The sequence below is a fragment of the Pantherophis guttatus genome, chromosome 9 (genome assembly GCF_059756535.1).
Source record: "Pantherophis guttatus breed Tessera chromosome 9, ASM5975653v1, whole genome shotgun sequence".
Taxonomy (NCBI): Eukaryota; Metazoa; Chordata; class Lepidosauria; order Squamata; family Colubridae; genus Pantherophis; species Pantherophis guttatus.
In genome coordinates, this window is record NC_142071.1 from 18,954,748 (window position 1) to 19,241,978 (window position 287,231).

A 287,231-nucleotide genomic window follows, 5' to 3' on the forward strand; every position below is an offset into this window, starting at 1 on the left:
TAGGCCCATTTTTCACCCTCCCCAAACCTCTGTGCGCGCCAGTGGTGGCTTCCTCCTGGTTCAGCCCGATTCAGCCGAGCGGGTAGCGGTGACGATATGACGTCACTGAACTGGTTCTCTTTGTTTGGGAGCTGGGCCATCCAGCCCCCCCCCTTGCATTATTATTATCTTTTATTTGGCCCCACCCCCAATCTATTGCTGCCTCCTGAGTCCCAGCTGATCGACTAGAAGGAAAAAAACTGTTTAAACTCTTGCCGCGGGGCTTCAAAGGGCCACCCTACAGCTGATCAGTGTTAAAAGGCAGTGTGGTGGTAGACCAGTGCCTCCAAAAACAAATGGGTAGACCGGTGCCTCCAAAAACAAACGGGTAGACCGGTGCCTCCAAAAACAAATGAGTAGACCTGAGCCTCCAAAAACAAATGGGTAGATTGGTGCCTCCCAAAATGAATGAGTAGACCGGTACAGCTCTGCAAGCAGTTAAAAGCCTGGTAGACAAGTACCTCTGCTAAATCCTAAAGAATTGTCACATGACCATCAAGCCACGCCCACAAAATAAGCCATGCCCACAGAACCGGTAGTAAAAACTTTTAGAACCCACCCTTGGTGGGTTTCTTGCATCCAAAACAGGCCTCCTGGGGACTCCTGGGAGGGGGGGAGGGATGGGTGGGGCCAGCCAGGAGTGGGATTTGGGGGTTCTCTGAACCTCACAGAATCTTAGCTAGAGGTTCTCCCAAACCCCTGCAAACTCCCAGCAGCCCACTTCTGCTTTGGCCTAACATAAGTTCTCCCCACCCCGAAGTAAACCAGACAGGAAAAAAACAGTGAGCTTATTCTGCTTTATTTTAAGGCTACATTAAGAGAATCTTGCAAGTATAAAAGTACAAATCACCCACTGTTTCATTTTAACCACCTGATAATTTAGAGTGAATCTCTTCTAAGTGTCTTTTTCTGCCCGTTATTCAGTTACGGGCTTCCCCTGCCATTTATCTAGGAAGCAGTTCTTCCCCTCCTTTTCCAAGATCATTTTGACACATACCATTACCTCACCTTCATCCCCCTTGTCCAAAATTCCCAGGGGAAACTGATTGTGGGCTGGGAGAATGAAATTTTATTACTTTTATTTATTTGTTTGATTGTTTAATTTCTATAGCAGTCCATCTCAACTAATTGACTCTGGGCTACAAACGCTTCTAAAATGTATGTGCTCAGGATTACAGGTGGCATCCCTAAATTTTCTCTTCCCGTTCATGTGACAGCTGCCTCTCCCTCAGGAATCTGTGGTTCACACTCACATCTTCTAAGCCTGGTGTGGATAGAGCAGATGCACTTCCCCTTACTCAGTCTCTTTATTTATTTATTTATTGTCATATTTTATGCCGCCCGTCTCCCGAGGGACTCGGGGCGGCTCACAGAATAAAACAACCCAACAATAAATAGAATTAAAATGTTAAAATCCAATTTAAAAACCCCCAATCCCCCAAATTAAAATGCACAGCAGATCGGGGAATTTGCTGAAAGAGCCATGTCTTTAGGTCGGCGCGGAAGATGCAGAGGTCGGGGGCCGTCCAGAGCCCAGTGGGTAAACCATTCCAGAGGGTCGGTGCGACCGCAGAGAATGCCCTCATCCTGGGGGCCGCCAGCTGACACTGTCCGGCTGATGGGACCTGGAGGAGGGCAGTCCTATGTGATCGCACTGGGCGGTGGGAGGCCAGTAGGAGGTAGTCCTGCAAGTACCCCGGGCCCATGCCATGAAGGGCCTTATAGGTGAGGCCCTTATCTTGCTCTTCTTGAGGCTCCCCCTACCCTGTAGATGAACTCTTCCTGCTCGTCTTGATTACCACCTAACGTCTGTAAGACCAGTAGTAACCAAGGCCAGGTTTACAGCAGCGGTGAAATCCGGCCAGATCTATCTGGCTCGCACGAGCTAGTAGGGCTGGCAGCGGGAGGCTCTGCCCACCCACTGGGAAGTCATCATGTCCCATTTTTGACCCTCTGCACATGCACGGAAGGCTCTGTGCATGTATAGAAGAGGCACGCATGAGCGCTCACATTTCCGATCCGGTAGGGGAAGATAAGTGCATTTTACCTCTGGTTTGCAGGGATATTGGTTGTGATAGCGTTGTAGCAACTATGGAACATGGTTGCTGCCTTCTTTCTGATTCTGGATAAGCTTTCCAGTGTACCACATGTTTGACCCATTTGCCTTTTGCTTATAGTGTAACACAACGTCCAGCTCCTATTCTTCCTCCTTGTTTGTTAGAATGGGGAAGGGGAGTGGTTGGTGAGTGCAAAGGAGCAACTGCTTTCAAAAGGAAATGCTGATGGAATACTGGGTGAACTTTCATTGAAGCTGACAAAAAGCTACTGGGTTTGTTTCATTTCATTACTAATAAACGATCAATAACTTTTAAGGCCCGTTTCTTGGAAGTTCTCATGGATGTTGTACATTTGTAGACAGCCACACCAAATCCCCTTCTGCAATTCTAGGTCTTTTGACTATGTGCATGTGCTGCTTTCTGGTAGGTAGCCTTTGCTGGTTTGAGCCGTTCCTTTCAGAGACTTTGGGCTGCTTTTCTCTCTTGCACGGAATTGGTGTTGTGAGGGACTGTCCTTTCTTGTCTGGCTTTTGATAAGATGTGTAGGTGGAATCCATACGTTGCCTGCAATAGGGACAGATTAACAGAGGAGTCTGCAGAATTCTTGTAAGAAAATTCAGCAAGATTAAGAGATCCATTTAGTTACCTTGCTTGTAAGAAATATCGTATCTTACATAAAGCTGTTAAAGTTGCAGCTTGTCTGTTACATGCTGGATGATGCATGGATGACAAATTAATGTTAATATTCAATAAGTGCAAGAGGGCCTTCCAAAATTTTGATGTGAAATAGCTTCCTCAGTCTGTTATTGTGGGATTGACACAATCCTCTATATCAGAGGTGTCAAACTCGATTTCATTGAGGGCCGCATCAGGGTTGTGTTTGACCTGGGGGAGCTGTGGTGGGTGTGGCCAGGGTAAGCGTGGCCAGCTCAATGTCACTTGTGTCATTGGGTGCCTGTGGTGGCCCAAGTTTGTGGACCTAGTTTGTGGGGGCAATAAGCTGACTTTGTATAAATATACAAAAGTATGAAGGCTGTTGCTTAACGCATTGTAAGCCGCCCTGAGTCTTCGGAGAAGGGCAGCATATAAATCAATTTTTTTTAAAAAAGTGCTTTGCCAGCGAAAAGGGGCTCCCAAAATCTGTTTTCAGCTGCAACAGCCTCCTGCAACCCTCTGCCAGCAAAAACAGAGCTTGGGAGGGTTGCACGCAGCTCCTCCCGAGCTCCATTTTTGCTGGCAGAGTCACCGCAGGCTGATCCTTCGCTCTTTCCAGGGTGGCTCCTTGGGCCAGATCTAAGCCCCCTGTGGGCCGGATCTGGCCCCCTGGGCCTTGAGTTTGACACCCCTGCTCTATATCTAAAGATGGGATCTGTAAAGATTTGGAGCCGCTTCTTGGACTTTGGGGTTCTTTTGCAAAGAATAAAATAGGCCAGTTCAGAATTTGTTCTTGTGATTATACACATAATATGACTTAGTAACTTACATATTCTAATAGGCAAACCAGCTGCTGAAAGAATCCAGTAGAAATTGAAGGTTTAGAAGCTTAGCAGCGTTTAGTAAGAAATTGTGGTAGAAAGTATAAGTCCTGATTCTTAGTTTTGCTAGAGGCCGGATCATCATCCGGTTGTCCTCTGGGGGCTGAGGGAGGAGAAGGGGCATGGCCGGGATGGTTGCGGCCAAATGGGCATGGCCCGGGGGCACGGCCATCTTGATGTAGCTCGTGTGGGTGGTATCTATGGTGACTGGGCGGGGTTAGGGAGGGAATCCAGGGCTCTCCAGTGGGTGGGGTGGGGGATGGGAGGCTCATCCCAGAGGATGTGGTGAGGCAAGGCATGGGGCGGGGCAGCTACAGCCAATGTGCTTTAGCTTCTTTCAGTGCCGCTCGGTTTCCCACCACACCCCCACCAGGCTGGGGGGGGGGATTGCCTTCCACCTACTCTGCCACACCCTGAATGGGGATTGACCATCCCCCAAGCCCCGCCGCTGTCAAAGTAAATTCCGGGCGCTGTGCCGCAATGGACAGATGAAAAGCGCAGCTTTTGTCTGAAGGAGGAGGAGGAGCAGAAAGAAGAAAGAAGGAAAGCGGTCGAGTGAGAAGTGCCCTGGGAGGGTGTGGGCTGGGCTGAAGCAATGCGGGCCAGCCCCTTAAAATTTCCAGGATGGCTGTGTGGGTCAGATCTGACTTCATTGTGGGCCAAATTTGGCCCGTGGGCCTTGAGTTTGACACCCCTTTGCTAGAGCATGCTAGGAAGAGAGAAAATTGAGACGGTGTGCAAAGAGATACTGTAGATTCTCCAGAACCCATGGAAAAGAGAAATTGTATGGTAGTGGAACACAATTTAGAAGTTGTGGTGGTCACAGGAATAGAGGACATGTTCCTCATGTAAAGGGTGCCACAAAACATGTATTATTTTCTCAGAAAGGTCTTATCATCCAAATTCTTACATTTGTGTGAAGGGCAGGTTAAGTGCCTTTTGTTGGGCAACAGGATTCTACTAGAGTAGAGGTAGTCCTTGACTTACAAAGGTTCATCTGAATGTTTAAAGTTATAACAGCACTGAAAAAAAGTGGCCGATGGCTGTTTTTCACACTTACAACTCTTGCACCATCCCCATGGTCACATGATCAAAATTCAAATAGGTGGCAGCCAGCTCATATTTATGACAGTTGCAATGTCCTGCCATTATGTGATCAGCTTTTGCGACCTTCTGACAAGCAAAGTCAATGGGGAAGCCAGATTCACTTAATAACCGTGTTACTAACTTACCAAGTGCATTTAACAACTCTGACAAGCAAGGTGGTAAAATGGGGCAAAACTCACTTCACAAATGTTTCACTTAGCAACACAAATGTTGGGCTCAATTGTGGACATAATGCGAGGACTACCTATAATTATACAAAGATGGTGGTCGAAGGACACTAGATCCATTTCTTTTCTTCTGCAGACTGAGAAAACACTGGAAATCTGTTGGGTAATTGGCCTTGAAAAAAAGGATTCTCATTAGAAGCATCACAATGCAATTACTTATCCAAGTGGCATAGTTCTGAGGTTAGCTGAAACTCCACAGGGAATTCTTCAAAAGCTCTTTGCACTTACCTGGATCTATACCGGTTTACACTCCTGAAGACAATCCTCCTGATTCAAAAAGTTATTTCTGTTGCCGTTGCAGCCACCAAACCTGAATGATTTACAGGTCTTGGTAGTGCGATCATAGTAAAAGCGAGGAAAATTTTCGCTGCATGGGCCAACATCCATGGGCTGGTCACATGTCTCTAGCATGGATTCTGGGAGATTCAGGAAGATGAAAACAAGAGAGAGGTGTGTGTGTGAAAGTGTGCTTTTATGTAAAAGCTTGAATGTTTTCTTCCATGTACAACAAGGGAAACTATATTGACCAAGCAATTAAAAATAACTATGCATAAATCTGTTCTCTACATTTCCAAGTTTTCTATCGCATTCTCAGGGTGCTTAGTTTGGTGTTTGTGAGCAGACACTATTGCTGCAAAGTAGAGGCTGATGTTGGATTTGTCCTCTTTGCACATCTTTCCAGTATTCTGAAGTTGTCCTACTTTCCACTTTTTCCCATCCGAAAATGTTACTAATTTCCAAGGATCTGACCCAATAACTCCAGCACACAAAGCAGGTATTGAATCAGTAAGTATTTATTTACAACATGTCTATTTTTACAGGTGATCAGCTGGAACAACCTCTGGATTTCGGAACAGCAATTTATATACCTGAGAGGTGGGGTCAAGGTAAGGAGGAGTTAAGGGGGAGATCATGTGAGAGTGGTTTGTGTTAGCCCTTACTTTGCCATGCTGTCTGCCTCCTGTACTGTACGTTAGGCATTTATATGTGACAAAACTCCCTCTAAATGCCTAACGGGTGATGGTGTGGGTGTTGGTCAAGGTGGGAGTGTGCTACAAGCGAACACATAGTTTTGAGGTTAAGTAGGCGTGTTGTTCATGCTGTAGAGGTTTGGTGAGGATATCAGCCATTTGTTCTTCAGTCTCGCAATGCGTGTCCTTGATGAATCCAATGTTCGAAAGTTGTCTGACATGTTTGTGTTTAATGTCAATGTGTCTTGACCTTTGGCCTATGGCATCTGCCTTGGATATGTTGATGGCTGCTTTATTGTCCTTGTGTATGATGATTGGGTATGATGGTTCGGCCCAGATGCTGGAGAGTAAGTCATCGAACCAAGTTAAATTGTTGGCCGCCTTGGACAGGCATATGTATTCTGCTTCTGTGGTGGAGGTGGCCACTAAGTTCTGCTTGCCCATATACCAATGCACTGGACTATTATTGATGAAGAATATATACCCGGATGTACTCTTTGCATTGTCCGGTTGCATTGGTGTTTCACTGGGCTTTGCATCCAACATATTGCATTTATGTAAGAGCTCCAGGATTTTTTCTTTCTGTGAAAGTTGGAACCCTTTTTTTTGGTCTTGTTGATTTGGACTCCCAGATACTTGTTTATCTTTCCTAACGTTTTTAGGGTGAAGTGTTTACCTAGTTCATCAGCAAATTCATCGCATTTGAGTTTATGGTGGCCAATGTATAGTATATCGTCCACGTATACTCACGTGGACGTGAGTATACCACGTATATATACATATTCACTGGAAGTACCCTCTCTCCTGGTGAAAAAACAGATGTCTGCTGATGTGGCTGTGAAACCCATTGTCCTGAGAATTTTGGCTAGACACTCATACCACCTTTTCCCTGATTGTTTCAGTCCGTATAGACTTTTGTTCAATAATGATGTGTCTCCCTTTAGTGTGTTTTTTCCTGGTGGGGCCTTGACATAAATTTCTTTGTCAAGTTCTGCGTGTAGGTAAGCAGTCTGTACATCAAATTGATATACCTTGAGACCTAAAATGGATGCTATCACCAATGCACTTTTAACACTCTCAGCCCTGATGGTGGGTGAGTATGTATCCGTGTAGTCGTCAGGATATTTTTGTGCATAACCTTGCACCACCAATCTGGCTTTATATACTTGGGTGATCATTGCCTTCAGGGTTGAGGTACGGTAGCCCTCCGCTGACTATGACTTTACCTATGTTTTTTTTTATTCCTAGTCATGTATGTCTTTCCTTCCTTGAATGAGATTTCAATTCCCGTGTCTTTACTTAACTTCAAAGTGGCAAGTATGTTATAGGGTATCTCGGGCACAAGTAACACCCCCTCTATTTTGCCTTCTCCTGGTAAGTCTATGTTTCCCTTTCCGGTTACTAGGACCTTGTTTTGGTTTGCTACCTTAATTAGGTAGTTCTCTTTCGTGAATGATGATAGTAATTCCTTGTTGTATGTGGTGTGGTTAATGGCTCCTGAGTCTATAAGACAGATGTTTTCTTTCCTTACTTGGCTGGATGATCCCTAAGGCCGTAAAGTGACTGACTTTCTCTAGAGCTGTCTCTATGCCCTCTTCTGTCTCTTGGATTGGCGGAGTCTCTGCGCCTGTGTCTGCTGTCTGAGGAGTGCCTGTCTGGGAACCGTGGTCTGTGGTCTAGTCTGTCCCTGCGATAGGCGTGGTCCCTATCTCTTGTGTTTCTGGGACAATCCCTCTTATAATGGTTTCTGGAACCGCACATGAAGCATTCGGGCGTGTTGTGGTTTCTATCTTGGAACTCTACTCTTTTGGCTGGTTTATGATCTCTGCGGCATAAGGATCGGTCCTTCCTCAGGTTGTCCTCAACTATCAATTTATTGGTTAGTGTTTCTAAAGTGAAGTGTTCCAAACTAAGGCTGTCCAGCTGTATAATGAAACTGTCCCAACTGGAGTCCAAGGAATTAATAATAATACTTATCATGCTTCCCTCTGTTATGACTTCCCCCCTCTGTATTAGCTCGGCCCTAGTGGCGTTTCATGTTAGTAGGTGCTCGCTCATGGAGGTCCCTGCCTTGTGTCTGGCTGAGTGGAAGTCTCTAGAAATTCTGGTGGTGGTGGCCATGCTCTTTCTGTAGAACAGACTAAACATTTTTTGTATTAGTTCCGGAACGGTTAAGTGATGATTGATGCTGGGATATATACTGGGTGAAATGCTAGCTATCAACATATAGTATGCTTTGTGGTGCAGAAAGTCTAATTCAAATGTCCATGGCTTTTCAGGAGGGTCAGTGATCAGGAATAGCAAGTTCTCCCTTAAGAAGATAACCTGGAGTTGTTGGTTCCACTCTAGGAGATTTGTCCCGTCTAATCTTAACTTAGGAAAATCATTTGGCAATGTCCCTGTGCTGTGTGTGAGGCTACTTACAGGCTGTCTCTGTCCATGGTTTTGGACGTGAGGGAACTCGCAATATGGCACAGGTATGCTTGCTGTTAGTCTGTACTGACATGCTTCTATGGTCTTTTCTTCTCTCTTTGTAGGCGGATTCTGCGCATGCTCAGGATTTATTCTCATCCAGGAATCGCCGGAGAAGGAGCTTGAAGCTGTAGCTCCTGGGTGGAGGCCCCATTCGATTGGATGGGTCCCCAGCTCGGTCTTGAACAGTCTCAGGTGGTCAGTGGGCACTTGGGATGTCGTCTGGATTGCCGGGATGCTCCTTGGACCATTCTGGTGACTCGGATGGCTCGCAGTAGTCGGGTGAAGGTGCGGGAGGCCTGGTCCGACGTGGTAGCTGCAGGCTGGGACCGGGCCGAGATCCACGCCCGTCAGATGTTCCAGGCGTCTCGGTTGGGGTCGCTGGATTGGTGAGTGCCCGATTTGTCCTCTTGGTTCCGGAGTAGGTCTAGGCGGCGGTGTGGTGAGGTCCCCGGTGGGTTGCGGTTGTAGCAGCATCCTTGTTCTGGCGGTCGCGTCCCCTGAGTAGTTTATGGTGGTGGTCTCTTGTGTGTCAGCTGCCTTTTCGGGGCCCTCCTGGGTGTCTGGGTGTGGGCCCGGTAGCTTTATTTTTGTACCTAAGGCCGCGGTTAACACCCGTATGGCCTTATCAATGTCGAGCTCGGTAGGCGAGCTTATTTGGTTGGATTCTCGTTCACCCTCTTCTTTGTGGTTGTTTTCCCCAGTTGCTTGCAAGTAGGCCTTGGCTCCCGCCTTGTAATTCAAATCTTGGGAGCCTCTTGGTGATTGGTCAGCCATCTTTGGTGATGTCACTGTCCAAGATGGCCACCGCAAAAAAGGCACAAATTCAGCCTCAGCTCTTTCGGTGGGGGTATAGTAAGGGGGCATATTTCCTACCATGTAGATGTTTGTGTGATTCGGTTCAGCTTCGTCCTCTCCAGTCGCTGCTCTGCAGTCCTCTATCAGGCTTCAAAGGTTCGCGATGAGATCCTGCTTGGTTGGAGCTGACTCTATCAGGTTCAGCAGTTTTCTCCTGAAGTCGCCTTCCTCACTTGCGATGGCCTCGGAGTCGTTTTCTTTTTCGGTTTGTTCTCTCTCGATTTTGGCTGGGGTGCCTGGGTTGGAGATCTGCTTGTTCATGTCCAATGTCTCTCTTGGCATAGCTCCCGCAGGCGATAGCCGTGCTGCCATTTTCTTCGGAAAGGCTCGGGTGTTTGCTCTTCCCCTTGCTTCAGGCAGTTTAGGTATTCCCGACATACCTTGGAGTAATTGGGCTAGTAACCATCCTCTGCTACCATATTGTTACTAATTTCTGAGGATCTGACCCAATAACTTCAGTAAGTATTTATTTACAACATGTCTATCTATTACAGGTGATCAGCTGGAACAACCTCTGGATTTCGGAACAGCAACTTATATACCTGAGAGATGGGGTCAAGGTAAGGAAGAGTTAAGGGGGAGATCATGTGGGAGTGGTTTGTGTTAACCCTTACTTTGCCATGCTGCATGCCTCATGTACTGTACGTTAGGCATTTATATGTGACAGAAAAATCCCAAAGGAAGCAGTTGTGTCTCCTGAGATCTTCCTTTGGAATTTAATAGAAGCATGGGTTGTGTGCTAATTTAAGTCGTACAAATATGGACAAATCCAAACTTCTTGGAGCCAATGTGAAATGTACCAAGAAGTGAAGCAAATACATAGAAAAATTACAAACAAGCGATAGAAGATCCAAAGCCATCATATATCTTAAAGGTCAAATGAGCTCTTACCTGGAGCGTGAGGTTTCGCAGTATTTCCTACAGTAAGGACAAGAAAAAGTATGTTATTTAAGGACACTTCCAGGTGTCTTTCCTTGCCACCTTCCAATTCTTCCCATTTTTTAAAAAAAAGTTCAGATTAACCACATCTCTTCTGACTGTTTGAAGACATTGGGATGATAGTAAGTATGAAGATGTTTGCATTTTACAAATCTAAAGAGGCTGAACAGAACTGGCATTCAATCCATCTCATCATGTGCTGGAATGTGCCGAGATGGACAAAAGAGCTCAAAGAAAAGGAAGATACGGAATATTATATAATCTGGCATAAATGGTATCAGTAGTTAGAGAGTAGAAATAATGGATAATAAAAATAGGGGTGAAATTTGAAAATGGAAAGAATGAATATGACAATGTATAGAATGTATAAAATCAATATGATTGTTAAGAGGTATAATGTAAATAAAAGAAAAAGGGACAAGAAGAAAATGGAATAGTATAAAGGGAAACGGGGGAGAATGTAAATATTAAAAGATGGTCCCACTCGTCATCTTCAGGCTGGTGCCTTTGGCTTCATGCCTGTGCAAGCAAAGCATGATCGGAACTGCTGTCTCTCTATAAATACTAGTGGGGAGGTGTGGGGTGCTGGCTTTGTTGCTGTGAGAGGGTTGGTTGCCAGTGTTGTTACATCTTGATTAGTTGATGGAGTTGATGTTTGCAGATTAGTCGGCTGTTTCGTAACATCCTGTGTGGGTGAGGTCCTTGATGACAGTGAGAAGCACCTGTGAACACTTATTGAGTCATATGCTCAATGGGGAGACCCCATCTCATAATCATATTCATAAGTTTATTTGTCAAGCATGTATAAAATAACAGGAAAAAGTATAAACATAATTTGAATACATGAAAAGAGTAAGTAAAAAGGAATATTAGGACAGGGATGGTAGGCACGCTGGCTCACTTATGCACGCCCCTTACAGACCTCTTAAGAATGGGGTGAGTTCAACAGTAGACAGTCTAATGTGAAAGTTTTGGGGGCTTGGGAAAGAAATCTCAGAATCAGGTAGTGCATTCCAGGCATTGACCACTCTGTTACTGAAGTCATATTTTCTGCAATCGAGTTTGGAGCGATTTACCTTGAGTTTGTATCTATTATTTGCTTATGTATTGTTGTGGTTGAAGCTGAAGTAGTCGTTGACAGGAAGGACATTGTGGCAGATAATTTTATGTACTATGCTTAGGTCAGACTGAAGTCGGCGTAGTTCTAAGTTGTCTAAGGCCAAAATTTGGAGTCTGGTGGCATAAGGTATTTTATTGCGGTTAGAGGAATGGAGGACTCTTCTTGTAAAATATCTCTGGACTCTCTCAATTGTATTTATGTCCGATATGCAGTGCGGGTTACAGACAGATGAGCTGTATTCAATAATTGATCTAGCAAATGTTTTGTATGCTCTAGTTAATAGTACAACATTACCAGAGAAGAAGCTATGCAAGATTAGGTTAACAACTCTTAATGCCTTTTTGGCAATGTTGTTACAGTGGGCTCTGGCACTTAGATCTTTACATGACAGAGTGAGGGTCATCTACAAGGTCATGTCCATCTAATTTGTATTTTATGTTTTGATTTTTTTTATCAATGTGCAAGACAAAGCATTTGTTGGTTGAGATTTGAAGTTGCCACTTGTTAGACCAATCTGACACATAGTCAAGGTCTTTTTGAAGGGTAGTTGCATTGTTGGTGGTGTTGAATAGTTTAACATCATCAGCGAAGAGAACACAGTTGCTTTTAATATAATCACAAAAGTCATTTATGTAAAGTATGAAGAGTGTTGGACCTAAAACACTGCCTTGGGCAACACCGCTATTAACATGTACAGGATTTGATAGAGCGCTTCCTATTTTGACCACTTGTTGACTGTTTGACACGGAGGCAGCTATCCATTTATGTAGGAGTCCAGAAATGCCATAGGATTTTAGTTTTAGAAGTAATTTGTTGTGTACCACTGAATCAAAAACTTTACAAAGTCTATGTAAACTATGTCTATTGCTTTGCCCTGGTCGAGATGTGTAGCCCATATTTTTTGCAATGTAGTAGTTGTAGATTACAGGATAATTTTTTTCTGAAACCAAATTGTTTGTTAGAAAGCAGGTTGTTTGTCTCTAGGTGGAGGGTAATAGATTGGTTAATGATTGATTCCATGACTTTGCAGGTGATGCAACATAAAGAGATTGGTCTGTAATTTTCAACTAGGCTAGGGTCTCCCTTTTTGAAGATAGGAATGAGCTTGGCTTGTGACATTGGTAGGGCAAGATGTTGGTACTGAAAGATTTTTCAAAAATTATGCTTAGAGGTTCTGCAATTGCAGTGGAAAGCTTTTTTAAGAAGTATGCACATAGTCCATCAGGTCCAATAGATAGAGATGGTTTTCGATTGTGTAGTGCCTTTTCAACATTGTCTTCTGTAAAATCAATATGTATAAGATCACCATAATCGTTGTAATTGTCTGTAGTATGACTGGGAAATATTGGGTATGTGTTGTTGCTGTTTACAAAGACTGAGCCGAAGAACATATTAAAGAGATTGGCTTTAATGGTTTCATCAATACAGTCTTCATTGTTTGGTCCTTTTAGGGGTGGGATGGATCTCGAGTCTTTAAGTTTGTTGTTTACAAAATTATAGAAGGCACAGGTGGATTTTGTGTGTAGAAGGTTTTCTTCTTGCTTGAAGTGATAATTGGTGCATTCAGTCTTTATTTGTTGGCATAAATTTTTGTAGCAGTTTTTGAAGTTAGCTACATAGTTTTGTTTTTTCGCCAAAAAGATGTTTTTCTGGATTGTAATTTCCTTATTGTTATTGGTAGTTTATTTTTTCTGGTTTTGTGGGATATTAGTGGTACGTAACGTTTAATGATTCCTTTCATCTCGCTATTGGAACTACACCACTGCCTGGAAGCAACCCAGATGTCTTCAGTGGCAAGTGATAGTTAGAAATCAAATTTCTGGGAAGACCAAGGTTTTTTTCCCTCTTTTCTGTACTCCCATGGGTTCCATGTGGCCAACATGCCATTGGTACCACCCACAGTATTCCCTGTCCCATCTGATTTCATTAAAAACGTGCCTTGACTAATGATAAAAAGACAGGAATTTATTTCTAGTAATGCTTCTGGGGCCCATATGGATTTTACAGAAGTTCTTACAAAATAAAATGGAAGTGGCTGAATTGTGTGGGTGTGGGTGTGGGTGTGTAATAGAGAGGGGGGCGAGGGAAGGAGAGACAGAGAGAGAGAGGGAAAGACTAAGATGGTAGAAAATACTGTAGGAAGCTAGAAAAGTAAGCCTCTCTCTCTGCTTTTGAGGAGATGACCCACAACTCCCATGAAGCCATTGTTTGGGAGTTTCCAAAGGGTATTCTCAAAATTCCAGATCTAAAAAATAAGGGGATCTCACTGGTATTCCTTAATGGGCAACTCTTCCTGATAATACACTCAATCTATATTGTGATATTTTCCAACCCTAAGGTCTCCAGATATCTTAGAACTACAACTCTCAACATTTTCAGCTAACCGAGCCTAGTTGCTTTGCTGAAGACATCAGGAGGAAAGATCTTTGAACTTTCACACTGTGTAGAAAATGTACAGTAGCACACTGCACATTTTAGTACAATTTTAAAAGACACTGTTTTTTGGGGGAGGGGTATCTCTCTCTCTCTCTCTCTCTCTCTCTCTCTTTCTCTCTCTCTCTCTCTCTCTCTCTTTCTCTTTTCTTCTCTTTCTCTCTCTCTGATAAATATGCAACTATCCAGAAACATATCCAGAAACAGTCACAAAATGGTTTCTATCCTAGAAACAATGACCTCAAAAAAAAGAGAGAAACGAAGTTTATCTCTGTATAATGAAACAATAGAGTTGGAAGAGATCTTAGAGGTCTTCTATCCAACCTCCTGATCAGGCAGGAAACTATAAACCATTTCAGACAAATGGTTGTCCAATCTCTTCTTTAAAATGTCCAGTGTTGGAGCATTCACAACTTCTGGAGACAAGTTTTTCCACTGATTAACTATTCTCACTGTCAGGATATTTCTCCTTAATTCTAGGTTGCTTCTCTCCTTGATTAGTTTCCATCCTTTGTTTTTGTCCTGCCTTCAGGTGCTCTGGAGAATATATTGACCACCTCTTCTTTGTGGCAGCCCCTCAAATATTGGAACACTGCGATTGTGTCACCCCTAGTCCTTCTTTTCATTAGACTAGACATACCCAGTTCCTGCAACCATTCTTCATACGTTTTAGTCTCCAGTCTCCTAATCATCTTAGTTGCTCTTCTCTGCACTCTTTCTAGATTCTCAACATCTTTTTATATCGTGACAACCAATTAATTAATTAATTCTGGGTGGGGGATATAAAATTGTTTCAACATACCAAATGCATCACAGTCCTTGCTGCATTCGTTGAAGGTCTGAAAATTATTTGCATTGCCTCCGCAACCACTGTAAGTAAACGATCGGCATCTCTTGTTGTGTGCATCATAATAATAGCGAGGAATTTTACCCTTGCACCTTCCTTTCCTGGCCCATAATTTGCATTTCCAAGGTGTTTCTAAAAGGAAAACATAGGTGTTGGAAACTAAAGCTCTGAGACTATTTTTTTTTTATGTCCTAGTTTCACTGAAAGGAATACAGTAGCACTAGCACTTAGACTTATATACCGCTCCATAGTGCTTTACAGCAGGGGTGAAATCCAGCAGGTTATGACAGGTTTTGGAGAATGGAAATTTTGAGTAGTTTGGAGAACTGGCAAATACCACCTCTGGCTGGTCCCAGAGTGGGGTGGGAATGGAGATTTTGCAATATCCTTCCCCCAGGAGTGGGGAGGGAATGGGGATTTTGCTTCTCCTGCCATGCCCACCAAGCCACGCCCACTAAACCACACCAAGCCCACCAAGCCACGCCCACAGAACTGGTAGTAAAAAAATTTGGATTTCACACAGCATTATCCCAGCAGGTCACAATGTCAGGATATTGCCCCCAACAACCTGGGTTTTCATTTTACTGACTTCAGAAGAATGGAAGACTGAATCAACATTAAGCTCCTCAAAATTGAACTCCAGGCTTTGGGCAGAGTTAGCCTGCAATACTGCATTCTAACTATTGTGCCACCATGGCTTCTACAGTAAATCCCCATGCAACTGGTCATCAAAATGCAGTGTGATGCAGATACTTGGGGACAAGGCTTGCAGAGATGCTGGGCAGGAGAGCATGCACTGTGGAAGGAGCAGTTGGAGTGGAGTATTTGCAGCAAGATTTGTGAAGGCATCAGGAAGCTTTCCTGGAGAAATGGCAGCTGATGGACAGGAGAGGTGACAGCAGAAGAAATGGGAAGCAAGAGAAAGATCACATATGTTCATTACAGCTTATTGTAGGATGAGTAGACATAATCCAAGCTAGATAGTCCATAATCAGAAAACACACAATGTCTTCAAAATTACCAAGGGAAGAGTCAAAGACTTAGTCAGGAACACTTTGAGGTTGAAAACATAGCAGGAGTCAAGAGCAAGAATAAACAAAGTGCAAAGCTAGAAAGTGCAAAGTTGGTTTCAAGCAACAGAAGGTAGTCCTGGCATGGTTTAAATCTTCTTCCTGCCGGCATGTACAGCTGAACCTTTCCTTGCTCAATAGTTGCCAATAAGGAGGCTCCAGGCTTGTTTGCAGAGTCAGAATCCTGCTGGTGAGGTCCTTATTTAATAGGATGTGAGATTCTCGGGATGGGGAGGAGGTTCTCCCTGCTTCTTGACACCCAAGATGGCTAAATCAGGATCAGTGCTGGCTGAGGAGGGACCCAAGAGGGTGTCACTGTTTGTTTCAGCAGCTGTGGTGACATCATCTGGCCAGATCTAATCAGCTCATGTCTTGGAGCCCTGACTCTGAGACCATAACTGTATTAGTTCTTGTCCAATCCTCTGACATCTCACAGAATAATACTCCAATATTTTCCAAAAATGATTGTTATTGGTTCTAAAATCATGCTACTCTTTCTCTACCATCAGATTGACTGACTCTCAACCCTTGTGCCTGTGAAACAGATGCTCTATTCCTAAACTAGGGTCCATCCCATCATCAGGCTAACAGGGCTCACAGTATTATAAAAGAAAAGTGCCCTGTATATTCTATGCCATGGAAGGAAGATCTCAGCTACTCTTCAGATGTAAACAGCATACAACCTGCTTCACGCCAGCAGGAGATATAAACAGAGAAAGGAGGTTATCAGAAAAGGAAAAGGTGGTGCAGAAAAAGAATAGCTGTCCCATCCAGTTTGTCAAGTGTCATTTTGGGTTCGGTTCTAACATCGCAGCACCCCAACACACTAAGACAAGTTCCCTATCCTTTCCATATATATCCTTTATGTCCTTGTGGAAATGTGACTCTAGTAATGAGATTATCTTGTTTATTTAAAGGCGCCCACACCAACAATAAATTATGAATCCCCCGGAGTTTGTTGTGCAGGCAACAATGGACTCTTACTTTTCCTCCATTGTATATCTCCCACGATATTTTCCCAGGTAGAAAAGAAGCCTACAAATAAAAATAGAGACAGCATTGTTAGTAGATAACAATGTGGGAAGAGGGATCAAAAGAGGGCCTAGCTTAGAGTTATTGCACAGCCACAAGAGGCATAAACTTGACCTCCTCCATGAAGTTTTATCTGGTCATTCCCAGGAGAAGGCAAGCAGTGTGGTGAGATTCTTGAACACAGGCAATATACAATAAAGTTACTGATTTTAGCTACTCATGAGTGGCTCTGGTTTCTTGTGCCTGACAACAGTGAGCTTAAAATGACATCATTTATTTATTTGATCATTTAGACCAGAGGTGTCAAACTCAAGGCCTGTGGACTGCAACTGGCCTGTGGGGTGCTTAGATCTCGCCCACAGGGCCACCCTGGAAACAGTGAAGGACCAGGGGCGCGTGGCCAGCATCCACAGCAAAACAGTGCTTTCTTCGGGGGCTCCCGAGGGATCGTCTATATCGCAGCCATCTGGGGGTCTTTTTTGACCGAAGCTGTCCTGTAGTGACAGTGAACAAGAGAGGCACAGACTGGCAGGCACAGGGAAGTTGCAAATTCCCATGCTGGTCAGAAGAAGCCTCTCAATCAGATGGCTGAGAAAACAGCCAGCGACAGCTGCTACAAAGCTGGGGCGGCCACAGCAGAAGCGTGGAAGTAAAGGGAAGTTTGGATCATCTGGGTGAGATGCTTGCTTTTCTTAAAAATACAAGTTTCTTTTCATATCCTCCTGGAAATAGCTAAAAGAGGAGAAAGTGGCAAAAAGAGAGGAGGGGAGAGTGGACTTGTGTCAGCTTCTCTACCTCCAACAATACAGCAGCGAGAAAAGTGGGCAAACCCAAATGAAAGAAGACAAAATTAAATGAATTAGCAGAATTGATTTGGACAATAAGAGAACAAGAGCAGAAAGCCTGATTGAGTATTTTTAAACTTTTTAATCTTAAGAAATGAAATTGAATTAAATTTAAGTGATGGAATGAATTGTTTTTAAAAGGAAAAACTTTTTCTACTACTCCTGGGTGAAAATAAACTGCAGTGCCACCTAGAGGCACCACTAAAAGGATAATGAACTGAATAATAAAGTTAAATGAACAAGACATGACAAGAATGACCTTGCTAATGCTTGCTGAACTGATTAGAAATTGTTTGGCCTAATAGACTGAGGTACACTGAGAGCCTTGTATCTTTTGAAATTTGCAAAAGAAGAAGTAACAGGAAAGATTATTGACAACTCCCATTCAGTTTGGCTTTTGGGATTTCTTTTTCTTTTTCCTTTAGTTGTGGATAATAGAGTGGAGATTCTACTTGTTAATTTCTAGTTCCTTTTTCTTTCTTATTCAGTTGCTTTTTTAACAATTGGTTGGACTGTGTTTTTCTTTTCTTCTTGTTGTTGTTATTTTTGTCTGTGCTTCTTTTTTGTACACAGACATTCCTCTTTTTTTTCTTCTTTTTTTTCTGGCTTGTTGGCTTTTTGGTCTAGTTAATTCCTCACCAGAGGAAACTTGGACTAAGGTTAGAAAAACCTGAAGATTAAGATCATGAATGTTGGATTTGGATTGTAATTTTCTATTTTTGTATTGTTTTATTTTTTGTTATCTCTCTTTGTCTCCTTTTTATTTTTATTTTTTCTTTTTGGTTGGTTGGCTTATTTTTGTACTATTACTTTTTTCTTTTAATTCACCCAACAGGGTGGATTAAATATTTGGATTATAAATTCTATTTGGATTATAACCTGATGGATTATAATATCAAGACACTACAAGATGAAGAAAACAACATCTGCCTTCAACAGCCTCGGCAACAACTTCTAGCCCTGCAGCTCAGAGAACATTGGACACTATGACTATGCAACTGGAATTAAAAAATATGATACAGGCATTTTATGAAGACTTCAAAGAAAGAATAGGCAAATTAGATGAGAGAATGGAAAAAGTAGAAGGGGAATTAAAAGATGTCAACGGGATAATTGAAAAAAAAATGAACAAAGGTGGAAGAAAAAGTAGAATCAATGGAAAAAAGAGTGGGAGAGCTGGATGACAGACTTATTAATAACTAATAAAAACCAGGAAAAGACTATTATTTCTTTAGAAATGGATCGTACAGATTATTATCTAAGATTTCAAAACATAGGAGAAAAGGGGAAAATTTAGCTGAAATAATGGCAGAGTTGTTGGCGGAAGCAATGGAGGTAACTAAAGAAAAGATATTGAGTGAGATCAATGAGATTTTTAGAGTACATATGAGAAACAAATTACCATGAGAAACAAAGCAATGAGAAACAAATTACCTAGGGAGGTGCATGTAAGATTCACCAAGAAAGCAATAAAAACAGAGATATTACAGATAGCAAGAAACAACCCAATAAAATATAAAGGCAGAGAGATAGTGGTGTTGAAACAAATACCTAGAAGAGTAACAGATCTGAGAAAAGAGTACCGGTTCTTGACAAAATGTTTAATTAAAAAAGGAGTGAGCTTTAGGTGGTTAATACCGGAAGGAATATTGGTGAATTGATTGGAGCAAAGACACAGATTAGACTCGCTAGAGAAGGCAGAACTATTTTATGATCAATATTTGGGACTACAAGAAAAGGAGAGATTGAGAGAGGAAAGAGAGATTACATACCAGGAAGAAACAGTGAAAGAAAAAGATGATCAAACAAGAAAAAAGAGCAATAAGAGAAGGGGCAAGGCTAAAAGATGTTAAAGAACAAAGAGAGACAAGAACAACAAGATCAGTAAAGACTATTAATAAGTAAACTATGGAGGAAGAAATAAAAGCAATATTGATAAACATAAATGGATTAAATTCAGCAATAAAAAGGAAAAGAACTTTAAATAAATTGGAAAAATTAAAAATGGACATAATATGTTTACAAGAAGCTCATATTAGAAAACAACATAAAAAACTTTTGGAATACCAAAAATTGGGAGAAGTATTTACTGCACTGGCACATCAAACTAAAAGAGGTGTAGTACTATGCATTAAAAAGACACTAGCACCTAAACAAATATTTGCTGATGAAGAAGGGAGGATTATTATGGTGGAAGTAACAATGAACTATAAACAAATACTCCTAGTGGCAATATACACCCCAAATGACAATCAAGAAGATTTTTATGGAAAATTATACAGAAAAATAATTGAAGTTGAGTATGAAAATATTTGCATGACAGATGATTTTAATGCAATAACAGAAGTTGAACTGGACTATAAAACCACAAAGATAAATAAGAAGCCCAGAAAAACTCTTCCAAAAGCCTTTTTTTACAATGGTGGAGGAATTAAATATCCAAGATGTTTGTAGAAGAAGATATCCGACAGAAAAATGATACACTTTTTATTCAAATAGACATATGTCATGGTCTAGAATAGATATGATGTGGATATCAACTGATTTATTAGTTAATATACAAGATATAAACATTGAAGCAAGCACATGGGCAGATCATAATCCGATCACAATTATATGGAAGGGACAAAAAAAGAGATCAAGATGGACATTAAATCAAACAATATTAAATGAAAAAGAGTTTCAATAATTTATGGAGAAAGAATAGACTTCCTTTTTCAGAGAAAATAAAAAGGAAGATACTTCATTACAAAATGTGTGGGATACAGCGAAAGCATACATTCGAGAATTGGCAATGACTTATTTGGGAAAAAAGAATAAAAAGAAAAGACAAACTCAAAAAAATTCAAAGAGGAGTATAAGAAATTAGAAATGGAACTACAGAAAGATAAGAGGATTAAATAAGAGGATTAAAAATCAAATGGACCTTAAAAAACATGAATTGAATCTAATTGAAAAAGAGGATTTGGCACTCGAAATAAAAACTTCTAAGCAATTTTTTTTTTGAAAATGCAAACAAGCCAGGAAGATGGTTGGCATACAAAATGAAAAAGGAGAGAGGAAAAAAGTTAATCAATCAACTAATAGATGAGGAGGGAACTATATGCTATCGAAATGACGAAAAGAAGAAAATAGTACAGAATTATTATGAGAAACTCTATAAACAAGACACAATATCAGAATAAAGGATAAAACAATACCTAGAAAAATCTGAATTACCCAAAATACCAGAAGATTATAAAAAAGCATTAGAGGAAAGAATAACAATGATAGAACTAACAGAGGGGACTAAAAAACAAAAGAATGGCAAAACGCCAGGCCCAGACAGATTGCCAGCAGAGCTATATAAAATATTACAAGATGTAATAAGCAACACAATGCTGGAAGTATTTAATGAACTCCTGATAGAAGCGAAGATACCAAACTCATGGATGGAGGTATATATTACTCTTATGCCAAAAGAAGATACAGACCTGCAACAAATAAAGAACTATAGACCGATTTCCCTATTAAATGCAGATTATAAAATATTTGCATCAATAATGGCTGATAGATTAAAGAAATTGTTCAAAGAATTTATACACATGGACCAAAATGGTTTCCTATCCAAGAGACAGATTAGAGATAATATGAGAATAATTCTGAATACTTTGGAATATTATGAAGCATATCGAGAAAAACAAACAGCATTGATGTTTCTTGATGCACAGAAGGCGTTTGACAACGTAAATTGGCAATTTATGATAAAACAACTACAGACTATGGATTTTGGGGGGAGATTTATAAATACGATTAAAACAATGTATTATAAGCAATCAGCAAAAGTGATGGTAAATGGAGATATGACAGAGAAGATTAATATTATGAAAGGCCACAAGACAGGGTTGTCCTCTATCGCCATTATTATTTGTGTTGTGACATTAGAGGTATTAAATAGAAATATAAGACAAAATGAAGAGATAAAAGGTATTAGAATTTAAAAAGAAGAATATAAACTACAGGCATTTGCAGATGATTTAGTCTTTATTTTAGAGAAGCCACAAGCAGTTGGGCCAAAATTAATAGAACAAATAGAAGAATATGGAGAAGTGGGAGGGTTGAAAATCAATAAAGAAAAAACAAAAATATTGGTGAAAAATTTCTCAGAGAAACAGAAAAAGGAGTTAATGGAGAAATTGGATATTCAGATTATTCAGAATTCAGTGTATTATGCAAAGTGTATTATGATTAAGGAGGATAATTACTACAAATCGAAAAGACAAACCGATACAGATTTGGAGAGATGGAAGAATCTACAATTATCAAGAAGAATAGCAACAATTAAGATGAATATATTAACAAGATTGTTGTTTTTATTTCAAACCATACCGATAAAAATAGAATTATTATTTTTTTGAAAATCTTAATAAAATAATAATGAAAATTATATGGCAAGGGGAAAAAGTGAGAATTATTATAAAAATGCTACAAGATGCAAGACTCAGAGAAGGGTTTGGACTACCAAATTGGGAATTATATTATCAGGCATCAACATTATCATGGATGAAAGAATGGATTGAATTAAGAAACACAAGGTTATTGACATTGGAGGATCACGATCTGCAACTGGGTTGGCAGGCTTTTTTATGATATGGGAAGAATAAGATACATAGTTACTTTCAAAGACATTATGTAAGAAATGCAGTATGGGAGAAAGTTAGAGAAAAATGTTATTTGAAAATACCAATATGGCTTTCAACAACGGAAGCATTAGTACATTCAAATATTATTAACATGGGAAATATTATTAGATATAAAGATATTTTATCTGAAAAGGGGGAATTGAAAACGAAACAAGAATGAGAAGAACAAGGGAGTGATATGGAGTGGTATGCACAATTGCAAATACAATTGAGATTTGAAAAAGATGCAAAGTTATACGGTTTTTATTTGGAGATGACAGAGTTGGATGAGATATTCACAGGAACAAGTGAGAGAATGATGAAAAAATTGTATAGTTGCTTACTTTCTATTAAATTAGAAGAAGAACAAGTAAAAGAAACAATGATAACATGGGCAAAAAACTTTGGATACACATTAGAGTTAGATAAATGGCAACAACTATGGGAAAGAAACTATAAGTTAACAATGGCAATAGCATACAAAGAGAATTTGTGTAAAATGTTTTATAGATGGCATATGTTTAAAAGATTGGCAAAAATATTTAAAGATAAATCAACTAAGTGTTGGAAATGTCACCAGACACCGGGATCGTATTACCATATATGGTGGACATGTGCAGAAGCGAGAAATTATTGGGCAAAAATTCAGATTTAGTTAGAGAAAATGACTCAGCAACATATTGACTTAAAACCGGAGCTCAGTATTTTACCTGAGAAAATTAGTAAAGAAAATGTATATTTGATTATTCATGTAACAACTGCAGCGAGAATTGTATCTGCACAAAATTGGAAAGCGGAAAAAATCCATACAGAGGGAGAGGTGATTAAGAAAATATTAGAATGTGCAGAAATGAATAGATTAACATTAGCAATTAAAGGGAAGGAAGAATCAGAATATTACAACATATGGGGCAATTTTATTATTGGATAGAAAATGAATATGGACAAAAAGTGGTGCAAAATTAAATAAATCCGGAAGAAAAATGTTCTAGCAGGAGATATATTAAATTGAAATGTAAAAGCAAAGAAAGCGACCAGGTGGTTCCGCCCCAGGCGCCTGATGGATCCTGAGAGATTCCAGATGGAGCTTGGGCCATTTCCTGAGGTTCTAGCACACGACTCGGCTGAGGACTTAGTGGCCACCTGGGATAGGGCGGCGGCTGATGCTTTAGACCGAGTCGTGCCTTTGCGGCCTCTGACCCGACGCCGGTCTCACCTGGCTCCTTGGTATACTGAGGAGCTGAGGGAGATGAAGCACCGGAAAAGACGCCTAGAGAGCAGTTGGAGGGCTAGTCATTCTGAATCCGACCGAACACTGGTAAGATCTCATATTAAGAATTACCTAGTGGCGATAAGAGTAGAGAAGAGTAACTACTTTTCTACTCTTATTGCGTCATCAGATAATCGTCCAGCCGCCCTGTTTAGGGTGACCCGCTCTCTGCTCCATCAAGAGACACGGGAAGACCCCTTGGAGGGTAGAGCTGAGGATTTTGTACAATATCTGTATGACAAAATTGCTCAGATTCGTGAACAGCTAGACTCTGACTGGATTGATCCAGAGGAGATGACAGGGGCAGGTCCTGAGAATATTATTTGGGAAGAGTTTGATCCTGTGACTCCCGAAAGCGTGGACAGGATACTGAACAGACTAAATGCGACCACATGTTTATTGGACCCGTGTCCATCCTGGTTGGTACTGGCCTCCCAGGAGGTGACACGAGGCTGGCTCCAGGAGATTATAAATGCTTCTTTGAGTGAGGGTGTCTTTCCCACTGTCTTGAAAGAGGCGGTGGTGAGGCCCCTCCTCAAGAAGCCCTCCCTGGATCCAGCTGTATTAGCAAATTATCGTCCTGTCTCCAACCTTCGCTTTGTTGCAAAGGTTGTTGAGAGTGTGGTTGCACGACAACTGCCTCAGTACCTGGATGAATCGAATTATCTAGATCCGTTCCAGTCGGGATTCAGGCCCGGGTACAGCACAGAGACAGCATTGGTCACATTGGTTGATGATCTCTGGAGGGCTTGGGACAGGGGTTGCTCCTCTGTCCTGGTCCTACTAGACCTCTCAGCGGCTTTTGATACCATCGATCATGATATCATGCTGCACCGGTTGGAAGGGGTGGGGGTGGGGGGCACTGTTCTACAGTGGTTCTCCTCCTTTCTCTCTGACCGGTCGCAGTCTGTGTTGACAGGGGGGCAGAGGTTGACCCCGAGGCTCCACAAGGATCGGTCCTCTTGCCCCTTCTATTCAACATTTATGTGAAGCCGCTGGGTGAGATCATCCGTGGTTTTGGGGTGAAGTACCATCACTATGCTGATGACACCCAGCTGTACATCTCCACCCCAGACCACCCCAATGATGCCCTCGAGGTGATGTCCCGGTGCCTGGAGGCCGTACAGATCTGGATGGGAAGGAACAAACTCAGACTCAACCCATCCAAGACCGAGTGGCTGTGGTTTCCGTCGTCCCGATATAGTCAGTTGGCGCCATCTCTGATTATTGGGGGCGAGTCGTTGGCCCCCACAGATGGGGTTCGCAACTTGGGCATCCTCCTGGACTCACGGCTGTCTTTTGAAGAGCATATGACGGCCGTAGCCAGGAGGTCTTTTTATCAGGTTCGCCTGATTCGCCAGTTGCATCCCTTTCTGGATCGGGACTCGTTACGCACGGTCACTCACGCCCTTGTCACCTCACGCCTGGATTATTGTAATGCTCTCTACATGGGGCTCCCCTTGAGAAGCACCCGAAGGCTCCAACTGGTCCAGAATGCAGCCGCGCGGATGGTAATGGGAGCAATGTGGCGCTCTCATGTAACCCCCCTCCTGCGCGAGCTGCACTGGCTCCCAGTGGTCTTCCGGATGCGCTTCAAGGTTTTGGTTACTATCTTTAGAGCGCTCCATGGCTCAGGACCAGGGTACTTACGAGACCGCCTCCTGCCACCAATAGCCTCTCACCGACCAGTTCGCTCCCATAGAGAGGGACTCCTCAGGGTGCCGTCGGCCAAACAATGTCGACTGACGGCCCCCAGGGGGAGAGCCTTTTCTGTGGGGGCACCTACCATCTGGAACAGGCTTACCTCGGAGTTACGAAACATCCAAGACTTATGCATATTCCGCCGTGCCCTGAAAACATTTCTATTCCAACAAGCTGGTCTGGCCTAACTCTCCCTTTTTAATTGGCTTTTAAACTGGCTTTTAAATTGGGTTTTAAAGCTCTTTAGATAAATTTGGATGTTTTTAATCTTTGAGCCTAAATTACTTAATCTATTTCTTAATAGTTTTTAACTTCTATATGTATTTGTATTTATTATGGCTGTTCACCGCCCTGAGTCCTTCGGGAGTAGGGCGGTATACAAATATGAAAAATAAATAAATAAATAAATAAATAAATAAATAAATAAATAAATAAATGTATATATTATGATGACACAAAAATTTGTACCCAGATTACACACTGAATGATAAATGATCTAATGCTTGTTTTAAAAAATAAAAAACTTTTTATAAAAAAAGAGAAAGAAACAGTGAAGGACCGGCCCATGGTGCCGCTGCCAGCAAAAATAGAGCTCAGGAGGGCCCAGCACGGCTGCCACGGGCTCCATTTTTGCTGGCACAGTGCTCCCCCAACATGTGTGAAATTGAGCTGGCCATGTCCCCTGGCCACACACACCCCAGCCCCACAAGGTTGAACACAACCCTGATGCGACCCTCAATGTGATCGAGTTTGACACCCCTGATTTAGACAGCAGAGAGGTCAAGGATGAAATGAGAAAAGCAAGAGACACTAAATCTTTATCAATTAAAGAGAACAAAAGTGATATCGCTAAAGTAATGCAATAATTATTAAATTACTGTGCTTGGACCCAGTATGTGAATAATATTAAATTGAAAGCCTTATTTATGGGTTAATTAAATTTAACGATTCTAAATCACAACTTCTAACTTTTTACGCTAGTGATGACACAGTCAAGAGGATTTAAAATGACACAGCATAAATAAATTCAACAGGCATTTTAAAAATCAGTTTTAAAAAGTTTAAGAGGGAAGAGGTTCAGTGGCCTTACCAAATCTTTTACATGTGTAATAACAGTCCAGCAGATTTACAAAGTTATTTTTATTGCCACCACAACCTCCATAGACGAAGCTCTTACACGTATTGCTCTTGTAATCGTAGTAAAAATTCTCAAAGTCTTCATTACATTTTCCCTTTTTGGGTGGTAGTTTGCATTTTCGAGGCATAAATACTGGGAGGAAAGAAAAGGGGAAAAAGAAAAAAAGGTGTGTCAGACACATTAATATGTCTTATGAAAAATGAAGATATCAATTTTGAGTTACATCTGAAGTGCTTTAAGCTTATTTTTGAAAGAAAGAAATAATAATAATAATTTAAAACAATGTTTCCGGATTTCCTGCAAAATGGCAGGTCTTCATTGACTTCATGAATAACTAGCTGAGTCCTACCACAACATGCTTCACTGATTCCTGAATAAAACCATGGGAAGAACGGGGCAGTTCTGAGCTATAAACTCATTAAATGCCTGGATTCACACAACACATGAAACCACAAAAACTAATCAGTAGATTATAGATGTGTGACTCACCCATTTGAGTGCGTTTTGCTTGTTGTGATCTGGTTAAGTAGGTTTCTATGATACACTTTACTGCAGTTCACTAGACCATATTCATGAATGATGTTATCTGCATTCACACAACACACAGTCCCATCAACTAACCACCCAAGTTGGGTTTTTGTTCAGAACATTAGGCCATATTGTGTTAAACCAGATTGTGGATGAGTGCAGCTAAGTGCATAAGTGAAAAATGACAGAGCCTCTCTCAAAGTGTTCTGCAACAACTTTGCTCAGCACAATGACTAGTTATGGTTCTCAATCTGTGGTCCACTCCACAGATCTCTGGTTGGGCTTCGATGTTGTAAAGGCTTGAAGAAATGTTATGATTTAAATGTTGAGTTAAGCCTTGTTGGTCCAGGGCCACAAAAGGTATTTGAAGGGGGTCCATGGTGCAAAAATGTTGAGAACCACAGGTTTAGACACTTCCCAATCCACTTAGTTATTTATAAAACTTTCCTTTGTTTCACATGAAGTGACAATCCACCCGTTATGACATATTCAACAAATCCAGAATAACGGAATTGTGAGAACAATGTGAAAAAAATAATACAGTTCTGGAATCCCCCAAAGCAAGAAATGAATGAAAGAAATCATGCAAGAGTTGCACAAGTTTAGCTGAACCCGAAGCCCTTTGCAAAATTTACAGTCTCTAAAATTATAAAAGTTACAGCCTGGATGCATTTCAGGCAGTGTCTGAAAGGAAGCACTTTGCCTATAAACTGTACCTTTCTGCACAGATCCAGGTATGTTAAGTTCCAAGAGAATTATAAAATAGATGATGGTGCCCCAATTCTGCATGGCAAGTGCTTGCTTCCAAGTATCTCCTTAATATTGCGTCTGAGAAAGGAGCCGATTAACTTTCAATACTCAGGGATGCTTTGAACCTGTTCTATTTTAGTTCATGGTATCCTGTATTTTAACTGCTCTTCAGTTAAGGTTGATTGCCTTTTAGTTCAGGACACCATGGAACCATTAAGTCAATCAAGTGGCCTTCTTACTACCAGGTTTCCAGCCCACAACTGATGAACAGAACATCCTGTTCTTTCCAAAGATGATGCTAATCCTCAGCAAAATCATACCCACACTCCCTATGACATTCACATCCAGGCCACAGTGTTCCTCAACTTCCTCTATGTTGTATATGCAAAAACAATTCTGTGTACCTTTGTCTAATAGAATAGAATAGAATAGAATAGAATAGAATAGAATAGAATAGAATAGAATAGAATAGAATAGAATAGAATAGAATAGAATTCTTTATTAAAGACAAATTCCTTGTGTGATTGGACACACAAGGAATTTGTCTTTGGTGCATATGCTCTCAGTGCACATAAAAAGACAAGATACATTCGTCAAGAATCGTAAGATACAACACTTAATGATAGTCATAGGGTACAAATAAGCAATCAGGAAACAATATCAATATAAATCGTAAGGATACAAGCAACAAAGTTACAGTTACACAGTCATAAGTGAGAGGAGATGGGTGAGAAGACTTATTGTAATAGTAATGCAGCCTTGTGAATAGTTTGGCAGTGTTGAGGGAATTAAAGTCAAGAGCTTCATCATTCTCCATGATCCGTTATGCTCCTGTATGAATTCACCTTGTTGTTCATCTAAGAGCTGCGGTGGCATAGTGGTTAGAGTGCAGTACTGCAGGCTACTTCTGCTAATTGCCGGCTGCCAGCAGTTTGGTAGTTCAGTTCTCACCGGCTCAAGGTTGACTCAGGCTTCCATCCTTCCAAGGTCAGTAAAATGAGGACCCAGATTGTTGTGGGCAATAGGCTGACTCTGTAAAACCACTTAGAGGGGGCTGTAAAACACTGTGAAGCGGTACATAAGTCTAAGTGCTATTGCTATTGGCAACTGAACACATTGATTGGGAGCTCACCTACAGTAAAATAATTGTCATTAACACTACCTTCAACGCTTTGTCTCAGCTTAATAACCACAGTAATAGCAAAGATTAAGAGTTGGTTACAATCAGGGTTTCCTAGAATCTGTTGGACAGGATCTTATAAATCAGGGGTCCCCAACCCCCGAGCCAGGGCCCATTATTGAGCTGTGGTCCATTTGGAACAGGACCGCATAAGCATTGGGTGAGCATGCACTTGTGCAAAGTTCCATTTGTGTGAGTAGTGTGCACTTGCATGAGTGGTGGGCATTTGTGTGAGCAACTGTGTGAGTGGCGGGTGCTCTTTTTCGTGCACAATGCTCCGTGTATGTGAGTGGCGGCTTGTGCAAATAGAGTTCATGTGCCTGCTGCTCACATGGAACCATCCCCTCTCTACTCCTTGCCAGTCCACCAAGCTGGAAAGTTTATAAATCATGATCAATCCACATTCACTGGCCCTCTAACTCCAGTCTGAAAGCTAGTGGTAGGGTGAAGTCCATGTGATTTCTAAGACTATTCTACTTCTTAACTGCTCTTCCTGTCTTAAAATGTTCTTCATATTTATTTTACTTTTCTATTTTTCAAATCTGGTGTCAGGTTCCATGTGTCCAAATGTTGATTACTTGACTGTGGGAATGTTGCAACAGTCGTAAGAGCAAGGACAGGTCATAAGACACTGTTTTCAGTGTCGTTGTAACTTCAAATGGTCATTACATGAATGGTTATAAGTCAAGCACTTTAACAGGTTAACAGAGTTGGAAGGGACCTTATAGGTCATGTAGTCCAACCCCCCACCCAAGCAGGAGACCCTACACCATTTCTGACAAATGGCAGTCCAATCTTTTCTTGAAAGTCTCAAGTGATGAAACTTCTTAAAGCAAGCTGTTCCATCGGTTGATTGTTCTCACTGTCAGAAAGTTCCTCCTCATTTCTGGGTTGAATCTCTCCTTGATCAGTTTCCATCCATTATTCCTTGTCTGGCCTTCAGGTGCCTTGGAAAATAGCTTGACCCCTTCCTCTCTGTGGCAGCCCCTCAAATATTAGAACACGACTATCATGTCTCCCCGATCCTTCTCTTCACTAGACTAGCCATGCCCAGTTCTTGTAACCATTTTTCATATGTTTAAGTCTCCAGTCCCCTAATCATCCTGGTGGCTCTCCTCTGCACTTTTTCTAGAGTCTCAACATCTTTTTTATAGTGTGGTGACTTAAACTGGATGCAGTACTCTAGGTATGGTCTTACTAAGGCTTTATAGAGTGGTATTAGTATTTCACTTGATCTTGATTGCATCCCTCTGTTAATGCAATTTAGGACTGCATTGGCTTTTTTGCCTGCCGCTGCACACTGCTGGCTCATATTTAGCTGGTTGTCCACTAAGACTCCAAGATCCCTCTCACATTTACTGCTATTAAGCCTGGTTTCACCCAGTCTATATGTGTGGTTTTGGTTTTTCTTACCTAAGTGTAAGACTTTGCTTTTCTCTACATTGAATTTTATTTTGTTAGATAGCACCCAGTGTTCAAGTCTGTCAAGATCCAGCTGGATCTTGAGCTTATCTTCAAGGGTGTTAGCTATTCCTGCCAGCTTAGTATCATCTGCAAATTTAGTAAGTTCCCCTTCTATTCCCTCATCTAAGTCGTTTATGAAGATATTGAAGAGTATTGGGCCTAAGACAGAACCTTGTGGCACCCCACTGCTTACTTCTCCCCATGTAGACTTAGACCCATTAAGGACTACTCGTTGAGTACGGTTTGTCAGCCAGTTGCAAATCCATCTGGTGGTCTGGTTTTTTTCTAGCTTACGAAGAAGTGGGTTGTGGTCTTCTTTGTCAAATGCCTTGCTGAAGTCTAAGTGTATTATGTCCACAGTATTTTGCTGGCCTACTAATTTAGTCACTATGTTGAAGAATGAAATAAGATTGGTTTGGCATGATCTGTATTTAACAAACCCGTGCTGGCTGCTAAACTTAAAGATTTCTCCTGTCCAGTCTTTTCCGATTCTAGGGATTGGTGTCACTCTGCCCTAAAAAAACCAAAAAACTTACCCTATGACAAAATGTTCATGATAGAAGCTCATACTTTCTTGATAATGGTAGTATTACTTCTAACTAGGCACAAACATGCTGCTTGACAAACTTTTCAGGTTTTTTGCCCAGTATAAATATTAAACTAAATGATCTGTAGATTATGTCCTCCTTCCCTTTTTGAACATTGGGGCATCGTGTTCCTTTATCAACACCTGCATCTCATTATTTCTCTAAGAGATTTCTGAAATTACAGGGTGACTCTGCAGCTGCTCTATTTTAGCAAAAAGTACCTTCTGTGCTTAAATAAAAAAACACAACTGTCTTTCGGTTATGAACACAGTGAAACAATAAAATCGATCAGTTTAACCTTGGTGTTGCCAAGTGTACAGCCCTTCAACAACAAACTGAGCAATATGTCCATTTGAAAATCATCCTTAAATTTACCAAAATAATTTGGAAATGCAGCCAGCCGCACAGACAGAGATAGATAGCACGGAATGAAGTTGCTTTTATTCAAAAGGTTATGAGTTCTCCTACAAAACAGATTGGAGAGTCTGTGCTTTGAAGAGTTCAGGAATTCCATCTTTCTTATCATGGTAAGTGTCCTAAAATGATACAGGCAATGTTGTGGAAAAAAGAGAGAGAAGAGAAGGGAAGGGAAAGGAAGGGAAGGGAGAGAAAGAAAGAGAGAAAGAGAGAGAGAGAGAGAGAGAGAGAGAGAGAGAGAAAGGAAGAGCAAAAGAAAGAAGAAAGGAAGGAAGAGAGAGAGAGAGAAAGTAAGTAAGTGAAGAGCAGGCAGGCAGGAAGGAGAGAGAGAGAGAGAAAGAGAGGAAGGAAGGAAGGAAGGAAGGAAGGAAGAAGAAAGGAAGAGAGAGAGAGAGAGAAAGTAGGTAAGTGAAGGGTAGGCAGCCAGGAAGGAGAGAGAGAGAGACAGAGAGAGAGAGAGAAAGAAAGAGAAAGAAAGAAAGAGAGAGAGAGAGAGAGAGAGAGAGAGAGAGAGAGAGAGAGAGAGAGAGAGAGAGAGAGATGTTATAAATCCACCAAAAGTAATATATCCATTATTACTATACTCACTGTATCTACATCATTGGCTAGATTGGATGCAGTAATACAAGTAATGTAGTAATGCAGTAAAATACAACCACAGGACAGGTTTAGATATCATACAGCTCCAGCTTCTAAAGGCTTTGGGAAACCATGTGATGATGCTATCAAATATACAGACATTTTTACTCCTTTCTTTTATCAAGGAGTGGTAGATTCTAAAGCACACAACAGATAACTGCTTTGGCCTCAATACCATGACCACTTGATTCTTCTTCTTCTTCTTCTTCTTCTTCTTCTTCTTCTTCTTCTTCTTCTTCTTCTTCTTCTTCTTCTTCTTCTTCTTCTTCTTCTTCTTCTTCTTCTTCTTCTTCTTCTCTCTCTCTCTCTCTCTCTCTCTCTCTCTCTCTCTTTTGCGTTTTTTAATCTTTGTAAATCTCAAATATCTGGGTACCCCTGATAACAGAAAATTACTCCTTACTCCATGGTTCAATCTATGTTCAGTACTAGCATGGAAGCATCTTTTCTAGGCTGCCCTTGAAAGCTACAAGATAGCTTGGAGAAGTTGGGATGACCCTATCTTCCTATAACCTCTCTTCCCTTCTCTACCTGGATCACCTGGGCAATCTACTGCCATAACTCACCTTCTGCCTAGTATTGTAGATCACACCTTTAACTTTTCCTAAACATGTTTTTTTTTTCAATCTCCAATTCCACCAAACCATTTTGAACTCCATATAATGTTCTTCACTCCAGCCAATTTTAGAACATGGAAGGTCACTCATGGCCCCTAACCACGGCACAAAGATAACTTGTCAATGGTTGGTGTTGCCTTTGTCCTATGCCTGCCCCATAGCAGAGGCAAAGCCACCTGTAGCTGTTCCAGTTTAATGGAGTTTTTTCTCTGGTTCTGGTACCCATTTTGCCATCAACATGAGAGAGGGAACTTCAGTGACAATGTGTTTGATAAGGTGGTCAGGCATTTGGGTCTGCAAGCTCCTTTCTCACTTTGGGGTTGCGTTCATAAAATATGTATGATGAAAGAAAAATTTCTGCTTTGGGCTCATCCTTCCCCCATGGCTGAGGGACAACTTTTTTCCTGGAGCCATTCAGTTTTGAGCAGAGGGAGGCTTTGATTTTTTTTTCATCTGGGCTTCAAATGGTTGTCCAACGTATTTGAAGGGTAGCCAGTGATGGAAGGTTTACTTCCATGCATGAATTACACCAGAGGTGTTAAACTCAAGGCCCGGGAGCTGGATCCGGCGCATGGGGTACTTAGATCTGGCCTCTGGGGCCGCCCTGGAAATAGCAAAGGACTGGTCCGGGGTGCCTCTGCCAGAAAAAACAGAGCTCGCAAGGGCTGCACACAGCCCTCCCAAGCTCCATTTTCAATGGCAGAGGGTTGCAGAAGGCCATCCCAGCTGAAAACAGAGCTTGCGAGGGCCGTGCATGGCCACCCCAAACTCCATTTTTGCTGGCAGGAGGCCGTTGCAGCCAAAATGGAGCTCAGGAGCCCGTTTTTGCTGGCAGAGCACTCGGGCCACCACAGGTGCCCCCAACACATCGAGCGACGTCGAGCTGGCCACGCCCACCTGGCCACGCCCACCCTGGGCCCCAAGGTCAAAGACAACCCTGATGTGTCCCTCAATGAAATCGAGTTTGACAGCCCTGAATTACACTAAAACAGAAGTGAAGGTGCGATGTTGGTGGGGAAATATGTAAAATGGCTGAAACGTACCAAACACATCACACGCCTTTACACAATCAATATAGTTTGAAAAATTGTTTTCATTGCCTCCGCAGCCATGGTAAGTAAACGCTCTGCACCGATGGAGTTTAAAATCATAATAATATCGAGTACTATGTTTTTTGCACCATCCTTTTTTGGGATATAATCTGCATCTCCTGGATGTAACTAAAAGATAAGAAAATAGGGTGAAGGACAACCCCTTCCCATAATTCTCCCCTCCGTCGTCTGTGGAGATTCTCAGTCATCCAGCTCATAATTATCTCAAAGGTGCTTTTTCAAAAGGCAGCAGGACTATTTTGTTTTTTCTTTCAGGAAGAAGAAGAAAAGCTTCACCCGAGAAGCTTCATCAGTTGTGATAGCAGGGGTGGTGGTATATATATTAATCTTTATAATCTGTTCCAATCTTCCCATTTTTTTTCCATATTCATCTCTTTTATATAATTCTTTATCACAAATTAATCATTTTTCACCATATCTTGTTATTTCAGCTTCTGCCATATTATTCTTTTTTTTCAAGGATACTGAAGGATATATGGAAGGATACTTCTTAACTGTCAGTACCTACTGTATTTTTCGGAATATAAGACGCACCTTTTTCCCCCAAAAAAGAGGGTGAAAATTTGGGTGTATCTTATACTCCGCATGTTGCCCCACCCAGCCTCTCAAACGGAGGTTTCAGAGGCTGAAAAAAGCCTCTGAAAGAAAGCTTCAGAAAAAAAGCCTCAAAACAGAGCTTCAGAAAAAAATGCCTCTGAAAGGAAGCTTCAGAAAAAAAGCCTCCGAAATAGAGCTGTTTCGGAGACTTTCAGAGACAGAAAAAAACAGTTTTTTTCTGAAACAGAGTTTCAGAAGTTTCAGAGGTTGAAAAAGAAGCAAGACACAGAGCTTACAATCAACAAACCTGTTGCAAAAATTCACCTCTGGGAACAGCTGATTGGGGGTATTTCAGGAGGCTGATCCACCCGCCAATCAGCTTTTTTAAAATTTTCCTCTCCAAAAACTAAGATGCGTCTTATACTCTGGTGTGTCTTATACTCCAAAAACTACAGTATCCTTCTATTCCCGCTGTCCCCTGCCATCATAACTGATGAATTTTCTTGGATGAGAAGCTAAATATTTTCTTCTTCCTTCTCAAGGAAAAAAAAAAGCGTCTTTGAGTCCCCGTTACATCACATCTTTTAGAAGTACAGAATGATTCTGGAAAGGAGAGGCAGGAAAACCTGTTCATCTATGCCTTTCCTTTCCTGCCTCCCAAGACAGTCCCATCAAATGTCCAGCAAGAGAGACCTTCACGTATGAACCAGTTCTCCAGGATCCCAGATTCAATGAAGGCATGGATTGGAAGGGAACTTACATATCGTGTCCAATCTCCCTTTGGCATAAGTTTCTTACTAAACCATCTCTGAAGGGTATTCATCCAATCTGTTCTAAATCCAATCTAGCATGAAGGAATTCTCTAGAGCAATGGTTCTCAACCTCTGGCCTATGGACCAGTGATGGGTACCTAGTTAGAAAAACATGACCGTTTTTCACAGTTATGAACTTTGCAGCATCCCCATGATCACATGGTCAAAATCCAGATGCTTGGCAACTGGCTCATATTTATGCCTCCCAAGGTCATGTGGTTACTAACTTATCAACGGCAACGATTCGCTTAACAACTGTGGCAAGAAAGGTCGTAAAATGGGGCAAAACTCACTTAACAAATGTCTCGCTTAACAACGGAAATTTGGACCTCAATTGTGGTCGTAAGTGGAGGACTACCTGTAGACAGGACGAGAGGTCCATCCACCCATTATTTCAGTCTACCCAATTTTAGGGTGTTTCAATCAACTTGAAAAATAAAAGTTGCCATTCTTATTGCTGATGGCCTGTCTCTTGTGATGTGATACTCTTTTGTGTGCAGGCACATACACACCAGTGGTGGGTTTCAAATTTTTTTACTACCCGTTCCGTGGGTGTGGCTTGGTGGGCCTGGCTTGGTGGGCATGGCAGGGGAAGGATACTGCAAAATCCCCATTTCCTCCCGCTCCGCTGGGACTCGGGAGGCAGAGAATTGATGGGGCGGGCCAGTCAGAATTTTTACTACCAATTCTGTGGGTGTGGCTTGGTGGGTGTGACATGGCTTGGTGGGCGTGGCTTGGTGGGCGTGGCTTGGTGGGCGTGGCAGGGGAAGGATACTGTAAAATCTCTGTTCCCTCCCCAATCCAAGGGAAGGTTACTGCAAAATCCCCATTTCCTCCCACTCAGCTGGGACTCGGGAGGCAGAGAATAGATGGGGGTGGAGCCAGTCAGAATTTTTACTACCGGTTCTCAGAACTACTCAAAATTTCCGCTACCGGTTCTCCAGAACTGGTCAGAACCTATGGAAACCCACCTCTGATACACACACTTTCATTGTGAGTCCCTGTAATATACTGTACAGACAACAGCATACATACGTTTCTTCCAGTCAATATTTCCAGCTGTGTTTTCCGCGGGTAACTCAAGATCTAAGAATAAGAGACAACTGAGTGAATATTAGATGCAAATATCCTGCTTGGAAATAATATTACAAGAAGTCCTTAGCTTATGGCAGTTTACTTAACTTCATTCAAAGTTCCAACGGCGCTGAAAAAAATAACTTATGACCATTTCTCACACTTATGACCGTGGCAGAATCCCCATGGTCAGGTGATCAACAGTCAGATGCTTGGCAACTGGTTCAGTGTCCCAGGGCCGTGTCACGTGATCCCCTTTTGCTGCCTTCTGACAAGCAAATGCAATCGGGAATCCAGATTCATTTAACAACCAGGTTACTAACTTAACAAATGCAGTGATTCGCTTAACAACCGTGGCAAGAAGAGTCGTAAAATGAGGTAAACTCGCTTAACAAGTGTTTCACTTAGCAATGTAATTTTTGGGCTCCGTTGTGGTCATAACTCGAGGACTACGTGTACTTTATATCATTTTCAATAAAGATCAAATACGGGAAAACATTAATCAGCTCAAATACATTGTCTAAACTTTCATTAAGGAAAAATTCCTTATTAGAATAACATTGTTAAATAAAAAGATTGCTTTTTATATCATATGGGGATTAATGAGGAGCTTAAAAGTGAAAGAGCATTAAAAAAAAGTGAAAGAGCATAATTTTAATATAGCCATCAGGAAGCTCAAGCATTAGACAGAAAAGGAAAACAGAAACATCCATAAATTAAACAGAATGGTAGTAACAATGTAGATAAAACAAAACTAGGTGATAATGCTTAGAACATCACCTGATATACAGGTGGTTCTCAGCTTACAAAGAGCCTTGATAGTACAGTGGTTTAGTGCACCCTGTTATTAACACAGCTGCCTGCAATTTCTGCTGGTTCGAATCTTACCAGGCTCAAGGTTGACTCAGCCTTCCATCCTTTCTAAGGTAGGTGAAATGAGGACCCAGTTTGTGGGGGCAATAAGCTGACTTTGTATAAATATACCAAAGTATGAAGGCTATTGCTTAACGCATTGTAAGCCGCCCTGAGTCTCCGGAGAAGGGCGGCATATAAATCAAATTTAAAAAAAAATAAATAAAAATTTAGTGACCATTTAAAGTTACACTGAAAAAAGTGACTTATGTCCATTATTCACGCTTACGACCGTTGCAGAATCCTCATAGAGACGTGATCAAAATTTAGATTTTTGTTCTGCCCCAGTTACGGACCCCAAAGAACGCAGCACACACAAAGTCCATACAAACCTTAGTTTACTAATTAAGGACTACTAATGAGCTTTCTTAGTAGTTGTTCAAACACAAGTGCAGTTTAAATCAGTCTTTTCTGAACAAGGGCTATTAATTTAACTTCATTAACAGCCAACAAGAATCCAAAGAATAATAACTCAATTCTAAGGCACAGTATTTCAGATAATCGTAATCTTACTGTGGTTGGCAGAATGCCCAGAAGCAATTCGCAGGAAGCTGATAAGATAAGCAAGACAAGACACGAAGGTATGTGAATGAAGTTGTTCCCTGCAAATTGCTTCGGTCAGCGTTCTTCCTTAAATAGGCTAAGGGAGTGGCCAATTAGCTCCAAACCTTACTCTCACAGAGACCTCCTCCTGAGGAGCCACTCCTGCCTTTTGGCAGCTCTGCGTGCCCGTGCATCGAGAAGAGGCTCCTCCTTTTCCTCCTCTTCACTTATGGGAGCTTCTGGAGGTTCTGAAGGCTCTGGCTGAATCCCCGCCTCTGGCACCACATCTTCTCCAGCCTCCTCATTGTCTGACTCGAGTACCAGCTGCACAGGCTGCTGGTGCAGCATCCCCCCAGCCTCCTCGCTGTCAGAATCAGCTACTAGCTGTACAGGCCGCTAATGGGCCACAACAATGTTTAGAATCTGGTTCATATTTATGACGGATGCAGTGTCCCGGGGGGGTGTCACGTGATCACCTTTTGCGATCTTCTGACAAGTCAATGGGGGAGCCAGATTCACTTAACAACCGTGTTACTAACTTAACAACTACAATGATTCACTTAACAACTGTGGCAAGAAAGGTCGTAAAATGGAGCAAAAGTAACTTGCCAAATGTTTCACTGAGCAACAGAAATGTTGGGCTCAATAGTGGTAATAAGTTGATGACTACCTGTATAGTAAAACAAATGCACAAACACACACATATCTGCCACAGAAATCCAGTAACAATAATTACAAATTTTGCAAGAGGGACCAAAATGATTCAGCATGAAGCATGAAAATAAATCTTCAGATACCTTCAAAATTAACAAATTGAGAGTTCAAATGTAAGCAAGTCTTGGCAGCTCCTTACCAAATTTTTTACACTGGTAAAGACAATCCTGTAGAGTGGCAAAGTTATTTTTATTGCCACCACAACCTCCATAAACGAAGTTCAGACATATTTTTTTCTTGTGATCATAGTAAACCCTTTCCAATGCTTTTTTGCATTTTCCTTTCTTTGGTGATAATTTGCATTTATGTGGTAGTTGTCCTGGAAAATATTTGAAAAAGAGAAGAACAAAGATTTTGCAGGGACTTTAATCTTAACTTGAAAAACATCAAGTCCATGAACTGAAAGATGTACTTTATGTACTTTAAACTTCATTTTGAAAACAGAAACAAAATTATTTGAAGTCTTGTTCGCGAAATTACGGCAAAAGAGCTGATCTACACTACACTTGTTACTGGTTAGCAAAGGGCTTCATTCAGTTCCTGAATTTATTTATTTAGTCTACTTCCTTGAACTGTAACCTATTCCTCCGGTTTTACACAATGCACTAAAACAACTCTGTAACTACTGTATAGTACTAAGGTAGCACTGAATAAGTGATCTGGTTAAAGATGCTTAGTTTGTCACTGACTTGCTTAAATATTATTATTATTATTATTATTATTATTATTATTATTATTATTATTATTATTTTATTTCTATACCGCCCTTCTCCCGAAGGACTCAGGGCGGTGTACAGCCTATTAAAAGCACAAGACAAACATCAATTAAAATAATTTAAAATTATTAAATAATTCGGCTCAATTTAAAACCCCAGAAATTTAAAACACCCAATTTAAAATTATTATGTTGATAGCCCGGCCTGGCGGAACAACAGGGTCTTAAGTGCACAGCGAAATACCCAGAGGTTGGAGATCTTATGCACTTCCGGGGGCAGTTCATTCCACAGGGCTGGGGCTCCCACAGAGAAGGCCCTCCCCCTGGGTGTCGCCAGCCGACATAACTTGGCCGATGGCACCCTGAGGAGACCCTCTCTGTGGTAGCGGACTGGCCAGTGGGAGGCTATTGGTGGCAGAAGACGGTCTCGAAGGTACCCGGGTCCTATGCCATGGAGCGCTTTAAAGGTGGTGACCAACACCTTGAATCGCACCCGGAAGACCACTGGGAGCCAGTGCAGTTCGCGCAGGAGGGGTGTCACGTGGGCACAACGAGTTGCGCCCATAACCACCCACGCGGTCGCGTGGACCAGTTGGAGCCTCCGAGTGCTCTTCAAGGGGAGCCCCATGTAGAGAGCATTACAATAGTCCAACCGGGAGGTGACAAGGGCGTGAGTGACCGTGCGCAAGGCGTCCCGATCCAGAAAGGGCTGCAACTGGCGAATCAGGCGAACCTGATAAAAGGCCCCCCTGGCTATGGCCGTCATATGCTCTTCTAAAGACAGCCGTGCATCCAGGAGGACACCCAGATTGCAAGCTCTCTCTGTGGGGGGCAAAGATTCACCCCCAATAGTCAGCCACGGCACCTGCTGACTATATCGGGACGCCGGAAGCCACAGCCACTCGGTCTTGGAGGGGTTGAGTCTGAGCCTGTTCCTCCCCATCCAGACCCGCACGGCCTCCAGGCAGCGAGACATCACATCAAGGGCATCGTTGGGGTGGTCTGGGGTGGAGATGTACAGCTGAGTATCATCAGCGTACAGATGACACTTCACCCCAAAACCACGGATGATCTCACCCAGCGGCTTCACATAAATGTTGAACAGAAGGGGCGAGAGGACCGACCCTTGCAGACCCATGTGAGACAGGTTCCCACCAGTCTTCTCTTGGCTTCCCAAGTATGTTCTCAGTGCTCCAAAATGAATAATAAATAAAACATAAGATAAAATCACTGCACAATGTTAGCTCAATTCCCATTCCTATGCAACCCTTCCTTTTTGCAGCTGTTGCCTAACATCCAAGATACAGAAGGAGTTGCACCAAGGGTGACAAGCTGCCCAAGAGGAAGAACGTTACCTGTTAAGTCTTACCTTCCTTCTGGCAGCCAGATGTGACAAATTGTAGGATCAGCAGAAGGCAGATGGGGCCCCAGGCGTGCATGGCAATTTGCTTCTAGAAAATATTTATTTCTAGGTAAACCCAGTTTTGTCAGTGCTTAAGGGGGAGAAACCAATCCCTTGGAGTGAGTCAGTTAGGTTTTGATAGATTTTTTTCTGAGGCTGCTCTGCTTTAACTGACGTTCTCTTCCTGTATTTAAATAAAATATGACTGCTTTTGAGCCAGGAACACGGGGAAACCATAAAGTTAACCTTGGGTGGTCAGGCATTCACCTCTTGAGCATATCATTTTATTCATGGATGGATTTGATTTATATGCCACCCATCTGATCCTACAAAACAATTAGGAACTTCCTTGGTTAGAGGCAAGTGGAATTTGGGGATCCTTTGGGAATTGTAAAAAACAATAGAGAGAGACTATCACAAGATGTGGGGATGTAGTGGCTCAGTGGCTAAGACACTGAGCTTGTAGATCGAAAGGTCGGCAGTTCATCGGTTTGAATCCCTAGTGCTGTGTAACGGGGTGAGCTCTCATTTTTGTCCCAGCTTCTGCCAACCTAGCAGTTCGAAAGCACGTAAAAAATGCAAGTAGAAAAATAGGAACCACCTTTGGTGGGAAGGTAACAGCATTCCATGCGCCTTTGACGTTTAGTCATGCTGACCACATGACCATGGAGATGTCTTCGGACAGCGCTGGCTCTTTGGCTTTGAAACGGAGATGAGCACCGTCCCCTAGAGTCAGGAATGACTAGCACATATGTGCGAAAGGAACCTTTACCTTTACCTTTTATCACAAGATAGCTATGGAAGGGCCTGGCCATAATTTGCTCAGCTTTGTGTGATCTTTTTTTTGCAGATCCAACTAAATCAAGACATTGGTTTTTCTGTCCTCCCTGTTTTTACTTTTATTTGAATGCCAATGAGACCTCTCTGGAATACATAGATATTCTTGGACATGAAACTGTGCATCGCCTTAAAAAAATGCAAATAACCTTAAAAATAGGAATGAGAAAGGGATGTTGCTTATGAATGATGTTTTCATACAGCTCATTTCTGGAAAGTGAATAAAAGTGTTTTTACGTGGATATAAAATCAGAACAGGTTTGGCAGCACTAACTCTGACTAACATAATTTATTAAAAGGCATAAGCTTTTCTGAGCTGCAGATCATGAATCAGCCCTGACTAACATTAGCCCAGATCCCCAAAAAACAGGAGCATCACTTGACCACCCCTAGCACTGACAAATTCACCATTAGTCAATTGCAAAAGACAGCTTTACCTGGAACAACTTACATCCTGCGATGATACCTGAAACACCATAGAGCTGTGATGGCGAACCTATGGCACGCATGCCACAGGTGGCACGCAGAGCCATATCTGTGGCACGTGAGCATTGCCATAGGTTAGCTCCAGCACGCATGTGCATGCCGGCCACCTGATTTTCGGCCCTTCGAGGCCCACTGGGAGTCAGGAAACAGGCCGTTTCCGGCCTCTGGAGGGCCTCTCGGGAGTGGGGAAGGCCATTTTCGCCCTCCCCAGGCTCCAAGAAAGCCTCTGGAGTCTGGGTAGGGTGAAAAACGGGCCTACTGGGCCCACCGGGCCATCATGTTCCAAAAGTGGGGAGAAGCGTGGGGGGCATCACGTGCTTGCGCGGAGGGCGTGGCATATTGAATTATGGGTGTGGGCATGCACGCGTGCAAACCCCCTGCGCTCCCCCCGCTTTTGGCACGCCACGGCAAAAAGGTTAGCCATCGCTGCCATAGAGCATCCATACCTATCCATTCCAAGCTCCTTTGGGAAGGACTCGATAGGTGGACAAAAATGCCAAATCCAGCCTAGACATCTGCCTCACTGTACAATGAAATAATTTCCCACATCAAAATCTAAGCCAGTGAACTCGAGTTTATTTATGCAGACTTATTCTAAACATGAGAGTCCTTGGTAACTTTACACCTTGACCTCTTTCAACTATTTTTAAGATTAATGGCACGGGCTCTAAAGTTACTCTAAGATCAATGGCCACAACTAACTTCTACAACTACCGTATTTTCCAGCGTATAAGACGACTTTTTAACACATGAAAATCTTCTCAAAATTTGGGGGTCATCTTATACACTGGGTGTCGTTCTCCTGTAACCAGGCAGACCAGCCCGAAAGGCTCTGACGAGCCTTAAATGGCTCTGGTGATCCAAACTCTGATGATCCCAGCTTTGCCTGCTAATCAGGCAACTCAGCTGGGATCGCCAGAGCCATGTAAAAGAAAAAAAGTTTTCCCCCTCCAGCTTGCTTACCTTAGCTGCTAGTCGCAACGCTTGCCTTGCTTCGCTTGCCTGAATCCATTCCATCAGCAAGCCACTCCCTGCCTGAGTTGTGGACTTCAACTCCCAGAATTCCTCAGCCAGCAAAACAAAGCTGGCTGAGGAATTCTGGGAGTTGAAGTCTACAAGTCTTAAAGTTGCCAAGGTTGGAGACCTCTGTTCTGTTGGGTAAGTTTTTTCCCCCTTTAGGAGCTTTAAAAAAAATAGTTAATTGGGTTTTTTTTTAGTTGTTCTTTTTTAGACCTAGCCATTTAAAGTTTAGGAAGTTTTAAATTTAGTTTTCATATAAAAATAAAAATAAAATAAAATAAAATAATATTTGTGCAGCTTTCTGAGATTTAGCGTGTTTCTGTAGTGTTTCACTCTAACTACACAAACACACAAAATCTCACAAAGTTGTATGTGGAATTTTGTGTGTGTAAAGTGTGAAAGTTGTTTTTTTGGGCTTTTTGTGGCTGTGTGAGGTTCCTGCTTGTTGCAGGGGCCATTTTGGGTCTAGCATAGTTGCTTTTACATTGTGGGTGAGCCAGTTGATGTTTTTTAATTTTTATTTGGTGTGCGTTGGAAGAGGGGTAGTCTTATACGGCGAGTATAGCCCAAACCTTATATTTTAACAGGAAAACTCGGGGGTCGTCTTATACGCCCAGTCGTCTTATACGCCAGAAAATACGGTAGTTTTCTATTTTAAGCATTTTTAATGTTTAAACTAGGAACTGTGGTGGCACAGTGGTTAGAATGCTGTATTGCAGGCTAACTCTTCCTACAGCCTGTTCAATGTTGACCAGCTCAAAGTTTACTCAGCCTTTCATCCTTCTGAGGTTGATAAAATGAGGACCTAGATTGTTGGGGACAATATGTGAGAGTACTGTAAAGCATTAGGGAACAGTATATAGTAGTTATTGCTAATGCTAATGCTAGCACTAACTCAACAGAGAATTATAAAAATTAAAAACCAATTGAAGCCAGAACTTTTCCTTTAGGACAGATGGATACATGGTTAGAAAAGAGATATGGAAGATTATTTCAGTATGTGATTACTGCATAGTCTACTACCTCAGACTATTATATGCACAAAGCTGGAAAGATTCAACAGTCTGTTGGTTGTTTCACCAACCAGGGCGACATTGGTGAAATTGACAGAAATTGTTGGGATGACCAGACGGATCTGTTTGATTAGGGAAAAGTCATTATCAACATGTGTTATCCAGTGGTGGGATTCAAATTTTTTTACTACCAGTTCTGTGGGCGTGGCTTGGTGGGCGTGGTGTGGCTTGGTGGGCGTGGTGTGGCTTGGTGGGCGTGGCTTGATGGGTGTGGCAGGGGAAGGTTACTGCAAAATGCCGATTTCCTACCAATCAGCTGGGACTCGGGAGGCAGAGGATAGATGGGGGCGGGGCCAGTCAGAAGTGGTATTTACTGGTTCTCCGAACTACTCAAAATTTCCACTACCGGTTCTCCAGAACTGGTCAGAACCTGCTGAAACCCACCTCTGGTGTTATCTCTCCTACAGGAGCTGCATTGGTTGCTGATTTGCTTCTGGGTGTTGTTTCTGGGATGGGGGTTATTATTATTATTTTATTATTTTTATTATTTTTATTTCTGGTATATTGTGTTTTTATTTCTCGTAAGCTGCCCTGAGTCTCTCTGAGCCAGCAATATGAATTTTCCAAATGAAATAAATATTCATCAGTGACTGAAAGCTCCTTATGGGCTTTTTGCATACAAAGAAAACAGTTTTGGGGCTTAGAGTTTGATAATAGAAAGAATAAGTTCAGAAAGAAGGGAAATATTTAACCTTGTAGAAAGAGGTTTGATTAGAATTATGTCTCTAACTGCAGAGGGGAAGCTTGGAAACCACTTCTTTATATTTCTTTGTATGTTTTTTGTTCTTTTATTTCCTTTTTTTCTATCTCCTTTTTTCTTTGTCCTCCCCTTTCTCTTTCACATTTACTCTATTTTTTTTATTGCACTTCCTTTGCAGAATGAATCCTTTTATAGCTTGTAACTTCTGTGCAGAAAGAGAATAGTCGGATGTCAAAAGTGTGGCTGAACATGATGTCTTTTTATCTTCTTTTTATCTTTGTTGTCCTTTTCTCAAATCATAAGAGAAGGGGGATATAGAGAAACAGCCTCCCAAATTAGAGGGTTTCTTCACAGTTGTTGCCTTTTTTCCTAGTAAATTACATTTTTTAAAAATGTGAACGTTCTGGTTTTCTTGCTTCGCTTTCCAATTGTATGAAGGTGAAATGGACGTTTTTGCCTCTAGCCGAAGATGGTGAAATTCCAAGCCAGGTAGAATGAGGTGTGATCACGTTTATCTCTGCTTTTTTTGTCAAGACCCTTTGACCCCCACATAACTCTTCAGGTTTCTCTCTCTCTATAAAAGAAAATGAGTAAACTAAAGGCAACTTTAAAAGTATTCACTCCCCAAGCCACCAGAATGAATTCCAAAACTAACTGTGAAGCTAACGCAGTACCCGAAATCCCAGTAAGTTGTTTCATTTTTCGGTTCTAATAATGCTCAAACTGGGAAAGTGCATTTGGCAGATGAGAGATATAAAGAATAAAATAGTGCAAATTAAAGGGCTATTGCTAAAATCACTCTTTGTGCTTTTGAGCAGTTGTCCCACCACTATGAACTGTGGATATTTTTAAAGTCATACAAATGCTAATTTATCAAATTATCAAATTTATTCTCTGTTCTAATCAAACTGCTTATTTTGTATTAATTTATCCATAAATCTTTGGAGAGAGGAGTGATAGCGAGGAAGGGTCGGGTTAGGATAGCCGATTAGACTAAGAAATGGAATTTTTTACATTTAGTAAAAATAGTAAAAAAAATTGCATTTCTTAGTCTAATTGGCTATCCAAAGCAGTTGGATGGAGAATAAGCACTCAAAGCAAGTGAACCTTAGAATAAATATATTCATAACACTCAAGCCTTTATCTTTTTAATAGACACTTGAAAAGGAAAATAGCACCAAGAATTCCCCAGTTCAACCCTGAGCTACTTATATTGAAAAGGAAGATAATTTGCTCAACCCTTGCCTTTCTTAGCTGGTCCTTATTTTAAGGGATTATTCCATTTAAGAACTCACTTAACAAGTGAGTTTAAGAACTCACTTAACAAGTTTCTCACTTAGCAACATCAGTGTTGGGCTCAAGTGTGTGGTGACAAGTCAAGGACTACCCATACTAAGAAAGGATTTTTCCACTTTGCTCAGGTTATTAAGGGAGTCCACTTTTATTTAAAAGGCTTGGTGTGCAGAAGTAGTTTTCTGCAATTTGGTGACCTCTCTTGTTTCCTGTATAAATGGCCACGTAAGAAGAAAAAGATGGGTGAGATTTGGGAGGGGGTAGAACAGAGGTGGGTTTCAGCAGGTTCTGACCAGTTCTGGAGAACCAGTAGTAGAAATTCTGACTAGCCCTGCCCCAGAGGTGGGTTCGAAATTTTTTTACTACCAGTTCTGTGGGTGTGGCTTATTTTGTGGGTGTGGTTTGGTGGGGGAGTAATGTGACTGAGTGGGCATGGCCAACTTTTTTAAAAAAAACTTTTAAAAGCATTTTTTCTACAACCTTAAGAGGTTGCAGAAAAAAATGCTTTTAAAAGCCTCTGACAATCAGGCAACTCAGCTGGGATTGCCAGAGGCTTTTAAAGGCATTTTTTTTCCCTACAACCTCTTCGGCTGAAGAGGTTGTAGAAAAAATGCTTTTAAAAGTTAAAAAAAAAAAAGCCTCTGATGAGGTGGGCGGGGTAAGCGAGTGGTGACCAGGCCGGGACCAGTTCGGGGGCATGGCCAGCCAATGTTATTACCGGTTCTCCGAACTACTACAAATTTTTACTACCAGTTCTTGTGAACCGGGAGCAACCCACCATTGCCCTGCCCCCATCTATTCTCTGCCTCCCAAGTCCCAGCTGATCGGGAGGAAATGGGGATTTTGCAGTATCCTTCCCCTGCCATGCCCACCAAGCCACATCCACAGAACCAGTAGTAAAAAATTTTGAAACCCACTACTGGGGTAGAATAACATTCTTCTGAACTTCCGTTTACCAGCTAAGCTGCCGACTCTTTCCCCAGGGATTCAAGTTTATCCCCAGAATCCCAAAAGACAGGAAGCAAGTCATTCTCATCTCCTCAGTGTTGGTGCTTCTGACAGCAGTAATTATTGCAGCCATTCTCATTGGAGTGTATATTACTCAGGAATACACTGAAAGGGTGAGTAGGAGCTATAAGGGCTCAGTCCTTGAGCATTTACTGATTGTTGAAGTTACAACAGCACTGAAAAAGTGACTTATGACCAGTTCTTGCACCTACAATCCGTGCAGCATCCCTACAGTTGCATGATCAAAATTTGGGACTTAGGAACAGGCATGTATTCATGATGGCTGAGGCTTCCCGGGGCCATGGACTTACCATTCGTGATCTTCCGAGCAGGCTACCAACAAGCAAAGTCAGTGTGGGAAGCTGGATTCATTTAGTAACCATGTGATTAATTTAACAACCATAGCAATGAAAGTTCATAAAATTGGGGCACAACTCGTTTAACTGCCTTGCTTAGTAACAGAAATTCTGGTCCCAGTTGTAGCCATAAGTTGAGGATTGCCTATGCCCATGATGCCGAACCTATGGCACACAGGCCAGAGGTAGCAAGCAGAGCCCTCTCTGTGGGCATGCATGTAATCGCCAGCTGTTCTGGTTTCTGGCATGTGCATGCGTGCCAGCCACCTGGTCACACTGGAGCCCTGGAAACCCAAAGACCAGTTGGCCATGCACATGCACACGTGGCCTGCTAGTCTTCAAGTTTCCAGCACTCAGGCGCACGCAAAGACCAGCTGACTGGCGCTCATGCGTGTGCAGGAAATCCAAACACCAGCTGGCCGGTGCACGCATGCGCATCAGCCAGCTGGTCTTTTGTTTTCTGGTGGTCCGGCATGTGCAAAGACCAGCTGGCCAGTGCACATGTGCATGCTGAAAACCCGAAGACCAGGTGGCCAGTGCGCACATGCGCATTGGCCAGCTTGCCTTCTGGTTTTTGGTTCACTGGTGTATGTGCATGCGCGCCAGCCAGCTGGTCTGTGCACTTGCCAGAGCACCAGAAATCCGAAGACAAGTTGGCCACTACGCATGCGCGCACTGGCCACCTGGGCTTCAGCGCAACCAGGTGGCTGGCACACATGCACGTGCCAGAAACCAGAGGAACAACTGGAGATGGCACACATGTCCCCAGAGAGGGCTCTGTGTGCCACCTCTGACATGCATGACATAGGCTTGCCATCACACATGCGTGCAGCTGTTCTTCAGGTTTCCAGTGCTCCGGCGTGTGCAAAGACCAGGCTGGCATGCATGTGCATGCCAGAAACCCAAAGACCAGGTGGCCAGTGCATGCATGCATGATGGCAAACCTATGGCACGCATTCCAGAGGTGGTACGCAGAGCCCTCTCTGAGGGCACGTGCACCGTCGCCAGCTGCTCCTCTGGCTTCCAGCACGTGCCTGCGTGCCAGCCACCTTGTCATGCTGGGTTTCCTGTGCTTCAGCGCACGTGAAGACCAGGTGGCATGTGTGTGCCGGAAACCCAAAGACCAGGTGGCCGGCGCGCGCATGCATATTGGCCAGCTAGTCTTCGGGTTTCTGGTACTACAGCGCATGCGCATTCCTTTTCTGCCCCTGCTACGGACATCAAAGAACGCAGCACACACAAAGTCTGTACAAATCTTAGTCTACTAAATTAAATCAGTCTTTTTCAAACAAAGGCTGTTAATTAACTTCCTTAACAGCCTACAAGAATCCAAAGAATAAATAATCGTAATCTTACTATGGTTGGCTGAAAGCCCAGAAGCAATTTGCAGGAAACTGATAAGAGAACTAAGATCAGGACGCGAAGGAGAGTGAATGATGTTCCCTGCAAATTGCCTCAGTCGTCGTTCTTCCTTAAATAGGCTAAGGGAGTGGCCAATTAGCCCAAGCCTTACTCTTGAGGAGACCTCCTCCTGAGGAGCCACTCCTGCCTTTTGGCAGCTCTGCGCACCTGTGCATCGAGAAGAGGCTCCTCCTCTTCTTCCTCTTCACTTATGGGAGCTTCTGGAGGTTCGGAAGGCCCTGGCTGAATCCCTGCCTCTGGCACCACATCTTCTCCAGCCTCCTCATTGTCCGACTCAAATGCCAGCTGCACAGGCTGCTGGCGCAGCACCACACCAGCCTCCTCGCTGTTGGAATCAGCTACTAACTGCACAGGCCGCTGACGGGCCACAACAATTCCGGTTTGGGTACTCAGTGCCGAAAAGTTTTGCCATCACTGACCTATGCAGTGGCAGCTTAGATGACCCCCTTGAGATGAATTATGCCAACAAAGAAGAATACACAAAACACGCTTCCTAGTTGTGTCTTGTCTCCTGTGCAGATAATCAAAACCATCAGCAATGGAAAGGACGGTCAGACCGTAGAGCGGACCATGATGGTGAACAACCAGGAAAGAGTGGCTGCATTTTTTATCAAGGCCAATAAGACTTCAGCAACAGTTGTCTATGACTACAAACATGTAAGAAATATTCCAAGCCAAGGAGCTCCCATCCTTGCCCCAACTCCTGCCCACCTAGTAGTTTGAAAGCATGCAAATAAATAGGCACCATTTTGGTGGGAAGGTAACAGCGCTCTGTGACATCACGCTGACCACATGACTGTGGAAATGTCTTTGGACAGTGCTGGCTCAACGGCCTTGAAACGGAGATGAGCACTGCCCCTTAAAATCTACAGGGACTCCTTTTTACTTCAGAGTTGAGGGGCATCCCTAGAAATTAAATCCAACTTCCTAATGAGTGCGGAAATCCAAATTAAAACCTCATTGTCAGACAGCTGTCTTGCCTTTGCTTGAAAATAGCCAACAAAAGGGAGTCTACCAGCTCTTGAGACAGCCAGTTCCATGGTCTTAACATTTTGCTAACATTTACAGTCTCAAAATCTTTTCATTTATTCTGAGCATGCTGGTTCTGTTTTTGCTCCTAGCATCTGATTGGCATCCGAATTAAGGATCAAAAACAATGCTCAGTAGTGGCAATGGATTCAATTGACGTTCCCAGTTTAAATGAAATCACCCACAGAATTGAACAGCTTGATGAACAGGTGAGAAAGAAGGGGTGGGAAGAATTGCTTGTTGCCTTCTTTGTCAAATACTACGATGTAGAAGGGATAACCTAGCAAGGATTTGTAACAATTTAAATGTCACTTAAGTCAGACAGGTGGCATAGAAATTTGATAGATAGATACATAGAGAGAGAGAGAGAGGGAGAGAGAGAGATGATAGATAGATAGATAGATAGATAGATAGATAGATAGATAGATAGATAGATAGATATGGATGGATAGATGATAGATAGATAGATAGATAGATAGATAGATAGATAGATAGATAGATAGATAGATAGATAGATAGATAGATAGATAGATAGATATGGATGGATAGATGATAGATAGATAGATAGATAGATAGATAGATAGATAGATAGATAGATAGATAGATAGATATGGATGGATAGATGATAGATAGATAGATAGATAGATAGATAGATAGATAGATAGATAGATAGATAGATAGAGATGGATGGATGGATGGATGGATGGATGGATGGTGGGGCATGCTAGTATTTTTCTTTTTGTGAAGAAATAGGTCAATGTTCAAAATACAAGTTTAGAACTATTGTATCTGGGTAGTAGTGAGAAATGCTAGTGATTGGTAGAAAAAACGAGGAATTCACCCTGTGAAATCCCAAAAGATATTGGTTACTGAGGACAATAAATAAGCATTGCGATCCCATTGTGATCCGGTAGTAAAGGTAAGTAGAACCCACCCGTTTGGGGTTTTTTTTTATTTTTTTTAAATTTATTTTTAAAACATAAAACAACATCTTTTTGGAGCAAGAGTTTGGCCCGGTATAACATAGATATAAATTCCCAAATTCATCCATTAACATCTTAAGACAGACAAAAAATAGCAAAAATAACAAGAGAAAAAAAAAACCACCCAAAATCTAAACCCAATTTTTATCATTCAATCTAACATCTTATTCTAACATTTAAGTTTCTATTATGTAGTCACCCTAACTCTCAAACTTCAAATCCAAACAGCATTTTATAGTATTCATTTATCATTTATCAATCAGTATTTCATGTATTTTCTGTACTTCAAAGACCCAAATCAAGTCAATGTTTCCTTTAGGACACATCTAATAACCAATATAAAATATTGGTTAATATTATTGGTTAATAATATAAAATATTTCATTCCTCTCTGAAAGACATTTTAAAGTTGATATCCATTCTTCAAAGGTATCTCCTTCATTCCTCCTAGGTTTATTTTTAGCTGGACTGCAGCTTAATTAGTTGGTTTCCAAGGATGCTTTCCTCCACTCCTTACCTTATTTATTGGCTGGATCACAGTTAGTTTTAACTGCTTTACAACATTTTCTCCTTTACTCCTCCTAGGTTTATTTTTGGCTGGATAACAGCTTTTCAGCTGTTTTCCAGGGATGCTTCCCTCCATTCCTAACCTATATTTTGCTGGTTCACAGTTTAGCTTTAACTGCTCCCCAGTATGTCTCCTCCTCTCCTCCTAAGTTTATTTTTCGCTGGATAAGCTATTTTCTAGGGATACTTTCCTCCACTCCTTACCTTATATTTAACTGGTAGAACCCACCCCTGTTGAGCTCATAAGGTCATGGTATCCAAACAGATCTTTAACAGATCTTTTAAAAGCTAGTAGGGCAACTTGACATGTATACAGTAGCCAACAAATTTAACTCCTCTACCCATTGATATTACGTAGCCGAGTAACAAAACAACTGCAGGAAGAGAAATGAAGTGAGAGATCTCAACAATTCAACCCTGAGCTACATTTATTATCCAGTATAAATCTTTAAATAGTCAATAACAGAGTTCAATTTTGGGTTTGTTTTACACTGGGTTGAGATTGGCTTGTTGAGGATGTCTTGAGGACAAAATATAACAGTATGAGCTATCATAGCAACCATGGGCTTCTGCACCAAAAGAATCTTCCAAGTCAAGGAACTGGATCATGAAAAATATGCAAATTTCTTCGCCATTGAAGAAATTAAGTTCCAATCCATTCTACCAATTTGTTTATAAGCCATTTCATCTTCTTTCATAAAGGTTTCAGAAAACAACAGCTTGGTCTACAGCTTCAAGAAGGGAAAGCTAGCTGTTCGCACCACTCTTGGAACAACTATAAATATCCTTTGTGGTGATATCCCTATCTACTGGGCTGAGGTAAAACACTGCTTACCTTTGAATGCTATACTTGCTGGAAATAAGGCATACAGTTTATAATAGATTGTTGAAATAAGACCTCCATATTTTGGATAAGGAGGAGCGATACTTTGACGCTTTATAATCTAAAATCATCTCTTCCTTATTTGCGTGGAGGAACAAGACAGCTACATTGTGAAGCTAGACCAGGATTTCTCAGCTTTGAGCCCTCCAAATCAGGGGTCTCCAACCTTGACAACTTTAAGACTTGTGGACTTCAACTCCCAGAGTTCCTCAGCCAGCTTGCTGAATTCTGGGAGTTGAAGTCCACAAGTCTTAAAGTTACTGAGGTTGGAGACCCCTGCTCCAGATGATAGCATAGTTGTCCTTCACCCAATGAAAGTTGTCATAGCAACCAGTATCCTCCATGCCACACCTGTGCAAAGAGTATCCTCTATGCCACACCTTTGCACACCTGTGCAAAGAATACCTGTCTCAGGAATTCTGGGAGTTGAAGTCCACAGGTTGTAAAAGGGCCACATTTGCCCACCCCTGTTCTAGGGGAAGATAAACCTATTTTAATCCTGTGAAAAAGATTCCTCTTTCATCCTTTCCACCATCCCTGCCATCATAGTAAATTACACCTACAGGTAGCCCTTGACTTACAACCACAAATGAGCCCCAAATTTCCGTTGCTAAGTGAGACATTTGTTAATAAATTTTGCCCCATTTTACAACCTTTCTTGCTACAATTGTTAAGTGAATCACTGTAAGTTGTTAAGTTCGTAGCACAGTTGTTAACTGAATTTGGCTTCCCTATAGGCTTTGCTTGTCAGGAGCTCACAAAAGGTGATTGCTTGACTCCTGGGACACTGCAACCGCCATAAATATGAACCAGATGCTAAGCATCTGAATTTTGATCTCCTGACCCCCGGGGGAGGTTGCAACGGTTGTTAAGTGTGAAAAAGATCGTGTCACTTTTTTCAATGCCACTGTAACTTTGAATCATCACTAAACTAACTGTTGTAAGTTGAGAACTACCTGTATACAAAAAGTTGCATACTAAGCTTCAGATGAGGAACTTTGCAAGTCAGGATTTGTCTGTCCCTCCTTCTGTATTTTTATTAGCCTGTGATGTGGACAGTATCTCTTCTGGGGATATTAGGCTCAGGAGATACCCAGTTTTTTTATTTCTCTGATTTTCAACCTTTATACTGTTGACTTAATTTGAGGGCGGGTGGGGTTGGGAATTGAACCTGGTAAATACAGTAAAAGGATAGGGCCAGTGGAGACGCTTTTAATTCTTTCAATGCTGTGTTGTCATTAGTTTGAGGTCTCACTTCTAGTCTATCAGCAGTCTTCTACTTGATACTGTACTTCCTTTCCTGTAGAGTTGTCTTCTATGGACTCACCCAATTCTAAGGAGGTCGTACTTGAGGAAAGACACACAATCTTAGAGAAAGGTACTTCTTTGCTCCAATAATTATTTTCTTCTTTTGTAGAAACAAGAGAAGGAATTGCGAATCACCCTTTGCGTAATTTCGATTATCAGTATTTGCATCAAGATACTTTAAACCCATTCATACTTCCATGTGTTTCTACCTTGGCCATTCCTTATATGTAAAAGTCCATAATTCTTGGTATCATACTAATTTCCAAACACAATAGTGCCAGAAGAACAGGTGCATCCTTGTCATTCAGTGATTCCTCTTCATTGACATTAATTTCCTCAATGGAAAAAAAAATAGTCCAGTTGCCTTTTGAAGAAGCATCTTTGAGACTACTGACATTAACAATAATCTGGTGAATTTCATTCCTAAAAGATGGAGAATAAAAGACAGTCTTGAAGTCCATACGAGTGTTTTCTCTACTTTATCGCCTGGTTGAGCAAATGGGACAATCTCAGGATTGGGGTTAGTAAGTTGTAGGAACGATGCGACTTCCAGCCCAGCATCTGAAGGCACACACGTCATTTTATTTTATTTATTTTGTCAAACGTGTATAAGATAACAAATATAGGTATAAACATGATTATGAATACATGAAATGGATACGAATAAAATGGGGACAGTAGGACAGGGAGGGTAGGCACATTGGTGCGCTTATGCACGTGCCTTACAGACCTCTTAGGAATGGGGTGAGGTCAACAGTAGACAGTCTAAGGTTAAAGTTGTGGGAGTTTGGGGAAGAAACCACAGAATCAGGTAGTGCATTCCAGGCATTGACCATTCTGTTGCTGAAGTCGTATTTTCTGCAATTGAGTTAGGAGCGGTTTACTTTAAGTTTATATCTATTGTGTTCTCGTGTATTGTTGTGGTTGAAGCTGAAGTAGTCATTAACAGGTAGGAGATTGTAGCAGATAATTTTATGTACTACGCTTAGGTCAGACCGAAGGCGGCATAGTTCTAAGTTGTCTAAGCCCAAAATTTCAAGCCTGGTGGCATAAGGGATTTTGTTGTGAGCAGAGGGCTCTTCTCGTGAAATATCTCTGGACTCGCTCAATTGTATTAATGTCCGATATGCAGTGCGGATTCCAGGCAGATGAGCTGTATTCGAGAATTGGTCTAGCAAATGTTTTATATGCTCTAGTTAGCAGTACAATATTACCTAAGGTGACCAGATTTTAACATTGGTAAAGAGGGACATTGTGGGCGTGGCTTATTTTGTGGGCATGGCTAGCTGGTCATGTGACTGGGTAGGCGTGGCTAGCTGGTCATGTGACCGGGTGGCCATGGCTATGTGTATAGGGTAAGGTGAACAGATTTTAACATTGGTAAGAAGGACACAATTGTGGGCGTGGCTTATTGTGTGGGCGTGGCTTGGAGGCCATGTGACTGGGTGGGCGTGGCTAGCTGGTCATGTGACCGGGTGGCCATGGCTATGTGTATAGGGACTACTCAGAGGGCTGAAAAGTCATTTCTGACAGGTCCTCACACTTATGACCATCCTCACATTTATGCCCGTGCAGCATTCTTAACAACCATGTCACTCATTTCACAACTGCTTCTCTTCACCATGGTGACAAGATAGGGCAAAAACGTAAAATTTGAGGACAGTCGTAAGTTCGAGGACTGGTCAAAAGTGCGAGGACCAGTCAAAAATAACTTTTTCAGCCCTCCGAGTAGTCCATATGCACAAAAGGACTAACCAGAGGGCTGAAAAAAGTCATTTCTGACAGGTTCTCGCACTTTTGACTGGTCCTCACACTTATGACCATCCTCACATTTATGCCCGTGCAGCATTCTTAACAACCATGTCACTCATTTCACAACTGCTTCTCTTCACCATGGTGACAAGATAGGGCAAAAACGTAAAATTTGAGGACAGTCGTAAGTTCGAGGACTGGTCAAAAGTGCGAGGACCAGTCAAAAATAACTTTTTCAGCCCTCCGAGTAGTCCATATGCACAAAAGGACTAACCAGAGGGCTGAAAAAAGTCATTTCTGACAGGTTCTCGCACTTTTGACTGGTCCTCACACTTATGACCATCCTCACATTTATGCCCATGCAGCATTCTTAACAACCATGTCACTCATTTCACAACTGCTTCTCTTCACCATGATGACAAGATAGGGCAAAAATGTAAAATGTGAGGACAGTCGTAAGTTCGAGGACTGGTCAAAAGTGTGAGGACCAGTCAAAAATAACTTTTTCAGCCCTCTGAGTAGTCCATATGCATTAAAGGATACAGCAATAGAGAGGGATGAAGGAAGGGAAATTAGAGTAGGAGTGAGGGTAAGAGAGGGAGGAAGAGAGGAGGAGGAGGAGAAAGGAAGAGGAAGTAGGGAGGAGAAAAAGAGGGTGGGGGGAAGAGAAAGTAAGAAGGAAAGAAAAGAGAGAGGTGGTAGGTTTGAGGAGAAAGATTGCTGTACAATAAAAAAGATGAAAGGGAAGAAAGCCAACCCCAAGCAAATATAAAGATATTAAGATAAAGAATGAATTGTTAAACTTTAAAGAATAAAAGAGAACAAATATGAATAAATAGCAGTAATTAGAAACACACATACAAACATACAATGTATTTTCTTTGAACAGAATATTTGGCTGGTTCACAAATTTAAACAGCGTTTAGTCATTTCAATTAAATTTACAATTTCTATATTTCCTTTTTGCCATATTTATTCCTCATCTATTTTTTTAAAAAACCAATATTACCCTTCATCCTCATCTCTAATCTTAATCAAATTCAATTTTTCCCTTCTATTCTATATTATACCCCTTCCCATTGTCATCTATTTTTATATCCATCCTTACATTGGTTAATTATGTAATTATGTAATACAGTTGTTTAATACAAATTCAACATTTTAATATAAATCAATTAGTTATATAACTATCTTTTTTGTATATTAATCAATATGAACATGAATATTCCAATTATTTCCATGCAATCCAATTCCTTACAAATCAATTAATTATATTTATCAATAATAATAAACCAAATAATTTCCCCCATATATACTTCCAAACCACAACTTAATTGCTGGGTCGCCCGCCCCTCCTCCCATCCGCGCGGCGTCAGCCTACCCTAGCCCAGGGCTGGGCAATTGTGGCTCTTTTACAACGTTTGGACTTCAACTCCCGCCGAGCCCATTCTGGGGAATTGTGGAGCATTCTGGGAGTTGAAGTCCACAAGTCTTAAAGCTGCCAAGGTGGGAGACATCAAGCATGAAGCTGGCCAAGTATCCTCCTTGAGAGACAACAGTTGAACATCAGGAGAGCTGTAAGAGGGCAGGGCTACATTTGGAAATTTTCGCATTTTTGCAGGTGGTGCATTACGATCTGGTGTCTGCAATGGAGAGCAAAATCCGGCTTCTTCTCTCCGCTGTAAGGGCGGCATCAGGATTCCACCTTGGTATATTTGCAGCACAAGGCAGCCCTCCTCTCCTGTCGCTTGGGACTCGGAGCGGTAAACAGCGTCTGGTTCGGGGAGCAGCCGGATTTTGCTCTCCATTGCTCTCTCGGCCCCCTGCAAGCTCTCGTCTCTCGAGGAACGCTCCCTGAAATGGCGCGGGAAACTTTGGTTGGGCTTCTCGAGAGATGAGAGCTTGCAGGGGACCGAGAGAGCAATGGAGAGCAAAATCCGGCTGCTCCCCGAACCAGACGCTGTTTACCGCTCCGAGTCGGCAGGAAACGAGGGCTGCCTTGCGCCGCAAATATACCAAGGTTTTTTTTTTTTAACACTGATCAGCTGTAGGTCGGCCCTTTGAAGCCCCGCGGCAAGAGTTCAAACAGTTTTTCTTCCCTCTAGCCATCAGCGGGGACTCAGGAGGCAGAATGAAAAATCGGGACTTTTTTAAAACGCCGCGGGACGCGGGACAAATTGCTCAAAAGCGGGACTGTCCCGCCAAAAGCGGGACGTCTGGTCACCTTAATATTACCAGAGAAGAAGCTAGGCAAAATTAGGTTAACAATACTTAATGCCTTTTTGGCAATGTTGTTATAGTGGGGCTCTGGCACATTGCCAGATGCAATGGATTCAAATTCTGACACCTTCAACCAGCGCAAACATGAGAGTCAAGTGCATTTGAAGAATTCTAGGGAAGAGAAAAAACATCTGCAATCTTTGTGCTGCCTATCAACATCATAAACCCCACCTATAAATATACACCATTCTAAAACCTAAATAAGGCATGTTTAGCGTCAGATGTAACGCTACGCTGCATACCGTGGTGTAACCACAGTGATTTTCAACTTAAGCTGCTTGAAGATGGGTGAACTTCAACTCCCAGAATTCCCCAGCCAGCATTGGTCTACAACAGAGGTCTTCAAACGTGGCCGCTTTAAGACTTGTGGACTTCAATTCCCAGAATTCTCCAGCCAGCATAGCTATACACCATACATACTTGCACAAGATAACATAGTTATAATGCTAAACGTTACAGATCAGCAGAAGAAAGAATCCAGTTTAGGCTCATCCCTGAGCAACCTTTCTGATTTCCCTATTTAATTGCAAGGAGACAGCGGGAGGGGAAAAAAATCCTGTTAGGGAACCCGGAACCACCGACTCCACAACTTTCTTCTCTAGTGTAGTTTGGTATCCATGGAAGCGAGGAAAGAGGCTACATGGCGGTGGGGGGGTTGGTGGAGAGAGAGAGAGAGAGAGAGGGAGAGACGTTCTAGGATCTAGACTCGTTACAGGGAGGGGGTGTTTGTGTGGAAGGAGATGCCGCTCCTTCCGGCGCCGGCTGTTCTCCTTTCCCGCCGAGAGGTAAGCGGGTTTGGCGTCGCTCGCGGCGGCGTTGACTGGGCGGGAGGCTCCGCTCGCGAGGCCGGGACTTTTGAGTGGGCCTGGGGGTGGAGGTGGTGGGGAGGGCAGACGGGTTGGAGCTGCTTCGCGACCCTCTTCGCCTGCTGGGCTGTGGCTGAATGGCCGCCCTCGCCCCTCCGCCTGTTTGGAAGGGGAGCTGCTCCCGAGTTTCCCCTCAGTGCAATATGTGCGAGTGCAGTGTGTGTGTAAGAGGAGCTGCTCTCGAATTTCCCCTCAGTGCAGTTGTGTGTGTGTGTGTGTGTGTGTGTGTGTAAAAGAGGAGCTCCTCCCGAGTTTCGCCTTAGTGCAATGTGTGCGAATGCTGTGTGTGTGTGTGTGCGTGCAAGAGGAGCTGTTCCCGAGTTTCCCCTCAGTACAATGTGTGTGTGTGTGTGTGTGTAAAAGAGGAGCTCCTCCCGAGTTTTCCCTCAATGCAGTTGTGTGTGTGTGTGTGTGGTGTGTAAAAGAGGAGGTGCTCCCAAGTTTCCCCTCAGTGCAATGTGTGCGACTACTCTGTGTGTGTATCTGTGTGTGTGTGTGTGTAAGAGGAGCTGCTCTCGAATTTCCCCTCAGTGCAGTTGTGTGTGTGTAAAAGAGGAGCTGCTCCCGAATTTCCCCTCAGTGCAGTTGTGTGTGTGTGTAAGAGGAGCTGCTCCCGAGTTTCGCCTCAGTACAATGTGTGTGTGTGTGTGTGTGTAAAAGAGGAGCTCTTCCCGAGTTTTCCCTCAATGCAGTTGTGTGTGGGTGTGTATGTGTGTAAAAGAGCTGCTCCCACATTTCCTCTCAGTGCAGTGTGTGTGTTAGAGGAGCTGTTCCCAAGTTTCCCCTCTGCAGTTGTGTGTATGTGTGTAAAAGAGGAGGTGCTCCCGAATTTCCCCTCAGTTCAATTGTGTGTGTGTATCTGTGTGTCTCCAAAGGTTGATATTTCCTCCCCCCCTTCATTTACTCACTTTGCAGCACTTAGAAAGGGGCTCCCGCCCGGGACTGGCAAAAGCTTGTACAGTTGACTAAGCTATAAATCATGGCTTGCAAGCTCCCTCCCTCCCCCCAATGAAGATTTCCACATGATTTCAAACCCAAACAGAAAGGAATTCCTTTATGGTTTAGCCCAAGGACTAGCAATTAATTCTCCCAAGGGGCCGCATGAGAACCCGGGACCCTGATTTTTCCTACTGTTTTCTTTTGTATTTCATATTATAATATATATATTATATTACGTTGTTTTGATTAGCTGCTCCTGCTAAGAATACATGTTGCGTCTTATTTACATTTGATTTCTAATATCACAGGCCGGTCAAGGACAGCCAAAGGACCACCAGATGTGATTTAGGATCAGTAAAATGGCCCTTGTCTGGTTTAGCACAATCTATGAATGGAGTGTAATCTGACTGATTCTCTTCGCAGTGAGACATGTTGGCTGTTTTCTTGGGATGTAAGTAGGGAGAACAGATTCATTGGAGAAAATGGCAGATTAGGGATCTAAGCCACCTTCCAAAAGACAATGTTTTGATTATTGGTCCTGAAAATCCAGAAGACATTGTATATTGAAGTTAAAAAATATATAAAAAATAAAACCCTTACCAATTTGTGTGTGTTTGGGGTGGAATGTGTTGGGGGGGGGTGCCTTTTTGAAATAAGTAGTTTCTCTGAACTGATAGATGGTTTCTTTTTTATTCAGGAAGTGTGGAAATTTTGTAATGGCAGACTATTTGTCAGCATTAATCAGGGTTGAAATCAGATAGTTCCTGCATCTCGAAAATTCTTTCGGTTCCTGCTTTTCATCTCAGCAGATCATGTTTGGCAACTAACTTACTTCCCAGAAATGGGGGGGGGGATGGTATGATATATTGTTGATTCGGTGTCCTAAAAGTATGAACTAGAAAGTAAGAGTTCAGCTGGGTTATAAATGCCTTGGATTTAAATCCTTCACGTGAGAATAGATTGTCCTGGACTCAAGAGTGACTCCTTTAGGGGATGATCTGTATGTGGTGCAGAGTGCAGAGTGCAAAGTGGGTGATTAAGGCTTTCTATTATTAGCCTTACAGTCAGTCTGTGATCTGTAACTTAAGGACAGTAAAACTGATTTATACTGCGGTTATAGTTTGTCCAACACAAAGCCAAGAGGTGTGGCAGGTGCACCATACTTTTCTTTACATTGCTCATTGCTTTTTATCAATCTTTGCAGCTTGCCATATTGACCCAAAGGTGTGTTTTCGAGAGGCAACTGGAGTTTCTGGTTTTTCTTTGAAGAGATTTCGCTTCTTATCCAAGAAGCTTCTTCAGAGCTAAAGAAGCTTCTTGGATGAGAAGCAAAACATCTTCAAAGAAAAACCAGAAAGTCCAGGTGCCTCTCAAAAAAGCACCTTTGGGACAAACAAACATGAGCTAGATGACTGAGACTCTCCAGAGACATTTAGCTTGCCATATTATGTGACTTGGGATTGATCAGTATTTTGACTTTTTGCGTATGAGTTGTGATTTCTGGAAATTCTGCATTATGATCTACAAATCATGTTTCAAGATCAACATGCAATGGAGATTAAACTATGCATGCTTGTTTACTAGGCATTTTGATTTAGCCTGCCATCTGTACAATGCACGGTAGCCTTCCCATTTCATGTCTCTGTGTTTGCCTTCAAACCATTCTTGACTCCTGGCAATTGCCTAGAGAGGTCCCTGCAGATTTCCTGGCAAGTTTTTCAGAAGCGATCTGCCATTGTCTTTTTCCTTTATACCAAACTGATCTCCTTCCCCAATTAGTGTTCTATAAATATTTTGGTCAACCACTCCAAATGTCCCAGCAAGCATGAGATATCTGGGAATTCTTAAGAGTTTTCCTTCTTGCAAGAGGAAGGAATATACGGAATACAACTTTTGACTTGTGTTTGGTTTTCAAAACAAAAAAAGGAAGGGGAATAGAATGTTGCCAAAGTTGCTGATGGAGCCCTAAACTCTGAACAGCAAGTCACATTTAATCTACAAGAGGTCACTACCCTATTTCTCACATCACACCTGAGGACTTACACAACTTTTGATGAGAAGACTTCTTGCCAAGATGTTTAATATCTGAAGAATAGGTATAAAACCCTTATTCCCGGCATTCCTAAACTAATCCAGTTTTTATTCCAGGGTTTTAGGCTGTTTGTTGAATGTTTGCTGAATTAAAGGACAACTTGCCTTCAGGGATCTTTACATAAATAAATTTATCTTTCCCAATTTTTTGTTAGCCAAGCTCCCTTTTAACCTGGTCTTTTTATCCTTTGTTAGCAGACTCATAAAAGGATTGAATCAGTGTGTTCTGTAGTAATTAGTTTGGGGAATTGACCGGGGCTATCTCAGAATGAAAGAGTGAGACCTCAGTGTAAAATAGAATTATAGATAGGATGGAGGAAAACTGCAGGAGAAAAATGCCCTAAGTACCTGGCAGGCCTGGGTGTGTTGCTTCTGTTATTGTTATGTATCATTACAGTTTTACATTTGTAAAGAGTATTTTATTCTATAGTAACATCTAACTAAGTATATGAATAGAGGTCTTACCTGAAAATTTTAGTTAGCTGTTAATTGGACTGGGCTGTCATAAGAACGTCTCAAAAGAAGAAAATGGCAAACTACAATTATATTGTAGCCAAGAAAACTACGTGGATGTATCTGAGTAATCAGGAATTGGATTGAACCTGAAGGCATCTTTATTTTAAACAAGCTTTAACAGCAGCATCTTAAATTGTAAAAGAATAAGTCACATATTCTCAGGCAGGACATAAGGACTGTTTTTGGCCTGGGGTTTGACAGTAGCTAATCTGCACCTATTGTTAATCTCTCAGATGTGCCATGGAATCTTCCTCAAATTTAAAACAGGTACAGAACTAGTATCCTCTAGACGTCTTCATCTCCACATTTCCATAATCCATTGTTCTTGGTCATGCAGACAGTAGCTGGCTAGTATGGAGGCCAAGACTATGATAAACCTGATCTAATTTAAAGAAATTCTTTGGCCTTTTTTGTTAGTCTTCAGATTTGGTTCTCCCTTTTCTTTAGATACTTCTTGGTGTCACATAAAAACAAGGTAGCACTGCTTTGGCCCTTGAACAATAGGTGAAGTCATTAGAAATAATAGGCTTATATTTGAGTTCACAACCTTGGGAATTCTGGTCCGTGTCCATATTAAAAGCTTGTGTATCTTCTCTTGCTTGGAGAACATAGCTTCCTGATATAAAACTTTTTTCATCCTAGAAACTGGATGGCTTCTAATGTGAATCTCAAGCTGCACAGAGGAATTCTGCTGGAGGACAGCATGCCAGCTGCAAAGAAACCTAGGTAGGTGGGATACTTTCAAATGGATCTCTAGAGCTGCTGAATTGGGATGTGTGTGGAGATATTTTCCAAAGAACAGTTTTCCAGACTAAAATTTGCATTTAAAAATCCTCATTTCAGCCTGCTGTTCTGTTTCCATTTCCATTTTCATTTCACACGGGAATACTTTCTTTAGGTCAGCTTCTATTTTTCCTCTGCTTTTGGTTCAGTGTAGCTAACCTTTCAAATATAACCACCAGAGTTTTTAAGATTGTACAATTCTGTTACTGCTATCCTCTATAGAACTGCAAGCATTCTGGTTGCTTTTCCAATCATTAATTCACAATACAACCTACTTCATGGCACTCTTAGGAAGATGAAGGGGAAGGACCAAGTACTTAAGATCCTAGGAGAAAAAGCAAGAGAGAAATGTAATCGTTAATTATGCTCACATCTTCCCTTCTGTCTTCTTTGGTTGTAGGAAACTCCTGCCAAGTCTAAAATGCAAAAAGCCCCAGGATCTAGTCCTGGTGATTGGAACTGGCATCAGTGCAGCAGTGGCTCCCCAAGTGCCAGCCTTGAAGTCTTGGAAGGGCTTAATCCAGGCCCTGCTGGATGCTGCGATTGACTTCGACCTCCTGGAAGAGGAGGAGAGGAGAAAATTTCAGAAGTGTCTCGAGGACAATAAAAACCTCATCCATGTTGCTCACGATCTGATCCAGAAACTGTCTCCTGTGAGTTGAGGCACCCAGAAGAAAATCTTTTGCAGGCTTGAAATAAAAGATAGGCTTAAAATAGCTGAGCTGCAGATAGCCCACTAAGAATTGATGGCTCTGCAAAATTCCAGCTGTCCAGTTGAATGTCATTGGCAGCAATGCTTCGTGTTGAAACCAGAAGCACAGTTGACTCACTTACTTCCAGTAAGGCTAATGGTCCTGTTTTGAGTTCCATCCTTAAAGAAGGCTGAGCATTATGGCTGTGCCTCCTCTAATAGTGTCACTGTGACACATTCCTCTACTCATAGTCTTTAACCAGTAACATTAAAATGTCTCCATAGAAGATCCCCACACCTTACTTTTAAAAGAGCCAAAATTGGGTGGAGAGAAAAAGCTGGGCATCCAAACTAATTTGATGATGGTAACCTATGTCAGATTAAGGTATGGAGTCTGGTGATGCATGTCATTTTTTTTCTACCTGATGCTCTTCTTGTGTGTCCCCTCAATTCCAGTAACCACATTATTTAGGATGATAAGAATTGGAGTTCAGCACATCTGGGACGCTACACTGCTTGGGGCAGGCAAGTGGCACGAGAGTCTGATCTTGGTGTGTCTTGTTTCCTTTGCAGCGTACAAGCAATGTCCGTTCTTCATTCTTCAAAGATTGCTTGTATGAGGTCTTTGATGACCTGGAGTCCAAGATGGAAGACACGGGGAAGCAGCTCCTGAGGTCAGTGCTTCACCTGATGGAAGACGGCGCCCTTGTTCTGACCACCAACTTTGATAACTTGCTGGAAATTTTTGCAGCTGATCAAGGGAAACAGCTTGAATCTCTTGACCTCACTGATGAGAAAAAGGTAACGGTGTCCCTTTTCTTGTCCTAAAAGGAGTCACATCTTGTGGAGCTGTTCTGTCCCCTCCCACGAGTGGCCTTGCAGAGGCTCAAATAGCCCAGCAGTAACAAATGCAGGCTAGAGAGACTGAAGCTGGCCCTTTAATAAATAGTTCTCTTCCAAAGCGTATATCAGTCCAATAGTTACCGGGCAATGTTCCAAAGGTCTTGGCAGACAGCCAATAGGCTAATGCAGGAATGCAGACTCTTTGTCAAAAAACTCCAAACTAACAGTTGTAACTCCACTGCATCCAAAATTCCAACAAATTGTTCACCACGCCTTTCCAGCCCAATCACACCCCTTTTATACTTTGTAGGGTGTGGCCCTACGTCTCCTGACCACACCTCTTAGGACGTGGCAATAGCTGTTCTCTACGACGTCTCCTACGTCTCTTGCATCCAATAGGGGCTCCCCCTCGTCATTACCAGCCTCTGTTTCCTCCTCAATTTGACTGGGGTCCATAGGCACATCAGCAACTGTCAGTTCTTGCTGACTTACCAGTGAAGACGGCCCCTCCGGCACATAGCTTGTGACAGCTTCCTCTTCCTCCATATCATCCTCCGAATCAGCATGCAAAGATAAATCAGCCTCCGGGGCCGGGGTCTCCCAAGAAAAAGTTTAATAAGCCAAAAGTGGCAGGATTTGGAAATTCTGCTAAGCCAAAAGCAAATAAACCGTGTTGTGGCTTAGCTTGATATCCGAATACTGTCAAAATGCACATTGATTGCTTTGGTTCTCTCGAATAGTGAAATTCCAAATGAAAACTTTGCTCTAGAGAATGTATAAACTACAGTTGATAGCTGAATGCCAAAATGTTATACATTTGTATCAATAGAAGTTCCGTACCACACAAAAAGCAATCAAAATATAATGTCCCTGAAATTACACATTTTATAGTCTTTCTACTTTTGAAATCTTGGGAACAAAGTTTGGGAGCAACAATGAGACGGCAACAGAGACATGAAAGGGAATTAAAGTATCAAAGTAACAAATAGTGATCATGAAGTTGCTATGGATTCTAGAATGGGGATGTAGCCTTCCAGCTGTTTTTTCACTGCAATTTTCAGCCTAGATGCTTATATTGGTTAGGTCCTTGAGTGGGCACAGGAGAAGAGGAAGCTGAGTGTTCTTCATATCCATGGAGTCTACACGAATCCCAGTGGAATAGTGCTTCATCCTGCTGGTTACCAGAACGTCCTACGCAACGTAGAAGTTATGGTGAGACTGGCAGGTTCTTTTTAACTGTTGTTGACTTTGGAATGAAGATTGTTTGCAGTTCTTGATGTGTGAGTTTATAAGCATTTAGAAATAGCCATAGTGTTGGAGCGGCACATTTGAAATTGGAAGGGGAGAAGGAGACAATATATATATAGATTCCTACAGACTCCATCTCATCTACATTCTGCCCATCTTCAGCCTGCCATACTAGGCTGGAAATGTCTCCTAAAGACATAAGAGTTCCTATCCCATATCATCCTACAGAGAATCAACACTTTGAATCCTGGGTTTTTTGGGTTTTTTTAAAAACTTCTGCCCATTGAATTAATCAGACAGGCTGGAAAAAGTGGGGGGAAAAACAAACAAAACAGAATTGGCCAAACCAAGTCATAGTTTCTGTTTATCTGACTTGTTCCTGGCTTGCTTAAGATATGAATGGTTAAAATAATCATGTAATCAACTGTCTCTGTAGACCTTCAGTTCCTATTTGTCTCTGGTCTGATCTCCAGAACAAGTACAGGTTGAGATTTAGAAATGGATCCATCTTTAGGTGGGAACTAATCCTTAGAATCTTCTCTCAATACCTTGTAGAAGGTTTTTTTCATTGTGCTGTCTCGTTAATATTGAATCATAATACTGTTTGTATGAGTATTTGCAATAGCCTTCAAGCAGATGCTTTCACTGTAATTCTCTGAGGGAGTTGGCTTTTTACTCTCTCATAATCCTAATTTTTCCCTTTCTTATGAAGATAGAGACATTTTATCTTTTTGTTTGCTTATGTGCTTTGTCCTTTAAAGCGGGAGATCCAGAAGTTGTACGAAGCCAAATCTTTCCTGTTCTTAGGCTGTGGTTGGACTGTGGATGATACAACCTTCCAAGCCCTCTTCCTTGAAGCTGTGAAACACAAGTCAGATCTGGAGCATTTTATGCTTGTGCGTCGTGGAGATGTTGACGAATTTAAGAAGCTACGAGAGAACATGCTTGACAAAGGGATTAAGGTCATTTCCTACGGGGAGGAATACTCGGACTTGCCAGAATATTTTGAGAGGCTGACAAATGAGATCTCCAACTGGAATCAAGCAGGTAAGAAAACAATCATTTTAACAATGAATGTTTTCCTATATTTATTGGGGTTTTTCAATGGTTATATGCTGCCGAGAGTCACTTTTTTATGATAAATAAAAATAAATTTGTTTTCTAACAGATGAGTTTACTGGTGTGTCCAGAAATCCCAAAGACAAACAGATCTTACTCATTTCATAGATTTATCAAATTTAGAATCGGTCCATTTCACTTTAGAGCAGTGTTTCTCAACCTTGGTAGTTTGAAGATGGGTAGACTTCAACTCCCAGAATCCCCCAGCCAGCAGCGCCCATCTTCAAGCTTCCAAGGTTGAGAAACACTGCTTTAGAGTGATACTGGATGGTGTATGACCTGAGTTCTTGGGTGTGCCTCCCTCTCCCCCAAGATTTGCCTTTGACTTCTTTTTAATGCGACAGACGGGGATAATTTATGAAGTGCAGTATTAACTGTGCTCTAAACAATATTTAAATGTAGGTTACAATTTACAACAATCAATATAAATTACATACACAGCTTAATCTGGTTCAGATTGTATTGGACCTACCCGTTTTTTAGAAGTTTAGACTGAGGTTTTCCAATTAGGGATTTAGTTTAGGTCCTAAAAATGCTTCTGGATTTCTTTCATACATTCTTTGACTTTCAACTCTGTTTTAAGGTCTCTTGTTTTTTCTTCCTTCCAGGTTCACGACAGGGGGGACAACTGAATGGCACAGATACTGTGCGTATTGAAAACAAAGGTACAGAACTTACTTAATATTCAGAATTCCTTGCAGCTGGGAAGATGAATCTTGCTAACCAGCAGCTACCACTCACACCAAAATTGTCTTTTTACGTGTGGTAGAAGCTTAGGACTAAACATAGCAGAAAGTACCTTACAGGGGATGGAAAATGCCCTAGGAAGAACGGCAGTAGATGCTTCCCTGCTTCAAAACTCCCAATAAAACAGATTAAGGTGGTGTTTTTTGTGACAGTTCTGTGTTAGCAGAGAAAAGTGAAGAAAAGCAATAAATCCAATGGATATTGCCACCAAACTAATTTAAAAACTTATTTTGTTTCTTAGGGAGGAATACTTGGTAAAAGGGGAACTGCCATGTTTTACAGGACACCTTAGCCTAAGTAAGAACTCTCTGAAATCTGGTTTGGTCAGGTGAAACAGATTGCATGTTTCCCATGTGTAGAGTAATTAGGGCAATATCCAGATATTTGTCCATTCATTTGCAGAGATTGGACCAACTGGATGAGACCTACAGGACACATTGATATTGTTCCTGATGAATTAATGCAGAAAAACACTCCTGATTGTTTAATAGACCTTGATGCTGAGTAACAGGAAGCACATTCCACAGCACGTTTTCCCAGTTCTTTTCTTTGCAAGATCCCGTTGTGGAAAAAATGCCTAGCCTGTTCAAGCATCGAGAATCCTTAGGGGGTGAGAGGCATCACTTCTGCTTAGAGAAGTAATATGATGCATGGAGGATCTGTATTTCATATACAGACTGCTCCTCTCAAAAGAGAGAATTTCTCAAAGCTGCCGTTAAGTTACCACTCCGTACATTCGGGGTTCTACAAAAAGTATGTATGGTTGAGATAATTGGTGGTTTGCCATATGGTGGTAAACTCAAACCTGTGCCTTTTCAGTCTTCTGGGAGCTAGAAGTTAATCCTGTCCGCCATTTTGTGTGGTTTCCAGCCAGCCTTTTTTTATGATTCTCCGTATTCTTATAATGTCTCCCTTCATTGAGGACAGACAACAACTGAAGATTCTTGGGGAGTAACTGAGAACGCTTGGCATGTTGCCAGAGCAAGTGGCATGCAGGTTCTGTAGTTATATGACTGCATGCTGGCTGAGGAATTCTGGGAATTGAAGTCCACACAACTTAATGTTGCTGAAGTTGGGAAACATTGCAGTAGATTTAAGCCATTATATCTCCTTCCAAGAGATTTTCCCAGAGATGAAGATATGTTTATTCAATCTGATCTCATTTTCTATTTAGGTTTTGTGTTTTTTAAAAAAAACACCCAATCCTATCAAAACTGAGTTTATTACCTCTATTTTGATATTCTGTAAAAATTTAGACTGAGCCACGTAAACATTTTTTTTTAAAGTCTAATTTTCTAAACCTTTTAGACTTTGTATAAATTTGAGCCTAGGATTTTAAAAAGAAGTTCATCTGTCTCTGATTGACATGAGCTTTATGTAAATTATGGTTGCTAATCATGGTGGTAATCAGCATAATATGCATACAGTACTTTTGGTTTAACTCATGGTTTACATAGCTACCCAAATTCTGGGTTGGCACAATAGTGTACTAAAATAATAGTTGACTAATTTGTGGTTTACCTGTTCGATGAATGCTGGTCTGAAGCTCGCTTAGTTAGACTTATTTAACTTTATTTTGTCTGCTTTTATATATTACTAAATTGTGATCTTTTAAAGCTATTGTTTAACTGACCAATCTAATCTGGTGGTTTGTATATGACACTAAGCCAAAAATAAATCAAGTGAAGGGTTGGTGCTTGTGTGTTAATTTGGTCTTTAATAGACAAGTGGCAAAGCAACTGGATAAACAAAACTTTTCAGATTTTTGTTTCAACTTGTCCAGTGAGCAGGTGGCCCGACAGGGAACGTAGCCTTTATTCCTGCTTGTTCAGATCAAACTACAGGCTTAAAGTAACATGGGGATGTATCCATTCTCAACAATAGCAGCCTCATGAGTCCTGCTGCTGCAAAGCCGCCCTAAAATCCTACAGATGGGCCTAGCAAGAATAGAACAGAAAGTGAGTAATCTGCATACCTAGAAAACCTGTCGATCACACTTGATCTTAGAGAAGCCGGCTTTTCAAATTCAGGAAGACAAAGAAAAGGTTTTAGAAATTTTATATAAATTTTCAGCAGGCAGCATTCAACTTATTGCACTAGAGCACATTTGCAATGCCGAGCTACCAAGGCGTCTTTGTAGAGACATTGGTGTTATTCAACATAGCACTTTATATCAGGATCAAGAGGCACTCTGAAAGGAGGAGGAAAGGGAGGAATGCAGCAGGCAGCCACCAGGATTATTCCTAGTGGAGGAAGGATAGAAAAAAGCAGACAGGTTGGTTTGGAAATCAAAAGCCAGTGCAGATGGGATAGCATGCAGTGGCTCCTGCTGGCTGGTTGTGTATCCCTCCCCTTTGATGGGGGAGGCGAGGCAGTGACTTCCAGAGCCTGCTTCTTTATGGAGGAGAGAGAAATCATTAAACCCACTCCTTAGGCCAGAAGCTCATCTGCCAAAATTAAAATCCATACAAAGATTTATTTTTCCCTTTAGGGGAAGGACCCTGTTGACTGGGGAAGGGGCCAGTTAAAGGAACTGTCCGTAGAGAATTATCAGGAACACAACCATCTCTGATGTGGATTGAAGATAGTGTACAAAGATACACGTGGGGTCATCATAGACAATTCAGACAAGCTTAATGCATAAGGGGTTGATGAGAAGACTTTGTAAAAGAATCGGCAGCCCTCACATTCATACTTCCTCCTCAGAGAACTAATTTGCCCTTACTCTGTTGTGGGATTCTTTTTGGTCTGCAGTTGGGGAATTGTGATCAAAGCCAGCTTATGAAGCTTACAAAATTAGTGGCCTCTATCTCTGCACTACACAATAATTGGGGCGGCTAATTTAACTGCTAGGAAAGAGCCATTTGTCCAGGCGTCACCCCTTTGGTTTCTAATCCCCAGAAATGTAATCCAGAGCGGCTGTTCAGGCCCAAGGCAGAATCTGAGGTATGTCAGTCAGCCCAAAGGCTGGAGCACAATTCTCTTCCTCAACTCTTGTGATACCACTAACCCAGGATGAGCTAGAGAGAGCGACCAAGGGAGCAAGGGGGAAAAAAAGGCTTTACTAGACAAGGGAGCATGGAGTAAAGAGATACTTTAGAGTAGGTGTTTTGAGAAAGACTTGTCTCAAAGAACTTTAGAGCAGGACAAAGTCATTTTAAATAAGTGGAACACAACTGAAGACAGGCAGCTAAAATTGAACCCCATGCACTGCAGGGAGGAAAGTGTGCAATATATAAAGAAATGAGGACAGTGGCTTTATTTTATTTTTTTCCTAGCGCTCCTCTATTCTCTGTTGCACTATACCCAAAAAAAAAAAAAAAAAAGTAAGCAAAGGATGAAAGGATGGGGGGGGGGGAAGCTTCCAGGAAAAGTCACATTGGAAAGCACATTCTAAGACATCGGCAAACAGGAATTTGGTGCAATGATGGATGCTTAGGCCTTCATAAGAGCAGCAACTACAGCCTTGGCATTAAGGCTACGTAGGTCACAGTAGGTCTGTCCAGTTCCCACAAAGACGATTGGTTTGCTAGTGATGTATGTCATGGAGATTGCGGCACCAACCTGGGAAGGAAAGCAAAGGGCAGGTATGTTACAGACCTTCAGGGGACCAAGCAAATCAGGATAAACCTGAAAAGCTGTTTTAAGCCAAACAACCTTATATATCTCCATGGGTATAATTGCAAAAGGATCAATACTTTGGTTGCCATAATTAATCTACAAAGCAAACTGAACAGTATTGGGTTTTTTGCAGCCAGAAATGCAGCCCTTTTGTTCTATTCAGTGGCCATCATATCAGGCAAGTAAGGCTTGGAGCTTCTTGCAATTCTTTAATTCTTGAGCCTTCCACAAAAATTGCCTAGAGGCTGCCAGGTTGGTTTAAGACACCCCCCAGCCCCAGCCAAAACATGTCAAAGGTTCTGCCTGTCACAAGCAAGGAGTTCAAATGACCCCACGCTTACCTTGTCATCAATGGTGTCAAACTTGGTGAGAACAATTCCATCAATGAGACGTGGGGATTGAGCGATGGAGTAATCCGCAAGAGCTTTGTTAAATTTGACCTGAAGGAGTGGTGGAAGGAAAAAAGGAAATGGGTTTGGAAAAATCTGCATATAAATACACTTTTGTCTTTTGTTCACATTATGTGTGGTAGAACCTTCAGAGTTCCACACAAGTGATCTACAGCCTAATTCCTGAATGTAACACACTGCATGATAACCATTCAAATGAGAGATGGATTAGATGACTGGGTTTGCAGATTAATGGGAGGCTCAAATCCACTGTGAATTGAATGATGTGAATGATCAAGGGTTCTTTTGGTTAAAAAAAAAACCACTCTCCAGAAGGTTGCCAAATGGTGGAAGAGGCACAATCCTCAATGACTTCTAAGATAAACTGGAAGTTAAACGTTTGCAAGTGGGTCATCTCTGGTTTATCCTTTGGATATTATAGTTAGCTTTGATACTGTAATGTGAACCAAACTACGATCGCTCAAGCCATCCTCCACAAATGATGAAACACTTACCAGCTGATCCACAGCCTCGTTACCCACCAGAGCTTCACCCACAAACAGAACAAGATCTGGGGTGTTAACTGCAATGAGTTTAGCCAGAGCTGTCATCAAGGGAGCATTGTCTTGCATCCGGCCTGCTGTGTCCACCAAAACTACATCGAAACCTTGGTTGCGTGCTGGAAAGAAGAAAGATGGGTGAAATGGTGCATCCTTGGTTAAAGGAATAAGGCTGGGTCAGAATGGTATATATTCTGTAGCACCTTCAGAAGTGGAGAGCAAAGGCAGGAGAAGAAAAAGACATTTCGAGCACCAACATGATTGGGTGGGGCCAGAAATGTACCATATTCTTCGGACTATAAGATGCACCTAGCTTTTGGGGAGGAAAACAAGAAAAAAAAATCTTCCTCTGCCTCCCAGCATCCATTCGGTATTCATCTGGCCCATTTGCCATGGCCAGTTTGCTGCTGCCCATTTGCCACCGCTGCCCGTTTGCTGCCGTGGCTCGTTTGGCGTGGCCCATTTGCCACCGCTGCTGCAGCCCAGTTTAGAACAGCTGATCGGCGCCACACCAACTCCCCTCCCCCGCCCACTGCAATATTCGCTGTATAAAACGCACAGACTTTTCCAACCACTTTTTGGGGGGTAAAAGTGCATCTTATAACTCCGAAATACAGTAATCCGTGAACTTTATCGCATAGGCCTTACCATATAAAATTGCCTCCATGGCAATGCCGGCTGCATCCTTCCCATATCCCTTCTCATAAAGTTGCACCATGGTGCGACCATTGTGGCTTTCTGGTGGATGCAGAGTATTCAGGCGGCGAGTATGAGTACGTAGTTGCTCCACAGCTCCGGCACGGAAGGTATCACAGGCAGCAATGAGGACACTATACCCGTTTTCAATCAGCCAGAAAGAAATCTGGAGGTGGGCAGAAGAACATGAGCTTGCTAACTCTTCTGAGCACATAACCCAATACATTAATAAATTAATATATTATCTTTAAGGACAAGAGAATCATCTTTCCTGCATTTTCCTCTGAAGAAGGTAGGGATCAAGAAAATGAGCAACATTTTACACCATGCTTTATAGCAGAAGACCTTAAGCAAGAAGTGAGCCTCCTATGTCTACATCTCCATAAAATGATTCCCTATGCCAGTCTGAAATCTTGGGATATTAAAAGACTTTAGTAGATTCAAAGTTCCATTTGCTTACAAACACAGAGGTAAGCCTCTACGATACCTTGGCCAAGTTGGTTGACTTCCCAACTCCATTGACGCCACAAAAAGTGATAACGTAAGGTCGGCGGTGAACCTTAGCATCCATCACATCACGCAAGACATCCACCCGGCGCTGAGGCTGGAGGATCTGCACCAGAGATTCTTGAAGGGCTTGCTTCACAGTTGATGTCACCGCTGGAAAATTGAAAGTGAGCAATATATTTCCTCCATATGATGTAATTTCATAGAAAACTCCCATACCTCATAGCAAATGTGGAGAACAGATAGACAGCCTAGGGCAAGATTAATCAAGGATACCAGCAAATTGCAAACTGAACTACAGCCTAGTTACTCTTAAGTGTGCCACATGTGTAATGTTTCTGTGTAGGTATCTCCTCCACCCTCATCAAAACATTTAATGAGATATTCTTTTGGTGGATTATGCTTTGGATTTAACACAATCTCTTTCTAGTTGGGAATGGAATAGAACAACAGAAATCATTACAGACTGGTACACTTGCAGTATGCTCTATTGCAGCAGTCTTGGCAACCTGGTGGGGGTCGCGGGGATGGTTCCATGTGAGAGGCAGGTGTGCATGAAGAGCATGCAGCATGTACAAGTGGAACTTGGTTCTGAACGGGCTACGGGTTTTGAGCCATGGCCTGGGGGTTGGGGACCCCTGCTCTATTGGGCAAATGGAGTGTTATAGCTCTACTGTGATGTATGCTGTTTTTTCTGATGGAAGACTGCGAACAATCTAATCCAGAAAAACCAAGCTACTTTGATAGATGGATTCCACAATGAATGAGTGTATTTAGGTTCGTATCCAAGGATGGTCACAACAGATGAGATAGTCTGCAATATGGGGAAAAGCTACCAGAAAGTTAGAAACACTTACTAGTGAAGGTACCCATCACTTTGCCTTCCAGTTTCTTTGCAACAGATTCACACAACTGAACTGCAATTTCAGCAGCAACATTCTTCGCTTTGGGAAAAGAAAAGGCACATGGTGAGTTAAGAATCTAATGTTTCTAGTTTGAATTGTAAGGCACTTGAGTCTTGTAACAAATGAGGTAAGACAGTGCTGCCTACATTCATTCTAGATTTGAAGCCAGCATCCCTTAGTTGAGCCTTTCAGCTTCTTCTGTAGTCAGGAAGTTACTTTGGGAAATAGTAAGCTTTGGCCATGCATACCATCTAATGCTTCAAAGATGGAATTAAGCTGTGAATGTGAGGGAGGAAAGGAAGTGCAGATGTCACAGATGATTTTATGGAAAAAAATCCCTCCAGTTTTCATTTATTCAGGAAAGACAAAGAGACATCTTAACAATCAAAACTATAAGGGCTGTGAAAATGGGATTTGCGGGCTGCTCGGTTCTGCTATAAATTCAAATCTTCCTAAATCTGACTGATGTTTCAAGATATATAGCTTCTACATATCCCCACGGCCTCTATATCTCTCTAAAAAACCAACAGATGATTCTGCAGTATACAGAACTAAACCAAGTTCTGACAGCCCTTCCAGAGATTCTGTCCAATCTCCAATAGTTCTAGATTAGAAAATTGCATCTTAACTGGAGGATCAACTCTGAAAGCAAGGAAAGTCAAAGGCATTTGGGGCGTTGACTAAGTTATAAACCAAGGAGACTTTGTTCTGAAAATACGGTAGAATCAAGAAGAAATACATGAAATGATACAAAATGCATTTTGTAAGAAATTTGGGGAGTTGCAAATCTTGAAACTCTTTCCTTGCTCTACCTTACTTTCATTTAGCCTTCAAGACAGAAACTCATCATTTCCAAGCCCCAACTAACATGGCCAGCTTTTCTGACTCTGCTGGGGGAATAAGTAGAATGCCTTGATGTAGCATCACTGTATGAAGCCCAAAATTGACCTCTGGCCAAAGGAAATCAGCTTACCGATCAAATGATCTTTCATCTTCTCCAGCACAGGCTCCATATCCTCTCTTGACAAGCTTTTAGAACCCACAAGGCCCTTCAGCATCCCAAACATGCCTCCAAGACCACTTTTCTTCTTGCTGGAAACAGGAAGGAGAGGTTAACATAGTGGAAAAAGCGAATCAAATAAAGGAGTTTCCTCAAGTTCCCCCTCTTCAGTAAAATAGTGATATGATCTTGTCCCAAAGGTGCTTTTGAAAAAAAGCATCTGGACTAAAGCACCTTTGAGACAACCATGATCTGGATGACTGAGAGACTCCATAGACATTTAGTGATATGATCTTGTTTTGAAACATTCTTTCACAACTTCTCTAAGTTACTTTTCAGCAAGCTGACATGGGGTGAACAAAACACCCCAATATTGAAGAGCACATGAGCTACAAAATATAGAATGGCAGTTTCTTAGTGCATGTTCCTTCATCAGGATCCTCAACTTCTTGTTTTTTGTTGTTGTTGTTGTTGTTGTTTAGACTTCTATACCGCTTCATAGTGCTTTACAGCCCTCTCTAAGCGGATATCCTCCAATTGTTTTGAGCTTCAGTTAAACATAAGCCCCAGTCAACGTGACCAATGGTTTATGACAGTTGTAAAGCACAATATCTGAAGAACATCAGCTTGCCCTTTTGCAAACTACTTTCAAACTGACACCGGTCTCTTGAAATACGTTCCCAAATCATGAGAACAAAGGCACAGAATCGGGAAAGTGCTTACATGTGTGTTGGCAAGCAAAATCATTTACATACTAAGTATTCCGTGACTAGCGTTTGATTTTTGTTTTATTGAAAAGGGAATTATGCTATAAGATGGGAAAAGGCATAGACATAAATATTAGTAAGGGAGACAAAGATTGGGAATTAAGGTGTATCATGAATATGCTGACTGTCCATTTTACTTCTAGCTCACTCTTTTCCATATCAGAATAGACCATAATTTCAAGGCCTTAGCATGCCCTGCAGCTGTTCTTCGTGGCAGTTACTTCTTGTTCCAACACCAGAGGGATTCTGTCTGAAGCAGAGACTGAGTTCACACATTACTCTAAGATAGCATTTCCCAATCTTGGTAAACTGAAGGTGTGTGGACTTCAACTCCCAGAATTCACAGTAATGATTATGCTGGCTGTGGAATTTGGAGAGTTGAAATCCATATACCTGAAAACTGCCAAGATTGGGAAACCCTGCTCTAAGCCATAAACGCATTAAAAGTTACAATCTGTAAAAATCAAGGAAACTTCACAATGGCGCCCACACCTGCAAGTTACTTTGCAAAGCAGATCAAGAGGCCCAGAGATTTTACCTTGTGTTTGAAGAGTTTGGAACCACTTTGTCCTCTTCTCCGGGATCCTCCTCACTATCATACTCAAGATCAAGAAGACGGCCAGGCTCACGACTTCCATCTACTAGCAGCTGAACCAGAAACAGTTTGTCTTAGGCCCATGAGCAAACATCGCTTACTGTGGCTTAATTAATAAAGGGTGGTTCAATCAGAATTCAGTTAATCTTTTACTTTTGCAAATGTGGCTCAACCATTGATTAGAACAACGTGTTTGCTTTAGTGGAAATGTCTGTACTAATGTCTCGTGATACAGAAGCCCTGATAATCTTTGCTGAAGATTTCAGTGCAAGAAAAATCACTTTAGCTATGGAGAACCCTAATCAAGGCTCCAGACAAAGCCACCAGAAGGACAGGAAAGTGGAGATCTTACCATTTCTGGATCATAATTCTCAATGGGACAAGCGTCTGTGTTTCCATTAGTAGTGGAGTTACTATAATCAAGTACTTTGGCATTAGAGTTCCCTGTATCCCACACACGGGGCTTCTTCCCCTTGTCCTTCTGAGCATCCGGCTTTGGAGACTTGCTAAGGGAGGCAAAAGGGAAAGTCCTTTAGATCTCCGTACCGAGCTAAGCAGAATTCCTGTTCCGAATGACAATACATGCAATTTGGTTGGACCATAGAGAGAAGGGATTAGAAATACAAACTGCCCCCGGCTCCATCTAATAAAATAATAAACTGCTCAGAACTACTGAGATTTCAAAATTTTGAGAGATTTTGGCAATCCTCCTTGAGAACGTGGCACCTGCAATCTGCTACACTGAGCAAGGTATAGGTTGTGTTCTATATTATACCTCATCTACCATATTTTTCGGAGTGTAACGCACCTTTCCCCCCCAAAAAAGGTAAAAATCTGGGTGCGTCTTATACTCCGAATGTATCCCTGCCCAGACTCTCAAACGGAGGTTTCAGAGGCTGAAAAAAGCCTCAGAAACAGAGCTTCAGAAAAAAAGCCTCTGAAACGAAGCTTAAGAGGCTTTTTTTCTGAAGCTGTTTTGGAGGCTTTCAGAGGCAGAAAAAAAAGTTTTTTCTGAAACAGAGTTTCAGAAGTTTCAGAGGCTGAAAAAAAAAGCAAGGCACAGAGCTCACAACCAAGGAACCTGTTGCTAAAATTCACCTCTGGGAACACCTGATTGGGGGTATTCTGGGAGGCCGGTCCACCCGCTGATCAGCTTTTTTCTTATTTTCCTCCCCAAAAACTAAGGTGCGTCTTATACTCCGGTGGGTCTTATATTCCGAAAAATACGGTAGTTAAAATGGTTGGTCTTGCTGAGGCAGTTTGCATCTTTGTAGTAACAAAGAGTCTGGCAATTCCTAACCGAAAGAGGTTTTTGTCCATGTGTTGTGCCTGCACAGAAGCAGCTTCCAGTTAGTGGGGTTTTAGAGTGAGGCAACTGGACAAAGCAAAGCAAAGCACCACAGCCATTTCGCTTCGTGTTTCACTTATGCCTGCTTTGCAAAAATGAAACACATCAAAGAGACCCTTCTTTGAAGCATCTCTGAAATGAAACATTCCTCGAAAGCTTTGTGGAGATATAGTACTTATCCTGGCTGATTGCGGTAAAGAGTAATGTTAGATGTTTGGAGGGCATATCTGGAGACATACAACCGTCCAAGATAGGTTCTGTTGGATGAAGAAACAAGAGACATCCATCCAACTTGTCCAGTTATTGGCCTCGCTTACTTGGACTTCTCTCCACCCTTCAGCCGTTTCTTGAAGAATTCTTCCCGGTTCTTCCTCAGAATTTCATCCTTGCTCAGTTCTTCCTTTTCCCCAGTTGGAAGAGGAGGGTCCAGCTTAACGGCAGGAGCGGTTTTGGGAGCTGCAGCCATTTCATTTCCTTGAGCTGAAATTTAAAAAAAGATGTCATTGTCCCATACAATGTTGTGAAACAGGAACGGGCAGAAAGCAGCTGTAAAGCTGAATGTACCCTCACAAGATACATTACAAGGTACCACAAACACAAATCCCATTGTTCTTCAGGGTTATGAGTCATTGCTCATTCCAATACCAACTCACCTTCCTTTTTGGAACCTTTGTTTTTCTTATTCTTAGTTTTTTCTTTTGGTTTCTCTCCCCGAGTTTCTATCATAGACTTCACGGTTTTTTGGGACTTTGCTGATTGTTCAAAACTCTTCATGGCAGTGGGAGCTCGGATTTTACTGCTCTCCTCTGCTTCCCTGATCAGAAAGAGGAAAAATCATGTAATATTAGGAATGCCATGAAAAACGCCCACATGTTTAATGCATAGAATCTGCTTCCCTCCATTCCTCCTTTCCTCCTACTGGGCACTTCAAGACATGATTTTGACCTATGTACTGTAGCTATATTTCAATGTTATTTGCAGTGATTATGTCTTCTCCCAAATGTGTCTGTGAATATATCCTTTTTTTTTTTAATTTGATTTATATGCCGCCCTTCTCCGGAGACTCAGGGCGGCTTACACTGAGTTAAGCAATAGCCTTCATCCTTTTTTTTTGTATATTTATACAAAGTCAGCTTATTGCCCCCACAAACTGGGTCCTCAATTTACCTACCTTAGAAAGGATGGAAGGCTGAGTCAACCTTGAGCCTGGAGAGATTCGAACCTGCAGTAATTGCAGGCAGCTGGTCTTAATAACAGGGTGCTTTAGACCACTGTACTACCAAGGCTCCTTCACAATATTTCCTAAAAAATGACTGTCTTATAAATCAGTTTCCTGGTTGATCCTAAAAATAGGGCCCTTCTGAATTATTCTTAGCATAGGAGGGTATTAACTGATCTTATTTTGGGGTAACTGCCTGGCTTCTAAATATGGATTGCACACACTGCATACATCCATACTTTCATAAGAGAAGTTTGTTATCACAAACAGGTATTTCAAATTCCTTTCCTCTTTTATGCAGGGAGAGAGTAAGAGGAGTTCAAGGTTTGTCAAGACAATTGCATAACGTTCTGTGTCAGTTCTATTTCTGTTAGTCAGAAGAAAACATCTCCTAGCAAGATTATATCCCTTAAGCCAGGATTTCCCAGTATGTGAGGTCAACCTCCCTTGGGAAATTTCTGACAAGAGTCCAGGGGCATGAAGGAGAAAGGCATTAGTTGTACATGATTACAATAAACCACCTTTCCTAAAGCTTTATTGTATTGCTTTCATTGTCATTTGTGTTCATTTTGGTGCTTTGATTTTTAGAGGAGGTATGTACTAGAGGAGGTCCTCTAATGTGGAGATTACACAGATGTGATGACAAAACTTTTAGGAACCCTTGCTATGATCTACTTTAAATGAGAAATATATAGCGATAGCACTTAGGCTTCATATTACTTTACAGTCCTCTCTAAGCAGTTTACAGAGTAAGCCTATTGCCCCCAACAATCTTAAGTCCTCATTTTACCAACCTTGGAAGGGTTAGAAGGCTGAGTCTACCTTGAACTGGTCATGGTTGAATTCCTGGCTGTGGGCAGTTAGCCTGCAATACTGCATTCTAACCATTGCGCCACCACAGCTCTTACTACATCCATTATTCTGGACCAAGTCCTACTTGCCAGCACTCTTAGCGGCCAGGAATCTAAGAATCTGATGAACACCAAGCTACCTATCTCAATATCACCAGTCATAAGACTGGGTATAGTTAACATGCTAGCCTACAGCTGGGAAGAACTTGGCAGCTCTGGAATGGGTGGGTTTTTGAACACAAATTTAAATTGATAGCCAAGACAAAGCAAATAGCTTCAAAATTCCTAAAGTACACTACAGCAAAGTGCACAACAACTGAATTGAACTAAACTGAACATAAGGACCATCCACAGCCTTTTATTTTGCTCAGCTCTCAGCGATTTGCACTGGTCTTTCAGCTGCAAAAGATAAAGCAATTGGGATAAGTCAACACCAGGAGAACGTGTGTGACCATAAAAGCGATGATTCTGTTACCGCTGGAGACGTAGAAAGTCCTCCTTAAAATCAAAGGTGCCATTAAGGATCCCAAGAGTTCCCTTCTGTTGAAACTCGTTTCGATATTTATCTCTGAACTCTTTATGGACATCATCTATCAACTTATCCACATAGGTTAAAGTCAAGATTTTCTGAAATCCAACCTGCAGAAGAGAAGTCGTGTGGTTAAGAAAAAAAGGTACATAGTTAAGAGGGCTCATATTTAAGGATGTGCAAATTCTTCTGCCTTAATAGTCCACAATATGAATCAGTTGCCTCCATTCTATGTTTCTTTTCACACAAGCAGAAGGACACACACAAAAAAGACTAGATTTTTTAATGTGCTTTCTAAACAAATGAATGATTCAAATAGAAAAGAACATTTATAAGTCACTGCTATCATGACACATTAGGCTTACAGACTCCATAAAACATGAGATGCATTTGGTTCTGGCGTCACATCTTGTGGTTCCAGCCAACCATAGTTTATCAGACAAAGCAGGATTAAACATTCCATGACAATGGTGTGATTTGTGAACCTCAACACAATAGGATTACAACATTGGGAAGGAAGAATATGTTGCTGAACTGTGACTCATAATGTTCTTCATCACTAACTGCACTACAAGGAGTTAATAATTTAGTCACTTGTAAAAGGCCACATATTTTTCACCTGTTCTACAAAACTAGACAATAATGATGAAACTTTTTAATTTCAGTTTAATATTCATTTGCTTTTGAAGCCTCTTTCTTTCAGCACAAAACAGCATACGTACCACAAATACAAGCTCAAATTGATTGTCCAGTTTATATTTAAGGGTAAGGGCTTCATGGTTGAAAGAGTTGCTGCCACCTCGCTCCTGAAAAGAAGAAAATTAACATAATGAAACACAAGATCTACATGTCAAACGTGGCTTCTGCAATTATTCTTGGCAGTGGGGAGTAGAGTGCAGACCAACATGAGAGAGGCAATCTCCAATGGGCAAGTGGTTGAATAAGCACACTGATTCCCCTACCCACCCCCAAGACCTTAGTTTTCAAGAGATACAACCTGTCCCTGCTAAAAGTATACCACAATCCATTCAACAATATGAGACCCATAGGAAGGTTTTAAAGCTTTTGTAGTGCCAGTTGAGCAGCCTGCATGTGTCCCAGTGATTATTGATTTACTGGATTTATAAGGCTCCCCAACTCAATGTCTCTCTGGCCAACATATGATGGGAAAACAAACAATAAACTAAAAGACCCAATTTATGTAAAACCTAGACAATGTATAAATTTAAAATAGAAAATGGAGAGCAAAGACAATGCAAGTAACTAAAAGGGAATTCAGCTCAATGGGATCCTATCTGTGATCCTATGTGGAACCTGGGGAATCTAGTTGAAACCAATTTACGTTGTTCTCCGTAAATCTTATTAATTAGCCCAATTACAACTTGCATGGTAACTGATTTCTTAAGATTAATATTTTTATAAAATAAAAGTCAGATCAGTAGGATAAAGTACAGAATGTTCTCATTTGAGCATTTCTTGCTACACGGCTTCTAGTGCACCATGTGTGTCGAGAACCATTGAAAGTCATCTCACAGCTACTTCCAGACGATCCTTTTCTGCTGTGGGGCCTGTGCTGCACTGCTCCAGGCTCTCCACCTTGAGATCAGGGATCTGCTTAATGTATGAATGCGTTAAAAACTCACAAATATGAATGTTGGGAAAATGCCTCTTTTAGTGAATATAATCTCACATTGTGGTAATGTATTTTATTGTTACTTTTCTTGTCAATTCTTTAAGAAGACATAGCATAGGAAGTGGCACCTGAGTATGGTAAATATAAAAAAAACAAATTCAAGAAGGGTTGTTTCAGATTCTGGAAATCCAAAATCAATGAAAATCAATCTTATCAATCTTATCTTTAACTTATCTTGGACTAGTTTTAGATGCTTGAGTACCATATACCAATTCATTAATGTCATGCCTTCTGAACCAGCAAATGCAAAGTTGAAAAAGACCATCTGGAAGTTGCTAAGTAGCCCTTTTAAGGCCTGTTAGCAAGGGACCTGGGAAAGCAGATAGCTTCAATCCCGTGGAACACAGTACAATCTGACTCATCAGCATAGATTTTGAAATCATCAGGTAAAGGAAAGCTTTTAGATATAAATGGATAATAATGCCAAACAAGTCCTGAAGACTTCAGAACCATCTGGTACTCAAAGTTGTGATTGGGAGGGGGGAGAGGTTTTTGAGTTATCTTACTTAAAAAGCAGGCTTTGAGTACAGGAATATTTTGGAAGGAGGGAAGACCTATGGTCGAAAAGATCTAGCTCAAATAATCTGACTGAAATTTATACAGTATGGTGAAATTTATACAATACGGTTCATGAAACATGTTACATTGTGTGTTGTTTCAATTTGATTTAGGCGCTAAGAATAAATTGAAAACTGCTAGTTACCTATAGCTTAAAGTAACATGCCACTTGCACATTTAATCTCTCAGATACGGTAACAGCGAAGCTTGGAGTTAACTAGTATAATTATTAAAGGCCACAAAGAATGACAAAGAAACAGATGATAGTCATGCAGTTGAACACTTACCCACCCATCCCACCAAAACAAAATCCCTGCTAGTTTAGTCTGAGATGAAAAGAAAGAAAAGAACCATACTACAGCAAAGAAAACCATACTGAAAGAATCTAGTCCCTTTGTAACATTTGCTGTAGGCTCAATGACAGAGCAGTATGCTGGGTAACTTTGCCTGTCCCAAATAGACTCCTAGGACAAAGTGCCCCAATTACAAGATGCTGCAAGAACTACTCAAAATATTGATTGATAGGCATGCAAATTAAAGGGAAGATCCTGTTTATTCAAGCTGTGTTCTTAACTATTACTCAGGCACAATTATATTAAGCATACAGGGTGTTATTGTTGCAACAGCCGCACGGAAAATATATAACTATAATAAGTGTATAACTATGTATAACTTGTATTTATAAGTATACTGCTCAAAAAAATAAAGGGAACACAAGCAGAAGACATCCAAGATCTGAATGAATGAAATAGCCTTATTAAATACTTTGTTCTTTACATACAGTAGTTTATACACTGCTCAAACAACTAAAGGGAACACAAAACTACTGTGTGTAACGAACAAAGTATTTAATAAGGCTATTTCATTCATTCAGATCTCGGATGTCTTCTGCTTGTGTTCCCTTTATTTTTTTGAGCGGTTTATATAACTATGTATAACTTGTATTTATATATCATTATACAGAAGTCATGAATTAACCCTGCTATTTCAACTGCATCCTAGACGTAGCATCAAGCCGTTAAAGACTTCTAAAAAGGGCCAAACGGACTGAAAGGTTGATTGACGGGATGTCTGGGAAGGTGGAGGAGTGAAGATAATGGGGGAAGACAGAAGGTCCAAAAAAAAGGGGGGGGGGGCTTCATGATCAAATAAGATGAAAGTTCCCTTTAATTGATCTCAGACCAGATCGACTCCTTGATTTCTCTCCCTCTTTGGCCGCTGCCCGCTTCTACATTCTTCCTGTGATCTCCTGGTGGTCTCCCATCGCAGGATTAACAAGGGAAGCCTTCGTGAATTCCGCCCAGACCGTCTGGGGCTCCCCCATCCCCCAACCCACGTCATCACCCCGCGTGGACGAAATATGCGACCCCCCGCGAAGACCTCAGGTGCAAAGGGGGCCGGAGTGGGGGTGGGGCTCTTACCTGGAGGAGGACAGAGCGGATCAGCGCGTTCACGGGTGCAGTGCAGGCCGCCGCGGGGCCGCGCACGCCTTGGAAGCACCAGAGGACGAGCCCCCCCTTGCTGAAGATGGTGAAAAAGTCGAGCATGGCGGGATCGGGGGCGCCGGGCCCTGACCCGGGGGGGGAGGGGGGAAACCGGGGGGCCGACGGGACCGAAGACGCCGGGAAACCAGCCCGACTTCCTTACCCACGTCAGAATATTCTCTAGGTACTACTCACATCCGCCGGAAGCATCTCGGGCCCCTGAAGTCTGATTGGATCCCGTCCCCGGGAGAGGCGTGACTTGCGTAGCTCATAGAGATAGAAAGTAAAGAGCTGTTTCGGCCGTCAGGACACGTCCGTCGCCTTTATCACTTATTCCTTTTTTCTTTGGAACGGCCTAGATTCATGAGGGGTGAGTGAAAATCCTGAGTTTTGTCATTCGAAACACAGCATGCTTACTCCAGGAAGGAAACATGCTCAAAATAGGCCGGCCTTCCCTCTTGAATTTATAGAGATAGAAATAGAGAGAGAAGAAAAGGATTGATAGGTTGGAAAAGTAAACGGGGGGGAGGGGGAGGGGTTGGACACGACAGCCTTAAAGTGGCCTCCGCGATAGAGGAAGAGGCGGAGCTAATAGTGAGTTGGAGGAGGGAAAAGACGTTCGAATTGGCCTACTCTCCCGAAGGCCGCGCGTGACGTAGAGAGTGGGGCGGGGCTTGGGGAGTTCCCTGGACACGTCAGCGAGGAGCGGCGTGGAATGGATCTCTCGGGGGGGGGGGCGGGGTTGCGGGGTGGCCGCCGATTGGTCCTCGAGCAGGGAGGATGAAGGGGGGCGGTGATTTTAAACGTGATTTTTTTTGCTCTGACGTCAGAGAGGCGCCTGTCAAGTCAAGCCGAGCCTCGGGGGGGGGGGGCGAAGTGGGCGGACACGGGCACCGCCATGCTCGGCCGAGGGAGCCCGCTGGCCGGTTTGCGACCCTTGCTGACGGCGCGACGGCGGCTCTTCGCCAACCCGGAGGAGCCCCGGAGGCCGCTTCGGCTCAGCAGCGTCCGCGGCGGCGGGGATTTCTTCCGCGGTGAGCAAGGCGGCGGAGGAAAAGACTTCTCTCCGCCTGCAGCCTGTCCTACCTGTCCGGGTTGTTGTGAGGACAAGAGCGGGAGATGGGGAGGCTGAGAAGAAAACCGTGGAATTGAAACCTTGAATAGCGTTTTGCCTGGTGGGGTCACCCCAGCCTGGGGGATCCTTGGTGGGGCAGCTGAGCCCCCAAACTGGGCTCTGCAGGGCTGCCCAGCCAGCACTTCTCTGGGGACGGGGATGCTCTCCGGGTTCCCCCCCTTAAAGAAGCTCATCTTCGGTTTTCCTATTTAGAAATCCCCCCCCCCAGGTGTTTGGAATCAGCAGATCTAACGTGACTTATTGAGCCTTGGTGGCGCAGCAGACTAAAGTGCTGTTAAGTAGCACCAGCTGCCTGCAATTACTGCGAGTTCAAATCTCACCAGGCTCAAGGTTGACTCAGCCTTCCATCCTTTCGAGGTAGATAAAATGAGGACCTGGTTTGTGGGGGCAATAAGCTGACTTTGTATAAAAAAGAACACCGCTTAGGGGGGCCAAAAGCCCTACTAAGCAGGTATATACAAAAGTATGAAGGCTATTGCTTAACGCATTGTAAGCCGCCCTGAGTCTCTGGAAAAGGGCGGCATATAAATCGAACCAATAAATAAATAATAAATAAACTGATTTATTGATTTTTTTTTTCTTTTAACAACCCTGTACAGGTAGTCCTCGAGTTACAACAGTTTAACAGATTAAGAGAGTTGGAAGGGACCTTTGCAGGTCATCTAGTCCAACCCCCTACCCAAGAAGGAGACCCTACATCTGCCTCTACTTAGGATCGAACTCACAACCTCCTGATTGTGAGGCAAGAGCTCCACCTTTAGGCCACAGCAGCTGGGCTATTTAGTGACCATTTGAAGTTACAGCATCAGTGAAAAAAAAGGGACTTACGACCGTTTTTCACGCGACCGTTGCAGCATCGCATGGTTTACGTTTGGATGCTTGACAACTGACTCACATTTATGACGGTTGCAGTGTCCTGGGGTCATGTGATCACTTTTTGTGACCTTCTGAGAAACAAAGTCAATCAGGAAACCAAATTCGCTTAACAAACTGTGTTACTAATTTAACAGCTGCAATGATTCACTTAAATGTGGCAAATAAAGTCGTAAAATAGGGCAAAACTCACTTAACAAATTTCTCACTTAACATAAATTTTAATTGTGTCGTAAATTGAGGACTACCTGTAATCCCTTTTATTGAAGTGGGGCAACTGAATGGAACCGAACATTTACTGTCCGGATGCCCTTCCTGATGCCTATACAGAGTTCACAGCAGATATTTTCTTTTTGTCGCTGCCTGGAATTGAACTCTCAGCCTCCTGATTGTCAGGCGAGCGTCTTCATCTCTAGGCCACCATGTCGCTGTGACAGATTTATTATGTGCTGTCCAATTAGTGAGCCTCAAATTTGTGAACCTGAGGTTATATAAGAATTTATAAGAGCATAAAGACATGAATGGCTGTTAGAATGCACAAAACACTGTATAACATGGCTGTCCTGGTTTAATTTTCACTCTTTTTCAGAATTTAAGAAGTTGACCAATTTCCAGAACTTTGATCCCTTCTTTCCAACAAGAGATCTCCCTCCTGAGCATTCCGATGTGGTGATCATTGGCGGTGGGATAATAGGCTGGTCCATTGCCTACTGGCTGAAAGTCAAAGAAACACGCAGAAATGCCATTCGAGTGTTGGTAATTGAGAGAGACAATACTGTGAGTTTTTATCTCAGTTCCTTTTAAACAAAAAGAAGCATCAGATTGAGGGTTATCTAACGATGAAGTGCTGTCTTCATTTCCCTTCCCTGGATATTCAGGTTTATTCCTAAAGGTTTACTGTTGGAGAGTAATTAGATCAGCAGAACTTTAATGGCTGTTGAAAAAGTCCCTGTAGCCAGGGTCAGCCAGCCTGGCCACTTGAAGAAATTCTGGGAGTTATAGTTTAACTAAATCTAGAGCAGGTTTTGCACTTTGGCTGTGAGTTCCAGAGTGCATTTGTGAGACTCTGGCATCAAGGTTTAGTTTAACCTAGTCGGTCATCTTGGATCGATATTATTTCTCAGCTTGTTATCTCAGTGTTGTTGAATATACAGTTGGGAGAGACTTTATCAGGAAAAGATAGGATAATAATGTAATATTTGAAGAGCCTTGGTGGCGCAGCAGATTAAAGTGCTGTTAAGTAACACCAGCTGCCTGCAATTACTGCATGTTCAAATCTCACCAGGCTCAAGGTTGACTCAGCCTTCCATCCTTTTGAGGTAGGTAAAATGAGGACCCGGATTGTGGGGGCAATAAACTGAATTTGTATAAAAAAGAACACCATGGGGGCGGGGGGGCGAAAGCCCTACTAAGCAGGTATATACAAAAGTATGAAGGCTATTGCTTAACGCATTGTAAGCCGCCCTGAGTCTCCAGAAAAGGGCGGTATATAAATTGAACCAATAAATAAATAAAATAAATACAGTAAATAAGGGGTAAAGTGCCACTTGATTAATTGGAATAAATAATACATTAAATTGCAAAATAGCGATATGTGCAAATTCAGTATTTTGTCCTACAATTTTATTCCTCGTCTTTTTGCTACTATTTGTCTGACTGAAAAACTTCAGGGGAGGGAAGGTTTAAATATAGCTAAGTAACTCCTTGCTACTTCTCTGGTTTCCCTGCAGTATTCCAAAGCATCCACAGTTCTTTCTGCCGGAGGGATACGGCAGCAGTTTTCAGTGGAAGAAAATATCTGGATGAGCTCTTTCTCAGCAAACTTCTTGCGTTTAATCAATGTATGTTATGCACTCTGAGTTTTTGGTTCTGTGGCTAACATTTGCTTCTCCTCCTCCCTGCCTTCCCACCTCCTCTCCCCATTGCATCCTTTGGTGGAGTACGCAGGTAATCTTAAAAGAGAAAAATGAGTGAAGGAATTAGGCAGTTCCTTGGATATCAAGAACAATTTGGCTGTTTAAATGTTTAATGTTTAAAGATAAATCAGCTAAATGTTGGAAATGTCAGCAGTTACCAGGTTCTTATTGGTGGACATGTCCAGAAACTAAAAATTATTGGAATAAAATTAAAATATGGTTGGAAGAAATGATACAACAACATATTGATTTAAAACCAGAATTGTTCCTATTGGGTATCCTGCCAGAAAAAATTAGCAAAGAAAATATTTTTTTATTATTATTTTTTTTAATTTGATTTATATGCCGCCCTTCTCCGAAGACTCAGGGCGGCTTACAATGTGCTCAGCAATTTGATTATACATGTAATAACAGCTGCAAGGATTGTTTATGCACAACATTGGAAAGCAGAGAAAATACCTTTGGAAGGAGAAGTAATTAATTTTTTTTAGATTGTGCAGAAATGGATGGATTGACTTTGATGATTAAAGAAAGGAGATTCAGAATACTTTAAGATATGGAATCAATTCTACTATTGGTTAGAAAAGAGATACAAATAAGTAAATTAATAGTTATGTATAAAAATGCTATAATCAGAATATTTTGTTAGTGATGAATTGTAATTGATTCGATGAGAACGGAGCAGAAGAAACAACAAAAAGAAAAACAATTGGAAACAACACCGAGATGTCACATGGAAGGAATGACAGATGTATTAAATGTTTGTATAAAAAATAAAAAACTTTTTTTTAAAAAAAAGAACAATTTGGCTGAATCGCTCAGGAAGAAGTAATAAATATTGCTTCTTGATAGATATATTGCTAAGAGATAAGGCTTGGTTAGATATTATATGAATCCATTATACCTGCAAGCATTTCCATCAAGTGTTTATTAGTTATATTCACTGTTATCAAATGCATGATGTGAACTTGTGAAATAGCCTTAGTAAATCCCTGATTTCTCTCTACCTCATGGGGAGCTCATCCTGGGGTCTTTTGTATGAATTTGTAGGATTTTATCAATCATCGTGAAATAATCTCGATTTCTCCAGAATCTATAACCATGATGGTGAACCCGTGCCAAAGGTGGCACACAGGGCCCTCTCTGCTGGCATATGTGCTATCACCCCAGGTCAGATCTCCATGGCGTTTCTTCCGTGAGCTTCTGTTTCCCTGCAAACAATGAAACAGAAGCTCATGAAAGAAAAAGATCTTACCTCACACCGCACTGCCGATGTTGGGATGCCTTGCCTCCCGCCACCCAGATGGTCTTTGCTGCACATGCACACATGTCCATGCATTCGCACACACATTTGCACACACACCTTTCAGTTTGGGCATGCGCACACGCACAATTTGGGCACTCGGTGTCTAAAAGGTTCGCCATCACTGATCTATAAGCTATATTTCTCTTTATTTTTAAAAAAGTGTTTAAAACAAAGGTTTCAAAAGACATAAAGCAGTAAGTGGAAATAATTACTGAAGTTACATAATTAATGCTTAAAATAACCAGAAAATGCAAACCATACAATGGATGTTGCATTGTCTTTTTGATACGAAAAAGAAGTATAAATCTTTTGAGTTTAGTGCTCCAAAAACCTAATATTTATAAATACTTTAAAAAAAAAAAACCAAAGTAAAGAAACCTATGAAAAGTAGTATAGATAAGTAGGTAATTTCTGATTTCCCCCCATTTTGAGCTCCAAGCAAAATTTAGTTTTTAAAGATAAACTGTTATTTGCCTTGTGTGATATATAGGTGCATGAAAAGGCACACTTTTATTAATTTTTATTTTATCCCTTTGTTCATTTCAGGATCATCTTGGTGTTGTTGGAGAACCACCCATTGATATTCAATTTAATCATTCAGGTTATCTCTTTCTTGCTTCGGAGAATGAAGCTGCAATTTTGGAGGAGAATGTAAACCTTCAAAGGTTGGGATCTTTTGAGTTTCTGATTGAATGGAGAAAGGTGCTAAAACAGGGCATTAATAATTTCTTCTTTTTACCACATTTTGCTCTACAGGCACAGTGGTTGTCTCTTTAGATTACTCAGATTACATTTTTTTATATTAATAACAAATTTCTATTTATTTGCTGTAATCCAAGAAAAGTGGTATTTGAAACAATAATAAAAAGGGGAAAAAAAGTAATATAACAAAGAAATTATGTCTAGAACCTTGTACACACACACATATATATATACCCCCAAAATAACCGTTGATTAAGGATGATGATACTTTAGTTTCAAATTCTGTGTAGTGACTTGATTCATGTATGAAAGGCCCTAAAGCATGGGTGAAATGCTCCCGGTTCGGACTGGATCGCACGATCCGGTAGCGATGGCAACGGGTGCTTCGAGAACCGGTAGCAAAAATCCCTGCCCCCCACCCCATGGCCAGCTGAGCCACGTGATCATCAGAGGGTTTTTTTTTACTTTTAAAAGCATTTTTTTACAACCTTTTCCAACGAAAAAATGCTTTTAAAAGTAAAAAAAAAAAGCCTCTGATGATCGCGCAGCTCAGCTGGGATTGTCAGAGGCTTTTCAAAGCATTTTTTTCTGCAACCTCTTGGCCGAAAAGGTGGTAAAAAAAATGCTTTGAAAAGTCTCTGACGATCCTAGCTGAGTTGTCTGATCGGCAGAGGCTTTTCAAAGCATTAGAAAAAATGCTTTGAAAAGTTCAAAAAAAAAAAAAATAGTTGGCCATTCCCACCCAGTCACATTACCACCCTCCACCAAGCCACGCCCACAGAACCGGTAGTAACAAATTTTACATTTCACCCCTGCCCTAAAGTAGCTTGTTTCGATTAATGAGTGAAGTGATGGTTAGGCAAACCATAATTTGTCCTCACCATTTATTGTTTCTCATATGCATTTTGAACAAATTCTAAAGGAAAATTTTGGTCTTAAACTCTTCACAAGTAACATCTTTTTCAACCAAACTCATCTTTCTCCCTGGGGAGAAAATTATTAGGAATGCAGTAGTGGGATATCAGGCCTCATAAAATAACGAAGCAGGAAACCAGCATCTTGTGGGAAAGAAGTGGCATGAGGAGAGCCAAATGAGTTCCTAGCAGGGGTGAAATGCTCCCTGTTTGAATCGGTAGCAAAAATCCCTGCCCCCTCCCCCCATGCCCATCTGAGCTGCGTGATCTTCAGAGGCTTTTTAAAAAACTTTTAAAAGCATTTTTTCTACAACCTCTTCAGCCGAAAAAATGCTCTTCGCCGAAGAGGTTGTAGAAAAAAATGCTTTTAAAAGCCTCTGATGATCTCAGCTGAGTTGCCTGATCATCAGAGGCTTTTAAAAGCATTTTTTTCTGCAACCTCTTAAGATTGTAGAAAGAATGCTTTTAAAAGTAAAAAAAAAAAAAAAACTGGCCACGCTCACCCAGTCACATTGCACCCCCCAAGTCACGCCCACAGAACTGGTACTAACAAATTTTACATTTCATCACTGCCCCAGTCCATGGACTGGCACGGGTGCAGCATGCCAGAAACCAGTCTGCAGGAAAACCTCTCTCTACGGAACCGGTCCCAGGTGCCCAAAAGGTTGGCAGCTGCTCTTGTTAGTCCACCATGATTTAATGAGATTGCATGGCTGGCTTCATCAGTAGAATTGATGAAGCTTTTATCTGCCAAATTGTCCATTTTGGAGAAATATCTTTTCCGCCTTGTAGATTTTCAGTAGAAGGTCCGATTTGGGCCTTTTTTTAAATTGATCTCATTGATTGAAAATTAATATTTTTAATAGTATGAGTTGCTAAAGGTTGTAATGAAAGTTATCTGATTTTTATTTTATCCTTTATTAGGAAGGAAGGTGTAGCTGTCTCTCTGCTTTCACCAGCACAACTGAAAAAGAAATTTCCATGGTTGAACACTGATGGCGTAGCTCTGGCTTCTCATGGTACCAACTGCTAATTCTGTTAATCCTAAAGCAAAATGGCAGCATCACTATTTTGACTACACATTTGCAGGCCAAAGACAAGATTCCTTTTTTGTAGGCTAAAATCACTTGGGATCCAAAACTGGAAAGCCAGTTTTGTTTTCCTACTTGCAGTCTGCCTGCAGATAGTCAGCTGGTTTTTCAGTTCCCAGTTCAACTGAAGCAATTACCATTCTGAGGCTTTGTGACTTTCACTCTTCCCAAATCCTTACTAGTTAATAGAGCAAATTCTGCTTTACACAAACTTTTCTGTGTTGAATTTGCAACTGGGATGTGTTCTTTGTGGGATGAAAGTCTTGGTATTACGTATTGCGCCCAGGCCTCTGGTGTCACCCTGTCTGCTAATTATTTCTCTTAAAACTACCTAGCCAAGGCTGCATAGTCCAATTATTCATTAATTCACCCATATTTCAATCCGTGATCAAGCACGAGCATTCAGCACCTGCAGATAAGAACTTTGGGAGCAAGGAGTTTTACTAAATTTATCAATGAGTCATCAAAGGACTTTGAATTTGTTTTTTATGTCACTCATCTAGCAAAAAAAGATCAAAACTTCTACTTCTCTAAAATGATGCATGACCAAATTAATATTTGGTACCTCCTTATAACCCATAGGGATGCAGCGGCTCAGTGGCTAAGACGTTAAGCTTGTCGATAGAAAGGTTGGCAGTTCAGCGGTTCGAATCCCTAGCGCCGTGTAACAGGGTGAGCTCCCGTTACTTGTCCCAGCTTCTGCCAACCTAGCAGTTCGAAAGCATGTAAAAAATGCAAGTAGAAAAATAGGGACCACCTTTGGTGGGAAGGTAATGGTGTTCCGTGCGCCTTTGGCATTTAGTCATGCCAGCCACATGACCACGGAGACGTCTTCAGACAGCGCTGGCTCTTCGGCTTTGAAACGGAGATGAGCACCACCCCTAGAGTCAGGAACGACTAGCACATATGTGCAAGGGGAACCTTTACCTTTAATAACCCATAGAATTATCTCAAATGTGGTTATTGAGCAAAGCACAATGGGATGGATTCATGCACTGACTAAGCCATGAATTACACATTTCAGGGTTTGTGGTCAGTCTAATTCCCAACCAGTTATATTATGTTGCTGCAGCTTAGAATTCTTGTGTAGTTGGCCTTTGCTGTTATGTTTAAATGCCAGAGCTTTTAATTCCTAGTATGTTTCTTGTATCCTCTTCTGGCTTTTCCTTCAGGCTTAGAAAATGAGGGCTGGTTTGATCCCTGGACTCTTCTCAATGCTTTCAAGAGAAAAGCTGTCTCTCTGGGCACGCTCCAGTATAACGGAGAAGTGACATGTAAGCATTTTTCTTTGTGCTTCCTGCTGTAGCCAGTATGTAGCTTTATTGCCAATGGAAATATTTTCTAAGGTACAATACCTGGAACCGAATTGGTGACAGTCTAATGGGTTGAATCAAAACAGTGTTCTCTATACTTGGAGTCAGTTGGAAACTAATCAAAGAGAGAAGCAACCTGGAATGAAGGAGAAGCTTCCTGACAGAATAATTAATCAGTGGAACAACTTGCCTCCAGAAATCATAGGTGCTCCATCACTGGAGGTTTTTAAAAGGAGACTAGACAGTCACTTATCTGAAATAATATAGATTCTCCTACTTGAACAGGGGGCTGGACTAGAAGACCTCCAAGGCCCCTTCCAGATTCTATTCTATTCTATTCTATTCTATTCTATTCTATTCTATTCTATTCTATTCTATTCTATATTCTATATTCTATATTCTTTTTTAAAAAAAAGTTTTTATTTTTGTTTCTCATAAACATATTTACACGTACAGTCATTTATCCACCATTTTTCATTCATCTTATCTTTTAATTTTGATTTATAATTTTTAATTGTTTGGGGTTGCTCTTTTACCATTTACCCTTCTTTATTTTGCCACAACCTTTCTTCTTCTCCTCCCCTTCTCTTCCTTCCTCTGTCACTTCCTACTTTCTTCGTTCTTCCTCTCCTTCTCTTTCCTATTTCCCCTTCCCTTCCCACACTCCTCTCTTCTTCCCCCCTTCTAACCTTCTCTCCTACTCCTCTTTCCCCTCTCTTTTCTTCCTCTCCTTTTCCCTTTCTTCTCTCTCTCTCCTCTCTTCTCCCTCTCTCTTATTGTTTCCCTTTTCAGTTCAATCTAGAATGGTATTCTGCCTCTGAAACTTCTGAAACTCTGTTTCAGACAAAACTTTTTTTTCTGCCTCTGAAAGCTTCCAAAACAGAGCTTTGGATGCTTTTTTTCTGAAGCTCTGTTTGGAGGCTTTTTTTCTGAAGCTTCGTTTCTGAGGCTTTTTTCAGCCTCTGAAACCTCCGTTTGAGAGGCTGGGCGGGGCTACATTCGGAGTATAAGACCTACCCAGATTTTCACCCCCTTTTTTTGGGGAAAAAGGTGCGTCTTATAGTCCGAAAAATACGGTAGTATGCAAAAAAAGATAATTAAGATTTCCTAAGGCACTTTGCCAAATTTCAGCCATTTAGTTAGGAAGGAGAGAAACTTCAAAATATCCTAAGACCCACATTTAGTGTTGGCACTATTATAATTTGCCCTAACCTCCACCCCCACCCCATTCTAAAAACTTTATGTAGGCATTTCAGTAGCCTTGATTGATTGATTGATTTGGAGAAAAAATATTATTTTAAATAACATTTGTAAGAGGAACATTTTACGATTAGGGTTCTGTTCTCACTATAAAACACGGTAATCTGATAGAATGGGTTATATGTTTTAAATAATCATATTGTAAATAGCAAGGAAGTTTTTAAAAAATCCTTATATTTCAGGAATGAATCAACGGCAGTTGCTTTACTGTCTCCTCCATCTCTTTCCCCTCTCCTACAGCTTTCAACTTGGCGTTTTATGAAATGAAGAGTAACGATCAGGATTGTATAGTCTCGCGTATTCAGTCTGTAAATGTGAGTCATTATTTTAGGGCTCGGTTATGCCTCTCATGAATGACATAAAGTCATATATTTTCTGCCTACGAGTGGTGTGGTGGCCTAGAGGTAGAGCTCTCGCCTCACAATCAGGAGGCTGTGAGTTCGATCCCAGGTATAGATAGATGTTTCTCTCTTTGGGCACACTGAGAATATATCTGCTGAATAAAACTCCGCATTGGCGACAGGAAGGGCATCTGGCCAGTAAAACACTCAGCTCCATTCATTTGCCCAGGCTCCACCCAGCAAGGGATTATGGGGTCGTTCAAAGACGATGATATATTTTCTGCCTACCTAACGTACTTTTGCTTTCCTCTTGGATGCTTTCTTCATCGATGGCTCAAGGGAACAAGACGCAAAGCATTTTAAAAGGCAAGACAATAATGCCTGCTGAACACTGTAATAAATCAGTGCAGGTAGTCCTTGATCTATAACCATTCGTTTAGTGACTGTTTGAAGTTATAATGGCACTGAATAAAAGTGATGTATAATGGTCACTTATAACCATTGCAGCATCCCCAGGGTCACATGATCAAAATTTGGATGCTTGGCAAATGGTTCATATTTATGACGGTTGCAATGTCCCGGAGTCATGTGATTCCCCCTTTTGCGACTTTCTGACAAACATAGTCAATGGGGAAATCAGATTCACCGAACAACTGGGTTACTAACTTAATAGCTGCAGTGATTCACTTAGCAACTGTGGCAAGAAAGGTTGTAAAATGGGGCAAAATTCACTCTGTTGCTTGGCAACAGTAATTTTGGGTTCAATTGTGTTTGCAAATTGAGGACTACCTGTAGTCTGTTTATTGCTGCTGATAAAATTATAATTAAGGCCCACTGATGCAGCACCATTATTAGTTCAATTTGTATCATCATCGATCTATGGAAATTGAAAGGCCACCCCACTCAGAATTGGGCATTGGGCAACTTACATTATTAAACCAGTGCATATAGGCAGTCTTCAACTTACGACCGCAACTGAGCCCAGAATTTCTGTTGCTAAGTGAAACATCTGTTAAGTGAGTTTTGTCCCATTGTACAACCTTTCTTGCCACAGTTGTTAAGTGAATCACTGCAGTTGATAAGTTAGTAAGCCGGTTAAGTGAATCTGGCTTCCCCATTGATTTTGCACATCGGAAGTTCGCAAAAGGGATGACCTTGGGACACAGCAACGGTCATAAATGTGAACCACTTGCCAAGCATCTGAATTTTGATCACGTGATCATGGGGATGCTGCAAAGGTCATAACTGAAAAATGTTCATAAGACACATTTTCCAGCGCCGTTGTAACTTTGAGCCATCACTAAATGAACTGTTGTAAGTCAAGGACTACCTGTATATGTTTCTGTGTGTATGTATATGTGTATGTACAGTAGATAAGACGGCTAAAGCTACAGCTATCCACAGATGAGGCTACAATTGCAAACACCCAGTCTCAACTCTTGAAACGACTCTAGCTGAAGCCATATTTTTCTTGCTTGGTTTCTTAGTTGTCATACTTATGGGTGGGGGAATGGTACATGTTCTCCATGCACACTCCATTGATTCCCCTAAACTCTATGCATAATCTCATCGTCCCATCCTTCTTCTCCTTAAACAGGACTGGGGCCGCTACTCGGGATTTAGCCGGCTGGATGAAGCCCCTAGCTAGATTCTTGTCAATGTACTTCCTCAGTTCCTTCGTCTCCTTGGGCGTCATGGAGTACATCTTGGGCTTGGGTAGTTTTGTCCCTGGAAGGATCTCAATCATGCAGTTCGTGGGACTGTGAGGGGGTCAGCATGCCCTAGCAATGGCAGGAGGGAGTGCCGAGAAGTTCATCATCTGCTTGGTTGGCTAACATGACCTGTGACACAAGGGAGGGACAGCATCTATTCTTTAATTATGCCCAATGATTGGGGGAGGACCTAGGACAGTGATGGCTAACTTTTTTGCCATCGCATGCCAGGAGCGGGAGGGGAGGGGGGGGTCGCACACACGCATGCCCACACCCATTCTATGTGCCTACCCCCGTGCATGCATGCGTGCACTCCCCCACTCCACCCCCACTCCTGGCACGTGATGCCACAGTGGGCTCCAGAGCCTTTCTAGGAGCTTGGGGAGGGCGAAAATGGCCTCCCCCCCCCCCGAGGCCCTTTGGAGGCAGGAAACAGCCTGTTTCCCTACTTCCAGTGGGCCCAGATCAGGGGTGAAATGCTCCCAGTTCGGACCGGATCACCCGATCCGGTAGCGATGGCAGCGGGTGGTTCGGAGAACCGGTGGCAAAAATCCCTGCACTTCCCCCCCCCCATGCCCAGCTGAGCCGCGAGATCTTCAGAGGCTCTTTTGTTGTCCTTAACCTTCTAGGTCCAGTTGCCCGAAAGTTTTGAACGTGCCAAGGTAGACTGTTGTATGGTGGTAAATGCGGCAGGAGCCTGGTCAGGCAGAGTGGCCGAGATGGCTGGCATTGGGGCTCCGTCCGAAAACATCCTAGCAGGGATCAAGTTTCCAGTAGAACCCAAGAAAAGGTGAGGTCAAGTTCCATTACTGGTACAACATGTATTTTTTTGACCCAAAGAGAAAACTTGGGTTTATTATATTGTTTGAACTGAGCTGTTGAGGTTTCTAAATTGAGGTTTCTGGCATAGTTTATTGTGGGACTCCAGACATCCAATTAAGGTGGCATGCATTTGGCAAGGTGTGGAGATCCGTATGTTTCCAATTGGAGTTTAAGGATTGCAGTTTCTACTACATTTCTCAGCTGCTGCTCAGGATACGTTTTAATTTCCTCCTCTTTTAGCTAAATAGCTTATCATCTTTGGACTGCACTCCCCTAAATATGCTGTGGATCGTGCCTAAAATAGTTGACTTGCAGACAACTCATTTTAGAGTATCTACTGGTCTTTTCATGCCTCTCTTTTGCCAAGTTTAATCCTTGGCCTTTGAAATTGAAAAGATCTAAGGATGCAATGCCAGGAAAGTAGCCTTTGAGAGAAGAGCGGACAGAATAAACCGTACCAGAATAGACAAACGCAAAACTGTTGGTTCAAGACAAGTTCATATATTAGCAACAAGTCAAATGATACTCAAGTGTTTCCCTTTGCATGTGAAACTAACATGGTACGAAGTCTTGTGTCTTGCGGTATTGTTATTTCTTTTGCATCTGTTCGCTTCAATTCTTGCTCTCCTTCCAACTCACAAGCAAATATGTTGATATGAAATATCGCAAAAGCATCTCTTTATCCCTTCACTCCTAGGTATGTCTATGTCTGGCACTGCCCTGAGGGACCCGGTTTGGAGTGCCCATTCCTCATTGACACCACTGGAGCGTATTTCCGAAGAGAAGGTTTAGGTGGCAACTATCTTGGAGGCTTAAGCCCAACAGAAGTGAGTTTATCAGGGCTTTGGGACTGTTTTCTACCAGGTTTGTAAAGATTCTTTAGGGTCAAAGTGACAGGTGTATTTGGTCTGGTTCTAGTAAGAATCAAGACTTTTCTAAAGCCCTTCGTCTTCTTAAGTGCTCAGATTTCTACCCAGTGTCCCAATTTTATAATAAATAGTTTCACAATAATAGCAATTCTAACAGTAGTTATCAAGCGAATGCCAGAAAACCATGCAGGAACTATTGTGTTTCAGCAGGAATTTAAATCTAAGCTCTGAATTTCACCTCAAAGTGTAAATACCATTCTTGAGCAACCTGGATTTTAGTTTCAATTTTCAGTATACTCAAAAGCCATTGAAACTTCATGCTGCTGTTTCAGGAGTCACTATTGTTTCTTAGCAATAGCAATAGCAATAGCACTTATTACCGCTTTACAGCCCTCTCTAAGCGGTTTACAGAGTCAGCCTATTGCCCCTAACAGTCTTGCTCCTCATTTTATCAACCTCAGAAGGATGGAAGGCTGAGTCAACCTTGAGCCGGCCAGTATTGAACTGCCGAATTGTAGGCAGCCAGCAGTCAGCAGAAATAGCCTGCAGTACTGCATTCTAACCACTGCACCACCGTGGCTCCTTAAGTTCTTAAGTTCATTTTTATCCTTTTGGGATGACCTATCTTAAAAGGATTGCTTTTCCAGGAGAAATTCAAGATTCATGTACTCCTCGACTTATAACCCCTTGTTTAGTGACTGTTCAAAATTACGGTAGTGCTGGAAAAAAATAACTTACGGCCATCCCTGTAGTCATGTGAAGAAAATTCAGTTGGCAACTGGCATATATATACATGATGGTTGCAGCATCTTGGAGTCCTTTCCAGCTGGCTTCCAGCAAGCAAAATCATAGGGAGAGCCAGATTCGCTTAACAACTGCAGCAAAAAAGGTTGTAAAATTAGGTGAGACTTACTTAACGGCCACCTCACTTAGTGACAGAAGTTCCACTCCCAATTGCGGTCATAAATCGAGGACTACTGTACAAATCAGATTGAATACACTTAATCTTTGTGGGTATCCATCTTGTTGATACAGTTGTCATGTCTGCATTTACTTTTCAGAAAGAAGAGCCAGATATCGAAAATTTGGAAGTAGACCCTGAGTTCTTCCAGGAAAAAGTCTGGCCTAAGATTGCCTACCGAGTGCCGCCCTTTGAATCTTTGAAGGTAAGATATTGATTTAAGTAATGAAAAAAGAAATCCTGAAAAGTTAACAACTGCATTTTAAATTTTCTTACAACAGTTAACCCAAGCACACAGTAACAGACATGATAAAAAGTCCTTTGCTGCCATTTGTCAGAAATTGTGTAGGATCTCCTGCTGGAGTAGGGGGTTGGACTAGATGACCTATAAGGTCCCTTCCAACTCTGTTAATCTGTTTGACATTTTGAGCTACAACACTTTGTTTAGGTTTGATATAGTTGACTATAGAATTGTTTACCATTGTTGTCGGGACTGCATATAAGATTACTTGGTAATATATCTTCTAGATTACGCAGCACAGCTGAAGGCTTATCCGCTGGTTATATCAATTTAAAGACAAGATTCAAGAATCTGAATCCAGTGGTTCTTACAGGATCATCCAGACATCTCATCCCTTGGGTTTCAGTGTTTGGAAACAGATCCTTCTTTGTGTTATTTTACTCTTCCATTTGTGTCTCCTATTTAAGCATGTTTTCAGTTGGGAGCAGCAAGTTAGGATTGGACTCCTAACCTAAGTATCGTATTTTTCGGAGTATAAGACTCACCTTTTTCCCCCTAAAAAGAGGGTAAAAATCTGGGTGCGTCTTATACTCTGAATGTAGCCCCGCCCGGCTTCTCAAATGGAGGTTTCAGAGGCTGAAAAAAGCATTAGAAATGAATCTTCAGAAAAGAAGCCCCCAAACAGAGCTTCAGAAAAGAAGCCCCCAAACAGAGCTTCAGAGGCTTTTTTTCTGAAGCTCTGTTTCGGAGGCTTTCAGAGGCAGGAATTTTTTTTTTTTCTGAAACAGAGTTTCAGAAGTTTCAGAGGCTGAAAAAAAAAGCAAGACACGGAACACCCAACCAACGAACTTGTTGCTACAGTTCACCTCTGGGAACAGCTGATTGGGAGTATTCCGGGAAGCGATCCACCTGCCAATCAGCTTTTTTCTTATTTGCCTCCCCAAAAACTAAGGTGCATCTTATACTCTGGTGCGTTTTATACTCTGAAAAATATGGTATTTTGTTGACATGACTTGGATTAGCTCAGCCAACCAATTGCTTAAGAAACCAGCTCTCTGTGGGTTTTTGGGGTACGTGTGGGGGTGGGAGCATGGCTTTTATATTGTTTACCCTTCAGACTTGTCTCTCAATCCATTGTACAGTACATCAGGCCCAGGACTAACAGGAAATTGATCTCTCTTTCTGGCAGATAAAAAGTTCCTGGGCCGGTTACTATGACTACAATACGTTTGATCAGAACCCTGTGATTGGCAGGCACCCACAAGTGTCAAACCTCTTCTTTGCGACAGGCTTCAGTGGGCATGGGTTACAGCACGCCCCAGCGGTGGGACAAGCTGTAGCCGAGCTCATTCTGGACAATAAATATAAGTCCATCAACCTTGAGAGATTCTCCTTCGACAGGCTTATCAAAGAAGAGAAGCTTCTTGAGAGAAATATAGTCTAAAGCCACCCAAGCTGGGATTCATTTGAAGAGTGAGTTTTTAGTCGTTTATTCTCCCTCTACTTTTCATCCTCAGGCCTAGTCATTACATCAGAGGCCTTCAAACTTGGCCGCTTTAAGACTTGTGGACTTCAACTCCCAGAATTCTCCAACCAGCATAGTTGGCTGGAGAATTCTGGGAGTTGAAGTCCACAAGTCTTAAAGGGGCCAAGTTTGAAGGCCTCTGCATTACATGCTCAGGCGGCAGCACAAGGAAATTGCTCTGACTATGATACGGCACAGCTGCGGCTCATTTGAATAGCTCCATTTTGTGCAGAATAACTCAAAGAGTAACTGAAGAGTTGTGTCTGATGCTGCTGTGATCAAAGCTCGTGGAACCGGAAACTGAAGAGGAGACTCATGGAGAAGAGGGTTTTCCCCTCCCCAGCTATACTTTTTCTGCTCCCCTTTGTCATTTCTCCTGTGCATTAGAGCTTAAGTGTCAAGAGGGATTTGGAGAAAGAGGAAGGAGATGACAAAAGATCTGCTGTCCCTTTCTAACCTCTTCCTCCACCGTTTGGCTTAGTAGGACTCTGGCGTCTGCTTAGGTCAGCGTGAAGAGGAAGAGGAAGTGCAATGGTTTATTCCAGATCATTTGTAGGATTGTGGCTGAAGGGAGACAAAAGGAAACGACTGAACCAGGCCGCTTCTTAAATACCTCTCCCTTCTCCTTCCTTCAAGTCAAAATTTAGATCAAGAATAGGGATGTCCTGGACTGAAATAGAAGGTTACTGAGGATAAAGCTTTACCTGCAGCCAGTCATCAGCTAGGTTCCTCTAGATTCTAGACAGTGTTTCTCAAACTTAGAAATATTAAAATGGGTGGACCAATTCCCAGAATTTCCCAGCCAAAAGAGTTGAAGTCTACACATTTTATTATTTCAGGTTTGAGAAACACTACAGTAGTGGACAAATAGTGGAAACGTGTCTTTTGTAAAACTAGCTAATTACACCACTTTTTTGGGGAGCAGTACCATAAAATTATATATCAATAGAAAGATAATTTAATCAAGAATGTAATGCAATAACTTTTATGAAGGATTTGCTATTAGAATAACAGTTACAGTATAAAGAAGAAAGGTGAAACACGTAGAAAAAAATGAGATATACAAAAATTATCACCATAGAAAGAATGAGATATACAAAAGTGATCACCATGTCAGTTAATACTTTGTTGGATAACCTTTAGCATGAATCACGGCCTTACGACGTCTTCCCATGGAGTGAACCAAGTCTTTTAGTTCTGCAGCTGTTATAATGTGAAACCAAGATTGAATGGGTTTAACTGGTTTATTAACTGGGTTTTATTGCAAGGTAGCTCCTGACTAACAAGTTTCTTTAGTTGGCTCCATAGATTTTCAATTGGGTTAGGGTCTGGGCTATTCCCAGGCCATTCCAACAGTGGAATATGATTGATCTTGAAACTCCCCCCAAAAAGTGGTGTTATTAGCCATCAAACCTCAAAAATACACTTTTCCCAAAAGGTTTCCACAATTTTGGCCACTACTGTACTCTAAGGAGCTTTCCCTTCTCTAGTTCATCTCCAGTACCTGATATGCAAAAGTATACCGAATCTATAGGAAATTTTAATTTGTTTTTCCAACTGAAAGTTACTCCTAAAATATCTAATTTAACCCCCTTACAAAGTTCCTAATTTGATTTTTTTAATCGAGTTTTGGAAGAGGGCCACAACTGGGACATAAATATAGTGTGAGGTGCAGAGAAGATGCCATCAGCATTCTCTTCTAACATACGTAGATCATGTACGGTAAAACATGTTGATTTTAGACATAGACTCGGGAACCTTAACTACAGAATGGAATAGTGATGTATTGAGTTTAGTGCATCACAGTGCAAATAATTTTTAATAATGTTGACAGTGTAAGCCAATAAAACAAATTATTTCCAAATGCATACCTTGCAGAACATACAATTATTTTGTAATATTTATTGTATAAATATTTTGGCATACTTAGATGATACAGTGGATATCCACAACCAAAGTGAATTGGGGTCAATAATTCTTTTATAGCTTTTTAAGCTGGTTTTTTTTTTTTTTTTTTGCCATGTACTGAACTGATAAATACCTCCATGGGCCCTGAAGAAAGACTGCCAGTTTTTGGTCTGACGAAGATTCATCCCAAATAATTAATCTTTTCCCTCTCCTGCCTGCTGAGATAAGCTTACTGATCTCACATAGCTATTTTTCTCTTTTCAGAGAAGTGCCAAAGGATCAAGGTTTAAGAAATTAATTTGCCTTCCTGCATTTAAGACTCTTACTTCTTCCCTTTCATTCTGCAATCTCTGCATATACGTTGAGGCACAGTAGAATTTTTGGAACAGAGAATTTGAATTATTCCTTTCTATCTTACAGGTTTCTCACCGAATGTATCCTCAACTTACATACTCTTTAAGTTTCCTTTGCCGTACTTGGCAACATATAATTTTAGAGGCTCTTCCGCCTCCCATAAAAAAACCCACATTCTGTTCTTGTGAGATTTCTTGCCAAGAGTTCATTTTGGAAGCATGTTCCATTAGCAAAGAAGCTAAGACATCTTATTTGAGTTTAACTCCTGGATGACTGCTTTTTTAGCTAAATTGTAGAAATGGGTTGCCACTGTTTTCCAGCTGGCCAGTGCAGCCAACAACCCTGGAATTCCTAGATAATGTGATCCCAAATAATAACCAAGGCCGGTCCCACTTAACTTCTGAAATAGGAGCTAAATTACAACACAACTGGGTGTCAAGTTGCTGTCAACTTAGCCACCACATATAGATGTTCTCCAGGATGTGAATGAACAAAATAAATAATTTGATATTTCCATAATGTCTTCTGAACTTCCTGCTTGATGTGGAAAAGAATGAAACTCCGACTTTAGGTTTTACCGATTAGACTAGAGGTCTTCAAACTATGCTGGCTGGAGAATTCTGGGAGTTGAAGTCCACAAGTCTTAAAGCTGCCAAGTTTGAAGACCTCTGGATTAGACTGGCAGATCTTTATAGAAATGACTTGTTTATATAAGTCAAAGCAAAAAGTTGTGATTTGATCATGTTAATGCCTTATTTTACTGTTACGGAGAGTTGGAAGTCAATGCTTCTTTTTCTTTTTCATATCTTTCTTCACTTTTCTTTCCCCCTCCCCCCACTGCTTTTCTATTTACTTTTGTATTTTATAATACTTTATAATAAAAATGTTAAACGTGAAAAAAGAAAGAAACTGAAATCCGGGAAGGGGGGGAATATTGGTGCAGCTGGGTGCAGCTGCCGCCACATGGGTGCAGCTGCCGCCACTTTGCGGGACCCTAAACGAAACTCCAAGGTTGCCTTGCGGTGCAGCAGGTTGCATTCCGGCAATAATAGAATAGAATAGAATTATTGGCCAGGTGTGATTGGACACACAAGGAATTTGTCTTTGGTGTAGATGCTCTCAGGGTACATAAGGAGAATAAAATACATTCTTCAAGAATAAAAAGATACAAGACTTAGTGATAGTCAAGGTTACTCATAAGCTATCAAATCGAACTAGGAAACAAGTAAAAACAATATAAATTGAAAGATACGTGGTTATAGTCATAAGTGGGAAGAGATAGATACTAGTAAGGAAGAGAAGAAGAATAGGAATACAGTCTTAGTAAATTATTTGACAGTATTGTGGGAATTAGTTGTTTGGCAGAGTGATGGCATTCGGGAGGAAAAAACTGTCCTTGTGTCTAGTTGTTCTGGTGTGCAATGCCCTATAACCATGATGGCGAACCTATGGCATGTGTGTTACAGGTGGCACGTGGAGCCATATCGGTGGGTACGTGAGCATTGCCCTAGCTCAGCTCTGGATGGCCTCTGGGGAGGTGGGGAAGGCCGTTTTCGTCCTCCCCAGGGTCCAAGAAAGCCTCTGGAGCCTGGGGAGGGTGAAAAAACGGCCTACCGGGCCCACCGTGCCATCACATGCCAAAAGCGAGGGGAGTGTGGGATGCACTGAGTTATGGGTGTGGGCACGCCCGCACGTGACCCCCCCCCCCACGGTCCCCACACGTTTGGCACGTGACAGCAAAAAAGGTTAGCCATCACTGCCCTATAACGTCATTTTGGGTGCAGAAGTTGAAACAACTTATGTCCAGGATGCGAGGGGTCTGTAGATATTTTCACAGCCCCCTTTTTGACTCGTGCAGTGTATAGTGTCCTCAATGGAAGGCAGGTTGGTAGCCATGGGTTTTTTCTGCAGTTCTAATTATCCGTTGAAGCCTGTGTCCGTCTTTGTTGGGTTGCAGAGCCAAACCCGGGTATCCAAAGGGGGCATCCCGAATCTAGCCACCCAGCAGCCCCGACTGAACCCAATCCCGGGTGAAGCCCAGTGCGCGACTCTTAAGACCCACGGGCGGCTCGGGGAGGGGGGGGGACCTCTGGGCTGTTCAAGGAAGGCGGGCGTTGCTTTGCAGAGGATCGCCCCAGGAGCGAAGGGGGTGAAAGGGCAGCGACTGCGGGAACCGCTGAAGGGCGGAGGGGTGGGAGGAGGTCCCCGGCTGGCAGGGCTGGGCGAGAACCTGCCCCCCGGAATCCCTCGCGCAGCTCTGGATACGCGTTGGGCGTGGAGAGGAGGCGTCGCGCCCTCGTCGGAGAAGCCGAGGGGGAAGTTGGCCAGCGGCTCGGTTTCTTCGGAGGGCCAGGGATGGCTAGGCCGCCTTCCCGCTCGGGTCTTCGCGTCGCGGAAGGAAGGAAAGCGGGCTCCAGCGGTTAGTCCTGGCGCCGGGGAGCAGGTGGGTGAAGGTGCCCGGGGAGCCTCGGGGCGCGCCGGTCCCAGGTTTCCTTTACGCGCCGCGCCTTGCTCGGCTCGGATTTCCCTGGTTCCGGGAAGCTTTTTTTCCCCTCTTTTTTTTTTTTTTTGAGTTGAAAGTTTTATCTAATCAAAAGATCAATTAAGAAGAATAGAAAAGGAAAGCAGAAAGAGGGAGAAGGGGGGAAAAAAGAAACGGAAGCGGCTTCCGATCTTTGAAGTTGCAAACTTTTTAAAACTTTCCTTCCCCCTTTTAGAATGATATTCTATATTGTTCCCTTCGCATATTGAACCTTTTGAACCGAGAGATCGAGAGAGGGTTCATGTTTGTCCCATTTTCAGCCAAAAGGTCCAAACTTTTCAATCTTTTATTGGGGAGAAAAAAGTACTAAAAAGTTTTCCATTTTTTTATTGGGGGAAAAAAAAATACTAAAATGTTTTCAATCTTTTATTGGGGAAAACAAACAAACAAACACCACTTACTGTTTGGTCCCTAAATCGAACCAAGTGGATTTAAGCCATTTCTGCAAGTTCTTCCGTTTTCAGCCTCCCCCTCCTCCATTTTCTCTTGAATGCGAGAAAAGCAGCTTTTGAAATATGTTTTTGGGTGTCTCTGCCTCTCTTTACAGCAGGGGTCTCCAACCTTGGCAACTTTACGACTTGTGGACTTCAACTCCCAGAATTCCTCAGCCAGCGCACATGCGCTGGCTGAGGAATTCTGGGAGTTGCAGTTCACAAGTCGTAAAGTTGCCAAGGTTGGAGACCCCTGCTTTACAGTATATATCAGGGGTCTGCAACCTTAAATACTCAAAGAGCCATCTGGACCCGTTTCCCACCGAAAAGAAAACACCGGGAGTCACAAAACCTGGCTTGGCGTGGCCAACTCGATGGCACTCACTTCCACTGGTCACATGACCCCCCATAGCCATGCCTACCCAGCCAGTCATTAGGGCAGAGAACCAGTTGTTAAAAAACACAAAATCCTTTTGACATCTCTCTCTCCCCCCTCCCTCCTTCTCTCCCCTCCCTCTCTTCCCCCTCTCTCTGTATCTGTCTCTGCCCTGGCCACTTCTCCATCCTCTGCCGTCGCCCTTACCTTCTCAGGCCAGGCGAGGAGTGACTGGGACGGGAGGGCGAGGGGCGGGGCCAGCCAGTGCTGGGATCACCCAACAGGGAGCCACAGCAGAAGGCCCAAAGAGCCACATGCGGCTTTCGAGCCATAGGTTGCTGCCCCTTGGTATATATATTTGCTTCTGAATGGCTTCTGTTAACTCTTGGGAATCTGGCCAATGTGATAATCCTGTTTTGCTCTTTCCTGTTCAAATTCAAAGTAGATGAAAAGACCCAGGGGCAAAGAGTAGAGCTGAGCTGAGTTGGGTTCCTTTGTGATGTGTGACCAGCACAGCCCTGGCAGTCTCCTCCAGATGTGGATAATTCACAGCTGAGGCTTGCTGATGGATATGGCAGGTAAGGATGTGTCGGTGTGCCTGTGCGTTCAATGTTCTTCCCACACTTCTTCACCCTAACTCCTCCTTTCACATACTCCATTGCAGGAATGTGTGAAAGCAGCCATGGTTTTTGTTCCACTAAAAGAAACTAAAAGGGACGCGGTGGGTCAGTAGCTAAGACACTAAGCTTGTCGTTCGAAAGGTCGGCAGTTCAGCGGTTCGAATCACTAGTGCCACGTAATGGGGTGAGCTCCCGTTCCTTGTCCCAGCTTCTGCCAACCTAGAAGTTCGAAAGCACGTAAAAAATGCAAGTAGAAAAATAGGCACCACCTTTGGTGGGAAGGTAACAGCGTTCCCTGCGCCTTTGGCATTTAGTCATGCCGGCCACACTGTCTTCGGACAGTGCTGGCTCTTCGGCTTTGAAATAGAGATGAGCCCCCTAGAGTCGGGAACGACTACCTAAAAGAAACCTGATCAATGTTCTGCTACTGACCAAATTTCAAGATGTCTTGGGCTGCAACTTAACAATGTTCGGCCACTGACTCTTTTGTGGAAGAGTGGAATTTGTTTTGGCATCTTGATTTGTCTAGAAGATACCAGAGTGAACTAGCTGAGCAATTATTGAGCAATATATAAACTTAAAAATGATGGCTGTGATCATGAAAGGAGCAGAAGGAAGGTTCCGGAAAACAATACAAGCAGTCCTCAACTTACAACCACAGTTCAGCCCAACATTCCTGTTGCAAAGTGAGTCATTTGGTAAATGAGTTTTGCCCCATTTTATGATCTTTTTTGCCACAGTTGTTAAGTTAATCAGTATAGTTGTTAAGTTAGTGACATGGTTGTTAAGTGAATCTGGCTTCCCCATTGACTTTGTTTGTCAGATGGTGGCCAAAAAGGGGACCACGTGACCCCAGGACACTGCAACCGTCATAAATATGAGTCAGTTGCCAAGCGCCTGAATTTTGATCATGTGACCATGGGGATGCTGCAACAGTCATAAATGTGAAAAATGGTCATAAGTCCCTTTTTCAGTGCCGTTGTAACTTTGAGTGGTCACTAAATGAAGTTGAGAACTGTTGTAAGTTGAGAACTACCTGCATTGAGAGACCAACCATGTCAGTCTGCTGTATTTTTGAAATTTTAGCTTTTGCATGGAGAAGTGGAAATACGCTAAATTGCAACAAAGGGAACTTGGTGCAAATAGACACCTGATAATTAACCAAAGGCATAGGTTTCTGATTGGACCCTGTTCCGAAGAATCACAATTGTCGAATGATTGTAAGTCGAGGTCTACCTGTACGGTAGAGATTCTTTCATAACTTTCAATGATATCTTATACTGTTTGTGTTACAGTAGTCAATTCATTGCTTAACCAGTGACTATTGATAAGAATAAAATATAAGTAGCTTTTCCCCCCTTTTCCTTCTTAGTTTGCCTTTTTAGCTTATCAGTTTAAAATTTTAATCAGCTTCTTTTTTAAGATGAAAGATCCTTTTGTTGCAAAAAAAAAGTTGTAAAAAAAATGATGGTACCTTTGGTTAAAGCAGGGTGTCAAACTCGATTTCATTGAGAGCCGCATCAGGGGTTGTGTTTGACCTCTGAGGGCCAGGGTGGGTATGGCTAACTCAACGTCACTTGTGCCAGGGGCGCCTGTGCTGGCCCTCACGTTCTGCCAGTGAAAACGGGTTCCTGAGCTCCATATCGCCTGCAACGGCCTCCTGCAACCCTCTGCCAGCGAAAACGGAGCTTCGGAGGGCTGCCTGTGGCCCTCGCGAGCTCCGTTTATGCTGGAAGAAGCACCACGGGCCGGTCCTTCGCTGTTTCCAGGCCAGTCCCTGGGCCAGATCTAAACACCCCATGGGCCAGATGCAGCCCCTGGGCCTTGAGTTTGACATCCCTGGGTTAAGGTTTCAGGAGCTGACTTCCTCAAAACCCACCTATTTCTGATTTGTGCAGGCTGGTTCAAGACGTTGCTGCAGAAACCCAGGAAGAGGCCAGACGCCTCAAATGGTTCTCCTGGGTGTTCTCCTTCCTCACCTTCCCCTCCCGTGCAGAAAAGTCCTAGTTCACTCCCTCGTAGCTTGACCAGCAGCCCCAAACTGGGATACTCCATCGCCCGGATTGTAAGCCATTCTGATAGTGCCCGATGGAGCAAGTTATACGACGTCTGCATTTGCCACAGCGAGGGGGACCTTGAGTTTGTGGAAGAGCTGGTGGCCTACCTGGAGAAGCAGCCCGAACGTTTCCGTTGCTTTCTTCAGCTGCGGGACTCTGTTCCAGGTGGGGCTGTTGTGACGGAGCTGTGCAACGCTGTCCAGAACAGCCACTGTTGGGTGCTGTTGATCACACCCAACTTCCTTAAGGATCCTTGGTGTTGCTACCAGATGCACCACGCCTTGACCGAGGCGCCCATGGCGAACGGGCGTACCATCCCTGTGCTGAAGGATATAGACCGCACCGACTACCCCAGGGAACTCCGATGTATTTACTACATCAGCGTGGTGCTCCAAGAGAGCAGTTTCCGACAGATCAAAGAGACGATACTGCGTTGTAAGTGATAAACTAGATTGTGGGGTGTCTTTAGAACAGGGGTGGGCAATTCATTTTTCCAAGAGGCCACATGAGAACCTGTGAAGGTGTGTAGGTATGCGTGGAAATTGAAAAAAAGTAGCAATCACCTTCAAGATACAGGTGCTCCTTGGCTTACAACTCTGCCTGAATCAGCAAGCAAGCTCGGAGCGTGTACTGGGATAGTTTGACCTGTTTGGGAGAAACCTGAAAGTTAGAGAGATGCTGCCAGTCACCAAGGGAGTGGGAAGATGGGTTCCAATGGTGAAATCCTCCGAGGTTTGCAACCGGTTTGCTGCGTGCGCATGCACAATGCGCACTAAATGCACGCTGTGTGTGCATGCGCACCACAGGTACTACCGCACAGCGTGGAAAAAGGAGGCTTAAGAAGGTAAGTAGAACAGTGAGGGGGGGGGAACAGCTGTGCCACGCGAATTAGATTTGCTAGAAAGCAGGATTTCCTGCTTTCTAGCAAATATAAATTGCGCGGCACAGTTGATCATCGGAAATATTGGTTCAGACAAACCGGTAGCATTTTTTTATTACCGATTTGCCCGAGCCAGTAGCTTTTATTACTACCGGTTCACTCGAACTGGTGCGATCCAGCTGAATACCACCACTGATGGGTTCACATCTTGCATAAAAACAAGATTGGTTTTGGCTGAGCAAATTGTGCAAACTCAGTTGTAGAATAGAATAGAATTTTATTGGCCACGTGTGACTGCACACACAAGGAATTTGTCTTGGTGCATACACTCTCAATGTACATAAAAAGAAAAGATACGTTCTTCAAGAATCATAAGGTACAACACTTAATGATAGTCATAGGGAACAAATAAGCAATCAGGAAACAATCAATATCAATATCAATCGTAAGGATACAAGCAACAAAATTACAGTCATACAGTCATAAGTGGGAGGAGATGGGTGATAGGAATGATGAGAAGATTAATAGTAGTGCAGACTTAGTAAATAGTTTGACAGTGTTGAGGGAATTATTTGTTTAGCAGAGTAATTTATTAAATAAAATAGCAGCCGAAGGAACCATGGCTTATGATTAGTGAGCCTCTTCATTGGATTCAAATTCTCCTGATGGCTTTCTTTGTTCCTTTAGATCTCCTGGACTTTTGTCAAAACGCAAGAAGCAAAGACTAACTGCACTTTTGGATGAAAAAAAAAAAGATTCTTGGTTACAGGAAGGTCAAAGGAAAGTCTTTCGGTATACGGGACTTGGAGAAGAAGCCTTTATGGTGAAGGTATCTTCTCTCACTGCGGTTGACTTGATTTGAAGGCAGATTCCATTTGATGCTGAGATTTCACTCTCCACATTTGACCGATTAGCTTTATTTTGGAGATGAGTTTATGCTTTAATCATCCCGTTTGCCCTTGGAAATAGACCTGGTCAAGAAACAAGCACGGCAGGGATTTCAGGAATGCAACTATTATGGAAGACAGCTAAAATCCTTCCAAAATGCCCCCTTTTAAGGTCACAACAAGATTAAGGTCAAGGCAGGACTGTTTTTGAGTTTTGTAATTTTTACTTTCCCAGAACTGAGGAACCGTTTCACAGAGCTAAATTCCATCGTTATACTTAATGATTCTGATGAGATTTGGTGGACAGTAGAACACTAATTTGTAACAAGAAGATGCAAGTGGTTGTGTTCATAGATCAGCCAGTCATGTCCCATTTCCTTTCCTTCCCATCTAGTTTGGCGTTTCTCTGCAGTCCTAACAGTTGGTCAGTTCGCTGCGGCTTTGTTCTTTTAGTCACATTCAGCTGGTTTCCAGTTTTCTTCCACCTATAAAGTCTCCCTATTCCCCCCCCCCGCCTTTTTTTTGTATTGGTTTCCTCCAAATCTGCTACTAGCTTCTTGATAGTCCTCAATTTACAGCTATTTGTTTAACGACTGTTCAAAGTTACAAGTGCACAACTGAAAAAGGGACTTATGACCAGTCCTTGCACTTATGACCATTGTAGCATCTTCATGGTCATGCTTTTATGGTCACATAAGCAAAATTCGGATGCTTGGCAACTGGCATGCATTTACAAGGATTGTAGCATCCTAAGATCATGTGATTGCCATTTGTGACCTTCCCAGCAGGCTACCAAACAAGCAAAGTCAGTTGGGGGAGGGGAAGGGAAGCTGCATTCGCTTAATGACTGTATGATTCAGTTAACAACTGCAGTGATTTGCTTAACCCTGGCCCCCCCAAAAAAGGTCATAAAATTGGCCGTGACTTGCTTAATAACCACCAAGCTTAGCAATCCAAATTGTGGTTGTATAAAGTTCTTCCTGAACATCAGGCACAGTGAATTCTAGACCTGTGAGCATCATTGTATTGAGTGGTTGAAGGCTACAAAGGTTTCTGCAACATCTGGGACTTTATACATAGGTGTCCGAATTATATCCAAATACAGGTAATCCTCGATTTATAACAGTTCATTTAGGGACCATTCAAAGTTATATCATCACTGAAAAAAGGGAGTTACAACTATTTTTCACACGACCATAGCAGCATCCCCATCGTCACATGACCAAAGTACAGAGTACCAGTTGGCAACTGGTACGTATTTATGACAGTTGCAGTATCCTGGGGTCATGTGATCGCCTTTTTGGCTTTCTGACAAGCAAAGTCAACGGGGAAACCAGATTCACTTAAGAACTGTGTTACTGATTGAACAGCTGCAGTGATTCACTTAACAACTGTGGCAAGATAGGTTGTAAAATGGGGCAAAATTCAGTTAACAAATGTCTCGCTTAGCAATATAAATTTTGAGCTCAACTGTGGTCGTAAATTGAGGACTTCCTGTATTATAGCTTTAATAAAATGGCAGTATTAACCATGTTTTTTAAAAAAACAAACAGCATAATACTCCCTTGAGTTTGTAGCCATGGTTGGCTTTACATTTCTTGGCAGTACACAATTATTAATTTGAGAGAATTCAGATCCCACCCAGTAAGCTGCCTGAGGGTGACAAAGCTGCTGTGAGATTTTGTTTCCACATTTGTATGATTTACGGAAAATGTAGGTGGCTAAATTTGCATATTGTGCTAAACTGAAATCCTTGTTAGTTTTGGTTTAGAGGTATGAATCGGGCCTTTTTCTGGTTCTCTGCAAAGCCTGCTAACTGTAGCTTATTCAACAAAGATGAACTAACCTCTGATTTAAAAATCCAGACTGTGTTTATACGGTGGGTGTTTAATTTAATCCTGGGTCATCCAGGGTTAGTATTGCCTTGAACTGTCACTGAAAATAAAATGTTAGCCAATGATCCTTCTGGGAATGGTTTGTGTAATTTGAAATAGAAGGAAATTCTGAGATTTCATTCTAAATTGCGGGTGCATTTCCCATGATGTAAATCTGAATGCTGAATTGCATTTGGAATGTAGTTGGGTTTACCTGCAATGTTTGGAATACTGGTTATGACTTAAAATGAATGGCCCATGCAACTTGGAATAAATTTGGTTTTTTGTATCAGAGGACAAATGGCCAGTAGAAAGCATATGATTATAAGATGAAAAGGGTCTTTGCTGCTTCAATACATTTTGGAACTCCCTGCAAAGGGCGGCTAGATTCATTTTTTCTATCACCTTTTTATTTAGGTATCTCTCTTCGACAAATACACCATGTTTCTTTTTTTTTTTTAATTTTATTTTGATTAAAAAACAAAACAAAAACAGCAAACACAAATATGACAATACAATATACACAACAAATATACATATATCAAGTCTTACGACTTGTATTTTAGATATTCACATCAGTAAACTATATTCCTCTCTATATATCTTTACACCTTTACATCTTAAATTTAACGACATCTTAAATTCCCTTTTTGATTTATTGTTTTCTTATTTGGTAAGAAAGTAATTTGGCTTAATTCTTAATTCCTGTCTTAACTATTTCCTTTCTTTTTTCATGTTCCTAGTTCTATTTTATTTTCTTTTTCTCCAGCCAGTCGTACCATCTTTGCCATACTAGGTAATATTCCCATACTAGGTAATATTTTTCCTGCATTTCTTTTGTAAGTTTATCCATCTCCGCGCACTCCATCACTTTTAAGATTATTTTATCTTCTGGTGGTGTATCTCCCAATTTCCAACTCTGAGCAAAAACGATTCTTGCTGCTGTTAAAATATGGGTAATTAGATATTGTATTTCTTTTTCATATTGGATTGTACATATTCCTAATAAATAGGTTTTTGGTTTCATTGATACTCTCTGACTCGAATACACCATGTTTCTTATAGACCTCCTTTTTAAATGCCTGTTATGTGTCCATGAACCAATGTAATATCCTTTTTTATAGACATATAGGTATATATTGAGTAAAGCATTTGGAACAGTTTTGAAAAATCTCCATATATAGAAGCTAGTGCATAGCCATGCTAATTTTTCATTATTTCTCTGCTTTGGGGCGTCATCTAGTACAGAGGTGCCTGCTGCAGGAACTTGAAGGAACCATGAAGTCGTAGTCCAAAACTATTGCGCGACTACTCTACATTTCCTGAGTCTATATTCAGTCTAAGATTTGCGAGTGTACGCAGGCGCTTGGATAGTTTCTCTAAACAGTTCCTAAGTAATAGGGTCCTCCGGCCGGTAGAGGGCGCCGCTGAAACGGCACTGGCGCGCGCTTGGCGCTGATCCAGATGCGCCTGCGCGCTAGCTTTATGCTACGGAGATGGCCGAGTCTCCCGCTCTGAAGAGAAAATGTGAGGAGAAAGAGGGAGAGAACGGGTCCGCCGCGTCCCAAAATGAAGGGCCGGCCCCCGGCAACTTCCCTTTGGCCGAGCTCTCTGTGATGAAAGTGCTGAGGGAATCTGCGCGGGAGAAGGCGATCTTCCTCCACGGGCGGGTAGGGGAATTATTGGTTCTCGGGTTTTGGAATTGTTAGGTGGCGGCCAATAAGAGAACAGGGGCGGGGCCTAGCCGGCGGTGTCTCACTCCCCGCCCCTTGAGAAGGGAACGTCACGATTTGCATATTTGCATGACGGGCGGAGAGCGTGTGACGTCATCGCACACCTGTCCTTCCTGCGTGTCGCTCCTGCTGCAAGGTGTGCCAGAACTACAGTTCCCATCACCCCCCCTCATTAACAGGCCGTGTAGTAGACGGGGAGGGGGTGATGGGATTTGCGGTCCAAAGCATCTCAAAGCCTCTCTTTAGGGCAGTGTTTCTCAACCTTGGAAGCTTGAAGATGGGTGGACTTCAACTCCCAGAATCCCCCAGCCAGCACTGCTGGCTGGGGGATTCTGGGAGTTGAAGTCCACCCATCTTCAAGCTACCAAGGTTGAGAAATACTGCTTTAGGGGAAAGGGATGGAAGGATTGGATTGCTTGCTCTGGCTGCAGAAAGATGGATTGGAGAAATGAGGATAATGAATGAAGACAGTTGAGAAGAGGGGGAAGGGAAGGGAAGGGACTAGTCTCTTCCATTGAGTGCAGAGGAGGAGTGTGTGGGGTGGGTTTGCACTTCTCCAATTTTGGGGGATTCCCCATTTGTTTGCTGAGGAGTGTGAAAGAAGCAGCAGGAGGTGTTTCTTCTCCCAAGTTGGGCTGATGTGGGAAGACTGCACAAAATAAAAATGTGCATAGACTTCAGAATAGACTCCTGGTGAACAGTTCCCATGAATGTCTGATCTTTGGGCTTTCTGCATATTGTTTTAATTTAATCAAAAATATACAAATAATTTATATATTTTATATTTTAATTGATTTGTCATATTCATAAGAATATATAATATGATATATATAAGATATGATATGATATGATATAATATAATATGCAATGCTATATAATATATACCCTGTTTCCCCCAAAATAAGACATCCCCTGATAATAAGCCCAATTGGGCTTTTGAGCACATAGCAATAAAGACAAGCGCTTATTTCAGGATTCAAAAAAATAAGACAGGGTCTTATTTTCAGGGAAACACAGTAATAATATATAATATATAATATATATGCACAACTCAGAAATATTAAAAGAGGCACAATGGAAGCATTGGAGCAATGTTTCAGCCGCAGTGGGGCTTTTTTTGGCAACCTGAGTCTACACTCATGGGTCTTAAACTTGGCAACTTCAAGAAACTTCAGCTTCCAGAATTCCCCATTCTGGCTTCCTTGGGAAACACTGCCAATGAGTAAAGATGGAAGAGATCGAGAGGTACCAGGCAAAGATGGGAAAGAACTTGGGCTAGTTATAGTAAAAGCTCCTTCAAGCTCATGTTCTGGTAATGATATGGACATGGTAGTTCCATTTTCTTGGCAACAATATAGAAATGCGTTACCATTACATTATTCCGGTGTTTTTCTAAGCGTTCCAATCTAGCATATACTCTGAAGAGATTTTTTGTGGTCTTCCATGCAAGCACTGGCCAGATCTGACACTGTTGAACTTTTTCAAGATCAGCCAAGGTCACTTAGAGGCTGCCATTTGCTGTAACGTGGAAAGAAAGAAAATATTTTGTACTCTAACCTCAGCTGATGGATTAGCATCAGGGATGGGTTCTACTTACCTTTACCACTGGTTCGCAACGGGATCACATGTGCATGCTTGCTTTGCTCGCGCGCGCGCCTTGCTTCTGCGCAGATCGCTGATGATGACATCCGGGGTGGTGGGCGGGGCTTCCCGCCAGTTTTACTATCGGTTCTTGCAAACTGGTCCGAATCGGGGGTAACCCACCAATGGTTAGCATCATTTATTTACCTATGTTTTCTTTCTTCGCTGCCCCCCCCCTTCCAAGCTTTTGTGCTATTCAGATTCCAACTACAAAGCAGATTTTTTTTTTGACAAAATATATTCCAGAATATCCAGGCTATATATTGGGAAGAACCCACTGATAATGACCTGGGAATAAATTCTCTACTGTTTCTAAAGTTATTGTTCAATCCCTAGGACCGAGATGGCGAACCTATGGCACTCGTGCCACAGCTGTCACACAGCGCCCTCTCTGTGGGCATGTGAGCCATCGCCCCAGTTCAGCTCCGCCACGCATGCCCACACGCTCCCCACAGGCCAGCTGGTCATCGGGTGTCTGCCATGCACACGCGGGGAACGTGCGGGGCCCCCTCACACATATGCGTGGGGGCGGGACATGCGCGGGGGCCATGGGCACATTGCATTTTTGGGGTTCAGGCACGCGCATTTGCGCACACGCGGTTGCTTTAGGCACTCGGTCCGGAAAAGGTTAGCCATCGCTTCCCTAGGAGAATACATGGATTTATATCACACAGTAACCTATACAATCATTGTTTGTTGAATAAAGCTTAAGAAACTACAGTGGATTGTGTGCTGAGCCAAAAACAAATAAAATACTCTGGGTTTTAGCAATGGAGATGTCCTAGAGGAGACCTAGTCTACAGGTTTGACAGTGAGGAATAAACAGGGAGTAGAGCAGTCATGCAGCTGAATGAAATTGTGTAGCCAAGTGCCCAGATTGCTATTATTTCACCTAACAAAAGCATTACCTACGTATCTCCAGATTTAGATTATTTTTCTTATTAGCATATCTATTGCTTTTGGCCAGGAGATCAGTTTTTCATTTTTAGTGTTTAAAGCGAAATTGAATTGCAAACTAGCAGTTAACTTGAATGCTGTAAATAAGATGGATGGACTTGTCACTCAGGGCCTATAAGAACCGGAAAATTGCAAGTACTCTGTTAATTCGCCATTTACAACTATATTGTGCTTCAAAGGCAGATTCTCCAGAGTGCAGGGGATACAGCTGGATTAATATTTTTATTGTCTTCTGTAAATCCCCCCGGAGATAACCAAGGCATGCAGTGAAGTGTCAGGAAATTGCTCGCATCTCTATCATTTTAAAAAAAGAGTCTAAATTCTAGAGGAGTGCTTTTTTTTTTTTTAAGGAAGGTGGATTAGATTCAAGGTCAAATTCAAAGTGCGGGTGAGTAAAACTATTAAAGGGAGGAAGGATCGATAAACTAGAGTTACAAAGCACCACCAAAAGCAGGTAATATGCTTCCTGGTGGAATAGCCAAGGTCAGATTTAGTACAGTAGATACAGATGAATTGTTCCACCATTCCTCATCCCAGTTCAGTGTATCACAAGGTTAATCATGGCATACATTTTTTCTACCCTAATCATCTTACCAGGCAACTGGCTATGATAAAGTATAGTAAATTCTTATTACTGCCTTGTGCAGATCCAAATCCTCCTCCTGTATCTGATTACCCTGAGTTTCTTCTCCACTCCTCTTAATATCTAAAGCTCCCTGATACCTGTAAGCTAGTATGTTTGATAAATGTTTAATTTACATATTTCATTACTTGTACATGGTTTGCCAATTTACATCTACACAGACCAGTGTGTTCACATTCAAGGTTTTAGGGTTTAGAACTTGACTGATGACTATCTCAACAGATGCTTGAGGTCTGCGTTCCATATGTGATTATCTGTGCCAATGTATCAAAATAAAAACGCTTTATATCATTCCTGGGTTTTGATCCCATTTTTTAAACTTGTGGCTTAAGGATCAACTATTCATGATCATGGATGGTAATGATTCAAAAAGTAAGAGATACTGGAATAAATTATAACCAGATCTCTCATTATACTTGTGATACTTTCTTCATACATGTACTATACATACATAAATATCTGCATATGCATACACACATACATATACATACACACATACATACATACATATTTGCAGCCAACTATTCAATGTGCTAATCAGAACTGGCTGCTGCAATATTTATTTATTTATTTATTTATTAAATTTATATACCGCCCTATTCCTGAGGGACTCAGGGCGGTGAACAGCGAACGATAAAAATACATGTAATACAAACGTTAAAAAAAAAACCAATTAAAATATACTAAACACTCTGATCCTAGATAATTCAAGACATCCCAGTTTAAAATAAAATCAAAAGCAATATAAAGGGAAAGTTAGGCTAGGGCGGCCTGCTGAAACAGGAATGTTTTGAGGGCACGGCGGAAAGTGCGCAGATCCGGAATCTTCTGTATCTCTGGGGGGAGCTTGTTCCAGATGGTGGGTGCCCTCACAGAAAAGGCTCTCCCCCTGGGGGCCGCCAGTCGACACTGTTTGGCTGACGGCACCCTGAGAAGCCCCTCTATGGGAGCGTACTGGGCGGTGAGAGGCTATTGGTGGCAGAAGGCAGTCTCGTAAGTACCCCGGTCCTAAGCCATGGAGCGCTCTAAAGGTGGTAACTAAGATCTTGAAGCGCACCCAGAAGACCACAGAGAGCCAGTGCAGCTCGCGCAGGAGGGCAGCCACATGGGAGCGCCATGCTGCTCCCATAACTACCCGCGCAGCCGCATTCTGGACCAGCTGGAGCCTCCGGGTGCTCCTCAAGGGGAGCCCCAAGTAGAGAGCATTACAGTAGTCCAGGCGTGAAGTGACGAGGGCATGAGTGACCGTATTTAACGAGTCCCGATCCAGAAAGGGACGCAACTGGCGAATCAGGCGAACCTGATAAAAAGACCTCCTGGCCACAGCCGTCAAGTGTTCTTCTAAAGACAGCCGTGAGTCCAAGAGGACGCCTAAATTGCGAACCCTCTCTGTGGGGGGCAATGACTCATCCCCAATAGTCAGTGATAGCACCAACTGACTATATCGGGACGTCGGAAACCACAGCCACTCGGTCTTGGATGGGTTGAGCCTGAGTCTGTTCCTCCCCATCCAGATCCGTACAGCCTCCAAGCACCGGGACATCACTTTAAGGGCATCATTGGGGTGGTCCGGGGTGGAGATGTATAGCTGAGTATCATCAGCATACTGATGATACTTCACCCCAAAACCACGGATGATCTCACCCAGCGGCTTCACATAAATGTTGAACAGAAGGAGTGAGAGAACCGACCCCTGTGGCACCCCACATACAAGGGGCCTCGGGGTCGACCTCTGCCCCCCTGTCAACAGACTGCGACCGATCAGAGAGAAAGGAGGAGAACCACCGCAACACGGTGCCCCCCACCCCTAACTCTTCCAACCGGTGCAGCATGATACCATGGTTGATGGTATCAAAAGCTGCTGAGAGGTCTAATAGGACCAGGACAGAGGAGCAACCCCTGTCCCGGGCCCTCCAGAGATCATCTACCAATGTGACCAATGCCGTTTCCGTGCTGTATCCAGGCCTGAAGGCCGACTGGAACGGATCTAGATAAGCCGATTCATCCAAGTACTGAGGAAGCTGTCGCGCTACCACACTCTCAATAACTTTCGCAACGAAGCAAAGGTTGGAGACTGGACGGTAATTAGCCAACACTGCTGGTTCCAGGGAAGGCTTCTTGAGGAGAGGCTTCACCACCGCCTCTTTCAAGGCGGCGGGGAAGGCACCCTCTCTCAAGGAAGCATTTATAATCCCCTGGAGCCAGCCTCGTGTAACCTCCCGAGAGGCCAGCACCAGTCAGGAGGGACACGGGTCCAATAAACATGTGGCCGCGCTCAGTCTGCCCAGTATCTTGTCCACGTTTTCTGGAGTCACAGAATCAAACTCTTCCCAGGTAATATTCTCAAGACTTGCCTCCATCCTCCCTCCCGAATCTACCCAGTCAGAGTCCAAATTTTCCCGAATCTGAGCGATTTTGTCATACAGATATTGTACAAAGTCCTCGGCTCTACCCTCCAAGGGGTCCTCCCGCGCTTCCTGGTGGAGCAGGGAGCAGGTCACCCTATATATATATCAAAATGGTCTTTGATTTTTTGCATCTTGCTTGTGTGCTTCCAAGCACATCTGTTGTTGGTTGCTGGCATCAGGGAATGACTTCGGTGTAGCAGAGAACTATTTATGTTCTTATTTCTTTAGGTGAATAGTACTTCTGGGGATAAGACAGATGCTGTTGTGATCCTTGAGAAGATTCCCTTCCAGGAAGAGAACATTACTGAACTCCTAAAGAAGCACACTGGACTTCAGCTCCAGATGTCCAATGACATCTATAGTACTTACCGCCTCTTCCTTCCTCCGGAATTAAATGGTGAGTGGCCATCAAAGGAAGCTTAGTTGTATCTGTGAGAAGCAGTCCCATATGTGACCCACCAGCCCCTTTTGGTGTCTTTCAGAACCTTTCTGTAATGGTTGTAGAAATGCTCTAATGATGGTCCATCATAACTTTGAATGGTCGCTAAGTGAGTGGTCATAAATCAAGGACTACCTGTAGACTGCAGTTGGGCCTGCAAAGTATGTTAAGCAATAAAGCATGCCAAAGAAACAACATAAGTTGTGTTTTCTACTTCTACATTCGCCATCCATTTCTCATTGTGGCTATAATCTACCTAAATTATAAATTATATGTCCTCAATGCACATTATGGCTTCAGCAAGTAATAGTCCCTTAGAGAAGTCAATGCTTCTTGTTTTGTGGTTCATCAAAGGATTGGATTGTACATCCTGCCGCTTGCAGTGTGAGGAGGTCAAGTAAGTTTCCTTAGATAGCATTCTTAAGTGTCTGTGTCATGCACCTTAAGACTTCATTGGGATTTTTATTTGTACCCCAGGGTTTGTATCTTGGAAGTCAGGGGAAACAGGCAGAGTCAGGGAAACAGTCAGGTAAGCAATAGCTGAGCCACAGCAGGTATGTGAGCATGGCAAGTGTCTCAAAAAGGCCCTTAATGTTGTGGCCTGCCAGCGGCCAGCGAAACTGGTAGCAGAGTCGGACAGTGAAGAGGTTGGGGAGGAACTTGGGCCAGTCCTGGGGGCTGGGGAAAGCTCGGACGAGGGCTCTGCTTCAGAGGCAGAGAGGGAGATAGACAGCAGCAAGGCAAAGGAACAGCTGGAGCCCATTCCCAGTGTGCAAATGCGCAGAGCTGCCAGAAGACAAGAACAATTAAGAAAGCAGGGTAGACTCGTGAGTAAGGCCACACCTTGCAGATGATTGGCCCCTCCCATAGGACAAAGGAGGAGCGAACGGGATGTGGGCTTTTGCAGGAAGCAATTAGTTCATCTCGTTTCAAGATTGGAAAGATCTGTTCGTGACTCTAATAGACTCTGTGCCAAGTTTGGCCTTGCTGTGCATATGGAATTTGGTTCTCTGGCAGCGTTCCAAGTGAGATAAGGTGGGAGTTGATAAACATTCCACTGAAAAACTGTTTGCCAAAGCCTTCTTGACTGTGAATGAACAGTCGTGTTAATAAAAGAGGTTTTACCAGGATTAAGACTTTTGCTTCATGCTTTCTAAGGAAGCCTAGGTCAGAACACTTCCCTAGTTTCTTGTACTGTAAGGGCAACAGGGGAGAAATGTAGTTTCAGAGTTGCATGATTCAAATTCAAATCCAGAGTCAAGGGATGCTTTCCACTCAACTGTGGTGAGAATTATACCCTTACCAAATCATATCTCCCTTGTATCTCAGCACATTCTGCTCTGGTGTCTTCCAGCATATCTCAAATTTCTCTGTCCTGCTAGAGTTTGCCATGTCTGCAACAGAGTTCATCTCCAAGATACCAAATAGGATTTCTCACCCTATCAATTTTTTAAAATTTGTATAGAGCATGCAAGGTAAAATTCTGTGTCGTAGGTTGAGGGCCTTCTAGGTTTTCAAGGTTTTTCCTTCCAGGATGGAATCATTCAAAGAGGCAACCTTGCTTTGTCTTATCTAAGTCTTTTAGATGCCTTAATGTTTAAAAAAGTGGGGGAAGCTTTTCTATGTCATGGTCGTTGTCTTGAGTTAAGTTTCCTGTCTTTGTGGCCTTGTGAATCCTAAATCATGGCAAGAACAAAATACAGATTTTCTATGCCGTTTTTAAATCATCAGAAGAAAAGGGTGGCACTTACCTGCTCTCCCCAGGAGCTCACAATGTAGGAGAATATTTGCACTAGCACTTGTGATCTTGCTTTTTCTTGAAGGGAGCCACAAGGTGGCTCTCTTGGATAACTTTGAACTTCGAAAAGTAACTGTATTATGTTGCATCTAAATGGCAAACAGGTGTTATGTTATTCCCCTTGCCATGTGTTTTACTCTAAATCCTGAGTATCAGTCCGATTCAGATTCTAAGGGGCAATCTCTATTTGTTCAAAACCTAAATCATTAATGTAAAAAAAAAATATCTACAGAATCAGTAGACGAAGATAAAAATCTAAAGTACAAATTCAGTTGGTCGCTTGGTTCAGATGTCCTAGGGTGAACTAAATATAGGTAGCCCTTGATGTTATGACCATAATGGAGCTGATCATAGGGTTATGATGGTTGTAAAATGGGGTTGACCATGTGACAGACCCAGTTTTACGACCTATTTTGCAGTGATTGTCAAGTGAATGCGGTAGTCGTAAAGCAGCCGTCCAGTTGTTAAGCGAACACCAGAGTTGGAAAACCAGAAGTAACTGCTGTTGGGTTGTTGGTTTTTTGGCAAAACTGTTCTATAATGCAGTCACACGACCACTGGACACTGCATACAACCATAAATACAGCCTGGTTGCCAAGTGCCCCAAGTTCAGTCATGTGACTGCAGGGGATCTGACTGTTGGTATGTCACATCCAAGTCGTAAGTAAGGCCATCTTAATTTTGAATGGTCACAGAGTGAGTGGTCATAAATCAAGGACTGCCCATAGATTGCAGTTGGGCCTGCAAAGTATGTTAAGCAATAAAGCACACCAAAGAAACATCATAAGTTGGGCTTGTTATTTATAACATTCGCCATCCGTTTCTCATTGTGGCTGCAATCCTAAACAATGCATATTATGGCTTCAGCAAGTAATAGTGAAGTCCACAGATCTTGTTTTGTGGTTCCTTAAAAGGTTGGATTGTACATCTCGGCCTCCTGCCTGTGGCAGTGTGAGGAGGCCGAGTAAGTTTCCTTGGATAGCATCCTTAAATGTCTGTGTCCTGCACCTTAAGACTTCATTGGGAATTATGAATTTTTACTTATTTATTTGTATCTTGTCTTTTTAAAATGATTTTTACAAATAACTCAAGGCAGTGAATGCATCCAACACATTTGATTTTAAATTTGTGGGTTTTATAATTGAGCCAATTATTTAATAATTTTAATTATTTTTAAATTTTGTTTGTCTTTGTGCTTTTAATCAGGCTGTACACTGCCCTGAGTCCTTCGGGAGAAGGGCGGTATAGAAATAAAATAATAATAATAATAATAATAATAATAATAATAATAATAATAATAAGTAGTAGTAGTAGTATTAGTATTAGTATTAGTATTAGTATTAGTATTAGTATTGTTATTATTATTATTTCCCCACAACAACAACAACCCTATAAGGTGGGTTAGCCTGAGAGTGACTAGCCCAAAGTCACACCAACTGGCTTTCATGTCTAAGGTGGGACTTGAACTCACAGTCTCCCATTTTCTAGCCTGATGCCTTAGCCACTAGATGAAAGTGCTTCTGATGATAATATAGAGAGATGGTTGTAAATGAAGCTCCAGGTATTTTCCAAAACACCAGACAAGGCAAGCAAGACAAGAAGCAATGGTGGGAAACTAGCAGAAGAGAGACACACCCTAGAATTAAGGAGACATTTCCTGACAGTGAGAAACCAGTGGAACAGCTTGCCTCCAGAAGTTTGGGTTGCTCCATCATTGGAGACTTTTAAAAAGAGACTGGACAGTCATTTGTCTGAAATGGTATAGGGCAGGAGTCAGCAACCTGCGGCTCTGGAGCCGCATTTGGCTCTTTCACCCCTCTGCTGCAGCTCCCTGTTACTCAAAATATGTGTCACAACCGCCAATATGCGATACCCGCCGGCACAGGATTTATTGAGTTTTTCAACCCCAGGTAGGCCAACCATGGATAAATCCAAGAAAAGAAAAGTTTCAGAAGAAAACAGAACATTTAATTCAACTACATATGCTAGTTTTGTCGCCGTTCAAGAAATAGTCAGGCACGGGAAGGGTTTTGTGGCTCCTGGTGTTTTCTTTTCTGTGAGAAACGGGTCCAAATGGCTCTTTGAGTGTTTAAGGTTGGGATAGGGTCTCTTGCTTGAGCAGGGGGTTGGACTAGAAGGCCTTCAATGTCCCTTCCAACTCTGTTATTCTGTTAAAATCAACCACAGAATATCAATCATCAACCTGTCTGCAGAGGGCGATGAGCAGAGGGTTTTAAATTTCATCTGTATGGTGAGTAAAATAGGATGCTGTTGGCTCCACTTAATAGATTGTTAATCTGATCCAGCAGAGACCAGATTTTTTGCCCAGATCTGGGATTACCACAACACAGCCAAGCTGGAAAAAAATAGCAAACAATATACTTGGAGCAGGCCCCTGATGTTTTTCTCTCTTTTTTTGTTTCTTTTGTTGCTTTGAAGTAGAGACATTACAAACCAGGAAGATGAAAGTTTGTGTTTTTCAGACACTAAATGAGAAGTTTTGTTTGGAGCCATTGACCCATGACTTCAATGCCGGCTTCCTTTTTCAGCACAACACCCCAGCAATCAGTCCAGGGGGATCAGAAGGACCCAAAGCATATAATTAGCCTTCCAGTCTCTAACCATTCCCACACGCCCCTCCTCGGCTGCTAAAACATGAGGAGAGTGATGGCACCGAGGGTTTAGTCTGTGCATTTGTGTATGTATAAATGCATGCACTTCTAAATTAAGAGGATGAGGAGAACGGATGGTCCTGAGGGCACGTTCTTGAAGGTGTGTTGTGTGTGAATTGAAGAAGGTGGCTATAAGCATTTTAATAGGGGAATGTGGATATGCAGGTAGTCCTCAACTTACAGCAATTCATTTAGTGACCATTCAAAGTTATAATGGCACTGAAAATGACTTATGACCATTTTTCACACTTTTCAGCATCCCCATAGTCACGTGATCAAAATTTGGGTGCTTGGTAACTGACTCATATTTAATGACGGTTCCAGTGTCCCAGGGCCATGAAATCAACTTTTGCGAACTTCTTATAAGCAAAGACAATGGGGAAGCCAGATTCTCTTAACAGCTGTGTCACTAGCTTAACCACTGCAGCAATTCACTTAATATCTGTGGCAAGAAAGGTCGTAAAATGGGACAAGATTCACTTAACAAATGTTTTGCTTAGCAACAGAAATTTTGGGCTCAATTGTGGTTGTAAGTTGAGGACTGCCTGTATGTAAGCTGCAGATGGGTGTGAAGGGGATGGGATTCAGACCTTGTGTAGATTTCCTATACTCAGTCCTAAACACAGATACAAACACACACACAAATACACACATGTGCACATGTTCCCAAACCTTGAACAATTCCAGAGTTACTTCCATAATGTGGACTAATGCATGCCCAACCAGAAGTCCAAGTATTTGAAAATGAGACACAATAACATCTGAACATTTTCTTTTGTGAATTTCCCATTGGATTAAGAGGAGACAACATGCTTTGTAGGACTAATACCGGCCTTAGAATAAAAGGGCCTTCTGTTTATATTCAGTGAAAATTCTTTGAGTAGCAGAGGGCTTTGATGACTCTTTCTTGTTACACTTTACAGACTGATAAATGGTTTATTGGGTGATGGTGTAAAGAAATAAACAGCTGCTTATACATGTTCTCGCGTTTCAAGTAGGCTTGAGTTATGGCATCTCTTAACGCAGGAACCATATGCCGCTGGTGGTGCTTTGCATATCTACAGCTGCAGATTTGATTTCTGTATTCAGTTAAAAGGCTTTTTCCATCGCTAAGCTTTATTAGGTGTGGAGTGGGGTGGGATTATCTCAGAGAAGTCCTCCTGCCAGTTGGAAAAGGGTCAAATGATGCCTTGAGTTAATATTGTATTTTCCTTGAAATATTACCGTGTTTCCCTGAAAATAAGACCCACCCCGAAAATAAGCCCTAGCCTGATTTTTAATGTGTGCACTTAATATAAGCCCTACCCCCAAAATAAGCCCTAGTGAAAGGTGGTGGTGTGGCCAGCATAGGAGGTGGTACAGCCTGCACAGTGCAGATGAGTTGCTTACCTGTCCAAGCAGCGGGCTGAGGTAGAGGTGCGGGGGGGGGAGGCAGGTGATCCAGACGCACTGCGCGTGCTGTGGGAAAGCCAAGAGTCAGTTGGCCAAAGTTGGTGGCCAACCATGGGGGACTCATCTTCACGTCTCTCAGCTTGCCTGTAACCTGCACTTGGACAGGGAATCAACTCACCTGCACTGCACGGGCTGCACAGCCCCAGAGTGCGCCGAGCAGCTGACGACAGATACCATCGGTCCCCATGTGCTTGCCGCCTCTTGTGCGCATGCTGGGGGGTAGAATGCCCAGCCGGGCTGATCACCCTGAAATTGCATTTCTCCAAAAATAAGCCCAATGCTTGTTTTGGAGCCCGAAAAAATATAAGACAGGGTCTTATTTTCGGGGAAACATGGGCATATTCTGAAATGCTCTAAAATAGAGGAGTAAAAGAAAGCAGGCTGAGGAGGTTTGACATTTTCATACCTTTTGGCTGCACGGTCTTTGATCCCACTAAAGCTAATCAAGAAATGAGCTTCATCAGAATCAATAAGGAGAAATAAATCAATTGTTTGCTTTTCTGTATGCCTTCCGTTCAGCCGAACAATTCGAAGAAGAACATCAAATATTGGTTCCCAGTGTTTATTTTTAGATAATGAAACTAAATATGTGATAAAACGTGTTGGTTCAAACGGAGGTAAAAAGAAAACGGGGCTCCAACAATAAGTGTAAAAGCACACTTGGGCAGGATTTTCCAAATTTACGCGGGTTGTGTAATCTATAGGTAGTTCTCAATTTACAACCCTTTGTACCTTTCAAAACCATACATTGGCACTGAAAAATCGGCCCTCATACTTACGAACACCAAGGTCCACCCCATGGTCATATGTTCCTATGGTCATATGATCCAATGCAGTGGTGGGTTCCTCCCAGTTCGGCCCGGTTCCGCCAAGCCGGTAGCGGTGATGATATGACATCACCGAACCGGTTCTGCCCACCCCCCACCCCCTGCGTTATTCTTACCTTTTATTTGGCCCCACCCCCAATCTATTGCTGCCTCCTGAGTCCCAGCTGATTGGCTAGAAGGAAAAAAACTATTTAAACTCTTGCCACAGGGCTTCAAAGGGCGGCCCTACAGCTGATCAGTGTTAAAAGGCAGTGTGGTGGTAGACCAGTGCCTCCAAGAACAAATGGGTAGATCGGTACAGCTCTGCAAGCAGTTAAAAGCCTGGTAGACCAGTACCTCTGCTAAATCCTAAAGAATTGTCACATGACCATCAAGCCACGCCCACAAAATAAGCCATGCCCACAGAACCGGTAGTAAAAAATTTTAGAACCCACCCCTGATCCAATGGTCATATGATCCAAATCTGGGCACTTAGCAACTGGCATTATTTACAACAGCTGCAGTGTCCCTGCGTCATGTGGTTGCCATTTGCAGCCTTCCCAGCCATCAGGGAAACTCAATAGGGGAAACCTCGCCGCTTAACGGCTGCCTGATCCATTTAACAACTGCAGTGATTCGCTTAGCAACTGTGGCAAAAGAAATATCATAAAGTCGGGTGTCTTTAACATCTGCCTTGCTTAGGAATAAAAATTCTGGTTCCCAATTGCAGTTATAAGTCGAGGACTCCCCGTATCATCTTCTAAGAAGCGGAACTAATCAGGTAAAACACTTTTAAAACAGGAAAGGTTCACCTCCTCATTCTACAAGGAGGTTTTTGGTGACTGCATTCACACCTCACACTAAGCTCTGAATCGGCAGTGAACAACGTTTAAAAAAAAAACACTACCCAGTTAATCTTCTTGCTTTAAGTATGTTGAAAAGGAAAATAAAAGACTCTATTCAGGCTGCCAAACCCCTGAGATATTTGAAGCTTCACGCCAATTTCCTTTTGACAGCATTTAAGAGCTGCAAGTTCTGGTATCCCACCCACCCCCAAACCCCTCCCCACGTGCTTTTCCATTTTACCTCTGCTTTGCCAGCATCCCTCAGAGGCATGTTTGAAACACTTACTTACTTTATTGTCTAGTTAATGTTCCTTTCAAGGTTTGTCTCCTCTGAGCTTATATAAGCTAACGTGTATAACTAAAGCCATTATAAGGCTATTAAGCATTACTTTAATTTTTAATAGCTTGCGTGTGTCTGCGTGTGTGCGTGTGTGTGTGTGTGTGTGTGTGTGTGTGTGTGTCTCAGATGCTTTTTATTTCACTTACCTGTGATGCAGGCTTGTGGGTTCTGCTTCTGCTCTAAAGCAAATCAATTGCTTTCTGTATCAAAACCGAAATGCGTCTTTTTTTCTTCGACCTTTTCCCTCCCAAATTAAAGCAAAATTGGTCTTTTAGAGGGCGGGGCCAGGGTTGTTTGGGGAGGGCTTGGATTTATGTCTTTCCGCTATTTTTCAGGGCCTTGAAAGGAGCTTAGAATTCTCCCTTACAACACATCCATTACATGCAGGTATTAGTATATGACATACTAATCATTGCGGAAGCCCTTCCCGCAGCCCTCGTTCCCCTGCTTCATAAATAATAGCTAACCATGGGGAAAATGCACAAATGCTGGTGTGGTGGCCTAAGTAAGATACACCTACTTAGCATTTTATGCAATGAATCAGAATAGAGCTGGAAGGGACCTTGGAGGTCTTCTAGTCTAACCCCCTCTCAGGCAGGAGACCCTATACCATTCTGGACAAATAGCTGTTCAATCTCTTCTTAAAAACCTCCAGTGTTGGAGCATCCACAACTTCTGAAGGCAAACTGTTCCACTGGTTAATTGTCTTCATTGTTAGGAAGTTTCTCCTTAGTTCTAGGTTGCTTTTCTCCTTGATTATTTTCCATCGGTTGCTTCTTGTGCTGCCTTCAGGAGCTTTGGAGAATAGCTTGGCTGCCTTTTCTTTGTGGCAGCCCCTCAAATATTGGAACACTGCTATCGTGTCCCCCATGGTTCTTCCTTTCATTAAACATACCCAATTCCTACAACTGTTCTTCATATGTTTCAAGTCTCAACATCTTTTTTGTAATGTGATGACCAAAACTGGATGCAGTACAGGTAGTCCTTGACGTATGACCACAATTGAGCCCAAAATGTCTGTTGCTAAGCAAAACATTTGTTCAGTGAGTTTTGCCCCACTTTATGACCTTTTTGCCACAGTTGTTAAGTGAATCACTGCACTTGTTAAGTTGGCAACACAATTGTTAAGTGAATACGGCTTCCCCATTAACTTTGCCTGTCAGAAGATTGCAAAAATAATAACAGAATCCTGGGACGCTGCAATAAATATGAGTCAATTGCCAAGCGGGCGAATTTTGATCACATGACTACAGGGATGCTGCTCGAGGCATAAGTGTGAAAAACAGTCATATGTCACTTTTTCCAGTGGTTGTGTAACTTCAAATGGTCACTGAACGATCTTTTGAAAGACAAGGGCTATCTGCATTTAAAGAGGAACATCCTGCTCATTCTTATGTTGTCCACTTGTTTCAGTTCCACATATGGTCCAAGGAGACAAGTACGAATTGGCCCAATGCGTGCCCTCCCTTTTACACACCTCTTTTGCACACATAAAAGATGGTGCGGTGTGAGTTCCAGAGTGTGCAATTCACAATCCTGGTCAGGGTTTAAATCTTAGAGCCAAGTGGATTGAACTCTGTGGGAAAACTTGTAAAAAGCGATTTGGCAGAGTAACGGGGATCCACTCGGTGAGTTTTATTAATCTGTGCACCCAGTTCATGTGATCCCAGTATGGCAGGTGCAAGGAAACTGTCATTAAATAGTAAATACTATTTATTGTTGTGGCCGCCAGCGGCCAGCAGAGCTGGCAGCAGATTCGGACAGTGAGGAGGTTGGGGAGGAACATGAGCCAGTCCTGGAGTCTGAGGAAGGTTCTGATGAGGGCTCTGTGTCAGAGGCAAAGAGGGGGCCAGGGCCAGATGCCAGCTATCAGCTGCCTTCGGAGTCAGACATCAGTGAGGCAGATGAGCAGCTGGAGCTGTTCCCAGTGTGTGCATGCGCAGAGTTGCCAGACGAAGGGAACAGCTAAAGAACAAGGGTCGACTTGGGAGTAAGGCCACAGGTGATGATTGGCCCCTCCCAGGGGGAATAAAAAGGAGCGAAAGGGGAGTGGACTTTGTAGGAGACAATTAGTTCCCCTAATTGGTTTGTGACTCTCCCAGACTCTGCCAAGTTTAGAAAATATCAGCCTGGCAGCTCTCCAAGCCAGATAAGGTCTGTGACTGTAAATTCTCCCTTGAAAGACTTTGCTGAAGGTGAATGAGAGGAATTCACTGTTTGTTTAATAAAAGGGGTTTTGTCGGGACCAGGATTCTGCTTCGTGCTTTTTGGGGAAGCCTGGGTTAGAACATTTATTTACAGTATTTGCTTCTAGGAATATCACTGGAGGAACTGCAACTTGGTTCACCTTTTAATATGTTTTTTTTTAATTTTTATTAAACATTTTCAGCATTAAAAAAACCCCCACAATTTTTCACTCATTACAGCATTTCCATATTGGTATCAATATCACCCATAACATTCATATTTACATAGGTTCTATTTCTATGGTTCACTATCCTATATTTTACAATCATTTGAATTATAATATTTACAAACAAATACGATATAATCATATTGTCATCAATATTATATAATTCTTATAGAATAATTTAACTCCTATTCTCTAGCCATGTATACCATCTACTCCAAACTTGATAGTACTCCGATTCTTCTCTTTCTTTCAATTCCATAGTCAACCTATCCATCTCTGCACACTCAAGTATCTTTCTTATTATCATTGCCTCTGAAGGAATATTAGTCTGTTTCCAATTTTGAGCAAAAACGATTCTGGTTGCAGTTAATATATGTAATATTATATATTGAAATTTTTTACCCATTTTCCCATCTAAAATGCCCAATAAAAATAGTTCTGGTTCAGTTCCATCTTTTGTTCAGTAATTTCTTCCAACCATTCCCTTATTTTATGCCAATACTTTCTGGCTTTGGGGCAGATCCACCACATATGGTAGAAAGTTCTCTGTTTATAACTATATCTCCAGCATTCAGGTGAACTGTTTGGAAACATTTTGGCCAATCTCGCTGGGGGAAAATGCCAACAATAAAACATTTTGTAGAGGTTTTCCTTATAGGCTGCTGACATCGTTAGCTTATAATTTTTCTCCCATAATTTGTTCCAATAGTCTAATTCAATACTATATCCGAAATTTCTAGCCCAGCTTATCATCGTCTCCTTCACAGTTTCTTCTTCCACTTTAAATCTTAGGAAGAGATTATATGCTTTGGTAATCATTTTTCCCCCTGTCCCTAGCAATAATTTATCCAATTCCAGTTGTTTTCCATAGATGCTATACTGTTCTAAATCTTTTTTATATCTTGTCCTGATTTGGAGATGGGGCCACCAATCAATCTTTATTCCTTGATTCTTTAGTTCCTTATCAGATTTTAATTCTCCTTGTTCATCCAATAGTTCTGTATATCTCAGTTTGCCTCCATTGTTGATAACCAAATTGGAATTTTCATATAATGATTTTTCTTAATTTTTTTCTCAGATGCTTATAAAAGCATCTCTCACTAAAGTGTCTCTAGAAATATGGATGGGCTTTGTTTTTCCCCTCCCAGAGGAATGCGTGCCAGCTGAGTTGGAGGCCCTTTAATGTTAATACCCTTTTATTGTTCAATTGAATCTAGTCTTTAAGCCACGTCACGGCTGCCGCGTGGTAATAAAGTTCCCATCCAGGGAGGCCAAACCTCCCTTATTTCTAGAATCTTGCAAAAGTTTGAGGTTTTTTTGGGCTTTTTTCCCTTTTAATATGTTTTCAATGGTTCTGTTTTGCCTAGTAACACAACTTTTTACAGGTTGTCCTTGTCTTAACAACAATTCGTTTAGTGACTATTTGAAGTTACAATGGCACTGAAAAAAGTGGCCTATGACCGGTTTTCACACATAGGACTGTTGCAGCATTCCCATCGTCATGTGATCAAAACTCAGGCGCTTGGCAACTGTCATGTACCTATGACGGTTGCAGTGTGATCCCCATTTATGAGCTTCCCAGCTGATTTCAATGGGGGAAGCCAAATTCCCTTAACCACATGATTCACTTAACAGTTGCAGTGATTCACTGAACAACTTTGGCAAAAAGGTTACAAAAAGGAGGGCAACTCACTTAATGACCGTCTCTCTTAGCAACGGAATTATGTAAGGTTACTATGCCATGGTAGTCAAGGAAAGGGGAACTGGTGATCTCTTCACATAGGGAGATATGCATAATTCTTATTTAGTGGCTGTCCTTGTGACATTCCACTTTGTCCAAATACTTGATTGTACAAAGGCCTTTTGAATAGACGATGTTGCTCTCCAAACAGAGTCCTGAGCAAGTATGTTATTGTAGTATTCCTGGCCTCAGCAATGAGATAAGGACCAGACAGCCAGCCACCCACAGAAATGCTCAGGTCTCATCTGCAAGCTGTACCTTGTGAATTAGTTGTGGGCGAGTGGCTGCCATTGACCTTGGTACTGATTCCAAAGCTTTGCTCTGCACAAAGCTGTGTGATCTAAAAAGTCTTTCTCTTTCTTTCTTTCTTTCTTTCTTTCTTTCTTTCTTTCTTTCTTTCTTTCTTTCTTTCTTTCTTTCTTTCTTGTTTCTCTTTCTTTCCTTCTTTCTTTCTTAGTTACTCTTTCTTTCCTTCTTTCTTTTCCTTCTCTCTTTCACTCCTTCCTTCCACCCGCTTTATTTATTTATTTGTTTGTTTATTCTTTATTTATTTCTCTTTCCTTTTTTCTCGCTCCTCCCTCCCTCCCTCCCTCCCTCCCTCCCTCTTTCTTTCTTTCTTTCTTTCTTTCTTTCTTTCTTTCTTTCTTTCTTCCTTCCTTCCTTCCTTTCTTTCTTTCTTTCTTTCTTTCCTTTCCTTTCCTTTCCTTTCATTCTTTCTTTCTTCCTTCCTCTCTCCCTCCCTTTATCTCTCTCTCTTTTCTTTTTTCTCTCCTCCCTCTCTTTCTTTTTCTTTCTTTCTTTCTTTCTTAGTTTCTCTTTCTTTCCTTCTTTCTTTTCTCTCTCTCTCGCTCCTTCCTTCCTTCCATCCTCTTTGTTTATTGGTTTGTTTGTTTGTTTATTTCCTTATTTCTTTTTTCTCACTCCTCCCTCCCTCCCTTTCTTTCTTTCTCTCTTTCTCAAAAGGTGGATGACTTACAAGATGGCATGTAATCTCTGGTATTTGATACTATAAACCTCTTGCTGAAATTTCAGGAAGGGAAGTTTGCAGGCATTGTAAATAATGAACTATCCTGGCATAAGTCTCTGCTGAAGTTCTAGCCAGTTTGAAAAAAAGGAGGGGTCTCGTTCTAAAGGTCACATTCTTTCAGGCAGAAAAAAAACAAACAAAAGAGAGAGTTCATTTGCCAGAAAAGGAAGTGTTTTTGTGATGCCAGTTATCTGACTCTTGGTAAAGGCTCCAATTTTTCATCTCTATATAATGCTGGCAGAGTCCTCCTTTTGGTTCTCCCCAAAGGATTTATAGGTTTTTCTTAGTGGTGGATATCCATGTCATTTAATTTCCCCATACACAATGGGGGAATAAAGGGGAAAAGATATTTTAAAGCCTGGTAAACATCTATAAAGAGACTCAGAGGGGTAGTGGTTAAGATGCTGTGCTTGTCAATCAGAAGCTTGACAGCAGTTTGAGACCCCAGCAACCGCATGACGGGGTAAGCTCCCATCACTTGCTCCAGCTCCTGCCCACTTAGCAGTTCAAAAGCATACAGGTGCAAGTAGATCAATAGGTACCACTTCGGTGGGAAGGGAGCAGCGTTCCGTGCACCTTGGTGTACAGTCATGATGGCCACATGACCACGGAAGCGTCTTTGGACAATGCTGGCTTCCTTGACTAGCAAATGGAGATGACGCTAGAGTTGGACACAACTGGAGAAGGGAAACCTTTACCTTTAAATGTCTATAGAGCTGGTCTCCCAACATTTCCAGATGATTTGTCTGAGGGCATCACATTTTCAAAGACTGTGATGACACAGGAGCCCAGATTGGGATTTTTTCAGTTATGTGTGCAGCTGCCCTGGGTAGCACATAAGAGGATGGTCAATTTTGAACAACTTATGGGGAGTGGAATAGTCTCTGGATCTGCCCTCCCAACTAGCCCTTGATTGTCTCTTATGAAAACTCAATACTCTTCTTACATATATACTTTTCAGCTCTGCTTCTGGGTCTTAGTTCTGCCTATGGCAAGAGGCTCCCATTAAGAATAATTGCAGCCACCTCACAAATTCAATAAACTAGATTAGGCCAAGCGTTGCCTTTTTGAGTTCCGTAAAACTTTCCAGGGCAGTTTTGCTTGCTGGTCTGAGTGAGAAAGATGCCCATAAAAAAACAAAACAAAAAACAACGGTTTGCTTTCTCCTGGCACCCTTCCATCCTGCAACCACATTACATATAAATTATTGTTTGACTAGAGAAACAGTAAATAGCACCACTATTTGTTTAAAACCTTGTGCAGTGTTAATATTTACTTTAAAAACCAATATTGATTTTGCACAGGGTCAGTGAGTTGCAATCAATACATATGGATCAGTGGAAGCAAACATCCTTATTCACTCAATCCATTTGGAAAATTGGTATAAATTAAGTTCCCGGAAACTGACAACCAGGAGCTGCACCTTCCCTAAAGGGGTTTCATGCTACACTTGAATAGCCTCCAATAACATTCACATTTGGGAGAAAGTTCCGAATTTGCCAGCATCCAAGCTGGAGGTCTGTAGCTTTCCTGATTATTCGGTGAGCACCATCTCCTGCCAGTTGCAGGCTGATGGGCATCCAAACACCTTGGTGCTTTCTCATTCATTTGTAAATGTCCATTCCACCATGCCAACTGGTTCTGCATGATATTTAAATTGTGGTAGCCCATTTGTTTTAGCTAATGTCTGGTTTCCTTCAGGAATCTTTCCTTGTTATTTTATTTTATTTATTATTGATTTATTTATCCCACTTTTTTTTTTTACAAGTAACTTGAGACAGCAAGTTATCCAACACACCTTCTTCCTGCTATTTCTCTCACAACAACAATCCTGTGAAGTGGGTTAGGGCTGAGAAAGTGTGGCTGGTCCAAGGTCATCCAGCTGGCTTTCATGTCTAAGGTGGGATTAGAACTCACAGTCTCCTGGTGAGTCACTCATCTGGCTTTCATGGGTAAGGCAGGACATGAATTCCTGGTCTTTAGCTTTCTACCCTAGTGCCTTAACCAATAGATCAAACTGGCTCTCTAGGTTATGAGAGCCTGGCCTTCTTTTCTATTGATTTAAACAGTAAATATAATTTACAGGAAGAGGTAATGCTAATTAAAATTAGTTGCAGAACAGGACTGCATTCTCTAGCAGAAATTCTGGGGTATTTTTAATGCTTTGCAGAGATCAGGCGCAGGTGTGCGTTAGCATCCCATTACGATAGGATTATGTGAACAGCTGCTCAAAGCCGCATACAATTTTAACATGCGTTTGTGCATTTGAAAGATCCTGGCATGGAAGAAAGCCAAAAGTCTTTTGAGGCAGCAATTAAGAAAACATACCAACTGCGTGATCCAGTTCCTTCATGCCTATCCCCAACAAACAATGAAAAATAGTATGGCCAGCAGATTTAATCAGTCTGATTTAGGTTCTGAGATAATAACTCCAAATCTGTGCAGAGAAGAGGACTGGAGGCTAAAACATATGAAGAATAGTTGCTGGAATTGGATATGTCTAGCTTAATGAAAAGAAGGACTAGGGGTGACATGATAGCGGTGTTCCAATATTTGAGGGTTGCCACGAAGAGGGGGTCAGCCTATTCTCCAGCGCACCAGAAGGCAGGACAAGAAGGAATGAATGGAAAGTTATCAAGGCGAGAAGCAACCTACAACTAAGGAGAAATTTCCTGAGAGTTAGAACAAATAATCAGTGGAACAACTTGCCTCCAGAAGTCGTGGGTGCTCCAACACTGGAGGCTTTTAAGAAGAGGCTGGACAATCATTTGTTGGAAATGGTATAGGGTTTCTTGCTTGAGCAGCGGGTTGGACTAGACCTCCAAGGTCCCTTCCATCTCTGTTATTCTATGCACCATGAGAATATTCCTAGGAGTTTGCTATAAATAAATAAATTGAACAAAGTTAGTTGCAATCCCTTATCCCTAGAGAAGCTGGTCCACTACATCATGCAACGTTCACTGATCTGGCCATACTAGATTCCACTCGGTCTCCAGTAGTAGTGATTGAACATCTAGTATTCATCTCCTACCCACGGTAATGATGTAGTAGAATTGGTTCTACCCAAGGTAATGATGAAGTCCATGGGTGTCCATCTCGCCATGTCACATTGCTGTCATGTGATGTTTCATGATATTTTTCCCATTCGCAGAGCTGGGGTGGGTGTGGCCTGCATGTGATGCATCTGGCCCGTGGGCTGCCAGTTTGACAGTTTCCCTGATGTAGTAGAACACTTCACTCTCTGAGCGATTTTCCACTTCTATCTCCGTACAAGTCAGCTTGCAATTCATTCAATCATTCATTTATTCAGTTTATATGACTGACTGAATGATACCAATGATACCATCTCAACCAATGATAAATAAATTAAACACAATTTCAACCCCAAATACAAAAAAATTCCAATACTCGGCAGCTGTTCTTCTAGTTTTGCCAAGTAGAAGACACATGCAGAACTCAGCATGGGTCGAAGGGCAATATGAATGGGCCTTCTTAGATATAGATTGTTCTCATCCTTTTGTCTATCATAAAATTAACCTGGAACTGTTTCCTTGAGTTTTAATTCAGAAAACAAATCTGCCTCCGATAAAATTATAACTAGTTCTCCTTTAAGCCATGTATGGGGTACTGAAAATAGGAAGGTGGCAGAATTGAAGATTTTGGTACAATTCAACCATTTTGGGTTGATTGCCAAAGCAACGTTTTTGGCAATAGTTTCTGAAATACTAAGAGTCAACTATCATTGGCAAGCTGGAAAGATCAGGCACAGTAAGACAAGTCTTTTTGGAAATTCAAATGTTGTTTTTGGCTGGGTGCTGGGAAGGAACAGTTACAAAAGTCATTATGTCGGATGCTTTCAGCAAGGACCTAATCTTCCCTTAAGGTGTTATCCAGCTCATTTCCCTGCTTCCCAACTGTTGCTGTTTTTCTTTTACTCTCCCCTACTGTCACTCCTGCCAAAGAAACCTACATTATTCAGTATAATTCAGGGCCCTTCAGCTAAAATTATGATTCACTCCACCTTTTTTACAATGCATCAAGAGGATTTATGGTGGCAATGGTATGCAAGAGCAGGGTGCAAGGTGGAACTATGTGGTATTTACATAGAACATAGAATAACAGAGTTGGGAAGGACCTTGGAGGTCTTCTAGTCCAACCCCCTGCTCGCATTTACTCTCACATATCTCCAAACCCATGCAGGAAACACACAAAGACTGCATTTTTAACTTTGGAGGAAGATGTTTGGATCACTCAACATTCAGGATGTCGTGTTCTTTATCTATTAAACCAAATTGTTATAGTCAGGGCTCTGTGTGCTAAGTACAGTTAGGAAGTTTTGTTGAAGTTCTTAGGCCAAATCAGATTCTGCAACATCACTTGGTGATTTTCTTGATCTATGCATGGTTTGCAAATTAAGGGAAGTGCCCTGTTTTTTTTCCCTCCTATTTTGTATATAGTTAATTAATTATTGGTTTTGCGTAATTAATCCTGCTTCTGATAATCACATATGGACATCAAGAGCTACGTATAGTTAACAGTTACAGAGTTGGAAGGGACCTTGGAGGTCATCTAGTCCAACCCCCTGCTCACACAAGAGACCTATACTAGGGATTCGAACCGCCGAATTGCCGACCTTTCTGATCAGCAAGCTCAGGGTCTTAGCCACTGAGCCACCTAGTGAACCTCATAGATCATATTCACTCCCTCAATGTAGTTTGGTTTCTGAAATTTTTGCCAAGAACCTTCACGTAAGTTCCACATGTTTTAAAATTAACTAAATGGTAGGGAAATGTTCTAATAATATGACATTCTAGTGACAGAATAATCACTCATACAAGCCTGTAGTATCGTATTTATACTACTTAAAAGCTACTATTTGCAATTTAGCCCTAAACACGTGCATGCTATTTGCCATCAGCTGCTGTATTGTTGCAGCCTATTGTTGCAAATGGAGAAATACTGTTCTCTATTTACAATACATTATCACAGAAATAACACTTACATGAAGACTTTATTTTGATAAGCACAGAGAAACACAAAGTGTCCGTGGAGATTCTCGGTCATCCAGGTCACAGTTGTCTCAAAGCTCCTTTTACAAAAGGCAGCTGGACTGTTTTTTCTTGAGGAAGAAGGTGTTTCGCTTCTCATCCAAGAAACTTCGTCGGTTCTGGCAGGATGGTGTGGGTTGGAAGCAGTAGTGGGATTCAAATCCCATTGCTACCAGTTCGCTCGTGGGCACGTGGGTGCGTATGCACATGCGCAATGCTTCTGCACATGCGCAGAGACATCCGGGCGGGTGAGCAGAGCCTCCCGCTGCCACTGCTACTGGTTTACCCGATCCGGAGTGAACCGGTAGCAACCCACCACCGGTTGGAAGGATCATATTTCTTTGAGGTCATCTGGTGCCTGCAAAAAAATATGATCCTTACAACTCTCATCATCCTGTCAGAACTAATCCTTCCATCGTCCCTACCATCCTTGCAGAGCAGGGGTGTCATTAAACTCAATTTCATTGAGGGCCACATCAGGGTTGTGTTTGACCTTGGGAGGCTGGGGTGGGCGTGGCCAGCTCGATGTCATTCGTGTTGGGGGTACCTGTGGTGGCCCGAGTGCTCTGCCAGCGAAAACGGGCTCCCAAGCTCCTTTTTTGGCTGCGATGGCCTCCTGCAACCCTCTGCCAGTGAAAACAGAGCTCGGGAGGGCCGCAGAGGGTTACAGGAGGCCATCGCAGCCAAAAAAGGAGCTTGGGAGCCCGTTTTCGCTGGCAGAGGCCCCATGGGACGGTCTTTTGCTGTTTCCAGGGCAGCCGCTGAGGCCCAGATCTCAGCTCCCCGCAGGCCAGATCCGGCCCCCGGGCCTTGAATTTGACACGCGTGTTCCAGAGGGTCTATGACTATTCACCAAGGCCAATTCGCCACAGCCAGCTTGCCATGACCATCTTGCCATGGGAGAACTCACTGCAGGACAAGAGTTACACTAATATCAAAGAAGTGGTGGAGTGGAATCATTAAAGAAAGGATGCAAAAGGAGGGAAAGAATGAAATGTGAACTGCAAAAATTAAAATATTTATAAAATGTATTTGAAATAGTTACATTGGATTGTTTAATTGTCCAGCGGCGAGTTGTCCCATGGTGAGTTGGCTGCAGCGAGTGGTCCCATTCCGCCTTCCAGAACCGATGAAGCTTCTTGGGTAAGAAGCGAAACATCTTCCTCAAGGAAAAACAGTCCAGCTGCCTTTTGAAAAAGCACCTTTGGGAAACATAAAGTTGCATTACGGCCCATTTTTATTAGCACTTTCAGTTTAAGATCAGGTCAGCACCTGCAGTGATTTCGTCTTCCCTGCCAGCCCTCTGGTCTCTCTCTGTAATTTCCCAAAAATGCAGACAGGAGTATTGTCTGTAAATCTGAAAACCCGGCACTTAGCAAAACTAAAATCACTTTGTGAATTTCCTTCTCTGTACGAAGGTCGCAAAAGGTTCTGAAGAAGGAAAATGAATTTATGTGCCTTCTGGGTAGCAGGGCAAGATACCATATAATTAACACTAACCACAACATGTTGCTCACCGTAGGCTGCTTGTCATTAAACCTATTTTCTCAATTTAAGAGTATAGAACCCTGCGTCTTATCATGGTGCCATCACCAACTCCACCCAAGGGCTGGAAACACACGTAAGCCAGAACAGACAAACAAGTCTTCCCAATTATATAAGACTCCAACTGCCATCAGGCCCAGCTCATACAGTCACTGGCTGGTAGGATGACTATTGTAACTCCAACCAGGTGGCATTTTGTTATAGTAGAATAGCTGGCTTGGCGTTTCTCAACCTTGCCAAGGTTGGGAACAGGAACAGAACAGAAGAATGAAAAGAAAAGAAAAAAAGAAAAGAAAAGATTTCACCGAGACTGCTGTCGGTGGTGCCATGTTGTGTAATATCAGAAATTCTGAGCGGTATACAGGTAGTCCTTGATTTACGACCACAGTTGAGCTTCAAATTTCTGGGGCTAAGGGATACAGTTGTTAAGTGAGTTTTGCCCAGTGGTGAAATGTAAAATTTGTTACTACCGGTTTTGTGGGTGTGGTTTGGTGGTGGTGGGGTAATGTGACTGGATGGGCGTGGCCAACTTTCTCTTTTTACTTTTAAAAGCATTTTTTCTACAACCTTAAGAGGTTGCAGAAAAGAATGCTTTTAAAAGCCTCTGACGATCAGGCAACTCATCTGGGATCGTCAGAGGCTTTTAAAGGCATTTTTTTTTCTACAACCTCTTCAGCCGATGTGGTTGTAGAAAAAATGCTTTTAAAAGCCTCTGACATTCCAGCTGAGCCACGCGATCATCAGAGGCTTTTTTAAAAGCATTTTTTTGGCCGAAGAAGTTGTAGAAAAAATGCTTTTAAAAGTAAAAAAAAAAAAAAAGCCTCTGATGATTCCATGGCTCAGCTGGGCATGTGGGGGGGGCAGGGATTTTTGCTACTGGTTCTCTGAACCACCCACCACCATCACTACCGGATCAGGCGATCCGGTCCGAACTGGGAGCATTTCACTCCTGGTTTTGCCCCATTTTATGTCCTTTCTTGCCAAAGATATTAAGTGAATCACTGCAGCTGTTAAGCTAGTACAGGTAAAGGTAAAAGTTCCCCCATACATGCGTGCTAGTTGTTCCTGACTCTAGGGGGTGTTGTTCATCTCCGTTTCAAAGCCAAAGAACCAGCGCTGTCTGAAGACGTCTCCGTGGTCATGTGTCCTGCATGACTCAACACCAAAGGTGCATGGAATGCTGTTACCTTCCCACCAAAGGTGGTCCCTATTTTTCTACTTGCATTTTTTGCGTGCTTTCAAACTGCTAGGTTACCAGAAACTGGGACAAGTAACGGGGGCTCACCCCGTTATGCGGCACTAGGGATTTGAACCACTGAACTGCCGACCTTTCGATCGATAAGCTCAACATCTTAGCCAACACAGTTCTAAAGTGTATCTGGCTTCTCCATTGACTTTGCTTGTCAGACGGTCACAAAAGGGGATCACATGTCACCCCTCCCCCAGACACTGCCACCATAATAAATATGAACCAGTTGCCAAGCTTATATGACCATGGGGAATGCCATAAAGGTCGTTAAGTGTGAAAAACAGTCATAAGTCCTTTTTTTTTTACACTTTTTTGTCACGCCTAACGGTCACTAAATGAATGAATGTAAGTCAAGAGCTACCTGTGAAAAGTTTGAAGATATTTTGTCCAAAGCTATACTCAACCATGAAATTCATCGGATGATGAATTTATTCCTATTTCCTTGTCTAATTTTCTTCCCAGAATCAAAATGGGTTCTGTATTCTTTGTGATGGGCACAATCAGGACAAAGCCTTGTTTTCAGTTGTCAGGAAGAATTATCTGTTCTTAACTTGAGACATAATTAATGGACTTAAGTTGTCAAAGAGTCAGAATGACTCAGGTCTGTTTTGTTAGGCTCATGGAAACCCCATCCGCTTACTACAGTCTGATTATCCTAGCAAAATCCTTGATTGAGCACTTGGAGTATAAATCAGGCATCCATTGAAAATATACAGTTAGTCCTTGACCTCTGGCCACAATTGAGCCCAAAATTTCTGTCACTAAATGAGACGTTTGTTAAGTGAGTTTTGCCCCATTTTACGACCTTTCTTGCCCCATTTTAAGACAACCGCTGCAGGTAAGTTAGAAACACGGTGGTTAAGTGAATCTGGCTTCCCCATTGACTTTGCTTGTCAGAAAGTCGCAAAAGGGGATCATGTGACACCTGGACACAGGCAACGGTTATAAATATGAGCCAGTTGCCAAGTGTCCGCATTTTGTTCACGTGTCCGTGGGGATGCTGCAATGGCGATAAGTGTGAAAAATGGTCATCAATCACTTTTTTCAATGACATTGTAACCTTGACTTACAGCGAACTGTTGACTGTAAGTCAACAGTTAGTTGACTTACAACAAACTGTTGTAAGTCAAGGTCTACCTGTAAAGCGGTATATAAGTCTAAGTGCTATTGCTATTGTATCTCCAGACTTGGTTCCTAAATAGCCAATCACGGAGAACCAGGTGGCCTAACTATTTTTCTTAAATATTCATGCTCTCCAGAAAGCGCTAATTCCAATATAGTGAAACGTGATTCTAAGCGAGGGAGAGGCCAGTGGTCACACGTGGGTTGATGACGCGATTCAGCCCAGATCGAGTCTGATAGTTGAAAGACTCCTCCTCCTGTTGCTGTCTCCCAGCTTTCAGACTCGATCTGAACCAGATCAGACGCTCCACTGAGCCTCTCAAACAGTTTTTCAATACCAGAGCTGTTACAGTGGGAGCAAAATCGAGGGCTTCGCGCCCAGCGGCCAGCGCCCGGCGCTCCCAGAAGCAGCTCAGCGATTGGGGATTGAGACTTCCCTTTGAGTCTCTCCCCTCAGCAGTGCGAACGGCTCACGCCCGAGACCGCTGCGGAACCTCCCAGCGTTGCTGGTAGCAGGTTCCTGGCTGAGCTTGCCGCCCGTCACTTCTCCGCCTCTCCGCCGGCGCAATCCACATCTTGGCGCCTTCCAGCTGACGGCGGTTGCGGACATCGGCTGGCTGTATCCCTGCCAGCTCCTGCCTTTCCTGACGGAGTGACGGCGTTAGCGCCTCAGCGCAACGCCTTTTTGGCGCCCCTGGGGCTTTCCTCCCCACGCGCCCTGCCTTGCCAGATCTACAGGATCCAACGCAGATCTTCGAGGGACAATATCCTCAGGCAAGGCAAAGCGGGCGCGAACCCTTGGGGAGGGTAGAAACATAAGACGTTGGGTCTTTCACCCCTCCTGGCTTCTCCGTGGCTAAAGCCTGCTTGCGCCCTTAGCCTACTGAGGCAGGCGGCCGCCATTGTAACAGCCTCACTGTTCCACGAGGCAGGCGGCCGCCATTTTGTATCAGCCTCTCTGCCCCACGAGACAGACGGCATCCATTTTGCTGAACACCCTTGGGCCTTAAAAATTTTTAATCGTATTCTGCTGCATTTTTCAACAGGTTTAATGGCTTCCCGCTCCACCAAGGCCACGAAGAGGGCATCCCACGAGGAGCCCTTACCAGGGCCTTCTTCAGCGGTTCCTCCAAAGAAGCCCAAAGGGACCCAAGCCTCTAAGGAGGCTAAAGCCCAGGCAGAAAAAGCAAAAAAAGAAAAGCGCCTTCATGAGGCGATTGAGCGCTCGATACAAAAGGCCCTCAGGGAAACCTCTCTCAGGGAGGCCCCTCCTCAATCAGGGATTTCTCCAGCACCAATCCCAGACCCCCTACCCACAGCATCCACCCCATCTGGAGACAGGGTTCCTCCTGGAACCCCCATTCCCCAATTGTCCCCTGATGCTAACATTGCTGTACCGGCCTTACGAGCTGAGGTTCAGGAGGCCCTTTTTGGAGCTCCATCGGTCTCTTCTCCGCAAGGGGCGGGCCCACCGGACCCCCCTGAAGCATCTTCCCATCCTTCAGATGCGGTCAAGGATTCCCCCTCCGCTTCCGTCCTAACACCGGAGTTAGCGGCTTTTCTGCACCAGGCCATTCAAAAAGGGGTCCAACTGGAGCTACAGAAGCGTACCGCTTCCTGGGTGGATGAATCTGATTCCTCTCAAGTGGACGTTGAGGGATCCCAGTATGCGGGGTCCGTTAATCCTACAAGGGGGGTAGCTCTTTCTGTCCCCTCAGAACATCCCTCCCTCTTAGATCAGGACATTAGGGAACAGGACCTATCTGAAGATGAAGACCTAGCCCCAGACCAGCCTTCATTTGTGGGCTTGTTTAAGCCACAACTGTTTAGATCGCTTCTCCACAAGGCTAAGGTCACAACTGGCTTGGGTCTCCCCAGTAACCCTGTGCCTCCAGGGCAATCCTCGGAGGCCTCGATTCCTCTATTCGAAGAGCCTATCTCTGAAATAGAAGAGATACCAGGTCCTAAGCTCTTCAAGGACGTAATCCAACGCCAATGGTCCAATCCCGCGTCGGGCCCCAACCCGAATTCACTTGACAGACGTCTGTATAATTTAGTCCCTGACCTAACGTCCCTCTTGCAGGTTCCAACGGTAGACCCGCCTGTGGTGGCTCTTTCGAGCCCCTCCAATGCGGGAGCCCCACCGGAGGAAAGCCTCCGCCCCGAGGACAAGCGCCTTGACCATTCTCTGGTCAAGGCACACATGGCCTCCGCCTGGGCGGTTAGATCCTCCTTGGCCTCATCTTTCTTTAATAGGGCCTCAATCCTGTGGCTCCGCCAATTAAAGGAACGGATCCCTCTAACAGATTCCAGGTCCCAGCAGGACATTAGCAAAATCCTGGCCGCCCTGGAATATTCCGCAGATGCGACATTAAATACGTCACGGTTTGCTGCTAAATCAATTGGGGCTTCGGTTACCTCCCGTCGCCTGCTTTGGCTTCGCCAATGGCAGGCGGACGCCAAGTCTAAATGGCGTCTGGCATCATCCCCCTTTGCAGGACCTTCCCTTTTCGGGGCTCCTCTCGAGCCCCTCTTAATTGAAACCAGGGACAAAAGGCGGATCTTACCTAACATTTCCCGGCGCTCGGAGCACCGCCCGGCTGCTCCTTTTCGTCCCTTTCGCGGCCCAGAACCTGGGTTCTCGGGCCCGAGAAACCAGAGATTCTTTCCCCCCCGCTCCCGTCCTCCGGAACGCCAGGGTCCCCAGGCCCAGAGGGGCCAGTTTAGACGCTCCTTCAGAGGGAGCCGGGGGCGTCCCTTCCGCAGGTCCCGCTGACTGCAGGTCCTCCTCTCCCATTGGGGGCCGCCTGGCGCTCTTTGCCAGCCAATGGGAGTCGACAACATCGGACTCTTGGGTCAGGGAGACGGTCAGGTGGGGCCTCTCCCTGGAATTCCTCTCCACCCCTCCGGACAGATTTCTCCGATGCCCTCCCTCCCGGGACCGGGCGCATCAACTTCTGGTGGTATCGGCCATTCAGCATTTATTAGAAATTCGGGCCATCGAACCGGTACCTCAGGAGCAGCGCGGACACGGCTTCTATTCTCGCCTGTTCATCGTGCAGAAGTCTTCCGGGGGATGGAGAGCAATCCTAGACCTCAAGATTTTGAATCGTTGGGTTCTCTACCGACGATTCAAAATGCAGTCATTGCAATCCATTCTAGATGGCATCCGGGTTGGGGACCTCCTCTCGTCGATAGATCTGACAGAGGCGTACTTACACGTTCCCATCCATCCGGCATACTCCAAGTTCCTGCGGTTTTGTCATGCGGGCCAGCATTACCAGTATCGCGCACTTCCATTCGGCCTTTCCTCGGCTCCCCGAGTGTTCACAAAATTGATGGCCGCCCTTGCGGCCCACATCCGAGCTCGGCCGGTCAGGATCCAATGTTACCTGGACGACCTCCTCATCCAGTCGAGCTCGGAGGTAATGGCGCAACAGGACGTGGACTCCACCCTCCAGGTCCTGTCGGCTCACGGCTTCTCCATCAATTATGCCAAGAGCCATCTGGTACCCACGACCCGCATTCAACATCTGGGAGCTGTCATCGATACGGTCGAGAGCAGGGTCTACCTTTCCCAGGAGCGCCTGATCAGCTTGCGGTCTCTGGTCAGGTCGGTCGCCCGGAGACAGCCCGTCTCTCTGGCGACCCTCTCCCAACTGCTGGGAAAGATGGTTTCTTGTATAGGAATCGTTCCGTGGGCCCGTCTCCACTGCAGGGACCTGCAGTGGTTTCTTCTCCCGTATCAGAAGCGCCGCTTATCGGCCACCAGCCGGATGGTATCCCTTCCCCCCCTCGTTCGAAATTCTCTTCACTGGTGGTTGTCCCCAGCACTTCTCAAGGGGAGGGAATTTCGGGAGACCAATCCCCTCATCGTAACGACAGACGCCAGCCTTCAGGGCTGGGGAGCTCACCTTCAATCCACCATGGCCCAGGGTCGCTGGTCCCAGGAGGACCAGGGCCACAACATCAATTGGCTAGAGCTCCGAGCCATCCATCTGGCTCTCCGCATCTTTCAGATACAAATCCTGGATCGTCATGTCATTGTCCGGACGGACAATGTGGCCGCCAAGGCCCATGTAAACCGCCTAGGGGGAACCCGCTCTCGCGACCTCTTAGAGGAAGCCAAGAGCCTGGGAGCCTGGGCGGAGACACACCTGAGGTCCCTCCGGGCCTCCCACATATCAGGACAAGCCAACATACAAGCCGATTGGCTCAGCCGCTCCTTCGTCGACCAGGGCGAGTGGCAGCTCGACCCGGCCCTATTCCGACAAATCACGGCCCGCTTCGGGAATCCGACGGTGGACCTATTTGCGAATTACGACAACCGGCAGACACCCCACTTCTTCTCCAGATATCCGGATCCGAGAGCGGAGGCGGTGGACGCCCTCCACAGCCGTTGGCCCCCGGGCCTTCTCTATGCCTTTCCCCCCCTCCCCCTTCTTCCCAAGGTGCTCCGGAAACTCTTAGCGGAACGAGCGGAGCTGATCCTCATCGCGCCCCACTGGCCCCGCCGCCCGTGGTTCGCCGACCTCCAACTGCTGTCGATTCTTCCTCCGTGGCGTCTTCCACCAGCGAAGGTCATCCTCCGTCAGGGCCCCATTCTACACCCGGACGTCCACTGGCTTCAACTAACCGCCTGGAGGTTGAGCGGCGCCTCCTGAGAGGATCCCACTTGCCGGACCATATCATCACCACCATTCTGGCGGCACGGAGGCCCGCAACGAGACGGATCTACGGCTCCACATGGCGATCCTTCGCCCTCTGGTGTTCGAAGCGGAACCAGGACCCAGGTTTGGCGTCGACGAAACAGGTACTTATGTTCCTCCAGCAAGGGTTGGATGCGGGGTTGGCCCCCAACACCTTACGGAGGCAGGTGGCCGCCCTGTCTTCCATCTTGTGTTTTGGTTCCCGGAATTCTCTAGCAGATCGTCCCCTCATCCGCCTTTTTCTCCGGGGTGCCACAAACCTCCGCCCGCCTCCCATTCACCGTTACCCATCCTGGGATCTGCCCAAAGTCCTCTCGGCACTCACTCAAGGTCCATTCGAGCCCCTTAGGACGGTGCCATTACGCTTCCTCTCCTACAAAGTATCATTTTTAGTCGCCATCACATCCGCTCGGCGAATATCCGAACTGGCAGCTCTTTCGGCCCGGGCTGACCTCTGCATCTTCCACCCCGACCGGGTCGTGCTCCGTCTAGATCCCACCTTCCTTCCTAAAGTGAACACTCACTTTCATCGGGCTCAGGAGTTAATCCTGCCCGATTTTTGCCCTCATCCCTCCCGGCCCCAGGAACGCACTTGGCATTTACTAGATGTCCGCAGGGCTCTGCGAATCTACCTCCGGCGGACTTCCTCTTTCCGTCGCTCGGAGAGCCTCTTGGTATCGTTCCAGCCTGCCACTCTGGGACTTAAAGTCTCACCTCAGACAGTAGGCCGCTGGATTAGGGCCACGATTACTACCGCCTATGGGGCCCAATCCTTACAGGCACCTCGCCGCTTGACTGCCCACTCTACCAGGAGTGCAGCCACCACGGCGGCCTGGGCCACCCAGGCCCCTCTTCTGGAAGTATGTCGGGCCGCCACCTGGACGTCTCCAACCCCCTTCATCCGCCATTATAAAATCGATAGCTTTGCTTCGGCGGAGGCGGCGTTCGGTCGCCGGGTTCTCCAGCAAGTATGTGCGGGGGGGGTCTCCACGTCCCAGGCGGGTCCCTCCCATTAAGTGGTGGGCTTTGGCATGTCCCACGTGTGACCACTGGCCTCTCCCTCGCTTAGAAAGGACGTTGACTTACCTGAACGTCCGTTCTGAGAGTGGAGAGGCCAGTGGTCACCCCCACCCTTCCGCCGGTCCGTTTCGCCCGGTGTACTTTTCTCTCTTTCTTTCAGCTCAGCTGGAGCGTCGTCAGTCTGATCATCTCTCGTCCGAAAGCTGGGAGACAGCAACAGGAGGAGGAGTCTTTCAACTATCAGACTCGATCTGGGCTGAATCGCGTCATCAACCCACGTGTGACCACTGGCCTCTCCACTCTCAGAACGGACGTTCAGGTAAGTCAACGTCCTTTTCATTTAAATAATTTTTTTTAAAAGGATCTCTATGCAGCCTTTCAGGGACACTGTGGCTCAGTGGCTAAGATGCTGAGCTTGTCGATCGAAAGGTCGGCAGTTCAGCGGTTCGAATCCCTAGCGCCGTGTAATGATATGAGCTCCCATTACTAGTCCCAGCTTCTGCCAACCTAACAGTTCGAAAGCACGTAAAAATGCAAGTAGAAAAATAGGGACCACCTTTGGTAGGAGTTAACAGCGTTCTATGTGCCTTTGCCATTTAGTCATGCCACCCACATGACCACAGAGACATCTTCGGACTGTGCTGGCTCTTTTGCTTTGAAAAGGAGATGAGCACCACCCCCTAGAATCGGGAACGACTAGCACATATGTGTGAGGGGAACCTTTATCTTTACCTTATGCATCCTTATGAGGACAGTTTCCCTGGTACCTATCTGATATATTAGGCTTCAGCTTTCATGATCTTAGCCAGGAAATACCAGAATGCCAAAAAACCTTGGCTGTGATTTGCAAAGTCTCCCTTTGCTGTAATTGGTCTGTCTGTGGTTTGATTTGGCTGACTGTGGCTTGCTAAAGACATTCCTGTCTGAACACAGCTCTGTTGAAACATCTTCCCTTTCTCTCTTGCCTTCTACTCACTGAGTCATGCTTGTAAACTAGTGATCTTGGGGCATCTTGGGGTGGCTGATGATAACTCTTAGAAAAACCACACTCAGACAAAGCTGCCTTGCCTTTTGCTGCATGAGAACCTCCCATAACGTTGTGTGCTATTCTTGTTTCTTGCTGAGATAAATACACATCAAGCAACCTGGAGCCATAACTTTCCCTGCCCAGAGTTGTGGTCTCTACAATGCCAATTTTCCTTGGCATTGGCATAAAGAGTTGAGCCAAGGAGTTACAGAAGCAAATGCATCATAATAGCTGCTGTTGGGCTAGCTGTCTACTTTCATCTATCTACCTTTTCTGTATTCAGGTAGTCCCTCTTTAGCGACTGCCTTATTTAGTGACCATTTGCAGTTACAATAGTGTCAGACTTGTGAGTTAGTGCAAACATGACCAGTTAAATTAATTCTATGAAATGGGTTACATTAACAGAATCTTGCAAGTCTGAAAATACACTTCTTCCCTTCGTCTTCACAGCCCAAGAATCTAGGCAGGAGCCCCTCTGAGACATTCACAGAGCCTTCTCTGTGGCGGCGCCCACCCTCTGGAACAACCTCCCCCCAGAGATACGTACAATAACAGACCTCCGGATTTTTCGTCGGGCCCTGAAAACCCATTTATTTCAACTAGCGGGGCTGGCTTGAGTTAATTTTAAATTGATTTTAAATTGGGTTATTTTAATTTACGGCCAATAATATTTAATTATTTTAAATTGTTTTTAAATTTTGTATGTATTGTTTTTTACTCTGGCTGTTCACCGCCCTGAGTCCTATTCTGGAGAAGGGCGGTATAGAAATTTAAATAATAATAATAAATAAAATAATAAAATAAATTTGTTACCGCCATTCTTGCTGTGGACTCAGCTACCTCTTATCTGGCCATTCCGCTGGCCTTCACTTTCTCCTTGCCTCGCAAGGTCATTTTCACATACCGTTACAGACGGCAATGAATAATCCTCGCACTGATGACCTTTGCAGTCTGGAAAGCAAAGGAAAGCTGATATAACAGTGCAGGAAATCGGGAGCCAGAGCAGTTCAAATGAACATAGGTTTACTGCAAGCATAAGCTCTCTACCAGAATCTGAACTAGTAATGGTCAAAGCCAATTGGCAGTAGATAAGAGTCAATGGAATTCAAGGTGGGCTGGACTTAGATCTATTGTTGGCGCGAAGGGACTCGAGACCCAATGATGTCCTTGACCCCTCCTTTGGTCATCTCCTACAGCTGATGTCAGATCGTAAACACCATTACTTAGCAGCACCAGTGTTCTGACCTAGGCTTCCTGAGTCAGTAAAACACACAAGTAGTCCCAAAAACCTGTTTTATTTTAACAGCTGTGAATTCTCTTCATTCACAGATGAATCCCAAATAGTTGTAAAGAGTCCTTCGGGATAAGGCTGATAATCACCCACCTTTATCTCCCTTGACACGCTGCCAAAGACCTAATTGGCAAAGCCACATGGAGTCCAGAATCAAACAGAGCTTCAGACTTTAAACTGCTCAGAATTAACAACATTGCTTCCTGCAAAGGCCCACGTGCCTTTGCTCCTCTTTTAAGTCTTATGGGAGGGGCCAATCATCTCCAAGCCTTACTCCCAAGTTGTCCTTTTTGTTTTAACTGTTCTTGCCTTGTGGCAGCTCTGCGCATGCGCGCACTGGGAACAGGCTCCCCCTGTTCCTCTGCCTCGCTGAGGTCCGACTCTGGAGGCTCCGTAGGCAGCACGTACCTCCCAGATGGCCCCTTCACTGCCTCCGACGCAGAGCCCTCATCCAAGCTTTCCCCAGACTCCAGGACTGGCCCATGCTCCTCCCCAGCTTCCTCACTGTCTGACCTGCTGCCAGCTCCGCAGGCTGCTGGCTGACCACAACAACCACTTCACTTAAGGACCGAGTTGCCAATCCCAATTGGGATTGCTAAATAAGGACTCCCTGCAACCCAGAGAGAGAGAACAGCACTCTTTTTCAGCTGCCAAAGTGAGACAAGTACCTGAGCAGGCTGCCTCCATCTGAACACCTCATTAGGTGACATTCTTCAGGTCCAAAGGGAAGCTTTGATCAGCCGTCTCATCATGATAAGCCAAGTGGAATATCGGATCAGGTTAATTGTCCAAGCCCAGCCATTTAGCTGGGTTTCAACCAGGGGTGAAATCCAGCAGGTTCTGACAGGTTCTGGAGAACCGGTAGCAGAAATTTTGAGCAGTTCTGAGAACCGGCAAATACCACCTCTGGCTGACCCCAGAGTGGGGTAGGAATGGAGATTTTGCAATATCCTTCCCCCAGGAGTGGGGAGGGAATGGGGATTTTGCAGTATCCTTCCCCTGGAGTGGGATGGGAATGGAGATTTTGCAGTATCCTTCCCCTGCCATGCCTATCAAGCCATGCCCACAAGTCACACCACGCCCACCAAGCCACACCCACAGAACCAGCAGTAAAAAAAATTGGATTTCACCACTGGTTTCAACAAAACACTTAACTGGATTAGATAAAAAAAACTAAGGGCTGCATATACATTTATTTATTTATTTAATTGTTTGTCAACAAATACAAGGAAACAAGTGTCATTATAGACATAGACATGGACACATGAAAAAAATTGGCACAAATAAATGGCTATAAATAGGCAAAACATAGCCATAAACACATAAAATGAGTACATATAAATAAGGACAGTAGGACAGGGACAGGAGGCACGCTGGTGCCCTTATGCACACCCACTTAGGGACCTCCTAAGAAACGTGTAAGGTCCACGGTAGACAGTTTAAGGTAAAAGGTATGGGGGTTAAAGAAACTAACAACAGGATCAGGTAGAGTGTTCCAGACATTTACTTCTCTGTTGCAGAAGTCTTATTTCCTACAATCAAGATTAGAGCGAATTACATTGAGTTTGAATCTATTGATAGCCCTCGTGTTATTGCAGTTGACGTTTAAGTACTCATTAACAGGTAGGACGTTATGGTAGATAATCTTGTGTACTAAGCTTGGGTTGGAATGTAGATGGCGTAGTTCCAAGGCTATCCTGGCCTAAAATTTCAAGCCTGGTGGTATAAGGAATTTTATTGTGAGCAGAGGAGTTGAGTACTCTTCTTGTAAAATACCTCTGGACCAGTGGTGAAATCTAAAATTTGTTACTACCGGTTCGGTGGGCGTGGCTTGGTGGTGGTAGTGGGTAATGTGACTGGGTGGGCATGGCCAATTTTTTTTAACGTTTAAAACCATTTTTTACATGTAAAACCATGTAAAAAAACTGCTTTCAAAAGGCACTGACGATCCCAGCTGAGTTGCCTGATCGTCAGAGGGTTTTTAAAAAAAAATCCTCTGCCGATCAGGCAACTCAGCTGGGATCATCAGAGCCATTTAAAAGAAAAAACATTTTTTCTTTTAAATGGCTCTGACGATCCCAGCTGAGTTGTCTGATCAGCAGGCAACTCAGCTGGGATCGTCAGAGTTTGGATCCTCAGAGCTTGGATCGTCAGATGCATTTAAAAGAAAAAAAGCCTCTGATGATTGCATGGCTTAGCTGGGCATGGGGGCGGGGGCAGGGATTTTTGCTACCGGATCTCCGAACTGCCCGCCGCCATCGCTACCTACTCGCCCGAGCCGGTCCGAACCGGGAACATTTCACCCCTGCTCTGGACCCTCTCTAATGTATTAATGTCCGAAATACAGTCCAAAATATACATGATGTACTGACTCTGGGTTTTGTTAAACCAGGTTGAATTTTCACATCTTAGTGTAGTCTGTGAACCTGTCCCATTATTTACTCCATCATCTTGTTCAAACCCAGAATGTAGGCTAATTCAACAGTCGGATTTATGCACATTGTGTGAATCTGGCCAAAGTCTGAAAACTCAAGTTTTTTGTTTGTTTTTTTAAAGAAAAACACGAAAAAAAAATGTCTTGAGTTTGCTAACTGCACTTTCCGGCTGAGCTTGTCATCTGAACACAGCCAGTGAAACTTGCTGGATGTGTGAGAGAAAAGTGGTTGAATGGATTGGGAAGACATGCCGGGAAGCCATTTTGCTCGCCTTCCTCCCTTCTTAAAGCAAAAGCAGTATCTTTTCCAGTATATGGCAGACTTATTTCTATCCTCCTATTTTTTCTAATAGTTGTCATGATTCTCCTTTTTTCCATCTTGGACTTTGCAGACTTCAGCAAGAACCGTTTTGCGTTTAGCGAGAGTTCACACTTGTCTTTCACTCTGACTTCATCTAAAAGGATATTTGACTAAAGGCTGGAGACTCTTCTTTGCACATATGGATGATGGGAAGTGGACCAGATTATCTTTGTGGTTGTTTTTTTTTTTAAAAATGCTACCAGAGTTTTCCTATGAATGGTGTTAAAAGAGGTTTTGGCACAGTATTAAAAAGCATCATCTTTATAAGCTAACTTAGAGTTGGGGTGGGTGGTAACAATGAAATTCTGGTTTTGAGACAAATTACTATTTATGTTGACAAGCCTTTATGGATATACTTCTACATGTTATTATCACATCAGACCCCCCAGATTTTTTTTCCATGTTATAGTTCCAATTTTTTTCCTAGTCTTGGTTACACTGTACAAGGAAACAAGGGTGGTTGACAACCATCACACAGAGTTTAGAAAGATATATACCAATATTCCATTACTTCCAGAATGGAAACATTTATTACTAATGTCAGTTGTATTTTAGCAAGAAATAAATGAATAACGAGCAGATCCATTTGGAAAAAAGACACAAGTGAGCTTGGAAGAGAGAAGAAGACTATTTAAGGAAATGCTCTGTTCCTAGTTCTTTGCTTTCTTCCTGTAAATCTGATCACCATCACAGAGAATACCTGCAGCAATTCTGTCCATTTGTGTCCCAGGTGCAAAATAGCAGTACATATGAATTAACATGCAAGCTGAATCCTTGGAAAGAATCACTGCGAGTTTTATTTTTACAGTATTGCTTTAGTGTTTACCCCCTACCAGACAGCAAAGCAAAATCATACTTCATATTGTTTAAAAGCTCAAGTTTTAAACACAGTCTTGCTTTGTGGCTCCATAGAATAATATTGATCAGTCTTTCCATTATGTTATGGGCAGAGAGCTAGTCGTAGAGAATAAACATGTCCATAGAGAATAAACATGTGTCATCATCCAGGATTTTGAGTCTGGAGGACTAGCATCGTTCTGTTCTAATAAGATAATCTTCTTTGCTATACCATAGAGGGATCCGAAGCAGAGCGTCTAGATTCAGTCACAGCTTCGTTCCATATCGTATCAACCTTGTAAACTCTCAGGTTTCCTCTTTCCACTATGAATTTAAAATGGACAGTTATATGTGTATATATACTGTGTTTCCCTGAAAATAAGATCGGATCTTATATTAATTTTTGCTCCAAAAGACGCATTAGGGCTTATTTTCTGGTTAGGTCTTATTTTGGGGAAAATATGGTACTAAATGCACCTATCTGGCTGACAACTGGGGCTTATTTTGTGGGTAGGGCTTATATTACGAGCATCCTGAAAACTCATGGTAGGACTTATTTTCCGGTTGGGTTTTATTTTCGGGGAAATGGGTATATATTTCATTTTTAATGTGGGCCAGTGTGCCCACAGTAAAAAATGACAATAAAGTTGTCTTGTCTTATCCTATCTTGTCCTGTCCTGTCCTGTCCTGTCTTGTCCTGTCCTGTCCTATCCATGTGCTTGATAAAGCCAATATTTTCCACCTGATAAATCCATTGATCTGTTCCAAGGTTTTTGTTTATAGGTAGCCCCTGAATTACAACCATCATTGAGCCCCGCAATTGTGATGGTAAGTTGTGACAGATGTAAAGTGGATCACCACATGACCGGATTTGATTTAATCCGAACTTTTTTGCTGTGAATTGTTAAGCAAACCCATTGTTTGCTATGGGTGGTTTGGCCAGAAACCAGAAGTAAACAACCGGTGTCCAGCAAAAATGGTGTAAATCATGATCACATGACTATAGGGCTGTAATGGTGAACCTATGGCCCGCGTACCACAGGTGGCACTGGTGGCCATATCAGTGGGCACACCAGCTCAGCTCCAGCGTGCATGCGCACACCAGCCAGCTGATTTTCAGGCTTTCTGGGCCCACCAGAAGTAGGGAAACAGGCTGTTTCCTGCCTCGGGGGGTGAGGAAGGCCCTTTTTCTTTCTCACCTGGCTCCAGATCCTCTCTATGCATCTGGGGAGGGTGAAAACAGCCTTCCCCACCCCCTCAGAGGCTCTTCGAAGGCCCAAAATGGCCTGTTTCCCAACTTCCGGTTGGACAGGAAGTGACTTTTTTGCTGTCCCCAGCCTCCAGAGACTCCTAGAGGTTTTATAAGAAACTTGCACGAATGTTGCTTAAAACCTTAACCATTGGTTTGCTAATAGAGAATAATCCAAGTCTTTATTCTTAAAAGTCATGCAAGTAATATCAATATTTTCCTGATTAATGTTTTTAACGGTGGATAGTACTTTTTAAAGTATTGGAGATTTGGAATGATCAAAAGCACCTTCTAATAATAGTTCAGACATTTTAGATAATGCTAATGCATTTGGTACTTTAATTGAATATTTTAATTGAATTCCTCAGTTTTGGACAATGCACATTTCTTTGACCATACTTTGAATGGTTTGAAAATGTGATTGACAATAAAATCATCCAAAGTACTAATAATATTATAACCCATGAACTTTTTTAAATTTTTAAATGCAGTTTTGAGCTGGAATTATCCCAGTATGTAAGTTTTATAAGACTCAACAGCTTTTCTTTTTCTTTTCCAGAATGAATAGACATAGGTCTATTTTAAAAATGAACCAAAGGGCTTGTTTTTAGTTTATAATTTTTTCCCCTGGGTCTTGTAACACAAATGCTTAATGTTAACGTTAAGTTATTGCTTAACGCATTGTAAGCTGCCCTGAGTCTCCGGAGAAGGGCGGCATATAAATCAAATTAAAAAAAAAAAAAATGTAATCTCCAGGTTGCTGTTTCCTCTATTGGAGTCCCCCATTATTTGTGGACAGTAATAGATCATCAGTTTTTAAAGAGCTTAAAAATGATCTCCTTTCCACTCTTCCCCTGTTTCATTGTTGGATTAATGTTTCAGTTTGCTTATTCTTCTTGAGGTCAGAACAAGCAGGCTCCAAGTGTGAAAGCCTCCATCCCCCGTCCCTGGACATCATGAGCCGAGAATGTTAATTTTAAGTTAAATAGACTCTACTGTAAAGTTATTGAATATATTCTAAACCAGTGTTTCTCAACCTTGGCCGCTAGACGATGTGTGGACTTCAACTTCCAGAATTCCCCAGCCAGCAGAGCTGGGAAGCTCTGGGAGTTGAAGTCTACACTTCATCCAGTGGCCAAGGTTGAGAAACACTGTAAACAGTTTGGGGCTCATTTAGTTCATTCAGTGACTGTTTGAAGTTACAACAGCACTGGGGGTAAAAAAGACTTACGGTCATTTTACACTTACGACCAACTACTAGCGCCTCCCCATGGTCACCTGGTCCAAATTCGAACTCTTAACAACTGACTTACGCAGTATCCCAGGGGTCACATGATCCCCTTTCGCGATCTCCTGACAAGCAAAGTCAATGGGAAAACCAAATTCCCTTAACAGCCACGTTACTAATTTAACAACTGCAGTGATTCACTGTGGCAAGAAATGTCGTAAAATGGAGCACAATTCACATTACAAGTTTGTTACACTTAGCAACAGACATGTTGGGGTGAATTGCGGTCGTAAGTTGAGGACTAGCTGTATATGCGTGCACAGGTAGTCCTCGACTTACAACAGTTCATTTTGTGATCGTTCAAAGGTACAGCGGCACTGAAAATAGTGATTTATGGCCGTTTTCCACACTTACGACCGTTGCAGCATCCTCATGGCCACATGGTCAAAATTCAGATGCTTGGCAACTGATTCATATTTATGACGTTTTGCAGTGCCCCCAGGTCACGTGATCCCCTCTTGCAACCTTCTGACAAGCAAAGTCAATGGGGAAGCCGGATTCACTTAGCAATCGTGTCACTAAGTTACCAAATGCAATGGTTCACTTAACAACTGCGGCAAGAAAAGTCATAAAATGGGACAAAACTCACTTAACGAATATTTCACTGAGCAACCTAATTTTGGAGGTCAATTGTGGTCGTAACTCAAGGACTACCTGTATATACAAACTTCACCCACATACACACATTGCCTTGTTTTCTTCCACCGCATTTCAAAATAAATTCCTTTATGTTCTTTAGTGAGCCAGATACACTTATTTAACTGCATAGCCAGATCAAGGAGAAAACTTGAGGAAACTCAAAAAAAAAAAAAAAAAGGCTTCGCTGCCAAGAAGATTTGTGGGCTCCACCGTCACCTCTTCCCTTCTTCCTGAAATAGGGGTGATTTCTGAGCCGAGGTTGTCAAGGAATCAAAACGTATTGCCCTACCATTGGACTTGATTTTCAAAGGATTAATGGCTTAGGTGCCAGCAGAGGTGAATGGGATCCTAAACCTAAGCTGATTATTATCATCATCATCATCATTGGTGGGGATGATAAATTGTGCCTGAACTACAGGAAAATAATATGATACAAGTACTGATAGCAGAGGAAGCTAGACAGTTGGCTTATATATGTATGTGCATTACATTATTTATATATATATTTCTCTTTAGCCAGGTTCTACCTACGTAAACCAAGATATTATGCAGCCCTAGTTCAGTGAAATCACAATTCACTAGTTTCTGGGCTTTTTTCTTCTGGCAGCCAGCAGACCTTTTGCTGCCCATTGTGAGACTAAGATAGATCTATTTCGGCCTTATAAGGTTTCACTGAACTAGGGCTGCATAATATCTTGGTTTACGTAGGTAGAACCTGGCTAAAGAGAAATACACATAAAACCTACGAAAAAGAAAGAAAAACATATATATATATATATGTCACACACCGTTATTATAGTCATTGTGAAAGGGGAAGTTTGATAGTGAAGAGGTACATTATTCTGTTCATTTGACTTTCGGGGCTTGGATTTTGAACTACTGTCATAAACTTTTTTGCAAGTGGTGTCATTAAGCCCTAATGTAAAGACAATTTGTCTTCAAGAGTTAATCCTGTTTTAAAATAAAATAAGGTCCCCAATCTAATGATACTGTTTATTGAAATGGGGCAATTTGTCAACTTCCTTCAGTATACCGTGTACACGTAGTCCTCAGCATACCATAACAATATAAACCTTTAGGACAGAGATATGGAAAAGAGCTGGGAGAGATCTCTTGGGCAGTAAATCCTCTGGTTCAGGAATCAGCAACCTGCGGCTCTGGAGCCGCATGTGGCTCTTTCACCCCTCTGCTGCGGCTTCCTGTCACTCAAAATATGCATCACAACGGCACATGATTTATTGAGCGTTTCAACCCCCCGGTAGGCCAGCCATGGGTAAATTCAAGACAAGAAAAGTTTCAGAAGAAAACGGAATGTTTAATTCAACTACATATGCTAGTTTTGTGACCGCTCAAGAAATAGTCAGGCACAAGAAGGGTTTTGTGGCTCCTGGTGTTTTCTTTTCTGTGGGAAACGGGTCCAAATGGCTCTTTGAGTGTTTAAGGTTGCAGACCCCTGCTCTGATTGAACACAGTACACATAATGCTAAACTAGATTGTCCCAAAAGCGCATTTTCAGGGGGCAACTGGACTTTTTGGACCAGAAAGTCCAGTTGCCTCTTGAAAAAGCACCTTTGGGACAACCATGACCCGGATGACTGAGAATCTCCATAGACGCTAATCTAGATTTGTGCTATAGCTGTGGTTTGCTGAACAAGCCATAATATCTGGCTTTATACCCAGTTATGTGAATCATCAACCATAGTGGCTGAGTTCTTAACCAAAGTACTGAGCCTGGCAGTTGTTGCTTATTCAGCAAAATATGGGTTAACCCAACTTGAAGGAAAGATGGCATCTTCCAATAACTATCACATACGTGGAAATCTCTGGATATATCCAAGCAGCCTTTTAGGTCCTATGCTCTGTTTCCATGATGGCAAACAGATTCTTGCAGAGAAGTCCAGAGATATAATTACTACATATAATGTAATTGCTACATCTATCCTAGTGCTTCGTGTAGCCTTCCTTGTTGTGTGTTGGAAAGTCAAATTGGGCTGAATTCACGCGGTATGCCAAACTATAATGTGATTTTTGTGGTTGTGGCTTAGGGCATTGTCTAAACTCAGCCAATGGCTGAATAACAACCTATGGCTTATATTTACTGTATTTTATGAAGCAAGCCAGCTTTGCTTGGAAGTATAAACCATGGTGAACCATGCCTTTGCACGCTTATGAGCCCAATTGTAGTATGTCAAGGAACAGCTTGACTTCCTTACATCCCCTTTTTTTCCCACACTCAGCAAAACTCTTTCTCTTAGATGTGCAATTGTGGTTTCAGTCTCCATCTGATTCTAATAGCACACAGCTGTGGAAGTTAAGACATCCAATGATTTATGTAGGGATTGACTCAAGTAAGCCTGGTAGTTTGTGAGCTGGGAATATTAGCTGTGTTTCATTAAGCACAAGGCAACCTTCTGAAGTCCATTAAACGAAAAAGCAAGCTATTGGGGGGGGGGGGAGAATCTTCAGAGCGAACTGCAAAGGGAGAGGTAGGTGGTGAATCTGAATTGCATCAGAAGTAAATGAGCATCATAAAAGGTATATATTGTGTGGAAAGTTGAGAGTAAAAAAAGAGCAAGTAAGGATTCTGAATATTCTAGTTTTGCTGACCTAGGCTTGAGAGTCTCGTCTTCATCGATGAAGGGCAAAATTTTAAAATGTGAAAACATTGCAATCTTAGTTGAAGACTTAACTACTGAAGAATCTAAGTACGGAAGACAGCCTGGAAAACTCAAGTCTTTAGTTTTTTGAGGTGAAATGGAGAAAACAGCATTACAGATAGTCCTCAATTTATGACCATAAGGGAGCCTGTTAATCGTGGTCATAAGTCATGACCGTTGTAAATCAGCTCACCCATGTGACTGACCTAATGTTAGGACCTTTTTGGCAGTGATTGTTAGGTGGTTGTTAATGGTTCACTGTTGGCTGGTTTTGCCAAAAACTGGAAGTAAAGCCATTGTAAAATGCGGTCATATGACTGCAGGACATTGCAAAAGGCCGTAATTGCAGACTGGTTGCCAAGCAACTGATGTATGGTCACATGACTACGGGGAGCTGCTGTTGGAACTTTGAAACTGGCTTGTAAATACAGGTAGTCCTCGACTTACGACCACAATTGAGCCCAACATTTCTGATGTTAAGTGAGACCTTTGTTAAGTGTTGCCCCATTTTACCACCTTTCTTGCCACAGTCGTTACGTAAATCACTACAGTTGTTAAATTAGCAACATGATTGTTAAGTGAATCTGGCTCTCCACTGGCTTTGCTTGTCAAAAGGTACGAACCGGTTGCCAAGCATCTGAATTTTGACCATGTTATCATGGGGATGCTACAAAGGTTGTAACTGGAAAATGGTCATAAGTCACTTTTTTCAGTGATGTAACTTTGAATGGTCACTAAATGAACTGTTGTAAATTGAGGACTACCTGTATGCCCAAGGAGGTCCCCTCATAACACTGAATAGTTGCTGAATGACCAGTCGTAAATGGAGAACTACCTATGAAAGCCCTCATCTCTACTTGCTTGGGTTTCTTACTTATTTGAGATTACAGGCATGCTAAATCAGCTGAAGAGATGCATTTCTGAATTGGATTAGAAGTCATTTAAATACAACTGAGGTTTGGTTCACCTTCTGGAGTGAAGCTCAGTTAAGTTTACACAACATGCTAAGCAGGGGTGAAATCCAGCAGGTTCTGACAGGTTCTGGAGAACCGGTAGCGGAAAATTTGAGCAGTTTGGAGAACTGGCAAATAACCATTTCTGGCTGGTCCCAGGGCGGGGTGGAAATGGAGATTTTGCAGTATCCTTCCCCTGCCACCCCCACCAAGCCACGCTGACCAAGCCACACCACACCATGCCAACCAAGCCATGCCCACAGAACAGGTAGTAAAAAAATTTGAATTTCACCATTGATGCTAAACCAGAGCTGAACATGGCATTGTGTGGCTTAGTGCAATGTGTGAATTCAGCCACTGTGTTTCTTATTCTAGTGTTCTTGTATTTTATGTGCCTATAAAAGAAAGTACAGGCCTCAGTGTATGTTTACTATTGCAATTATGAAAGGATATGCAAGGATGACTTTTTACTTAACCTGAGCGAGAGGTTTGGCAGCTAAGGGAGAGCAATAGAGCAAGGATTTTCAAATGAAATTTGTAATCTGATGCTGCAGCCTTAAACTCAAATATGGTCTCTGGCATGGAAGGCTGAAGAAAGAAGTTAATTGTCCAATGTTTCTTGGCCATCTTGGAAGGCCAAAACTAATCAAGGAGAGAGAGAATAGCAGAGTTGGAAGGGACTTTAGAGGTCTTCTAGTCCAACCCCCTGCTCAGGCAGGAAACTCTATACCATTTCAGAGAAATAATTATCCAATCTCTTCTTAAAAACTTCCAGTGTTGGAGCATTCACAACTTCTGGAGCCAAGTCGTTCCACTGATTAATTGTTCTAACTGTCAGGAAATTTCTCCTTAGTTCTAGGTTGCTTCTCTCCTTGATTAGTTTCCACCCATTGCTTCTTGTCCTGCCCTCAGATACTTTGGAGAATAGCTTGACTCCCTCTTCTTTGTGGCAGCCCCTGAGATATTGGAACCCTGCTATCATGTCTCCCATAGACCTTCTTTTCATTAAACTAGGCCTACCAAATTCCAGCAACTGTTCTTTATTTGTTTTAGCCTCCAGCCCCCTAATCAACTTTGTTCCTATTCTCTGCATTCTTTCTAGAGTCTCAACATCTTTTTTTATATCGTGGTGATTAAAGTGGACAACCCCCTTTCCTCTCCCATCATGGGTTTCTAATGAAAAACCCAACCTTACTCCTTTGCGTGGCATTTCTTGAGTAGGGATCAACATGTTTACATACAATAGCACATATTTGGTTTTTTTGGAGGAAATGCCTCTAAAGGACAAATTTAATTAGCCAATGGTGCTCAATCTCATTCCATGCTTGACCCTAACTTAGAAAAAAAAAAGAGAGAAAGAAATCTTTAGAAAAACAAGAGTGGAAGCTTCTTAGAAAAGTCATAAAGTAATAAAATTACCGCAAGAGTGGATTCATTCGGGAGTTCCTGGATAATGCAGGCAAATCTGTGTTTCTTTTCTTGACAGCAGAGTTGATTTAGTGTGTGTCCCATCCATCTGTGAAACGCATCAAGGGGTCACTACGAATTATCTTATTTTAACTTCGCTTTGCAATATGGCAACAATTTCCTCTTTCCTGGAGTAAGGAGAGGTCCGAGCCAGTCTGCTGTTATAGTTAATCTCCTCTCCATTACAACGAGCTGTTTGCTTCGGCAGTGCTGGTTTTGGGCCTCCACCAAGAAAACTTCATCGCAGGAACAGAGTCCAGCAGAAACAAAACAAAAGATGAAGGTTTTGTAAATCCAGCCTGGACACCTGCTACATATATCGATCTCCCAGGCCATCAGGGACTCAGTTTGGCATCTTATGGATAGATTATTGTTTTTTTTAAAGTCCTGGCTCATACTTGAGAGCTTAGTTCTTGGAAGGCATTGATAATTCTAGATCTTGTTCCACTTTGGTAATTGCCCCTGAAAAATAAACGGTTACATAAGACAATGAGGTTGCTCCCTTCCCACCCATATTTTTCTTAGGGCGATTTGCAAAAAATTGTTTTGAATGGCTGGTATTCCTTGGCCTCTGGGAGGAAGAAAACTTTCTTTTGGATATCGTATTTTTACAGTCAATTGCTGACTTCCCACCTGCTTTCCCACGAGACCCATTACACCCGTCCCCCCAATCGTCCCCACTGCTGACTTAACTGCTGGTATTTGTGCTTTCCTAATTACTGTTTAACATGTGTAAGTATTTGTGTATATGCACAAAGAGGGACAACCCCATCCCCCAAATGCCTTGGACTTTCTATCATTTCTCTGCTGTGCTGTTGACCAAAGTCAACCAATAGTTTAGTTCTTGACTTACAGCCATTCGTTTAGTGATTGTTCAAAGTTACAACTGCATTGAAAAAAGTAGCTTACACTTACGACTGTTGCATCATCCCTCTGGTCACGTGATCAAAATTCAGGGGCTTGGCCTGTACTTTGCAGTGTCCTGGAGTCATGTGATCTTCCCAGCTGGCTTCCAACAAGCAAAATCAATGGGGAAGCCAGATTTCACTTAACAACCACTTGATTCACATAACTGCAGTGATTCACTTAACAACTGTGGTAAAAAAAGATTGTAAAATGGAACCTAACTTCCTTAATAACTATCTGACTTAGCAACTGGAAATTTTGCGCTCAATTGTGGTCGTAGGTCAGGGACAATTTGTATTATCCAGTTATTCCATCCGAAAGGTTTTGTTTGTTTGTTTGTTTGTTTGTTTGTTTGTTTGTTTGTTTGTTTGTATAGATGGGAAGATTGTTAGGTTTTGGGGGGGGCGGTGGCTTTTTACTGCTCATTGTTTGATATGCTTAATAACTTGTTGAGTCCTTTGTGATCATGAAAGCTGATGAGAAGTAAGTTTAGGTAATGCTCACATAAAATATGCAATGAACTTTCTATCTATGACTATCATGAGCCGTTCCTGGAAATCATCAAGACCGAGAAAGGATTGGTTTAGACTCCCATTTTCTCTGATAATGACATTCTGCTTACATTTCCAGAGATAAAAACTACAGTGGTGTACCCAGCAACTGAAAAACATCTTCAAAAATACCTGTCTCGGTCAGTGTATCTCATCCAGGAGATGGGAGAGGATTATAAGAACATCACTCTGCCTTTTATCGAATCACAGAGTATCAGCATTCAGGTACGAACGTCATTCCTTGTTACGAATGTGCCGTCAAAAAGAATGTGGCTTAAATCCAAAGAGGTAATCTAGGTGTACCTCAAAGTCTTGAGGGGTGCTAAGGATTCTTCCCTCCTAAACGTTGCTTCCAATACCTAAAGCTCTTTGTTCTGAACTGCAGAAATCCAGATAACTGCTAAAGAGTAGACAAGACAGATGCTTTTCTTTGCTGTCAGTTAGTCACCTTGCAGATTTTGGCTGCCCAGTTCTGTTTGTTAGCTCCACCTGTAGGTCAGGACAATTTCAAAAACAATTCTTTACTAAGATAATTGGGTAACGGTTATTCAGGAATCTGAAACTGGAATTTCAACTCGGGAGTGAGGCGGCAGATATCTTTGAACGGCATAATTTTTTTTTGAAACATAAAAGGAACTTTAGCTGATTGCAACCGATAGCCTTTTTCTTTCCCGATTTTGTCTTTTCAGAATGGCTTTATGATTCAAAGGAGTAATTGTTCAAACCAAACAAGGTTTAGCAAATGGTTTGGCTTTTTTTCTTGCGTTGTTGCCCTTGGATGTAATTTCATTCTGTTTCTTGCAGCATTCAATATGCAGGAGAGCTTGGCTTTTTTCCCAGGACGTCACCTCTGTGGCCTCTCTTCTAGCTATGACATCACTGGCAGATATTGAATGAGAAATAGTTGGGTGATGGGTTTGCCTGTTTATTTTGACAACACCAGGCTCGTTTTCCATCCCAAAAACTAATTTTCATCCCTGGAACAGTCATGTATGAGTTGAGGCCCTCAAGCTGCATGCAGTAAAGCCATTCTAGAAAATGTACTGACTTGTAAAGGCTTAATGCCATACAAGAGAACAATGTTAACATTATACTGGGAGTAACATGATTATTCTTTTAAATTCCCTGTTAGTTACGGTAATTTTTGTCCCGATTTGGCCAATTGTTCTGGCTCCTTAGATATTTTGTAAGGTGTGGTTCCTGGCAGGCTACTCAACAACAAAAAGTTGAGAAAGTTATAGGGACCAAAGAAGAAGTAGAAAGTGCAAGGGGAAGGCAGAATAACAAGAGCTGAATCTCAGCTTACACATGCTTACAGTGCAATATTACAGAAGGAGCACTGTTTGATTTAATTGAATTCACTCCCAGATATTGAAAAAAAAAATAGAATTGTAATTCTGGAGTTTATTTAATTTACTTTATTGTCATTGCACCTCGTACAATGAAATTAAATGCCATCTTCAGTGTACATTATAACTATAAAAATAAAACACAAACACATGTCCTTCACATTCTACACAATTGAATTGAAAACCCCTGATATTGCATTAATATTGCACTATACAGTAGAATTCAATATAGTTACTGCTCTGAGATAGAAGCTGCTTTTCAGCCTATTTGTCCTTGTTTTTATTATCCTGTACCGTCTGCCAGATGGTAATAGTTCAAAAAAAGGGTGCCCAGGATGAGATGGATCTTTAAGAATGTTTTGAACTTGGAGGAGGACTAAGGACCTTAATAGGCTCACCCTTTTCCTCCTCCCCCAAATTTAATGTGGCTTCTTCACTAGAGATGTGTGTAGTAGGGAATCTGCTTTGTTGCACCAATCTTTAATATACACGTTCAACTAGGGAGTTATTATGTTTATGGTGTATGAACCTGGGCAGGTCATTATTACACACGCTTCACCTGGGAGCATTATAATGATCCGTTGGCCTTTTCTTCTCCTTGCATTTGCAAGCTTTGGTATCCTGTCTTTTGATTTTAAAAATACATAAACAGGGATGAATGAGATGGTTCTCCTGACCGATAGCTCAAAGCGAGAGAGAGATTGTTTTGGAAATACCACCGGACTCTGACATTATGTTTAATTAATTAGATAATACTAGGACAAGAGGTTTCGATGAAGAACCTCGCATTTTAGGTGACAGGATAATTGATAGGGGCTCGATCTGTTTAGCAAGCGCTAGACAAAAATAACATTCTCTAACTAGCGTCACATTGTGCTTGGCAATTGCTGCTGTATTTCCCTCACCTCCTGCTGGCATTCTTTAACTTCAGCCCTGAAGATTTCTGTCTCAGCCTATTTCAGAAGCACCCTGCCACCATCTGCTTTTTCAGTCATACAGACAATATTCAATTATGGGTTACTTGATACAAGAGAACTAAGGCCTGTCACCTTCACTCAGAGCTTCTCCTAGGGAGATGTATTTTTCCTTCAAAAAGGATGCAGTCATTTAGTAAAGGTAAAGGTTCCCCTCGTACATATGTGCTAGTCATTCCTGATTCTAAGGGGCTGTGCTCATCTCCGTTTCAAAGCCGAAGAGCCAGCGCTGTCCGAAGACGTCTCCGTGGTCATGTAGCCGGCATGACTAAACACCAAAGGCGCACGGAACGCTGTTACCTTCCCACCAAAGGTGGTCCCTATTTTTCTACTTGCATTTTTTACATGCTTTCGAACTGCTAGGATGGCAGAAGCTGAGACAAGTAACGGGAGCTCACCCCTTTATGCGGCACTAGGGATTCAAACCGCTGAACTGCTGACCTTTCGATCGACAAGCTCAATGTCTTAGCCACTGAGCCACCGTGTCCCTTTTATTTATTTATTCATTTATTACTGGGTAAAACAGTCTACTTTCAAAGACCTGTATATGCCGTGAGATTTAATTTATCTGCTCCCTTAGGTTATAGGGTTAAGAGTAAATAATTCTGTTTCCTTTAATCAGTTTCTAATTATAATTAGCTGCAGTTGCCTCTGTGCCCCTTCTCTGGGATGTAAAAATCCAGATAACCAGCAGATGAAAATCGGCGGACATTTAGATGAAGGAGAATATTTGTAGCTCAGGTTCACCGCAGCCAAATTGCTGTGGCCAACCCGCCATGGCCAACTTGCCATGGGACAACTCGCTGTGGGATATTAGAGTTACACTAATATCAAAGAAATGATGGAAGAGAATCATTAAAGAAGGGATGCAGAAGGAGGGACAGAATGAAATGTGAATGAGAAAAATTAAAATATTTCTTTATTTATTTTAAATAATTACATTGAATTATTCAATTATCCCACGGCAAGTTGTCTTGTGGTGAGTAGGCCGTGGCAAGTTGTCCTGCAGCGAGTTGGCTGCAGTTAATTGGCTGTGACAAGTTGATTGTGGTGAGTTGACCACAGTGAGTTGGCTGTTGGCAAGGTGTCCCACTCGGCTGACATGAGGGATCCTTGGTGCTCTCTGATCTTGCTTGTTTTCTTGCAGGCGCTTCATGACCCAAACTAGGTAACATCATCAGTGCTAGTAAGGAGTGCTGTTTGCTGTCAGTTTATCTTCTGGTGGCTTGCCCTCTCAGTGTTGGTGGGGATGATTTAGATTTTTGGAGCCTAAATAATGGTAGCCAGTGGTGGGCTACAAATTTTTTAACAACCTGTTCTGTGCCCTAATAACTGGGTGGGCGGGCGTGGCCAGGGACGTGACAGCACTCAGCCTCCTGCAGCACTCTGCCAGTCAAAACGGGGCGCAGGGGTTAATTACAAAATGTGGGCTTTGCTTTGTGACATCCAGATCCAGTGAGCAAGGGGTGTGAACTGCACAGAAAATACACTTTTGCTTGGTTAGGAAGAAATATCCCCAAAGTCAGATGTACACTAAATATAGACTGACTTTTAGCTACACATCTTCCTAGCAAACAGCAAATGTTGAAGCTCCAGGTAAAGAGGATTCATTTTAAGATGAGTAACCACAGTTTGCATGTTGGAGGTTCCTAAAGGAATGCCGGGAAACTCCGTATTTTAAAGAACATTTGAGGGAGGGGTGCAGAATAGCCTTCTCTGCCTGAGGCTGTAGAGATCTGGCACCAATCAAAACATTGTTTGTGAATCAACTGATCAATACTGACAGGGTAAGCCACTAGTATAGGAAAATAAGAGCAAACTCCACTCCGTTCTAGTACTGATGATGTTACTTAGTTTGGTAATGTTGGAAGAAACATCCATCTGGGTTCAGTTCAAGTGGGGAGAAAGACACTGGAAACATGGATACTGCTTGGAAGGATGGTTTTAATAGCGGACAAGACCACATGGTTTGGTCCTGGGCAAAATGAGCACATGGGTGAGAGAGAAGGATAGATTTATACCCTCTTTTGGGCTATGACCTTGCTTCCTGTTCCTGGGGCAAGGGCAAGTATCCTGATTGGTTGTAAGCTCCCATGTGGGGTCATGGGTCATGATTCTGATGCAATGATGGGCTTTGTTGGTGCCATGTAGTGAGCTGGGTAGAGGGCTAATCCTATCATGTCCTGAGGGTGAGGTTCTTTTGTTTTGTAGATGAACTGGCTTAACCTTTTGTCTTGCAGATAGGTTGGCACCAAAATATCTGCTGGGGTGATCAACAAAGGTGGGGGCTGCTTTCCAAGCGCATGTTTCTCCTTTTCTCATCCAGGGAGCTATGATATTCTGCCTTTTTAATATTTCCTAGAATATTTCATTCTTCTAGGACAGGGGTGGGTGCTAACTTTCTACAGTAATGAAACATCTGCAGTTCAACCCTGAGCTACAAATATTCTCTTCTATCGATAAACAATTTTTGGTTAGAGGGACTCAGAGCTGCCTTATATGAGATGGATCCCGGTGGATTTCATTCTAAATTTTGATACGATTTCTGTAAATAAGGAATGTAGAATTATAATGGCTGAGTATTTGATCCTTCATACATCAAAAAAATACAAAGCTAAGGGATAAACAAATAAAAAACAGATTTGAAAAAAGAAAAGGCTCAGGAAAGAAAAAGAGTGAAAGTGCAAGAAAGAAAGAGGAAAAGAAGGAAAACCAAAAAAGAATGATTTCTAACTTCCTTTGGTACAGATATAAGTACAAAATATATCAAACTCTTACTCTAAGATTAACATTTGTCTACATTATTTCCAGAATCCCATATCTAATTACCAAAGCCCAGATCAACTTTTAATTTCAGTTTCTCACAAAAAGTCCAGTAATGGTTCATATCGCTTTAATCACTATTTGTTAAGGAAAATCCTAAACTCTAATGTAGACCCATGCTTCTCAACTTTGGCAACTTTAAGGTGCATGGACTTCAATTCCCAGAATTCCCCAGGCAGCATGAAGTTGGTCCATTTTACACTTGCCAAGACTGAAAAATGCTGATCTACAGATAGGGATTTTTCTATTCCTCTTTTACTGGTTCCTACTTACTTATGAGCAATCATAATGCAAAATCCCCATTTCAAACTCACCCCACAGTTTTCTGGCAGCCAAAACGCCCCGCCCCGTTTTGGGCCTGCTACAGTGGTGGGTTGCCCCTGGTTCAGACCTGTTCTATAGCAGAAGCGCACGCACGCGAGAGAGCAAAGGGAGTGCACGCGCGGCCCCGTTGTGAACCGGTAGTAAAGGTAAGTAGAACCCACCCCTGGCCTGCTAGCCTCCCAGCACCACCCTGGAAGTGAAAACAGGGCATGGGGGGGCATGACACCCCCACCCCATTTTGGGCCTGCTAGGCGTCCCAGCACCACCCTGGATGTGAAAACGGGGTGCAAGGGACAGCTGGGAGGGGCGGGGTGGGGCAGGGCCAGCCAGAAGTGGGATTTGCCGATTCGCCGAATTACGCAGATCCTTAACATCCAGTTCTACAAACCGGCAGCAGCTCACCTCTGATGGTAGCTCTAGGCTTATTACATTACAAAGCTTAAGCATCCAGTGTTTCTGGTTGGACTGTTTTAACTTTGTTTGAAACCATGATTAATGGTTTGTATATAACTTGAAATAAGGCAGATGAGAGGAATAGAATAGTGCCTTTTCTGTTGGCTCACCATCTGAGTCCCCCCCCCCCCCCAAGCTGCACAGAATTCTTTTTTAGGCAATCCACTCCTTGAAAGAAAAAGACATAGAATTTCCTTTCATTTGAAGTGTGAGAATTGGAACAGAACAGCAGGGCTTTAGCAGAGGTTCACAGAGTGCAACCCTATTTGAGATTTTTGCACCGTCAAATGTGTCATTGTGATATGTTTGTAATTATGTACAGCTGCAAGCGTCTGGCCTTTTTCTTTCTTGTATCTGGCAGCACAATTTGCTTTGCGTGCTCCAAACGTGCCTTGATTTTTTCTTCATATATATATACATATATATACACACACACATACACACACACACACATACATTCATACATACATACATACATGCATACATACATACATAAAAAATGAAATAAAACAAAATACTTCCTCCAGCCAAGCCAAGTCCCTAGTTGTGATACAGTCCAACTGACATTTGATTTTGTGAAAAGGAATTTGTTGTGCAAAGCACCTCAGTCTGTCAAACACCAGATCTCGTATCCTCCTTAAAATGCTTCCATCCTATTATAAGTCATGCGACTGGCATAACTTCTTGGTGTGTTCCATGTGGGCAGACTTACGCAGAAATATCTCACGCACCCTGGAGTTAAATAGCAAGACTTAATGATGGTTTCAAATGTTCAAGTACAGCAGTTTCTGGTGTACTAAATTTCTAAATTCTTCCTTCCAAGTGCTCTTCGTGTCAAAAGCTGCCCCTGAGGGGGCCCGAATCATGCTGAGCCTCAGCAGACAACTTCCTTTTATTCTGATTTATTTATTTTACGATGCTCATAAGCCACTCCATTTGAAGCTGACTTTATAAGGCTCAAGAGAGCCCTATAGTTTTAAAAGGTGCTCCTGGATTCACCCTGGAATTAATTTGGGGCTTCCTGGCCTAACGTTTCCCCAATGGGCGCTATGGCCTTGAATTTTGTACAAATATTAGTAAAAAAAATTTTAAAAAATAAGGGACAGTTCGATGCCTAAAGAAATTTGAAAGTTGTATCATTTTGTACATGATTTCTTTTCCTTGTCCTACTTCCCAATCTAGTTTTGCTTCATTGCAGTCAGTTTCATGGCAAATCCATTATCCTTTTTATGTGGGAGGTTGTGCCAGTGTTCTTCGGAAGTGCTGCCATTTTATGTGTCTAAGCGTTGATTAAATCGAGTGTTTTGCTTTCAGAAGTGACAGGGTATGATTCACTTTGGAGAAAAAAAAGAAAACCTATTTCTTCAATCATCTGGCTAGAAATGCAGTGGGGATGAAGATGAAAATAATTCTGTTTCCTCTCCAAGATTGACCTCGGCTCTGACACGATATTTGATTGTTTTCAGGTCAATGAACTGTAGCTTGCATTAGTTAGGAAACTAATGTTGTTCTTTGTGGAATTCAAGTGACATTTTGTATTTCAGAACTCAAAATGAAATTTCTGTGAGCAAAGAACAAATTAAAATAACAGCCCGGCTTGGAGATATGCATTGCATGAGGTCAATCTGATTTTAAGCAATTAATTTGTCGCTTGGGCAGCATATACATTTAATAAATAAATAAATGCATTTTATCTTTTTCTAGTGGGTATACAACATCCTGGAGAAGAAAGCTGAAGCTGATCGAATTGTCTATGAAAATCCAGATACCATCAACGGTTTTGTTCTCATTCCAGATTTTAAATGGAATCAAAAACAGGTAAGGTAAAAAAAAACACTCTTTGAAGGAAGAGTTGCTATTTTGCAAGTAAGACCGGCTCTTGGAGAATAGGTTGCTTTTCCTGACCTCAGAAAAGTTTCAAGCCTCTCACATCCTCTTTTGCTGCTTGATAAAACGAAAGTCCCCTTGGTTGGGTTACAGGTTGTATCAACACCACAATTTCTTTAAACATGGTTTGTCAAAGGAGCCACAACTGGTTTAGAACAGCGTGCAAAACCGAGTCCTTTCTCTACAAAAGCCTCTGTGGGTCCAAGATGCATTTGATGCACCTGAAGTCTCTGAAATGCTTCTGACCAGGGGTGAAATCCAGCAGGTTCTGACAGGTGCTGGAGAACCGGTAGCGGAAATTTTGAGTAGTTCGGAGAACCGGCAAATACCACTTCTGGCTGGCCCCAGAGTGGGGTGGGAATGGAGATTTTGCAATATCCTTCCCCTGCCTCACCCACCAAGCCACGCCCACCAAGCCACACCGACAGAACCAGTAGTAAAAAAATTTGGATTTCACCACTGCTTCTGACATACCAGCCATGGCCAGCCACAGGATTTTTCCAGCCATGGCCCAGCACACAGGATTTTGACACTTCTAGATTAATACATGTAACTAAGATGAAATAGAATTGGAGAACTGTTAGGATGTCTTCAAAGTAGTTACCAGCCTTGCTTTAAGCACCCTGTGTGAAAACCAAGACAATGACTAAAATTAGAAGCTTGAAATTCTTCGCACTCTGTAATGAATGCAATGTTTCATTTTTACTTATCTTGTACCAATCCCCCTTGGTGATTGGGTTTGTAAAAACTTTTTTATTCGACCTTCAGGCCACGCTTTTTAATTCACCAAATATATATCTTGTTCCCCTAGCAACTGGTCCCTTGCTATAAGATTTTATACGAAAGAACAGATGCCTTAAAAATCTTTGCCATGTTCGGAAACACCAACTAGTTTAAAAAGCAATTTATAAAAAGAATTCATTGTAACCAAGCTTTTTGCTTTACTGTACATCTCTTTGATGGTGAAGTTAGTAAAGGCCATTAACAGAAGATATACTGGGACATCATAAGCTTTTAGAATGTGGCTTTTTGTTGTTGGGGGAAAAAATCAATCTTTTTATGTTGCTTCCCAAATATAGATCCTTTGGGATATCAGGCCTATTTCCTTACACTTATTTATTTATTAAATTTATATACTGCCCAGTTCCCGAGAACTATGATTATTCCATACATGGGTTTATTGTTATAATATAGGGAGTTTTTTTAACCTCCTTTTGTTGTGTTCACCCATTTGTGAACGCTGGCTGTGAACTCTGTTCATCTGTGGCTTATTCAAACCTTGGTCAAACAAACCATGATTTATGTGTCACCTACTGAACTGAAAGAGTGATGGTGTACTTTAACATAGATGGTTTTGGTTGCCACTCTGTAATTTTTAATGAACTAATTTTAATAAGTAAGGCTGTGAGGTTTTTTTATATGTGATTTCTTCGGAAGGCGTTTTCTGGTTTGTAAAGTCATGAAATTTCAGCTCATCCTCATTTTAAATATGCATCAACTTCATGCCTTTTTATAGAGCTTCCTGTTCTGAACAGAACAGAAATCAAGAAACGTAGCTCAGCCATCTATAGATAAATGTTCTTTTTCAGAGTTCCCATTTACAAGATCAGAGTTCAAAATCGGTGCAATGAAACTGCTTTATCTGTCTACCAAATTGCCTTAGGCATGTAAAACTTGTATGAAATAATTGTGCTTTTCCACCATAATGCTTGTGAGCTTACAATTAATTCTTTGTTTCAATATTTTCTTGCTGGATCACACCAGCATAGCCTGTCCATAGCTGTTGGCAGAAGATAATGGACACTGCAAAGGGAATGAGAAGTAAACTCAAATTTTAAAGTTGCAAGACACCAAATTCTTACTCTAGCAAACTGAATACAATGGAGTTGTATTGTCAATTACACACCAAGATCCACACAATGTGCCACATGAAATAGTAATATTTTCTGTTCTGGAACCAACAAGGCAGCTCCTTTGTTCTCACAATTTCCTGTATTGTCATGGGGTTAAAAAGTGACATCCGTGAAAAAAAAACCCAGTTTAAATTTGGTGTATCAAATTTACCAGGAACATAGCGGAGTGTCATGATCTTGAAAAACAACGTCCTGCTTTAAAAATCTAAGTCATGTAAAGAAGGATTTAGATCAACCATTATACTTTTCATTGTCTTTTGGGTTTGATGATGTTACTGTTTTTAATGTGCATTTCAGGAAGTTTTATTTGACTTGGTTAGCTTCCTTTCAGACTCCACAGTAGATAAGATACATTTGAGATACAATTCAGTGATCTTCGGTATATCAGAAATCAGTATGTGTAAAGTTTGTAATATGTACAATCTGTTTACATTCATGACTGAATTTATTTCCAGCATTTTAACTTTATTCATTCCTCACTTTTAATTGTATTTTTATTGCTTCTTTACTCTTACACATACCACTTCTTGCAAGCTACAATTTACTTCTATCTAGTACCGTGATGGCGAACCTATGGCACACATGCCACAGGGGACACACGTAGCCATATCAGTGGGCACGCCAACTCAGTTCCAGCGTGCATGTGTGCACCGGCCAGCTGATTTTCGGGCCTTTTGGGCCCACCAGAAATAAGGAAACAAGCTGTTTCCCGCCTCCGGAGGGCCCAGGGGGTGGGTGGGTCGTTTTTCTTTCTCACCTGGCTCCAGATCCTCTCTATGCATCTGGGGAGGGCGAAAACAGCCTTCCCCACCCCCTCGGAGACCCTCCAGAGTCCTGAAACAGCGCATTTCCCAACTCCCGGTTGGACAGGAAGTGACGTTTGTTGCTGTCTCCAGTCATTCCTAGAGAGAGATTCCTAGAGAGGCTCTGGAGGCTGGGGACAGCAAAAAAGGTCACTTCTTGTCCAACCAGAAGTTGGGAAATGGGCCATTTTGGGCCTCCGGAGGGCCCCCGAGGGGGTGTGGAAGGCTATTTTCGCCCTCCCCAGATGCATAGAGAGGATCTGGAGCCAGGTGAGAAAGAAAAACGGGCCTACCGGGCCATCGCGTGCCAGGAGCGGGGGGGGAGGGGGATTGTGTGCGCAGGGCAGGGCGCATAGAATTATGGGTGTGGGCACACATGTACATGAACCTCCCCCGCCCCCTTCCTGGCACGCAATGGCAAAAAGGTTATGTCAGCCTTGGAAGCCATATTAGGCCGGAAGCTTCAATGCTGCCACCTCCTCATGTGTGGGAAAGTAGGAGGGTTTTTTTTTCAGATTCGGGATAATGTCAGTGTTCCAGAAAACCCCCGACTCCCAGTAAAGACACAGAAGCAGGCATTTTCCGAAGTTCTCTTTACTAGAAATAGGTAAACTGGCACATCTGGGAAATCCCGAATCTGAAAAAAACCCCTCCTACTTTCCCACACATGAGGAGGTGGCAGCATTGAAGCTTCCTGCCTAATATGGGGGTTTTCTGGAACGCTGACAGGTTAGTCATCACTGATCTAGTAATTTGTAGATCATTTTTACAGGGGGAAAAAGTTAATGTTGCTTTAGGATTGACCAATGCGAAAAGTGAAAAGAATTTAATTGTACCTCTGACTTCACCAGCCTTGTTCTGTATTTACAGCTTGAGGATCTATACTTGATCGCAATCTGCCACCGCAGGGGAATCAAGTCAGTGAGAGATCTTACGGCTGAGCATCTCCCTTTGCTGAGAAACATCTTGAAAGAAGGAGGGGTCGGTATCTCTTTCACTTCAACCAGGTTTTGGATCTTCTAATTCTAAGTTTCCTGATCATCCCAGATTCTTGTTGTGTTGCTGAAACTGAGTAGCCTTCTCTTACGTACAATATTAGCTCGCAATTAGAGAAACTCTGACAATGATTTTCAAAATAGCATTTTCCCTGCAGATATCCAAGGTTGCGAATTAATGAGAGCATAATTCACAATTTATAATTCCATTGCAATTCTGCAATGGTCTTGTGTTTTTGAGAGAAAATGAAGAGGGGGGGGAGGCCTTCTTCTTTTGCCACTGTTGTTTTTTTTCCATTTCTAGGAAAAAAAATAACATATTTAGAACTTCCTAGCTCTTATTTCCTGATCCGCAAGAGCATTCATGTAGATCTGTAAGAAACTAAGCAAGACACAGAATGCTTCAGATTTATTTTTAAATGTCAGTCTAACTTGGGAAATGTTTTTAATCACAAAGAAAGTGATGAATATTAGCAGTGTAATGTATTTTCTTCACCCTCAGGTGCTTTACCCTGTTATAAATCTTTCAAAATAGGTTCCTTTTTCCTTGTTAGTTTTTTTTAAAATAAAAACTATGAATTGTTTTACCCCTAACATAAGCAGTACAACATCAGTTCAATCCTCTCCTTTTTGGTAGAGATGAGTTAGCTCCCCGTTGGCACCCAGTCCATGAAAGGGAAATTCCAGGGTGTGGGGAGGAAATCCTACATCTCTTCCCTCAAACTGCTTAGTCATTTCCGAAGAAATTCTGAGAAAATGTTTCATGACAGCAACAGAATTGCCTCTTATTAGATCAGCATGGCGAAGCTGCGGCTGGCAGATCAGAGGATGTATGCCGTCTATGTAATTTATTGTGGAGTTTTCATGTTGAATTTATTCAACTCGTTGCTTATGGGGCACATCGTCACTTTATAGCAACTCCTTTGTTAGTTGATTGTCTGCACCTCTTCCCTCAGCTGTCCCCTGCCTCTTCCTCATCTTCTTCTGGGCAGAATTATTTTTCCCTTGCGATGAATTGGCCGATGCCAGGCAGAACTGGAAAAACGAAATGCGTCTCTTCGGGACCAGATGTTGCAGAGAGGTCTTTTCAGAATGGGATGGCATTGTGCCCGGCGAGCATGGGCCCAAATGGAAAATCTGGGGGAAGCGGCTTCCAATCCCATGGGCAGCTGCAATTTTCCCCCTGCTTGTTTAAGAGTCAGCTCTGCTGCAGGCAGAATGCAGTCCCTGTTGAGGTGCACAGATCTGCTTTGCAAAAATGGTCCTATTGCACAATTACCTGTGGTAGACCCTTGAGCTCAGTGCACCTGCCATAGTAACCACAATAGGTTGCAAAAGCGTAATGTTGTGGTTTGAAGAGGAGATGTGAGAGTGAGCCAGTTGTTCTCCTTGGACTGCTTCGGAAACCATGCCTAAAAGTTTCCAAAGCACTTAACTGCCTGTATTTAATTTGGTCGGCAGTTGGCAAATAAGCAAACACCAGAACAGATGGGAGGAGAAAAACTAATACAATTGGGTTCAAACGCTAAGAAATGGAAGGAGAGCCGATGACATTTCTGTACAATGCTTGCATGTAGTTAGGAGTAGATTGAAGTTCTGAGAAACAAACAAGAGCTATCAGTTCACAATGAGTAGATTCTCTCTGACAACCTGTGCTGGTGAGGAGTTTAGGGCCAGCATACCCAGAATGCACCAGGCTGGGAAAATCTACTGCAAGGAATTATCTTTCTTAACGAGGGCAATTCTGATTCTTATCAGAGTCCAGGATGAGTTAGACACAGTGATGTGCTCAGATAGCAGAGTTATTTTTTTAAAAAACAACCTTCTGCTTACTATGACAATAGCTTTTGCATCAGGCCAAAGATTATCCGGTTTGAAATGCAGTTTCCAGGATGGGCAACCAAAAGGACACACAAGGACATAATTATTCTCTCTTTTATGTTCCTTCTGAAATAATAGAGAGAAATAGAAATAACTACCTAGTGCAGTGATGGCTAACCTTTTTGCCATTGTGTGCCAGGAGGGGGGGCAGGAGGGTCATGCGGGTGCATGCCCACAACCATAATTCTAGATGCCCCGCGCATGCGTGTGTGACCCTCCCCTCCTGCCCCTGCTCCTGGCATGCAATGGCCCGGTAGGCCCATTTTTCTTTCTCGCCTGACTCCAGGGCCTCTCTAGGAGCCTGGGGAGGTGAAAACGGCCTTCCCCACCCACCCACCCGGAGATCCTCTGGAGGCCGAAAATGGCCCGTTTAACAACTTCTGGTAGGACCGGAAGGCCCGTTTTTTTGCTGTCCCCAGCCTCCAGAGCGTCTCTAAGAGTCTGGGGAGGGTGAAAACGGCCTCTTCCCCCCCCCCCCCCGGAGGTCCTCTGGAGGCCGAAAATGCCCTGTTCGACAATTTCCGGTGGGACCTGAGCTGAGGTCGCATGCCCACTGATATGGTGGCATGCGTGCCATAGGTTTGCCATCACGGACCTAGTGGTTATTGTAGGCATTTAAAGCAACCCAGTTAACTGTCAGTGGGGATAGCAGAAATAAATTCCACCATATGTTGGCCTTCAGGGAATGATCTGAGATACCAGAGTTTAGAGCAGAGGTCTTCAAATTTGGCAGCTTTAAAACTTGTGGACTTCAACTCCCAGAATTCTACAGCCAGCTGCCAAGTTTGAAGACCTCTGGTTTAGAAAATGAAATAAATAAATAAATAAATAAATAAATAAATAAATAAATAAATAAATCCGCTTTCTTTCTACCATGCCTCATTTGATACATTTTGTTATTTATCCTATGTTTTGCGTTATAGGTAGTCCTTGTTTAGCAAGTCACAGTTGGGACCAACAACTTGGTCATTAAGCAAAGTGGTTGCTAAGTAGCTGTCCATTTTCAATATGATCGTTAACTTATTGTCCATTTCTTCTAGGAGGCCATACAAAAGCGCTTTGGCCTTGCAAAGGCCCAGCTGCGGGTTTACTTGCATTACCAGCCATCCTATTTCCACTTTCATGTGCATTTCACTGCCCTGAGCTACGATGCACCAGGGTGCTCTGCGGAGCGGGCCCTCCTGCTTTCCGATGTGATGTATCATCTGGAGCTGGACTCCCAGTATTATCAGAAGTGCCCTTTGACCTTTGCTGTCCGAGAAGGTGAACCTCTGCTGAAGAAATTCCAGGAAGCTGGTAAAGCCTGAATCTCTGAGGATGTTGAAGTAAAAATGGAAGAAAAATATATATATACATAAACAAGAAATGAGGATACCCTTATATGGTCTGGATATTTTGGGGTGTGTTTTTTTTAAAAAAAAGACTTAATTTGTATTTTTTTTTCTATTGGAAGATTTTTTAAAAAAATAAAATCAACAAATAGCTGTGTTCAGGAGTTCCAGATGTATCTTCCTTCCCCTAGCTAGCTCCACTGTTTTTTGGGTGAGTTCCCATTTACCCAAACCAGCATAAGTAATGGCCAAAGTTGATAGAATTTGAAAATCAACAGCATCTGGAAGGCCACAGGCATCACATTCTTGTGCTATGTGGACCATGGATTTGACACTGCAGATATTTCAACAGATGGCAGGTTGGTGCCCTTCATTGGATTTGGGAGTTCAACAGCCTTCAGCCCTACCAGCTTCTGTGATGGTGACAAATTATGGACATTGTATTAAAAAAAGATGCAGAAAACGTAATGATGCAAGCAACGGTATATGTGCTTCATGTTTCTATTTCCTCCTGCCAAATCTTACAATACTCTTATTATATTTGTCCTTCTTTTAAAGCAGCAATACTTGACATTAACCTGGGTGCCTTCCCTGGGCTGGTTGTTCTCCAGATTATTTTGGACTACAGTTTAATCACCTGACCACTGGCTACCAAGGACCATGAATGGAGAACGAAGCTCTACATCAGTGTTTCATAACTTTAAGATATGTGGACTTCAACTCCCAGAATTCCCCATCCATCATTTTAGGTTGAGAAATCCTGCTCTACACACAACCTGGAAGAAAGCCACAGTAAAATGAAAAATGGATGGAGGTGCTGTATAAACATCATAAAAAGCCCAAATCAGTTCAGTCTATGGAAATTGGCTCTTTTTTTTTTCCTCATTCATTTTCCAGCTTTGCAGTCAATAGTATCTAGACACAGTATTGGCTGGTCTAGCTTAGGGTTGGGGCATGTTTTCTCCAGATGTTAAACTCCAACTTTACATAGTCTTAGCCGGTAAAAGAAGATTGCAGCTGCAGGCTAACATCTGGAAGGCCACCCATTGCCTATTCCCCTAAGTCCTTATGTGACTTTTTTGCTCCAATAAAACTGACCATGTGTTTCCTGTAAAGCAACTGCATTGTTCCTCAGCATTTTTTTAAAAAAATCCTAAAATCCATGTGTTTTAATTTTAATAAAAATTACATGACATCTGAGCAGCTCTGCTAAAAGGGAGTTTTCGCTATCAGGAGTGTAAAAGAATGGATTAAGAAAAAAGAAAGACAATATAAAGAAAGAATTATAAAAATAATACCTTTTATGCTTCTGCAGACTTTCATCCCCATAGACCCCGTTTTTTCCCCCTTCTGTTGCTGTGATACTGACCTGTTCTTGCAGAATGAAATCACTATTAAAATACAGAAGAATGCAGAATTCTGTTCCATTTCTATCGCTGTTAGTATTTCTATCAAGGTACGATTTATTTCCCCAAACTGCAAATATTTAGTGATTTAGATGGCTTGAACTTAGAAAAAAAAAGGCAGTTTTTTGCTAATACAACTTACAACTGAGAGAAGAATTTCCATTGCCAAGCAAGGCAATTTTAAATCAGTGCCCAAATTTTTTTTTTTTTTGGCCACAATTGTTAAACTAATCTCTGCAGTTGTTAAATGAATCAGGTGATGCTTAAGCAAATCCAGATGCCCCCGTTGACTTTTTTTGGCAGAAGCTGGCTAGGCAGGTTGCAGATGGCAATCACTGGGATGTTGCAACCATCGTAAAATATATGCCAGCTGCCAAACACCCAAATTTTGAATTTGTAACCTGGGGGATGGTTTTTTCCATTAAAAAAAAAAAACTCTTCAAAGTTGATCTGTGTTTTAAGTATATGAAATTATAACCCAGAGCTAACAGATTCATTGGGTTTTCATTGTGAATTGGGCCAGGATGAGTAGGTACGGTCTGCAATACTCATTTGCTAATTTTTTCCAATGTCTTCTATATTGATTTACTGTCACTTGCCAGAGAAAGAACTGGGGCATAACAGGCCAAAGAGAAAATAGGGGAAGAAGATGGTTAGAACAGCATTAACCATCTGGCATCTGGATATTAGCGAGGACATGCTGAGTCAATCAAAAGAGAGTTGTTCCTAAATTCGGTGCCATGAGACAGAACTTAAACAATTAAAGATCCCTATACACAGGAGAAGTAATGCCTGGGGTGTATCAATATGACTCACAATTTTGGCAGAGGCTAATTCTGTGTGGGTTTGCACAATTAAGTCTTATCCAATATGGGACAGTTAGACTGGCTGTTTCCCGTATTTAGTTTAGTTAGTTTAGTTTAGTTTATTATATTTGTATACCGCCCTTCTCCCGAGGGACTCAGGGCAGTGAACAGCCATGGTAAAAACAATGTACAACAAAAATTAAAAGCTTATTAAAATAATTCAATCATTCAGCCAAATTTAAAACATCCAACTAAGATCATTTTAAAACCCCTATCAAAACCCAATTTAAAAAACCTTTATCCTGTCAGTCCAGCTTGCTGGAATAATAGGGTCTTCAGAGCGTGACGGAAGGCACGGAGGTCAGGGATCCTTCGTATGTCCGGGGGCAGTTCATTCCATAGGGCCGGGGCCCCCACAGAGAAGGCTCTCCCCCTGGGGGTCGCCAGCCTACACTGTTTGGCTGACGGCACACTGAGGAGGCCCTCTCTGTTGGAGCGTATTGGTCAGTGGGAGGCAATCGGTGGCAGAATGCGGTCCTCTAGATAACCAGGTCCTAAGCCATGGAGCACTTTAAAGGTGGTAACCAACACCTTGAAGCGCAGAATAACAGAATAACAGAATAACAGAGTTGGAAGGGATCTTGGAGGTCTTCTAGTCCAACCCCCTGCTCAGACAGGAAACCCTATATCATTTCAGACAAATGGTTGTTCAATCTCTTCTTAAAAACTTCCAGTGTTGGAGAATTCACAACTTCGAGAGGCAAGTTGTTCTACTGATTAATCGTTCTCACTGTCAGGAAATTTCTCCTTACTTCTAGGTTCTTCTCTCCTTGATTAGTTTCCATCCATTGCTACTTGTCCTACCATCAGGTGCTTTGGAGAATAGCTTGACTCCCTTTTCTCTGTGGCAGCCCCTGAGATATTGGAACACTGCTATCATGTCACCCCTAGTCCTTCTTTTCATTAAACTAGACATACCCAATTTCAGCAACTATGTTTTAGCCTCCAGTCCCCTAATCAACTTTGATGCTCTTCTCTGCACTTTCTAGAGTCTCAACATCTTTTTTACATCATAGTGACCAAAACTGGATGTATTCTAAGTGTGGCCTTACCAAAGCCATTCTAAAGTGGTATTAACATTAATTGGCTTTTTTGGCAGCTGCAGCACACTGCTGGCTCATATTTAAGTGATTGTCCAGTAAGACTCCAAGATCCATCTCACAGATACTATTATTGAGCCAAGTACCACCAATACTGTACCTGTGCATTTGGTTTTTCCTACCTATCTGTAGAACCTTACTTTTTTCACCATTGAATTTCATTTTGTTAGATAGGACCCAGTGTTCACGTCTGTCAAGATCCTTCTGTATCTTAAGCCTATCTTCTAGAGCGTTGGCTATTCCTGCCAACTTTGATGCTTAATACTTAGTTAAAGCTTCAGTAGCCCACCCTTTCACCTAAACCATTGCCATCATGGCTTCTGCAGTAGTGAAAAGCAGTCTTTGGGCTTATCCGTATAAAAAGACACACCATAGGAAGAAAGAGGAATGGGGAGGGAAAAAGCCAAAAAAATGGTTGCCAGTTCTTAATAGTCTGTGGTTTTTATAACAGCTGCAGTGGAATTTGGCACTGGCGTGGCTTAGATAATGCCATTATTTTCTCAGGAGCAGATGGCACGACTACTTTTCTCAGAGGACAGTTGGCTTTGCAAAGATGCACAGCAAAATAGCTCCTCTTCCAAGTGTGTCATCCACGTCAGTTGCCGTGACATCCCTGTGATTCATCCTTAACAGGAAGCCCCAAAGGGAAGGATAGGTTTTCCGAGTGAAAGTAGAGAAGCAAGGAAACATGTGTTAAGGCAGAGAATATTTGTGCCTGGCTGAACACTGCAACTGATTGGTTTCACAAATACGCTAGGCTGGGGATACAGTAGGTAACTTTTAATGGCCAAGGCTGCTCCTCTCCCACCCCCACCCCACCCCCAAATAAAAAGGGAGAGGAGGAAAAACCCTTTCCAAGGATCACCACAGTACTACATGGCTTGTGATATAGTGATATCATATGAATGGATGGGGCCAAAATAATTGGCTGGGAGGAGTTGGAGGGATTTAAAATAGGGTTCTGCAAGACTTTGGATCTGAAAGCAGAAAGCGGCTTTGGAGGTTCCCTGAGACATAGCTTTGGGCAACTCTTTGAACCGGTTGAACCTGGTTAATTGGGGAAAAGACATCATAGTTTTAAGAAGTAGCAGACAGGTGTGATGCTCTTGCTTCTAGATCAGAGGTGGCCCTTTAATGTCCTGTGGATTTCAACTCCCAGAATTCCTGAGCCAGCATGGAAGCATCTAGATCCCCATCACTGATCTAGATGCTTCAAAGCATCTTTTTGCAGCCCTCCGGAGCAGGGGTCCCCAACCTTTCAGACCTCAGGAACCACTAAATTCATAATTTTAAATCCTGTGAACCACTAGTATGATCTGCTTAATTACCGGTTGGGTGGGTATGGCTCAGAGGTGGGTTTCAGCAGGTTCGGACCAGTTCTGGAGAACCAGTAGCGGAAATTTTGAGTAGTTCGGAGAACCGGTAGTAAAAATTCTGATTGGCCCCGCCCCCATCTATTCTCTGCCTTCCAAGTCCCAGCTGATTGGGAGGAAATGGGGATTTTGCAGTAACCTTCCCCAGATTGGGGAGGGAATGGAGATTTTGCAGTATTCTTCTCCTGCTGCACCCACCAAACCACACCCACCAAGCCACGCCCACCAAGCCACACCCATAGAACCAGTAGTAAAAAATTTTGAAACCCACCACTGGTGTGTCTAGGTAGTCATGTGGCTGGGTGGGCATGGCCCATGGTCACTCATGTCGAGGTGCGCCTCGCCGGCCTCTACTTGCCCTTCCCCTCCTAGCCACTCCTCACCTGCCTTTCCCGGCTCCTTAGGGCCCCACCAGGAAGCAGTTGCTGGAGCTGAGCAGCCACCACGAGAAAGAGTTGGCAAAACAGCTGGCTCAGTTCAAATTGGATCTGACCAAGAAGGAGGCTCAGCAGAAGCACCTCACTGAGGACTACGAGCATGGGCTTTCCGAGCAGTGGGAAGACCTGTGGGAGTTCAAGGCCAGGTACTGGTGCCTGGAGGCTCAGCAGGCTGAGATAATCAGCCAGTTCCAGGCCATGATATAGTCCCACTGGAACAAGGCTCTAGCTCTTCGCCACCAGCAACACTTCCCTTCAGCCTTTGCCCAAAGCCATGCACCAGGAGGCTGAAACAGACCCCAAGTCAGAATTTCTGCCCCCCTCCAACCTGCACAAAAAGACCCCAAAGCAGGAGACTCTTTCAAGCGTTCATTGCACGTATCCGGCCCAGGAGCCATAGTTTGAGGACTCCTGATTTAGTGCAATATAAAAAATGCAAATAATTTTTCTGCGGACCACCAAAATTTTCTCACGGACCACCAGGTGGTGACCGCTCTCTGGAGCTTCAAAACAAAAGGCTCAAGAGATGCACCTGGCCCAGGGTTTGTGGATTGTTTGCCCCAGTATTAAGTCAATGCTCTGCAAATAAAAGGTTAAGGATTGTGTGTTGTGGGAAAGAGACCTTCCACTTTACATCTTCTGTGAACACAATCCGATAGAACTCTTTCTACAAAAGTGTTTTCATTCAGCTGTAAGCAATGATAAAAACACAGGTCATTAATACAGACAGTACACTTTGAAAAGGCTCCTGTGATATGTACTCTGTGCAACATGGGACTTTTTGGTGGTGGTCTCAGAAAGAAAAATATCATTCAGAGTATCCTGTGGTGCAAACCAAATAACCCTTTGAACCGATGTGTACAACTCAGGATGTCCAGGTGCTTAAAAAAAAAAACGCAAGATGGGCTTTTGAAACAAAGGTTTGGGGCTTGGAATAATCAAAGCTCCTCTGTTTCAGCGGAATGGGAGCTGAAACAACCGTCTGACTTTTCCTTGGAATTCCCAGAGTGTGACTAGACTTGGCAGTCATGCAGAAAACCACTTGGTTTTGCAGCTGGCAAGCGTGAATCCCTTTTTCTTACACAGCTGAAGTTGGAGCAGACAGAGCTGGTTGTAGACGGGGAGAATTAAGCAGGCAGGCAGGGGAGTTTCACAAAAAAGCAATGGTTTGTTTTAACCATGATTTATAGCCATGGTCTCAAATTGTGGGCTATGAGCTCCAGAATGGTTGTCAGCGACTGGTGGTAGGGATTGCCAATATTTTACAGACTTGATCAGCTGGCACAAATAAAGCATGAACTATTGGCAAAACTTGCTGTAGTTTTACTCCATGCAGCAATCTGCAAATTTGGAGAAGTCTCGCGATACTTTGAATAAAATTTAACTTTAAGTCTAATCGCAGTCAAATTACACTGTGACTTAGCATAGGTATGAACTCAAAGAAAAGTGTGCAGCTGACATGTAGCCATGGTTGCTTACAATTGTCCTATTTATTTCAGGAGGATTTAGATTCAGGCAAGAATAGGCTGGATTTGCTTCTTTGAGAAACTGACTGGGTTCTTTTTGATAAAATGGGGGATAGAGCTGTTCATATGCCATTAGGTATGGAGCAGAGTGGCTGAAATAGCCTCAGTAAAATAAAATACAGGTAACCCTTGACTTATGATCAAAATTGGATCCATTGCTTAGGAAGGTGTTTATTAAATAAGTTGAGCCCAATTTTATGACTTCTTTTGCTACAGTTGTTAAATGAATCACCGAAGTTAACTGAATCATGTGGTTATTAAGTGAATTCCATTTCCCCCATTGACTTTCCTTGTCAGAAGCCAGTCTTTTCACTTTTTATACTTAGATGTTTTGTCTTTCAATTTACCAGAGTGTTCTTTATGCAACCATGCTTGTTTCATCTTGGGTCTCTTTTTCTTTTTCAGTGGTATTGTGCAAGGCTGGGCTTTTATAATCTCATTTTTCAGAGTTTTTCAAGCTTCTTGAGTTGTTTTTGCCTTAAAATTTCCATTCATGGAATCCTTCCCAAGGTCTAAGTTTTTTGAAATCAGTTCTCTTAAAGTCCAAGACACTAGTTCGACTTTGTTCTTTTGCTTGTGGCTGAATTATGAAGAATTCCAATAAGAAATTGTCACTCTCCCCCAAAGTTCTCGTATCACCTGTACAGGAACTCCCCTAGTGTACCATACAAATTTCTAAACTGTTCCCTACAAAGTTCCCATATTACCTGTCCCATGAAATACTACCAACACTGATGTACGTGCTGATATATATTTATTTCAACATTTAAAACTATTTCTTTTTACTTGAGTTCAAGACAGTGTAGCGAGCTAGAACTTTTGGCTATAAAGATGATGCAAATTTAGTGAGTGCTGCATTCCCCCCCCTACGTTTGGCAATAAATACATGCTGACATGGCAGCTGAATGTTGCAAGTGTTTACAATATTAATCCCACTGAGCAACAGCCTGACTATCTAAATGCCTCCTGAATTTGGGAGATTTGCCACGTCATAAAATGATTATCACAGAGGCGACCTAGATCCCTTTCTCTGAAAGCTAGGAATTTGTTCCCCTCTTAGCCCTCCCTTCAGACTTCTCCCTCTGAAGCTGATCCTGACTTGGCATTTGGCCCAAGGTCCCCATCATGTTTCATATTTCAAGGCCTACAGAAGACCCAAAACCCATTCTTTTCCATTATGCTAAGGATAACCTGTGGTGTGCAATGGTGAAGGGCTGTGGGTGGCACCAGGGAAACCCTTACTTGAATCTACCCCTGGCCACAGAAGCTTTCTGGGGGATTTGGGGCTTGTCCTAGCCCCGTGATGGCGAACCTGTGGCATGCAGTGCCCTCTCTGTGGGCACGCAAGTCGTCACCCCAGTTCAGGTCGGCCCACATGTGCACGTGGCTCCTACAGGCCAGCTGGTCATCGGGTCTCTGGCACGCATATGTGGGAGTGGGGCGCATGCATGCACATGGGGCAGGGGGCAAGGGGGGGGCCATAGATGGGTGGGGCACGTGCAGGGGACCGCACATGCATGCACATGGGGCAGTGGGCACATGGGGGGCTGTGCGTGCATTGCATTTTGAGGGTTCAAGCGCATGTGTGTGCTTTGGGCACTTGGTCCGGAAATGGTTAGCCATCCCTGTCCTAGCCCAACCAGCTGCCGTTACAGGGAGAAATGGACCCTATGGCTGCTCTGTTGGGTCCTAAGAAAAGATGGGAGATTCACTGCATGTACGATACTTGCTTAATGACGCTAATTGGGAATGGAAATGATGCTGTTAAGCAACATGTCTGCAAGTAAAAAAAAATGACACTGACGCTTAGTGACAGCAATTCCAGTTGCTGTCGTTAAACAAGAACTGTGCAGGTAGTTAAGGAGGACCTCTTATGATTTCAACTTCTGATTTCCCATTGGCTTCCCCTTTGATTTTGCTTGTGGGAAGCTCGTAGGGAAGGTTGCCAATGATGATCACGTGATTGTGGGACACTAAGATGAACATGAGGTCTGGTCATAAGTACCACCCATTCAGCATCATTAGACACCTAGTTGGTAACAAGTGGTCTTCGATGAAGGCCACCTCTAACTAAACAAAGAGAAATACTAGGGCATTACTGCAAACCTCAGTTTGTCAGTTGCCATAATGGAACCTAAATGGCCTCTGTATGAAAGAGCCGTCAAAGAAGGATGTGGAGAAGGACTAATGCAGGGGTCACCAACCTTTCGGACCTCAAGGACCACTAAATTCATAATTTTAAATCCCGCGGACAACTAATATGATCTGCCTAATGACCGGCTGGGTGGGTGTGGCTAGGTGGTCATATGACAGTGGGCGTGGCCAACACAATGTCACTCAAATCAAGGGCGCCTTGCCAGACTCTACTAGTCCCTACCCTCCCAGCCACCTCTCGCCTCCCTGCCCAGGCTCCTTAGGGCCCCAACAGGAAGCAGTTGCTGGAGCTGAGCGGCCACCACGAGAAAGAGTTGGCAAAACAGCTGGCTCAGTTCAAATTGGATCTGATCGAGAAGGAGGCTCAGTAGAAGCACCTCACTGAGGACTACGAGCATAGGCTTTCCAAGCAGAGGGAAGACTTGTGGGAGTGCAAGGCCAGGTACCGGCACCTAGAGGCTCAGTGGGCTGAGATGGTCAGCCAGTTCCAGGCCATGATGCAGTCCCACTGGAACGAGACCCTCCAGCTCTTCACCACCAGTGGCACTTCCCTCCAGCCTTCGTCCAAAGCCCTGCACCAGGAGGCTGAAGCAGACCCCAAGTCGGAATTTCTGCCCTCCTCCGACCCACGCAAAAAGACCCCGAAGGGGGAGACTCTCTGCAGCAACACAAATGTTCATTGCATGTATCCAGCCCAGGTGCTGTCGTTTGAGGACCCTTGATTTAGTGCCATATAAAAAATGCAAATAATTTTTCTGTGGACCATCAAAATGTTCTCGCGGACCACCAGTGGTCCACGGACCACCAGTTGGTGACCGCTGCACTAATGTATTCCAGAGGTTGAAGCAAGTGTAGGAAATTCAGAGTAACTCATCTTTGGGGGACAAAAAAACTAGGAAGGGTTTTTCCAGATGATTATTATAACCTATAATAATGCAGCTCTCCTGCAATCCATACAGGGTCTCTCTCTAAATCCAAGGTAACTCAAAGGGTTGAGAGTTGTTTAAAAAGCCTCAGGTGGGACAGGACAGGCCAGGTGAGGTGAGGAAAGGTGCCCACAGATACTCTGTCTCTCCTGCTCTTCCTCCTTTCTAAGCCCCAATAATACCCCAATCTTCTTCTTCTTTTTTTTTGATTTATATGCCGCCCTTCTCCGGAGACTCAGGGCGGCTTACAATGCGTTAAGCAATAGCCTTCAAACTTTTGTATATTTATACAAAGTCAGCTTATTGCCCCCACAATCCGGGTCCTCAATTTACCTACCTTAGGAAGGATGGAAGGCTGAGTCAACCTTGAGCCTGGCGGGATTCGAACTTACTAATTGCAGACAGCTGGAGTTAAATGACAATGCATTAGTCTGCTGAGCTATCCAGGCTCTCTGTCTGCCAATTCTTGCTTCTCAACATTGGCCGGTTACAGGCATGACTGAAACACCTGTTAAGCCTTTTGGGGGATGGGGTGTGTCCATTTTTAACCCCTTCGAGGCTACCCTCAAGTTCCAAAGCTTGCAAAGGAATGCAAAGTCCCGGCTGCCTTAACAAAAGGAAAACCTCAACCGGCTTTTTCCTCCCACAAAGCAGCCGCCCCGGCTCTAACCTCGGGTGGGCCGCTTGCAACTGTTGCACCCCCACGGCGCAGCCATGCCCGCCCCCCCCCCCCCAACGCCGTTCCCGGGAGGGCGACCTTCGCGTGCAAGGCAAGCTCCGCGCTGAAGAAGCCCGAAGGAGCCGACGAGGCCGTTTGGCCAACCCAGCCCAGGGGCAGCATCGGGGGGAAGCCTCGCTAAGCGAGCCTCGCTTTCTTCGGCTTGGCGAGCCGCGCGCCTCTTCGAGACAACCGCTAAGCCGCCGCCTCCTTCGTCCCGGCCCTCGCCCGCAAGCAGCAACTCCCGGCCGGCGAGCCGATGTGATCCGAGCGCGGCCGCCCCCCTCGCCTGCCCACCGCAGCTGAGCCGGGGGCTGCTCCCTCTGTGCGCAAGCGTGGCCAAGGCAGGGGCGGACCGTTTCCGACGCCCCAGCCGCGCTCTGCCTTCCTCCTCCTCGCTCTTCCTCCGGCGCTCGCCTCAAGCAGCCGCGGCAGCCGATTGCGCCGCGCTCCTCCCAGGCTCCTCTGCTGAGTTGGCGCCGCTGCAGAGCGAAGCTCGCCGGGGCGCCCGAGCTGCAAGCTCCGGACGGAGGACCACCACCTCCCCTCCGCTCGCCTCCCGCCGCCTTCGCCTCGCCGGCCCCGCTTGGACTACAACCAAGCCGCTGCTCGCCGGCCACCCTCCGCTTCCTCCCGAGCCGCGGGGGATGGCTGGCCGGTGGCGAAGGGTAAGTTGGCTGCGCTGGCGCTGCGCGGGGCTGCCAGGGACGCGCCGGCATTGGGGCGAGGGGCTCCCGGCCGGCTCCTCCTGGAAGGCTGGCGGTGGGAGCATCCTCTTCCCCTTGCCCGTCCCGCCCATCCTTCAGGCGGTCGCCTTCGGCTCAGCCGCTCCCGGCGGCTTCCCCAGTTGGGGCGGGTGATGCCTCCTTAGGCGAGGGTTGCGTTTCTTGCCTTGGCCTGATGCTGAAGGAGGATTCGGAGGATTCGCTCCATCCGGGCTGGAAACGATCCCGGCTTGCTTGGGATCTCCCAGCCGCGACAAAGCGCTGGGCTCCTTTTTTTCCCGGGCTCCCGCAGCCTGGCTTCCCAGGGCGCATCTGCACCCGGCGGCGGCAGTTCGTTGCGTCTCCAAATGTGTTCCAACTTGTAGCTGGGCTCTGCCTCCCTTTTGTTCCTTTCTTTGTGTCTGTGGGGCTGTTGGGAAGCCACGGGAGGAATAGATCTGGGCAGAGGAGCTGGGATGGGCGCTTGGGATGCCCTCCCGAGGGGCAAATGGCTGGCTAGTTGGTGTTTGACTGTGGGCAAGGGCTTGGCCGGACTTTCTGCAGGCGCAGACCAAACAAAGCTGGCTTGGCATTGCTTTGACCCAACAGAAGCTTGCTTGAGCATCATCACTTCTGTTCTTGCTTCTTGTTGGACTCCATTAGGAAACCCCAAAGCCTGTTTTAGGATGAGTTATTTATCAAGTTAAGTCTACTTCTCTTTTCTCACATCTGGAGGCCTTGAGCCATCTGGATGCAAAGCTCGTCCTCATCCCCTTGATTTTCCCTCCTTCCCTGACAGACCTTCAAACAATCCACCAAGAAGAACCACAAGTCTCTGGAGCTTTACTGAATGCAGGTGACATGGCCTCAAATGCTGGAGAAGAAACAGAGACCTTCTGTATGAGAAGCACGTGCTCGACTGCTGAGTGCCTTGCCTCAAGCAATAACTTTTTCAGATTGTTGTGAAGTTTGACTTGTCACATTGTGACAACTTGGGGAGAAGGCACAAAAAAGGGCCGTCTCCTATCAGAGCAGCATCAGCAACAGGTCAATGTTCAAATTACTAAAAGCTATTTTGGCCTTTGCACATAATTCAGAGAAGGATGTTTCTCTTGGTCTGTAGAAAACATGTTTGGATGGACATTATATGGCCCTTGGATATTGCTACTATGCCTATCAGCCTGGCTACTAGGAAAAGGAGTTGTAATTTAGGAACATCTGGACATGATGACTTCCTTCATTTTTATCCAGTGGCTTCTTGCTGATGATGCTTAGTCTTAGAATGCATCCTACTAAGTTTTAAAAGTATTTTTGTGTTGAGTAATTTAAATGAATCAGACCAAGTTTAATACTCTGATGGGAACTGGATAATCTGCATGTTTTTTTAAAAAAAATGCTACGGTCTGTGAAAGTCTGGAGTTAAGTTCACATTATAGCAGGTTTTATGATGTTGGGAAGTGATTCAATGGTTCAGGTTGAATTTTTTTTACATGAATCTCTACAGTTGGTTGTGTTGTATTTTAATTCAGGACTAAGGCCTGAAGGATTTTAAAAAACATGGGTGTATGTGGGAGTCTGAGAAAGAACAGTAGACTCACTTTCCTGAGTCTTTGGAATAATTTGTAAAACTTCAGTTTCTGACTGTTTTAAGAACCCTCCTCTTCCCGAGACGAATGGGTTCAAGAGTGAACAGTGTGCTGCTCGTGTAACTAACATTTCTAGAGGTTAACCCTCTGCACCCCTTCTGGATGAGAACTGAAGTGGCTGCTGGTACCTGCCGATTACTTAACTCTGGCTTAAAATATTGCACTTGTCTATAAGGCTGTCCTTGATGGGACATATGGAACTTGTAACTGGTTTAGAAAGTGGCAACTAGGCTTGTGTTGAGGGTATTGAGTTGGAGTTATAGGCATATATAATTGCTGTTTGAGATTTCAGTGGCCTTCTTTGGCAAGTTTAAGATGCACATATAAATTTCTCTGTGGCTCATATGCCTCCTACTCAAAGGAAAGGCTAGCCCCATATGTGATCACCTTGCAACCACCATCATGGTTGGTCATCTAACCATCATCTAACCACTGCAGCACCATCCAGAGCCATGGTGGTGCAGAGGTTTGAATGCAGTATTGCAGGATGACTCTGCCCACTATCAGCAGTTCAATTCTCTCCAGCTGAAGGTTGACTCAGTCTTCCATCCTTCTGAGCTTGGTAAAATGAGGACTCAGATTGTTGGAAGCGATATGCTGAATCTGTAAACGTCGTAGAGAGGGCTGTAAAGCACTGTGAAGTGGTATATAAGTCTAAGTGCTGTTGCTATTATCTGCAGCAAACTTTCTTTGAAGACCTTCCTGGAAAAATGATTGTGGACAATTTCTTAGAATAGGGCCTTTTCAGTGACAGCACCAACACTTTAAGATTCCTTTTCTTTGGTGGTTTCTTTGTCAAGCTTTAAGAAAATTCTCAAAACTTATTTTTATTCATTTGCTTTCCCATCATAGTAGTCATGTCTATTTGCTCTCTGTTTTTGATTGCTGGCATTTGAGATTTGTCTGCTTTTTTAATTGCATTTCTGGTTGTACGTCTTTGTTGCTTTTCTGTTGATTTTTTTTTTTTTTTTTTGCTGTAATGTTTTCTTCGTTTATGGTTTTGAAAGCTTTATGATTGGTTTAGTTTAGTCTGGATGGGTTTTATTTAGCTTTGATGTTCATTATTGTTCTGTTGTTAACCCCTGGGAGCTGGCCTGGTAATTGAGAACATAAGTATATAAATGAATGGGAAACATATATACACATGCACACATAAATACACATACAGTACATATCCTGCTTTTAGTGTATGAGAATGTTAGAAAGGGGTCACAGATAAATTCAAATTTTAATTTCCCGTTAACAGGATACTGCCTTTTTAAGTTTTATAAGCCCAACTTCACTGTCCAATAAATCAGAAATATATTTTGTTTATTTTAGGCTTCTTTAATGTGCTAAATAAACCTGGACAATTGAAATCTGGGTCATTTGTATTTTATGCAGAATGGCATCATTTCGGCTTCACAATTTCTGCTCATGCATGAAAGCTGAAACATTTTAGCTCTTGTCAGAACAAAATTGTCTTATTTATGTATTTATTGCTTTTATGGCTTACCTTTTCCCTAAGAGGTAGAGGTGATGCTGATAGTTCTTCACTTTATCCTTGCAGTGATACAGTGAATAACTTTGGCCCAAATTCCAACCACAATACCACAACGGCATTATCTGTTTTGCTTCTCGGCTTGTGTTGTACCAAAAGAAAGCAGCTAAGAAAGAAGGAACACATTATTTTTCTTCTGTTGTCTTGACTTTACAGCTTAGGGTTCTCCACAGGAAGTTCAGCTATAGATGTAGATTAGTCCGTTGAACCCCTCCTATGGTTTTAACAGCCACAGAATTTTGGTGGAGATAAGTAAAAGATTTCTTTGTTGGCTGGATTCAGAAAACACTTTAGACTTGGCTTTTGACTCAGTTTGTTGAGCTAATCCTTCCAGTGGGTACTCAGCCAATTCAGTTAATTCAATTTCCTCAAGTACAGGTAGTCCTCAATTTACAACCACATTTTTTTTTTAAAAAAAGTTTTTTTATTAATAATTCAAATTTAAAAAACAATGGACATGGTTTGATACTTCTGATTTCTAACATTTCCGTCTAATTCAAATTAATAAATAATATATTCCTTAATCTATATACAAATTTACATATATCTTACTTTATTACATGTCAACCATACTACATAATTCCTCCTAAACAACTATATCCATATCCAATAAACCTATATCTCACTCACAAGTTCAGCATACATTGACATATATATTTCTAGACATTCACTACACCTTGGCATTCTTCCTCTTGTCTAACCATTCATAAAATTTAGTCCAGATTTCATAATATGTTGATTCACTTTTATTTTTGAGATCCAAAGTGAGTCTGTCCATTTCTGCACAATTGAAGATTTTACATAACACTTCTTCCTCTGAAGGTCTTTCTTTGCTCTTCCATTTCTGAGCAAATGCTATTCTTGCAGCTGTTAATATATCTAATATTAGGTAGGTTACATTTTTATTATATTTACCGTCTGTCATTCCCAATAAGAAAAAATCTGCTTTGACTTCTATTTTAATCGTTAAAATCTCTTCTAGCCGGCTCTTTATTTGATACCAAAAACTTTTTGCTTTCGAGCACTCCCACCACATATGGTAATAGGACCCTGGGACCACCTCACATTTCCAACATCTTGAAGAATATTTTTTGCTCATTTTTGCCAATCTTGTGGGTGGGAAGTGCCACCTGTAAAACATTTTATATAGGTTTTCTTTATATGAGGAACTTACGACCACAATTGAACCCAAAATTTATGCTGCTAAGTGAGACATTTGTTAAGTGAGTTTTGCCCCATTTTACGACCTTTCTTGTTGTTGTTAAGTGAATCAGTACAGTTGTTAAGTTAGTGACACGGTTGTGAAGTGAATCTGGCTTCCCCATTGCCTTTGCTTGTCAGAAAGTTGTAAAAGGGGATCACATGACCCCGGGACACTGCAACCGTCATAAATATGAGTCAGTTGCCAAGTGTCTGAATTGTGATCACATGACCATGGGGATGCTGCAATAGTCATAATTGTGAAAAACAGCCGTAACTCACCTTTTTCAGTGCCATTGTAACTTTGAGCAGTCACTAAATGAACTGTTGTAAGTCGAGGACTACCTGTACTTAAGAAAACTGTAGATTAGCTTGTGGGCCTCCTCTGCAGAAATCATTTACATCAAGGAGACTACATCTATGCCAAGGCTATGTCAGATGGCTAGATATTCTGGATGGTGGAGCTCCATCTTCTGCTGTGTTTTCATGCACATAGGGCAGGGGTCTGCAACTTTAAACACTCAAAGAGCCATTTGGACCTGTTTCCCACAGAAAAGAAAACACCGGGAGCCCCAAAATCTGGGTGGGCATGGCCAACTCGAAGTCATTCACTTCTACCAGTCACATGATCCCCCTAGCCATGCCTACCCAGCCGGTCATTAGGGCAGAGAACTGGTTGTTAAAAAACACCGGGAACCGGGAACCTGTTGACATCTCTCCCTCCCTCCCTCCCCCCCTCTCCCTCTCTCCCCACCTCTCTCTCTGTATCTCTCTGTCTCTGCCCCGGCCACTTCTCCATCACCTGCCATCACCCTTATCTTCTCAGGCTAGGCGAGGAGTGACTGGGAGGGGAGGGCGAGGGGCAGGACCAGTCAATAGTGGGATCACTCGACAGGGAGCCACTGCAGAGGGCTCAAAGAGCTGCATGCGGCTCCGGAGCCGCAGGTTGCTGACACCTGACATAGGACATTTGTTTAAAGTTGAAGAAAACTGCCTCCATGGACTCACAATTTGCATGCAAGACAGAGAGGAGGAGAAATCTCAGGCTATTTTTGGGCTAAAATATACAAAACTTGCTTGGTTAAGTTTTGGTTCTCTTTGTTGTGTGAATTGTGGTTTATTCAAACCATAGTTAAGGAAACAATGAGGACTTAATGGTTTGTGTTAACCCACAGTTGGTTAATGTTGAAGAACTAGGCAGAAATAGTTATACTCGCATCTCTTGGGTGGAAATCCATAAAGTACCAGTGAACTAATGTTTAAAAGAAGATGAAAAAAGAAAAGATGAGTGACTTAATTCAAGGAATCTCATGATACATTTAGAGGACAGCTTGAATCAAATAGCTCTTTAGATATGTCTATACTTGCCCCGTGACAAAAATATAAGTAGACATCCCTGAGTAAGTGGCTCTAATGAGGTCTATTTGGCTTCATCTCATATCCCAAGCATAGTGTTTTCTAATAAATTTTTTATTTATTTATTTATTATTGAATTTCTATACCGCCCTACTCCCGAAGGACTCAGGGCGGTGCACAGCCATGAAATAAAACACATAGATATACAAAATTTAAAATCGAATAAAATGAATTAAATAAATTTGGCTGAATTAATACCCATAATTTAAAATACCCATATTTTAAAATCCATTAAAAATTTAGAATTTACACTTAAAAGGGAGAAGCGTCTTCAACTCGCGGCGGAAGGTGCGCAGATCCGGAATCCTCCGTATCTCTGGGGGGAGCTCATTCCAGATCGTCGGTGCCCCCACAGAGAAGGTATATAAATGTAGCTGCCACTCAAAAATAAACAATAAGTGTGACAATGACGTTTGTGTGAATGAGATCTTCATATTCCAGGAAGATTCAGCAAGGCATGATAACTAAAATGTCTGTGCTTTTGAATTCATATAATTATCTAGGCAATGCCTCTCTACATGGATGAAATATTCCAAGGGATTTTGATCTGAAATAATCAACACAACTCTAGGGATGATTATAGTTAACAACTGGCTAGGTCAATGAATCTTTATGTGGAAGACAAAGTACACATAATTTAAACAAATTCATTTATGTAGAGCAAACAAAGCCAGCCTTTCATTGCATAGAAGGAAAGGGAGTTCAAATGAAATGTTTTTTTTTCAGTGTATTTCATTATCTGCTTCTTGCTCTACTCCAACCTACTTGCAACAGATAAATGTTAACTTTTCAAGGCTACCTATGAACCAAGAAACATTTCTAATAAAGTGCATTGATGAACTAATTTCTCAACATGGGACAGTCTTACTGTTAGAGCAACACAGCCAGTATAAAAATCAGAATTAACTAAAAAGCTAGAAAAACGGAGCAGTGATAAAAAGTCATACGATATGTTCTGCTTGGTGCACTCCGAGAGGCCTGGCTGAAATAGAAACTCAAAGGGTGTAGCTTTTTCTGGAGAAGTGAGAAGTTTTATAAACAGGCTGTGTCATCATTCTTCCCAAGAAAAGGAAAGTGCTGGACAGAAAGAGGAAGATTAAAATTCTTCAAAAACAGCTGGTGGTGAAATCTTTAACATAGATATGTAGAAAAATATATTTAATTTTGGATGTGCCTTGCAGCTCATTCTGTCAAGCCTATGGTAATGTGCTTTCTGCTTCAAAAGGGTGAGACGTTGTACCCTGAATTTTCAACATTTTGGATCCGAGGAGGTTTTGGGGCCACAAAGAGGGAAGCTTAGAGCAGGGGTCTCCAACCTTGACAACTTTAAGCCTGGCGGACTTCAACTCCCAGAATAGCTGGCTGAAGAATTCTGGAAGTGTTTTGTTTTGTTTTTTTAAAATTTGATTTATATGCCGCCCTTCTCTGGAGACTCAGGGCAGCTTACAATGTGTTAAGCAATAGCCTTCATACTTTTGTATATTTATACAAAGTCATCTTATTGCCCCCATAATCTGGGTCCTCAGTTGAAGTTCTCCAGGCTTAAAGTTGCCAAGGTTGGAGCCCGTCAGTCCTTCTTTTAAGATTATTCTGCATTAGAGGGGCTAGAAGGAGCAGAGCAGGGATAGGGAAGTATGTCCAGATGTTGATAGACAGCAGATCACTACATTCCTGATAGTCATTTTGGGTGGGGCTGCTGGGAATTGTGGTTGAAGAACAACTGGAACACCTCCTAGTAGTTCCCAACCCCTGGATCCTAAAATATCAGTACTTGTCCAGCCTTCTCCCATGGACACCTGCTGAGGTGGAGGATCAAAATGGGCTAGTTAGGATCAGGAAGATGCTGTTAAATATTTCAATTGTATTTGCAAAGACTTAGAGAAAGTCCATGCAAGAGTTCACAGTGAAGACAGAGATCTTCCAAAATGGTAGGGGGAACTCATGTCCCTGCCAAGAAGGACATTTTAAGGTCCCTCACCAACGATTGCATGGACCTCTTTTGGAAAAGGAGACCCAAACCACTGGATATATTTTCAGAGTCCTCAGTTCTGACATGTTATACAAGATACAGAAGCTGATCCATGGAATTCAAGCCAGCCTGTCCACTATGCAAAACCAGAATGGCAGATTTCCTTACTTCTCTGTCCAACCATCCCTTTCTCTGCTATGGTTTGGAACGGACGCAGAATTGTCAAAAATACATATTCTTCCCATTACTTAATCTTATGGCAAAGTGAGGCAATCCAGTATTCATTGTCTTACTTGTATTAAAGAAGTATTTTCATCGGATGGTATAAATTAGGAACCTTGAAAACTGCCATGCTGGTTTCACATATTGAGTCCTTGTGTAATTTCTTTGATTTTAGCACCTAATGTGTTTGGTAACTGAAGAGAATATTTGTAGCTCAGGATAGATTAAGAGTAGAATATTCTTTATTGACCAAGTGTGATTGGACAAACAAGGGCTTTTGTGTGCATGGGCTTTTAATGTTTTTAAAATATTTTTTTATAATATTTTTAAATAATTTTCCTAGGTTCTTTGTTGTATTATTTTTTTGCTGTAAGCTGTCCAGAGTTCCTTGGGAGTTGGGCGGCATAGAAATTTGATAAATTAAATTAAATTAAGTTAAGGAATTTGTCTCCAGTGCGTAAGGTCTCAGCGTACATATAAACAACAAAGTTTGTTGTTTGTTGAACTGTGGGGTCTTTGGTGCTCTCATTGTTTTCTTACAGCCATTTCTTTAGCAAACTAGTTGTATCATGAGTGCTCCTGATCAGTGCACTGATGATGTTGCTTAATTTGGTAATGAAACATCTGCAATTAAACCACCAAGCTCAGAGAGCACCAAGGACCCCAAAATATGTTTTAGTTGCCTGCATGTATCTAATATCATGTGAACTCAATCCTTTTGTCCATCAAAGATGTGGACATTGGGATGATTGACAGCAAGTCTTCAAGGCAGGAGATTGCCAATTTTATTTGAAGGCACCGAGACTCCGCGTGGAAAACAAGCAGTCATCCTTAAGCTACAAAAACATGGCTTGTCTTTTGGTTGGCGGGCATGTGAAGCCAGCTATAAATTTTCAACGGGAAGTGGTTAGAAAGAGAAAAAGCAAAGCGGAGAAATTATGGGATGACTGATTCTGTGCCTTTGAGAGTTTTACATTAATCAAACATAATGAAATGCAGAAGGTAGAAAGCAGAAACTGGTTTCTTTCAAGCATAGTTTCGTTGGTGGTAACGGCAGGATTTATTGCCTATTATGGCTTTGCAAAGCGGGCAGCTTGTTACCCAAAGGATTTACCATCAGATATTTGCAATGCTTCCCCCCCCCCCATCTGAGAGGTTTGCTCTTAATCATGGCTTTGGGGGTATTCTGTATTTCTGAGCATGGACTTGATCAGGGCGGGCAACTATGGTAACTTTACAACCTGTGGACTTCAACAACAAGAATTGATTGATTGATTGATTGATTGATTGGTTCGATTTATATGTCGCCCTTCTCCGGAGACTTAGGGTGGCTTACAATGCGTTAAGCAATAGCCTTCATACTTTTATTACCCCCACAATCCGGGTCCTCATTTTACCTACCTCGAAAGGATGGAAGGCTGAGTCAACCTTGAGCCTGGTGAGATTTGAACTTGCAGTAATTGCAGGCAGTTGGCAACTAAGTGCTACTTTAACAGCACTTAGTCCACTGCGCCACCAGGCTCTTAGAATTCCTGAGCCGGTATTGGTTCTGGAAGTGGTCAGTTTCCGGGGGCAGTTGCAAGGAAGGCAATTGAAGGCACATTAAAAACGACCCCTCCTTCAAAGATTATTATGAAATGAGCTGTGTTTGGAGGTTGGGCGACCTACCAAACAGGTTGAAGCTGCGGCATTTCTTGCAAGAAATTGTGATTCTCGTTTTTTTCTGCCATTGGGTGGGCCACGGCTAGATTTTTCTTTAAGTTTGCACAATATTTTTGGTTTTTAAATCATCTGGACATGGTAATATTATGAGCAGAAGGCAAAGGACCAGCAAAATAATCTGCCATTGATGGAAAGGTCACACAGCCTTGTAATTAGTTGGTTTCTGTAGCTCTCCTCCCACTTTTGATTGTGCAAGAGGTTGCAAACAACTGAGCAACATCTTTGGGTATAATTTTTACAGAAAAACAAAGTTGAGTCGTTGGCTCCTGGCAGTGGTGAAATCCAAATTTTTTTATTACCGGTTCTGCAGGCGTGGCTTGGGCGTGGCGTGGCTTGGTGGGCGTGGCTTGGTGGGCATGGCAGGGGAAGAATACAGCAAAATCTCCATTCCCTCCCCACTCCTGGGGGAAGGATATTGCAAAATCCCCATTCCCGCCTCACTCTGGGGTCAGCCAGAGGTGGTATTTGCCGGTTCTCCGAACTGCTCAAAATTTCCGCTACCGGTTCTCCAGAACCTGTCAGAGCCTGCTGGATTTCACCCCTTGCTCCAAGTTCAAATCCAAATAAATAAATTACAATAATTTTTTAAAAAGTCAAATTGCACGTTAAAGCAAACCTATTTTCTGCATGAAAAACTCATTTTTTTCATGCAGAAAATGCAAATAAAATATATTCAGGTAGTCCTTGACTAACAACCAAATTGAGCCCAAAATTTCTATTGCTAAGTGAGACATTTGTTAAGTCAATGTTGCCCCAATTTATGACTTTTCTTCCCATAGTTGTTAAGTGAACCACACTGCCCTTGTTAAGTTAGAATCACAGTGGTTAAGTGAATCTGGCTTCCCTATTGACTTCGCTTGTCAGAAGGTTGCAAAAAGGTATCACTGCAACCGTCATAAATACGAGTCAGTTGCCAAGTGTCTGAATTTTGATCGCATGACCACGGGAATGCTGCAGCAGTCATAAGTGTGAAAAACGATCATAAGTCACTTTCTTCAGTGCTGTTTTAACTTTCAATGGTCATTAAATGAACTGTTGGAAGTTGACGACTGCCTGTATATGATTTGAGACATGAATAGAATAGAATAAGAGAGTTGGAAGGGACCTTGGAGGTCTTCTAGTCCAACCCCCTGCTTCGGCAGGAAACCCTACACCACTTCAGACAAATGGTTGTCCAACATCTTCTTAAAAACTTCCAGTGTTGGAGCACTCACAACTTCTGGAGGCAACTTCTGTTCCACTGATTAATTGTTCTAATTGATTAAATGTTTATAATCAGAAGTAGTTTTGCGGAGTTCATTCCACACCAGAAGGTTCTGGATTACAATCAGTGTTTACTTCCGCTGGCTTCCAAGCAGGCAAAAAAGTATAAAATCTTGAACTCAGGCAATGTCTGGAAATGTACTGAGAGAAGAGAATATTTGTAGCTCAGGGTTGAACTGTGAGCTCCTTCGTGCTTTCTGAGTTTGGTGGATTTTTGGGCTTAGTGGCTTGGTGGAGCACTGATTATGTTACCTAGTGTGATAATAAAATGTCTGCAAGAAAACCACTACCCCAGAGAGTATTAAGGAACTCAGATTGATAATACTATTTGAAACCTTTTCTGCCTCACACAAGCGCCAAAGCTTTTTATTTCATGTTCATGCCACCTACATTTTTTAGGAAGCTTAAAAGCTGTAGCAGGACTAAAAAAGACTTGGTGGAAACCAAAGTGGGACAGGTACATAAAACACTCACGAATAATAAGTTTGAAAGAAAATTAGCTGAGGAGAAACCAACTTGTCAAAATGGAGTGGCATTTAGTCTCAGAAAATTTAGGTTAACAACTACTCAGATATTTTTCTTTTTAAATGGGCAGTCGGATAGTAAACCAATGAAGATTTTTTTTCTGGCAGGGAACCCATTTTGTAGAGGAGACATGTAAGCCAATTTAATTTCTGGATTATAGAAAATGGCTTGGGAGAAGCAATTCACCTTGGACTGAATTTGGATCCTCTTTGTGTAAATTATTCTGCCGGCTTGTGTCGCTTCATTCAAAGAATATAGAGTAACACAGTTGGAAGGGACCTTGGAGGTCTTCTAGTCCAACCCCCTGTTCAGGCAGGAAACCATTTCAGACCAGTAGTTGTGCAGGGTCTTCTTAAAAGCCTCCAGCAATGGGACATCCACAACTTCTGAAGGCAAGGCATTCCACTGTTTAATTGTTCTCACTATTAGGAAATTTCTCTTTAGCTCTAGGTTGGTTCTCTCCTGACTAGTTCAGGAGACTAGTTCCATCCATTGTTTTGATGGAAAGTGGATTCTTATTAAAGGCACAGCTACATCCATATTCTTAAGACTGTTTTGCGGATATGTTTTCCTAAAGCTGATCACTCATAGGTAAAATGTTTATTTAGTTTAGATTTTAAAGTGTTTAGACCTTAGGAAAGTGCTTTAAGAAACAAAAAATTGGGTTCAGAAGAAATGGCTTCAATAGCCGAGTTCTTCAAATCCCAGGATATAAAGGCATGTCTAATGCTTGGTTAATGCACAATTTCTGAATCGGAAATTTATTTATTTATTGTTTATTGGTTCGATTTATATGCCGCCCTTCTCTGGAGACTCAGGGCGGCTTACAATGCGTTAAGCAATAGCCATCATACTTTTGTATATAGCAGTTTAGTAGGGCTTTCGTCCCCCCACAAGCAGTGTTCTTTTTTATTTTATTTTATACAAAGTCAGCTTATTGCCCCCACAAACCAGGTCCTCATTTTACCTACCTCGAAAGGATGGAAGGCTGAGTCAACCTTGAGCCTGGTGAGATTTGAACTTGCAGTAATTGCAGGCAGCTGGTGTTACTTAACAGCACTTTAGTCTGCTGCGCCACCAAGGCTCAGTGTCCAAGATGACACTTGGTCAAGTGTCCAAGATGACACTTCCTTTTGCTGAATACTATCTAGCATGTATTGATTATATTTATAAGCTTGATGTGTTACTGTCATTCACCTGCTCTTTGGAATTGTAGAGATTTCCATGCCAATTAAGTAGACTGCAACAGTTGAAATAAAAGCTGTATTAGTAATTTTAGCAACCAAAACATTTTACATTGCAAAAACATTGCAATAGGATTCATTCATGATGCACTTAAAAAAGTTTTCAGATATAAAATGCTTTGGACATCAGATCACAATACAAGAGATTGGGGTGATAAACCTTTTTGACACAGTGATCCATAACGTGGTTGCTATCCATTTCTGCTATTTGCCATTCTCCAGCTCTACGGGATATTCAATGCATGGCTTCAGTTGGTGACAAATTACAATGGCTGTGGACTTTGTTTCATTTCCCCCACGCCACCCTTTCCTCTATTTTATGGTCTGTTCCTGTAGACAAAGGTGGGCTTTTCAATTTCACTTACCCAAACTGTTTCCCACTTTCTAGCTTTAGTTACCCTCGGTATTTTTTCTAACACTTTCAGGTTATTGTAGTGTGTCAGAGACCATGCAACCTTTCTTAATAAGACAGCAACAGCTGCCAAATGGGGAACATGAAAGGCTAATGGCATTTATGAATTTGCAGCCAAATGGTTCCCCAGTGATGTGGAATATAGGTGACAGAGGAAATGGTTGCTTTAGTTTTAACTTAACTCCAGCTCTGATCTTAGCCTGTTTATTTCGGGATAGTGAATCATTAGCTTGACATAATTCTGATTTCTGTATTTTGAATTTCAGCTGTTATTTCTGATGGCTGTATAAACTAGGTCTGTACAGAGATTCAAATTCAAGGGCAAACATGATGCAGACCAGGGGTGAAATCTACTTACCTTTCCAACCGGTTTGGAAGTACACACACATGCACGAGTGGACCCTCTGCGCATGCGCAAACCCTTCTGGGCATGCGCAGAGGGTAAAAACAGGTTACTTCCTAGTTTTAACCGGGTGGGTGGGCCGAGCCTCGCACCACTATCGCTACCGGTTCTCCGAACCACCGGCCGCCATCGCTACAGGTTCGTTCGAACTGGTCCGAACCAGGAGCATTTCACCCCTGATGAAGACCAAGTGTACATACAGCCCATCTAGCATCGGTCAGGAAGGACTTTTAAAACAGCTGTTGTGTCTTTTCTTTGAATGCCTTCTACATCTGACCTGGATTTCTGGGGGAAAATAAAATATTTGGTTTCGGGTATTTCCAGAGAAGTCATATTCACACACATATTCCAAAATAGATTTTCCCCTTCATATCCATTCCTCTGCAAAACCCTAACAAAACATGTTTATCAAGTGCTAAGCAATTTACAAATACATTGCCTTTCACCTCCCAGCTTGGATAACTCAACAATTGTGCAATGTTTCTTTTGAGGTTCCACCAGCGTTTCGCAAACTGTTTAAGTAAAACAGAAAGCAACCAGTTTTCAGCGAGATGCTGCCAAGAAAGCATTTAATCTCAGTTTTCCAGGGATGAACCCAATTGTCGTTTACAACAGGTTGAAAGAGATTTCTCCCAATTTAGCTCTTGTTTCTATTTATTCTCTGAAAAGCCTGCTAGACTGGTCATGGAGATCTTGGCAGTGACCAAAAATACAAGTAATTCCTAGAAGAACTTCATTTCGACCACATAAAAACAAAGTTGCATATGAAACTCTACTGGCTTGCAAAATCTTGGCTGTTCTGGAAAGTGTTTGGAACGTCAGTGCTGCAGAGAAGCCAGTGCCAGGACTATTATATGAATTATACCTTTTACCGTAATTATGTATTGAATTTCTGCTAGTGTGTGCTACTGTTGTTCCTGCATTGTTTGCAGCTGTTACTTTTGAACATCCCATAGAGCCGTGATGGCCAACCTATGGCACCCGTGCCACAGGTGGCACGAAGAGCCCTCCCTATGGGCATGCTAGCCGTTGCCCCAGCCCAGCTCCACCGCGCATGCACACATGCCTCCCGATGGATAGCTGGTCTTCGGGTCTCTGCCGCGGATGCGCAGGGGTCGGGCGCATGCAGGGGATGCGCACGTGCATGTGTGAGGGAGGGGCGCATGCGTGTGGGGGGGTGCAGGTTGGTGCAGGAGGCTTCCCAGGCCCAAAATTGGGTGCGGGGGGGGGCTCTCACGCGGCGCCCTCGTGCCCTGTTTTGGCTTCCAGGTTGGTGCAGGAGGCTTTCCAGGCCCAAAACGGAGCGTATGCGTCCAATCACACTGTTGTTCAGTGAATCAGATGGTCACTAAATAAATCCAGCTTCGCCCCATTGACTTTGCTTGTTGGAAGCCAACTGGCATGATTGCAAATGTTTATCACATGACCTTGGGATGCTGCAACCATCCTAAATACATGCCAGTTGCCTAGTGCCTGAGTTTTGATCATGTGACCGACCACGGGGAGTGCTGTAACAGTCATAAGTTTGAGAACTAGTTGTAAATCACTTTTTTAGTGCCCTTCTAACTTTGAATGGTGGCTAAACAAATCATTGTAAGTTGAGGACGAGCTGCATTGCAGTATGGAGTCCTCTATTCTCTCTTCCAGAATATTCCTTGCCATCTCCAGTTGCTTAAATTTCTTTTGGATAGTATTCTGGCGTTCTCTCTCAAGATTTTATCCATCTGTATATTTAAGGTATGTGTGTATATACATTCCCACATACCAGTGGTGGGTTTCAATTTTTTTTACTACCGGTTCTGTGGGTGTGGCTTGGTGGGCGTGACATGGCTTGGTGGGCGTGGCTTGGTGGGCGTGGCTGGGGAAGGATACCATAAAATCTCCATTCCCACCCCACTCCCGAGGAAGGTTACTGCAAAATCCCCATTTCCTCCCGATCATCTGGGACTTGGGAGGCAGAGAATAGATGGGGGCGTGGCCAGTCAGAATTTTTACTACCGGTTCTCAGAACTACTCAAAATTTCCGCTACCGGTTCTCTAGAACTGGTCAGAACCTGCTGAAACCTACCTCTGCCACATACCCAGAAGCATGTTGTTTTGGATCTAGGAAGACTTTGGATCTAGAAGGAGACTGTTTGACCTAATGGTGAAGTCACCAAGCTAGAAAGCAAGAGACCATGATTTCAAATCTTGCCTTAGCCATGAAAAGCCAGCTGGATGACCTTGGGCCAGTCACCATCTCTCGGCCCAATTCACCTCACAAAATGGTTGCTGTTGTGGAGGAAATAGAAGGAGGAACTTGTGTTGGATATGTTCGCCACCTTGAGTTTATTTTTAAATATAATAAAGGCGGGATATAAATAAATAAATATAAAATAATAATCCCCTCAGAATTGTTTGCTATTAGCAAGCACGGCCTCTGAAAAAGCAGACCTCTCATCACACAAGTCTCAGCCTTCTCCTTTTGGTTGAAAAGCCATATAAAAACACATCTTCCTTAGTTGAAACTGTCTTTCTCAGTAACTTCATTTTTGTGGGCTGTTCCATTTCAAACTACATGGTTTCCCCCCCTGTCCTTAAGAATGCAAGAACATAAGCAGCACCTTGATGGATTGGATCCTGGCCAGCAGCTTGTTCTCACAATGGCCAACCAACTGCCCAACGAAAACTATCCCTCTCTGAGCAGACGGCTTTCAGAAGCCACCCCATTGCCAACAAAGCGAATAGCCACAGTTTCCCCAGGACTTCCATTTTGCATCCAAATGACCATTAGTTTTCATCCTTTGGTTAAAATGAGCCAACAGTATTTTTTTTTTAAAGCAATGTTTTAATCATTTCATTGAATCCCACTCTTCCTTCAGGCAGCTTGAATGGTATTTATCCTATAAGAAGAATCTTTCCAAGTAGGATAAAGGATGTTTGGGAACATTTGTAAGTTTTTTTGGAACTGGGAAGGATATACAATATATATATATACAGCTGCTTTGTAACATTTGATTAAAGTTGTTCATTTGTTTATTTGCTTATTTAAAATATGTGGATGCTTTCTCTTTCCATGTATTGTTTCAATCAAGCCTTTAAAAAGGCAGCCAAACATCTATATGCAAAAACAAACAAACAACAAACAGATTTGTTTACGTCACAAGACTTTTGTTGAAAAGCTGGAACGCTTCTGGGTCATTGTGTTGCAACATTACCTACCTCAGAAACTCAATATGGAGCAGATTAGATTAGAATAGAATAGAATTTTTTAATTGGCCAAGTGTGATTGGACACACAAGGAATTTGTCTTGGTGCATACACTCTCAATGTACATAAAAAGAAAAGATACGTTCATCAAGAATCATAAGGTACAACACTTAATGATAGTCATAGGGTACAAATAAGCAACCAGGAAACAATATCAATATAAATCGTAAGGATACAAGCAACATTATCCATTGCATTGCAGCTTCTCCCATATTCAACCAGAATATGCAAGAAAATTAAGCAAAATTTTCAGTGCTGTCGTTAGACTCAAAGCTGGGAAAAGCTGATTTTAATGTACAATTGTTCCTTCTGTCTGTATTTCTGGGTCAAAATATCACTTTCGAGCAATTTCGAGCAATTATCTGAGAAAGAAATGGCCTACTCTTGAAAACACATTTCCCTACAGCGCTCTCTCTAAAAATATCACCACTTGCATTTTTTCCCCATTCCTTGCCTAAATGAATACACACAAGAGCCATCCAATTCTTGAAAAACTGACTGAGTTTAATTGACTATTATTTCCTTCCTATGAAAACTCAGAGGTTGCATTTTCTGCCATATGTAGCCTTCAAGTGCAGATCAACAGACCCCTTATATATTAGAATATTAGAAGCAATATTAGAACCAACAGATTCATTTTTCCTGGTTTTGGAAGCCTGTCTGACTCTTCAGCAATTGAGAATATAATAAAGAAATTGTGTTCATTAAATGTCATAGGAGGATAATTAAGAGACTGAGTGGATGTTTGTCTTTCTAAAAAGAAGAATGTGGAGAGAGGGGATGGGGGATGGGGGTGGGGGGAGGAGGGATGGGGGAAAATGTTGTAATATTTGATAAAACTTTTTAATTAAAAAAAACAAAAAAGAATGTGGCAATACATGTTGTTTTCGATGGTTGTGAAGGCCTTGTGTAAAAGTCAGAACATATACAACTTGAGTTCAGATTACTATCGTGATAACTCATGCTTAGAACATAGTAAGCATGATAGGATTTAGTCTCGTTCCTTAATCTTGTGTTTTCATCCTGTACTCCATTACTCACACAATCTTTTAATTCCTATAAATCAGGGGTGAAATGCTCCCGGTTCGGACTGGATTGCCCAATCCGGTAGCGATGGCGGTGGGTGGTTCGGAGAACCGGTAGCAAACATCCCTGCCCCCCCAACTGAGCCGCACAATCATCAGAGGCTTTTTTTTTTATTTTTAAAAGCATTTTTTCTACAACTTCTTCAGCCGAAAAAATGCTTTTAAAAGTTTTTTTTAAAAAAAGCCTCTGATGATTGCGCGGCTCAGCTGGGATCGTCAGAGGCTTTTAAAAGTATTTTTTCTACAACCTCTTTGGCCGAAGAGGTTGTAGAAAAAATGCTTTTAAAAGCCTCTGATGATTCCAGCTGAGTTGCCTGATCGCCAGAAGCTTTTAAAAGCATTTTTTTAAACAACCTCTTTGGCCAAAGAGTTTGTAGAAAAAAATGTTTTTAAAAGAAAAAAAAGCCTCTGCTGATCAGGCAACTCAGCTGGGACCATCAGAGGTTTTTAAAAGCATTTTTTTACAACCTCTTTGGCCGAAGAGGTTGTAGAACAAATGGTTAAAAAAAAAAAAAGTTGGCCACACCCACCCAGTCACATTACCCCCTCACCACCAGGCCACGCCCACAGAACGCCCAGATTTCACCACTGCTATAAATGCTTTGGGGAAGTGGGTTTTGATAGTTCTTTGATATACAGTGTTATATCCATCTGGTTCATTCCAAGCCGGAAGAAAGACACTAGAAACATGGAGGCTAATTGGAAAGATGGTTTAATTATGAACAAAACTACCAAGCACATGGTTCTGGTGTAGTTGACCACATGGAGTTGAGAGTTGGGGTACCTTCTCTTGGGCTTTGAACTTGAGCTTCCTGTTCCTGTGCAAGAACATGTATATTATTGGCTGTTGTGAGGGGTCATAGCTAGCTTTGTAGGTTGTCTGAGCTCCCAGGTTTGGTTGAAAGTTTGGACTCTGATGCAATGTCCTTAGGAGATTCTGCAATGTAACGGGTGGGTTCCACTTAACTTCGCTACCGGTTCGTAACTGGAGTGTGCACATGCACAGAAGCTTCTGCGCATGCGCAGTTCGTCTGTGATGACGTCAGGGTGGGTGGGCGGAGTCTCCCTCCACCGTTACTACCAGTTCGCAAGAACCAGACTGAACCAATAGCAACCCATCACTGCAATGGAGTGATCTCTGTGTCTTAGTGGGTTAATCCTATTATTTCCTGGAGGGTCATGTCTTAATCCCATCATCCTGAAACTGAAGGTCTTTTGTTTTGCAGATAGGATGGCCCAGTCTTTCTTAATGGGGAAAAAAAATATCTGCCGGGGGCTATTTAAAAAGGTGGGGGCTGCTTTCCAAGAGCGTATTTCTCCATTTCTCATCCAGGGAAATATAATATTCTGCCTTTTTACTATTCCTCAAAATATTTCATTCTTCTAGGGGTGGCTTCCCTCAACAGATAGTCCTTGACTTACAACCACAATTGAGCCCCAAATTTCTGTGCCTAAGTGAGGCATTTATTAAGTGAGTTTTGCCCTATTTTGTGATCTATCTTGCTACAATTGTTAAGTGAATGACTACAGTTGTTAAATCAGTAACACGGTTGTTAAGTGAATTTAGCTTCCCCATGGACTTTGCTTCTCAGAAGGTCACAAAAAGTGATCAAAGGACCCTGGGACACTACAACTATCATAAATATGACATCTGAATTTTAATCATGTGACTGTGGGAATGCTGCTGTTGTAATTTTGAACGGTCACTAAACGAACTGTTGTAAATCGAGGACTACTGTATTGGCACTGGAGGAGTTTAGTCTGGAAAAATAATTTAAGCAAATACTAACTGTGAGAAAGGGGCCACTATGTAGTTCTTTCAGTTTTTAATCTGTCGGGTTTTGATGCTCTCTGAGCTTGATTATTTGCTTACAGATGTTTCATTACCCAACTAGCTAATGCACTGATGATGCTACCTAGTTAGGTAATGAAATGTCCTTAAGAAAACAACTGAGCTCAGACAGTGCCAGACTCCACAGTTCAGCCCTGAGCTTCAGATATTCTCTTCTATTGGCACATAATCTGAATGTTGATTCTCTGTAGAATGTCTACTAACAGGTAGTGCTTCCAGGAATTGATGTGTCAATGCTTATTCTTGAGTTTGTTTGGTTTACAGTCAGCTCACTAATAGTTAGACTTTAGATATCAAACCCACATCAGAGCCACTCCCGTCAGTTCTGTAAGAAGACTATATGTACCTATAGATCTGCATGTATGTATACAATTTTTGTGATTGTCACATTTAGGCATTGAAAAAGTGTATAATTCAGCTAGTTTTTGTTAAAAGAAAATTTCTTTGAGTCTGATGGTTGCAGTGAGGCAAATATTTTTTAAAGTCTTATAGCAAGAAGGTGGAGATTCATTCCCACCTTTATTCCATTGGCAGTTCAGCACAAAGTTACACTTTTATACTGAATAAAGTAGGATTTATTCAGCAAAGATCCAAATACTTTTTTAAATATTGTTTTGTTCCTTCTCTTACCAATTCACAAATCAGTTTCTATGCCCCACATTCAATCTTGCAGCTGGTACTGTGCAATAATCCAGATGTGCGGGCAGTCTTGCCTCAACATCTGTCACCCAATGGATCACCAGGGCCAGTTCCTTTCATGAAACTGGCTAAACAGGAGTTTCCTTCCTTTCCTGTCTCCCAATGCCCAATAGAAGAAAAGGACCATTGCTGATAGAAGATGTGGATCATTCTTAAATCAAGGTTACACAATAGCTGACTCACATTCCCATATCCTCGCTCAAAAATACACTGTGCGATAACAAAAAAAATAAATAAAATAAAATAGCACATTATTCACCGGGCAAGATGGCAGAATATGGTTCTGCTCTAATTCATTCTATAATTCTCTTATGGCTTGCCATCACAAAGGAGGACAGAAATAGGAAGACAAATCTGAGGTCAGGTAACGAGTGGTTGCTAAGAAAATAACTCAGAATATACAGCAAAGTCAGCAATTTCCCAATATATCTGTGACTTGTTTTCTCTATCCGCTGATTCCAGCTTCTTTATAAGGCAGCTAAACGGTGTAACTAAAACAGAGAGTTTAGTGTAGATTGTAGAGTGGATTGAAGATGCTTAATTGGTTGTCACAGCCAATGTTGCATTGGAAAGCTGAGAGGCAATTCATGAGTGGAAGAATACCAAATTAATAAATCAGCTTAACTGGAACTTGGATCACTTCTGGGAAAGTAATGACTCCAGGCTAATTACTCTCTTGACTCTCCCTTTCCGTCTCCTACACATACATATATACATGTGTGTTTATGTGTGAGTTGTATGTGTGTGTGTGTATACATGTATGTGTGTTTACCTATGAATGCCAGAGTGGTGACTAAGGAGACCCAGGTTAGTCCTTCCTTAGACACAAAAGCTAACTGGGTGACTGGACCACTCACATTTTCTCGACCCTAGACTGGGAAGTGATAAAACTTCTATCAACCTATACTAGCCAGCTCATAATCTTCAATGAAAAGGTTTCCATCCTGTAATAGATCAATTCTGGCTGAGGATAACAAGACAGACACAGACTTCAGAGGATAATTAGAACTGCAGAAAAAAACAATTACTACCAATCTGCCTTCCAGTGAGGACCTGTATACTGCACGAGTCAAAAAGAGGGCTGTGAAAATATTTACAGACCCCTCGCATCCTGGACATAAACTGTTTCAACTCCTACCCTCAAAAAGACGCTATAGGGCACTGCACACCAGAACAACTAGACACAAGAACAGTTGGTTGCTTGTATCCTTACGATTTATATTGATATTGTTTCCTAGTATGATTTGATTGCTTATTTGTACCCTATGACTTATTGTTAAGTATTGTACCTTATGATTCTTGACGAATGTATCTTGTCTTTTTATGTACACTGAGAGCATATGCACCAAGACAAATTCCTTTTGTGTCCAATCACACTTGGCCAATAAAGAATTCTATTCTATTCTATTCTATTCTATTCTATTCTATTCTATTCTATTCTATTCTATTCTATTCTATTCTATTCTATTCTATTCACTGGGACATTGTCTAAGTACAAAAGCCTGAACTGTGGCCCCCAACCTGGAAATATTTCTGGAGGCCAAGCTATCTGGGCCTCCTAACCCTAACAGCTATTTCTTATGCTTCTGAATAGTGTTGCCAGGAATTTGAGTGGAAAACATGCCTATACATAAGAATCTAGTCAACTAACGGTCAGCACTAAATTAACTCTTATGTAGAGCCAATTTAGTGCTGACTGTTAGTTGACCAGATTCTTGGACATAGGCATGACTAATCAGCTTAACTGGAATTTAACATGTGGTCTTGATTCTTGATGCCTGACAGTATCTATGCATTGCCTGGTTACTCCCCCCAAAATATCTGAAAGCTTACCCACTCCACCATGAAGATTTTGAATAGTTTAAACTGTGGCTTTTTTAATTGGAGTGACACATTTTTGGCTTCGGCCGAGTCTTTTTCTGCAACCAGTAGCTGTCTAAAATTGGCTTCCTCATCCTGGTGCTAACCAGGTGAATTAGACTCTGGCATCCAGATTCCTGGGCTGACTGTGGGATTCTAGGGAATGTCATCCCAGTGCATCCAGAAGCTAAGGGAAGTCTTTTCAAAAAGCTTTTTCACACCAACGTTGCTTTGGCCTGTAATCTCCTCTCCTCCGTGATCTATTTGCCACCTGGGACTTTTGAGACTTAATACACAATTGCTTGTAATGCATTTGTGATGTTTAGAGGAAAGTGCTATTCAAGAGCCAATTACTGTGTTGACCAAATTCCCAGAAGAAAGAGTTTGGCAATAGAAGCATATTTCCCATTCTCCTACCATTTTCTCCTCCTTCAAAGTGACCTCAGCCAAAAGTGCTATTGATGGCTGAATCATTGAAAAACAGACTTTTTGCTCTTTAATTTGTTTTTTGCCTGGGAGGAAATTTTGAAATGCATAACCACCGAGTCCCTCTTGCTGGGCCATATCAAGTTTTTCTCCGCTTTCTCACATTATAAGTCTTCCCTTGTAAGCAGAATATACTTTCCTATTCTGGAAAAAAAAATCAAAACAGTTTTTCACTGCTTTATAGTATTACAGTAGCAAACTTTGGGACTAAAGCACTAAAATCCAAGCTCCTTTTGCACAATTTCCAGTTGAAGGATGCCTGCCTTTTCTTTTCCTTTTTATCTTGCATCTGAATGAACTTAGCAACTGCCTAGTGCTGACCATGAGATTTAATCTTGTTAAACCAGGCAAAATTTAATTACAAAAAGGTCTCTGATTTGGATAAAGTTCTAACATGAGCTTGTTGGGAATTAGACAAAATGTTTTTTGCAGATATGGGTGGAAGATCATGAACATGTAGGCGGAAGGGACGGGCGTCACTAAGAGGAGCAAAGAGAAACACAGGCTTAAAGAAGTGCCTGGCAAATCATTTGTTATTAGAAGTCTAATTTGTTCCAGTTCTGCTGCCCCAATTAAAACAACTACAAGAGGCGTTGAATATTTCTCATTTAGCACATTTCCTGTTTTCCTGTCTCATCCCATCCCAACAATAATGGCCTATGTAGAGCTTCCTCTCTCTGGATTCTGTCTGTTCCAACCAACTGTCTATCTAACCCAGATTGGCAGTAAACAAAGATTTACGTTTTGTGTATTTGGGGAATTCAGCAATTGCTGCTTAATCAATAAGCCGGCATTACATTGACCTCTGGCTTAGCCTGACATGAGAAGTCAGTCATAGTAAGTTGGGGGAGTTTTTACAGCTGAGCCAATAAATTATCTATTGCTGGACGGGTTTTGTAGTTGCGTTCACAGGCAGTGTAAAGCTTGTAATGTTGTAGCGTCTATTAAATACCCTGACCGGTCTGACATTTTGCATTAAAAATTCAAGGAGGGGAGGAAAGAGAAGCTGGCAGGATACCGAGCCCTGGGCCAGCCTCCAGGGCCAATTTTGTTTTTAGAAGAATGCCTCTGACCCACATAGGCTTCCTATGCTAGATAGATGAATTCCAGGGCTTTGTTTGGAAGGGTGCCCATCTGCATAGATGGGAGACAAATAGAATAACAGGGGGCATCTGATGGGTGGGAAGATTTGCAGAGATAAGAAGTAGTATCTGCCAAACCTGATTGGGAACTGGAGGGTTTCTGGCAGTTGTTTTGCCAGCAGCCCTGAATAGTCAGGGTGTCCTATGGTGAGTAAGGATACTCATCACATTAATCACAAACTAAACAAACCAAGGGGTGTGTGATAATTAAGGGGATTAATGCATCCGTATCTTCCACCATTGCTTAGCAGGCACTGATGATAGCCTTGTTCTACACCACGCTTGGGCAGCTATGACCCCTTTAGAACTGGTGGACTTCGACGCCCAGAATTCTTGACCCTGCCTGAAGGTCATAAAGGGGCCATAGAGGTAGTCCTCAATTTATTACCACAATTAAGCCCAAAATTTCTGTCGCTAACCAAAACATTTGTTAGCATTTTCCCACCTTTCTTGCCAGAGTTGTTTACTGAATCACTGCAGCTGTTACTAACAGAGTTGTTAAGTGAATCTGGCTTTCCCATTGACTTTGCTGGTCAGAATGTCACAAAAGGGAATCAATCACATGATCCGGGACACTGCAACCGTCATAACTGAATTTGGATCATATGAACATGGAGATGCTGCAATGGTCCTAAGTGTGAAAAATGGTCATAAGTCACTTTTTTCAGTGCCGTTGTAAGTCTAAATCAGGGTTCCTCAAACTACGTCCCGCGGGCTGGTTACGGACCACTGAGGCCATTAATCTGGCCCGTGTGGGACCATGAGGCTGCCCCGCCTACATCACCCCACCTATCCGTTGGTCCCCACCTCTGCCTTCCGGAGGCCGAGGAGGCCAAAAACGGGACACATGGAGGTCCTGGGAGGCCAAAAACAGGCCCATTTTTGGCCTCTCCAGCCTCCAGAGAGGGAGAGGGAGACGGGGAGAGAGAGACACACACACACACAAACCGAAGTCCCTCACCCCCCCCCCCAGCAGCCACATCCCTTCACTAACCCGCTTTCCACCCCCAGGAGCATAACAAATTAAAATTTAATTTGTGTGTATTGTTTAATGGACTGCTAAATTGGCCACGCCCATCCAGTCACATGACCACCTAGCCACACCCATCTAGCAGGTCTGCCCCCAACCGCAACAGTCTGAGGGATCGTGAATTGGCCCCCGTTTAAAAAGTTTGAGGACCCCTGGTCTAAATGGTCACTAAATGAACTGTTGTAAGTCAAGGACTACCTGTAGTTTGCCCACCCCAGGATTCCACAGACAGTTGCTGAGATGTCTGGGAATTGACATTGATGTACCTGGAAAATATTCAGGTTGAAAAAAGTTGGCTAGGATCCCAATGTTTGCTTCAGATTAATCCTTTCCGGAATATATGTAGTACTACTTCTGGATAGAGTTTTTTTTTTCTTTTCAGTTTAACAGAGCTGGTCATCCAACCCATTGGCCAAGCAGGAGACCCTACACCATTTCTGACAGATGGCAGTCCAGTTTCTTCTTGAAAGCTTCCAGTGATGAAGCTCCCACAACTTCTGAAGGCAACTTCTGTTCCATCGGTTGATTGCTCTCGCTGTCAGAAAATTTCTCCTTATTTCCAGGTTGAATCTCTCCTTGTTCAGTTTCCATCCATTGTTCCTTGTCTGGCCTTCCAGTGCCTTGGGAAAAAGCTTGACCCCTTCCTCTCTGTGGCAGCCCCTCAAATATTGGAAGACATCTATCATGTCTCCCCTGGTCTTTCTCTTCACTAGAATAGCTATGCCCAGCTCCTGCAACCGTTCTTTGTATGTTTTAGCCTCTAGTCCTCTAATCATCCTGGTTGCTCTTCTCTGCACTTTTTCTGAGAGTCTCAACATCTTTTTTATAGTATGGTGACCAAAACTGGATGCAGTGTGGTCTTACGAAGGCTTTAGAGAGTGGTATTACTACCTCATTTGATCTTGATGGTATTCCTCTGTTAATGCAATTTATTATTGCATTGGCTTTTTTGGCTACCGCCACACACTGTTGGCTCATATTTGCTTTCCATTCTTGTTGAATTAAAGACAGGGTGACCATATGTATAATACAGGTAGCCCTGGCTTGCAACAGTTCATTTTCTAACCGTTCAGAGTTATGATGGCACTGACATACGTGACTTATGACCATTTTTCACAGTCACGACCTTTGCAGCATTCCCCAGGAGCATGTGGTCAAAATTCAGATGCTTGGCCACTGGTTCATCTTTATGACTGTTGCTGTGTCCCGAGGTCACACGATCCCCTTTTGCGACCATCTCACGAGCAAAGTTGTGAGACAAAGACAAGGGCCTTGGTAGTACAGTGATCTAAAGCACCCTGTTATTAACACAGCTGCCTGCAATTACTGCAGGTTCGAATCTTACCAGGCTCAAGGTTGACTCAGCCTTCCATCCTTTCTAAGGTAGGTTAAATGAGGACCCAGTTTGTGGGGGCAATAAGCTGACTTTGTTTAAATATACAAAAGTATGAAGGCTATTGCTTAACGCATTGTAAGCCGCACTGAGTCTCCGGAGAAGGGCGGCATATAAATCAAATTAAAAAAAAAAAAAAAAGTCAATGGGGAAGCCAGGTTCACTTTACAACTGGGTTTCTAATTTATCAACTTTAGTGATTCGCTTACCAGCTGTGACAAGAAAGGTCGTAAAATTTATTTATTTATTTATTTATTGGTTCGATTTATATGCCGCCCTTCTCCGGAGACTCAGGGCGGCTTACAATGCGTTAAGCAATAGCCTTCATACTTTTGTATATACCTGCTTAGTAGGGCTTTCACCCCCCCTCCCCTAAGTGGGACAAAAGCTCACTTAACTTAGAAATTTTGGACTCCATTGTGGTCATAAGTCGAGGACTACCTGTGCGTGCTGTTTTCCTTCCGTCCTTCTGTTTGATCTGCAAGTGTGGAGAACGAGCAATCCTAGTGAAATAGTCACAGCTGCTTCTCTTCATTCTGAGAACTCTGCTGGGTTCTTCTTTGGCTGCATGTGCCAGATGACGACGGGTGGAAAAGCAGGCTGGGCTCCCTCCGGTCCTGCCATCTTGCAAGCATCTCCTCTCTGCTCACAGTAGAACGACGTGAAACTTACTGAGCACTTACGCAGCTTCAGATCTCACAAACTTTACTCCGAAAGTTTCATTTTGTATGGGAAGTCTATTTTATGACAGACCTTCTGTAAACAAGTCTGCCTTTTTCTTTCTTGTTCTAAAACTGTCGGCTGGATTTTGATCTCATCCTAATGGAATTCTTCTCTCTCTGGGTGGGTGAGGTTCTTATGCTGTAATTATTAACATCTGCAGCTTTTGTTTGCATGTTTCTCTGGCTCCTCATTGCATCCACCTCTCAGGCTTGGAGGCATCCTTGCACTTTTACCACCCCAGTTTAGGATGCCCTTGAAGTCTGCTGGAGCTTTTGTAGGAAACCTTGAGGAGCCTTAGGGCAGGATGGTTAATGAGATCAACAGACTGGGTGGCCTGAGAAACCGGCTTCACACAATGTCAAGCCACATTCATTTTCTTGTAACGGGGCTGGTTTGGTTTCCAGTTGGTCTTAAACCCAGACTCTATAGTTTGGAATCATGGTTTGTGGTTTAGCTCAGTGCCTGCATTAGAATAGAATTCTTTATTCGCCAAGTATGATTCAACACACAAGGAATTTGTCTCCGGTGCATAAGCTCTCAGTGTACATACAAACAAGTGATAAATCATGATTATAATCATAATGCAATTGTCCTAAATCATAAGATGCAATACTCCGTGAGAGACATAAGATGCTAAATAAAGGCAATCGACATAAATCATAAGATGCAAACACCAAAATGATATTCATAAGATGATAAAGGGATAGTTAATAGGAAAGATGAGAAGGATAATAGTAATACAGCCCTACTACATGGTTTGATATTCTACAGCATATTTGACATTGTTTTGGGAATTAGTTGTTTAGTAATGTGATGGCATTCAACCAATATAGATTATTCAAAAAGAAATTAAATTAAACCACAATTTAGAGTCTTGTATGACTTCATCCAATGTTCCCCCTTTTTATCCTTACATGTAACCCAACTCACTCAAGACACTTTAAGTTAGCAGCTAGTTTATTATAAAACCTTATCTTATATATGGATAATGATATAGATGATATAGGAAGCTGTTAAAGGTAATCCTTGATTTGTGAGAGCATCTGATCATGATCACCCATGTGATTGACCCAATTTTAGGACCTTTTTGGGGGCAATCATTAAGCAAACACCACAGTCATTAAGTTAATTAGTGGTGCATTATGGGCTAGTTTTGCTGGAAACCAGATGTAAGTGTCTGTTTTTGGCAAAACCATTATTAAACATGGTCAAATGATTGTAGGACACTGCAGATGACATAAATGTGAGTTGGTTGCCAAACACCCAACACGTGTTCTGTGACCATGGCATGGTGGCTGTTGGATCTTCAGAAATGGATCATAAGTACTCATCGGAGGTCCATTGTAACTTTAAATAGTCACTGACCGGTTGTCTATGCAGGTTCTCAGTCATCCAGGTCATGGTTGTCCCAAAGGTGCTTTTTCCAAAGGCAGTTGGACTTCCTCGGTTTTTTCCTTGAAGATGTTTCACTTCTTATCCAAGAAGCTTCTTCAATTCAGACATTTTGCTTCTCATCCAAAAAACTGAAGAAACTTCTTGGATGGAAGTAAAAAGTCTTCAAGGGGGAAAAAAAAGTCCAGTTGCCTTTTGAAAAAACACCTTTGGGATAAATGGGCAGTTGTAAGTAAGGGCTATCTGTGCATGCTTCCTCTTTGCCTGATGTTACTTTTTTCAAGGGCTCTCCACCATCTCACTCATGGTCATTTGATTTTGGACAGTCCAGGGGATTGAATAGGAGAACCTATTGATCAGTGGTGGATTCCAACCGGTGTTACCACCAGTTCTCTTCGTGCATGCGCTTTGCGCACGATCGTCGTGCACCTGCTTGCTTCGCTTGCACGTGAGCAAAAATTGCGGTCCGCATAAGCGCATTAGGTTTCTGCCCAGCTGAGGTGCGGCAATCCATTCTGCCGTGCCTATCAGCTGGGCTAAAAACCAAGAAATAAAGGTAGGAATAAAGTGGGGGCGGGTGGGAGGGCCCAACTCCCAGTCACAGAGAACCGGTTCGGTGACGTCACATTGTCACTATTACCGGTTCAGCCGAACCAGGCCGAACCGGGAGCAACCCACCACTGCTACCGATGCCAAAGAAGTGCCATATTTTTTAATGGAAAACTAACCCAAGATAGAAGAAGAAGAGCAAGTAGGGAAGAGGGCAGACATCTTAAAACAGGGGTCTCCAACCTTGGCAACTTTAAGACTTGTGGACTTCAACTCCCAGAATTCCTCAGTCAGCAAGCTGTCTTTAACAACTCAGCTCAGTTTGGACAGAGGGTAATGTAGCTGATAGGAACCCAACAATATATTTTGCTGTGTCAGTGACTGCATCACCTTCTCACCCACTTCCCGAGATCAAAAGCGGTGGTGACGGCGCCTAGTATCTCTGCTTGCTCACTAATATGTTGCATCAGAACATTCTCTAAGCTTGATTAACAACAGGATTAAAAAGCAGAATAACAGAATAGTAAAATTGGAAAGGACGTTGGAAGTTTTCTAGTCCAACCCCCTGCTCAAGCAGGAAACCAGCAGGTTCTGACAGGTTCTGGAGAACCAGTAGCGGAAATTTTGAGTAATTCAGGGAACTGGCAAATACCATTTCTGGCTGGCCCCAGAGTGGGGAGAGAATGGGGGATTTTGCAGTATCCTTTCCCTGCCATGCCCACCAAGCCATGCCCACAGAACCGGTAGTAAAAAAAATTGGATTTCACCACTGTGTTAAGCTTCATCTCCAAAATATGTAGGCCGCAATTCCTCTGCAGAAGATTAGCCTGGAGAAAGGCTACCTTAAAACATCAGGAAGAAGCATCAAACTCTCGTGACCTCATACTTATAACTTTGCCTAGCATGTCAACTCACCTTTTACTTACAGTGCTTCTGTAATAATGCTTATTGGTCATCAGACTAAGTCCATTGAGGTATAGGTTTTTTTAAAAATAAATAAATAAATAAATAAACTTGATCCCAGAATTCTGTCAAAGGCTTCACTTTGGGTAGTTTGTGTGACCCTTTGTGGGTTGGCATTTTGTCATCACCTAGATCTGCTGAGAAGGAGGAAGAGGAAGAGGAAGAGAAAAAATAGTTTAGAGGCAAAGCTACCGGCGGAAGTTCAGGGAGCCAGATGGTGAGAGCTACAGGTTGTTGTGACTATATAGTAATTTTTCAGTTGCTTAGGAAGGGGCTGGCAGGCTTCAAAGTTGGTGGAGATGAAGGATAAGGAAACAACAAATAGCAGAAGCCAGATTGCCTTGTTCAAGGCCCTAAACAGATAGCAGTGACCGAAAATGCCTTTTTTTGCAGTTGGCACAGTGTGGCTTTTGAATTAGTTGCAAAGTCTGGAATGGCTGTTGCAGTTGTGTTTGCCTGGAATGATCCTGGACCTGAATTGTCTGAATTTAAGATGAGGGTCATAAAAACGTGGAGGGTATTCTTTTTGCTTTTGTTTCTCAGCATAGGTTCTATAAGCCTTCCTTCCTTCCTTCCTTCCTTCCTTCCTTCCTTCCTTCCTTCCTTCCTTCCTTCTTACCTTCCTTCCTCCCTTCCTCCCTCCCTCCCTCCCTCGCACCTGCCTTCCTTCCTTCTCTCCTTTCCTTCCTTGTACCTTCCTGCCTTCCTTCCTTCCTTCCTTCCTTCCTTCCTTCCTTCCTTCCTTCTTACCTTCCTTCCTCCCTTCCTCCCTCTCTCCCTCCCTCGCACCTTCCTTCCTTCCTTCTCTCCTTCCCTTCCTTGTACCTTCCTGCCTTCCTCCCTCCCTCCCTCCCTCGCACCTTCCTTCCTTCCTTCTCTCCTTCCCTTCCTTGTACCTTCCTGCCTTCCTTCCTCCCTCCCTCACACCTTCCTCCCTTCCTTCCTTCCTCCCTCCCTCACACCTTCGTTCCTTCATTCCTTCCTTCTCTCCCTCCCTTGCACCTTCCTCCCTCCCTCCCTGCCTCGCACCTATCTCCCTCCCTCGCACCTTCGTTCCTTCGTTCCTCCCTCCCTCCCTCACACCTTCCTTCCTTCGTTCCTTCCTTCCCTCCCTCCCTTGCTCCTTCCTTCCTTCCTTCCTTCCTTCCTTCCTTCCTTCCTTCCCTCCCTCCCTTGCACCTTCCTTCCTTCCTTCCTTCCTTCCTTCCTTCCTTCCTTCCTTCCTTCCTTCCTTCCTTCCTTCCTTCTCTCCCTCCCTCGAACCTTCCTTCCTTCCTCCCTCCCTCCCTCCCTCCCTCTTTACCTGAGCACACTGTGGTTGCATTCACCTTTCTTGCTAAGCCATAATGCAGTTCACTTGGTTTAGCTTGAGTGTTTTATGTCAACCCTGTCATGGCTAGCAAGAAAAAACAATTCAAAGGGAAGAGATACCAAATTAGAAAAGGATTTGTATGGCTACTAAAGAGTGTTACCCTGAGTTGTACTCAGCCACACAATGGTAGAGAGTTAGCACTGAACCTCCCTGGCAAAGGAGCTTTGGTTATTTGGGAGAGAATTGGAACACATGGCCTGTTTCTTCCTCCTCTTATCAGAAAATTGGGGTCCTGGTTGCTAGTGTTTCCTCTTATTTCCGAAAATAAGACCCTCTCTTATATTTTTTTGAACCCTGAATTAACCGCTTGGCTTTATTGCCATGCACTCAAAAGCCTGATTGGGCTTATTATCAGGGGATGTCTGATTTTTTGGGGGGGGAAACAGGGTATTTCCCAACGAGAGTACCTGTGGCCAAAAATCTCAGAGACACTTAGACAAAATAGTGCCTGCTCATTGTCCCCATTAGAGAACAAGCGAAGACAGGCGTCTTTGTGTAATGTTGGAATAAGACTGGGGACAGATTCCAGATCTTGCTTTTACTTGATCATGAAACATCTTGGCTGATTTTGGACCGGCTGTTATCTCACCACTTAATCTATTTTAGGGATGTTGTTGTTGTACGAAGTTTCTGGGTGTGTGCTGTGTGGTTGTGGCAGGCTGCAGTATATAGGCTGCCTTGAATTCCCAGAGGAACATGGGCTATAAATGCAACAAGTATGCTTTTTATGTTAAACGCTGAAAGGATATTGCTTCTATGATGCCTTTTAAATAATTCCTTAATCTCTTTGCTGATCAGATGTAATACTCGTTTTCTTCATAGGCAGTTACTCAAATAATTATTTATTGCCTATTTATTGATTGCCAACTCTCTGAATCGGCCTTCCCTAGAGCGTAGCCAAAAGGTTGACAGCAGATCAGGGACAACGATCAAAAATTGCAAAACTGGGACAAGTACCAGTACTAAAAATAAAAAGCCAAAGAGCGGAAAAACAAAAACAGATCCCACAAAACGTTTGTAAACTGCCCAGAGTCGCCTCTAGACTTGATGGGTGGCACACAAATCTAATAAGTAAAATGAAAATGTATGACTATATTTAAAGGGACAGCTTAGTCTAGTGCAGGGGTCGGCAACCTTAAACGCTCAAAGAGCCACAAAGGTCCTAACTGGAAGCCTCCCGTTCAATTCTGGAGCCAACTGGAAGTCCAGTTCCCCCACCATAGAGTCTCCTCCTAGCACGGCATCCTTTTTCATCTACTTGTTTTAACTGAAAGCCCTATCAATTGTGGAACTGACCAGCAACAAGGAGCCATAGCAGAGGGATGAAAGAGCCACATGTGGCTCCAGAGCTGCGGATTGCTGACCCCTGGTTTAGTGGTTAAAGTGCTGAACCAGGAGACAGTGAGTTCTAGTCCTGCCTTAGGCATGAAAGCCATCTGGGTGGTTTCGGGTCAGTCACTAGAAGACTGAGTTCTAGGTTTGAAAGCTGCCTGGGAGACTTTGGGCCTATCCCTCCCTCTCAGAACAAACCCACCTCACAGGATTGTTTTTGGGAAAATAGGAGGAAGAAGGCGTATTAGGTATATTCACTGCCTAGAGTTATTTATAAACAATAATAAGGCTGGATGAAAATCAAATAAATAAACTTTTCCTCTGCCACTGACAACGTTTGACTACATGACTAGAGAATTGGTGAACCAGTAGATGTTGTTTTAAAGGTGCTTTTCAAAAGGCAATTAACTTTTTTGTTTTTTTTCCCTTGAAAACATTTCGCTTCTCATCCAAGGAACTTCTGGATGATTGAGAATCTCCATAAACCTTTAGATGTTGCATCCTCATAATAGCTGGGGCTACTGGAAATGATCGTTTCCGGACTGCAGGCTTTTTATCCACTATAAAAAAAAAAAAATTAAGACCATGATTTGCACCAAGCTTGATATGATATTAAGTGTCTGATAATATTATTAATTTTTCCTTGCTCTAGCAGTGACTAGGAACCGAGTTGGAGAGATGAGAATCAGCAGTTTCCACGCTTGAGAGGATGATTAAGTCAACAATCCCAGCTGTCTCCCACAGCCCTGAAGAGAAAATAGCAAATAGCTATTGACTCAGGAGTTCCAGAGACTCAAATCGAAGCCCCTGAAACACAAGCCTGGGCTTTGACTGGTGTTTAATGTGGCATTTAGATCTTCTAGTATATTTTCTAAGGCTTTATTGTAGTCTGCAATATAGATAAGTATCTGGCCATATCGCGTCTGTGAATCTTTTATCAAATAGGCAATTTCTGAGTTAGGGGTTAGGAGGGTGGAAAGTCTAGATTGCAACCATAGCATGATAGCCGTTATGGACAAAATTTAACAACAGAGCAATGAGAGAAGCAATGGCTGAAAAGCTGCCTTCCAGATCTATGGGTGAGCTGCATCTTGAGAGCTGAGAGTCAGGAAAAGAATTTTCCAGTTGATAGACAGAAGCAATTCCCAGGTTTTGTGATATGGATCTTCTGCTAGCTAAGTTGGATGCACCATGCTCATTTGATGGCTTTCTTAAGTAAGTCCTCCAATCATTAAGTCCTCCATGTAAACCCTCCAATCATTAATAGGCTGTGGGCTGCCACAAAAAAGAGGAGGGGTCAACCTATTCTCCAAAGCAGCAATCCCCAACTTTTTTGGCACCTGGGACTGGTTTAGTAGAAGACAATTTTTTCACGGATTGGGTATGTGTGGAGGCGGAGCACGCAACCTAGATCCAGTGGTGGGATTCTGCCAGGTTGCACCACTTTGGGAGAACCGGTTGTTAAATTTCTAAGCAGTCTGGTGAACTGGTTGTTGGAAGAAATCATTAGGGCAGAGAACCAGTTGTTAAATCAGTTGAATCCCACCACTGCCTAGATCCCATGCATGTGCAGTTTTGCTCACCCACCGCTCACCTCCAGCTATGCGACCCGGTTCCTAACAGGCCATGGATTGATACTGATACGTGGCCTGTAGTTTGGAGACCCCTGCTCCAAAGCACCTGAAAAAAGACAGGAAGCAGTGGATGGAAACTAATCAAGGAGAAAACCAACCTAGAATAGAATAGAATAGAATTCTTTATTGGCCAAGTGTGATTGGATACACAAGGAATTTGTCTTGGTGCATACGCTCTCAGTGTACATAAAAGAAAAGGTACATTTGTCAAGAATCATAAGGTACAACACTTAATGATGGTCATAGGGAACAAATAAGCAATCAAATCATAAGAAACAGTCAATATAAATCATAAGGATACCAGCAACAAGGTCACAGTCATACAGTCATAAGTGGGAGGAGATGGTTGATGGGAATGATGACAAGATTAATAATAGTGCAGACTTAGTAAATAGTTTGACAGTGTTGAGGGAATTAGTTGTTGAACTAAGGAGAAATTTTCTGACAGTGAGAACAATCAGTTGTACAACCTGCCTCCATGTTGTGAATGTTCCAACACTGGGAGTTTTTAAGAAGAGATTGGACAGCCATTTGACTGAAATGGTATAGGGTTTCCTGCCTGAGCAGAGGGTTGGACTAGACAGCTTCCCAAGTCCCTTCTAACTCTGCTATTCTGTTCGTATGTTGTGTTCCCAAGTGACCTACCTATTTGTCTATCATACTGCAGTGGTTCTGGCAGAATGTAAAGAAGCACATTGTGAAATTGGTTTTATTGTGAGCTTCCTAAGTTATGTAATCAGCAAGGAGCAGATACTCTTTTGTTCCCTTCATAGTTGTGAGAAGAAGTCTTGTAACTTCTGCCAGAGAGGGTGGGTGCCAGGTCACAAATGGAAAAGTGGAAAAACAGGTTTCTAAACCCTTTTAGCTGACTACTATAATTTGAGTCTTTCCTAAAGGCCCTTCCTTCCCTTGTCAACTCCAGATTATTCCCTGCAAGGAGGTTATGATGATTATAATGTCGCCTCTGGCCTCCTTAGGAAATAAGAATGACAAGTGACAACAGCTTAGCAGTGTTGGCTTGGTGTCCATCTGCCTAGGGAAAAAGACAAAATGGTGACAGAAAGAGAGCAGAGAGCCAGGTTGTGTTCAGGGCCATCCTCAGACATGGAAGCTCAATAACTCACTTGGGCCCCGTTGTCTTTCAACCTAACCTGCCTTATAGGAATGTGGTTATGGGAGAAAAATGGGAGGTTGCCTTGAGCTTCTGAACAAAACATGGGATGTGAAACTGAATAGCAAACAGACAGATATGTAACAATAGCAATAGCTCCTAGATTTATATATCACTTCACAGCCCTCTCTAAGCAGCTTACAGAATCAGCCTATTGCCCCCAACAATCTGGGTCCTCATTTTACCCACCTCGGAAGGATGGAAGGCTGAGTCAACCTTGAGCTTGGTGAGATTCAAACTGCCAAATTGCAGGCAAGCAGCAGTCAGCAGAAGGAGCCTGCAGTACTGCACTCTAACCACTGCACCACTGTGGCTGAAATACAGATAGTCCTCAGTTAGAGACTGCCTCCTTTAGCGACTGTTCACGCTTATGATGATGAAAAAGTAACTTTATGGCCTCACAATTATGATCTTTGCAGGTCTTTAAATCAAAGGAAAACTGAAGTTAGAACATAAGCACAGTCACAGTTTTACTTAGCAACCACTTCGCTTAACCAAGTTGCTGGTCCCAATTTAGGATTGGGGATCTATCCTATTGGGGATTTATCATATTAAATGAGGATCTATCCAAGAAGCAAATGATGCACCCATGAAAACGTATCTCGTTGTAGTATTTATTAGTTTATTTATTTATTAGTTAGATTTATATGCCGCCCTTCTCCGGAGATTCAGGGCGGCTTACAGTGCATTAAGCAATAGCCTTCATACTCTTTATGCTTAGTAGGGCTTTCGACTCCCCCCAGGCGGTGTTCTTTTTTTATACAAAGTCAGCTTATTGCCCCCACAATCCGGGTCCTCATTTTACCTACCTCGGAAGGATGGAAGGCTGAGTCAACCTTGAGCCTGGTGAGATTTGAACTTGCAATAATTGCAGGCAGCTGGCAACTTAAGTACTACTTTAACAGCACTTAGTCCACTGCGCCACCAGGCTCTTACCTGGTGGCGCAGGTAACTGTGCAATTGTTGTCAAATGCCTTTGATAATGGAACAGCTCTAATGGTATACAATAAAACAGCAGCCCCAAATCTTTTTGGCACCAGGGACCGGTTCTGTGGAGAGAAGCTTTTCTGTGGAATGCAGGGGGTTTAGATTTAGATTAGATTAACAGAATTGGAAGGGACCTTGTAGGTCATCTAGTCCAACCCCCGCTCAAGCAGGAGACCCTACACCATTTCTGACAAATGGCAGTCCAATCTCTTCTTGAAAGCTTCTAGTAATGAAGCTCCCACAACTTCTGAAGTTCTGTTTCACTGGTTGATTGTTCTCACTGTCAGAAAATTTCTCCTTATTTCCAGATTGAATCTCTCCTTGGTCAGTTTCCATCGATTATTCCTTGTCTGGCCTTCAGGTGCTTTGGAGAATAGCTTGACCCCCTCCTCTCTGTGGCAGCCCCTCAAATATTGGAAGACGGCTCTCATGTCTCCCCTGGTCCTTCTCTTCACTAGACTAGCCAGGCCCAGTTCCTGTAACTGTTCTTCATATGTTTTAGTCTCCAGTCCTCTAATCATCCTAGTTACTCTTCTCTGCACCTTTTAGTAGTTGTAACACAATGGGAATTTGGTGACAAAGGCAGAACTGGTGGGGCTGTTTATGTGTCTTTGCGTTGATAGAATGTTTGTAATTTCTCCCCAGGGGGAAAAAATCTTCCTTTTCCCCACCCTTGCTCTGTTTTGCCCATTAGAATAAAGCGCAGAACTGTTTGCTAACAGCAACTTTACAACAGAGGCTGTTCAAAAAGAAAATAGAAGATTATTTTCACTTTGCTCTTGAGGGGATTCTCCCTGGGGAGCTTGCATGTTTCACAGCTTCTCCAATGTTTCTTTGCAGGAAGAGAACAAATGAAGTCACACAGTGTTTCTCAACCTCTGCAATTTTTCTCATTTGAGATTTGATTAATCTAAAATGCAAAAGAATATAATAGTGTAGGAAGAAATGTCCGTCTGGGCTCAGTTCCCAAGTAGAGAGAAAGACACTGGAAACATGGAGACTGCTTGGAAGGATGGTTTAATGGTGAACAAGATCACATGGGTTTGAAATCCCGGGTAGCTGAACATATGGAGTGGAGAGAGAGATATATTTATACCCTCTCTTGGGCCTTGCCCTAGAGCATGATGGCTAAACTTTTTGGGACCGAGTGCCGAAAAGATTGTGCGGAAACGTTGCACATTTGTCAGGGCCGCGCTCTGGAAAAGCTGAACTTGATTCTAGCGCACATGCATGCCCAACGATCAGGTGGCTGGCGTGCATGTGCACACCGGTTTTTGGCACTGCCGCTCGCAAGAAGGGATCACTCTCCGGAAAAGCCTAACTTCTGGGTTCTGGTGTGCATGCGCACCTGACTGGCGCACATGCACACACCGGTTTTCAGCACTGCTGCGCACATGAAGAACAGCTGATTGTCGCATGTGCATGTGCTCCAGAAACCCGGATGACAAACAGGCAAGGCCAAGCGTGCTGGGCGACATGGCTTTGTGTGCCACTTCGGGCATGTGTGCCGTAGGTTTGTCATCACAGCCCGAGAGCTTCCTGTTCCTGTGTAAGAAAGTTATGCTATTGGTTGCTGTAGGGGTCGTGTGCAAATCCTAGGAGTTTGCCGGATATAAGCTTGGTTGAACTATGCTGGCTGATGTAATATCCCCAGGTGCCATATGGTAAATAATCCTATTATGTCCTGGAGGGTCATGTCTTAATCCCATCAACCTGGAGCTGGAGGCCTTTGGTTTTGTAGATAAGGTGGCCCAGTCTTTCTGGGACTATTAACAAAGGTGGGGGCTGCTTTCTAAGAGCATGTTTTCTCATCCAGGGAGCTATAATATTCTGCCTTTTTAAATATTTCCTAGAATATTTCATTCTTCTAAAAGCGGTGGGTGCTAACATTCTTCAATAGGCAAATAAGGGAGGAAAAAGGGAAGGGAAAAGTGTAAGGCCAAAGGAAGAAAGAAAGAAAAAGTATTGACTTCCAACTCCTTTTAGTGCAGTAGAATAAGATAATAGCATCCAACCTCAACTTTGTACTTCAATATAAAATAATACAAACTAGCCATTTCTATATCAACAAACTTATCTAATCGGCAACATCCAAAGGTTTCATTCTTTTTTTCACTTTTTTTCCTCCTCAAGCAGAAAATCCAAAGTAGAAACAAGGTTGTGTTCTTTTCTTTAATCAAAGCAGTCAATTTGGCCCTCTGCTAAAACCATAAACTTTTGTAGCCAAACTTCAGCAACTTTAAGATGCATGGACTGCAACTCCCAGAATCCCCCAGCTGCCAGCTGGGGCATTCTGGGAGTTGCAGTCCATTCATCTTAAAATTGCCAAGATTGAGAAACAGGGAAATAACACAAATCTAAGCAAAACTCATTCTTCCTACATTGACTTTGAGCATCTGCACCATCAATATTTGGGCATCTTGATAGCAGTCTGCTCAGTTTTTGGATGTTGTCAGCCAAGGCAAGTGTTTTCTTAGTTTTAGCTATCACATGTGAAAATGATGGAATTCTCTTGAGGAACCAGTGAGGAGAGAAATAAACAAATTATGAGAGCAAGATCTCAGTTCTTTTTCGTTTTTTAAAAAAATGCTCTTAGTTGGAGTTATTTATATGATTGATTTAATATACAGATAATATTCAGGCTTGGTCTTCAACTATGTTGTTAATTTTCATCAGCTGCACACCTAGCAGAATATATTCCAGGTAGTCCTTGACCATTCGTTTAGCAGTGGTGGGGTGGCGGCGGAGGGAGGCTCCGCCCACCACCGAGATGTCATCACAGACGCTCTGCGCATACTCAGAAGCGCCGCACACGAGTTCTCACAATTCCGAACCAGTAACGAAGGTAAGTGAAACCCACTACTGTCGTTTAGTGACCATTTGAAGTTACAATGGCCCTGGAAAAAGTGATTTATAACCATTTTTCACCCTTATGCAGTGGTGGGTTCCTCCCGGTTCGGCCTGATTTGGCCGAGCTGGTAGCGGTGACGCTATTACATCACCGAACTGGTTCTCTTTCTTTGGGAGCTGGGTCCTCCCACCCGCCCCCACATTATTCCTACCTTATATTTCTTCTTTTTTCGCCCAGCTGAAAGGTGAGGCAGAGCAGATTGCTGCACCTGGGCTGGGCAGATTTGTAACGCGCTTGCGCGAACCGCGCAACCGAAGAGACGATCGCACGCAAAGCGCGTGCACAAAGAGAACCGATAGTAAAGCTGGTTAGAACCCACCACTGCCCTTACGACCGTTGCAGCATCCCCGGGGTCATGTGATCAGAATTAGGGTGCATGGCAATTGGCATGTATTTATGACTTCAGGTAGTCCTTGACTTAAAGACCAAAATTGAACCCAACATTTCTGTTGTTAAGCGAGACATTTGTTAAGTGAGTTTTGCCCCATTTTACGACCTTTCTTGCCACAGTTGTTAAGTGACCCACTGCAGTTGATAAGTTAGTAACACAGATGTTAAATGAATCTGGCTTCCCCGTTGATTTTGCTTGTCAGGAGGTCGTAAAAGAGGGATCACATGACTTCGGGACACTGCAACAGTCATAAATGTGAATCAGTTGCCAAGCATCTGAATTTTGATCGTCTGTCATTGGGATGCTGAAATGGTCATAAGTGTGCAAAACTGTCATAAGTCACATTTTTCAGTGCCATTGGTCACTAAATGAACTGTTGTAAGTCAAGGACTACCTTTTATTCCAAGGTCAAGTAATCACCATTTGTAACCTTCCCACCTGATTAGCCTGACCAGGTGGCTCAGTGGCTAAGAAACTGAGCTTGTCGATTAGAAAGGTCGGCAGTTCGGCGGTTCGAATCCCTAGTATAGGTCTCCTGCGTGAGCAGGGGGTTGGACTAGATGACCTCCAAGGCCCTTCCAGCTCTGTTACTGTTAATCGCTGACAAGCAAAGTCAGTGGGGGAAGCCAGATTCGCTTAACGACTGCACTATCCATTTAACAACTGCATCAGTGGTGGGTTCCTCCCGGTTCAGCCTGGTTCGGCCGAGGCGGTATCGGTGACAATATGATGTCACTGAACTGCAGGGTGGATAAAAATCAATGATTTTTTTTAAAAAATAAAAAAAACAGATTTTTTTTTTATTTAAATCGGATTTTTTTGATTTAAATCGGATTTTTTTGATTTTTATCGAATTTATTTTAATAAACTTTTGGGGTAAAAATCTATCATAAGATATTTTTCTATTTAAGATACATAAATAATTTAGTTTATTCAGCATGAAATGGAGCTTAGTTCTGTAGCATGAGGCTGTATATTCTGCAACACTGGGACTATCGGTGAGTCAACAGCGGGTCAAAGGAGTAGCAGAGATGACAGTTGCTCTTTAAAAATTATGATTTAAATCGAGTTGATTTAAATCAAGCCTTTTTACTAGTGATTTAAATCATGATTTAAATTGTGATTTAAATCAACTCGATTTAAATCAAATCTACCTTGCTGAACCGGTTCTCTTTGTTCAGGAGCTGGCCCCCCCGCCCCCCGTATTATTCGTACCTTTTATTTGGCCCCACCCCCAATCTATTTGCTGCCCCCCGAGTCCCAGCTGATTGGCTAGAAGGAAAAAAACTGTTTAAACTCTTGCCACGGTGCTTCAAAGGGCCGCCCTACAGCTGATCAGTGTTAAAAGGCAGTGTAGTGGTAGACCAGTGTGCTCAAAAAACAAATGGGTAGACTGGAACGCTCCAAGAACAAATGGGTAGACCGGTACAGCTCTGCAAGCAGTTAAAAGCCTGGTAGACCAGTACCTCTGATAAATCCTAAAGAATTGTCACATGACCACCAAACAATGTCCACAAAATAAGCCACGCCCACAGAACCGGTAGTAAAAAAAATTAGAACCCACCCCTGAACTGTATTGCTTCACTTAACAACCTTGGTGGCCAAAAAATCGTAAGATGTGGCGCAGCTCACTTAACACTGCTTAGCAATGGAAATTTTGAGGTCTATTGTGGTCGTAGGTCGAGGACTAACTGTATTTGTATTTAACGTTGGTAGAAGGCTCTCAAGATTAGAAATCTCGATTTCTAAATACAATGAGGGCAGGTGGCACAAACTTTGCATCCTAATCTACGCTGCCTTTCAGGAAATGAGACCATTTGCGTACTAGCCCAGATGGTGCCAATGAATATGAGAAAGGTGGTGTGGTTTTTTTTCCTGAAGGAGCCATCTTTGATTTACATATACTAATTTTTGGCTTAACATGCGATGTGGCTCCTCCATCTGCATCTGGCAATGTCCAAAAAGTGAAACCAGGAGTGTGTCCACTGTTTTTCTTTTAAGAAACCATTTGTTGCTTATAAAAAAAAGAACAACTGGCAAAACAATAACCGATCAGCTTAACAAAGTTTTCTTTTGGAATTTTTTTACTAGAAAGCCAATAGAGAATCAGCAGTCTGTTCCCACCCCACCCCCCCACCCCATAGCTGGAGATAAAAAAACCTGTGAAGGATCCAGGTGGTAGAAGTCAGATTATTTTTTTCTCCTTTCTCAAAAATGTAAATGAGTCGGAGTTCTTTTAAGGGAGAAACTGTCTTGCTGTCGGGAAGCGTTCTAAAACAAATGACGTGAACACTTGGCTGTGAGGATGTTTCTGTGGTGGAGAGCTGTCAAAGGAAGCTTATGTGACATGAAACAGTTCCAATGCTCAACCCTGATCAGCAGGCAAGATTAGTGCCAAGAAAGAAAGCAGAGAGGACACTTCTGGTCTGGTCTGGCATTAGACCTTTAAGCGTTCTTGATCCTTAAAAGTTGTAAGCAAGTAAGAGGCAGAAGGATTGATTTTTGCGCTAATTACTTCATTTTCTGCTTTGGAGTTCAGCACTGGTAATATATAAATAAAGGGGCATGATGGCTCAGTGCTTAAAGACGCTGAGCTTGTCGGCTAGAAAGCTGACAGCCTGAGTTTGAGACCCGAGTTCTACGTGATGGGTGAGCTCCCTTTTCTTGCCTCAGCTCCTACCCACCTAGCAGTTCAAAAGCATGCAAATGCAAGTAGGTGAATAGGTCAGTGGTAGGATTCAAATTTTTTTACTGCAGGTTCTGTGGGCATGGCTTGGTGGGTGTGGTGTGGCTTGGTGGGCATGGTGTCAAGTTTCGAGGTCGTCTCAAATAAATTGCATTTCAAACAAAGTTTTTGAAGAAAACTCCCATTTATTAAGCACGACATTCAAAGCCCGAGTCATCGTAGCCAACACTGACTTTCAGACCCAAAACCCTCCCTTTCCGTTCCCCACTCCCCTGCACTCATTGGCCATCTTCCAAGTCACTCTACCCCTATCTACTGCTCCACTCAAAGGAATTTCCCCCCCCCATCCCATCTCCTAGGGGATATTATCTACAGGGAAAATAAGTAGGTGAAAAGTCAAACGTCCCTTTCCAGATGCCTCCGCTCCTCCTTATGTCAGCACTAGAGTAAATGCAGCTTGAAGTGCTGACACATGGCTTGGTGGGCGTGGCAGGGGGAGGATACTGTAAAATCTCCATTCCCTCCCTACTTCAGGGGAAGGTTACTGCAAAATCCCCATTTCCTCCCAATCAGCTGGGACTCGGGAGGCAGAGAATAAATGAGGGTGAGGCCAGTCAGAGGTGGTATTTACCGGTTCTCCGAACTACTCAAAATTTCTGCTACCGGTTCTCCGGAACTGGTCAGAACCTGCTGAATACCACCTCTGGAATAAGTACCATGTCGGTACCTATTCCAAGGTAACAGGTACCTATTCCAAGGTGAAAGGTAACAGCCTTCCATGGGCTTCAGCATATATTCTGGTCACATGACCATGGAAGTTCTTTGGACAATGGTGGCTCCCTCAGCCAGGAAGCGGAGATGAGCAAAGCCCCCCTAGAATTGGACATGACTGGACAGGGGAAACCTTTACCTGTAATACATGAGAGTGAATGGGTCACTTGTGACCAGGAGGTGTGTGGGTTCTCAGGTCTGTTCTTGTTGTGGTTAAAAGTTGGGTCTGCATTAAGTTAAATGGAGGAATGTATTTCTGCATGGCACAGCACTAGGTGGCCACATCTTCTGAGCATCATTTTTGCATCTGGAACTGTTCATGGATACGGGATTGTTGCCAAAAAAGAAGTATCTCTCACACCAGCTCAAAGTCAGCTCATGTTCCCATGAAAGAGTTTCCACGACCAAGAGAGATTCCAAACGACCAAAGTTCATATCGTCTAATCTGATCCAACTTTCCATAATTAATATCCATGATTACAAGTGTCTTCAAATAGACTTCCATACCTCTGGCTGGTGCAGGGCACCTGTGTATCGGTGGGACCAAGTTTGCAATGGCAGAAGAAGCATTATTTCAATGATTTTTGCTACGCTTTGCCTAAGTAATGCATGCATACTGAGATAGAACCAAAATAGAACTAAGAGCCGTGATGGCGCAGTGGTTAGTATGCAGTATTGCTGGCTAATTCTGCTGACCACCAGCAGTTCGATTCTCACCGGCTCAAGTTTGACTCAACCTTTCGAGGTCGGTAAAATGAGGAACCAGATTGTTGGGTGCAATATGCTGACTCTGTAAACCGCTTAGAGAGGGCTGTGAAGCGGTATATAAGTCTTAAGTTCTGAGTGCTATTATGAAATAAATACATAAATGTGAATTCATCCTCCAACATGAATCATATTTCCAGCAACTTCCAGAGGAAGAAATGGCAAACTGCAGAGAGCTTCACACAAAAAATGGAGCCAATAACCACAGCAAAGAACAAAGAGACAGTGAATAATCGGCTCTTTGGAATCTCTGATGTAACTGGTTCTAAAAGTAACCTGGTTCTAAATGTTGATAAAACAAAGGAGATCATTGTAGATTTTACAAAGAGCCGGCATAGTCAGACTCCACTCAGTATTAAGGATGCAGCTGTAGAGGTAGTCAACAGTATTAAGTATATGGGGGTGCAGATAACTAACAATCTGAATTGGTCTCTCCACACATCATCCTTAGTGAAATATGCAAACCAGTGTCTGCATTTCCTGCATCGGATGACATCTTTCTCCTTCTGTCCTGGCCACTTTTTACAGAAGCACGATTGAGAGCGTTTTAACAAACTGCATCACTGTTCGGTTTGGTGGCAGCAATGCCTCAGATAGAAAGTCCATACAGAGAGTAGTGAGGACAGCAGAGAAGATTACAGGGAAGATTACACTTCCCGTTATTCAGGATGCTGCTTATAAGCGCTATGTGCTTAGAGCTCAAAGCATTGTTAGAGACCTCACACACACGCTTTTATGGTCTGTTTCTGTTGCTCCCCTCTGAGAGGCGGTTTCAAAGTATTTCTAGCAGGACTACCAGATTCTGTAACAGCTTTGTTCCCTAGGCCATCCGTCTGGTAAACTCACAAGATTTGTTTTTCTCGCCATGTACATGTATACATCCAAACTAGACTGTGTTGTTTCTGTGTCATATAATATATGGGGGTATATGCATAATTATGTCTGTGTGTGTGTGTGTGCTTATTTATTTATTCTGTCATGGTTATGTAGTGTATATTGGATGTGGTGACCCTTTGAGAGCTGTAGGCAATGAAATGTCATTTTAATGTATGCCGATTAGTGTACATTCAAAGTGACAATAAAGTTATTCTATTCTAAATTCTATTCTAGCCTATTCTCTGGGGCAGGGGACTGCAACCTTAAACATTCAAAGAGCCATTTGGACACGTTTCCCACAGAAAAGAAAATACCGGGAGCCACAAAACTCTTCCTGTGCCTGACTATTTCTTAAGCAGCCAGAAAACTAGCATTTGTAGTTGAATTAAACGTTCTGTTTTCTTCTGAAACTTTTCTTTTCTTGGATTTATCCACGGTTGGCCTACCGGGGATTGAAAAGCTCAATAAATCGCATGCCAGCAGGTGCCACACATTGGTGGTTGTGACGCATATTTTGAGTGACAGGGAGCCGCAGCAGAGTGGGGAAAGAGCCACATCAGGCTCCAGAGCCACAGGTTGCTGACCCCTGCTCTGGGGCAAGGAGAGGGTGGAAGATCTCCCACATACATTCCAAACGGTTGTTTCTCGAAAAGAGACCGCAAGGCACGACTCCTAGTGGTTTTGAGCACTGGGAGATAATGGGAATAGCCCTATTTCTTTCCATTTGCAGTGGGTGCCTTTGCTGCAGACCGTCTGCAACCATTGTGGGTTAAATAAACCACAGCCCCTGGCTGTTATTAATAAGCTTGGTAGCCAGATGGCCACTGCCTTACTGATGTTTGCCTCCCTCTCCTACACCAGCTCTTCATCCTGATTTGCCCTTGGCTCTGAAGTACAGAAACTGTGGAAGTCTGCCTCCTCCTCCTCCTCCTCCTCCTCCTCCTCCTCCTCTTCCTCCTCCTCCTTGCAGGTTCCTCTCTGTTTTGTCTCCAAAAACAATGCATCATCTTAATTAAAAGTAACGTCAGTGCATGTCTGGCCGAGGCCGGCTGATAAAAGTTTGAAATGTCGCTTTTCCTTGGATGGAGCCAAGGTGAGGATGGGTGGAACCATACCACGTTGGCTGAGATATAAAGACAAGCTGTTATCTGTCCAGAACCAGGAGGAGAAGGGGATAGAAAATGGTTTGAAGTGCCAGATGCATTTTGTTTCATTTATGCCCTTCTAGGCAGTATTTCTGAGCTCAGGAGTGGATGTTTTTGAGATAACGCAGTGATGTTCGGCCCCTTTGATATGCAGGCTTTCTCAATGGGTGTGTGTGTGTTGGTGGTGGTGCAAGGTGTTTCCTTGCATTTGGAGGCAGGGGGTTGACTTTACAGCCTGCAAACCAGGGGTGAAATGCTACTGGATCAGACTGGATCAGCCGATCCGGTAGCAATGATGGCCGGTAGTTCAGAGAACCGGTAGCAATGGCAGTTGGAGACTCCGCCCACCCGCCCACCCGCCCCATTCCGCGGAGTCAGGGAATGCATCATTCCCCGACTCCGGCCTTGCCGCAGAGCTGCTGCCTGCTTGCCCTTTGCCACGCGGTCTATCCTACTGCTCACCTTTCTCTCGCGGCTGGCTGTCAGGGAAGGCAAGCACCCTAAAGTTACTGGAGTCGCTCACTCTCCTTCTTGAATGAGACACCACTGGCACTGGCTCCTGGTGGTCTTCCGGGTGCGCTTCAAGGTGTTGGTTACCATCTTTAAAGCGCTCCATGGCTTAGGACCTGGCTATCTACAAGACCTCATTCTGCCACCGATTGCCTCCCACAACCGGTACGCTCACACAGAGCGGGCCTCCTCAGGGTACCGTCAGCCAAACAATGTAGACTGGCGACCCCCAGGGGGAGAGCCTTCTCTGTGGGGGCCCTGCCCTCTGGAATGAATTACCCCCGGATATACGAAGGATCCCCGACCTCTGCGCCTTCCGTCGTGCAGTGAAGACCCTGTTATTCCAGCAAGCCGCTCTGATGGGATAAATGATTTTAATTTGGTTTTAAGGGGGTTTTAAAATTGGTTTTAAAATGAGAGTTTTAAATTCGGCCTATGATTTTAATTATTTTAATCTGCTTTTAAATTCTATTTTTGTACATTGTTTTTATTATGGCTGTTCACCGCCCTGAATCCTTCGGGAGAAGGGCGGTATATAAATTAAATAAATAAATAAATTAAATAAATAAATAATAAAATCACCGCCCTGGTCCATGCGCCGGCTACGCAAGCGCACACCGTTTATTTAATTCACTCATCAGCGGCAGGTTGGGTGTGCACTTGTGCATCCGGCGCGTGGACGAGGGCGGTGATGGTGGCGGCTCATTCAAGAAGGAGAGTGAGCGACTCCAGTAACTTTAGGGTGCTTGCTTTCCCTGATAGCCAGCCACGGGAGAAAGGTAAGGACTTGGTGATGACAGAGCGGGCAGCGATTCCAAGGCAAGGCTGGTATCGGGTAATGATGCATTCCCCGACCTGGTTGAGGCAAGCGGCAAGTAGACGGCGGCTCCAGGGCCCCAGGGAATGGCACATCCCTGGGCCCTGGCCCCCAACCCAAAGTGAAGAGAGAGCAGGTAGCGAGTAGGTGGCAGAATAGAAATTTAAAAAGTTTCCCTACTGGGTTCTGTGGGTGTGGCTTAGTGGGAGGGGGTCTTGTGACTGAGTGGGCGTGGCTGTGAGTGACATCGAGTTGGCCATGCCCACTCAGTCACAGGACACCCCCCCACCAAACCACGCCCACAGAACCGGTAAGGAAAAATTTTAGATTTCACCCCTGCTGCAAACAGCAGCGCTCTCTCTATCTCAATTTTGGCTGCTAGTGGGTTTTTGTTTCTTTTCCAAAGCACCAGAAGGCAAGACAAGAAGCAATGGATGGAAACGGAACAAAAAGAGAAGCAACCTACAGTCAGGTCCAGAAATATTGGGACATCGACACAATTCTAACATCTTTGGCTCTATACACCACCACAATGGAGTTGGAATGAAACAAATACAATGTGCGTTAACTGCAGACTGTCAGCTTTAATTTGAGGGTATGTACATCCAACTCAGGTGAACGGTGTAGGACTTACAGCAGTTTGCATATGTGCCTCCCACTTGTTAAGGGACCAAAAGTAATGGGACAGAATAATAATCATAAATCAAACTTTCCCTTCTTAATACTTGGTTGCAAATCCTTTGCAGTCAATCACAGCCTGAAGTCTGGAACGCATAGACATCACCAGACTCTGGGTTTCATCCCTGGTGATGCTCTGCCAGGCCTTTACTGAAACTGTCTTCAGTTCCTGCTTGTTCTTGGGGCATTTTCCCTTCAGTTTTGTCTTCAGAAAGTGAAATGCATGCTCAATGGGATTCAGGTCAGGTGATTGACTTGGCCATTGCATAACATTCCACTTCTGTCCCTTCAAAAACTCTTTGGTTGCTTTTACAGTATGCTTTGGGTCATTGTCCATCTGCACTGTGAAGCGCTGTCCAATGAGTTCTGCAGCATTTGGCTGAATGTGAGCAGATAATATTGCCCGAAACACTTCAGAATTCATCCTGCTGCTTTTGTCAGCAGTCACATCATCAATAAATACAAGAGAACCAGTTCCATTGGCAGCCATACATGCCCACGCCATGACACTACCACCACCATGCTTCACTGATGAGGTGGTATGCTTAGGATCATGAGCAATTCCTTTCCTTCTCCATACTCTTCTCTTCCCATCACTCTGGTACAAGTTGATCTTGGTCTCATCTGTCCATAGGATCTTGTTCCAGAACTGTGAAGGCTTTGTTAGATGTTGTTTGGCAAACTCTAATCTGGCCTTCCTGTTTTTGAAGCTCACCAATGGTTTACATCTTGTGGTGAACCCTCTGTATTCATTCTGGTGAAGTCTTCTCTTGATTGTTGACTTTGACACACATACACCTACCTCCTGGAGAGTGTTCTTGATCTGGCCAACTGTTGTGAAGGGTGTTTTCTTCACCAGGGAAAGAATTCTTCGGTCATCCACCACACTTGTTTTCCATGGTCTCCCAGGTCTTTTGGTGTTGCTGAGCTCACTGGTGCATTCCTTCTTTTTGAGAATGTTTCAAACAGTTGTTTTGGCCATGCCTAATGTTCTTGCTATCTCTCTGATGGGTTTGTTTTGTTTCTTCAGCCTAATGATGGCTTGCTTCACTGATAGTGACAGCTCTTTGGATCTCATCTTGAGAGTTGACAGCAACAGATTCCAAATGCAAATAGCACACTTGAAATGAACTCTGGGCCTTTTATCTGCACATTGTAATTGGGGTAACGAGGGAATATCACACACCTGGCCATGGAACAGCTGAGAAGCCAATTGTCCCATTACTTTTGGTCCCTTAACAAGTGGGAGGCACATATACAAACTGCTGTAAGACCTACACCGTTCACCTGAGTTGGATGTACATACCCTCAAATTAAAGCTGACAGTCTGCAGTTAACGCACATTGTGTTTGTTTCATTCCAACTCCATTGTGGTGGTGTATAGAGCCAAAGATGTTAGAATTGTGTCGATGTCCCAATATTTCTGGACCTGACTGTAGAACCAAAGAGAAATTTCCCGGCAGGGAGAACAAATAACCAGTAGAACAGCTTGCCTTCAGAAGTTGTGGGTGCTCCATCACTGGAGGCTTTTAAGAAGGGACTGGACAACCATTTGTCTAAAATGATATGGGGTCTCCTGCTTCAGCAGGGAGTTGGATTAGAAGAGTTCCAAGATCCCTTCCAGCTCTCTTATTCTGTACTCTATACAGCAGACAAAATAAATTGCTTTTCCTGCTTTGTTTTGAACCTGCGGAATGCAGTCACAGAATATCCAGCTGTTTTATTTTGCTTTCCCCCACCCCCACCCCCAAACTTGGGTTCTGCTTTGGCCTTCAGTAGACCTGCTAAGTTGCTGAACTCCTTGGCATGCTCTTCCATTCTGTTAGGCTAATTTGCTCACTTGTATAACTTGAGAATTTTTTTGTGTCTCCTTGGAATCGTTTGCAAACTTACTCTGATGCACAAAGCATGGAAGAAGTTCTGTATCGCCCATTTCTTTTCTCAAATGGATCCATTCCAAGCTTTCTGTTTAGTTATTGGATTTAATGAAAGCTAGGTAGGGTGCCAAGGCCCGTGAATCCATCCAAGGCCTTTGTTGAGAAGCTGAATTTACAACATCCCCAAGAACATAAATCTGAGTGAGATGCTTCAAGACATGGCTTTTATTGTGCCTGACCAGCCTTGGACACAGGATTTCATGGCCTTTCTCCTGCTGTTTGGAAGATTAAAGGAGACCATGCGGAATGTCAGAGGGCAAAGAGCATATAAAATGATGTGTAAATGATAGTGATGATGCTGGTGTGATATTTTAGGTTGTCTGCTGTGATTTGTCATGCAAAGCCGCTCCAAGCGGCTGTAGAATATTAGATACAGCAAGAGTTAAAAATAAAATAACCAGACATAAATAAATCAATAGAGCCGGAGGCCACAAACTGTGGAAGTATATCATGGTGTACTGTCAGCTGCCCAGGGGAAGAACAGAAATCTTAGAATGAGCCTAAATGATAGAATTGGAAGAATGTCCCTCGGTGGAGGCACTATAATGCAAAAGTCTGTCCTCATGGTTGACGCCACATAAACATGGACAGAATATTTATAAAAGCAGACATTCTGAGGACAGTTTTAGCAATTGACAGATCTCTGTGGAAGAAAATGTCCTCTCGGATCTGCCTGCCTGTCCATCCATCCATCCATCCATCCATCCATCCATCCATCCATCCATCCTCTCAATCATCTCTATATCTGCCTGCCTGTGTGCCTTCATGCCTGTCTGCCTACCTACCTACAAAGGTGAATCTGGGCAGCGCACAGCAATAGATAAAACAATCAATTAAGATTTAAAAAAATCTACCTTGGGAAGGATGCCATTTTAATAAACTTATGGTTTCCCCCCCCCCCAAGATGGCTTCATGCAAAGAGGCAGTAGATTCTGGTTCATCCGTATCCTTTTCTGTCTTCAGGAGACTGCATTTGTATCTGTTAATTGCCCATAATCTGATGCAAAAGCAGTTTTTGCTCCTTGGAAGCCAACTGGTTTGAAGAAGCGGTGTTCTCATCCAACAGTTGTTGTCAACAACAATATATTGATTGGCGAAAGATTGCAAACCCTTCAGACAGCCCGACATCGAGACAGAATTAACCTCCTCATCTTTGTAAAGTAGAATACTGGTAGGAAGTTCTAGATCAGTGACGGCACACCCTTTTGGCTTGACATGTCAAAATTAGGAAAATGCTTAACTTGGCTCTGCTGGTGGATCACACACACATAGAGGTGTTATGCTCACTAGTTGTGACCATCCCAGGAAGCTTCTGACAACGAAAGAGCGATGCTGGATTTGCTTAACCACAGCAGCTTTTACAACTTTTTTAGGTCGCAAAATATGACTCATTTCATGACCATATTGCTTACTGGGTAATGTCCTGGTCTCAATTGTGCTTGTTAAATTGAGGATTATGGGTAGCGCAGATTGGTTCTGATAAAACCATGCATTTTAGGGCCTTCCGGGATCCTCACTGAAAAGTCCCACTTTTTCTGAAACGTTCTGTTAATTCTACGCTCTGTGTTCTCTGGGGCCTCTAAGCAGAAATGGCCATGTTCAAACTAGATGGAAGATTATTTGGGATGTTTCTGGTTTGGTGTCTCTCGAGGGCTACCCATGAAGCAAGAATGTGTGCAGGATTCTGTTTTGCTTCCTCAATGAATTGATTGTGATCAAAAGAAAAACAAAAGAGGGAGAAACAGGAGGCTTACACATGGAAGATGCAACTTCACAATGGAAGCTTTGTCTTGGAGGACAGAGCTGACGGTAACTGATGCTGGGGAAATACGATAAGGCTGTGACCCCGACTGTTTTAGGGTTAATCCAAAAGTCATCGTGAATCTGGCTATCCTTGTAGCCTGTTTTACAAGCGTTCTGTATGCAGAAGTACTTTTTCTTTCTATCGGTGGATGATTGTTCTTTTTTCAGGAAAAAGAGGTTGAGCCAGAGGTGGGATCAGTGGTGGGATTCAATTTTTTTAACAACCGGTTCTATGGGTGTGGCTTAATTGAGGGTGTGGCTTGGTGGTCATGTGACCGGGGGGCGTGGCTATGTGCATAGGGACTACTCAGAGGGCTGAAAAAAGTAATTTCTGACTGGTCCTCACACTTATGACCATCCTCACATTTATGCCCGTTGCCGCATTCTCAACAACTGTGTCAGTCATTTCACCACTACTTGTCTTCACCACGGTGACAAGATAGGGTGCAAAACGTAAAATGTGAGGACAGTCGTAAGTTCGAGGACTGGTCAAAAGTCCGAGGACCAGTCAAAAATAACTTTTTCAGCCCTCTGAGTAGTCCATATGCACAAAAGAACTACCCAGAGGGCTGAAAAAAGTGATTTCTGACAGGACTTTGCACTTTTGACAGGTCCTCACCCTTATGACTGGTCATCATTTATGCCCATTGTAGCATTCTTAACAACCATGTCACTCATTTCACAACTGCTTCTCTTCACCATGGTGACAAGATAGGGTGAAAAACGTAAAATGTGAGGACAGTTGTAAGTTCGAGGACTGGTCAAAAGTGCGAGGACCAGTGAAAAATAACTTTTTCAGCCCTTTGAGTAATCCATATGCACAAAAGAATACAGCAATAGAGAGGGATGAAGGAAGGAGAAGAGAGATGGAAGAAAGAAGGAGAGAGAGGGAAGGAAGAGAAGGGAGGAAGGAAGGGAAATTAGAATAGGAGTGAGGGTAAGAGAGGGAGGAAGAGAGGAGGAGAAGGAGAAAGGAAGAGGAAGTAGGGAGAAGAAGAGGGTGGGGGGAAGAAAGTAAGAAGGAAAGAAAAGAGAGAGGTGGTAGGTTTGACGAGAAAGATTGCTGTACAGTAAAAAAGATGAAATGGAAGAAAAGCAACCCCAAACAAATATAAAGATATTAAGATAAAGAATGAATTGTTAAACTTTAAAGAATAAAAGAGAACAAATATGAATAAATAGCAATAATTAGAAACACACATACAAACATACAATGTATTTTCTTTGAACAGAGTATTTGGCTGGTTCACAAATTTAAACAGTGTTTAGTCATTTCAATTAAATTTACAATTTCTATATTTCCTTTTTGCCATATTTATTCCTTATCTATTTTTTTAAAAAACCAATATTACCCTTCATCCTCATCTCTAATCTTAATCAAATTCAATTTTTCCCTTCTATTCTATATTATACCCCTTCCCATTGTCATCTATTTTTATATCCATCCTCACATTGGTTAATTATGTAATATTACAGTTGTTTAATATAAATTCAACATTTTAATATAAATCAATTAGTTATATAACTATCATTTTTGTATATTAATCAATATGAACATGAATATTCCAATTATTTCCATGCAATCCAATTTCTTACAAATCAATTAGTTATATTTACCAATAATAATAAACCAAATAATTTCCCCCATATATTCCTCCAAACCAGAACTTAAACCATTTCTGCTTTCAACACAATATACAATTAATAGTATCTCAATTATTACAATTCCCTAGTTAAATAGAGCTTTTTTTCTTTTGTGTTTTAAAATCTTGAACTCTCCTCTTTTCCCCTAAATTTCCCATTGTTTGCACCTACCTTTTTTGGTGAGGAAAAAGAAAAGAAATCTGCCTGCCTAATTTTCCAACGTTGCAGCAACAGCAAAGCCAACAGCCTGCTCTACTTTCAGTTTCGCTTTTCAGCATAGCTAGGGAAAAAAAATCTTTCCCAGCACTCTTTGCAAGCAAGCAGGAGAGCCATGAGCAAAACAGCTGAGAGCAAATCAGCTGAGTGTCGGGAGGCCGATCTAATCAACCTGCTAATTAGCCTATGCTGAAGCTCCGCGGGCCAATAAAATTACAAAAAAACACCGAACCGTTTGTTAAATTGCTGGCTCCCCCGCCCCTCACCCACCACTATTTATTGGCAATAAATAGTGGTGCGGAGCGGTGGGGCAAGGGGCGGGGTGAGCCAGCAATTTAACAAATGGTTTGGCCGAACCTCCTAGAACCGGCAGAATCCCATCACTGGGTGGGATTCAGCAGGTTCTGACCAGTTCTGGAGAACCCGTAGCGGAAATTTTGAGTAGTTCAGAGAACCGGCAAATATTACCTCTGACTGGCCCCACCCCCGTCTATTCTCTGTCTCCCGAGTCCCAGCTGATCAGGAGGAAATGAGGATTTTGCAGTCTGGAGTAGGGTGGGAATGGAGATTTTTTAGTATCCTTCCCCTGCCATGCCCACCAAGCCACGCCCACCAAGCCATGCCATGCCCTCCAAGCCACGGCCACAGAACCGGTAGTAAAAAAATGTTGAATCCCATCACTGGTTTGAGCTGGTATGTATCTGAGATCAATGGCGAACGTTTTTCTGGTAGTTTGGAGAAGAACACTGAACCACCATTTTGTTAAGATCAGCCACGGGCCTGGTGTTCTTCAGCAAATTTATTGAGAAAGAGAAAGAGTAATATGGTTCATATTTATGACGGTCGCAGTGTCCCGGGGTAATATGATCTCCTTTTACGACCTTCTGACAAGCAAAGTCAATGGGGAGGCCAGATTCACTCAACAACCGTGTTAGTAGTTTAACAACTGCAGTGATTCACTTAACAACTGTGGCAAGGAAGATCGCAAAATGGAGCAAAGGTCATTTAACCAATGTTTCATGTAGCAACAGAAACGTTGGGCTCAATTGTGGTCGTAACTCGAGGACTACCTGTATTCCTGTAAAACCAGATCCCAAATTATTTTGATTGTGGCTGCTTAAATCCTTCAGAAAATAGCTAAACCAGGATGTTTTTTTTGTGCCGCCCTAAATATTTGTGAGAACAAAGATTCAAAGATAAATTGAATTAATTTACAAGAGATTAATTCAGGACCAGAATTGTGGACAGTCAGGTGTGATTTTCAGATCGGTTAAGGCTATATAGGTAGTCCTCAACTTACGACCACAATTGAGTCCAAAATTTCTGTTAAGTTTACTTTATTGTCATTGCACCTCATACAGTGAAATTAAATGCCATCTTCAGTGTACATTATAACTATAAAAATAAAACACAAACACACATCCTTCACATTCTATACAATTGAATTGAAAACCCGATATTGCGTTAGTATTGCACTAATTGTTGTTAAGTGAGACAGTTGTTAAATGAGTTTTGCCTCATTTTACAACCTTTTTTTGCCAAAGTTGTTAAGTGAATCACTGAAGTTGTTTAGTAAGACGGTTCTTAAGGGAATCTGGGTTCCCCACTGACTTTACTTGTCACATGACCCTAGGACACTGCAATTTTGTCATAAATATGAGTCAGTTGCCAAGCATCTGAATTTTGATCAGGTGACCCTAGGAATTCTACAATGGTCGTAAGTGTGAAAAACAGTCATAAGTCACTTTTTTTCAGTACCGTTGTAATTTCGGATGGTCACTAAACAAACTGTTGTGAATCAAGGAATACCTGTAGTTACTCCCTTTACAAGAGGGTATTTTCATTGTTTAGCTAGAGAAAGGAATTCACAAAATACAATTAATCAAGTTTCCTAACGTGGATTCACATGAATCTTTAATTAAAAGCTTAAAGAACTCTGGGAATTGAAATCTAAACCATTTGGGGAGTACTTAGCCTGGGGAAAATTGGATAGAAAGTTCAGGTTTGAGAAAAGCAAGCACTGTTTTGCGTGACTCATGTTTCACTTACCAAAAAAAGAAGGAAAGAAAGAAAGAAAACGATTTCCCTTTACATCATGTTTGTTATAGCTGCAGGCATGATAGCACAGTTACAGCTGTTTTGGGTTCAGCTCCACTCTTCAGTCAAATAATATGTTCACTTACTTAATGCGTTTCGCATGTGATTCAACAGGCTAGAAATGTTTAAATGTTTCTGCTTTATTTTAAAGTTTTGTTTTCAATGCATGAATTCCTAAAAGCTTGCTGATGGCAAACCGGATCATAGATGAAGAATTCACTGTGATGTCAGAAAAAAAGGACAAATTATCCTTTTCAATGCCTGCCTGTATAAATAAAAACCCAAGTCACCTGCTGGGGCGCAGAGTGATCTGCTGTCTCATTTGCAAATCGAATCAATTTATTGATTCATTTGAAAATCCTTTAGCAATAACAATAGCACTTAGTCTTATATACCGCTTCACAGTACTTTTACAGCCCTCTCTAAACAGTTTACAGAGTCAACATTTTGCCCCCAACAATCTGGGTCCTCATTTTACCCATCTCCAAAGGATGGAAGGCCAAATCAACTTCAGCCTGGTGAGATTTGAACTGCAAAATTGCAGGCAGTCAGCGGAAGTAGCCTGCAATACTGCACTCTAACCACTGCGCCACGGTGGCTCTCTCTCTATACTGCTTTATAGAGCTTTACAGCGCTCTCTAAGCGATTTACAGAGTTAGCCTCCTGCTCTCAACGATCTGGGTCCATATTTTATCGACCTCGGAAGGATGGAAGGTTGAGTCAACCTTGAGCCGGTCAGAATCAGATTCCTGGCAGTGTGCAGTGAGTTAGCCTGCAATACTGCATTCCAACCACTACACCACCATGGCTCCTTTAATTAAATGAAGGATGGGATCACATCGTAATTAAGATGTTGCATGTAGAACTCTAGGTTTAAGTTCTCACATGAGCAAGGACTGGAGTGGGTGAGCCTCACTATGTCAGACCATTCTGGCAAACTGACTGGTGTGGAGATAAAGAGGAGGCTGCCAACAAGCCGTTTTGAGTCCTCAGAAGAAATGCGGTCGATAATCACAATAAATAAATGAATATTTATTTACAATCCTGGCCTAGACTGTGAGAAATGAAACGGTAACCAAGCATTACCCGAAGGAGAAATTTCTAACGGGCACATTAAAAGAGACTCTTGCCTGCAAAAGCTAATTTTATTGCTTTAATCCTTTTTAGTTTTGATTACCAGATTTTTCTACTTTTATTTATTTATTTATTTATTTGTTTAAATTTCTATACCGCCCTTCTCCAATATAGGACTCAGGGCGGTGAACAGCCAAAGTAAAAACAAGACATACATACAAAACATACAAAATCTAAAAACTGATTAAAATAATTAAATATTTTGGCCGTAATTAAAACAATTCCAATTTAAAATCAGTTTAAAATTCGACTCAAGCCAGCCCAGCTAGTTGAAATAAATGGGTTTTCAGGGCCCGACGAAAAATCCGGAGGTTTTAAGCCCGCTGTTGAAACCGCTTGAGATCCAGAGATGTGGGTTAGAAACAAATTACTGTCCAAAGGTTACTACTTGCAACCCAAAGAATCAAATCATTTTGCAAGTAAACAAACCCTTATGGTGCTCTCAGAGCTTGGTTGTTTTCTTGAAGATGTTTCATTACCAACTATAGGTATTCCTCAACTTATGACAATTCATTTAGTGACCGTTCAAAGTTACAATAGCACTGAAAAAAGTGACTGATGACCATTTTTCACACTTATGACCATTGCAGCATCCCCATGATCATTTAATAATGACAATTGGTTCATATTTATGACGGGTACAGTGTCCCGGGATCATGTGATCATCTTTTACGACCTTCTAATAAGCAAAGTCAAGAAGGAAACCAGATTCACTTAATAACTATGTTACTAACTTAACAGCTGTAGTGATTTATTTAACAAATTTGGCAAGAAAAGTTGTAAAATGGGGCAAAACTCACTTAATAAATTGCTCACTTAGCAACATAAATTCTGGGCTGAATTGTGGTTGTAAGTCAAGGACTACTTGTTCTCATCAGTGTTTGTTAGTATGTAGTTTGTTCCCTGTAAGGGTTGTGGTTTTCTCCTTGGTAGTTCTTGATTAAGGTATTGTTTCCTGCTTGATTGTTTGTCTGCTGTTAATCCCTGCTTATCTGGGTTTTAGCTGCTGCTGGAGAGAAAATGTTTTGGTCTTTCATTTCCTTCTTAACGGGCAGTTTTGGATATATCCTGGTCTAGGATGCTTGCGGTTTCCCACTACAGTAAAACGCACTAAAGCGCAACCAATTTTATTGTTTCTTTTGAATGGTGTGTAAATATGGTTTATTTCAATGTGTCTGTTGATGGCTGGTATGGCTGAATGCTGAGCTTCCCCTAGTTCCTTTGATTGGTGAATGAAGCATCCTGAACCGTCTGGTGTTGCTCATGCTTTTTCTTCTTTGACACGCTTACCATGTGGCATTTGGTTAGATCACACATTGTGGTTCTTTTGCTGTAAAAAAGTTTTGTGGTTTGGATTTTGAACCAAAAAAATGCAGTTCAACTTCTGGTTAAAGGTTTCTAGGGCCACATTCTTGAGATGTTTCTCTGGAAAGACTGGTTTTTTTTGGCAAGAACTTCTCAATGGACGTCACTAGAAACCCTGCAGATTGTAGAGTCACCTCCTTCCTCTGAGCTGTTTCCTCAAACTTCCTCCAATTTCTTAACCTGAAAATGTCAGGTTTCCTTTTGCCTTCAGCGTTTCTGAACCCCAGTGTTGAACCCCTGGATTACGGGGAAAGATCACAAATGTGATCAGGTGGAAATACCAGGCATCAATCAAACATTGTCCCAGAGTGGCAACCTTTTTGGAATTGAGCCAAAGCATCTCATATAACAGGTATTTTGTATCAGCGTGAAAACTCCTTTATCTTCATTCCTTGCCTCACCTTGGTTTTCCTGTGTCTCTCCCAACAGTAAAGGTAAAGGTTCTCCTTACACATATGTGCTAGTTGTTCCCGACTCTAGGGGGCAGTGCTCATCTCCGTTTCAAAGCCGAGTGCTGTTACCTTCCCACCAAAGGTGGTCCCTATTTTTCTACTTGCGTTTTTTAGGTGCTTTTGAACTGCTAGGTTGGCAGAAGTTGGGATAAGTAACGGGAGCTCACCCCGTTATGCGGCATTAGGGATTTGAACCGCTGAACTGCCGACCTTTCGATTGACAAGCTCAGCGTTTTAGCCAATGAGCCACCACATTCCAACAGTAGGACTACTTTTTCTCATTAGATAATTTCAGTGGGAGGGGAACTGAGGCATCTGTGCCTTATCAGTTCCTAATTGTTCCATTCAGAAATAGGTGTTGAAAGACAGTTCCAAAAGAAGAGGGTCAGAATTGAACTATGGAGTCTTGGTGTTCTCTGAGCTTGGTTATTTGCTTGCAGACATTTCATTACCCAACTAAGTAACATCATCAATGCAAACTAATGCCCCTGCCAGTATTGCTGAGCAGTGGTTTCCCCTTCCCTACCCGCGAACTGACGATGTTGCCTAGTCGGATAATGAAATGTTTGCAAGCAAGCAACCAAGCTCAGAGAACACCAAGGACTCTATAGAAAGATAATTATAGTTGATATTACACTATTTTCCATTTCCACGCAGGAAAAAAATGTCTTCTGCAAGTTTACACACTTCTAGGCAAGCATTTCAGAAATTCCAACACTGTCAGCATCTCCAGGCCAGCCTGATTCACACCTTTCAGTAAATCATTGTTTGTTTGAGTAACTGCAGTTGGTTGGTTTGGGCAACCTGCTATATCATGAAATGTGACTTACGAGTCCACCATGGAAGTCACGGTTTGACGGAGCTCCATGGGTTAATAAACCATTCAGAGGCACCATTATGAAAGCTAAGTTTGTACTTAAGCTTGTTATGCAGAAGATATGCTATTTCGTCTAATGAGGTATATTGTGTCTTTTCATGGAGGTCTGGTTTTCATAAATATTGCTTGCAGTTGCTTTTCCTCCCATTTTGAAAGTCCGAGTGCTTGGGAAATGACCGGATGTTTTGAATAAGACCGAATGAAGTGAAAAAGAAGAAAAACTCAGAAAATAGGCCCTCAAATGAGCATACATTGTATGTGTATAAAGAGTTGAAAACATCAAACTAGTTGAAAAACATTGAGGCAAGATAGAACATAGAATCACAGGGTAGGAAGGGACCTTGAAGGTCTTCTAGTCCAATCCCTTGCCCACCTCAAGAGATTCTATACCATTCCAGACAAGTGGCTGTCCAGTCTCTTCTTGAAAATCTCCAGTGATGGAGCTCCCACAACTTCCAGAGGCAAGCTGTTCCGCTGAGTAATTGTTCTCATTGTCAGGAAACCTCTTCTTAGTTCTCAGCTGGACTCAGTTGGACTTGATTAGTTTCCATCCACCGCTTCTTGTCCTGCTTTCAGGTGCTTTAGAGAATAGGTTGACACCCCCCCCTCTTCTTTGTGGCAGCCCCTTAGATTTTGGAACACTGAACCGAATAACAGAGTTGGAAGGGATCTTGGAGAGGGGTGAAATGCTCCCGGTTCGGACCGGCTTGGGTGAGTAGGTAGCGATGGCAGCGGGCAGTTCGGAGAACCAGTAGTAAAAATCCCTGCCCCCGCCCCCCAAGCCCAGCTGAGCCGCGTGATCATCAGAGGCTTTTTTCTTTTAAATGCCTCTGACGAGCCAAGCTCTGACGATCCCAGCTGAGTTGCCTGCCGATCAGACAACTCAGCTGGGATCGTCAGAGCCATTTAAAAGAAAAAAAGTTTTTTCTTTTAAATGGCTCTGACGATCCAAGCTCTGACAATCCCAGCTGAGTTGCCTGATGGGCAGAGGATTTTTTTAAAAACCCTCTGACGATCAGGCAACTCAGCTGGGATCGTCAGAGCCTTTTGAAAGCGTTTTTTTACATGGTTTTACATGTAAAAAATGGTTTTAAAAGTAAAAAAAAAATGGCCATGCCCACCCAGTCATATTACTCCCCCCAACCAAGCCACGCCCACAGAACCGGTAGTAACAAATTTTAGATTTCACCACTGCCTTGAAGGTCTTCTCGTCCAACTCTTTGTACAAGTGGGAGACCTTACCATTCTGGTCAAATGGTTGTCCTATCTCTTCTGAAAAACCTTCAGTGATGGATCAGTCACAACTTCCGAAGGCAAACCTTTCCACTGGTTCTCGCTGACAGGAAATTTCTCTTTAGTTCTAGGTTGCTTCTCTTCCCGATTAGCTTCCATCCATTGCTTCTTGTCCTTCCCTCAGGTGCTTTGGAGAATAGGTTGGCCCCCTCTTCTCTATGATAGCCCCTCAAGCATTGGAAAACTGCTATCATGTCAGCCCTAGTCCGGCTTTTCACTAGACAATTGATTCCTTTTATTATAGACCCGGTTTGTGGGGGGCAATAAACTGACTTTGTATAAAAAAGAACACCGCTTGGGGGAGGGGGCAAAAGCCCTACTAAGCAGGTATATACAAAAGTATGAAGGCTATTGCTTAACGCATTGTAAGCCGCCCTGAGTCTCCGGAAAAGGGCGGCATATAAATCAAACCAATAAATAAATAAATAAATAAATTCACACTTCTCTCTGTATTTGTCATCCTATCTCTTGCTCATCCCACAAGCTACTCAGCTTCTCCCACTCTGTTTTCGCACGGAGAACAGGAAATCTTTCTAAATGTATAATCTCCTTTTTCTGTTCCTCTGTTGTGGAGTGTTGTATTTGCTACTGCAGGAGTTTTATTTTTAATGACTGAGCCATCATTTGGAAAACTCTATAAAAATATTAAGCAGTGGAATTATTTTTAGGGTTTTATTTTATTTTGAAATGGATTTTGCACTCTGCCTGCCATATGTTTCATTAGGATTTAAAGCCTTTAGATATGACTAAGTTCCTAAACCAAATTTGTATGTAGAACAGATATGAAAATAAAAGTCCCTTTAAGATTCAGGATTACAAAGGAAGGAGTTGGAATCCAGGGGTGTCTGCAGACTCTGGTCCAAAAGATCAAAATAGCGTTGAGATACTATATTGTAAATTTCTGCCTATTATTTATGTGTACCATCGTTGTGGCTGCCATTTTAACTTTGTAGGAAGTTAGCACTCCTAGAAGAATGAAATATTCTAGGAAATAATAAAAAGGCATAATATTATATCTCCCTGGATGAGAAATGGAGAATTCACTCTTAATAGCCCTCACACTCTCAATAGCCACAGCAAATGTCAGCACTTAAAGGATAAAGAGATAACTAGGTCTATTCATAAGCAAATGCCCTTACTCAAGACCCAATAAAGATAGGATTACCCTCTCTTTGCAACATAACTACCCATCTACCAACAGAACTCACCACATGGCACCTGGGGAGATTTACATCACCCAGCAAGATTCAACCAAGCCTGGGATTCAAAAAACAACCTACAAAGTTACCCCCTGCATGGCCCCATGGGAGTCTGACAACCAATCAGAATACAAGCGCAAATTCAAAGCCCAACTCTCTCTCTCACCCATGTGTCTTTTTGCCCGGGACCTCAAAACCATGTGGTCCTGTTCACCATTAAACCATCCTTTCAAGCAGTCTCCATGTTTCCACGGTGTTTCTTCCCACTTGGAACTGAACCCAGATGGACATTTCTTCCAACAAGTTGTTTTTTTAACCATATCCTGTGGACATGAGTGTTTGAGTAGTTATTTGCTCTTTTTGCTTTATTCAAGTTGTGCAAAGGGTGAAAAAAAAAAGACCAGAGAAAGAGTGGAAAGAAAGCATTATAGCGGAATGGAATATAACGCCTTCCATTGCACAATAACAATAAATCCGAGCGATAGAAATTACATGCCCTTTAGCATAAGAGAAACACAAATAATGAACACTTGCCAAGTGTAAAATAAATGTAATAAATACTAATGGTAACAATTATATGGGTTTTAGGATAACAGAAACATGGATAATTAATGCCTAGCAAGTGTAAAAACAGCAGCTGGCAGGGCACTAATGTATATATAAGGAAAACTCTGAACTTTCAAAAATTAAAGTCTTGCTTTTAATCCCTGGCAAGGGATTGTGTCCCTAGGAAGATGGCAAGGCCATCTTGAAGGTTGAAGGTTATTCTATTTAATCTATGCTGGCAAAAAATCAGAAGGAACCTGACGGCCTCTTTTCCAATTACGGTAACAAATTTTATTAACATGAACACCTTTGTAGGCTGCAACTCACTTCAACTGAGGCGTAAGACACTAAACACTTCAGTAGGGTAGGGTAGGGTAGGGTAGGGTAGGGTAGAGGAGAGGAGAAGAGGAGAGAGAAGAGAAAAGAGAAGAGAGAAGAGAAGAGAAGAGAAGAGAAGAGAAGAGAAGAGAAGAGAAGAGAAGAGAAGTATTCGCTAAGTGATTGGGCACACAAGGAATTTGTCATCTCTGGTGCATAAGCTCTCAGTGTACATACAAACAACAAAGGTACCAATAGGAGAAGGTAGTAGGAAAGATTAGAAGGATAATACTAATACAGCCATATTGCATGGGTAAATATCCTTGGACATGTGGTAGTACTGTGGTAGACTGATTATTTTAGTAGTGAGGCAGCAATTCAGGGCAGCTTACCCCTTGCTATGCTCTGAGCTGTGTAGTAAGGTCATTTACTTTGAGGAGATGCTGTGATTTGTATCGGTTACTAGCTGTCTCATCAAGAAAGTAGTTTCAGGTGTCAAGAAAGTCCAGTTTGGCAAAGCATTGAGGACTTAAATTGGATCAAACCTCTGAAAAGAGGTTGAGTTGAATGGAAAAATTGAGGCCACTCCTCCTCCTCTTTTCTGTGTTTGCACATTTCTAACAGGTCAGACAGGGGTTTAACGTTGAAAGGGTGGGCCATTTATGACCAGAGAGAATGCACCGTTACTGGGGCAGAAGTAGATCTCTCTCACACAAAGCGATTGGTAATGTCAGCCCTGGAGTGGCCCAGCGAGGTGAGCTTTTGCAATTCTGTTCAGTCATCTCTTTGGGGGAAGTGATCAAGTGGGTCATGACAAAACAAGAGCCTCGTGCAAAATGGGGTTGTATCTTCGCGATTCTATACATGACTGACCTTGGTTGAGCTGTCTTCTTTCCTTGTGTGTAAGCTTTGAAACCTTTCCATGGCACTGAAACACCTTGGATGAGAAAGGTAATTTCTGGCGTTTTTGCCTATTTTGATGCGATTCATTTTTAGTAGCTTCTCTGAAAGATAGTAAAACGCTGTCTGCTCCACAGTGGGGAAACTACTGCATAATCTCATTAGAAGTAAATCTTTTTCTAAACTTCAGAACTTTGCCCGCAAGGTGTGAGGTAAGGAGATACAGCAGGGAAGGGAAAAAATACTTTAAATATCTTACTTTTCCACTCCTTTTTCTAGCTCTGGAAAAAGATGATGTTGTGGCAGCATAAACCATTCGATCCATTCCATGGTGGTATTGATTTAGTACCTCAAAAGTTGCTTGGATAGGTGATCAATCTGGGTTGATTATAATTTTAAAAAGCCACAGATCTCCTGGGATGAGAAGGATTGTTGAAGTGGTTCTTATATCGCACGGATGCTTAGACAACTTAGAAATAACTTCTGAGTAAGTCTACTAAAACCTTACCTGGTGGTGGATACATTACTTTGTCTCTCTGGGTTTCTCACTGTTATCTTGTAAGTGGATATCTGCATTATAAGCAGTGGAAAGCAATGGGTAGCGTATAACCTGTTCAACATACATCAGAAGTATATTGAATCAGTCAAGATGACGATTGATTCTTCTCTTGATCTTGAATAATCTGCTCATTGTCATTTTTTAAAAAAAAAACTTGAGAAATTAACCCTTGGACTATTTCTGTGCACAGATTTATTTTCAAAAGTCTGAGCTGTTTCTGATGTTTGCTGTAGGAGCAGAAGAAATAACAATTATTTGCTAGTTGTTTACGTGGCTTGGAATGGAAGAATGCATCTTTATATAATAGAACATATTAGTAAGATTATCCCTTTCTCCCTTCATCCTCATCAAGGGCTCAAGGCCCTTAAGCCAGTTTATGTAAATATGTTTGATAGTTTAGAAAAGAGAACACAGATATTCACTCTTTGCTTTTCCTCTAGTTTTTGTTTGCTTGTTTTCAATTGTATGAACAAGCAGTGATTTTTTTAAAAAAGGTGGCTGCGTGTGGAAAGGAGCTGCACACTTCTCAAACACTTGTATAACAGTATTACATCAGGATTTGACCTGCATAAGGCTGAGCCAAAGTACTTTGAGAAGGAACATTTTGCAAGTGTTTTTCCCATGAATGAAAGAGGCTCTCCTTTTGGAATTAGAATTAGAATTCTTTTATTGGCCAAGTGTGATTGGACACACAGGGAATTTACCTTTGGTGTATATGCTCTCAGGGTACCTAAAGAAAAAATGAATCCTGTCTGTGCTGGGAAACAAAGCAAGCCCAGGGCTGAGGAATACTTGGGTGGGACATTCCCAGGGAATCCCAGGGCTAGGAAATAACAAAACATGTCAGGAGAAGATATAATGGCCTCTGGTTGCCAAAAAAACAAACAAAAAAAACCCTGGATGCACAATCCAGGAAATGCTTTTCAACTGCAACGTGGAAGGGAGAGATTTCTTAGGAAAATTCCAATGGAAAACTGCCTCCCATTCAGTCGGCAGAGAAATTTGGAGAATTTGGTGATTCTGAGGAGCCATGGTGATGCAGTGGTTAGAATGCAGTATTGCAGGTTGACTCCGCCCACAGTCTGGAGTTCGATCCTGACCAGCTCAAGGTTGTCTCAGTCTTCCATCCTTCTGAGGTCAGTAAAATGAGGACCTAGATTGTTGGGGGCAAAATGCTGACATTTTTAAACTGCTCAGAGAGTGCTGTAAAGCACTATGGAGCTGTATATAAGTCTTAAGTGCTATTGTTATTGGAACTGTACCCCTTTTCAATCTCAGTTGCATCTGCAGGATTCAATCTGGATTGGTCACCAGGACCAGATGTTTAATCTTTCAAGCTTTTGGACTCCCATCCTCAGGGAGCATCTCTCTTTCACCAGAATGTGTGAGGGAAGTTCCTTGAAGATGGGATCCAGCATGCATCCAAAAGGTTGGAAGCCTAAACCTCTGGTCCCGGTAACCGATCCAGATTGGATCCTGCAACATTATCCTGGGACACATATATTTGCCTTTATTCATCAGTCATATCTGTTTGACGCACCACATGTTGCAGAGAAATCTGTTCCTGATAGTTTAAGACTATTCATGTGGCCAGTCCAAGAATTTAAACTCCTGGGGCATCTGTTGAACATGTGGCAGAAGGAACAGGATTTTTGTGATCTTAACTCTACAGACATACATTTCCCATTAATGAGTTCTCTGAGCATTCAGATGTTTGGAATAGGGTTTGATACAGATTCTCTTATTAGCTATCTAATTGTTTGGGGTGGGTGGGGATAATGTCTCAGTCTGAAATCACTCACGGGAAATAATTGTGTACATTCCATTCTTATTCCCAAGCTTTGACTGTTAATTTTAATTCTTCCTCATTTATAATTCAGTTATAGAAGGATGCAATTGGTAGAGCTGCTTGGGGAAATGGCCTTCTCATCCATCCTTGGAACTCGAAGTGCCTCATTTCTTCCATTTTATTTATTACAGATCAAGTCTTTTTTTTTTCTCCCTTTGTAATAAATGTAATTTTAAATGTATGTGACACACTGTGCAGAACCGTATCCTCAGTTCTACCAAAGTGCAGTCTTCCTAAATAATCAGTTAAAATCTTATATTTAGAATGTGCTATTTTCACTCTGTTCAAAATATTTCTTCTTATGAAGAGATTGCATAATACACTTCTCCGAAGTGTGTGTGTGTATGTGTGTGTGTGTCTGTCTGTCTGTCTGTCTGTCTCTATCTATCTATCTATCTATCTATCTATCTATCTATCTATCTATCTAAGATTTATTCTTCTCACTTGCCTTCTTAAATTGCTTTCTTCTATGTATGGCTGATGAAGCTTAGAGGGCAAATATCTTCAAGCAAGGAACTTTGGTTCTTTCTGCTTTTTGGTAATTTGTAAAATGTCCTGCTTCTAGAACAGGGATGTCAAACTCAAGGCTTGCAGGCCGGATCTGGCCCGCAGGGTACTTAATTCCGGCCCACAGGGCTGGCCTGGAAATATCAAGGGACTGGCTTAGGGTGCCTCTGGTAGCTAAAACGGGCTGCATACAGCCACCCCGCACCTCATTTTCACCCTCCCGCAGCACTCTGCCGGCTGAAAACGGGCCGAAAAACAGGCCCGAAAACGGCCAGCACATAGTCTTAAACTATCAGAGGGTGAAAATGAGGCCACGGGGGGGCCGCACACAGACACCCCCCTGCACCCTGTTTTGGCTGGCAGGGTGCTGCAGGAGGCATCTGTTCCACCTGCCTGCCGCCCCCCCTCCCCCAGTTGGCTAGCGGAGTAGAACTACAATGCTGATCCGGCCCTTGAAGAAATCCAGTTTGGCACCCCTGTTCTAGAGGGTATATAATGCATAATAGAATTACTCTGGTTTCCTCCACATTAAAACTTCACCGTTCAGTCCGTCTCTTCCCAACCTGGCTTGCTGCATGAGGACATCTTGAGAACCCCAGATTGCGAAAAGCTGATTGATACAGGTAGTTCTTGATTTACAACCCCAGATTGCAAAAAGCTGATTGATACAGGTGGTTCTTGATTTACAACTATTTGTTTAGTGACCATTCGTGCTGAAAAGAGTGACGTACAACCACTCCTTGCATTTACAACCATTGTAGCATCCCCATGGTCACGTGATCAAAATTTGGGTGTTTAGCAACAAGTATGTATTTACTTAGCAATGGAAATTCTAGACCAGGGGTGTCAAACATAAGGCCCTAGGGCCAGATCCAGCCCGAAAGATGTTTAGATTGGGCGCATGGGGCCGTCCTGGAAACAGCAAAGGACTGGCCTGCGGTGCCTCTGCCAGTGAAAACGGAACTCGCGAGGGCCACGTGTGGACCTCCCTAGCTCCATTTTCACTGGCAGAGGGTTCCAAGATGCCATCGCAGCTGAAAATGGAGCTCAGGAGCCCATTTTTGCTGACAGAGCACTCAGGCCACCACAGGTGACCCCGACATGAGTGACATCGAGCTGGCCACGCCCACCCTGGCCACGCCAACTCCGCCCCCCGATGTCAAACACAAACCTGATGCAGCCCTCAATGAAATCGAGTTTAATACCCCTGTTCTAGACCCATTTGTGGTCGTAAGTCAAGGACTACCCTGTTTCTCCAAAAATAAGACTTCCCCTGATAATAAGCCCAATCGGGCTTTTGAGCGCAGGGTAATAAGGCCAAGCGCTTATCTCAGGGTTAAAAAAAAATATAAGACAGGGTCTTATTTTTGGGGAAACATGGTAGCTGCTTTTACAAACAATGAACAGAAACATATTACACCACTAATCTGAGATGTGTGTGTGTGTGTGTGTGTGTTTGTAAGATTTGCTCGTCTCCTTTTACACGCCAGATATTGACATTAATTTTTGGCATTAAAAGTAGTATCAGTTTCAATAGGGCCAGTAGTATGTACAGTACAGGTACGGTAATCCTCGACTTAGAACAGTTCGTTTAATGACCGTTCATAGTTACAGCGGCATTGAAAAATGTGACTTACAACCATTTTTCACAGTTACGACCTTTGCAGCATCCCCATGATCGTGTGATCAAAATTCAGATGCTTGGCATCGGTTCATATTTATGACCGTTGCTGTGTCCCAAGGTCACATGATCCCCTTTTGCAACCTTCTCACGAGCAAAGTCAATGGGGAAGCCAGATTCACTTCACAACTGGGTTACTAACTTTTCAACTGCAGTGTGATTCACTTAACAACTGTGGCAAGAGAAGTCGTAAAATGGGCGCCAAAACTCACTTAGCAATTGTGGTTGTAAGTTGTGGACTATCTGTATGTGTTTGAAAATAGTTGCTTTAGAGAGCAGACCTTGGACTCTACCCCAGTCAGACAGGAAGGAAAGCAAGAGTTCACCATGGTAAGCAAAACGGCCTCCCCATGCAGTCCAACCTCAATCCACTCAGATTTGTATGAGGTTGGATAATTATATGGATTGTCTTGTAGGAAAGCTAGTAGCATGGTGCTTCCCTTACACTTCATTCATAGTTCGCAGCTTCAATTATTTAACCAACAATGGCAGTTTCCTTTGCATTGTCTTCCAAATTTGGTGGCAGCGAATAACTTTGTAGTAATACAATAATTGCCTGTCCCAAAGGTGCTTTTCCAAAAAGTAACTGGACTTCCTTAGTTTTCTTCCTTCCTTAGTTTTTTTTTCTTTGAAAGCATTTCACTTCTCATCCAAGAAACTCCTCCTCCTCCTCCTCCTCCTCCTCCTCCTCCTCCTCCTCCTCCTCCTCTTCTCTTCCTCTTCTCTTCCTCCTCCTCCTCCTCCTCTTCTTCTTCTTCTTCTCCTCCTCCTCCTCTTCCTCCTCCTCCTCCTCCTCCTCCTTCTCCTCCCTCCTCCTCCTCCTCCTCCTCCTCCTCCTCCTCCTCCTCCTCCTCCTCCTCCTCCAGGAGCCCCACCAGGGCTCAGTGGTGATCAGGTCAGTTACAGATATAGTAGTAGTACTCACAAATCCAAACTTACTTAATATTATCATCTTATAGCATTCAGCTTTCCCACTGCTGCATTTAACCTAGTCATTTAGCCGTTGCCTTCTCTTGCAGCATTATTGATTTGCAATCCCTTCTCCTTTTGGCCTTACTTATGTCAATCATCAGCATGAAAGAACTATCCAGCTGAGACAGAAATTGAAGCTTTGTACTATTGCTAATGCCAGCTTGTTCTTGAGTAAATAGACAAGATTGAAACAGATAAAAACTCCTTGACATGATCAAGAATTCTCTTGAAATGATTGATAATGTCACACCGAAGCAGAAGTCGCCTTACTCTTGATCACGATGTATCTCATCACCTGTTCTCCTTGTAGCTGTATATTTACACTGTAAGGTCCCAAAATACACTTGAGTCACCAGAATGCCAGAGAGAGAGACTCAAGACGAGGCTTGCAAAAAAAACAGATTTTATTTATGGCCAAAAACAAAATACTGGGTGGAACTATATCCGGAACATACAGATACAATGCATGGGAGGAGATAGCCACACCTTGGGGAAGGTATGGCGTCCTTTTATACCCTCAGAGACGTCAGCTTAGTACCCAACTCTGGCCTCCCAATCCAGGCCCGTGCATTCCTTGTTGCCCTGCAAGGGGGAATAGAAACTTCCCAATTAGTCATCTTGAGCATTTCTTTGTTTACTCCATTGGCCACTTAGGCCCCCTGGCCCTGGAAAGTAGGAGTCTATCCAGATCAACATAAATTAAGACTGAGATAGGTACCATGCTCTTAGATGGCACAAGAAAAAAACAGGGAGAAGATTGATATGGGTTCAGATCAAATGGCAGGGACATATGTTTGACAAATACCAGATACATTACAGGCCTAATAACAGAATATGTTTGTTACAGGAGATACAAATATAAAGGCATAATATATGTGATACAAATACAAAGGCATATGTGTATTACAGGAATCTAATGGTTACAGAATCTAGTATACCAGTATATCATATCCTAGCATTATTTATTATATCCTTATTATTGTTTGGTTGCACGTATGGTTGCTTTCTCAGTAACCAAAACAGCACCTTTTCCCTTGATTGTGGAAGTCCCCAAAATTGCAGAAAATGCCCCATATGTTATGTGATCACTGCAAGTTTTGGATTCATTATCAGCCTTTATTTTGAGAATGCATCTGGTAGCTCAATGTCTATGGAGACATTGGTCATCCAGGTCATGATGGTCTCAAAAAGCAGTTGGACTTCCTCAAGGAAAAAAACCCACTCCAAATGCCTGTTGAAAAAGCACTTTTGAGTTGGTAGCCCACATTTTTATTCTTTCAGGACTCTAATTTTAACAGCCTCATTATGTTACTAGCAGGGGTGAAATCCAGCAGGTTCTGACAGGCTCTGGAGAATCGGTAGCGGAAATTTTGAGAAGTTCGGAGAATTGGCAGATACCACCTCTGGCTGGCCCCAGAGTGGGGAGGGAATGGGGATTTTGCAGTATCCTTCCCCCTGGAGTGGGGAGGGAATGGGGATTTTGCAGTATCCTTCCCCCTGGAGTGGGGTGGAAATGGAGATTTTGCCGTATCCTTCCCCCTGGAGTGGGGAGGGAATGGGGATTTTGCAGTATCCTTCCCCCTGGAGTGGGGAGAGAATGGAGATTTTGCAGTATCCTTCTCCTGCCATGCCCACCAAGCCATGCCCAAAGAACCAGTAGTAAAAAAATTGGGATTTCACCACTGGTTACTAGCTATTATTATTATTATCCAATCCTTTTAAAGACAGCGCTGGAGACATTCTCAGAACATTGCTTACAACCAAACACCTTGAATAGCTGCTGTTTGATAACGGAAGTGGATAGCACAATATCTTTTTTGATATTGTAGCAGTTGAGACTTAGAACCTGACAGCTTTGGGCCAAGATACTTGTTTCTAAAGGCAGTTTTTATGAGATGATGTTAATGCAGCCCAGGCCAAATTTAATTCTCGGAAAATGTGCAGATGATAGTTTTTCCTGTGCATCTCACATTTATGGGAAATTTTCTGTCTTTGAACCAGGTGGGGATGTTCTTTAGATTCCAGCTGTTTAAAGGTTTCTTAGCTCATTTGTTTTGTTAGCTGAGTTAGCCAGACATTAGTGATAAAACTACATTCTTACATAGTTCTTATGTCTCTGGTTTTGTTCTCTTATCTTCTCGATGCCTAACTTTTTGCTTCACTTTCTGTTTTCTTGACTGCTGATTCCTTGCTTGATTGTGTAAGGGAAGAACAGCTCCAGCATAGCTTGGTGTAGCTTAGCATGTTGAGTGAATCCATATGGACTTTATAAATTACGGAGTGTAGCACATTGGGACTCCAGCCGTTGTGGCTTATTTTATCATTTAACCAGTACAAATCAGTCTTAACTGTAAATGATTCTTTAGTTTTAATCATAATGTAACAACCGCTTCAAACTTAATGTAAACCGCTTTAAACTTGATTGTAAAAAAACTCAGTTTTGTAACCAAAGTTATCCAAGGTTGGAATTCTTACCTGATTCAGCTGTCTCAGCTACTAACTTCCACAGTTTTAATTCCAACTTAACTTCTGTGAACCTCATCTTATATTTAACAGGTTCCTAAGGGGGGCATGGGTGAGTGCACTAACATGCCTATTTAACATGCCTTTTTTCCATTTTGTTCGTTCAAATCAGAGGTGGGTTTCAGCAGGTTCTGACCAGTTCTGGAGAATCGGTAGCGGAAATTTTGAGTAGTTAGGAGAACCGGTAGTAAAAATTCCGACTGGCCCCGCCCCCATCTATTCCCTGCCTCCCGAGTCTCAGCTGATTGGGAGGAAATGGGGATTTTGCAGTAACCTTCCCCTGGAGTGGGGTGGGAATGGAGATTTTACAGTATCCTTCCCCTGCCACGCTCACTAAGCCACACCCACAGAACCGGTAGTAAAAAAAATTTGAAACCCACCACTGGTTCAAATTTGTAATTTTTGTTTGATAAAGAAATAAACAATGTAATGGCTTAGTTACTGGCTGAGAACTGGGGAGCCTGAGAGCCACATTGGCTATGGAAGCACATTAAGTAGTTTCTCCCTCAACCCAACAGACAAAGTAGTTGTTACGGGAAAATTAAGAGAAAGCATGCTTTTTCTACTTCCTGGAGGGGGGGATGGATATCCCAAGAGCAAATGTAAATATATAGGTAGTCCTCAACTTACGACCGCAATTGAGCCCAAAATTTTATGTTGCCAAATGAAACATTTGTTTGTTCTGACCCAGCTCCCCAAACACGACAAACCCTCTGACGTGAACTCAAAAGATTCCTTTATTGGAAACGGCAGCAGCCCTGACAAAAAGTTTACCTCGCAGGCTAACAAGTTTATCCCGCCGGAAGATGAATAGTTGTCTGTCACACCTATTCATCTCTGCCCCCTGCCTTTTATCCCCAGAGCTAGGGTGGGGCTTCACTAGCAGCGGTGGCTCTTCTGTCCCAAGGATCGGCCCATAGATTTCCACTGCTCTCCTCTCCTCTGCCTTCTGCGCATTCGCTTGTCAGGCACTGGACCCGGCTGTTCCTCCTCTTCCTCATCAGGCACCTCCAGACCTGGTGGCTGTTGACTCTCCATCTGAGGGCTGACAGACGGTCCAGTCTCCGCCTCTGTTTCTCTCTCTGCCAGCTCCATTCCCTCTTCCCCCTCAGAGCTCTCAGTTTGCCTTGATGCTGACCCTGACTCCCACACCTCCTCCTCTTCCTCTTCCTCTGATTTGGCTGCTGGAGGGGCTGGCAGCTGACAGGCCACAACATTGTTAAGTGAATATACATTTTATGACCTTTCTTGCCACAGTTGTTAAGAGAATCACTGTAGTTGTTAAATTACTCAAACTGTTGTTAATTAAGCGAATCTTGGTTCCCCATTGACTTTGCTTGTCAGAAGGTTGCAAAAGGCGATCACATGACCCTGGAACACCACAACCGTCATAAATATGAATCAATTGCCAGAGCATCTGAATTTTGATCAGGTGACCACGGGGATGCTACAACGCTTGTAAGTGTGACAACTGCTCCTCAGTCACTTTTTCCAGTGCCGTTGTAACTTCGAACAGTCACTAAATGAACTGTTGCAAGTCAAAGCCTGCCTGTAATTAATACGAGAAAATGTAACTGAAATCTGGGACATTTGTAGAGGTGCATATCCTTCCCTCAACCATTAATGCTCCGTTCCTTTTGCTGATTTGCTTCCTTTCAAGCTGGGTCATGAGTTTCACTGTGCACATTTTTTTGTTATAAAAGTGGCCTTTATTTTGCTGAATATGTCAACATCCCATTACGAACTCCAGGGAGAGCATTAATCTTCTTAAGAAATCCTGTAATTCCTGGGTTTTAAATATAATAATCAAAAGGACTTCTTTGTTGCCTCTGACTTTGATCGAGGTTGACCTTGCATTGGGGGCAGGATTAACTTGACCACATCCTGGTTGGTTGTTGCTTGAGGGAAGGGGCCTTTTTGTTTCCTTGGATCAGCTGATGCTTTAAGCACCGAATGGATCAGCTGCCCCCTCCTCGCCCCGCTGTTTATATGCTTTAATGCTAAAGGCTTGTCTCGAAGTGAAGTGGAGATACATTTGCATGGTGTTTTTTAATGAGTTAATTTATCTTCAATTACTGTAATGACTGTAACTCCCTTGGGGTGATTTAGTTTTGGGGGGATACATGCTGCAATGCATACTGTTTGCTTAATCAAAAACTCCGTTCTGTTCCTTTAAGTCTCAGGACAGATTGCAGGGCAGAAAGCCTGCAATTAAAAGTTAATTAAAACAGAGCTGCTGAAAAATAGCAGTAGACAGCCGTATTTTCCCCAGTGGGGTGATAGAGGTCCACAGTTGGGCACATTACAGAGCATGGGAACGGTGTACAGATAGTCCTTGACTTATGACCACAATTGAGCCCAACTGTTCCATATTGCTAAGCAAGAATGTTTTTATGGGAGTTTTGCTCCATTTTACGACCTTGCTTGCCACAGTTGTTACGTGGATCATTGCCATGGTTAAGTTAGTCACAGGAGTGTTGGGTGAATCTGGCTTCTCCATTGACTTTGCTTGTCACAGAGTCGCAAAAGCTGATCACTGAATCGTAGGACTCTGCAACCGTCATAAATACAAGTGTCCGAATTTTGATTATAGGACCTTTGGGGATGCTGCCACAGTCATAAATCACTTTTTTCACTGCTGTTGTAACTTCAAATGGTCACTAAACAAAGAGGTGTAAGTGGAGAACTACCTGTATATAGGTTGGGTCACAACGACGCTATAGAGCACTGCATATCAGAACAACTAGACACAATAACAGTTTTTTCCCGAACGCCATCACTCTGCTAAACAAATAATTCCCTCAACACTGTCAAACTAGTTACTAAGGCTGCATTACTATTAATCTTCTCATTATTTCCATCACCCATCTCATTCTGCTTATGACTGTATGACTGTATCTTTGTTGCTTGTATCCTTACGATTTCTATTGATTGTTTCCTAGTATGATTTGATTGCTTATTTGTACCCTATGACTATCATTAAGTGTTGTACCTTATGATTCTTGATGAACGTATCTTTTCTTGGTGCATATGCACCAAGACAAATTCCTTGTGTGTCCAATCACACTTGGCCAATTAAAAATTCTCTTCTCTTCTCTTCTCTTCTCTTCTCTTCTCTTCTCTTCTCTTCTCTTCTCTTCTCTTCTATTCTATTCTATTCTATTCTATTCTATTCTATTCTATTGATACTAATCCTTGTTTGTTAACCTAGAATGCAGTACTGCAGGCTAACTCTGCCCACTGCCAGCAGTTCAATTCTGACCGGCTCGAGGTTGTCTCAGCCTTCCATCTTTCCAAGGTTGATAAAATGACCCAGATTGTTGGAGGCAATGTGTTGATTCTGTAAACCACTTAGAGAGAGCTGTAAAGCACTGTGAACTGGTATGTAAGTGCTATTGCTATTCAAATATGCTTTAGGACAGTAAATAAACCACAAGGCTCAGTTCGAACAACACGTACACCCCAAACCAAATAAGCCACAGTGCGGTTTACAATGGTATGTGAATCCTGGCACAAAATCCTTGAGCTTTGGCAGCCATTATCTATTTCCAAGTTCATATTCTAAACAAATCAGCAAAACAAGACTCTAGGTAAAGTGCAGAGAAGAGCAACCAAGAGGATTAGGGGACTGGCGGCTAAAACATACAATGAACAGTTGCAGAAACTGGGCTTGGCTAGTCTAGTGAAGAGAAGGACCAGGGGAGACATGAGAGCAGTCTTCCAATATTTGAGTGGCTGCCACAGAGAGGAGGGGGTGTCAAGCTGTTTGGCCAGACAAGGAATAATGGATGGAAACTGAACAAGGAGAGATTCAACCTGAAACGAGACATTTTCTGACATTGAAAACATCAACCAATGGAACAGAAGTTGCCTTCAGAAGTTGTGGGAGCTTCATTACTGGAGGCTTTCAAGAAGAGACTGCACTGCTATTTGTCAGAAATGATGTAGGTTCTCCTGCTTGAGCGGGGGGTTGGACTAGAAGACCTACAAGGTCCCTTCCAACTCTGTTAATCTATTAAATCTGTTAAAAGTGCAAGAAAAATACAAATCAAAACATCTAGATCTATGATGGCGAACCTATGGCACACGTGGCATGTAGAGCCATTTCTCCGGGCAGGCCTGCTGTCACCTGTTGCTCTTCCAGGTTCCAGTGTGCATACATGCTGGCTAGCTGGTCCTCGCGCGCTACAGGAGCACTGGAAACTGGAAGAGTTGCACATGCACTTGCCGGGAAGATGAGCTTCCAGTTTCTGATGAGCACATGTGCTCCGATCAGCTGGTATTTCTGGAAACCAGGTGACTGTTGTACATGCATTCACTGGAACCCAGAAACTGCTCTTCTGGTTTCCGGCGCTCCCATGTGTGTGTGCCGGGGAGCTGCTCTTCCGGTTTCCAGTGCTCTTCCCCCCACACATGCACGCTATTTCGGCATTGGTACTGAAAAGGTTTGCCAACACTGGTCTAGATACTTGAAGCTCCAATCTACCAATCAAAATTCAGAGTATAATGCAGGAAAAATTACAGTGGCATCAGGTTTAGGACTTCTTAATATGGGTAATCCTCCACTTACAATGTCTAGTGACCATTCAAAGGTACAATGGCACTGAAAAAAGTGATTTATGATGATTTTTCACACTTACGACCGTTGTAGTATCCCCGTGGTCACGCGATCAAAATTCGGATGCCTGGCTCACAACTGGTTCACATTTATGACGGCCTCATTGTCTTGGAGTCACGTGATCACTTTTTGAGACCTTCTGACAAGCAACGTCAATGGCCAAGATGCCAGATTCACTTAACAACTTAACAACTGTACTGATTCCCTTAACAACCGTGGCAAGAAAGGTAGTTAAAAATGGGGCAAAACTCTCTTAACAAATATTTCACTCAGCAACATAAATTTTGGGCTCCATTGTGGTTGTAAGTTGTATTTTTTATTTCTCTCTTTAATTGGAATCACTTAGCTCATTTGTTCGGGTTTTTTTTTTTTTGCTTCCTTCCTCCATTTTTAAAATGCACGCTGTTCCTTCAAGGGGACAGGTTTTGCTTCTGGAGGGCATCTTTACTTGTGCAGCTGCCCAGAAAATCAAAAGCAATTTGAAACAATCAATCATGGGATAATGTAATTTACACAGCATTGGGGTTCTTCGGCTGACTGAGGATCTGAGCTGGTGAGGTTATTTTCCCAGATAGCTAAATGTGGTAAATTAATATATCCACCAAGAATGATACGTGTGAGCTTGCATCCCATGACACAACCATATGCTATGTTGACAATACATGTCCCCTTGTACAGGCAGTCCTCAAATTACGACCATAATTGAGCCCCAAAATTCTGTTGCTAAGTGAAACATTTGTTAAATCAGTTTGTTTGTTAAATGAGCTTGCACCATTTTATGACCTTACTTGCCACAGTCATTCAGTAAATCAACATTGTTGTTAAATTAGTCAAACTATTGTTAAGTGAAACTTTCCACGGTGGCCTGGAGAGCATTTTTTCTTTCATTTTGTGAGGCTTTTAGTAAGGGTCGGTTTTGTGCTTCTCTGGAAACCCGCTTTTCTTCTTTGTCCACAGGCAAAAAAAAATTTTTGCAGCAGGCAAAAATTCTGAATATACCTTGGAGAACATCATGCATAACTGCGAAAAGCAAGCTGCGCTTTTCAACCCGTGACAATGTGGTTGGGTTGCATTAACGAGAAGAATTCAGGCTGCTACTGTAAAATGTTAATCCGTAATCTCCCTAAAATTCTCTATCTTGAATTGCAAGCACACGGGGATTAGATATCAAAAGAACGCGGCATCGGCTGTCGCGCAAACAAATTAGAACGGCAGTGACTTTTGAACCGAGGAAGGGAAGAGGGAAGGAGAGCATTTCACAGCTTGGAGGTCAGCAAGAACTATTAGAAAACCATCTGCGAAGATGTTTCAGTGACGTTTTACAGCACTGTTCATTGCATCAGAGGTTATAGCCTTTCAAAAGGGAGCAGTGACGGGAAAACGATGGGCTAGAAACCAGCAGATTGTGGGTTCTAGTCCAGTGGTGAAATCCAAATTTTTTTACTACCGGTTCTGTGGGCGTGGCTTGGTGGGCGTGGTATGGTTTGGTGGGTGTGGCAGAGGAAGGATACTGCAAAATCCCCATTCCCTCCCCACTCTGGGGCCAGCCAGAGGTGGCATTTGCCGGTTCTCTGAACTACTCAAAATTTCCGCTACCGGTTCTCCAGAACCTATCAGAACCTTCTGGATTTCACCCCTGTTCTAGTCCCTTCTTAGGCCAGTCACACTTTTTCAGCCCTAGGGAGAAGGCAATGGCAAACCACTTCCGATATCTTTCCAAGAAAACTGCAGGAACTAGTCCAGGCAGTGGTGAGGAGTCAACAATGATTGATCGGCTATTTTTATGTTGCTCATTACGAGTCTTAACAGTCAGAATTTTAGCATGATGGGTAGTTCTCGGCTTACGACCACCATTGAGCCCAACATTTCTGTTGCTAAGCGAGACATTTGTGAAGTGCCCCATTTTGCGACCTTTTTTGCTACTGTTATTAAGTGAATCGCTGCAGCTGTTAAGTTAGCAACAGGGTTATGAAGTGAATCTGGCTTCCCCATTGACTTTGCTCGTCAGGAGGTCGTAAAAGGAAATCACATGACCCCCGGGACACTGCAACCGTCATAAATATGAGTCAGTTGCCAAGCATCTGAATTTTGATCACGTGACCAGGGGGACGTTGCAATGGTCTCAAGTGCGAAAACGGTCATAAGTCACTTTTTTCAGTGCCGTTGTAACTTTGAACAGTCACTACTGTCATAGGTTAAGGACTGTCTGTATAGCATTTCTATTGGAACAATGCATTGGGTGCATTTGAATTGAGTGCATGGCTGAAAAATCACTTTTCCAGTATTCCTTCTGCATGGAATTCTTCTCTCTCACTGCTGTTCTTTTCATTTTCTCTCCCACCCATCTGGATTTTTCTGTTCTGTTCTGTTTGTTTGGAAATCCTCCCAGCCTTCCCTGCAGATAATCTCTCACAGCTTGGTTATGTTCCTAATATTTTCCTTGAGGGAGGAGGGACAATTATGTTGTTAGCAATTCCTTTAGTTCTCGGTATTATTAACCATTTTATTTTTATTTATTTATTTGTTTGTTTGTTTGCATTTTCCCCAGGGCTGCAAGATTCTGTTTTGAAATACAGCAAACTAGAGATGTAAAAATCTGGAAGGTGGATGGAATCTTTGAAAATGAATGCTGAACTCCAGCAAAAGTTTGGTTCAGTTGACAAAATGCATTCTGTAGAAGAATACTTTGCATGTCACACATACCCCTTGTTAAGTCAACCATTGCTTACTCAACCCAGATATTTTTAGGTTCCTGTGACACACTGATTCATGAACTAAAACGAGGGCTGGGTTTATACGACATGTTTGATTGAAAAGTAATTGGATTGTGGCTCACTCAGACTTGTGTCTGGTATGCAAAAGTCAGCCAGGTCGAAACCAACCCTTCTCTTTCGCCAGGAAAATAGATCTTTCCATTGTAAACCATTTGATGGCACAACAGATATGTGCACCCATTCATCATGATGTATTACAAACTGTTCTGTGTGGTTCAGTTGCTGTGGTGCCATCCTTCTATAATTTACAATCTACCAATTATGCTGTCCAAGAACCTTGGTACCATGGTGACAGACATTAAAAGCAGGGGTGGGCTTCAAAAATTTTACCAAGGGGTTCTCTGCCTGGTTGCTGGATGGGTTTGGCCATGGTGGGCGTGGCCTAGTCGGCCTCCTAGTCGGTGAGGGAGCACGTTTTTGCCCTCCCCCGGCTCCAGAGGCTCTTCTTGCGCCTCTGGGAAGGTGAAAGCGGCCTACCCAGGCTCCGGAGGCCCTCTGGAGGCTGGAAATGGGCCTGGTTCTGGCCTTCCCAAACTTCTGGTAGGCCCATTTTTCACCCTCCCCGACAATAGTTGGTTTCAATTTTTTTTTACTACCGGTTCTGTGGGCATGGCTTGGTGGGCGTGGCAGGGGAAGGATACTGTAAAATCTCCATTCCGACCCTACTCCAGGGGAAGGATACTGTAAAATCTCCATTCCCTCCTGATCAGCTAGGACTTGGGAGGCAGAGAATACTGTAGATGGGGGCAGGGCCAGTCAGAACTTTTACTACCGGTTCTGCGAACTACTCAAAATTGCCGCTACCAGTTCTCCAGAACTGGTCAGAACATGCTTAAACCCACCCACCTCTGCCCCTGAGCCTCTGCGTGTGCCCTGCACTTACCTACATACACAACGGGCTGTGTGGGGATTCCTGGGAGGGGCAAGGTGGGGTGGGCGGGGCCAGCCAGGAGTGGGATTTGGTGGTTCTCCGAACTGCACAGAATCTTAGCTAGAGGTTCTCCTGAACCCTTGCAAACCCCCAGCAGCCCACCCCTGGTTAAAAGCCTCACTTTTTTAATATGCAGCAATTACCGTTATTGTATTCATTGATTATAGTAAATGTTGAGTCTTAAGTAAAACAATGGACACGAATATACAGTATATTCAGCTCAGGGCTGAACCTTGGAGTCTTTGGTGCTCTCTGAGAGTGGTTGTTTGTTTGTAGACATTTTATTACCAGACTAGGGAACATCTTCAGTGTTAGGAGGACAGTGTTGATGGACTCGGTGTCCCAGCAATGATATTTCTAAACCCAACCTGTGGTAATTTCAAGTATCAGATTAGATTTTCTGGTTTATGTCGTGGCTTCAAAGGTTGAAAGAGGGATTTAAGAATATTTGACCGGCGTTATCTATTCTGGGAAATACAACACTTTAATCTCCTTTAGGCTTGCTTTTCTGTTTATTAAGAGTTGTTGCCAACATTGAAGAGTATCTAAACATTTGCTTTTTTTTTTTTTTTTAAATGCTTTGGTTTGAAACAGCCTAATTTGGATTCTTGTCTAAACAGTTGTTCAGGCTTAGCATTCAGTGATATTGTCGTTTTTCAACAGCTGCATACTTAGTGGAATACATACAGATAGTCACAATGGCACTTTAAAAAGTTACTTATGATGAGTTCTCACACAACCATTGCATCCTCCTCCTGATCACATGATTAAAATTTGGACACTTGGCAATTGATATGTATTTATGAGAGTTCGCTGTCCTAGAGTAGGGGTCTTCAACTTTGGCAACTGTAAGCCTGGAGGACTTCAACTCCCAGAATTCTGGGAGTTGAAGTCCTCCAGGCTTACAGTTGCCAAGGTTGGAGACCCCTGTCCTAAAGGATGGGGGGTTATGTGATTATCCTTTGTGATCTTTCCAGCTGGCTTCCAGCAAGCAAAATCAATGGGGGGATTGGGGAAGCCAGATCTGCCCAATGACTGCATGATTCATTTAACAACTGCAGGGCTTTGCTTATTGCCTGCGGCACAAAGGTCATAAAATGGGACACAACTCAACCACTGACTAGCTGAGCAATGGACATTTTGGGCTCAATTGTAGTCGTAAGTCGAGGACTTCCTGTATTCCAATTCCATACCATGATGTCTTCCTTAACGGGGAGAAGGGTGGGAAGGGTTGCTGAAACTAGTTTCTTGTTTTGCCTGTGTTCATTTGCAAAGTTTCCTCTCTTGTAGAACTTCCATGGTGAAAAGCTTTGCACCACTTGGTTGTCTTTTTCAAACATCATCACCATCTTCTTCTTCTTCTTCTTCTTCTTCTTCTTCTTCTTCTTCTTCTTCTTCTTCTCCTCCTCCTCCTCCTCCTCCTCCTCCTCCTCCTCCTCCTCCTCCTCCTCCTCCTCCTCCTCCTCCTCCTCCTTCCTAGCATATTCCCACAAGTGTAGGGTCTGCTTTTTGGATCATTGAGTGCCACATTGCATGGTCAGCTGCATGACCGCAGCTTGCATATATTCGTTGATGGTGTCTTGCCATCTCTGTTCTGGGCACCCACGAGGTCATCGGTCATTGACTTCTACTTGGTAGGCAGTCTTGGCAATGGTGGAAAGTGCTGGTCTCAGGACACGTCCCTACCAGCGGAGCCGGCCTTCCCTCATCTTCTCTATAATTGGTGCCACACCAAAATGTTGTCGAATGATATCATTTGTGATGTGGTCAAAAAGGGAGATGCCCGCTATCTAATGGAGCATTTGCATTTCCATGGCACAGAGATAGCTTTCGGTCCCTGTTGTTGCTGCTCAGCATTCAGTGCCATTCAGTGCAGCGGGACAGATGGTTGTCTTGTAAATCTTAGATTTAAGACGGATTGGCATTCGTCTGTCACGTAACACACCAGTAAGTTCTCGCCAATACATTCAGGCTGCATTCACCCTTACTTACACCTCGCCATTGATGTCTTCTCCAATGTGCTACTAGGCAGAATTTGTGGGGGACTGGACTGCAGGGAGCAGGAAGAAGATCGAGAGTGTTGAGGCATTTTGCTTCCCACACCGTTGCTTCCTTCCTATGCCAGACTGCTCGCCAGAAAAGCAAGTGATTTCAATTATGAAAATTAAACTTTTTATCAGTTAGAGGAGTTGGCAGCATGAAGGAGAGTTTAGCAAGGCTTAATTCCAGGATGTGCTTTAGACAAACAAATGGTTTGTGAGTCTTCTATGCATTAGTGACCTCTACTGGAGAAGGACAAATCAGAAGTTGACTTTCAGTAGGGGAGCCGTAAAGTTCTTTTTGTTTTTGTTTTTGTTTTCTGCTGCTTAACTTTCTTTCCATTAGCAGATGATAGGTGATATGGCATCCTGGCTCATTAGAGAAAGAGAAAATGAGAGACAAGAAGCTGTCCAGAGCCCCACAGTGGTCAAAGCAAGGTTAGCAGAGAAAGATGGCTGAGAAAAGGCTAAAAGGAAAGGGATGATATTTATGCAGAGCATGAAAAGATTCAAGGCAAGGGTTGAATGCTACGGCTGGAGATAAATAGCTTTGTCTTTTATCTTACCGAGGTTATGGCTTGTCCCTTAGCTATAGTGTGGAATTCATCTGATCAGACATAGGCACCTTCTGAGTGATCAATATGTTGTTTCTTTGGTGAATTCCAGCCAGACGCAAAATGCATCTATTTAACCTGTAAGAACAAGCGACTGCACACATGGCGAGCCTAAGAAATTTTTAAATCAATAATTGAACTGAAGCTCTCAGCTTTTGTTAAGGAAACAAACCAGGGACCTAAAGGCATAGAACTTGTGGTTTTAAATTTCAGCTGTGCAAGCAAGGGAAGCGTAATTTATATATTTGCTAGTATTTGTTGTCTTCATTTAGTCAGTTTTAAAAACACTGCCTGTCAAAATATCACCAAGCCGTGCAAGAGAACCAAAACAAACTATGCAACACATAACCACAAAATCATATGTAATGGTTTTTTTTTTTTTCAGTTGTCTGATAGTTGGGAGACAGGAGCTGTTATCTACTCCAAATCATCAAAGGCCTATTAGTAAATCCGAATTTCCCTCTGTGTTTTAAAGCCTCACTGTTCCTAAAGAGCACATCAGAATCGGTCTAAGTGCAGAGTCCACATTCCTTTTAATTGAAAACAAATGAAATTAAATACGATGGGGCAGGAGCTTGTCATACATTTCATAGGGGACATGTAGACGTCCTGGTGAGCAGTGCAATTCCTTGAGAAGAATTACCAAAATCTTCACTGATTAGAATGCAGGTAGTTCTCGACTTGCGACCATTCTTTTAATGACCAAATTGAAGTTATGGCAGTGCTAAAAAAAGGGACTTTTGACCTGTCTTCACATTTACGACCACCGCAGCACCCACGCAGCATCCCGGGGTCATGTACTCGCCAATTCCTCGTATGTTTCTGACAAGCAAAGTCCGTGGGGAAGTGGAGAAGTTGGATCCGCTTAACAACGGTGCGATTTGCTTAATGACCATTGCAAAAGTTGTAAAATTGAGCCTGGCTCATTTAACGACCACATGGCTTAGTGATGGAAGTCTTGAGTCCCAGTTGTGGTTATAAGTCAAGGATTACCTGTTGCCATCTGAATCTTGGGGGGTGGGGTGGGGAAACAGCCTACTTTGAATGAACATGGAGGTTAATTTCAGCCTCGCTCTGAAGTGCATTGTATTGTTTCTGTTTTAGAGATGGCAGTCCTGAGGTATAGAGAGAATAATGCTACCATCCAAAGCATCTCACTGGTCCAATTGGAAAGAGAACCTGGGAGCCCTCTAGCACCTCTTCATTGTTCTGCTGCATAACTGGTAAGCAGAGAGCGGTTATCAAAATGGAACAGTATTTCTCCCTAGGTTATCTGAATTTAAGTCTTGATTTCAACGGCCCACCCCACATGATTCAACACAATATGTTATGGGTCCAGTTGTCAGATTGCCTATGATTAGGGGACTGGAGGCTAAAAGATATGAAGAACCGTTGGCAGCAGTTGGGGATGTCTAGTCTAGTGAAAAGAAGGACTAGAGGAGACAGGATAGCCGTCTCCTAATATCTGTTCTGCCCCAGCTCCGGATTCCCAAGGATTGTGGCACACACCAACGGACCTTATCAAAATTATAACATACCAAGAATAAACAAAGTCCAGCAAAGGTTGGCAACCAGCCCAGAAAACAAGCTACGATAAGACACTCACTCTTCAAAAATGCTCTGTAATAATTACACATTGTTTCCAGCAAGAAATTACTAACTGCATGCGACTTAAATAGGCTAAGGGAGTGGCCAATTATCCTCAAACCTTACTCTCGAGGAGACCTCCTCCTCCTGAGTAGCCACTCCTGCCTTTTGGCAGCCCTGCGTGCTCGAGCATTGAGGAGAGGCTCCTCCACTTCACTCTTTCCACTTGAAAGAGCTCCTGGAAGTTCTGAAGGCCCAGGCTGAGTCTCTGCCTCTGGCACCACATCCTCTTCAGCCTCCTCGCTGTCTGACGTGAGCGCCGGCTGCGCTGACTGCTGGCACTATCCCACACCAGCCTCCTCGTCGATGGGATCAGCCACAATCCGCGCAGGCCGCTGGTGGGCTACAACAATATCTAAGCAGCTGCCACAAAGAAGAGGGGGTTGAACCATGCTCCAAAACTCCAGAAGGCAAGACAATGGATGGAAACTAATCAAGGAGAGAAGCAACCTAGAACTAAAGAGAAATTTCCTGACAATGAGAACAGTTCATCAGTAGAACGACTTGCCTCCAGAAGTTGTGGGTGCTCCAACATTGAAAGTTTTTAAGAAGTGATTGGACAATCATTTGTCTGAAATGATATAGGGCTGTGATGGCGAACCTATGGCACGCGTGGCAATCAGAGCCCTCTCTGTGGGCACATGCACTGACGCCAGCTGCTCTTCGGGTTTCCAGCTGGTCTTTGCACACGCCAGGGCACCGGAAACCCAAAGACCAGCGCACTGGACAGCTGGTCTTCGGGTTTCCAGCGCTCCAGCATGCGCACCACTGGTGGTATTCATCCGGTTCTATCTGGTTCGGGCAAATCGATAGCGCCGGCTGTGGGAGGCTCCACCCACCTGCCTGGACGTCATCACGTCCTGTTTTTGATGCTGTGCTTTGGAAGGTGGCAAACAAGGTGGGAAAAGAACACAGCATCCCGCTTTACTCAGTTTGAAACTTTCTGAGAAATGACATCATTTGTGATTCTTCTCTAAGGAGCTTATCCTATACTAGTGATGGCTAACCTCTTTTTCCTTGGGTGCCAAGAGCGCATGTGCGTGTAATAGCATGTGCATGCGTGTGCCCACAGCCATAATGCAATGCCCCCCCACATGCCCTGCCCCCTATGCATGCGCATGCAAGCCCCCTGCACTGCACTGCCCCCCCGCGCAGGCACATGTGACCCCCCCCATGCCCTGTTTTGGGCTAGCAGGCCTCCCTGAAGTCTCCAGAGGCCGGAAATAGTCCATTTTCAGACTTCCGGGAGGCCCATTTTTCCCCCTGCCAGAGCCTCCGCACCAGCCCTATACTTAACGTGGCATCCAAAACGGGCTGCGTGGAGACTCCTGGGAGGGGAGGGGTGGCATAGCCATGCGCGCATGTCTCCTGCATGTGCAACAGAGACCCGAAAGTCTGCTGGCCAGTGGGAGGTGTGCGCGCATGCACGGTGGAGCTGACCTAAGGTGACGGTTCGCATGCCCACAGAAATGGCTCCGTGCGCTACAGAGAGTCCTCGAATTGCGACAGTTTATTTAGTGACGGTTTGAAGAGCCGTCTTCAAACCATCTTGAAAAGCCGGTTTGAAGAACCAAAAGAGCCTTGGTAGTACAGTGGTCTAAAGCACCCTGTTATTAAGACCAGCTGCCTGCAATTACTGCAGGTTCGAATCTCGCCAGGCTCAAAGTTGACTCAGCCTTCCATCCTTTCTAAGGTAGGTAAATTGAGGACCCAGTTTGTGGGGGCAATAAGCTGACTTTGTATAAATATGCAAAAGGATGAAGACTATTGCTTAGCACATTGTAAGCTGCCCTGAGTCTCCGGAGAAGGGCGGCATATAAATCAATTTTTTTTTTTTAGAAAAAAGACACTGAAAAAAGTGACTTATGATCATTTTTCACACTTACAACCGTTGCAAGCACCCTCATGGTCACCTGATCAAAATTCAGACGCTTGGCAACTGACTCATATTTATGACAGTTGCAATGTCCCAGGATCAAGGGATCCCTTTTGGCGACCTTCAATGGGGAAACCAGATTCACTTATCAACCGTGTTACTAACTTATCGACTGCAGTCATTCACTTAACAACCTGAGGCAAAGAAGAATGTAAAATAGGGCAGAATTCACTTAACAAATATCTCGCTGGTCGTATGTCGAGGACCACCTGTAATGTGCTCTTAATTTTCTGTATGTCCCAGCACAGTCCACGACAAACAGATCCACATTCTCCTTTTGCTTATGAAGAGATGTGTATTGTGCTGTATCATTTTCTTTTAATGCTCCCAGAATCCCTTACGGGGTGGAGTCTGGGCAACTGAATGGAGCTGAGTGTTTACTGGCCAGATGCCCTTCCTGTCGCCAATGTGGAGTTATATTCAGCAGATATATTCTCAACGTGTCCAGAGAGAGAAATGTCTGCCTCTGCCTAGGATCAAACTCACAGCCTCCTGATTGTGAGGCGACAGCTCCAGCTCTAGGCCACTGCACCAATTGTGTGTTGTACTGTATCCACAGTCCTAACATTTGGAGCATTCTTTTTAGGAATGTTGTCTAAATGAAACAGAGAATGAAGTATTTTTCTCGCTCACTTGTTTGCTTTAGGATTCTTTTTTAAAAATTCTTTAAAAAACACACACCAAAAAACACACCTCTTTTTGGTGCAACTTTGAAGAAGGGGCCCACCAGCATGAAAAGCTTGTGAGTTTTCAGCTTCGATGAGTTATACTATGGGAACAGCGCAAGTGCCCTTTTCATTTATCTTAATGGTTAATCTGGTTAATGTGTTTTGTCATTCATTTCTTTGTTTGTAGAAAGCAAATGGGATTGTAGATCTCGATCTTCTGGATGCGTTGCTATCTTGGTTGCAGGACAGAAAGGAGACGACTGTAAGTAACTAACCTTTTGAGTTGTATAATGCAATATGGCAAGGATGGAGATAAGGCGGAGGAGGCGCGATGGTGGGGAGGACATTTTTGCTTGTAAAGGTCTTTTTACCTTCTGCAGTAGGTTCCTGCCAGTGAAATAGTTGCCGGGTGGGGATGGCCATGGTGGGCGTGGCCTAGTTGGCCTCCTGCACCACAGTGGTGGTGGTGGGGGGGTGTTTTTGCCCTCCCCAGGCTTCAGAGGCTTTCCATGAGCTTCCAGGAGGGCAAAAATGGCCTCCCCAGGCTCCAGAGGCCCTCTGGAGGCCAGAAATGGGCCTTCCTGAACTTCCGGTATGCCCTTTCTTTGCCCTCCCTGAGCCTCCATGTGCGTCCTGCACTTACCTGCATCCAAAACAGGCCATGTGGGGACTCCTGGGAGTGGCGGGGCAGGGTGGGCGGGGCCAGCCAGGAGTGGGATTTGGGGGTTCTTCAAACTGCACAGACTCTTAGCTAGAGGAACCCCTGTGAACCCCCAGCAGCCCACCCCTCCTTGATCACATGATTGAGATTTGGGCACTTGGCAACAGGCATGTACTTATGACAAATGCAGCATCCCAGGGTCATGCGATCATCACCATTGGCGAGCTTCCGACAAGCCAAGTCATTGGGGGAGCGGGGGGCGGGGGGGAAGCCAGATTTGCATAAGGACTGCAGGATTCAATGGCTGCAACGATTCACTTAACAACCGTGGCAACAACAACAACAAAAAAGATCGCAAAATTAGACACAGCTCACTTAACAACCACTTGCTTAGATCATGAAAATTCTGGCCCCAATTCTGGTCATAAGTTGAGAACTACCAGTATTAGATTCAGAAGGCGTGGGGTGATAATTTGCTACTTCCTTTCTGCGTCAGGATCGTCTTCCAGGTTTCATGTAGAAGTTTGCATTAGTCAAAAATTTACTCTGATCCAGGGGTCCCCAACCTTGGCAACTTTAAGACTTGTGGACCTCAACTCCCAGAGTTCCTCAACCAGCTTTGCTTTGCTGGCTGAAGAACTCTGGGAGTTGAAGTCCACAAGTCTTAAAGTTGCCAAGATTGGAGACCCCTGCTCTGATCCATTTGTGTTTTTGAATTTAAAAAAAAGTAAATAAATAGAAGAGATTCTCATTAGCTTCCAAGGGAGATTACTTTAGAACAGAGGTGGATAACTTTGGCCCTTTTATAACTTGCGGACTTCAATTCCCAATATTTTGGGGTGGGGTGGTGTCTGAAGTCCACAGGTCATAAAAAGGGACATAGTTTCCCACTCCTGCTTTATATGTCGAAAGCCTATTATACTTTTCTAAAATCTTGGGCTCTTTCTTGAGAAAGCTCTTCATCGATCTTGCCGGGGAGAGAAAGTACATAACGAATATTCTTCCTTCGATGTGATGTCAGCACTGCCCATGTTTCAGGCCAGGCACGCTTGCCGTTTAAAACAGTAGTTTGTGCGCGCAATAGTGGTGGGTTGAACCGGTAGTAAAAATTTTTTAGTAGTTTGGAGAATCAGTAATAACATTGGCTGGCCACGCCCCCGAATTGGTCCCCGGCCCGGTCACCCCTCACTTACCCCGCCCACCACATCAGAGGCTTTTTTTTAAAAAAAAAAACTTTTAAAAGCATTTTTTCTACAACCTCTTCGGCTGAAAAAATGCTTTTAAAAGTTAAAAAAAAATCCTCTGATGATCGCGCAGCTCAGCTGGGATCGTCAGAGGCTTCTGAAAACATTTTTTCTGCAATCTCTTCAGCCGAAGAGGTTGTAGGAAAAAAAATCCCTTTAAAAGCCTGTGGTGATCCCAGCTGACTTGCCTGATCGTCAGAGGCTTCTAAAAGCATTTTTTTTCTGCAACCTCTTAAGGTTGTAGAAATAATGCTTTTAAAAGAGCCTTGGTAGTACAGTGGTCTAAGGCACCCTGTTATTAAGCTGGTTATTAAGACCAGCTGCCTGCAATTACTGCAGGTTCGAATCTCGCCAAGGCTCAAGGTTGACTCAGCCTTCCATCCTTTCTAAGGTAGGTAAATTGAGGACCCAGATTGTGGGGGCAATAAACTGACTTTGTATAAATATACAAAAAGATGAAGGCTATTGCTGAGCACATTGTAAGCCGCCCTGAGTCTCCGGAGAAGGGCGGCATATAAATCAAATTTTAAAAAAAAGAAAAAGTAAAAAAAAAAAAAGTTGGCCATGTCCCCTCAGTCACATTACCCCCAAGCCACACCTACGAAATAAACCACGCCCACAGAACCGGTAGTAAAAAATTGTAGAACCCACCCCTGACGCGCGTACATTTATGGTGTCCACATGACCCATATATGAGATCGAGTGGTGGGATTCAAGTAATTTAACAACCGGTTCTCTGCCCTAATGATTTCTTCCAACAATCAGTTTGCCAAATTGCTCAGAAAGTTAACAACCCGTTCTCCTGAAGTGGTGCGAACTGACTGAATCCCGCCACTGATGAGATCCGGTGGCAGATTTCATTCAGTGAATGGCAAGATCAACCTATCTTGCCTTCCAGCACTGGAAAAATTCCTGGCCTGGATTTTTTTTATTTTTTTCCTTCCTGGCATAAGCAGCTGTTTGTAATAATAGCTCTGATGACATAGGCGAACTGTTGCAGAGTCTCTCATATTATATCATATCACAGATTGAGGCTGGAGGAGAGATAACATTTTGCTTGGCAAACTTTCCACCTACAAGTGCCCTCCTCGCTTTTTTCTAGCTGGCAGTGATCAAGCATGGGATAGATCGTTGCCTTCTACTGTCAGTTATGATGTGAAACCATGCCAGTGGATCTCCACCAGATAAATAGTCACTTTGAACAGATGGTTGGAGGAAATTAAATGACGGATTTCTGCAGCGGATGGTACTGAGAACTGGTTTTCAACAGCTTAGTGAAAGAGAACAGGACACGAGAGAGAAAGAGAGAGAGAAAGAGGGAGATGTGAGTATGCTAGAATATATGTAGGAGATATCTATACGGAGATGGAGAGGCGCAATGGTTCTGCGGTTAAAAGACATTGTGCTTGTCAGCTGGAAACCAGACAGCCTGGGTTTGAGACCCGAGTGCCACGTGACAAGGTGAGCTCCCATCCTTGCCCCAGCTCTTGCCCACCTAGCTGTTCGAAAGCATGCAAATGCGAGTAGATCAATGGGTACCACTTTGGTGGGAAGGTAACAGCGTTCTGTGTACCTCGGCAAATAGTCATGCTGGCCACATGACCACAGAAGTGTCTTTGGACAACCCTGGTTCCCTCAGCCAGGAAATGGAAATGAGTTCCGCCTCTTAGAGACGGGCATGACTAGAAAGGGGAAAGTTTACATGGAGATGAATATATGTGAACCTGTGTACGGCTGGATCTGGCACCCAACATAGCCTTCAGAGTAAAAATGGATGCTTAGTCTATAATTTAAGGCTACCTAAAATTCTGCTAGTCGAGTCTAACCATGTGGTTTTCTTGCAGCTGCTGAGAAGCTTTGTTCATTTATTTTTTATTATTTTTAAATTCAGACTAGCTAACCTTTTGCTGTTCTCTAATGGCCTCTTGTCAGACAGACCTGCCTCCTAACTTTGAACCAGGAATTCCTGACCATCCAGCCCTCTTATTTTTTTTACTAATTCCATTTTTTGTAAAGACTTTTCACTATAGATCCTAGTGTTTACACATACAGTGTGTCTAAAATTCAGCACCAATGTCACTTGCTTTTCAGTGCTTCTGAATAAAATGCCACTTAGACTACTTTAAAAAAAAAAAAAGAATTCAATGAGGAAATTAAACATGCATTTTTAAGCTTCCTACCTTTCAAGGAATCCAGGTATGCTCAAGCTGAGTTCAGCAAGGTGTTTATACAATATTAAATAGAAATGTCCAAAAGTTATGGAATAAGAGTGAGCTGTGTATTCTGTCCCCAAGTTAAGCATGACAAGGAAAATACTCCAGTAATGATAATGATTGAGTTTATAATTCAGGAGTGGACATCAAAGTTTGAAATTGTCTGGGAGCATTAATAAGAGCTACACTGCTAAAATCAGTTTAGATAATGTTGTACTATAGTTTGGTATGGAGAATGGAATGCATACAAGCAAGGAATAAAGAGATTATTTGAGTTTGGACCATATTCTCAAGCTCATTGCTTATTTTGGAGATGACTGTTGCATGAAATGAACCAGGCTAATATCTGGGGTGCTTAATTAGAATTTTCCAGCACATCATTATAAATTGTTGGCTTTATGACTGAACTAAGTGTAGATATGATGTATTTAATTCTTGTCTACATATTTTCAGTGTTGTGTTGGTTTAATTATACTTTCTTATCGCATGCTTTTGGATGCCACTTGGTTCAGCATACGATTCAGGTCAATTCAGTTTCTTCTTAAGAGCTTTTAGCTAAACAGTTTAGTGCAGGAATTGAACAGTTTAATGCGTTCTCTGAAGATAAATGGCGTTAGATTTCCTTACTCTATATGAAGAACAGGCGGGGTTAGTAGTTGTTGGTTCTTTCTGTTCAACCTTGTAAAAACGTAGTAATCTGCACTCTACCTCTTGATTCATTCTGGGCTGTGAGCTGATCATCTTTCATAGTTGGGTCAGAAGTGAAGAAGCTTCTTGGATGAGAAGCAAAATGTCTTCAAAGAGTAACAAGAAAGTCCAGTTGCCTCTTGAAAAAAGGATCTTTGGGGCAATTATGACCAGGATGACTAAGAATCTCGATAGATTTTCTTTTTTTTTTTTTATTGAAAAAGTTTTCAAATACAAATTTTTTCCCCCCTTTTTTCCCCCTCTCCCTCCCCCTCCCTAACCCCCCCTCCCCACCCATCCCCCCCTGTGACTTCTTCATAACAAAAAAAAGCCTAATTCATAACAGATTACTTACTCCCTCCTCTAGATATTGACCTTTACTTACTAAAAATATTATTAATATTATAACATCCCCCTTTATCCATACATATCAAAAAAGAGAAAAGAAAGGAAAAAAAAAAGACATTATACTATGACATTATAGACATCCACTTTAAAACTATACGATAAGTCCTACTTTAACATTTAATCTTCTATATATATTACTATAACATTCCAAAGCGGCCTTCCCCATAAAATCTAGTTTAACATTTATTCCACTCTATCCATTTCCTCCACTCCCCTAAATATAACACTTAAAAATCCCTTTTCTTAGACTAATCAATCTACTAACTAGCTTATTCACCCACTATCATGCAAAATTGCCATACACAACATTTCTTAACATCTTTGATTCACTGCCCACACTACTTAAAAATATATGTCTATATTTTCCATTATATCTAAATAAAAAAAAAGAAAAGACAATGACTTTAAATTTATAATCCATATAGTATCTTCTTTGAGGTCTTTCCACTGGATTGGTAGAACCAACATCCATAATCGGGTAACATAGCTTACTGGTGCAACAGTTTATTCAGGATCTTCAATCATATCTGCCCCCATCAGTAGTAAATATCTTCTTATATGTATAAAAGTAAAAACAACCACCCGAGTGACATTATAATTATATTCCATATAGTAATAATTGTGGGTTTCATCAGGATTATTAATTCCCATCATCGTAGTGGGTAACAACCCGATCTTCTGCATGCCCCAGCATAATTCTCTTGCCTTGTGATTCAAGATAATATAATATGTTTATCAACACAAAAAGAAATTCCAAAATGGATAATTCAAATCCATCAGTTTAAGGCTCGTTTCACGTCCCCAGGTTACGGCCATGCAGAGATCTGCCACAAACCTCAGGATGATATTAACCAATACGTCGCCTCTTCTGTGTTTTCACATAATCGTTCATATTTTAAAATCACTGGCTTCACTGTTGCCTGATTTAGAAATTTCTGTTTTTATGCCACCTATTTCTTTTTTTCTTTTCTTTTTGTGGGTTTGGTTTCCATCCTGGTTCCCTTTCTACAAAATGTGTATCATCTGGTCGGTTTTTATTCTGCTTTGTAGATTGGTCTTGTTGGTTTTGCTTTTGTATCTCATATTTCTTTTTTATCCCTTGTATATCCCCTAATTGGTTTCCATGTTTATCCTTGCCTTGATAAGTCATCACATTAAGATTAAATGCCTCTTCTCTCAAATTTGTAGATAGTCCAGCTGGGGTATCCAATAAATCCAAAGGCAATTCATCTGGTACAGTCTCTGTAATTCAATATTTTACCTTTATTTCCGGCTCCTTCTGCTTATCCTGTATTATACCTGGAGATGTTAAGTTCATTTTCAACCTATTTTGATAAAATTCTTCCGCTCTTTCAACAGTATTTAGCTGATATCTTTCTCCTTGGTATCTAAATATAATACCAACTGGGGCGTCCCACCTGTAGGAGATATTTCTCTTTTTTAACTCATTCACCAGAAAACCAAATTTCTTCCTTTCCATCAATATCTTAGGTGGGAGTTCCTTGTAAATCCAAATCTTTCTTCCATACAATTGCAAATTAGAATTGAAGGAATTTTGAACGATATTATTCCTAATTTCCTTATCTGTAAAATAAATCACCACATCTCTAGGCAATTGCCTTTGCTTAGCAATCCAGGAGTTGATTCGATAAACTCTGTCGATCCTACAAAACACTTCGTCAGGTTGAACCTTTAGAATCCCAGCTAGAAATTCAGAAGATATTTTCCTTAAATCATCTCTATTATTTTCCTGCAAACCTCTTAATCTTATCGCATATTCTGTGAAATTATATTGTACCATTAAAATCTCTTTTTCAATCTTCTGTTGCAGATTTTCTGCATTACCATACTTTTGATCAGCATCCATTTTAGGTTTTTCTTCTAAGCTATTATCCTGAGTGTTTGTCAAATCATTTTCAATTTTTTGAATTCTATTGTCCAATTTATCTTGAATTTCTTCCATTTTAGACTCTAGTACATTAGTATTTGTGTCCAACTGTATCATAAATCCTGTAAAACCATTAACCACTTTTGAGAGTTTTTTCTCCAAAAAATCAAACTTAGATTTCACCAATTCTTTAATTTCCTGCTTAAATTTTTCAAATTGCTGATTCACAATCTCCTCCCTTCTTTCAATCTCCTCTATAAAAAATTCTATTATATTAAAATCAGGTTTCTGAGACTGAAGAATTAAGACTTGTTCCTTTAAGTTGTTAGTGGGGGGATCCCCCCCCTTCTTGTTTATCTGACTTTATGAGTCTCAGTGCCATGTTTCCGCCCAGGCAGGCTTTGTTAAAAAAAAAGCAAGAAAGAAAAAAAAAAGGGACTTCTTTCCAATCAACAACAATATCAGGTCTCCAAGGGAAAAAAAAAGAGAAAAAGACACAGGAGCAAAGTTTTGTCTACAAATGTAGCCAGTGGTATTTATTCCGCTACATTGTAATAATAGAAAACGGAAAGACTTTCCCTTTCAGCCTCTCCTCCAGCCAACGCCATTTTAAAAGGCTTTTTTTTTTCCCTCTTTCTTTTCCTCCTCTCTCTTAAGTAATTTTTTTTTAAAAAAATCAGTAAAATACTTGCGGTTCAATATTACAGGTCCAGCTCACATTTTCTTTGAGTAGTCTGTTAAATTTGCAGGCTTGCTTTTGACGCCTGGCTCTGCATCAGCAGAGGTCTCCCAAAGCCCGGAGCGGCGGCTGGGGATACGGGGCATCTCATCCGCTCCGTCCCAAAAGTAAAAAAAAACTTTTGGGACTCCGCAGAGAGTTCTACCCACCCCTGCCGGCTCTATCTCCGTTTCCTCATGGAAACGGAGTTTTTTCGAACCGTCATTCCGTTGTGAAGGCGGCTCTAACAGGCGATGGAAGCTGATGATCCCAAAGGAACGTCTGGCAGCGGCAAACAGCAACCCGGAAGTCCCAGATTTTCTGAGTCTATCGGGATGCTGAGCTGATTTCAGGCTAAGACTAGTGATTGCCACTCCACGCTGTCAGCATTTTAAGTTGTTAGATCTGAAGAACATCATGGATTGCCTTCATCTACAACACTGAAGAGTGAAATTGATGGCTGGGTCCACAGTTTTCTATTGCTACTAGGATGAATTCTTCCCATGATATTCTGCCTTTTCTCATTTTGCTTGATACAATCTTCTCTCCCCTCCCTCAAGAAGCCATGAGGACATTGGAGCTTCCTATGGGAAGGGGGGGAGTGTGTAGGTAGTCATTGACTTACAACAGTGCGTTTAGTGACCGTTCAAAGTTACAGCGGCATTGAAAAAAAAGGTGACTTACCACCATTTTTCACACTTAGGACCATTGCAGGATCCCCAAAAATTTGGACACTTGGCAACTGGCTCATATTTATGACGGCTACAGAGTCCTGGGGTCACGTGATCCCCTCTTGCAACCTTCTGATGAGCAAATTAAATGGGGAAGCCTGATTCACTTCACAACCGTGTGACTAACTCAACAGCTGCAGTGATTCACTTAACAACTGTGGCAAGAAAGGTCGTAAAATGGGGCAACACTCAACAAGGGTCTCACTTAGAAATGTAAATTTTTCTGTCGTAAGTCGAGGACTATCTGTATTGCAAAGGCCTCAAAAGTGGTGGCCTTAAGTTGTCCACCTTTTAAGAGTGTCTACGTGCACTTGTACCCTGTTTCCACCAAAATAAGACATCCCCTGATAATAAGCCCAATCAGGCTTTTGAGTGCATGGCAATAAGGCCAAGCGCTTATTTCAGGGTTCAAAAAAATATAAGACAGGGTCTTATTTTCGGGGAAACACAGTAATATAATATATAATATATAATATATAATATATAATATATAATATATAATATATAATATATAATATATAATATATAATATATAATATATAATATATAATATATAATATATAATATATAATATATAATATATAATATATAATATACATATATGAATGTATGTATGTGTGTGTGTGTATGTGTGTGTGTATATATATATATATATATGGATGCGGTGGCTCAGTGGCTAAGATGTTGAGCTTGTCAATCAAAAGGTCGGCAGTTCAGTGTTCGAATCCCTAGGCCGCGTAACGGGGTGAGCTCCCGTTACTTGTCCCAACTTCTGCCAACCTAGCAGTTCGAAAGTGTGTAAAAAATGCAAGTAGAAAAATAGGGGCCACCTTTGGTGGGAAGGTAACAGGGTTCCGTGCGCCTTTGGCATTTAGTCATGCCAGCCACATGACCACAGAGACGTCTTCGGACAGCACTGGTTCTTTGGCTTTGAAACGGAGATGAGCTCTGCCCCCTAGAGCCAAAAACGACTAGCACGCGTGTGCAGGGAAACCTTTACCTTTACCTTACCTGCACTTGGGTTGCAGAGGCCTTTTGAAAAAATAAAAATAAAAATAAAGTCTGTATTTCCTTCTGAGATGATATCATGTTCCAGACTTGGACTCCATTCAAAGAAAGCAGTTCTTGGGTTTCTTTAATTGTAGGGAAAATTACATTGGGTGGGGTTATCAAATGCTTGGAGGAAAATAGCCCAATGCGTCATTCAGGTCACTGTGGCAGCTGAATAAGTCTAAACGTAACTCTTGTTTCTAGAAGAGATTTACTCAAAGTCTAGAAAAACTCTGAATGCCTGCATGGCTTTGGATACCTTCCATAGTTATCTGTCAAGAGCATTATTTGTAATGTACTAAGCCCTGTTCAGGAATGTTCTCAAATTTGTCCTTGACAGGAGCCTTGGCTTTCGTCCATAGCCTGCTACAAATATTTGCATGTCCATTTTCAGTTTATGTGATATTGCATAGAAAATATTGCCTGTTAGGTTAAATAATGTTTAATTTAAGTTAAATAATGTGGGAATGAAACAAAAGTTCACCAAAGACATGAA

General features: G+C 42.7%; 9 protein-coding genes across 40 annotated transcripts in view; 7 read left to right on the plus strand and 2 right to left on the minus strand.

The window, feature by feature from the left end:
• Positions 1-5,199: 5,199 nt before the first annotated feature.
• Positions 5,200-40,579, minus strand: LOC117668248 (actinia tenebrosa protease inhibitors-like). The gene is made up of 10 exons (XM_087875570.1): positions 40,290-40,579; positions 38,345-38,524; positions 35,998-36,048; positions 33,545-33,721; positions 27,567-27,665; positions 26,362-26,454; positions 16,660-16,710; positions 14,561-14,737; positions 10,158-10,184; positions 5,200-5,381 (listed from the first exon to the last, which is right to left on the minus strand). The coding sequence occupies exons 1-10, from the start codon at positions 40,357-40,359 to the stop codon at positions 5,200-5,202; spliced, it is 1,107 nt and encodes a 368-aa protein (XP_087731696.1). The 5' UTR covers positions 40,360-40,579.
• Positions 40,580-45,075: 4,496 nt separating this feature from the next.
• Positions 45,076-53,747, plus strand: LOC117668239 (surfactant protein C-like). Its single transcript, XM_034422009.1, has 6 exons — positions 45,076-45,123; positions 46,715-46,852; positions 49,037-49,174; positions 49,639-49,755; positions 51,799-51,915; positions 53,397-53,747. The coding sequence occupies exons 1-6, from the start codon at positions 45,076-45,078 to the stop codon at positions 53,466-53,468; spliced, it is 630 nt and encodes a 209-aa protein (XP_034277900.1). The 3' UTR covers positions 53,469-53,747.
• Positions 53,748-57,718: 3,971 nt separating this feature from the next.
• On the plus strand, positions 57,719-79,300 carry SIRAL1 (SIR2 antiphage like 1). 7 transcript variants are annotated; one of them, XM_034421923.3, is made up of 9 exons: positions 57,921-58,104; positions 59,433-59,575; positions 62,374-62,457; positions 62,915-63,167; positions 63,779-64,006; positions 65,132-65,260; positions 66,058-66,343; positions 67,024-67,080; positions 74,668-79,300. In XM_034421923.3, the coding sequence occupies exons 3-9, from the start codon at positions 62,381-62,383 to the stop codon at positions 74,754-74,756; spliced, it is 1,119 nt and encodes a 372-aa protein (XP_034277814.1). In that variant the 5' UTR covers positions 57,921-58,104; positions 59,433-59,575; positions 62,374-62,380; the 3' UTR covers positions 74,757-79,300. The 7 variants fall into 7 exon arrangements, with proteins under 7 accessions (XP_034277812.2, XP_034277813.2, XP_060549534.2 ...); XM_087876019.1 differs by lacking the exon at positions 74,668-79,300 and adding an exon at positions 61,051-61,220 and having other exon boundaries at positions 57,923-58,104; positions 67,024-68,854; XM_034421921.3 differs by lacking the exon at positions 59,433-59,575 and having other exon boundaries at positions 57,719-58,104; positions 74,668-74,831.
• SRPRA (SRP receptor subunit alpha) lies at positions 68,860-100,541 on the minus strand. Of its 3 annotated transcripts, XM_087876013.1 has the most exons (16): positions 100,451-100,541; positions 98,877-99,013; positions 84,080-84,239; positions 80,872-80,955; positions 80,096-80,259; positions 78,204-78,364; positions 77,868-78,030; positions 76,555-76,708; positions 76,146-76,255; positions 74,814-74,932; positions 73,793-73,879; positions 72,916-73,088; positions 72,381-72,594; positions 71,688-71,851; positions 71,125-71,223; positions 68,860-70,726 (listed from the first exon to the last, which is right to left on the minus strand). In XM_087876013.1, exons 3-16 carry the CDS (start codon positions 84,092-84,094, stop codon positions 70,598-70,600), a joined length of 1,836 nt encoding a protein of 611 aa, XP_087732139.1. In that variant the 5' UTR covers positions 84,095-84,239; positions 98,877-99,013; positions 100,451-100,541; the 3' UTR covers positions 68,860-70,597. The 3 variants fall into 3 exon arrangements, with proteins under 3 accessions (XP_087732139.1, XP_034277810.1, XP_034277809.1); XM_034421919.3 differs by lacking the exons at positions 98,877-99,013; positions 100,451-100,541 and having other exon boundaries at positions 84,080-84,545; XM_034421918.3 differs by lacking the exons at positions 84,080-84,239; positions 98,877-99,013; positions 100,451-100,541 and adding an exon at positions 83,822-84,065.
• Positions 84,106-103,646, plus strand: FOXRED1 (FAD dependent oxidoreductase domain containing 1). 5 transcript variants are annotated; one of them, XM_087876017.1, is made up of 12 exons: positions 84,106-84,254; positions 86,482-86,669; positions 87,623-87,733; positions 89,661-89,779; positions 91,655-91,749; positions 92,994-93,095; positions 94,635-94,708; positions 97,077-97,237; positions 97,967-98,096; positions 99,200-99,304; positions 100,530-100,813; positions 103,194-103,646. In XM_087876017.1, exons 1-11 carry the CDS (start codon positions 84,248-84,250, stop codon positions 100,782-100,784), a joined length of 1,347 nt encoding a protein of 448 aa, XP_087732143.1. In that variant the 5' UTR covers positions 84,106-84,247; the 3' UTR covers positions 100,785-100,813; positions 103,194-103,646. The 5 variants fall into 5 exon arrangements, with proteins under 5 accessions (XP_087732143.1, XP_060549533.2, XP_087732142.1 ...); XM_087876016.1 differs by lacking the exon at positions 84,106-84,254 and adding an exon at positions 84,545-84,918 and having other exon boundaries at positions 103,038-103,646; XM_087876015.1 differs by lacking the exon at positions 84,106-84,254 and adding an exon at positions 84,545-84,918.
• A 1,236-nt stretch (positions 103,647-104,882) lies between these two features.
• Positions 104,883-113,826, plus strand: TIRAP (TIR domain containing adaptor protein). Of its 5 annotated transcripts, none has more exons than XM_087876020.1 (4): positions 104,883-105,011; positions 106,919-107,054; positions 108,995-109,588; positions 110,721-113,826. In XM_087876020.1, exons 2-4 carry the CDS (start codon positions 107,042-107,044, stop codon positions 110,759-110,761), a joined length of 648 nt encoding a protein of 215 aa, XP_087732146.1. In that variant the 5' UTR covers positions 104,883-105,011; positions 106,919-107,041; the 3' UTR covers positions 110,762-113,826. The 5 variants fall into 5 exon arrangements, with proteins under 5 accessions (XP_087732146.1, XP_034277819.2, XP_034277820.2 ...); XM_034421928.3 differs by lacking the exon at positions 104,883-105,011 and adding an exon at positions 105,204-105,570 and having other exon boundaries at positions 106,922-107,054; XM_034421929.3 differs by lacking the exon at positions 104,883-105,011 and adding an exon at positions 105,204-105,546.
• A 299-nt stretch (positions 113,827-114,125) lies between these two features.
• On the plus strand, positions 114,126-180,209 carry DCPS (decapping enzyme, scavenger). 5 transcript variants are annotated; one of them, XM_087876011.1, is made up of 7 exons: positions 114,126-114,464; positions 120,405-120,573; positions 148,563-148,721; positions 164,142-164,287; positions 171,690-171,803; positions 175,459-175,569; positions 178,505-180,209. In XM_087876011.1, exons 1-7 carry the CDS (start codon positions 114,291-114,293, stop codon positions 178,769-178,771), a joined length of 1,140 nt encoding a protein of 379 aa, XP_087732137.1. In that variant the 5' UTR covers positions 114,126-114,290; the 3' UTR covers positions 178,772-180,209. The 5 variants fall into 5 exon arrangements, 4 of the variants coding, with proteins under 4 accessions (XP_087732137.1, XP_034277817.2, XP_087732136.1 ...); XM_034421926.3 differs by lacking the exon at positions 148,563-148,721; XR_015729416.1 differs by lacking the exons at positions 114,126-114,464; positions 120,405-120,573 and adding an exon at positions 145,811-147,486 and having other exon boundaries at positions 178,505-179,995.
• LOC148112499 (uncharacterized) lies at positions 140,442-145,449 on the plus strand. Its single transcript, XM_087876014.1, has one exon. It carries the CDS (start codon positions 143,725-143,727, stop codon positions 145,447-145,449), a length of 1,725 nt encoding a protein of 574 aa, XP_087732140.1. The 5' UTR covers positions 140,442-143,724.
• Positions 180,210-189,166: 8,957 nt separating the features above from the next.
• Positions 189,167-287,231, plus strand: part of ST3GAL4 (ST3 beta-galactoside alpha-2,3-sialyltransferase 4) — a 174,770-nt gene continuing 76,705 nt past the window's right edge. For 4 of the 12 annotated variants that reach the window (XM_034421936.3, XM_087876025.1, XM_087876026.1 and 1 more), the window contains exons 1-3: positions 189,552-189,969; positions 273,989-274,107; positions 277,323-277,397. Coding sequence is in view for 2 of the 12 variants with exons in the window: in XM_034421933.3 (XP_034277824.2) it covers positions 280,284-280,364 (81 nt within the window). In the remaining 10 variants the exon portion in view is untranslated. Of the gene's footprint in view, positions 189,970-273,988; positions 274,108-277,322; positions 277,398-280,184; positions 280,365-287,231 lie in introns of those variants that run through there. The other 8 variants (XM_034421938.3, XM_087876022.1, XM_034421933.3 and 5 more) reach the window with 5 other exon arrangements.

Excerpts from the sequence above, each read along its gene's own strand:
- LOC148112499 (XM_087876014.1), top strand. The coding sequence starts at position 143,725 with ATGGCTTCCCGCTCCACCAAGGCCACGAAGAGGGCATCCCACGAGGAG.
- TIRAP (XM_087876020.1), top strand. Across the intron at positions 109,589-110,720 it reads CAAAGAGACGATACTGCGTT|ATCTCCTGGACTTTTGTCAA; the intron begins GTAAGTGATAAA and ends TTGTTCCTTTAG.
- DCPS (XM_087876010.1), top strand. The coding sequence starts at position 145,501 with ATGGGAGTCGACAACATCGGACTCTTGGGTCAGGGAGACGGTCAGGTG. Across the intron at positions 147,487-148,562 it reads GTTTGGCGTCGACGAAACAG|CTCAGCTGGAGCGTCGTCAG; the intron begins GTACTTATGTTC and ends TCTTTCTTTCAG. Across the intron at positions 148,722-149,879 it reads CTCTCAGAACGGACGTTCAG|CCCAAGAATCTAGGCAGGAG; the intron begins GTAAGTCAACGT and ends TCGTCTTCACAG.
- SIRAL1 (XM_034421921.3), top strand. The coding sequence starts at position 62,381 with ATGGCTTCTAATGTGAATCTCAAGCTGCACAGAGGAATTCTGCTGGAG. Across the intron at positions 62,458-62,914 it reads CCAGCTGCAAAGAAACCTAG|GAAACTCCTGCCAAGTCTAA; the intron begins GTAGGTGGGATA and ends CTTTGGTTGTAG. Across the intron at positions 63,168-63,778 it reads TGATCCAGAAACTGTCTCCT|CGTACAAGCAATGTCCGTTC; the intron begins GTGAGTTGAGGC and ends TTTCCTTTGCAG.
- LOC117668248 (XM_087875570.1), bottom strand. The coding sequence starts at position 40,359 with ATGCACGCCTGGGGCCCCATCTGCCTTCTGCTGATCCTACAATTTGTC. Across the intron at positions 33,722-35,997 it reads AAATATTGACTGGAAGAAAC|TTACATCCAGGAGATGCAGA; the intron begins GTATGTATGCTG and ends CTTATCTTTTAG. Across the intron at positions 10,185-14,560 it reads CAAGGACTGTGATGCATTTG|GAAATACTGCGAAACCTCAC; the intron begins GTATGTTGAAAC and ends TCCTTACTGTAG.
- SRPRA (XM_034421918.3), bottom strand. The coding sequence starts at position 83,947 with ATGCTCGACTTTTTCACCATCTTCAGCAAGGGGGGGCTCGTCCTCTGG. Across the intron at positions 76,709-77,867 it reads AAGGGTGGAGAGAAGTCCAA|CAAGTCTCCAAAGCCGGATG; the intron begins GTAAGCGAGGCC and ends TGCCTCCCTTAG. Across the intron at positions 72,595-72,915 it reads AGTCAACCAACTTGGCCAAG|ATTTCTTTCTGGCTGATTGA; the intron begins GTATCGTAGAGG and ends GCCCACCTCCAG.
- LOC117668239 (XM_034422009.1), top strand. The coding sequence starts at position 45,076 with ATGAATTCCAAAACTAACTGTGAAGCTAACGCAGTACCCGAAATCCCA. Across the intron at positions 49,175-49,638 it reads TTGTCTATGACTACAAACAT|CATCTGATTGGCATCCGAAT; the intron begins GTAAGAAATATT and ends TTTTGCTCCTAG. Across the intron at positions 51,916-53,396 it reads TCCCTATCTACTGGGCTGAG|AAACAAGAGAAGGAATTGCG; the intron begins GTAAAACACTGC and ends CTTCTTTTGTAG.
- FOXRED1 (XM_087876016.1), top strand. The coding sequence starts at position 84,783 with ATGCTCGGCCGAGGGAGCCCGCTGGCCGGTTTGCGACCCTTGCTGACG. Across the intron at positions 91,750-92,993 it reads CGTAGCTCTGGCTTCTCATG|GCTTAGAAAATGAGGGCTGG; the intron begins GTACCAACTGCT and ends CTTTTCCTTCAG. Across the intron at positions 98,097-99,199 it reads GAGGCTTAAGCCCAACAGAA|AAAGAAGAGCCAGATATCGA; the intron begins GTGAGTTTATCA and ends TTTACTTTTCAG.